The 288,358-nt window shown below is 46.0% G+C and overlaps 12 protein-coding genes, 1 long non-coding RNA gene and 6 pseudogenes across 14 annotated transcripts; 11 read left to right on the plus strand and 8 right to left on the minus strand.

Annotated features, from left to right (window-relative positions):
- Window positions 1-5,938: 5,938 nt before the first annotated feature.
- Window positions 5,939-10,235, plus strand: LOC136455528 (uncharacterized). Its single transcript, XM_066455517.1, has 5 exons — window positions 5,939-5,971; window positions 6,089-6,115; window positions 6,253-7,488; window positions 7,695-9,627; window positions 10,205-10,235. The coding sequence occupies exons 1-4, from the start codon at window positions 5,939-5,941 to the stop codon at window positions 9,594-9,596; spliced, it is 3,198 nt and encodes a 1,065-aa protein (XP_066311614.1). The 3' UTR covers window positions 9,597-9,627; window positions 10,205-10,235.
- Window positions 10,236-13,965: 3,730 nt separating this feature from the next.
- LOC136481203 (anthranilate synthase alpha subunit 1, chloroplastic-like) lies at window positions 13,966-20,187 on the minus strand (annotated as a pseudogene).
- A 21,547-nt stretch (window positions 20,188-41,734) lies between these two features.
- Window positions 41,735-44,887, plus strand: LOC136499853 (non-specific phospholipase C1-like). Its single transcript, XM_066495381.1, has 3 exons — window positions 41,735-42,983; window positions 43,686-43,862; window positions 44,107-44,887. Exons 1-3 carry the CDS (start codon window positions 41,849-41,851, stop codon window positions 44,421-44,423), a joined length of 1,629 nt encoding a protein of 542 aa, XP_066351478.1. The 5' UTR covers window positions 41,735-41,848; the 3' UTR covers window positions 44,424-44,887.
- A 279-nt stretch (window positions 44,888-45,166) lies between these two features.
- LOC136481222 (probable pterin-4-alpha-carbinolamine dehydratase, chloroplastic) lies at window positions 45,167-46,258 on the plus strand. Its single transcript, XM_066478579.1, has 2 exons — window positions 45,167-45,367; window positions 45,405-46,258. The coding sequence occupies exons 1-2, from the start codon at window positions 45,226-45,228 to the stop codon at window positions 45,902-45,904; spliced, it is 642 nt and encodes a 213-aa protein (XP_066334676.1). The 5' UTR covers window positions 45,167-45,225; the 3' UTR covers window positions 45,905-46,258.
- Window positions 46,259-46,556: 298 nt separating this feature from the next.
- On the minus strand, window positions 46,557-48,450 carry LOC136481212 (transcription termination factor MTERF4, chloroplastic-like). Its single transcript, XM_066478569.1, has one exon. It carries the CDS (start codon window positions 48,448-48,450, stop codon window positions 47,260-47,262), a length of 1,191 nt encoding a protein of 396 aa, XP_066334666.1. The 3' UTR covers window positions 46,557-47,259.
- A 24,650-nt stretch (window positions 48,451-73,100) lies between these two features.
- LOC136455538 (uncharacterized) lies at window positions 73,101-98,242 on the minus strand (annotated as a pseudogene).
- Window positions 98,243-107,845: 9,603 nt separating this feature from the next.
- LOC136481232 (transcription termination factor MTEF1, chloroplastic-like) lies at window positions 107,846-109,930 on the minus strand. Of its 2 annotated transcripts, XM_066478597.1 has the most exons (2): window positions 109,314-109,930; window positions 107,846-109,232 (listed from the first exon to the last, which is right to left on the minus strand). In XM_066478597.1, the coding sequence occupies exons 1-2, from the start codon at window positions 109,743-109,745 to the stop codon at window positions 108,570-108,572; spliced, it is 1,095 nt and encodes a 364-aa protein (XP_066334694.1). In that variant the 5' UTR covers window positions 109,746-109,930; the 3' UTR covers window positions 107,846-108,569. The 2 variants fall into 2 exon arrangements, with proteins under 2 accessions (XP_066334694.1, XP_066334687.1); XM_066478590.1 differs by having other exon boundaries at window positions 107,846-109,930.
- Window positions 109,931-111,323: 1,393 nt separating this feature from the next.
- Window positions 111,324-112,549, plus strand: LOC136481246 (uncharacterized). Its single transcript, XM_066478604.1, has 3 exons — window positions 111,324-111,542; window positions 111,624-111,760; window positions 111,916-112,549. The coding sequence occupies exons 1-3, from the start codon at window positions 111,485-111,487 to the stop codon at window positions 112,150-112,152; spliced, it is 432 nt and encodes a 143-aa protein (XP_066334701.1). The 5' UTR covers window positions 111,324-111,484; the 3' UTR covers window positions 112,153-112,549.
- A 717-nt stretch (window positions 112,550-113,266) lies between these two features.
- LOC136481256 (uncharacterized) lies at window positions 113,267-116,165 on the plus strand. Its single transcript, XM_066478617.1, has 7 exons — window positions 113,267-113,416; window positions 113,524-113,603; window positions 114,501-114,634; window positions 115,090-115,232; window positions 115,358-115,429; window positions 115,522-115,626; window positions 115,700-116,165. Exons 1-7 carry the CDS (start codon window positions 113,350-113,352, stop codon window positions 115,852-115,854), a joined length of 756 nt encoding a protein of 251 aa, XP_066334714.1. The 5' UTR covers window positions 113,267-113,349; the 3' UTR covers window positions 115,855-116,165.
- Window positions 116,166-116,330: 165 nt separating this feature from the next.
- On the minus strand, window positions 116,331-117,586 carry LOC136481261 (uncharacterized). The gene is made up of 4 exons (XM_066478628.1): window positions 117,535-117,586; window positions 117,230-117,339; window positions 116,862-117,118; window positions 116,331-116,760 (listed from the first exon to the last, which is right to left on the minus strand). The coding sequence occupies exons 1-4, from the start codon at window positions 117,584-117,586 to the stop codon at window positions 116,637-116,639; spliced, it is 543 nt and encodes a 180-aa protein (XP_066334725.1). The 3' UTR covers window positions 116,331-116,636.
- A 1,945-nt stretch (window positions 117,587-119,531) lies between these two features.
- On the plus strand, window positions 119,532-122,574 carry LOC136500033 (SPX domain-containing protein 4-like). The gene is made up of 3 exons (XM_066495489.1): window positions 119,532-120,010; window positions 121,664-121,823; window positions 121,912-122,574. Exons 1-3 carry the CDS (start codon window positions 119,717-119,719, stop codon window positions 122,436-122,438), a joined length of 981 nt encoding a protein of 326 aa, XP_066351586.1. The 5' UTR covers window positions 119,532-119,716; the 3' UTR covers window positions 122,439-122,574.
- Window positions 122,575-123,196: 622 nt separating this feature from the next.
- LOC136499943 (uncharacterized) lies at window positions 123,197-127,383 on the minus strand. Its single transcript, XM_066495441.1, has 6 exons — window positions 126,999-127,383; window positions 125,674-125,747; window positions 124,701-124,850; window positions 124,256-124,541; window positions 123,872-124,105; window positions 123,197-123,791 (listed from the first exon to the last, which is right to left on the minus strand). Exons 1-6 carry the CDS (start codon window positions 127,149-127,151, stop codon window positions 123,474-123,476), a joined length of 1,215 nt encoding a protein of 404 aa, XP_066351538.1. The 5' UTR covers window positions 127,152-127,383; the 3' UTR covers window positions 123,197-123,473.
- Window positions 127,384-136,853: 9,470 nt separating this feature from the next.
- Window positions 136,854-138,344, plus strand: LOC136481272 (uncharacterized; annotated as a pseudogene).
- A 1,260-nt stretch (window positions 138,345-139,604) lies between these two features.
- On the minus strand, window positions 139,605-141,367 carry LOC136455557 (glutathione S-transferase T3-like; annotated as a pseudogene).
- Window positions 141,368-141,698: 331 nt separating this feature from the next.
- Window positions 141,699-187,496, plus strand: LOC136455566 (DExH-box ATP-dependent RNA helicase DExH12-like; annotated as a pseudogene).
- A 1,383-nt stretch (window positions 187,497-188,879) lies between these two features.
- On the plus strand, window positions 188,880-195,860 carry LOC136500121 (DEAD-box ATP-dependent RNA helicase 3A, chloroplastic-like). The gene is made up of 10 exons (XM_066495536.1): window positions 188,880-189,293; window positions 189,804-189,937; window positions 190,023-190,434; window positions 191,211-191,309; window positions 192,089-192,313; window positions 192,867-193,244; window positions 193,595-193,738; window positions 194,275-194,370; window positions 194,669-194,988; window positions 195,362-195,860. The coding sequence occupies exons 1-10, from the start codon at window positions 188,931-188,933 to the stop codon at window positions 195,435-195,437; spliced, it is 2,247 nt and encodes a 748-aa protein (XP_066351633.1). The 5' UTR covers window positions 188,880-188,930; the 3' UTR covers window positions 195,438-195,860.
- Window positions 195,861-205,984: 10,124 nt separating this feature from the next.
- Window positions 205,985-207,882, plus strand: LOC136500210 (uncharacterized). The gene has a single exon (XM_066495603.1). The coding sequence runs from the start codon at window positions 206,294-206,296 to the stop codon at window positions 206,690-206,692; it is 399 nt and encodes a 132-aa protein (XP_066351700.1). The 5' UTR covers window positions 205,985-206,293; the 3' UTR covers window positions 206,693-207,882.
- Window positions 207,883-253,887: 46,005 nt separating this feature from the next.
- Window positions 253,888-264,718, plus strand: LOC136481281 (uncharacterized). The gene is made up of 3 exons (XR_010764662.1): window positions 253,888-254,076; window positions 263,237-263,386; window positions 264,442-264,718. It is a non-coding gene; the product is annotated as an uncharacterized lncRNA (long non-coding RNA).
- Window positions 264,719-284,446: 19,728 nt separating this feature from the next.
- LOC136481288 (scarecrow-like protein 34) lies at window positions 284,447-287,452 on the minus strand (annotated as a pseudogene).
- Window positions 287,453-288,358: the final 906 nt, after the last annotated feature.

Below are 288,358 nucleotides of genomic sequence, written 5' to 3' on the forward strand. Positions count from 1 at the left end.
CAAATCTTAACTCGAACTGCACCCACAAGCTTCAAGGGCTTGATCAAGCTCTTTTCAGCACCAAGGTCATCTAGGAGCAGCCAAATCTTCAAGAGTAATAAGCTACAAGATCTCACTTGACTAACCTAGTCTAGAGAGAGTGATTGTGGCACACTTTGCTACTCTAGCATTCCAAATACTCCTAGATGCAAGAGGCCCTGTATTCTTGCTCATGAGAAATGGTGAAAATAGATCCTTATATAGCCCAGAGATGGAGCTAGAGCCGTTGGAAAAGTGTGTACAAAAAGTGTGCCTGACCAGACAAATAAAATGCCTTGACTAGACTTATACCTCCTCAGATTGTACACCTTTACAACGGTCAGCAAAAACCTCATGTATTTGTTCAGTCAACCACAAATGATAGGATCGGACAAATGCCTCCTCACAGAGGCATACAAAACCTCTCTGGCAGAGATGTATTAGTCCGATCCATCCAACAACCATGGACCGGGCATACCTCATCCATGTTCTTCTTTCTCAGGATCAAATGATGCATTAGTTCGGTCATCGAGAATCACCTAGACCGGACATTTGCATGACTGTCCAGAGAGCTCCCAAGTTGTTCAAAGCCTCTTGTATATGTCCGATCCATCACCTACCTAGGACCGGACAGATACTTTCTGCCTTCGAACTTAGGTTTACTCTATCCAATCATTTGTCCAGCGCATGAGATTGTTTGTTCAGTCAATGTCTGGTCAAACAAGAAGTATGAAACTCTTCCAATTCAATCCACTGTGAGTTTCAACTTGGAGTTTCCATGTCCTTGACTTGATTTTTAGATAAATAGCCTAGAGTTTTCAAAAGTGTGCACGACAAACCACTCCCTAGAATACAATGGTCAAGTTACTCTCATGTAGCCCCCTTGATAGTATGACCAACACTAGAAACTATAAAAACCTTTCTACCTAAGTGCCCTTCATCTCCTTTTGTGACACTTAATACTAGAAAGGTCCTTAATCTTCTTAGCACTTCTTGGTGCATTAAGAAATCCAATTTTGTGGGCCACATTTTGAATACTATTGTATGACTAACCATAGAAATTCCCTTGCAAAACAAAGTTAGTCACAATGGCTTGTGTTGTCATTGGCCACCAAAATCATTTTCATCTTACCTTGGAGGCCTAGATGCAAACATATCCTCCATGATCTCCGCATATATTTAACAATTTTGTTAATAAGAATAGAGTGTTTACAATCAAACTATCAATGTGAATATGTTATAATGTTCTAATAAAAATGTACAAATTTATCAAACATAACAACATATGTAATCTATTATCATGGATTTTAATATAATTTAAAATAAATTAGCAGTATATTCTAAAAATAATAACTATCAGTATCATTTCATGCCATTTGTTGAAGTGTAGCGCAGGTCACCAGCCAATAACTAACTTACATGAAATATTTTTATGATTACAAAATTATAGAAATATATACTTATTACTTATGGATGCAAGTACATGTAGTCCAACCAATAACTAAAAACTGTAAAAGCTATCTATCTGTGTGTACTTCATTTCCTTTGTGATGCTTAGATCTAGAAAGATACTTAGCCACCTAGAACGAGGGGGGCCATTAATCACCATGTCATTGTGACATAACTTAAGAATTCCACAATAGTTTATCCAATTTGGATATCCAGGATAATTTCCATGTGTCTATTTGGAATATAGGAATATCCCCCCCCCCCCACCCACCCACCCCCCGGAAAAAAAATCCACTGATATTCTTATGATATTTATGCCTCAACCACGTGGTAAATGGTAGAAAGATAGATGTCCAGTCCAATGGGAAGTGTTCTCTGTATATTTATCTCTTCAAACTATTATTTTTTCTTTTCTGAGCTCCAGCAAAATGACCATATGCATATTTCATTAGTTCTTTTTTATATTATTATTATTATCCTATTCCTAACTCCGCCTATGTTGTCTCAACATAGCAGGTCCCAAGCCCTGGTAAAGGAGGAGGGTTGTGTTAGGCGTGGCGAGCCAACGTTAAATCTAGCCATTCTAATGGAGATGAAACCCGAAAGAAAATCGTTGGGGCGTAACCCTCTTAGCGACGCGCCATATCGAAACCCGGGTATGGTGTTAAATGAGCAAGGGCCGGGTCGTCACCCCCATGACGCGCCGTGTCGCGATCTGGGCATGGTGTCAAGTAATCAAGGATTGGGTCGTCGCATCCTTAGTGGCGCGCTACATCAGCGTCCGGGTGTAGTGAAAAATGAGCAAGAGTCTTCACATCTGATTCGACGGGTGCGAAGGGTAAGGAAGCTAGTCGAACCAACTAGGATCCGCTTAGACAGTTGGAATGTAGGGTCGCTTACAGGTAAGTTAAGAGAATTAGTTGATACCGCGACTAGGAGGCGTGTAAATATATTATGCGTTCAAGAGACTAAATGAAAGGGTCAGAAGGCGAAGGAGGTGGACAATACAGGTTTCAAGCTTTGGTACACAGGGACAGTTGCGAATAGAAATGGAGTAGGAGTTTTGATTGATAAGAGCCTCAAGAATAGTGTGGTGGGAGTGAGAAGGCAAGGAGATAGGATTATCTTAGTCAAGCTTGTCATTGGTGATATAGTCTTGAACGTAATTAGTGCGTATGCCCCCCAAGTAGGCCTCGATGAGAGTGCTAAGAGACAGTTCTGAGAAGACTTAGATGGCCTGATTAGAGCTGTACTCAGTAGTGAGAAGCTTTTTATAGGAGGAGATCTTAATGGGCATGTAGGTACTACAAGCGTAGGTTTCGAGGCAGTTCATGGAGGTTTTGGGTATGGTAGTAGGAATCAGGAGGGGGAGGAAGTTCTAGACTTCGCGGTAGCTTTTGACCTGTTGATAGCCAACACTTTCTTTAGAAAGAGAGAATCTCATCTAGTGACCTTCAGTAGCGGACAACACTCTAGCCAGATTGACTTTGTCCTCACAAGAAGAAAGGACAAACGAGCATGCTTGGGTTGCAAGGTGATACTAGGGGAGTGTGTGGTTTCTCAACATAAGCTTTTGGTGGCAGACTTCCATTTTTAGGTGCGTGCCCGTAGGGATAAACAAGCTAAGATTCAAAGAACAAAATGGTGGAAACTGAAAGGGGAAACGTCAGAGGTATTCAGGGAAAGGGTTATCAAAGAGGGCTCTTGGAAGGAAGAAGAAGACATAAACAATATGTGGGAGAAGATGGCAACCAACATTCGGAAGGTGGCCTCAGAGGTGTGTGGAGTAACCAAAGGAAGCGGAGGCGAGGCTAAAGATACTTGGTGGTGGAACGAGGAAGTCCAAAGGGCTATTAAGGAGAAGAAAGAGTGTTATAGACGCTTGTACCATGATAGGAGTGTGGACAACATAGAGAAGTACAAGGTGGCAAAGAAGACTGCAAAGCGAGCTGTAAGTGTGGCAAAGGGTAGAGCGTACGAGGATCTTTACCAACGTTTGAGTACGAAGGAAGGAGAGAAGGACATTTATAGGATGGCTAGAGTTCGTGAGAGAAAGACAAGGGACTTCAACCAAGTTAAGTGCATTAAGGATGAAAGGGAGCATCTCTTGGTGAAGGAGGATGAGATCCGACATCGATGGCAAGAGTATTTTGACAAATTGTTCAATGGTGAGAATACGGACACAACCTTTCAGTTGGATGACTCTTTTGATGACACCAATAGGCGTTTTGTGCGGAGAATCCAAGAATCTGAGGTCAGAGAGGCGTTGAAAAGGATGAAAGGAGGTAAGGCGATGGGACCGGATGGTATCCCAATCGAGGTGTGGAGATGTCTCGGGGACATAGCTATAGTATGGCTAACCAAGCTGTTCAACCATATTTTTCGATCGAACAAGATGCCTGATGAGTGGAGGAGAAGTATATTGGTACTGATCTACAAGAATAAAGGAGATATTCAAAGTTGTACTAATTACCGGGGAATTAAGTTGATGAGTCATACTATGAAGCTATGGGAGAGAGTTATCGAGCATCGCTTGAGAGCAATAACGCGGGTCTCTATGAACCAATTTGGTTTTATGCCCGGAAGATCAACCATGGAAGCCATTTTCTTAATAAGACAAGTTATGGAGCAGTATAGGGAGAAGAAGAAGGACCTACACATGGTTTTTATTGACTTGGAGAAGGCTTATGATAAAATACCAAGGAATGTTATATGGTGGGCTTTGGACAAACATAAAGTCCCAACGAAGTACGTCGGGCTCATTAAAGACATGTACAACAATGTTGTGACTAGAGTTCGAACAAGTGATGGAGACACGGATGACTTCCTGATTAGGATAGGACTACATCAAGGGTCAGCTTTGAGCCCTTATTTGTTTGCCTTAGTAATGGATGAGGTCACAAGGGACATACAAGGGGACATCCCTTAGTGTATGCTTTTCGCGGACGATGTAGTGCTAGTTGATGAAAACCGAACAGGAGTGAATCAGAAACTGGAGTTATGGCGGGAGACTTTGGAATCCAAAGGTTTTAGACTCAGTAGAACTAAAACTGAGTATATGAGATGTGACTTCAGCACTACTATTCGGGAGGAGGAAGATATTAGTTTGGAAGGTCAAGTAGTGCATAGGAAGGATACATTTCGATATTTAGGATCAATGCTACAGAGAGACGGGGATATTGATGAAGATGTTAGCCATAGAATTAAAGCAGGGTGGATGAAGTGGCGGCAAGCATCTAGTGTCCTATGTGACAAAAGGGTACCACCGAAGCTAAAAGGCAAGTTTTATAGGACGGCGATTAGACCTGCTATGTTGTATGGTGCAGAATGTTGGCCTACGAAAAGACGGCATGTTCAACAGATAAGTGTCGCGGAAATGCGTATGTTGCGTTGGATTTGCGGTCATACAAGAAGGGATCGAGTTCGGAACGATGATATACGTGATAGATTAGGGGTAGCACCAATTGAAGAGAAGCTTGTTCAACACCGGTTGAGATGGTTTGGACATGTCCAACGGAGACCTCCAGAGGCACCAGTGCGTAGTGGAATCCTAGGCCAGGATAGTAACGTGAAGAGAGGCAGAGGAAGACCGAAGTTGACTTGGATAGAGGCAATAAAAGGAGACTTGAAAGGATGGAATATACCCAAAGACTTAGCCTTAGATAGGAGTGCTTGGAAGACAACTATTCACGTGCCTGAATCTTGATTGCTTCTGCTGGGTTTCAACTCTAGCCTACCCCAACTTGTTTGGGACTTGAAGGCTTTGTTGTTGTTGTTGTATTATTATCCTATTCCTATTTCCTATATTCGAAGGGCGGACCTGATGCAAGCAGCAGAGTCTTACCGCCTGTGACCGAAAGGTCCTGGGTTCGAGTCACGGTCTCCTCGCATTGCACAGACGAGGATAAGACTTGCCACTAACACTCTTTTCCAGACCCCGCACAGAGCGGGAGCTCTCTGCACTGGGTACGCCCGCCCTATTTCCTATATTCAAACAAGGCTGAGCGCCTGATGTGTTCATGCATCATGCATACTACTCTGGCAGAAGGAAGGCAGTTTCATCTTTATCCTTTAGCTCCAACCCCAAGCAAAGCAAAGAACCATCAGCCTTCACTTTGGTGAAAGCACCGAAAGCAGAATCTAAAGGCAAAGCTACATAGGAAATGGCATCAGAAGCTCATTGCATATTTGCATCAAGCTATGGCATCAACAGTTAGCAAGTTCCTCGCATATACACAACTATAGCTTCCTTTGTCAAATATTATGCGGTGTGGTACTGGCACTGGATAGTGGATACATAGCTGCTCTCAAGGTGCCTAACCAACGTCCTACTTCCATGTATGTTTTTTTATATAAGTCTGGACACATATAAATTCCATTTAACCATCTAAATATGTTTTTCTTAATGGGTTTTAATTTATTTGTCCATTGATCATCTACATGCAGATAAGGGACACCAGGCGGAACGCGGATGGGTTCAGGGTCTTCAAAGCCAGAGTTTAAGGTAAATTTCCATTTTCATCCCAGACCGATAGAGAGCATGGTTTTACTTTGTGATACTTGACATACACATGTGGCATATGTATTGTCTGTGATCTGTTCCATTTTTGGTTATAATAAGGTAGTTTGGTGGCGGCTACCATATCTGGTAAGTAATAAGCAGGTTTTCCAGGATTTCTTTTCACATTACTGTAGAAATAAGCCGGTTTTTTCCATTATTCAACATTAAATTTTGTACCAGACTGTAGAAATAATGCCTTACGTTATTACCTATGATAAATGCAGGACTTTCATGCCAATACTGTTGAAGAGGCTGTGAAAAACCTAGCTCCTTACTTGGAGGACACAAGGGTGCGAAATCAGGTCATTTACTTTGATGGATGGGATGGACTTGGTGCATCTGCTGTCCTTAATTCTGTTGCTGAACACCCTCCGCCATCTCTGAGAAACAAATTTGATGATAATATTATACACATTGACTGTTCAAGGTGGAAAAGCCGGAGAGCACTGCAGAGGACAATTGCACAGAAACTAAGACTTCCTCAACACGTCATGGCTATTTTTGATAGACAAGATGAAGAGGACGATTTAGTTGGAGTAGATGAAGGCTCTAGAACTGAGATAAGAGACATTGGGAGAGAGATATATCGAGTCCTACAAGGACAGAGCTCCTTAGTGGTCTTCCACAACGGGAGTGATACCATGGTTGATTTCAATGACCTTGGTATTCCTCGAGCTGCTGCAGATCCTTGGTCAAACATTCTCCGGAAGGTATTGTGGACCTTCCGTGGAAGGCTTCGTGCCATCAAACAAAGGGAGAAAGTTTCAGATCATCTTAAACCTGATAAACAACAACCTGAGGGAACTGAGAAAGTGGACACTTCATATCTTTGCTTTGGTTCATTATTTTCTGGAAGGTCAACCTCAGATGTATCCTACAGGCTTGAAATACTGCGTCAGGAAGCTGCAGAAATAGCACAATACACGAATAAACCTATAGTCACTCAGGAAATAGCTGAAATATGCTGCAGGTATTTGATATCATTGAGTTCCAAGGGGAATGGCAAGCTAGACTTCAACTGGACTGCTCATGCCTCCAACTATTGGGTTTGTGATGGGATTCTAAAAGAATTTCGACCAGAGCAAGCATGGGAGATTGCCACTTGTCTGCACGAAGAGTTGCGACTGGAGGGCTACTCATCTGCTCCTAAGTTCTATCGTTCCAGTGCTGACACAACATCCTGGGTTGTAACCACCAAATCTAGTGAAGATATTGTACCAACTGTGCAGCCTGAGACAACCTCTTTCTTTTTGGCAGTCAAAAGAGAACATGGCCATTCGGTTTTGCCATTACCCATGAAAATGTTCCAAAGATCCGAGCAACTTCATGTTTTGAAGCTCTACCACTGCAGCTTCAGCTTTGCTTCACCTCCATTCCTTTGTTGCCTAAACCTAAGATTTCTTGGACTTGATAGCTGTATGGATCATCAATCAATGAAACCGAAAGAAAACAAAGAAGAGGTGGAGGAGGAGGAGGAGGAGGAGGAGGAGGTGCTGAAGAAGGTGTTGGAGGAAGAGGAGGAGGAGGAGGAGGAGGAGGAGGAGCAGGAGAGGAGGAGCAGCAGCAGCAGCAGCCGCAGCAACAGCAGAAGCAGCAGCAGCAGCAGCAGGAGGAGGAGGAGGAGGAGGGGGAGCAGGAGGAAGAGAAAGGGGAGGAGGAGCAGCAGCAGCAGCAGCAGCAAAATAATAGACCAACGATAGAATTCTTTCAAAGCCTATGGGTGCTGGACATATGCCGCACTGATTGGGAATTGGCTTTATCCCCAAATACAATTGTGAAAATGGCAACAAACATTAGGGAGATAAATATAAAGAGGGGAAGAATCTGGCACAACAGTATTTCATGGAGATGTCTTGGTAACATTCATAAGCTTCGAGTGATTGAGCCTACAAGTCCTTGGGAGACAAGTAATAAGGATGAATTTATGGATATGGTGAAGCTGGAGCTTCTTGACCTATCAGGGAATAGCACAATACAATTTTTACCAAGCTTGTCAGGTGCAATCAGCCTCAAAACCCTTATTCTAGATGGCTGTACTGGACTGCAACAAGTTGTGCCTGAAACACTCCCTCCATCGCTTGAAACATTTAGCTTAGATGGAGGATCTGGACGAGAAGCTAAAATCTCCCGTATCTCCTTGGCTGGTTGTGCAAGACTGGTCAATTTCAGATTGCATGGGTCAATACAGAACCTTGAGGAGCTGGACCTCTCAAACACATCAATCAAAACACTTGACCTCAGTGATGAAGTGGTGCAGGTCCCATGGCTACAGCGCGTCATCTTGCTGGGATGTGAGCGGCTTCGTGCTATCCTATGGCCAAAGCATGGAATGCCCTGGCTAATGGTGCTAGGCATTGACACTCGGGGAGGCACAGAAGCAGCTAACAATGCAAAAACACTACATGATAATTTTGTCATCAGTAAAGAACGAGAAGAAGGTTGTCGTGCATTTATTGCTGTTACGGAAATGAGGTTCCTTCAATGGTTGGTGCTAGCAAGCGCCAATAAACTTTGCTGGGACACTGAACGCAAATATGATCTTAATATCTGCTTATCTTCTTCTAGTAGCAAAGATGTTGGACAACACAACTACAAGGAGAAGATGGGTCCTCTACAAAAGTCAATAATAGACCCCAAGACTCACCTGACCTACAGCGACGTGAACATTGACAAGGCAAGTAGTGCGAGGAAGTTTCAGCCACTGGACCGCCATGTAGAGATTGGTGAGGGAATAAGCAACTCTAATATGGTAACCATTCGTGAAATCAGCGCTGCAATCCTTTTGATGAATAGGATATACTCATTGCTCGTGCATGACAATTCATCCATCAGGACCGTTATCCCTGAAAGCATGATGTCTATAGAGGTAGAAGACACGAAGAAGAAGAAGAAGATTTATTGGTCTTGTCTCAGGTGGTGCTGTATCGAGAGATGCCCCAGTTTGGACAGTGTCTTCACCACGAACTATGATGTCGTCTGCTTTAATGCTCTAGAGACCTTTTGGGCAGCTGATCTCTTGATGGCCCGATGTATCTGGAGTAAAGGAAGAACAACCAATGTCAAGGACACTGAATCCTTTGCTAAACTGCAGGCTATGCATCTCCACTTCTGTCCTAAGCTGACATTTGTCCTCCCACTGTCGTGGTTCTATACCCTGTCCCGTCTTGACACCCTACACATCGTCTATTGTGATAATCTTAGTGAGGTTTTCCCCGTGGAGGCGGAGTTCTTAAACAAAATATCTACTGATCATCCAAGAGGTGTGTTGGAATTCCCAAAGCTGAAGCACATCTACCTACAAGAGCTACCCAAGCTGCAGCAGATCTGTGAAGCCAAGATGTTTGCTCCAGAGCTCAGGACCATCACCTTAAGAGGATGCTGGAGCCTTAAGCGCCTCCCCGCTACCACCGACCGCCCAAATGACCGCCCTGTCGTGGACTGCGAGAAGAACTCGTGGGAAAAGCTGGAGTGGGACGGGAAGGAGGCTGGCCACCACCCTTGTCTCTTTGAGCCACTCCACTCCAAGTACTATAAGAAGAGACTGCTTAGAACCACGGTTCTCCGATGAGCCGAACTGATCATGACGTCACTGTAACCTGGTAAGCATAAATATATAATTTCCTTTTTTTCCCCCGACATGTTGAATCGTGTATCATATATATGCAGTACCGTAATCCATAATCTACTGCCTTCATCGAACATCTGTTTAGCTATTTCTAAGAATCCTGCATGTTATTAGAGGGAACTAAGAACAAATACATACACACACTGTTAGATATATAACAGGATTAAGGTTACCCAGGAAATTTGGCATATGAAAGTGCCCTGGAGATTAAGATTTTTGTTTGGTTCTTAAAGAAGGGGGTGATACTAACAAAAGACAATCTCGCTAGAAGGAATTGGAATGGTAGTAAGGCTTGTTGTTTTTGTAGCACACCTGAAACTATCCTGTTTTTTGATTGTCATTATGCCAGTTTTCTTTGGCGTGCTGTGTTTGTTTTGTTTGGCATTAATCCTCCAAGGAACACGAACCATCTTTTCAATAGTTGGTCTAAGCTAGGAGGTTCCAACCATAATCATCTTTTATTGACCGGTGCTGCGGTATTTTGCTGGGCAATATGGATCACAAGGAACGATGTGGTTTTTAATAAAGGTCACCCAAAAACTTTTTTGCAGGTTCTTTTCAGGGGAACATACTGGTTACGGTTTTAGGCTCTATTGCAGCGCTCGGATGACGGCAAGGAACGGATTTTGATGCTTGCAAGCTATTAGAATCGAGAGCCATGGAGTTCTTCGCATCGCATGGATGGTCTTTCATTTACCGTCTTGGACTTTAGTTTTGAACATGTAATAAGTTTTAATTATGGGTGTGCTACTGTAATAAGTTTGGACCGGTGATTCTTCTTTTTAGAAGAAGGCCGAAGCCGGAAATTTTCCATTATCTAAAAAAAGATATATTGTGATCGGTTTATGGTCTTCCTGAGCTGTACAAGCTTGTATTTTCCCTTTGTTTATCCCATTAGATAATCATTTCTGCCTTCTGCTTTCTACCGTACCGTACCGATTGCCGAGTACTCTTCCTTTGTTTTGTCAAGTCTTTGGTATTTTTTTCTTAAGGATGAATTGGTGACTAATGTTATTTCAATTCACCAAACCACATTGGGCGTGCTCGATACTATCTTGTTGGCGCAAAAGGTTGGCCAAACACTACAACAACTCAGCGCTCTGTCTAAAAAAACCGGGATACCCGGTTTTGTCGGGTTGCACCGGACACTTTCACAGGAAAGGGCGACTAGGTTTACAAGCAAACCTACAAAGGGATAAATCTGCGCTTATGCAAAGAACGACTAGTTTTCAAGCAAACTAGGAAAGTCTGTTGAAGTTCTTGCTTGGTAGGGACTTATTTAGGACGTGGACGTCATTGCCGTTATATATAGTGGGCCCTGGGTACCCTCGCCGCAAGGAAAACAACCCAATTGAAACGTGGTAGCCTGATCGAGCTGTACGGAAGACCCAAACCGGATAGGGTACCTCGACTACTTGCAGACAAGACATAGACTAGATATATAGTTTTTTAGAAGCCAATCAATTTATAAGGATCCACTCGGATTTGACTCAAATTTCCTTGTAACGTAGATAGTTTTAGAAGCCGATCAATCTATAAAGATCCACTTAGATCTGACTCTAATTTCCTTGTAACAGATTAGGATACGACCTAGATATGATATGGATCGCCTTATGAGTTCATCAGCCCTAGGAACAAACCCCCACGAAAACCGGCAAGCTCATTAATAAACCTTGAGCAATGCTCTTTCAAGCCGTGGTTAAACCAATCCTAAGGCCGATCGGATCACACATCTCTAACTTAGCCAAAGAACCATAGTTGGACCAAGAATCCATAGGTCTAACCGTAACTCAGTTTGATATATCCACCATCTCCCACCAAAACCTATAATCTCCTCTGACTTGAAATGTTGGTCTAACGGTAGACACTCCCGGTCCGACTACAACCCTCAATGCAATCCATAACTTTTTTGAGCCGACCAAACTTGCATAATGGTTTGAGCGCCGCCCTACATGGCCATGTTGCAAAATCCCCATAGAGCTTGTGTTAGTTCTATCTTTCCTTAGATCTGGTGTGACCACCATCCATGAACATTCTAACCGATCCTACTCGATAGGGTTAGTACCTTAACACCCCTAAGCTAGACCTATCTCTTGTGAACCTACTTTCTTCCACATGTTTAGAGATTCCAATTAGAGTTTAATCATCATTTTTTGCCCCATTCTATTTTATCACTTCCTCATCACACCTTCCGTTTGTCTACTTCTGTCATGCCTCACGCTTCTTGTACATGGGATTGGCTTTCTCTAGTTCCTATGCTTGTGTAGAACCTACCTTGACATGATACTCTCTCCTTGATATTACCAATCCTTGTTTTCAAACATGTTTACCTAGGGTCTCGCTTAACATGCGTATACATGATTAGTATCAGTAGAAGTAGAGAGGTAGCAAGGTCATCACCACCTACAAGTTATAGGATGTTATGTTAAATTCTTTACTCTCCATTGATGAGTGGTTAAAACGTGAGCAGTGATGTATGATGGCTTGAGGCCATGTGGGGAGTGGAATACAAATGGCATAGACCCATTTAAACTGATTAAGGATTGTATTTTTGCTGCATCGGTCTTGAGCACCTTATCGTACTTACCACATGTCATATGTGATAATGATATTCCTAGAGTGGCTTGTGTTGACCGGGTCATAAAATGGATATGGTACGATTTGGGATGAGGTGTAACTAATGGTAGTACATCTTTGCACTGGGTGAAAGGCCGATGGTGTGGCGTTTGGTCTTGCAAATCTTGTGGGAAAAATGGTGCACCCGTGCAGGGGTTTAAATCAATTTGCATTGCGACACTCTCAGTCATGAGCACACTCTTGATGGTTGGCCTCAATATAGAATTCTCAAAATGAGTTTATGGAAGATTGAGATCATGCGATATGATCACATTTACTTATGTAAACAGATTTGTACTTGACTAGAGATCTTAGCATTCCATTTCTTTTGCTTTCAACATTTTATTTAATTGTGAATACTTTCACCCAACTTTACCTTCCAATGACCTTTGCTATCAACATTGCACCCGCTTATGGTACTATTGTTAAGTTGCTTAATTATTTGCATGATTGTCAGAGGCTGCTTGTGGCTATTCCCATTATTGCAACCAGAGATGGTGGCTTACATTTGGATATACAGGACGGGCATGACCATCGTCTTGCTACCTTGATTATGCAAAGTGCGAGTGTACAATAGAGTGCAACGATATGCTCTTGACCAATATTTTATTTTTGTGTTGTGCATGTAAATTATTTCTGTGTCAAGTACTTTTGAGTTGTTATCATAATTTTGTACGACTTGCGACCATTCATTCCTTGAAATTGTGATGGTGGGGTGTGCTCAGTACATTATAAGGACTAGCGCTAGGAAAAATAACTTGAACAAGACCGATTGTATAGTGCATAGTCCGGCTTAGGAAAAATAGCTTGGGCAATAACATGCACCAAGCTATGCAATCAACATCATCAATTATGGATTGGCTAACAGATGGTGTTAGTGCAATGGTTTGCGAAAGGACATGGATTGGCCAATGACCACACAGATAATAACCAGACTGCTAGAAGTCTATTATTTTGCTCATACATTAAATGTATGTAGCATTTGTTAGGTCGAGCAATATTTAAGGCTAACACATCTTCTTAAGTTTAGTTCTTAGATTGTCAACACATCTTCATGTCCTAATTCTTCCCACATTCGATAGAAAGTATTTAGAATAACTTTTATTCTTTTTTCAAAAGTATTACTTTAACATAAACTTATATTGCCGCCTCTAAATCTTAACCTCACATTAGTCTTCTATAATGTTATTTGAAATAAGAAAATACAATTTTTGTAATATAATATAGCAATCTTATAAACTTCTTACTTTTACAATAAAATATTTTATGCACAAATGGTATGACATTACTACGTGATAATGATAGGGTATATGTTTTAAATATGGTTATAAGAAACTATGAGAGAATTATTATGATATTTTGGTTAGAACAAGTATGATGCACATGGCTGGTTGTGATATGTATAACAGCCAACTGAGCAGCGAACTACATAGACTTTCGTCAGCAATGAAGTTTGAGTCCTCAGTCCTCACGTGTTTCTCAAACGATTAGTTGCTTTGTGGATAATTAATAAAGTTATATTGTATTTGCAAAAAATATATGATTGCTTGAAAATCACATACTAGAATGTCAAATAATTAAGAACAAAACATGAACATTAGAATACTAGATGTTTTGTCGTGTCATTCTTGATTGTTCGCCTTAGTGTGTCAATTTTTAATGTAAATTAACATGCTATGATGGCTAAAGATTATCATTTGTTTTTCATATTTTTAACTTTATTATAATTGAGCCTTTATTCAACCTAGGAAAGTATGTTTTCTAGTATAATCCATAATCATATATACAGAGAATGAAAACATACATTTGCTTCATTTGACTAGGCTACTCTTCTAGAAATGTAGATTCGGCAAGGTCAATGGCACGAGCAACACCTGCAGCCTTGTTTAGACACTCTTGGTGCTCGTCATCTGGTTTGCTATCAGCAACTATGCCAGCTCCGGCCTGGAGGTGAGCGACCCACTCCTGCCGTGACTTTTTGTCCGTATAGGAGTACATGGTGTCAAACCGAGATGCTGTGGGGAATACGATAGTGCGAAGAGCGAGTGCAATGTCCATGTCACCGCAAAAGGAAATCCCTCCAAAGCCACCACTATACGGGCCACGCATATTCACTTCTAGCTGATCAATCAACTCCATTGCTCTCACCTGGTTGGGTTCACAAAATGACATGAGAAGTCAGACTCAAGACAGCTTCAGAGAAAAAAAGAAAAACAATAAATATTTGCCAATAACATCATTTGAGGGGAAGACACCACTTAGTCAAAGGTCATGCAATGAAAAATATTAATGATATATATATATCCTAAATTATTATAAGTTTCTTAATGGTTACTAAAACTCATAAATTTACAACAAGTTTATCACCAATTTAGTCATATTAGGGAGGCTGACATTAATGATGGCAGTGTGCCAGCTAAGTTGCAAATGGAATAATTACTGCTCACAACGAATTATGTAATAATAGGTAAAATTTTATACCCTGCGAGTAACATTTTGCACACCTATTAAGTATGATACCTATCATTATCTACATGTGTGAGTTGGTTTATCACTAGAATAGATATAATCCCTTGCATTTCAAGCACATGTAAAGCAATATACCTGCACCCGTATCCACGAGTAGAATTTTATATCTAGACTCGCACCCATGGATGAATTTTGTACCATATCCGCGGGAAGGACTTGCCATCTCTAGTTGACATATACTATATTTCATCACGTTAACAACAACTTTTGTATGTTTTATAGTTTGCACATGTTTAGCTAATCTTGGTGTATTTAATGGTTCTTTCTAGAGATTGTGTATGTTGATATTATCTTTTTCCCGCCTTCTATCATATCATATTGCAGTTGTCGTACTAAATCCATGATTTTCTATAAAAGCGAGACCCCTTTCTCTAGAAAGTAAAGTTTTGTTCTAATAGTGTGTAGTTCAGCTAATGTGTAGTGGATTCGATGTCAGAACAACATTTAAGGGATACAATCATGTTTGTTCATTCCTTGGTTATGCATGCCTACTACTACAGGTTCAACAAGTTACCTTTGGAGCGCCACTAACTGTTCCAACCGGCAATGCAAGCTCGTAGTGCATCCCAACACGTAAGATCATCACGTAGCTCCCCGGTGACCTACATAAGTTTAAAAATAGGCATGTTTTTTATAAATAATTATTGATAATACAAAACATAAAAACATGTTAAGTTCATACTATATAATTGGTATTCTACTACTTACCACAGAAACATTCATAATAAGCAGTTAATGGTCAGCATGTATTATATGATAAAGACCATAATTGTTTAACTAATGCATCATGAAAATTGTGATATTGTTGAATTTTGTTATTATCGTAAAAGAAGACTCACAGTAGAGCTGATGTGCATGACATGAGAATATCGTTCAATATTCATCAATTTCTCCACCTTTACTGAACCTGGTTTGGACACCTGTACACGTGACAAGGTTCGTTGTAGATGAAACAAGATAGCTGTGTAATAACTATATAATAACTAATAAACCACCAAACTAACTGTTTCTGAACCATAGTACGACAAACACATATAAAAGTTTGTCTTATCTAAATCGTAACCAAATCAAGTCCTTCTCATTGATATTGCATGCATTTCATTAGTAGCCACTAACAAAAGTGTAGAAATGATGTGTCTAATGGAAAATTTATCTATTTTTTGTTGTTATAGAGAGTTGCTCAAATTTGTTTAAACATAAAACTGAAAATATAATTGTACACAAAAGTTAGATTCATGGCAAGTGGCAACCATCTGAACATTCCACATAAAATATCTGTACTCTAAAATTTTTTGCATCTCTATCCAGTTTCTTAATATGTTTACCATCCTAAAAATATTTAGTTTTAGAATCGACTATATATTAACATAAAGCCATGACCACCCTAGTATCTTGTCATCTAGAAGCTTCTTGAAATCACGGATATTATTCTCAATTGCTTATTAGAAGGTAACGAAGAAATATAAATGGCACAACAACACATATTCTAAATGAATTGGAAATAAAGTATGCCAACAAAAAATAAAAATGAATAAGAAATGAGAAAAATGAACCTTTCCAACATCATTTCGGCCAAGATCTACTAGCATAATATGTTCAGCACGCTGCTTTTCATCACTCAAAAGCAATTGTTCTAAAACTTTGTCTTCAGCTTTTGTTTTGCCTCTTCTTATGGTTCCAGCAAGCTGTCGATTAACTACTGTCCTCTAAAAATATAATTATAAAAAAAGTTCATTATGTTCACTTCACCGTAATATTTCCTTTTTATAATATTTAAGACAGTGCAATAAACACTGAGACTAATTTGCGATAACATAAGCATGTGAAAGGGTAATATAATTTGAAACCGCATTGGCTCTAATAATATTGCTAAATATCCAGTTTTGGGAGTTTTGAATTCATGCCTAATTTTATCATATCACATCTCAACTATATTTTCATTCACTATATAGAAAAATCATAAACTATGTTAATATTTTACACATGCTACAATATCGCTATATATAAAAACAATTCTAAAAAATAGGGGTAAAAATTTAACTTGGAGATATATTTTATATTTCACTATTACCTTTTGCACCCGAGTAAGAATTTCAGGACTTGATGCCACGAGAATACAACCTCGTGCCTAAGAGATGAATCACATGTACATCAATTAGTATATGTTGGCCAACATGTTATAAAAAAACTAAATATTTTACATGTATTATAGTCACCTGTAGATAGGCCATATATGGACTAGGATTTACGATGCGCAATGCACGATAGATTTCAAAGGGGTCGGTGAATGTCCGTCTCTCAAAACGTTGGCTTAAAACTACTTGAAAAATGTCGCCAGCCAAGATGCGTTCTTTAGCTTGGACAACGATATTTTTATATTCTTCTCTTGACATCGTTGAATTTTGCATTACTAAGCCAATGTTTCCAACGTTAAGTTTTATCGAACCAGAAGAAAGTGTTGGGCTACAAGAAGGATTAATAACTGATTAGTAAAATAAGCGCTAGTGAAAGAAATGATACTTATGAAAAACGACGAGTTATCTAAGTCCTATAACTCACACATTGAGGCAATGTAATCTTGATAACAAAGCTTCAAGCCGATTTCTTCCATCTTCATATGCTTCATCAATAGAATGATAGCAGTCCGTCCTCACCCAATGAATAACATGTGTTTTCTATAGCAAATAAAGATTAGACCGGTAAGCAACACTCATAATTTGCCAGATATGTGGTTATTGTTGATATTAAACAAAAGTAGAACTTATAAAATAAATATATTTCGAAAAAATATATTGTTCCTATATGGTGTAGTTTTACCTATTTACAATTGTTAAAATTATCAAAAAAATCATCATAGAGTGGTTGGAAAATTTTAATATTTAAGAGAGTGATAATATAGGAAAAGTCAATCACCATACGTGGTTGTGGATAACTTATAAAAAGTGCAAAAAGTCATGACAAGGAATGAAGCGGTAAACATTTGATGACATAATTCTAATCATGTCCAATGCTATACCATATAAATATAAAATTTACACGAGAACATATAAACAATTTTTAAGTTATTAATTTATTAGAGAGAAATATGTTAACAGATCAACCTTTCATGATAGCATAATACTAGTAAACACTAGGATGAAGAGCGTGCATTATTATGCCGCATGCACTCTTATATTAGTTTGAGTAGTTTCATAAGGAAGAAAACAACATCTATAATTTGAGTATACTAACCCTATATAAAGTTACATACATCTATTCCAAATTATATTTCACTTCGGTTTTGTCTTAAATCAAACTTTTAAACTTTGACCAAGTTCATATAAAAATGCTTCAATATCTACAACATTAAATTAGTTTCATTTGATTGTCTATGAAATATGTTTTTATAGCACTTTATTTAAGTTGCAGATGTCAATATATATTTTTCTCAGAACTTGGTCAAAGTTGAAGAAGACTTAGGACAAAACTAAAGTGAACTATAATTTGGAACGGAGGGAGCACAACGCCATCTGATTTACAAGCATGCACTCTTATAATAGCTTGAGTAGCTTCATAAGGAAGAAAGCCACATCTATAATTTGAGTATGCATGCTGACCATGTATAAATGGACAAATTAGAGTATTATCTAATCAACCGAAACATATAAAGGGATGGTGTATATGGTACATACCTTTTCAACATGATCAAACACAATGACATCACTGTAGAGGCCTAAATGAATGTCAGGAAGGTTCCTATCGTCATGCAGGTGCCTTACTAAAAGGAAGCTTCTTTGTTTCAACATAACGTACTGTATCATATGAGAAGAATCCAACCCATCCCCCTACAAAATATCATAAAAATGTTGTGACCGTAATTGATACAAAACAAAGAGCTATCCCCATGTCTTCCCTACAAAGCATTCTAGCTATTGAAGAGAAGTAATATTAGTATATCACCAAACAACATTCTAGCTATTTAAGTGAAGTCAAAATATACAAACTTGGACCAACAAAATTATTCAAATTACATACAAGATTAAGACATGAAACTTGTATCAATAGACTTATATCCAAAGTGCCTCTAATTTGAGATTGATTTATTAGAAAATGACAACATACAGTAAGAAAATTTAACGGCTAAAATATATTTTGTTAGACTTTTTCCTATTAAAATGCTCTTATCATTTTGAGACAGAGGGAGTACTAGCAACATGCGCATGGAGAATAGGACAAGGCTCATGGCCTCACCCCAAGTATGTAAAGCAAGAGGCAACAGAGGATGTTTTTACCTCAAGGGAAGTTCACAGATGTATCATCTATGGCAAGTGACAGTATGACAACAATTTGAGATACACAAATCACAGCTAGCATTCTCATTCTAAATCCAGAGTAACTGGAAGGGGGAAAAAGTGTACCACAAAATGCATCAGGGAGGCCGTCAGTAATCTGCGGGTTCCACTGCTCCATGATGATCCTGGGGATCTTCATCGGATCAGGCACGAAGTGCTCCCTCCTCGACTTCATCTCATGGTCCATCACTGTCACATGGTTAGCCTTGGCCACGATCTCCATGGCAGGCTGCGCCCCGACCACGCTGTACCTCCCCTGCAAATCACATGCTCGGTGAAATGTCTGGACTACCAGAGGCCGAGAGCCGGCCGGCCGGGTGTCACGGATAGCGAATCTATGACTCACCACATTGGTGCCCTCGGAGCCCTGCTCGACGGACTCGAAGAGGAAGCTGGGCGCCTCGCGGTCGTCCTCCTTGACGAGGCAGCGGTACGCGAGCACCGGCGTGAGGTGATCGGAGAAGATGCACCTCGTGAGCGGTAGGAGGTTGCAGCCCTCCGCCGCCGCCGTCCGGAACTTGGACTCCTCCTCCCTCACCGCTGAGCGCACGCACGAGAGACGAGACCGTACCACGGCATTAATCAACCAAAACTGCAGCATACCCAATCTCAATTCGGCGGAACAGACAGCCTCGGATCGAGGCACAGGCACTCACCGACGGCGTCGAGCTGGTGGAACGTGGCGGTGGTGGCGTGGCAGGTGACGACGGCGTTCCCCCGGCGGCGGAGGCTCAGCGGCCGCGATGACGGCGCGAGGCGCAGCGAGAGCGCGAGGCTGGCAGTGGCCATGGACTGCAGGCGGATGACAGCAACGCAAGTGTGCCGATGGTTGTTGAGGGGACGAGCGGCAATGGATATAGATAGCGGCGGGGCGGAGCGGGGCGCGAGGGAAGAGCACGCGGGCGGCGGGCGGGGACGATTGGAGTGGAGCGGGGGAGGGCGCGCGGACGCGGCGGGACACGTCGTGGCAGCGCCTGGCTTTCCGGCGTGGCCACCCGCGTGCTCCGCTAAAGACGAAAGAACGGATTATGTTGTGTTGTGGCGCCCCGCCCACGAGGTTTCAGGCTGCTCGCATGCTTGGATGGATGGACATGCATGTTTTTCTCTCAACTCTTCTGTTCAGCGCACGGATTAGGATGTTTTTTCTCTCCTTTTTTTAGCCTTTTGGCCGGTGCATTTTTTGGGGGTGAAAATCCGAATCAGCAAAGCATCTTTTTTAGATCAAAGAATGTGCCCTTCCTTTAATGCTTTGGTAGAAGAAGTCAACTTGAAGCTATGTCGAAATTCAAATCAACAAATAGCACCGTTAATTAAATAAATAATGTTCCCTTTGCTAAATCGGTAGAACAACTTAACCTGAGTGTTGGGGGGCGGCATTGCCTTTACGCCGCCACCCGCCTTGCCATCAGTGTTTTCGCAAGACTACCTTTTGGGTCGGATTTTTTACATTTTTGCTCTTTTTTTAAAAGTTTCTCACAAATAGATCCCTGGCGGAAAGAATTCAAAAAATAGATCCTTAGCTCGGCGCCATTGATGCTGACGAAGAGCTAGGCGTCAGCGTCTCTGGCGCCGAGCTGCTGGGCACGGTGAAAATGCCTGCCAGAGGGCTCGGCACCGATCACTCTAGCGTCGAGCTCGGCGCCGAGCCTCCTGCCATTTAAAAGTGCATGCAGTGCAGTGGCGAGTAGTACATGCTCACTTTTAAAAGTGCATGCAGTGGCGCAGACTGACACAGCGTATTCAATTGGACTTGAAGAGTCACATCAGAGTAGTACATTCAATGGGGACCGTGAAGCGCATGGAGAGGAGCAGATGGTGCAGCGCATTCAATTACTTGAAGAGTCACATTAGCTAGCCCCTATTTATTTGCGTATATTTGTTTCTTGTACGGGTAGATTACATCTCAGTATAGGGAAAGGTAGGTGGCTAAGAATGTTGTATCACTGAGAAATTAAATATGCTAATATGATCTACCCTCCCTGTTTTAAATTGGACTTCATCATGGATCAGTCTTAAGCCCGTATCTCAGTGATTTCAGTCTTATTCCTCTGCTCTTACTAAAAATAAGACTGGATGTGATTGAAAGTTAAGGAAACAACAGAATCCATGATTTCTAAAAGCAAAATGGAAAGCAAACATGGCACAAACAGCAGAGGTGCCAAGGAGAAATTACTAATACACACAAAGTTATTCGATAGAAGAAATTCAATATCTAGAGCCCCCAAATGGTTGTCTATCGCCCTGTTCGCTTGGTCGTAAACGATCGTTTCCGCCCCAGCCGAACAGGCTGTATATTGTTGAGTAACTAAAGTGCATTTTAGGACCTATAATATACTTATTTAACAAAATAGAAATGGGATTTTTGAATAAAAGCAACGGCAACTCACTAGAGTTTCAACATAAAATATAGAGAAAATTATTTAGTAGATAATAAGAACTAAAATTGAAAGCTGGAATAGATTTATGAGGTCATGACATATGTCATTATAATCTGTAATACAACCTGGTCCTTGCTGCCCCTTTTTTTTGGTTTCAGAGTCTAATTCATCATTAGTTCCATGCATGTAGCTGAACAAAAAATGGAAAAGAAACTAAAAGAACGCGATGACAAATATGTTGAGCTGGATACCAAGTTTCTGAGGCTTCACAAGCGTGCAAAACAACGTATACAAGACATACAAAAGGTAAGAAGTAACCAATTTTTTATCTGTCCTATCTTCACTTTAGCTTGAAAATAGTAGATCTTTTACTTCACTGCCTCAGTCTCTCCCTAAATATGGAATTTTTCAGCTGTCCTATGTGCACATTAGTTTGAGAATAAACTAGTACAATTTGATTCAACGATTGTTGTGGTGTAATCGACTCTTTGCTGCATGTTTCTCATGTTTCGTGAATATACTGAATTATTGAAACAAGAAGTTGATCTTTAGTGTTTTTTCCTACACATTTACAGGAAAAAGATGACCTGGAAGCTCGGTTTAATGAAGTTAATCAGAAGGCTGAGTAGCCTGCTTCTCTGCAATTAGCAGCACAGCAGGAACTGGAACGTGCTCGTCAGCAGGCTAGTGAGGCCTTAAGGTCAATGGATGCTGAAAGGCAGCAGTTGCGAACAGTGAACAGTGAGTGACTTTATTAATCTCACTGTACAATGTATGTGTCATCTTTTAACATTGTGCAAATATAGCACGAGGCCTGTCGTTTCTGTCCTTGCTTGGGGTGGGTGAAACTGAGTGGTATAGTTAGGCTGTGTTTAGTTCGTGAAATAAAATTTTTTTGGATGTCACATCGGATGTTTCGGGGACGTCGGAAGAGGTTTTTGGATACTAATAAAAAAACTAATTACATAGCTCGCCTGGAAACTACGAGTGAGTGACTTTATTAATCTCAATGTACAATGTATGTGTCATCTTTTAACATTGTGCAAATATAGCACGAGGCCTGTCCTTTCTGCCCTTGCTTGGGGTGGGTGAAATTGAGTGGTATAGTTAGGCTGTGTTTAGTTCGCGAAATGAAAAATTTTGGATGTCACATCGGATGTTTCGGGGACGTCGGAAGGGATTTTTGGATAGTAATAAAAAAACTAATTACATAGCTCGACTAGAAACTGCGAGACAAATTTATTAAGTCTAATTAATCCATCATTAGTGCATGTTATTTACTATAGAACTTATGGCTAATCATGAACTAATTAGTCTTAAAACATTCGTCATGCGATTTCCAACCAAACTGTGCAATTAGTTTTTTTTCGTCTATATTTAATATTCCATGCATGTGCCGCAAGATTCGATGTGATAGTTTGGGTGAAAATTTTTGGGAACTAAACCAGGCCTTATATGAAACCTGAATATGTTGAAGTGCAGCTCCCGCATGCGCTACACGGTCCCCATTGAATGTACTACTCTGATGTGACTCTTCAAGTCCAATTGAATGTGTTATGTCAGTCTGCGCCACTGCATGCACTTTTAAAAGTGAGCATGTACTACTCGCCACTGCACTGCGTGCACTTTTAAATGGCAGGAGGCTCGGCGCCAGAGTGACTGGCGCCGAGCTCAGCGCCAGAGTGACCGGCGCCGAGCCCCCTGGCAGGCATTTTCACCGTGCCCAGCAGCTTGGCGCCAGAGACGCTGGCGCCTAACTCGGCGCCAGCATCAATGGCGTCGAGCTAAGGGTCTATTTTCTGAATTCTTTCCGCCAGGGGTCTATTTGTGAGAAACTTTCAAAAAAGGGCCAAAATGTAAAAAAATTCAGCCTTTCGGGAGACCGGTGGTTATTGGCAGGTAAGGCAAAGGTCATTTTATCTCGGCTAAGACGTAAGGCTTTTCGACCTTCACACCCGTAACCCGCCAAAGCGGCGAGGGCGTCCTTTCGCTCATCATGACGCTTTCGGTATGATGATATATGTGTTGAGCAGGTTGACCCTTTTCGTCTCCGTGTTACGAAGGGGCGAAAGCGAACGGGGGACGGGAGCTGCACGGCTCCCTCGACGTGGTCCCCACTTATGTCAGCTACGGGGCGGGGAAGGGGGACCAAACGAGGAAGGAGCCCACCAGGGGAGGCCAAAGGCGGAATTGACCAAAGAGGGCCCGGGAGTACGGAATATGCTCTAGAATTTGGGCATTTAGAAGGGCACTTATGTCATTGTAAATGGTGTGGATGTGTATAAATAGAGCTCCAGGAGAGCCGTGTAAGGAGAGGAGGAATGAAACCCTAGTTCTTCCAATTATTGATATTCGTCATTCTGGCATTCCCTATTCCTTTCGTTTGTCTTTACATTTTGGGTTACTTGAGCGGCAACCAGTTTCGAAGGCTAAGGCCTAGAACAACACTGAGGCAGGCCAGTACATTCATATTGAAATCCAAATAAGCAAATAACGATGGTAAATCGGAGAACAAATCCAGAAAAACTTTGTTAGATAATTGAGGAATTAATTCAAATAACCGGATTTGTATCATAGGAAACCTAATCAATTCAGATGAGCAGAAAATGATGAGTCAATAATGTATTTCCGAATATAACTGTGAGATATACCATTACTCTTTATAGAAAGAGAGGGAGAGATAAGGTGTACAGTCCAAAAATAAAACAAAGAAAAAACAATCAATATGCTAAAAAACAAAAGCGGTCAGCACACACACATGAGTTTGTCACAAACATACATAAACAATGAGGAACCGTTTATTACAATTACTGAGGGATATTTGTTTTGTTCCTAGGACCACCAAACAGACCTAGGTTGTCTGTCTCTCTATACCGATCACTGTTGCTATTTTTTAGGCTGGGCCTATTCTTAGGATAAGTTACACCGGCACACTACGCCCGATGGTAGATGGGCCAGCCAGCGAGCCAGCGACCCCTATAGAGGAGAATTAGCAAACGGGCCACCACATCTTGATGAAAGAATCTTCGTTTTCCAGAAAATAACTGTTTCGTCTTAAAAAAATTCTACACTCACGCAATTTAGAGCAACCACAACTTTTTAAGCCCTTTCTAGACAGGGTTAACAAATCACATGACGTGATGATAGGTGGATAGATGTATATCTGGACCTGATTTGGATTGGACTTTTCAGCTCTTAGGGATGTTGAAATTTTGTGTTTTTCCTTTCAAAAAACTGATGAACCGTGGTATTGGTTGAAGAAGTATTTCTTTCTACGTAGTAATAGTGAAAATTGGGACAAAAATGACACACAAGCAGCCTTTAACATTTAAAATTTATCAAAAAAAAATCTAAGCCCTACGTTATCTAGTGTTGTTACACAGCCAGCACACAGTACTTCTGTGTCATGCCTGACGCGCCACATCATGGCATCGACAAAAAGCCGAACATGCCCTCTATAAATTGTACTCCCTTCGTCTCTAAATAACTGTCCCTTTCGGTTTATGTGTCATAAGTTTGACTGGATTTGTAGAAAATATGTGCAACATTTGTATCTCCAAATAAATTTATTATGAAAAAAAATTCAACCCGATCTATTTAATGATATTAATTTTATACCATAAATATTAATTTTTAATATATATTTAGTCAAAGTTATTTCTCAAAAAATAAAAACGACAGTTATTTTAGGACGGAGGAAGTATGTAACATTATATTGGTGTTGTTCAGCAGTGCTGTAGCCTATCACCGGAACTTTTGAAGAGAGTCATTTTGCTTTATCTTGATTGTATTACAAACCTCATAATAACGTATAGGAGTATTAATACTCCCTCCGTTCCAAATTATAAGTCATTTTAAGAATCTTAGAGAGTTAAAAGATCTCAGATGAAATTTATATGATAACATAATAATACTTATGATATTAACTAAGTCTCGTTAGATTCTTCATTAATTATATTTTCATAGTATACATATTTGATGCTATAAATCTTTGTAATTTTCTCTATAATTTTGATCAAATTTGAAATGCTTTGACTCTCCAGTTTTTTTTTTGGAATGACATGTAATTTGAAACGGAGGTCAAGTTCGGAGCATAGCGCATCAGTTCAATTAAATTCGATGAGACGGTGACGACGACTTGGGTACCGAAAAGTCGCGGCAAACAGCAGCGACGCGTGAGATCGACGGATCGGGAGGGACCAGCGCCCAGCGGGGAAGCTTGTTCGTGGCGGCGCGTGGCGGCTGGGCCCTTTTCACGACTGTAATAACAAATCACAAAGCAAGAAACGGTGCCGGTGGTAATACAAGAAACGACTGTAATACATACTATGATACTAGAGTGAGAGAGAACAGAGAAGAGGAATTCATCAGAATTCAGAAGTCAGATCTGGCTCGGCATATGCTTTACGATGATCCTTCGTACTAATTCTCTACTACACGGCAATTGACAGATACTGTAAAATGTGAGCAAGGTTGGCCATCGGCATCGAACGGAAAAAAAAGAAGCATACTGCGAACATATGCTAACATACTAATAATATGTATTTTTGAAAGGTACTACTAATATATTTTTCCCAAAGATACTACTACTAATATTATCGGTCACATACAAAAATGTACAGACAAGAAGAGCATGCCAATCAGGCGTACGCATGTGCCGATCAGTTTGCACCGACTGGGCCCGCCTTATGATTGCCAATCAGGCGTACGCATGTGCCGATCTGTCTGGATGATTGTTGGGGAATCTCACGTCTCCGTCAGAGCAAGTATAATAGCAGGCTGTAAACCGACTAAATGTTGATGTGGAGGAGAGAGGGGAGAAGAGAGAGGAGAAGCGGGCTGTAAGCTTACAGCCGGTTTGGGCACAAGAACCAAGAAAATCTGTGAGAGAGACAAGTGGGCCATGTATTAACTGTAAAGAGCTATCTACTGTATGAGTGAGCTGAGAGAAGGCTACAAAAAAACCTTACAGCCAGTAAGCCGGCTGTATTATTAACCTTTCTCTTACGAGGGAAAATATACTCTTTTTTTATTGTCCTTACTCGTGTAAGCAATTTTTTACTACTACCTCCGCTCCAATTTGTAACTGCTTTTGGCTTTCCAAAATTCATAATATATATATATATATATATATATATATATATAGGCATAATGTACATGTAGATACATAGCTAAAGATAAACAAGTAGTAGTAAATATACTTGCTTAAAAGGGAATTGTTGCCATGGTCAAGGAATTGCTTGAAAGGCCAGCGAAGAGAACAGAAAAACTATTCCCCAACTTAGGCCCTGTCTGGGTCTATGCAGTTTTTGCCGGTTTTTAAGAATCTGGTTTTTTAAAATTAGGTGGGATCCAAACAGATCAATTTTATCAGTTTTTTTTCAGATTCTTAAACACCAAGAAGTTGTTGATACCCAGTTTTTGTCAGTTTCTTGTAACATGTGAGCAATAAATGAAGCCAAATTCTAAAAAACTGGAGATCTAAACACCCCACCAGTTTTTGTTTGGAATCTAAATTTTAGAAACTAGAGGCAAAACTAGTTTTTGAGAATCTAAAACTTATCCACAGGCCCTTAAAGCTGCTTCAGCTTCAACTCTACTCCTTGTTTGTCAGGGGTACTTCACATGTTTAGAAATTCTGTCTGGAGAGAGAAAACAAAAGAAAAATCCTTACTCCCACGTAATATAAGTGCATTATAGTGTTTTTAGCAATTAAACGAAAGGGTTACCTCTAACTTGATTTTACAATTTATGGAATTTCTACATATTCATGGCTGTCTTCCACATGTGTCGGTGTTTTCGGACCACCGACGAGTAAATTTGTATTTGCGCGTCTCGCTCGAATGGTATGCTCGGAGGACACAAGGGTTTATACTGGTTCGGGCGGAACGTCCCAACGTCCAGTTCGCTGCTGCTCATGTTACCGGCACTTGGTTTACAGTAGGGGTTACAAACAGGCGAAAGAGGGAGAGGATCCCAAGTCTCTGGTGGAAGGAGTGAACGGGTGCTGAGAGCTCGCTTGCCGCTCAGCCGTGTGCTCATATCGTGCTCTTGTATCTAGATCCCCCGATCTCCCCTTTTTATGGGGCGCCCTGCTTCCCCTTTTATAGGCGAAGGGAAAACGCATATTACAGAGGAGAAAAAGGAGAAGAACCAGAGAGAGAAGAAGGCTTCCAGGGTTGCCGGGTCCTTCTTCTCCTTCATACGGGCCCCGTCGATCCTGTAGATGTCAACAGAGATGGCTCCATGTCATGGCCCTGTTCATCACTGGCGTCATACGCAGGCGTCATCTGCCGATCATGGCGTTTCACTCCGTCCCGGCGGACGTCGTGATGAACTGACGCACCTGTCAGCGTCCGTACGAGGATTAGACAGAATAGCACCGGCACGCCCGACACTGTTCTTGATGTGAATCCCCAGGTATGGCCCATCATGACCACGGGTTACATCGAGGTGTGCCAGCCTCTTCCCTAGCGTCAGAGTTTTGACCCAGACCCATATGCTTGGACCTAGAGTGGTTGGCGACGGTATGGGTCCCCGTCGGATGAGACGGAACTCGCGTCCTCAAGGTCGGGCGAGACAGAGCCCGCGACCTTGGGCGAGACAAAAACCACGTCCTTGGGATCGGGTGAGACGGAGCCCGTACCCAAGGGGTCGGGCGAGACGAAGCCCATGGCCTCGAGGTCAAGCAAGACGGAGCCCGTGGCCTCGAGGTCGGGTGAGACGGAGCCCGTGGCCTTAGGCGAGATGGAACCCGCGTCCTTAGGGTCGGGCGAGATGGAACCCGCACCCAAGGGGTCGGGCGAGACGGAACCCGCGGCCTCGAGGTCGGGCGAGACAGAGCCCACGGCCTTGGGATCGGGCGAGACCTTTTAATACGTCTTGAGCCATCTGGGGAAGTTAGCATGGGCGCTAACTTCCTTGCTTTGGGTATCCCTAATATCGATACCCGACAGTAGCCCCCGAGCCTGCGGAGGAGTAGAATACTCCTTTGGAGGCTTTTCCAGACGACAAGACTCTGAAGGCCTTGGCCTTCTTTTTGTAGCCCGCGACATGCCCTGGTAGGACGGTGATTCCCTTTTGTCATGATCAGTCTTCTTGGGGGCATGTAACCATAGAATTCAGGGAGGTTGGAAAGATTTTTCTTGATTCCGGTCCCCTAGGATTTGATCGGTCCACCATCGTACTACGACCGCGCGTTCGGTCTCCTTGCGAGTCCAACTTCCCTCAAGCCCCCACGCGTAGCAAGGGTCCGATCGAGGGTCAGCTCATCTTTTTTATCGTCATCCCTCAAGCGTTTTTTCGATAAAACGGAGGGGCTGAGCCGGGCCATGTTTTTCCTCGATGGACGAAACATGGTGCTCGGTGAGCTATTAACGGGCCAGTCCGAGTGGGGCCTCGGCTTCCCATTCTCGGGGGTCCAGCATGGGTTAGCTGGTGACCGACTCCAGGCTCTTGGCGGCCAATCCATATAGTTCTTGGGTCCGTTTGGCCGGTCCCAAGGGCTTGTTGCCTTTCTTTGAGGAAAAACCATAGACTGGGAACCAACCAAGACTCAAATGTGGGCTAGAATGCCTATGGCACTCGTGCGGCCAGGTACTGGCCGCTAGTGGGCCCATCTCTTTTCACCCCTTGCTCTAAGGGTGCCCCGGAGCGGTTGTGAACCCGTCGCGGGCTAGCCTTTGAACTCTTGGTCCTGAATGGACCATAGGAGCGTTTTCAGCTCTGTATCCCTCCTACCTATAATGGTTCTTGGCCCATCAACCAAGCAAAACCATCATCCGGCGTGTCCTTCGAGGGACATGGCCAAAGATAGCATGCGCACAATCTTCGGAGGGAGGTGACGTGACGCGGCGCAGCGGGCGCATGAACCTAGGTGGACAGTTCGCTTCTCGCCCCTCTCTGTCCTATAAATAGCGGTCTCACCCTTCATGTTTCTGCCACACCAAAACTACAGCCTTACCTCTCTGTTTCTCCCACGCCGCCGTTCGGATCTGCCGTGCTTGCTAATTGTCGCTGGAGCCCTAGATTTGTAGTTCTACTTCTCCGCCGCCGCCTTTGCTTCTCCCACAACCCGCCTCCATCCTCTATGGATTCGTGGTACCGCCTCCGACGTTTTCCCATGCGCGCATGGAGGGCCTCATCAAGGTGGTCTTTTCTATGGGAGGACCGATGTGGTGGAGTGGCTTGTGCCCGACCGTGAGGATGTGCCGGCGCCGCCCGATGGCTATGTCATCTCCTTCGTGCCCTTCCACGAGCGTAGACTCACGGTTCCTCCCCACCTGTTCTTCCGGGGTCTGTTGCACCACTCTCAGATTGAGCTGCAACACTTGAACCCCAACGGGATCCAGCACATCGTGGCCTTCATCGCAATGTGTGAGGGGTACCTGGGGATCAAGCCCCACTTCGAGCTATGGAGATATTTCTTCTCCATTTCCTTGATCAACAAGGAGAGAGGCTAGGAGACCCCGGTGCCAAAGGGATGCGTGGGCATTCACCTCCGGGGGCAGCGGGCGGCCGAGTACATGTCCTGCTAGCTCTCAAGATCCAACGAGGGGTGGCATTCACATTGGTTCTACCTGAAGAACGACCCCGCCGCTCCCTTGCCGGTCTTCTCTGGGTGCCTGGTCGAAGAGGTACCACTGTCATGGCCGTGGGGGCCACCATCAAGGAGAAGAAGAGGATGTGTGACCTCCTTGAGGCCATTGTGTTCCTAAAGACCCATGGCCTCTTTGAGGCCGGCGTCATCAGGGGGTATCACGCGAGGAGGGTGGCGCCGCTGATGGCGCGCGTCCTCCCACTGTATGGGATGACGCCCAACGCGCTGCTCATCAGGACGATGCTCGCCTAGGGGCTACTCCATGATAGTGAGGTCACGCATCGCATTAATGAGGCCACAGGGGAGGCTAATGTCGTGTTCTTGATCCTGGGGGAATCTCATGACGCAGCCGAACGCGGGCTTCATCGAGCTGCCGGTGGGGTTAGTCTTCTAGGACTCTATCACGCTGCTACCAGAGCATGCGGCCGTGAGGGCGGCAAACCATGTTGTGGATGAACAAAGGAAGAAGAAGGATGATGAAGAGAAGAAATGGCGGTCGAAGCACCGAGCAAAGCTGCAGCGAGGGAAGCTGCGTCAAGGTTCATCGGGAGAAGAGGAGGAAGAAGAAGAAGAGAAAGAGGAGGATGATGGCTCTGGGTTGCCCATCCCATGGGATGATCTAGCCGCCAGGGATGAGGACCTGCCTTCTCCACAGGCAGCACCCTTCCTGCGGCATGCTATGGGGCAAGAAGGAGAGGACGCACCCCCGGAGTTGGTAGAATCAAACCTCCCCGCCCCGTCTAGACCTTCAATGGCGTTCTCGGAACAGGCAGAATTAGGACGCCTCGCCTTGTCTGGGCCTTCGACGGCGGCCTCGGGGCTGGCGGAATCAGACCATCCTGCTCCGTTTGGGCCATCTATGGTGGCCCCAAAGCTGGCGGAAATAGGTCACCCCGCTCCGTCCGAGCCCTGAGCGGCGCATCCAGAGTCAACGAGAGGCGGCTGTTCTGATTTGTCCGAGCCCTCCGAGCTGAGGCAGGGCTCGAAGCGACAATGTGCCGATGAGGAGCAGCTAGGGTCGAGAAAGTTGGCCCCAAAATGTCCTCGCATGATGGCGTTAGGGTGAGTCAAGAGTTTTTTTGTCCTTTTGTCTTAATGATTTTTTGCCATAAACTGACTGCCATGTTCCTTGCAGCGTCGGAGGATGTGGGACTCTCCTACGGCTCGCTCCGAAAAAGATCCTCCTCTAGCAAACGCGCTAGGAGTCGGCTGGCGTCGCGTCGGTGGTGAGTGTGAGTGGCGTTGGGGCAGCCATGGCATCGACCGAGGAGGCGTAGCCGATGGCTGCATCCATGGGAGAGCAGGCAGAGGAGGGTGCATCCGGGGCACCTATGGTGGGCGTGGCGTGGCCGGTCGTGTCCTCGACATCACAGGCAGAGGTGGCACGACCGATGCCATCATCCATGTAGGTGGCCGTGTCCACAGCGGGGCAGACGGAAGGGGGTGCACTCGAGGCATCCTTCATGGATGTGGCAACAGGGTAGGCCTATGTCTCTGTGTCACCCGCCCCCTCTATCACTAAAGGAGCTGCTCTAGAGGAGCTACCACCGCAAGAGAGGTCGGCATGGGGATGTCCTAGTCTCTGGTCCGTGTGGCTACCCTCTATTACACAGTAGAGGAGAGGGAATGGGGGAGCGTCCACACAAAGGTTGGGGATGTGGTTCATGCCCTGACCACCATGCTAAGCTCGATGCATGACATTGTCGCCTCGGTTGGCCAGCTATGATATGACCATGCTTCTGACCCTCATGTTCTCTTTCCATGCCTCTAAGTCTTGTCATCTATGCAGATCCTTATGGTCCATAGCTAGGAGAAGTCCTAGTTCCTTGCTGAGGAGACATGGCGGAGTGAGGGGCTGGCCACACAGCTCGCTGTCGCCCGTCAGGAGGTTGCTGAGCTTGCCCCTGCTGCCCGGAGGTGGCTGACCTCTGAGTTAGGAAGAAGGATGCTCGTGACGACACCCATGAGGCCAAGGAGAAGCTCGTGGCCCTAATCGAGAGGGTGCGCACAGACACCATGGAGGCCGAGCGGCTACAGAAGGAGCGGGACGATTTGCTCTGGGCCGTAGATGAGCTCCACACGACGATTGACTTGGCTCGCTAGGAGCGCGCTGACACTCAGCTGTGGATCGACCACCTCGAGGATGAGCTTTAGGGGGAGAGGGACTTGAAGGTTGCAGCCAAGGACGTGTCCGCTGGGCTCACCACGGATGTCGGTCAGTGCCAAGAAGAGGTTCGGTGCCTGGAGGCCGAGGTGAATGGCAGCGTGATGAGGTGTGCAGGCTTTGGGTGGATATGAACGGTAAGTCTCCGGTTTCCCTTGTTATCTTTCTCCCTCAAATCCATGGTAAGCCTTTTGACAAGGTCGGTATGTGACTTAGGTAGGTCTCAATGACTAGCTCAGGGCGGAGGTGGTGAAGAGCCGTGGCCTAGAGAAGGGGCTCAGTGAGGTGAAGGACACCCTCTAGAAGGAGAGCGATGAACACGACAACCTGTGCATCGCCGTCCAGCTAGCCCCAGAGCAAGAGACAAGCTCGCTCGTTGTTCACACCACCTAGATCACGGACTGGGCACATGATATGGCAAGGGGCGCGCTTCGCTTTGGCGTTCACCTATCATTCGTGATCGCCCGTTCTCATTATGATAACATCGATCTGGTGACGATGAGCCAAGGCTTCGTGTCTGTCTATACCGACACCGAGCTAGATGACATCAAGAAGGAGGTGGCCCCCTAGTGCATGACCTTTTCCTCCCTAGGATCTGAGCCATCGTCCTGCGACCACGCATTTAGTCTCCTTATGAGTCCAACTTCCCTCGAGCCCTTGAGCGTTGCAGGGCTCCGGTCGAGGGGTCAGCTCATCTTTGTGATCATCATCCCTCAAGCGTTTTTTTCGATAAAACAGAGGGGCTAAGTCATGCCATGTTTTTCCTCGATGGACGAAACATGGTGCTCGGTGAGCTATTAACGGGCTAGTTCAAGTGGGGCCCTAGCTTCCTGTTCATGGGGGTCCAGCATGGGTCAGCTGGTGATCGACTCCTGATTCTCAGTGGCCAATCCATATAGTTCTCGGATCCATTCGACCAGTCCCAAGTGCTCGTTGCCTTTCTTTGAGGAAAAACCATGGACTGGAAACCGACCAAGACTCGAATGTGGGCTAGGATGCCCACGACGCTCGTGCACCCAGGTATTGGCCGCTAGTGGGCCCATCCCTTTCCACCCCTCACTCTAAGGGCGCCCCGGAGCGGCTGTGAACCCGTTGGAGGGCCAACCTTCAAACTCTTGGGTCTGAATGGGCTGTAGGAGCATTTTTAGCTCTGTATCCCTCCTTACCTATGACAGTTCTCGCGCCTATGTACACCGACGCTAAGCTAGACGACATCGAGAAGGAGGTGGCCCCTCTAGCATGGGACTTACCTATAGAGATAGAGGATGAGATCATCCCCCAAGAAAATAGTTAGGTAGATAAGCTAGGTGATGAACTTATAATAAGTGGACAAGCTATTAAATTTTGTTATGGCCAAACAGATTTTTAGCTCTTCTCCCCTTTTTGTATAAAAAGGTTGATGCGTTCCGACCCTTTCCATCATTAAGGCTATAAAGCTCGGGGCGCGGGTGAAAAAACTCTGATCACACTGGTGAGCAAAAACACCGTAGCCACTGGGGCATAGGTTTCTTGCAGTCCGACTAGTTTTACTCAGTGTTCATTTCCGTAACCCTTGCTTCTAGATCTTAACATGATAGATATACTCTTTAATGCGTTCCAACTCTTTCCATAGGTAAGGCTAAAAAGCTCAGGGTGCGGGCAAGAAACTCTAATCACGCTGGTGAGCAAAAACATCGTAGTCATTGGGGCGTAGATTTCTTGCGGTCCAACCAGTGTCACTCATAGTTTGTTTCTGCATCCCCTACTTCTATATCTTAATGTGAGAAAGGGTTGGGCATAGAAAATGTCTACTAGATAGATACGCTCTTATCAGCCCCCGAGTGACGCCTGACCCCTTATCGTTGCTGGGGTCAGGTGTCATTAAATATCAAGGAGTCGATAGCAAAACCGATAAGAGAAAGCGTGTATAGATTAAGGGTAAAAATGACGTAGCTATTCGATGTTCTAGGTGTTGACGAATACTTTGCCATCGATGGTCTTGAGCTTATAGGTGCCTGGTCAGAGCACCTCCGCAACGATGTACGGTCCCTCCCATGGTGGAGAGAGCTTGTGGTGGTTCTTGTTGCTTTGGATGAGGTGGAGCACTAGGTCCTCGATGTTGAAGGCCCGACCTCGTACTCAACGGCTGTGGTACTGGTGCAACGCTTGCTGGTACTTGGCCGAGTGGAGGAGGGCAATGTCACGCACTTCATCTAGCTGGTCCATGGCATCCTCGAGGGATGCCTCGACTCCCTATTCATTGTACGCCCTGACCCTCAGTGCTCCATAGTCGAGGTCAATCGGGAGGATAGCCTTGGAACCATAGACCATAAAGAATGTCGTGTAGCCGGTGGCCCGGCTGGGGGTCGACCTCAGGCTCTAGAGCAACATAGGAAGCTCCGCGACCCATCGTCTGCCAAACTTGTTCAACCGGATGAAGATCCTAGGCTTGAGGCCTTGTAGGACCATGCTATTCATGCACTCAACCTACCCGTTCGTGCGGGGGTGCGCCACGGTGGCCCAATCGACGCAGATGTGGTATTCATCGTAGAATCGGAGGAACTTTCCTAGTGAACTATGTGTCGTTGTCTGTGATAATGGAGTTTGGGACTCCAAAACGATGGATGATGTCAAGAAAGGACAATACAACTTGCTTGGACTTGATTGCGGAGATCGGTTGAGCCTCTATCCACTTTGTAAACTTATCTATGACGACAAGCAAGTGTGTATAGCCCCCGGGTGCCCTCTTGAGAGGTCCAACCAGATTGAGCCCCCAGACCATGAATGACCACATGATGGGGATCGTTCGGAGTGCTTGGGCCGGCAGGTGGGTCTGTCGAGCGTAGTATTGACACCCTTCACAGGTGCACACAATCTATTCAGCATCGGCTATTATAGTCAGCCAGTAGAAGCCTTGTCGGAACGCGTCTCTAACTAGGGTCCTAGGTGTGGCATGGTGCCCATAGACCCCATCGTGGATATCACTTAGCAACTGCTTTCCTTGTTCGATGGGGATGCAGCACTGTAGGATCCTAGTGTGGCTTCACCTTAGAGCTCATCCTCAATAACGACAAAGGACTTGGCGTGACGTGCAAGCCACCGAGCCTCTGTTTTGTCCATCGGCAATACCTCATAGAGGAGGTAGTCGAGGTAAGGCGTCCTCCAGTCGGCCAGACGGTCGGGCTCTATCACTAGATCCTCGTCAAGCTCTATGACTTCAGAGTCGGATGGAGCCACCGGCTAGTCAGCCCCCGAGCCTAGGGTAGGTGGCCCATCACCAATCTGTTCCAGCTCCTCATAGAGGACTAAGGGCTTGTACTGATCGCTGGTGAAGATGCCCATCAGCACTGGCTCTTGGTCGAACACCATTTTCACCAGCGTGTCGGACGCCTCGTCGAGGCGCCTTAGGATGTGATTGAGCTCAAAACCGTCGAACTTGTCCTCCAGCTGCCAGACTTCTCAACAATATGTAGCCATCTTGGCATTGTGGCAGCTTGATTCCTTCATGGCTTGGTCAATGACCAGCTGGGAGTCACCCTGAACATCAAGCCATCGGATACCCAACTCGATGCCGATGCGCAGGCCGTTGATGAGTGCCTCATACTTGGCCATATTATTGAAGGGGAAATGAATGCGAACTATGTACCTCATGTGTACCCCGAGGAGCGAAACAAAGACCAGCCCCGTGCCGACACCTTTCTTCATCAGCGATCTATCGAAGTACATCGTCCAGTACTCTTGGTCAACGACTGTTGGCGGCATTTGGACCTTGGTCCACTCTGCAATGAAATTAGCCAGCACTTAGGACTTGATGGCCGTCCAAGGGGCATATGAAATGCCTTGACCCATCAGCTCGAGTGCCCACTTCGCGATTCTTCCTGTGGCATCCCAGTTTTGGATGACCTCGTCGAGAGGGAAGGACATCACGACCATCATCGGATGCGACTCGAAGTAGTGACACAACTTTCTCTCAGTAATAAGGATAGTGTATAGGAGTTTTTGGATTTGGGGGTAGCGAGTCTTGGAATCAGACAAGAACTCGCTAATGAAGTACACGAGACGCTGCACTTTGAGGGCATGTCTCTCTTCTTCTCGCTCTACCACCAAGGCGACGCTGACCACTTGCGTGGTGGCCACAACGTAGAGCAGAAGCGGTTCCCCATCGGTTGGGGGACCAGGATCGAGGCCTTCGTTAGGAGCTGCTTGACCTTGTCAAGTGCCTCCTGGGCCTCGGGCGTCCATTCAAAGTGGTCGGCCTTCTTCAGAAGCTGATAGATGGGGAGACCTCGTACACCGAGGCATGAGATAAAGCGGCTGAGCATGGTGAGGCACCCTATAAGTCACTGTACCCTCTTTATGTTCTAGATTGGGCCCATCCTCATGATGGCCGAGATCTTCTCTAGGTTGGTTTTGATGCCGTGCTTGGAGACGATAAAACCTAGCAGCATACCCCTTAGGACCTCAAAAACACACTTCTTAGGGTTGAGTTTGATACTGTTTGCTTAGAGTTTCGTGAAGGTCTGCTCTATGTCGGCTATGACCTGGTCAGTCAGTTTGGATTTGACCACGATGTCGTTGATGTAGGCCTCGACGGTCCGCCCGATGAGATCCCCAAAACACTTGAGCATGCAATGTTGGTATGTAGCCCTTGTGTTCTTCAGGCCGAACGGCATTATGACATAGCAGAACGATCTGAATGAGGTGATGAAAGATGTCGTGAGCTGGTCGGACTCTTTCATCACGATTTGATGGTACCCGGAGTACGCATCAACGAAGCAAAGGGTTTCTCACCCTAAGGTCAAGTCAACTACTTGGTCTATGCGTGGCAAAGCAAATGGATCCTTTGGACACGCTTTGTTGAGACCCGTGTAGTCAACACACATTCTCCATTTCCCACTCTTTTTCATACAAGAACGGGATTGACTAACCACTCGGGGTGGTATACTTCCTTGATGAACCCGGCCGCCAAAAGCTTCGCAATCTCATCGCCGATGGCCCTGCGTTTCTCCTCGTCGAAGCAACGTAGGCGCTGCTTCACCGGCTTTGCCCTTAGAGCCTGATCTTTAAGGCGTGCTCGGCGACTTCTCTCGGAATGCCTGGCATGTCTGAGGGTCTCCATGCAAAGATGTCTCTGTTGGTGCGGAGGAAGTCGGCGAGCGCGCTTTCCTATTTGGAGGAAAACGTGGTGCCGATGCGCACCACTTTGCCCTTAGAGCCACTGGGGTCTATGAGGACCTCCTTAGCGCCCTCTACAGTCTCGAAAAGACTCGGTCGACCGCTTGGGGTCAGGCGCTTCTTCGACAACCTCCTCCTTGATGGCCGCAAGCTCTTTGGAGGCGACAATTGCCACGACGTGTTCGTAGCACTCAACCTCGTACTCGTAGGCGCGCTAGAAGGAGGTGATGACCCCACACGGACCTAGCATCTTCAATTTCAGATAGGTGTAGTTGGGGACGACCATGAACTTCGTGTAGCATGGACGTCCTAGGATGGCGTGTTAGGTCCCGTGGAACCCAACCACCTCGAAGGTAAGGGTCTCTGTCCTGCTTTGCCTTGCCCTTGGGGCGGTCGAAAATCGCCTCGACCACCTCCTCGCTCAAGGCGTGGCTGGTGGCGATGTCGAGGAGCTCCTTGGTGGTTCATGGGCCCTTACGTCCTAGCTTGTGAACTAGGGACTCGTAGGTGGTCTCAGACAGGAAAGCTCCTATGATGTCGACGTCAGCAACGTCGGGCAGCTCATTGCACAGCCGAAAGAAGCGCCTGATGTACCCACGAAGAGTTTCCCCTGACTTCTATCGGTAGTTTTTTAGATCTCATGGGTTTCGAGGACGCGCGTATGTACCCTAAAAGTTTCCCACGATGATCTCTTTTAGGTCCGCCCAACTTTGGATTCGGTTGGGCGTTAGGTGTTCCAACCACGTTCGCGCTAAATCGGCTAGGAACAATGGAAAGGTTGTGGATAATAAAATTATCACTATCCGCTCCACCGGCTTGGCAAGCAAGCCGATAATCCTCGAGCTACAGTCTAGGGTTTGTTTCGCCAGAGTATTTCGAGATGTTGGTTGGTGGTCGGTACCGCGGTGGGTAGACGGTGTTGAGGATGTGTCGGCCAAAGGCCTGAGGTCCCGACAAGTTAGGGCTTAGGCTTTGGTCCTCGCCGCTGTCGTAGCGTCCGCCACAACGAGGGTGGTATCCGCAGCTAGCATCCTCCCTCTCATCGTCGTGGGCACACCTGTGGGGATCGAGGGTGTTGCACGCATCATGGTGGAGGTCGAGACGCTCATGCATCGAGGCCACGGCGCGCGGCCTGCTGCCTCGCTGCGCCTGGTGGACTGACACGTCCTTGTCGGGTCGCTCTAAGGGCGCGCGCTGGCTGGCGTCGAGCTCGCGTCATCGGGATAGAGAGCTCTTGGCCTACTGCGCCACCGCACGCTCGAGTAGCATGTGAATCTCATGATGGGCCCGACGATCCTTGGGTGTCACGAGCTCCGGAAGCCCCTAGAGCAAGGCCGCCACGACAGCGATGTTCTAGCTTACCCGAGTGAAGTGTGGGAGGGCTTCATCTTCCTCGATGATCATTCGGTTCACGTCGCGGGCCATGGCACGCGCACGCCCACCGTCTCCATGGCGCTCGAGCTCCACGCATTTCTGCTCGAGCTAGAGTCACGCTTCTTTGAGCTCTTGGTGTTGCGCCCTCAATTGCTCTACCCGCAGGTGAGGTGGGGCCCCTGTATCCCCCTCAACCTTGTCGTCGAGGTCATCTGTTGGGGTAGCCCCTCCCTCATGGATGCTTTCGATGTATCCCTCAGGGGTACCTGCCATGAAATATTCTCGTGAGGGGTGATGGCTCCTCCTGCTAGAGTCAGAGTCAGAGGGCGACTCTGATTCTCCCACAAGAAGGTCATGGAAAGATTTCATGATGTATTCGGTCATCCCCACAAACTCATTGTTTGTAGGGGATGGGGGCATACGCTGCGCCACTAGGTGGCCAATAGTCTCTACGGTGTTGCGTACCGAATGGGAGCGCTGTCGGGGCGCTCCGAATGAGGTATTCCGGGGAGAGCGGCTCTCCTCCGGCAAGCTACGTCATGACGTTGGTGAACGAGAAGGTGAGGCGGCGTAGGTCCTCTCAGGACGGTCGGGGTCCTAGGAAGGCGTCGAGCTGGTGCTCTAGCCTCTAGTAATCAAAGCCGAGGAGCTGGTCGCTCCCGAGGGCGTGGGCCTCTGGTGCGTGCAGCTGTAGCTCCTCAAATGTCTCGGCGATCGCATCGAGGTCGATGGGGTGGAGAGGCTGTACGGTGGTGGGAACCTACGCCAACTCTCCCTCTGTCGTAACGATGAAGTCTAGGTTCCTGAAGCACACGTGCACGCTCGGAACCCAGCTGACGCCGTGACTAGCCATACGAGGCCTGATGTGGACGTCGAGACATGCAAAAAGCCCCTACCTGGCACGCCAACTGTCAGTGTTTTCGGACCACCGATGAGTAAATTTGTATTTACGCGTCTGGCTTGGATGGTGTGCTCGGAGGACACAAGGGTTTATACTGGTTCGGGCGGAACATCCCTACATCCAGTTCGCTGCTGCTCGTGTTACCGATATTTGGTTTGCAGTAGGGATTACAAACAGGCGAGAGAGGGAGAGGATCCCAAGTCTCTGGTGGAATGAGTGAACGGGTGCTGAGAGCTCGCTTGCCGCTCAGCCGTGTGCTCGTGTCGTGCTCTTGTGTCTAGATCTCCCCCCATCTCCCCTTTTCATGGGACACCCTGCTTCCCCTTTTATAGACGAAGGGAAAGCGTGGGTTATAGAGGAGAAAAAGGAGAAGAACAAGAGAGAGAAGAAGGTTTCTAGGGTTGTCGGGTTCTTCTTCTTCTTCATATGGGTCCCGCCGATCCTGTAGATATCAACAAGGATGGCTCCATGTTGCGGCCATGTTCGTCACTGGTGCCATGCGCAGGCGTCATCTATCGATCATGGCGTTGCACTCCGTCCTGGCGGATGTCGTGGTGAACTGACGCGCCTGTCAGCGTCCGTATGAGGATTAGGCAGAATAGCACCGGTACGCCCGACACTGTTCTTGATGTGAATCCCCAGGTATGGCCCGTCATGGCTACGGGTTACATCGAGACGTGCCAGCCTCTTCCCTGGCTTCAGAGTTTTACCCAGGCCCATACACTTGGACCTGAAGTGGTTGGCGGTGGTATGGGTCCCCGTCGGACAAGACGGAACCCGCGTCCTTGAGGTCGGGCGAGACGGAGCATGCGATCTTGGGCAAGACGAAAACCACGTCCTTCGGGTCGGGCGAGACGGAGCCCGCGGCCTTGGGCGAGACGGAACCCGCGTCCTTGGGGTCGGGCGAGATGGAGCCCCACCCAAGGGGTCGGCGCGAGACGGAGCCCGCGGCCTTGAGGTCGGGCGAGACATTTTAATCGTCTCGAGCCATCTGAGAAACTCAGCGTGGGCGCTAAGTTTTTTTGCTTTGGGTATCCTAATATCAATAACCGACAACATGGTTAAAAGATGTGTTGTTTAACTTGTACAAAAAAAAAGGAAAGTGAAGATATAGCACATAATTTTGACACAGACATATTGTCCTTCAAATTCCTTAATTTCGATATATAATTTTTAAATGCTTCAACACACAGTATTATATGTTTGGATACCCCTCCGATTATAATAATCAGATTACATAATCAAATTTTGATCCAAACAAGATCGGTTATATGACTTAGGTTGGAGAGGATTTATGGACGCTAAAAGTCCAACTGATTGCTTAACTTGTCATACCATAAAGGATAAAATAGAAATTTCTCACTTTAACCAATCATAATTAATCACCCTAATCATTAAACCAAACACTAATTATTATATTCCATAATCATAATTATTAGAATAATCTTATGCATTATCTGGTCTATAACAATCGATCCGTGATCAAACAGGTCCTATGACAATAGGAGTATCTGTTAGGAGCACTATGCCAGTAAAATTCTAGAGCACTGTGCCAGTAAAATTCTAGACAATCACAGAACCACTTGCTGCAACCCAATCTCCAAAGACCAGTGCAGAAGCAGATAAATATCAACACAATCGATGCCAATTTGCGTTTAAAATACGGGACTGCAGTCGGTCAAAATTCAAAGTGCGCAAGCGTGTGGCCCTTGTCGCATTAGCGTAGCCCACAGCAAAACAAGAAAAATCTGCCTGCTGAGCCTGAGCGGTGAGCACATTTCTTTCTCGAGACGTGGCATATGCTTTTCCCAGCAGGTCCCACTGCTCACAGCCTTGGTGCGCGCCTCGCGGCAAGCACCGTGCTCTCTGCGAACCGAGCTCCCTCCCTATGACGTGTGGGTCCACGGACGGCACCTAACGGGACCCACCTGTCCGCTTTCACTAACCACCTTCCCGACCCCAACCCCCCGGGGTAAAATCGGAAAGGATTAAAAAAAATCGCCGCCGCCGCCCGCTCGCCAAAGCAAAGCAACTGCTTAAATTGAAAAAGGAAAAAAAAACAGAGCTCATCAATTCAACTGAACAGCAAGCGCACCTACCCTACCCGCCGCCCGCCGCCGCCGCCGCCGAAGGCTCCCGGTCCGGCGCGATGGCCGCCGCGGCCCGCCACGTCCCTGGGACGCGCCTCCTCGTGGCGCTCCTGCTGCTGGCGCTGGTCGTATCCGGGCACTGCCTGGACGCGCACCACCGCGGGCTGAAGCGCCGCCGGCGAAAGCACGAGATCTACTCCCCGGTCAAGACGGTGGTGGTGGTGGTGATGGAGAACCGCAGCTTCGACCACATCCTCGGCTGGCTCCGCCGCACCCGCCCCGACATCGACGGCCTCACGGGCCGCGAGTCCAACCGCCTCAACGCCTCCGACCCCTCCTCCCCGGAGATCTTCGTCACCGACGAGGCCGGCTACGTCGACTCCGACCCCGGCCACGGCTTCGAGGACATCCGGGAGCAGGTCTTCGGCTCCGCCGACACCTCCGCGGTGCCGCCCCCCATGTCCGGCTTCGCGCAGAACGCGCGCGGCATGGGCCTCGGCATGCCGCAGAATGTCATGAGCGGGTTCAAGCAGAACGCCGTCCCCGTCTACGCCTCCCTCGCCGACGAGTTCGCCGTGTTCGACCGCTGGTTCGCCTCCGTGCCCACCTCCACGCAACCCAACCGCCTGTTCGTCCACTCGGCGACATCCCACGGCCTCACCTTCAACGCCCGCAAGGACCTCATCCATGGCTTCCCGCAGAAGACCATCTTTGACAGCCTCGAGGAGAACGGCTTGTCTTTTGGTATCTACTACCAGAACATCCCAGCCACGCTCTTCTACCAAAGCCTCCGCCGCCTGAAGCACCTCGTCAAGTTCCACCAGTACAGCCTCAAGTTCAAGCTGCACGCCAAGTTCGGGAAGCTGCCAAATTATGTGGTGATTGAGCAGAGGTACTTCGATTGCGAGATGTTCCCAGCAAACGATGATCATCCATCACATGATGTGGCAAGGGGACAGAGGTTCGTGAAAGAGGTGTATGAGACACTGAGGGCCAGTCCGCAGTGGAACGAGACGGCCCTGATTATCACATATGATGAGCATGGTGGATTCTATGACCATGTACCTACGCCGGTCGTTGGAGTGCCCCAGCCTGATGGAATAGTTGGGCCTGATCCATACTACTTCAAGTTTGAACGGCTTGGGGTGCGTGTTCCCACCTTTCTCATCTCACCTTGGATCGAGAAGGGCACTGGTGAGTACTTCTTGCGTTGAATTCTTAATTTTCCTGACAGTAAAGCATGTCATACTGAGAAACAAAAGTTCAATAGAATTCTGAAAATTTTGGCAATAGGTACTATTGATTTAAATTAGCTTCAGGTAGGAACTAATTTTCAAGGTCAGCTTGCGTTTTATTTGATTGAAGCGATAGTACAAATATTTTAATGTCATTGGATTGGATTCTTATCAACTTTTTATAAGGACAACGTCACTGTAAACTTAGTGCAGAAACATTCAGTGTAGAGGATGCTGTAATTTTCCTGTAGTTGTTGATGAACAAATGAGTTTAGTCTTTCAGCTTCGAGGTTTAATACATGTATGGGAAGTAGCACTGCAAAGAATTTAGCAACTATGTGAATAAAATTCAGACTTCCTACATCGACTTGTGTTATAGTGGAGACATCCTATATGTCTGGCAAGCAGTAGTCCATGTGGAGAGTTTGTTAGATGTAACTTATATAAGTAGCATTTCAATGACCATTCTCATGAAAGAGGACTGAGCTGCCTTTTATGCTATTGTTATGCTATCTCTGTGTTTTGATTATCCTTATATTAATGTTAACAAAATTAGGAACTTTAAACATTTGCTGAACCTATTCATCAGGAAATTATGCTTCCAATATTGAGCTGCATGTTTTCACCAGCAGAATTCACACCTTACTTTTCATTTCTGCAGTGATCCATGAACCAAATGGTCCACAGGAAACCTCACAATATGAGCATTCGTCCATTCCTGCAACAGTAAAGAAGCTATTCAATTTACATTCTAACTTTCTAACAAAGAGAGATGCATGGGCTGGGACCTTTGAGAACTACTTTAAAATCAGGAAAACACCAAGAACTGACTGTCCAGGTATGTATTTATGGTAGTTTGGTATATGTGTTATGGCAATGAAATAACAATTATGACATTTTTGGCACTATACCTGCCACGTCGGTACTTTATCAATGAACTTTGAACAAAAACGAAGGTCAACTAATGCTGTAGCATGTTCTGCTCCTGGAGTTATCAATGGGTAGTGTTCACGTGGACAGCTATACTTGAATGATCAATTTTACTAGGGTCCTAACTAGGCATTCTTTTTTCTCCCAAACAGAGAAGCTCCCAGAGGTGACAAAGTCACTGCGACCATTTGGTCCCAAGGAAGATTCATCACTCTCAGAATTTCAAGTGGAGTTGATTCAACTTGCCTCGCAGCTCAACGGTGATCATGTACTGAACACGTACCCAGATATTGGCAGGACCATGACTGTCGGGAAAGCGAACCGCTACGCAGAGGATGCTGTCGCCAGATTCCTGGAAGCTGGTCGGATTGCTTTGAGAGCCGGTGCAAATGAATCTGCTTTGGTGACGATGAGGCCCGCTCTCACCAGTAGGGCCTCGATGCCCTCTGGTTTATCATCAGAGCTCTAATAGATTGTTCCACAGTCTGCCCATAAATTACGCATCGACATTCACTCTGATTCAGTTGTCGGTGAATCAGAGCTCTTTTGTAACGTGGTAAGAGAGCCTACCTCATGGTGGTGTAGTGCAAATATGATATGATAGCATCATGTAACAGACAGCATGGTTTTGTAAATAGACGTCGTGATATTGGACATCTAGATTCTGATACAGTCGGCGTGTTTGCTGGTTGTTTTCTGGGCTGGTCAGTGCTGGTTCGTTGTGAGAGAAAAACACTGTTGGCTGGTTGAATAAGGCTGGCTGAAACCAACAAGCTAACAGGGTGAGTATATGTCAAAGTCCCCTCCTGGATAATGTGTAGTGGGGATTTCTAAAGCATTGTGGAATTGTACCTATTCAGTATGTACTGTACCTGCTTGTAAAGCAGTTGAACTGCACTTTGGTGTAATGTATAATATGTTACTTAAACAATATGTTTATGTGCCCTCAAAGCTCAGTGCTGTGATATGCAAGTGACTATGTGTATGTATTCAGAATTGAACTATTCGTAAACAAATTAATCTGTTTGATTGATATCAGCACGTGAGGGCTCGACGGCTCCTAGCCAGAAGCCTAGAGCACACCGAGTAGAAGCAGGAAGTACTAGATGTGACAAGAATGAGTGGAATGAGTGGCGTTGGAGTTGCAGAAGGGACTAGAAGCTGGAAGAAGACGACAAGAGGTTTAAGAAGGCAGACCTGGCCACTATCCATTCCCAGCTACTGCTACTGCCAGCCATCCATTGCTCCGTTGTCCGTTTCCACCAAATTCAATGGCGCTCAGGCTCTCCCTCGCCCCGTCAGCAGCTGCACCCGCGGCCGCCACATGCCGCTGCAGCAGCGCAAGCTTCCTTCGGCCTCACCGGAGCAGGAAGCCGCGCGGCTGCGTGGTGGCGATGGCCGACCTGCTGGGCGAGGGATATTTAACTTTTTACCATCATAACGGATGGCCACCTTGGCGCGCGCGACCCCTTCCCGGAGGAGATTGAGAGCCAGTTTGGGGAGAAGGTGCTGGGCAACGTGGACACGCTCCACCAGATCCTCATCCCCACCCTCTCCGCGCTCTCCCTGGCAAGCCTGCCTCTGCAGCCCAACGCGGAGCCGCTCTCCCTCGACGACGCGCGCAGGCTCCTCTTCATGGTCGTCGGCTGGAGGCTGGTCCTCTCCGACGGCGAAGGCGACGAGCAGCGGCCCGTGCGGCTGCAGTGCGTCTGGAAGGTGCGTGACGAGCACTGCGGCCAGGAGCTCATTGCCAGGATCAACGCCGCGCTCGACGGCGCCGACCACGCCCCGGCGGCCCTGGTGTTCGAGGCCCCCAACCAGGTGACAGCCGAGCTCTCCACGCCCTCTGCCGCCGGCGACAGCCTCACCGTCAACGACTCCATCGTCGCCGCCAGGATAGATAAAGTCAAGACGCTCGATCTTATCCCAAAGAAGCGAGCGTGGGCATGAGCGGTTGATGATCGATCGATTCTCATCCCTTCCTGTCTCCTAGTGTTTTCCTTGAATTTTGTGTACCGAACGAATGAACACGCGGGAAAGATTCATTCCTCCCTGAACTTAAATCTCTTTCCAAACAAATGAGAAATTGCCAGATGGTTTCAGCACCTGGAGAGTGAGGACCCTAAACATGGGCATCTTCATGTCAAGCATGGGCCGTTGAGAATGTCTGAAAACTGATGTCTGGCATCTTCATGTCAAGCATGGGCTGTTGAGAATGTGGAAAACTGATGTCTGGAAGGTAGGGTTACTGATCATCAGATAATTTACTTAGGTCGACTGTGTTTAATTTTGATTGGAACAATACTGCAAAGATGTTATTATGTGTTTCTTATTTCAAAATTTCAAGGACAGAAATTTTACTTAGTGCAGAAACATCCATTCACTGTGGGTAACCCAGAATGCATAGTATGACATATATGAAGGAGAACCTTATAAACAAGCATCATTCCTGCTATCTATCATATACATACCATAAAACTAGAAATGTTTAGAGAGAAACTCCTTAACAGCACAAACCTAAAAAACTGGTAATAAACGATTTTGAGACTTAGATTTAGGAACAATATGAAAGAACAAACAAATTAGTATCCTCTCGTATGAAGTCGTCACCCTCAAGTAACAGAGAGCTGAAAACATTTCTTTTGCACATGGGCAGAGGTCCATGGCACCCAAAAGGCCAAAACATTTCTTACAATATTTTGTTGGCCCTTACAACACCGGCTTTACAAAATTGTTTCAAAGAGTTTCTTCTAAGTAGCACTTTAGGTCAATACCAGGAAACCACTACTTCAGCCTCACTCAAGTACAATGTAGGCACCGGTAGAAAAAAAAATCCATTCAGCTAGTGAGAGTGTGAGACCTATGTAAAACATCAGTTGGAATAAAACATGCTAACAAAAAATGATTAGATACAAGGAAAAGCAGATACTGTCAGATTATAAATAGCATAATAAATTCTCAAATACAGACTTATCTACAGAAGAAACAGTAACTTAAGGATAACCTTCAGCCATGTGCTAGGCAGAACAAGAAACTAACAAACCCGCGGATTAAATCTCTAGGAGAATTCAAACCCAGCTCCTCCATAAATAACCATAACTTAAATTTGGACTATGAGCAGTCAGAGATCACCGGTAATTCTAGTACAGAAATCATAATAGCAGGTCTATGAGCTGTCAGAGATCACCGGTGATTCTATTGCAGAAAACAAAATTGAGAAGGCCTGCACAGTGGACATCTTCCAATGAGGCAATGAGCATGAACAGTTCCACCATCCGCCTAAAACACAAAAGGAGATGCAAAAATTATACTCTAGAGGGCACAATACCAGCACGAGTTGTAGCATAAGCATCTGCAAGGTCAGGAACAGAGTCCTTGTGACAGTCGATGAATCTCAATTTGAAAGTTTCCTCTCCAAATTGAGTAAATGTGAAAAGGTTCATATTGGTACTCAGCAATCCCTTTTCCTGCAGGACCTTCATGACATAATGCCGTGGCACTAGCCTCTTCTCCAGGCTGTATGTGAGCAGGACAGGCCTTTCCACAATGTACCGTGGCTCCATTGCAGCCTCATTGACAAGGAATTCAATCTTGCAAAGAAGAATCTCGTCAGATAATCCTAATATAGCTGGCTTCTTGGACACTGCAGTGGAAAGCTCTGACTCAGAACAACCAAGAGTCCTCTTAAAGAACTCAAGCTTGGCAGCGACCTCCTCTTTGGAATTCCTAGCGAGGACCGCCACCACATGCCTGAACATCCGCGAAGTGGGTGGCACCCTAAGTTCTTCCGCCCGTAGCAGAACCTCCTTCACGTGTTCCGGGCTGAACGCAAGCAAGCACGGGCTGATTGAAGTCAGCTTGGTAATATCTCGAACACCCCACTGACGAAGCAAAGCTATGTTAGGCTTGATTAACCTCTCAAGGCTCGCCGTGAGGAGGGCCATGTTCCTCTTTGCGGCCACCAGGACCTGTTCAAACGAGCCATAGAAGGAGATGAAGAACTCGAGCCTGGAACAGACGTCACCCTTGCGGAGAGTGCGAGAGCTGACCATGAGGAAGCGAGTGATCTGGGGAACGGACAGACCGACGCGGTCGCGGAGAGCAAGAAGGTGGGGGGCGATGTTCTTCACGGAAGCACGGAGGAGCAGCGGGTCCGCGGAGACGACGGCGGCGATGTCAGCGCGGGAGAGGCCGGCGCCGGAGAGCAAGGCGAGGATAGAATCAGGGTTGGAGGCGGAGTTGAGACGGGAGTAGGAGAGCTCATCCAATGATCTCCTGGATCCAATGGATAATAACTCGCGGGACAACTTCTTGGACACCTCGCGGGCTTGGGCTGGGGCGAGGTCGCAGGCAGCGACGAGGTAGTCCTCGAGGGAGAAGGCCGCGGGGAGGGTGGTGGAGGTGGAGAGGAGGCGCGATGTGCGGGGGTGGATTGGGGAGTGTCGCGTTGAGGCGACGCGGAGCAGAGAGAGGAGGCGATTTCGGAGTTGCAGCATGTCGGCGGCGGCAAGGAGGCTGCGATGCGACGGCTCACTCGAGGGACGCTGACCCTTTTTTTTTAGAAGCCATTTGGCGCACTTTATTAATCTCCGAACAGAGTTACATCATTCACCAAGGCTTCTAGTATAAAACTAGGGGGTTCATCGACCCAATTACAAGATAGCTTCGATGCCATTGCTAATCTAGCTACTTCGTGGGCTACTTTGTTGGCTTCCCCATTACAATGTTCAATAGAAATAGATACAAAGTCTTGACACAGTTGGGAGCATTCATCATATACCGGAGCACTAGCTGTTGCAGAGATGCCATCCTGCTTCATCGTTTCGACCACCTCCAAGCAATCTGACTGAATCATGAGCCGGCTGCATCCTATCTGTTGTACTAGTAACAGTCCCTCCCTGAGTGCCATTGCCTCTGCCATCGGTGCATCTTGCACATGTTCAATGAATCGTGCAGCAGCAGCTATGAAAGAACCACTGGAGTCCCTGATTACAGCGTCTGTACTACCGATACCCCGGTCCTGATTGTAGCTTGCATCCACATTTAGCAATAAGTTGCCTTCCGGTGGTTTCTTCCGGCCCTCCTTTTTTTAGCCGTCTTCTTTACTGCTCTTTGATAGTTGGTAGTCAGCGTTGCAATTGCCATTGCCGATCTTGTCGGATTTTGAACAGTATCACCATGGACAAGCGTCCTGCGTTCCCACCACAAATACCAACCACCAGTTAGGATTAATTCTGTCAATCCTACATGATTCAATGCATCTAGCTGTTTTGATGCTTTGATCATCTCCGCCACCACTACTGATCCCGACCGATCAACCTGCAACAAATTTTGAATATCGTTTGTCACTCCAAGCAATCGCCAAATTTCCTTTGCTCGGTTACAGGTGAAAAGAACATGTTTTATATCTTCACATCCCTCTTGGCAGGCTGGACAGCTGCCCAAATTTCCAATATGGCGATTTGCCAGGATCCCACGACAAGGTAGGAGGCCATGCAACACCCTTCAGCCGAAAATTTTGATCTTCGCAGGGATATCTAATTTCCATAGTTTTGACCACACTTTCTCATCACCCACGCCACTCGCTTGCTGATTCACCCTATTTGCACCAAACTTATGTAACCACTGGATATGGTACACTGATCCGACTGAGAAATACCCGTTTCGGTTATGGTGCCAGGCTACTACATCCTCTCTTCCTTGCACAAGTGGGATCTGCAGAATCCTGTTTGCATCCACTGTCCAGAACAGGTCCTTGATCAACTCCTCATCCCACGTCCCAGTGATTGGGTTAATAAGTTCATCAACTGTAGTAAGGAAATTGTACCCCCTTGGTGTTAATACTTTTAGATTGTGACTTGCTGGAATCCAGCTATCCTCCCAAATTTTAATTTGGGACCCATCTCCAACTCTCCAAATATATCCCTTTCTGAAGCACTCCAAACCTGCCAAAATACTCTGCCAAGTGTATGAGCTTCCACTTTTCTGCTTTGCATTCAAGAGTTTTCCATTAGGGTAGTATCTTGCTCTCAAAACTTGCGCACATAAAGAATCTGGTTCAAGCAGTAACCTCCACACTTGCTTAGCTAGCAGAGCCCGATTGAAACTTTCCAGATCTCTAAAACCCATACCTCCCCTTTTCTTTGGTATGCATAATTTTCACCAATCCTTCCAATGAATTCTTTTATGGTCATCGTCATCACCCCACCAGAATTGAGATATGGCGTCTGACATCCCTTTGCATATGTTTTTTGGGATTTTGAACACCATCATCGCAAAAACAGGCACAGCTTGAGCAATGGACTTTATCAAAATTTCCTTACCCCCATGCTTAAGAGCTTCTCCTTCCAGCCCTTTGTTTTAGCTCGAACTCTATCAATCAGATGTTGAAAACTGTCACTGCGGTCTATCCCTACCAATGCTGGCAGTCCAAGGTATTTATCGCTCAGTGACTCAGTAACAATATTGAGAGCTTCGCAAACCTCTGCCTTGACTGTTACATCTGTATTTTCACTGAAGAATATGCTGCACTTCTCATCACTAACTTTCTGTCCCGAATTTACACAGTAGCGATCAAGCAAGCTATTCAGGTTATCTGCGTTTTCCTTATTCACCTGCATTAAGATTAGAGAGTCATCTGCAAACAGCAAATGGGATACTACTGGTTCATCCCTGCAAACTCGAACTCCATGCAGCTCACCTCTACTTTCTGCTCCTTTCAATAATCTTGATAGACCTTCTTCCACCAAGAGAAAAAGGTAGGGGGATAAGGGGTCCCCCTGCCCCAGCCCTCTTGTTGGTTTGGAAGTTTCAGTCTCCATCGAATTTACTCCGACCTTATATTTCACAGACTTGACACAGGCCATGATTAGAGTAACCCATCTTCGATGAAAACCCATTTTTATCATAATTTTCTCAAGAAATACCCATTCAACTCTATCATATGCCTTGTGCATATCAAGTTTCACTGCACACAACCCTTTCTTCCCACGTTTCTTTTTTATGGTATGAATACTCTCATAAGCTAATAGAATATTATCAGTAATGAGTCTTCCTGGCACAAACGTGCTCTGGTTATCACTGATAACATCCGGCAAAATGGATCTAAGCCTGTTTGCTAGCATTTTAGATACAACTTTGTACACCACGTTGTTGAATAATCTACTGCTTCCTTGTGTGAACACACGGCAGGGGAAGGCAGCGCCGAAAAGGTACTCTACTGTGTACTATAGCCACAGCAGGGGCAGGCGCTGAATGGCTCACCTGCCGCATTGTAGCCACAGCAGGAGCAGGCGCCAGAGTCAGCTCTGCTGTCTCATCTAGTCACTATAGCAGTATGGTAGTTGTACTAGGACTAGATGGATAGAGTTGTATATATAGTTTGCCACTGCAACTCAGTAAAGAGAGAGCGAGTTCAGTTTGCCATCTCATCTGCAGAGCTCCGGCCAACGCTAGTGCTTGTGCTGTGTGTGTGCTCTGTTCTCCCTCTCGTCTTCTACCTCTAGCCATAGTATGTGGTCGGACAATGCTTGTCGTGGTCGGCAACACTGGTGAGTGGTCGACTCACCCATGCCGGTGATCCTGTGGGCCAACAAGTGGTATCAAAGCCGTACAAGCGCCGTCACCGGACAACCGCTGGCGATGACGGATGATTTGGAGATGGGCGACAGCAGCGGTGCTGCTGTGGCTGCCCAGCCATAACAGGAGGTCATTGTGCGCATGGTGCGGGAGGCCAGCGGCACCAGTTGGCCAACGCTGACTCGCACCAATTATGACGAGTGGTCGGTGACCATGAAGGTCAAGCTCAGAGCCCGACGGCTCTAGAATGCTGTTGACAAGGGCACCGACAATAAAGAAGATGACATATCAGCGTTGGAGGCTATCCTCGCTGCTGTACCGGCGGAGTACAGGGAGCCGTTGGGAACGAAGAGCTCTGCTAAGGAGGCGTGGGAGGCCATTACGACGATGCGTGTCGGTTCCGACCGTGCAAAGAAGGCGATGGCCTAGCTTCTGAAGTAGGAGTACGCCAACCTCAAATTCAAGGATGGTGAATCGGTGGAGGACTTCTCCCTCCGCCTACAGACTCTCATCAGCAAGCTGAAGAGCCACGGCGTCACCATCGATGAAGAAGAGGCGGTCTCCAAGTACCTCCACTCTGTGCCGGTGAATTACATCCAGATCGCTCTCTCCATAGAGACGATGCTGGACTTGTCCACCCTGACCATTAAGGATGTGACAAGCCATCTGCGGGCGGTGGACGAGCGCCTAGAGTAGGCGACAGCAATGAAGGACAATGGCAAACTGCTGCTGACAGAGGAGGATTGGGCTTCTCGGAGGAACTCTGGGGTAGCCTCCTCCAGCCACGGTGGCGATGGCAAATGCCGCGGCAAGGCTTCTTCAGAGAAGAAGAAAAAGGTTGACCCCAACGCCTGACAGCGCTGTGGGACGACGAGCCATTGGGCAAGGGAGTGCCCAAATCACAAGCAGGAGAAGAAGGTTGAGGCTCATCTGGCGTAAGCTGATGATGATGATGAAGCCACTATCCTGATGGCGATATTTTATGCACTGCACGACGTCGAGGCCGAGGAGAAGGGAGAGGTGATGGCGGTGGAAGGGTCTGGGAAGGCCCTGAAGGCTGTCAACCTCGATGAACAGCATGCCCAAGTTCACCTCGGATGTGTGGGCGGCGAGCAGGAGCAGCGGTGGTATCTGGACTCTGGTGCCAGCAACCACATGACGGGTTCCAAGGCAGCCTTCTCCGAGCTCGATGACGATATGACCGGAACGGTGAAGTTCGGTGATGGCTCAAGGGTGGCGATCTGAGGGCGCAGCACCATCATCTTCAAGTGCTAGAATGGTGAGCACCATGCGCTAACGGATGTATATTACATCCTACAGCTACATTCAAGCATCATCAGCATTAGCTAGCTGGATGAGCGTGGTAGCGAGGTACTAATCAAGGACAGAGTCATTAGGATCAGGGACCGGGAGTAGCGACTTCTTGCCAAGGTAAAGAGGTCCCAGAACCGGTTGTACCTACTCGACTTGAAGGTGGAGTAGCCGGTGTGCCTCGCCGCATGGCACACCAAGGAACCATGGCTGTGGCATGCCTAGTTCGGACATCTCAGCTTCGACGTGCTTGGTCGGCTAGAGAAGATGGTCCGAGGACTACCCCACATTGAGCATAGAGGCGAGCTGTGTGGTAGCTGTCTATCCAGGAAGCAGAGGAGGCTGCCATTCCCAAAGACGGCCAAGTTTGTGTGGTGGACGCTCTTGAGCTCATCCACGACGATCTCTGTGGACCAATCATGCCAGCCACAAATGGTGGTCGGCGGTACTTTCTCCTGCTCATGGATTATTACAGCCGCTACATGTGGCTGCAACTCCTAACGAGCAAGGACGAAGCGGTGGTAGCGATCAAGAAGTTTAGGATGCACGCGGAGGCTGAGAGCGGCAAGAAGCTACGCGTGCTGAGGATAGATCACGGCGGTGAATTCACTTTGGTAGAGTTTGCTGCGTACTGCGTGGATCAGGGTATGGTGCGACACCACACCGCGCCATACTCACCATAGTAGAATGGCGTGGTGGAAAGGCGGAACCAGACGGTGATCGGCATGGCTCGATCCATGATGAAGGCAAAGGGCATGCCGATAAGCTTCTGGGGTGAGGCGGTGACCATGGCAGTGTTCATCCTCAACCGTGTGCCCACTAAGGCCCTAAAGGGCAAGATGACGTTCAAAGCTTGGTATGGGCGCAAGCCGAGCGTGTCCTTCCTTTGGACATTTGGCTGCATCGGCCACGTCAGGAAGACGAAGCCGATCCTCACCAAGCTGGAGGACAGGAGCACACCGATGGTGTTCCTGGGCTACGCGGAGGGTACCAAGGCGTATCGGCTCTATGACCCACGCAGAGGCAAGGTGCTTGTCTCACGCGATGTTGTGTTCAATGAGAAGGTAGCCTAGGACTGGAACAGTCTGAGCACGGAGGAAGCTAGCGGCTTCACTAGCACCTTCATCGTCGAGCACTTGGTCATCCACGGTGGTGGAGACGCTGGGGAAGAGGTGCCAAGCACTCCAACAATAGAGTCGAGCACTCCTAGGGAGGTGCCAAGCACTTTGGGAGGGGTGCCGAGCACTCCAAGAGTGGTGTCAGGAGGTCCTGGAGTGGTGACAACCACTCCAGGACGAGTGCCAAACACTCCCGTAGCGGAGTCGAGAGGTCTTGCAGTGGTGCTGACCACTCTAAGACTAGGGTTAAGCACTCCTACAGTGGTGCCGAGCACTGCAGGAGTGGTGACGAGCAGTCTAGGAGTAGTGCTGAGCACTGCATCCAGGGTGCCGAGCACTCTAGGTGCTGTGCTGATCACTCCGGCGGAATAGGGAACTCCATCAACACTAATCGAGTTTGCCTCACCTCCAAGTGACATCACTGAGTTCGTGGATGCCTTCCACGACGGTGAGGAGGTATGGTTCCGTAGGCTAGACTACATCGTCGATGGCATAGGGCCCTTAGGACTGGCGGGTCAGCTGCTCAATGACCCAGAGCTCCTTCTTATCAGTGTAGAGGAACCACCCACGTTCGCGCTAGCCGAGCACGATGGAAATTAGTGACGGGCGATGCTGGAGGAGATGAAGGCGATCGAGGAAAACGAGACTTGGGATCTCATCGATCCACCTCTAGGATGCTGTTCGATCGGCCTGAAGTGGGTATACAAGGTCAAACGGGACAAGCATGACACCATTGTTAAGCATAAGGCGTGCCTCATCGCCCGAGGCTTTGTCCAGCACGAGGGCATCGACTTCGAGAAGTCTTTGCGCCGATAGCGCGCATGGAGTCTGTCCAATTGCTACTAGCTTTGGCAGCAGCAAATGACTGGTGCATCCATCACTTAGACATAAAATTGGCCTTCCTCAATGGCGAGCTGGCAAAAACGGTCTTCATTAGGCAACCTCTAGGTTTCACCATCAAGGGAGCGGAGCATAGGGTGCTCTGACTGTGCAAGGTGCTCTATGGGCTATGGTAGAACCCACGAGCGTGGAACGCCAAGCTTGATGCCACGCTGGGCGAGCTTGGGTTCACGAGGTGCATAACTGAGCATGCGCTCTACACGCAGCGACGAGGGAAGGAGGAGCTCATCGTCGGTGTGTATGTGGATGACTTGATCATCACCAACACGTGTGCGGAAGACATCGATAGCTTCAAGGGCGAGATGGCGGTTCATTTTCAAATGAGCGATCTCGGTACACTCTCCTACTACCTCGGTATTGAGGTGAGACATGAGAAGGAGGCACTCACGCTTGGTCATAGCGCGTACACCTTGAAGCTATTGGAGCGGAGGGGCATGGCTAAGTGCAAGCCATGTGTGACACCAATGGAGGAGCGACTGAAGCTGTCGAAGGCTAGTACCATGGCGAAGGTGGATGCAATACTCTATCAGAGCATCATCGGCGGTCTGCGCTACCTAGTCCACACGAGGCCGGACATTGCGTTCGTCGTGGGCTACGTCAGTTGCTTCATAGAGGTTCCTAGAGAGGATCACTGGGCTGCGATGAAGCGGCTACTGTGCTACGTCAAGGGGACGGTGGATCAGGGGATCATCTTCCCCAAGACCGGTAGAAGTAGGTTGCAACTCACTGTGTTCAGCGATGCAGACATGGCGGGGGACATCGATGGACGGCGGAGCACCTCTAACATGCTCGTCTTCCTAGGGTTGGCTCCAATCTCATGGCTATCGCTGAAACAGAAGGTGGTGCCGCTATCTACGTGCGAGGCAGAGTAAGTAGCGGCGTGCCAAGCTGTGTGGCTATGCTAGCTGCTGGGCGAGCTGACCGGTGTGGGAGCTCACCCACCAGCACTGATGGTGGACAATCAGCCTACCATCACCCTCGTGAAGAATCTGGTTCCCCATAACCAAAGCAAGCACATCGACATGAAGTTCCACTTCCTCAGGGACTGTGTCGATGGAGGGTGAAAGCATCTAGGCCTCTAGTTGGGTTTCGGTGATTAATGATAATATGTGATTACTGTGACTAACATATATTTTGCAAAGGCAATTAAGTTAGGTTATGGTAATGGCAATTGATAGGGTAATCATGGTTGTCATGCCCCTACGATGGAAATCATTTTAGTTTTCAAAGGATAGACTAGTTCTAAGTGTCGTTTGGTGTTGAAGAGACACTTAGAGTAGTTTAGGACTTTGTTTTTCCTTTAGCTATACTATTAAGGGGGGTATGGACGGGTAGCTTGACCTAGGTGAGTCTAGTGGGTTAGGTGTGGTGCACACTTGCTAAATCTAGCACTAGGTAGCTCCAAAACAGCCCTTAGATCAATTGGAGCAAACTTCATTCACATATGATTGCGAGTTGGAAGTGAATGGAGGGTCAAATGCTGATCGAACGCTGGTTCCGGTGTGACCGAACGCTGGCGCAGAGTCCGGTCAGTTCATTTGATCAAGGTGAAGTTGTCTTGTGTGACTGGACGCTAAGAGGTGAGTGACCGGACGCTGGGTGCCAGCATCCGGTCGACTCCAATAAGGTTCCAAAGAGGAGAAATCATGACCAGACGCATCTGATCAGTGCTGACCGGATGTTGTCCTACATCCGGTCACAACTTAAACACTAGGTTTTGGGGAGAACTGACCGGAGCATCCAGTCAACATGACTAGAGCGTTCGGTTTCCCCGTAGAGGCACATAACGGTTCGTTTTGAACACGGGTGTATAAATACTTCCTCCATTCATGTGAGGGGATACTTTTGTTCATTCCAACAGCTGAGAAACACCCTTGAAAGTGACAAGAAGAGCAAGGTCCTAGTGAGGTGATTGAGATTTGAGAATCCAAGAGTGAGACCTCATTAGTGAAAGCAAGAGTAGCAAAGTGTGTATCCACCCTTCTTATTAGGCTTGTCGTGGTCAAGTGAGAGTTCGTGCTTGTTACTCTTGGTAATCGCCATTACCTAGATGACTTGGTGGTGATTGGGAGCCTGGTGATCATCCGGCGGAGCTTGTGGATGACTGAACTCAAGTTGTGAGCGGTTGTGGGTGATTCACTGTGACGAAGTGTCAAAGAATCAACCCATAGAGAGCACTTGATCCTTACGTGGATCAAGAGGGAGCTACACCCTTGTGTGGGTGCTCCAACAAAGACTAGTGGGGAGTGGTGACTCTTCGATACCTTAGCAAAACATCGTCGTATTCCTCCTTCTCTCTTTACTTTAAGCAGTTACTTTGAGCAATTCAATTCCTATCTTTATATTCATAGAATTACCATGCTAGAGTAGGATTGGAACTTAGGTTGCAAGACTTTTTGTGCGGTAGAACTTTAGAAACACTTTATAGGCACAAGGGGTGAAGTGGGCTAACTGTAGGGTTTAATTATTGAAAAGAAATTTAGAATTAGCCCAATTCACCCTCCCCCTCTTGGGCATCTTGATCCTTTCAATTGGTATCAGAGCCTCGTGCTCATGAAATTAGACTTAACCGTCTAGAGAAAGATGTCTCATGAGGATGGTCCTCCTCCTATCTTTGAGGGGGATGATTTTCCTTATTGGAAAATCCGCATGGAGGTATATTTAGAAGCTCTAGATGTTGGAATACTTAGAGCCGCCTCACAAGGATTCCCAAAACCTCGGGATCCCATACACCTTCAAGGCGATGAAGTAAATTACGAAAAATGGAATGCAAAGGCTCTAAACACCATCTTTAGAGGCCTTTGCAAAGATGTGTTCAACCGAGTGAGGAACCACAAAGATGCCCATGCACTATAGTTGGATATTTGTGCATTCCATGAGGGAACTAAGAGCGAGCGTGAGGAACGATATCATCTTGTTATGGAAAAGCTAAATTCATTTGAGATGCTTCCCAAAGAGAGTGCTAATGAAATGTACTCATGTTTGAATGTTCTTGTAGAGGAAGTCAATGGGCTTGGACTCACTTAAATGCAACCATCTGATGTTGTAAGAAAAATCTTAAGTGTCCTCCCCATTGATAAATATGGGCATATTGTGATCGTGCTTCATCAAGGTGATCTTTCCACTGCTACACCAACATAAATCTTGGGAAAGATCAATGCTCATGAGATGTACATGCACATCACACCATAAGATGGCTCATCCTCTACTAAGAAGAAAGACAAGGACGTAGCATTCAAAGCTAGCCAAGAGAAGGGCAAAGCAAGGCTTGAGTATGAGAGCTCAAGTGATGATGAAATTGATGATGCTAGTCTTGCTCTCATGGTGAGAAGAACCGCCAAGATGCTAAAGAAGCTTAACAAGAGTGGCATTAAGTTTGATGACAAGAAAAATAAGTTCTTCACTAGCTCTAGAAGGAAGCCAATCTTAGAGATGGATTGCTACAATTGTGGAGAACTTGGTCATCTAGCACACCAATGCACAAAGCCCAAAAAAGACAAGTACAAGAACAAGTACAAGGGCAAGAAAGATTACTCGAGTAATGAAGAAGAAGATAAGAAGAAGAAAAATAAGTCATAGAAGAAGAAGGATGGCAAGAAGAAGGAATTCCACAAGAAGAAGAAAAGTGGGAAGACATACACCGTCGATGATTGGCTCACGGACATTGATTCATCAAGTTGCTCATCCGATGATGATAGTGATAATGAGAAGGTGGCCGCCATTGTGATTGACTCTTCATCATCTTCACCGACACCACCGCTACCATCCTCTACACATCTATGCCTTATGGCCAAGGGTGATCGAAAGGTATCAAATGATAATGATAGTAGTGGTGATGAACATGCTAGCAATGATGATAGCGATAGTGATGATGATGAATATGAATCACCTTCTTATGATGATCTTGTTAAATTGCTAAATCAATATACTAAGATCATTAGAAAGACTAGAGTTAAGAATGACAAGCTAGAAGCTAAGAATGATTCTCTTTTAGCTAAATGTGATATAGCCAAAAAGGCTAGTGTTGAGCTTAGAGAAGCAAATGATGCTATGTCATCCAAACACAAGGAGCTCAAATCTTCTAAGAAAGAGCTTAAAGATAAACATGATAAACTTGAGAGGATACACAATGAGCTCATCACTAGCCACAATATGCTAAAAGATGAATATACTAATCTTAAGATTAATCATGATAATCTTGTCATTGCTCAAGAATTGTTATCCAATGAGCCACATGATGCTACTAACGATGTTGTTAAGATTGATATAGCTACATCATGTGATGATTTGATCATTGAGAGCATTGAGCAAAGTTCTAGTAGCAAGGGCAAGCAAGTGGTTGAGACCGATAATTATGATGAGTATGTCAAGCTCAAGAATAACAATAAAAAGCTCAAGAAAGATCTTGAAGAGCTCAAAACCACCAACACTATAGTGCTAGAAACTCTTGATCATGATGGTGATTTGATTCTTGAGAATGAGAAGCTCAAAGAAGAGAACAAGAAGCTCAAGGAAGAGAAAAATAATGCTGCACTCAAGGAAGAGAACAAGAAGCTCAAGTTGGAGAAAGAGCATCTCAAGATTGGATTGAGCAAGTTCACAAGAGGCAAGCATCTTCAAAGTGAGCTACTAATGAACACCATCATGAAGATGAATAGAAGTGGCATTGGGTACATGGCAAATAAAGAGAAGAAGGCTCAAGCTAAACAACAACAACAAAAGCCAAAGCCAAAGAAGTGTTTTGAGTGTGGATAAGAAGACCACTTTGCCCATGAGTGTCAAACTCCACCACCACAACCCTTGCCCAAGCATGCTAGACCTTTTGCTTTCAATGCTCATTACATGCTTAGAAAGGATTCTAGTGAAAAGATGAAAGGCATGTTCTTAGGACCTCCCAACAAGAATAGGCCTAAAAAAATTTGGGTAGCAAAGTCACTTGTTGAGAAGATGAAGGGCCCTCAACAAGTTTGGGTTCCTAAAGCTTGATCTCTTATGTGTAGGTGAACTACAAGACCGATGAAAGTTATTGGGTAATTGATAGTGGTTGCATACAACATATGACCGGTGATCCTCGTATGTTCACCTCACTAGATGAAGAAGTAGATGAACAAGAAAGAATCACATTTGGAGATAATTCAAAGGGCAAGGTTAAAGTATTGGGCAAAGTGGCAATATCAAATAATCATTCAATCTCTAATGTGTTATATGTTACTTCATTGAGCTTCAACTTGCTATCCGTTGGACAATTGTGTGATCTTGGCTTTCAATGCCTATTTACCAAGAAGAAAGTGGTTGTATCCAAGAAAGATGATGATCAAGTGATATTCAAGGGATTTAGATACAACAACTTATATCTAGTGGACTTCACCTCCGAAGATGCTAATATGAAGACTTGCATATTCACCAAAACAACACTTGGGTGGCTATGGCATAGAAGACTTACTCATGTTGGGATGAGCTCACTCAAGAAGCTAATGAAGAATGATTTGGTGAGAGGGTTGAAGGATGTGAAGTTTGAGAAGGACAAGCTTTGTAGTGCATGTCAAGCCGGCAAGCAAGTTGCAAATACTCATCCAACAAAATCTTTCATGTCAACCATAAGAGTGCTAGAACTCCTTCACATAGACTTATTTGGACCAACAATATACAAGAGTTTGGAAGGAAATCTTTATTGTCTTGTGATTGTTGATGACTATTCAAGATACACATGGGTATTCTTCCTTCATGACAAATCCAAAGTTGCATCATGCTTCAAGAAGTTTGCCAAGATAGCACAAAATAAGTTTGAAGTGAAACTCAAGAAGATTAGAAGTGACAATGGGAAAGAATTTGATAACACAAACATTGAAGCCTATTGTGATGAAGTTGGGATCAAGCATGAGGTCTCTACAACATATACTACTCAACAAAATGGTGTAGTTGAGAGAAAGAACCAGACATTGATCACTCTTGCAAGAACAATGCTTGATGAGTACAATACTCCCGAAGCTCTATGGGCGGAAGCTATCAACACTATATGCTATGCATCCAACCGCCTATTCCTTTAAAAGTTTCTTGGCAATACACCGTATGAGTTGCTCAATAGAAAGAAGCTGGATGTCTCCTTCTTTAGGGTGTTTGGTTGCAAATGCTACATCTACAAGAAGCGGCAACACCTAGGGAAGTTTCAAAGACGTTGTGATATTGGTTTTCTTGTTGGTTACTCATCAAAGTCCAAAGCATATAGAGTATTTGATCATGCCACCAGCTTGGTTGAAGAAACATATGATATGGAATTTGGTGAATCTAACGGCTCCCAAGGAGCACATGAGAATCTTGATGATATAGGTGATGAACCATTGAGGGAGGCCATGAAGAATATTCTGGTTGGAGACATCAAGCCTAATGATGATGAAGATGATGTACAAGTGATCAATCCACCTTCTTCATCAAATGTGCCACAAGATGGTGATAAAGATGGGAGAGTAGAAAATGAAGACACTCATATCTCCCATGAGCAAATGGTGACACAAACACATGATGTTGATGCTCCACAACCTTCCCCTCAAGTGGTTGATAGAAGAAATTCACCTCTACTATAAGCTCATCCACAAGATCTTATCATAGGGAGTCCATTAAAGGGAGTAATGACTCGCTCTCAAAAGCTTACTTTGTTTATTGAACATCACTCTTTTGTCTCTTGCTTTAAGCCTACTAAGGTAGAAGCTCTTCAAGATCCGAATTGGATAAATGTCATGCATGAAGAATTGAACAACTTCACCCGCAATGAAGTTTGGACTCTTGAAGAGCGACCACAAGGTACAAGAGTCATTGGAACAAAGTGGATGTTCCGCAACAAGCAAGATGATCAAGGCATTGTTGTGAGGAACAAGGCAAGACTAGTTGCAAAGGGGTTCTCTCAAGTTGGCACCGATTGCAACACTAAAAACCATTCGTATCCTCCTTGCATATGCATCACATCATGAAATGAAACTATATCAAATGGATGTGACAAGTGCATTTTTAAATGGTTTTATTAATGAACTAGTCTATGTTGATCAACCTCCTAGGTTTGAAGACCCTAGATATACTAATCATGTTTATAGGTTGTCCAAGGTATTATATGGGCTTAAGCAAGCTCCAAGAGCTTGGTATGAGCGCCTTCGGGACTTCCTCATTGAGAAGGGCTTCACCATTAGGAAGGTTGACACCATACTATTCACCAAGAATCTTGATGGAAATATCTTTATTTGTCAAGTGTATGTTGATGATATCATCTTTGGATCATCAAATGAAGACTCATGTAAAGAGTTTGGTGAATTAATGTCGAAGAAGTTTGAGATGTCAATGATTGGAGAGCTTACATTCTTTCTTGGTTTTCAAGTCAAGCAAATGAGAGAAGGGATGTTCATCTCTCAAGAGAAATATACAAATAATCTTCTCAAGAGATTCAAGATGGATGAATGTAAGCCAATCAAGACACCAATGCCAACTAATGGACATCTCGACCTAGATGAGGGAGGTAACACGGTTGATCAAACTCTCTACCACTCTATGATTGGTAGCTTGTTATATTTAACCGCATCTAGGCCCGACATCATGTTTAGTGTGTGTATATGTGCTAGATTTCAAACTAATCCTAAGGAAACTCATTTGATTGCCGTTAAAAGAATCCTTAGGTATCTTAAGCACACACCAAGCATTGGCCTTTGGTATCCCAAAGAAGCTATATTTGAATTAGTTAGCTATTTCGATTCGGATTATGCCGGTTGCAAAGTTGATAGAAAAAACACATCCAGAGGATGCCATTTGCTTGGTAGATCACTTGTGTCTTGGTCCTACAAGAAACAAAATAGTGTGGCTTTGTTCACCGCCGAAGCAAAATACATTGCCGCGGGTGCTTGTTGTGCATAAATACTTTATATGAAATAAACTTTGCTAGACTATGGTGTAGTTCTAGAAAAAGTACCTCTTTTGTGTGACAATGAGAGTGCGGTAAAACTTGCAAATAATCCGGTTCAACACTCTCGCACCAAGCATATAGATATCCGTCATCACTTTCTTAGAGATCATGTTGCAAAGAATAATATTTCATTAGAAGGTGTAAGGATCGAGGATCAATTGGCGAACATCTTCACTAAACCACTAGATGAGGCAACTTTTTGTCGATTGTGGAATGAGCTCAATGTTCTTGATTTTAGCAACTTCACTAGAAAATGAGCTTGTGTTGTCACTTGCATTTCATTGTAATATACAACATGTTTAAATTTTGGTAATGCATATAGGGCTTGTCTAACATGGTTAAGATAACCACTGAAAAGCGAGTGAAGAAGCTTAACCTTGGATCAAACTTGACAAGCAACTAGATTTACTTTCAAGCATTGCATTGCATATGCATGAATGTTGTTTTGTCGTTTCTCTTCAATTGCCCTCTTATTGTCTATTTTCTTAAAAAGAATTATAGCCTAAGGCAAAATATTTTGAAAAAATTGAGGGTTTGAGAGAGGTCACTCATATCAGTCCCAATTAGTGTTTATTTGGATCTTATTGAAGTTGGAACTTGATTGGGAACAAGCAGCGCGAAGGAATGTTGAAGATTTGTTGGAAAAGAGTGATCAGACGCTGCACCGGACTCTGAAGTCCAGTGTCCGGTCAGTTCATAGGAGGTGAACCTTGCTGCGAAGGAGTGATCGGACTCTGCTGTCCAGCGTTCGGTCAGAAGGCGTTCTAGCGTCCGGTCGATCGAAGATGAAGGAGACAGGTTGGACCGGACTCTGGCTGTGTTCGGGTAGTGGTGATCGGAAGCGTCCGGTCATGATTCCATGGGTTTTGGACCTCTTTGGAATCGACCGAACTCTGGGTGGCAGCGTCCGTTCGTTGCCACCGGAGCGTCTGGTCAGTAGAAAATGTTTGGATCATGGACTCTTTTCTTCTTTCCTTATCCAACTCAGTCGGGGGCCACCATATAACCGCAGCGCCGCGCGCATTTTGACCTATCCCACCGACATCGCCGCCGCCATCCCTGCCCGCACCTCTGCTTCGCCACACAACCACCGCGTGCTCGTGCCCTAGCTGCGCCAGCGCCGCCCGCTACGCGTCGTCCTATGCCGCCGTGCTACATTGCTGCACCCGCGCCTTCTCCGTGCCACTGTCGTGCCCTGCTCTAGCACCGTCGTGCCCAAGCACCATCGAGCCTCACCTCACCAGCGTGTGCCCAGTGCCCACATCGCCTCTCCACGGCCGATTCACCGCATTGCACTACCGATCCACAATGCATTGCAACCCTAGCCTCGCATTGTCGATCCGGTGGTTCCCTAATTCGTTCCTCTTCTCGTCAATTCGCCGGTTCATCAGGTAGCAAGCCCTCGTTTCTAATTTTATATCTATTGCTTGCTTCTTAGGGTTTCATATCTCTAGATATATTATAATTATTCATATATCCGATCTATTCTAACATGCAGCGAGTCGGTGTTTCTGAGGTCATCTTGGCAGTTGTCAGTCAACTCAGGGCCAAGCTCGCGAGTATGGATCGAGGCCAAGCCTCGGAAGTGACAGTTGACAGTTGATTCTTGTTAGTGCAGTTGTTCTTTTCAGTTCCATCAGATGGCCCATGTCAAGAATGTCGAAGGTGGTCCCGGTAATGAGGATCCGAGGCCCCCGCCTCGCCTGCCTTCTGAGGCAAAAGGCAAGGCAATGAAGAAGCTTGCAACGAAGAAGCGCAAGTATCTAGATGCTGACATAGTGAGAACAGCCGCAGTTGCAGCCACCGCAGAGCTTGTAGAGGTAGGAGGTGCTAGGAGTGGAGTATAGATTACAGATCAACTTTCTCTAGCTTAGAGGGCCACTATCCAGGAGGTTGAGCGTCGTCATGGTGGTCCAGCTCGGACAACCATGGTTGGAGGATGGCGTGTCGCTATTGATGAGAGTCAGCCTCAAGGGGAGTCACAGCAGGAGCCATAGCCAGCAGAGCAGACTCAGGAGGGAGAGCAAACAGAGGAGATAGAGCTGGCACCACAGCTTCACCGCTCTAGTCGTACCCATACCTAGGTGACACCGAGGGTAGAGACACAACGGAGGGTTCTCGTCCGCCTCCGAGACCATAGGGTCCACCTCTAGTGACTCATCTAGATTTGAGGGCCACCACGGCCAAGCAGGTGCAGCAGCTTAGGTTCGTTCAGTTCGAGGAGTGGTTTTCGCCGAGGTGGGATGAGCATGCATCAGAGGGCTTCTATACACTGCTGCAGGAAGATTTTTATAATACATATCTTAACAGTGGGGCAGCATTTAGGTCTCAGAGGGTGTGCAACATTGAGTCCATTATAGCAGCAACTAGAGAGCATATTTGTCCTTATCTATCTTACTTGCCAGGGCTGACAGACTTACTCGGACGGATAGGCTTATATGTTCCATCTTGGGTCTATGAGTTCTTTGCTACACTCTGGATTGACCTGTAGCACAGATTTATACACTTTGCATTCAGAGGCAGAGATTACAGGCTGAGTTTCAAATGTAGAGTTATCTTGAAGAACTTACCTGTAACTCTGGCATCAGACGCCACTAGTTATGCACGGATAACATTAGTTTCCCCCTCCGTGGTGGTAAGGGCAGCCTAGGAGGCGCTCAAGGTGAACTCCAGATGACCACTCTCACGAGTCGCCTTCGAATAGCGGTCCATCGCCGTGTTCCACTTGTGGAGATAACGGTGGGCGTCATCTCCATTATGGGAGTCAGAGGAGTCATCAAAAGATCTTGCCTGTGCCGTTGATTCAGTATCTCGGGCTGCACCAAAAGTCCCTACTAAAAGCATCTAGGCCCCTAGTTGAGTTTTGGTGATTAATGACAATACGAGATTACTATGACTAATGTGTGTTTTACAGATGCAATTAAGTTAGGTCATGGTAATAGTAATTGATTAGGCAATCATGGTTGTCATGCCCCTACGATGGAAATCATTTTGGTTTTCAAAGGATGGACAACAAGGTTAAGGATGGACTAGTTCTAAGTGTCGTTTAGAGTTGAAAAGACACTTAGAGTAGTTTAGGACTTTGTTTTTCCTTTGACCATACTATTAAGGAGGGTATGGATAGGTAGCTTAACCTAGGTGAGTCTAGTGGGTTAGGTGTGGTGCACACTTGTTAAAACTAGCACTAGGTAGCTCCAAAATAGCCCTAAGATCAATTGGAGCAAACTTCATTCACGTATGATTGCGAGTTGAAAGTGAATGGAGGGTCAAATGTTGACCGGACGCTGGTTCCGGTGTGGCCGGACGCTGGCGTAGAGTCCGGTCAGTTCATTTGATCAAGGTGAAGTCGTTTGGATGCGACTGGATGCTGAGTGAAATGTGACCGGACGTTGGGTGCCAAAGTCTGATCAACTCTAGTAAGGTTCCAGAGAGGGAGAATCCTAATTGAATGTATCCGGTCAGTGCTGACCGGACGTTGGTCAGGTTTCAGCTACTGACCGGACGCTGAGCAGCAAAGTTACCGGACGCTGGGTGCCAGAGTCCGGTCAACATCAGTAAGGTTCCAGAGGGCAGTTTTCATGACCGGACGCGTCCGGTTAGTGCTGACCAGACACTGTCCTGTGTCCAGTCACAACTTAACTGCTTGGTGGCAGGGAGAACTAACCGGAGCGTCCGGTCAACTTGACCAGAGCATCCGGTCACCCTGTAGTGGCACATAACGGTTCATTTTGAATGAGGGGTTATAAATACTTTCTCTATTCACTCAAGGGATTACTTTTGCTCATTCTAACAGCTGAGAAACACCCTTAAGAGTGCCAAAAAGAGCAAGGTCCTAGTGAGGTGATTGAGATTTGAGAATCCAAGTGAGAGGACTCATTAGTGAAAGCAAGAGTAGCAAAGTGTACATCCACCCTTCTCATTAGGCTTGTCGTGGTCAAGTGAGAGTTCGTGCTTGTTACTCTTGGTGATCGTCATCACCTAGATGGCTTGGTGGTGATTGGGAGCTTGGTGATCATCCAGCAGAGCTTGTGGATGACCCAACTCAAGTTGTGAGCAGTTGTGGATGATTCACCGTGATGGAGTATCGAAGAATCAACCCGTAGAGAGCACTTGATCCTTGCACGGATCAAGGGGGAGCTACACCCTTACGCGGATGCTCCAATGAGGACTAGTGGGGAGTGGCGACTCTCCGATATATCGGCAAAACATTGTCGTGTTCCTCCTTCTCTCTTTACTTTAAGCATTTACTTTGAGCAATTCAATTCTTGTCTTTACATTTATAGAATTGCCATACTAGAGTAGGATTAGAACATAGTTGCTAAACTTTTGTGCGGTAGAACAATCGGAAGACTTTCTAGGCACAAAGGGTGAAGTGGGCTAACCGTAGGGTTTAATTATTGTAAAGAATTTTAGAATTAGCCCAATTCACCCCCCTTCTTGGGCATCTTGATCCTTTCACCTACCACATGACGATAGGAGCCAGCGTGGGATATGGTTCTGCAGATCAAAAGAAGTCAGTTAAGATGATCATTGAAAAGAACAAAGATGTAGACGAGGTTTGACTTAGCCCTAACGACAGAGGCATTGACGCATGGGGAGCTCTTCCTCTGGGATATCACCAGTAGGACGCTTACCGTCGGCCATGATTTTAGAAAAAGGAGGGACGGTTTAGATCTAGAGGAGAAAGGAAGTTGCACGATGGCAAAAGCAAAGGCAAGTTGTGAATATGGCTCCTTGATTTCCCCCTGGGGGACGTATTTATGGCCAAGAGTGGGACACCGATGGATTTTCTCGAGCAACACGGATTCAAAATCAGTAAATAGAAGGTGAAAGGCCGTCTCAAAGATCGAGGAAACCACGCGTGGTCCAATAAGAAGGCAGCAGTTACAACAGCAACGGATGTGAAAATTTTATTCATCAAGATTATTTAGTCTCGTTCAGATCCAAGATGCGGATGTTAAATGTTATCTGCTGCAGTGTTGCGTTTTCACGTGCGTCCGAAGGCAGGCCCCAGAGTTGATCAACTAAAAATCAGTCGGACCAAGCTCGAAGAGGCGATCAATCCAAAGATCGATCATTGGTGCAGCAGTCGACAACGATAAGAAATTTGTGCACAACATAATACAGTATCAGCCAGACCAAGGGAATAACAGGGGATCGACTATGAGCACGAGTTGGAAGGGGAAAGGTGGATCAAAAGGTTGAAGGGGTGATCACCATCGGATTACCGAATGTCATATCCTTGAGTGAGAAGAGCCAATGAGTTGGAAGTGCGGCGCATGAAACGATCATGAGTAATTTTGGAATAAAATCATTTTATCCCAAAATTGGGGAGCATGTGTTGACACCAAAATTTGGTTCAAGAAGAAACAAACTCCGAGGTCTAAATTTGTCGAAGGAAGGCTGAGATATTCAGCAAGGATCGGCTAACTAGGTTGCCATCAAGATGACGTCATCGTTCCAAAGGAGTGGGCCCTATCGACAGGATTAGCAAGATATGAAGCAAGAAGATGTGACGGGCTCCATAGAAAGGAAAGATTGAAGTCCAAGTTATCTTAAATTAGGAAGTTGTGTTTTATTTTCTAAAGTTTTATGATCAGTCCTATTTGACCAGGACTCATAGTCAAGCCTCGGGTATAAATAGTGAACCCTAATTATTGTAATAGACATTTCTCATCGATCAACCAAACAAGTACCTTTACTTTTCGGCTCACGCCACCCCTTAGAAGTAGGAGTAGATTAGATTTCGGCGAGTTCTTTGGGCAAGCAGGGCTGCATCGAACGACCTGACCTCCGACTTGTTTGTGAGTATCTGTCACGACTTATATTGTTACTTGTGAGACTGCAACAGACGACTGATCTCTTGCAAGTCGCTGTATAAGTTAGTTATCGATCTATATTTTTATTTGTAAGGCTGCAACAGACGACTGATCTCTTATAAATCGCGGTATAGATTAGTTATCGATTCGTATCAACCTTTACAAGGCTGCAACAGATGACTGATCTCTTGTAAACATTGGTATTGATCAAAGTTATCGATATTGTGTTAAATAGCTTACTATTTAATATAATATCACCAGTTGTCCGATCTAGATTGAGATTGGTTGGTCTTATTATTCTGATCTATCGTCTGCTGATTACTATCACGGTTGAATTTAATTCTTGATGTTAGATCCTGTTTAATGACTAATCTATCTCGATCTTGATCATGCATGGTGGGTGTTTGAAGTCGTGTTCTGTTAACAGATAGATTCATTGATCGCCAGTATCCGGTATGACTCCGTTATCAATGCTGCATCAGCTGACTTGACCTGTTGATAGCGTGTCAGATGGGACATTGACGGTTAATGGATCTATCTATTAAGAAGAGCATGGCGTCAAGCCACCCGCTATGTCTCCATCAGCTATTTAGCCGATGGCCTAAGCTTCCACGTGTATAACATGCTTTCATGATTTCTTTGCGGTGTAAGTAGATCTATCGACTGCTGGTCTCTGATCTAGGGTGCTACTGTCAATGCTGCATCAGACGACTCGACCTGTTGACGGTACAATAGATTGGGCCTAGTTGTTTGTAGGTTTATTTATATCTAACGGATGAGTGATCGTTTGTTGTACAACAAGATCACCGGAATCGGCTGTTTTAGCCGATAACCCTATTTGTCGAGGATGTACTGGTTATTTACATGCTTTTACTTGTTCTTATCCTGGTTTAAAGCTAGTATGTTTCTCACATGTATGCTTACACGCCAATCTTTGCACCTCTCGCATGTTTTCATGATCATTGGCTAAGTTAGGTCCATGTAACCGAGTAAATAATAATTGCCGATATGCTTGTTTTATTTATATTACATCATGAACATGCTGGATATTGATTCTCTACTCGATAGCCTTATCTTGTTGGCCACTTGGCTGTATATTTGGAACTGTCTGGACAAACACCGGTATGTTCCACCTTAAATTACTGATCAGCTTTTTCTCCTTGTCAATTACAGAGTCAAATTGACTGGCACGCCCTCGGCCACGACCATCCGGTCCGGTGTCCACCCTTTAAGCACGGAGAGAGCTTGGGATCTGCTCCACGCGGTTTCTCTCGGCTTGCTTCATGTGACGACGGAGAACGACCCCTTCACTTTTCGCCGTCCACAGAACTGATTGTCCAGGTATGCAGTTATTGTACTTCAGTTTTTGTTTTTGTTGACATTATTCCTGCTATTTTGTTATTGGAGCACCAGAAAGATGAAAGTAAAACAGAACTTTAATTATCAAGATGGAGATGTGGACGGCTATACCGCATGACTAGTTCTACTGGGAACCTAGTTAGATATACTCCTTGGTTTTTTTTTTTTTGAAGGTGTTAGATATACTGTTGATCCTAAGGTGATATTTTGTCTTCATTTCCAAACAGAGAAATTCACATGTCACGAAGTCACTGCAGCCACTTGCCGTGGAAAATTGTTCCCTCTCCAAATTTCCAGTGGATTTGATTCAACTTGCCTCCCTGGCTCTCAGCCCATTGGTGATCATTTTTTAGGAGATCACCAGGGGATGATATATCACCACCTGGATTTTCATTACCGCATATGCCAGCAATTTTTTATTGGTGGCACCAGTACTGTAGGTGAATCAAAAGGGTCAATTGCTATTCAGAGGATGCTCTTGCAAAAGGGCAAATTGCTATTCAGCTAGAGCGGGTACAAATGATCTGCTTTGATGACAATGGGACCTGCTCTCAGCCTCTCACGCCGTCAGGCAGGAACTCAATGGCCACAGGTTTATCATCTCATCATCTGAAGTTCTGAACTCTAATATGGTAAGTTTCCCCTTAACGTGATTTTTATCGTGCTGTGAAGGATTTGACATGCATCACATCTTAACTGTTTGCATATGTTATTCAGACTGAAGATTCTGCAGTAAGCAGTAGCCTGGCATGATTCACAAATATGGGAATTGTCCCCAAATATGACAGATCAAGTGTTAGAAAAATATTGCCCATCAGAAGATGGAGTCGAGATCATCACACAGAAAGATCAGAAGGATAATTCTCTCCCTCTGTCTTATCAAGATTTATACAAGAAATATGGAGCAGCATGACAAGAATCAGCAAACAAGATGATCTGTTTCAAGACATTTTTACAGACTAAAAAACGATTAGGCAAAATTGTGCCAAATACCAATTCTACATATAGTCCACATGTTCCCTTTCCACCAATTTCCTACTGTAATGTAACTGAAAGCAGGCACAACACTATGCCTCATCACCTGAATTCTCAGTTCTTTTTCATGAGGTACACAAGATAGTTCAAATGCTGCACTTCCAGTTTCAGGCCCTCGTTCCTCATCGGTTGGTTGCTCTGGAAGGAGAGAAATGCTCGGACATTCAACAGAGTCGCAACATCAACAATACAGTTATGTATACTGATCCAGGAGGAGATTGACTGCTGGTGTTTGGCGAGCTACAAGCATCTGACGTCGTTAATGGCGTTGCTCTCACCTGGGGATTAAGCAGGTTGCCTTTCCTTTGTCGCAAAAATTTCTCATGTAATCACATTCACGTGCGAGCTTAGAGTGTTGGGCTTCGGTAACCTTGGATTACCGTGGTTCCTTTGGGTGTAACAAACAATCCTTTCTGCTTAATGAAAAACGTGCGTAGCATGATCGCCAAAAAAAAAGTTTCAGGCCCTCGTTTTCACATCCTAGGAAGAAATCTGATGGATCGATTTTTCCCAAAGAAGCGAGTGTGGGCATAAGCGATTGATGATTCATTGATTCTTTCTGTCTCCTAGCGTTTCCTTGAATTTGTACAAATGCATGAGTGGAAAACATTCATTCCTCCCTGAACTTGAATCAATTTCCAAACAAATGAGAAATTGCCAAATGGTTTCAGCAGTTGGAGAGCGAGGATTCTTTTTCTTATTGTTATTTGTTCGCTTTTGGATGCAGTTTCAATTGATTTTTTGCTAATAAGTCCTAATTTTTTTGTTTGGCCAATTGTCAAATGCTGCATATAATCTGAATGCGCTAAGATTCCTGGGAGGATCATGAGGGCATTAGCATTTTCATGTCTGTAAGCATTAGCATTTTCAAGTCTGCAGGCATGCGCTGTTGCGAAACACAAGTTCAAGAGAATTTCTGGCAAGTGATGTCTGGTAGTAAGGATTACTAATCACCAGAACTGATTTGCTATTGTCAGACCCTGAAAAAAAATTCCTAAGGCAATATTGTGTTTAATTTTGATTGGAAGTTGGAACAATACTGCAAAGATGTTATTACAATATATTTCTTATTTCAACTTTTGAAGGACAAAATTTCTGTTTATTTAGTGCAGAACATCCATTCATTGTAGGAGGGTAATTCCCCTCATACTGACAGTAGTACTTACAAATAGTGTAAACCCATCATGTGAGGTGATGTGAACCCAGAATCCATGGTATATAACATATATGAAGAAACCTTATAAATAGTACCATGCTTGCTATCTATCATCCACATGCTATAAAACTAGAAATGTTTCGAGGGGAACTCCTTAAAATCACAAAACTAATAAAATGGTAACTATGCTAAATTAGTATCCTCTCATACAAAGTCAATCATCTCTCTTACAACATGCCATTTATTTTCAGCTGTTAGCATCTCATTCCCTTACAAGCCAAACAAACAACCATCTTTTGCACATGGGCAGAACGTCCATGGCGCCCAAAACATTTCTTAGGATATTTCATTGGTCCTTACAACACGGGCTTTTCAAAATTGTTCCAGAGAGTTTCTATTCAGTAGAACTTTAGGCCACTACCTGGAATCTACTAGTTCAGCCTCAAATCATGTACAATGTAAGCATCACTAAAAAAAAACAAGAATAATTCATTCAGCTAGTGAGAACTAGGTAAAACATCAGTTGGAATAAAAACATGCTAATAATAAAAAATGGTTAGATACCAGAAAAGTGGATTACTGTCAGATTCGAAATAGCATAATAAGTTGTACAGTACAGACTTATTCACAGAAGAAAAAGTTAGATAACCTTCAGCAGTGACCTAGGCAGAACAAGAAACTAACAAACATGCACATTTAGCCTCTAGAACAAGTCAAACCCAGCTCCTCCATAAATAATAGCATGAGGGTCAGAGATCATTGGTGATTCTACTGCAGAAATCAGAATTGAGGGTCTATAAGCAGTCAGAGATAACTGGTGATTCTATTGCAGAAACCAGAATTGAGAAGGCCTGCACAGTGGACATCTGCTAATGAGCATGAATTGCAGTCCCGCCATCCGCCTAAAACACAAAAGGAGATGCTAAAATTAGACTCTAGAGGGCACAACAATACCAGCACAAGCTGTAGCATAAGCATCTGCAAGGCCAGGAACAGAGTCCTTGTGACAATCGATGAATCTCAGTTTGAAAGTTCCCTCTCCAAATTGAATAAATGTGAAAAGGCTCATATTGGTACCCAACAATCTTTTTTCCAACAGGACCTTCATGACATAATGTCGGGGCACAAGCCGCTTCCCCAGGCTGTATGTGAGCAAAACAGGCCTTTCCACAATGTGCCGTGGCTCCACTGCAGCCTCATTGACAAGAAAGTCAATCTTGCGAAGAAGAACCTCGTCAGATAATCCTAATATAGCTGGCTTCTTGGACACTGCAGTGGAAACCTCAGACTCAGAACAACCAAGAGTCCTTCTTGAAGAACTCAAGCTTGGCAGCAACCTTCTCTTGGGAAGCACTACTGACGACTGCCACTGCTTGCCTGAACATCGGCGACGAGGCAGGCACCCCAAGTTCTTCTGCCCGTAGCAAAACCTCTTTCACGCGTTCTTGGTTGAAGGTAAGCACCCGTGGTGTCAGCAGGCCTCACCCAGGCGACCCGTCAGCATCTCGGCAGCCCAATACTAGGAAGCGAGTGCGGAACGTGAAGATAGCTGGGCCGGAATGGGCCTGCAGCACTTGCTAAGTGAAGCCCAGCTCGGAGTGAGGAGTACAAGTATGAGAGGAGTGTGAGATTGGCCGGCTATCAAAAACCCTAAGCAACTATTTGTATTACGTTTAAATTCCAAGCACTCGGCCGCCGGCCAGAACCTATCTTGTATTCGTATTTTCCTGTTCATCTTCCCTGACTCCGGTAGGCCAGCTGCCGCCGCAGTTAACATGGGTATCAAAGCCGCCGATCTCTGGCCACCGCACGTGCTGGAGGACTCCCTCCCACCCGCCCACTCCCACTTCACTCGTCTCCAACGTTCCCGCGGCGCCATGGATCCAGTCGTTTGCCAAATGTTCGATGATTTGATCCAGCGATTCGACTCCTTCCGATTCGAGTTCGACGGCCTCGGGTCTGTCTAGATCGCCGCTTCTCTGAGTCGGAGGCCGCCCGATTCCAGTGCAATGCCGTCGTCGACGGCTGCCTCGAGTTCCTAGAGCACTTTGCGTCAACCCAGTACACCGCCGCCATCGTCGCCAACAACTGGGGCGGCCACTTCTCCGAGTGCTGTCACCAAGATGGAGGAGTGCGTCCACGACCTCGAGATAGTGCACTATGTCGAGATCTAGGACGAGCGCGATGAACGGGTCACCACCCTCGAATCCACCGCAGAGGCATTCGAAGCATGGCGTCCCCGAGTCGAGAGCTCCCTCTTCACCGTTTGCTTGGAGGTGGATCAGTTGTCCAAGCTCTGGGATCGAACCCGCGCTGCTCAAGCTGATGGATCTCTCGAGCCAAAAGGTACACCGAAGTTGGTCGCTGGGCGAGCCTCTGCCGGAGCAACAACCGACTGGTCCAGTGGGCATGGCGTGGCCTCACCAACACGGGATGCAGGGTATGGATCGGTAACGACCATAGCCCCGTTCCCGGCCAATAGTACGTCCGCTTTCCCAGCTCTGTCTTCTTCAGCAGTTTAGGGCATCAACCCTCCACCACCTCCCATCCTCCACCTCTGATCACGTCCCACCATCCGCCTCCACGTCCACATCCTACTGCTCCTCCCTATTTCCACCCAATCCACCCCCCATCCATACCCAATTTACCCTTAGCCCCACCAAATTCATCCTCATCCACCCCCAATTCATCAGCCCCACCAAATTCATCATCACCCACCAATTCAACAACCAATTTCCCAGGTCCATCCCCAACAGAACCAACTAATTCCCCTCCACAACCCTCCTGAGTACACCCAATTCGTCCCCAACCAGCCGACAACCCTTTACCCCAACTCTCGATAGAATATCATGAACTACCGCCCAAAGATCAAGGTTAGTATTGCGTCATCAATGTTTGTCTTTGACGTTGGAGATTGGAGTTCTTCATAATCTTGGTGGTTTTGCAGGGCATAGCACGAACTACCGAACAACGGCGGCAGCTGATCAAGAGGATGGAGCCCCTCGTCGAGGAGAACACAAAGTTGAAGGAGGCGTTGAAGCTTATGGAGAAAACATCTAGAGGGCCTAGCGCGAGTGGGATCTTGCCGAATCTAACGCGCGGGACCTGGAATACCAAAAGGGGGCCTTATCCGAGCAGCTGGCGACCATTTCCGAGCAGTTGCAGGGTAGCTCTGAGCAGCTGAGAAGCCTCTCCGAGCAGAAAAAAGGTACCGCGGATCGGTGAACTTTTCTATATTACCGAACAACTTTAATATTATTGATGATCGTCACTTTTGTAGAGCAAGATGCGGAGCTCGGCCAGTTGCCTCAGGTCATCGGTCAACTCCAAGAGGAGGAGAAGAAGGCGTCTGGGCGAGTGGAGAAACTAGCCTAGGAGCTAAAAGGTGAGTAGTTCATGGTCGGAGTTGTTGCTTAAGTGACTTATTCGCTTGACGGATCTTCTCGGTGCTTGGAGAATACCGCCAAAGGACTAAGGCCTAGTTCGATGTGCTGGAGCTGGAGGCGCAAACCCAGAGGTGAAAGCTTGACGCCGTGGTGGCCAAAGTTAGGCCGGTGCTGGACTGCATCGACATGGAGGCAGCTCCTCAGCCCGATGACAGGCCGCCTCATCCGGACACCATCATCGATAGGTGCAAGGCGGTGTGGGAGAACTTCAAAAGCTTCAACCATGATGCCACTGTCTCTGCCATGACCCATGCCCTCGCAGTAGTCCAGTCTCATTACCCTACCATCGATCTACGAGTGATAGGGGCTGGATTTGCCAGAGGGACTGGTGCGAAGAAGCAGTAGGAGCTAGAAGATGAGGTGGAGGACGCGGCGAAGAAGCTGGTTGGAGACGTTGACCTGTTCGGCAAGGTGGATGGAGAGGGCCAAACATAATGACCTGCTCGAAGAGTAATCTGCAATAGCTGGAGAGGATAGTTAAAAACACGTGAGGGCATAGACAAACATTCATGTATGTGTACAAATGTTGTAAAGTGACATGTGCATGTTTATGCAGTTTGCCAGTATTTCGGTGAAAAATTGTTGTAGTGTTAACCCTAATGCGATTATACGTGGTATAAATAGCATCCGAGCAGTTAGTTTGTTACTGAGCTCTTGGCCTTGGCTAGCCCATATTCCATAACGTTGAGCACGGAGCCCGTGCACGTGTAGGAGAAACAGACGTGACCAAGGAACCGTAGCCGACAACCCATAACGCAGAGCACGGAGCCCATAGCACATGTAGGAAGAGATCAAAGACTGGGTTTTCTCTAAAGAACACAGAGCGGAACATGTGCTGCTCGGCGGTTGGTGAAATATCTTGGAGATATGGAGAAATGTGGTGGAGCGTTTATGGAGATCACGTATTGGAGTTTGTTAAGGAGTAGCTTAGAGCTGGCGACCACAAATGGAGATTAAACCATAATGGAGAAATAATGGAGACAAATTATGGCGATAAAAACTTCATTCATTATGGAGTGGAGAATACATATCTGGAGCATTTCAAGGATAGAAACGTATAAGGTGCTCGATGTGCCATGGATTGGGGATATCGATTCCGTCCAAGTCACATAGCCGATAAGACCCTGGTGGGGTAACCTCCTTGACCACATAAGACCCTTCCTAGGGGGAGGAGAGCTTGTGCATCCCTTTAGTTTTCTGTTTTCTACGGAGAACGAGGTCACCAATAGCAAATGAACGATCTTTGATGTTGCGGTTGTAGTATCTTCACAGGCCTTCTAGGTATTTGGCTGTGCAGATGCAAGTGATCAAACGTTCTTCTTCGGCCCTGTCGACGTCCTCTGTCCGAATAGCTATGGCTTGCTTTTCATTATAATGTTCCACCCTAGGTGCTTGGAAGGCAATGTCCGCTGGAAGTATGGCTTCTGAGTCATAGACCAAGAAATATGGAGACACACCGGTGCTATAACTAGCTTGAGTGCGTAGTCCCTAGACCATAGCTGGGAGCTCTTTGAGACATCTGCCCGGATGCTTTTCCTCTTTCTGATATAGCCTCTTTTTGAGGGCATTAAGGATGATGTCGTTCGCTCGTTCGACCTGGCCATTGGCTCTAGGATGGGCAATGGAGACGTATTTGACGGAGATGCATCGGTCTTCGCAGAAGTCATAAAAATTATGACCAGTGAATGTAGTTTCGAGGTCAGTGATAATGCTATTCGAGAGACCGAATCTATGGATGACATCTTCGAAGAACTCGACTGCTTTCTTTGCAGTAGCCGAAACAAGCGGTTTGTATTCGATCCACTTGGAAAACTTGTCAATGGCAACGTACACGTATTGGAAACCGCCTGACGCTGGCTTGAAAGGCCCGATCATGTCCAGTCCCTAGCATGCGAAAGGCCAAGAAGCTAGGATGGTTTGCAATTCCTACGCCAGCACGTGTATCTGCTTGGAGAAAAATTGGCATCCTTCACAACATCGGACGAGGTCTTCTGCATCGGTGATGGCCATGGGGCTAGTAAAAACTAGCTCAAAAAGCTTTGTCAACTAGGTTTCTCGAGGTTGCGTGATTGCCGCAAGAACCAGAGTGAATTTCAAGAAGTAGTTTCACTCCCTCTTCTTGGGTGATGTATTTCTATAGTATCCCTTTCTTAGCACTTTTCCTCATCAAGTTCATGTCTACCAGCACATAATGCTTGCTGCGATGGATTAGGCGTTCAGTTTTAGTCTTGTTAGTGGGTACGTCGATGCTGGTGAGGTACTTGATGAACTGTTCCCTCCAGTCGGCAGACGGTGAAGGTACTGTAAGTACCAACTGCTCGACATGGGGGATTTCTTGAACTTCCTTCTCTTCCTTAATAGACGGCTTAAAGAGGTCTTGGACGAAGACCCTAGGTGGAATCATGGCATGAGAAGAGTCTATCTTAGATAGGTGGTCGGTGAGCTTATTTTGATCTCATACCATGTGGTGGTACTCGATACCGTAGAACTTCCCTTCGAGTTTCCTGATTTCGGCACAGTATGCGTCCATCTTCTCACTGGAATAGAACCAATCTTTGTTGAGTTAGTTGATGACTAGCGTGGAGTCTCCATATACCATGAGGCGTTTGATGCCGAGCTCGATGGCTATACGGAGTCCATGGAGACATGCTTCGTATTCGACGGCGTTGTTGGAGGCTAGAAAATGAATTCAGAGAACGTATCAGAGCTTGTCTTTGGTCGGCGTAATGAATAAAATGCCAGCACCAGCATCGTTGATGTTGAGGGCACCATCGAAGTACATCACCCAGTGCTCAGGGCAAGTAGCAAGGATGGGCTCTTGGATCTTGATCCACTCAGCGACGAAGTCAGCGAGCGCATGTGACTTGATGGTAGGCCTACTTCTAAATTCGATGGAGTAAGTGCCAAGCTCGATAGCCACTTAATGATGCAGCCATTAGCCTCTTTGTTGCGAAGGATGTCCCCTAGAGGGAACTCGGTGACCACGATGATCTTGTAATATTTGAAGTAATGGTGGAGCTTGCGCGACGTGACTAGAATGGCGTAAAGCAGTTTCTAAACTTGAGGATAACAAGTTTTGGACTCATTAAGGACCTCGCTGCTGAAGTAGACCGGATGTTGTACCTTATAGGCATGTCTGGCTTACTTGCGCTCGACGACGATAGCTATGCTAATGAAACGCAAAGTGGCGGCGATGTAGATTAGTAGGGTTTCGTCTAGTCGAGGCGCCATCATGGTTGGAGGCTTCGTTAGAAACAACTTGAGCTGCTCAAAAGCTATGTTTGCCTCATCCGACCAGGAGAAGCGCTCGGAGGCCTTGAGGAGTTTGAAGAACGGTAGTCCCTTTTCGCCAAGGCGTGATATAAAGCGACTGAGAGCAGCCATGTAGCATGTAAGCTTCTGTATGTCCTTTACGTAGGTTGGCTGTTTCATGTTGGTGATGGTGGATACCTTGTTGGGGTTGGGCTCGATGCCACGGGTGCTTATCCTTTACCCAGGAGTGAAAGGTCCTTGTGTGGTTTTGGTAATTGAGTGACAACCTAGGTGGACTAATTGTGTTTATGTGAGATACACAGGTGATTAGTCCACAGGTACATATGTTTGAGCAACATATGCCATGAAGGTGAAAATGGCTTGGAGATGTTGCAAAGCTCACACATGTGACGATGAAGGATCTCATTGCACATGAGACATGACATTGAGTCATGTGATCAAGGTGGAGAAGATCAAGACAAGACTTGGCTTGATGGACCGGTTGCAAGCGTCAAGGGCAAGTTGGAGGCTTTGGAGCGATGGACCGCGTGGCGGTGAAGCTTAAGCAAGACTGGGCGCCGATGGACGAAGGTAATGGTGAAAAGCAAGTGAAGTCAAGATCGATGAACCAATATGATCATGTGATGATATGAAGTGGATCATATCATTGTTGATTGTGTTGGTGCATGTGTTGCATCGACATTGGAGGAGATGGAATGGAATGCGCAAGGCAAAGGTATAACCTAGGGCATTTCATTTCATCGGTCATAGGTGTGTAGAGAAGTTTGTGATTGGGTTTAGGGTAGATGGCCGTACTATTAAGAGGGGCAAACTTGTTTGCATATCAGTCATCTAGTGCCACTCGAGTGATCTAACTTTGCATCGACGCTAGGATTGAGTGGCGTGCCAAGTTGAGTAGCTAATTCTTTGAAAAATGATTGTGAAAATGCTAACACATATACACATGGTGGTGTACACTTGGTGGTGTTAGCACATTTACAAAGAAGATGAAGTTAGAGTTGATGTGGATCAACTCGGCGATGGAACGGTGGTGACAAGGGTAAGAAACTCCATCGGTGGAGTGTCCGCCCGTAGAGTGCGGATAGTCCGATGGTGCCACCGCCGCCCTATTCTAAAAAGATAGGGTCTCACAGAGTAGACCGGACACTGGTCACGTAGTGACCGGACACTGGGTTCCAGCATCTGGTCAGTAGTGGCAGTCAGCGGACAGGCGTCGGTCATTGACCGAATGCTGGCGCTGGATGTGACCGGACGCTAACAGGGTGCGTCCGGTTAGGGTGACGTGTGATGACGTAGGCAGAGCAGAGAAGCTGGAAGTGACCGAATGCTGGTGCTGCGTCCGATCGCGACCGACCGGATGCGTCCGGCCATGTCCGGTACCTTACTAGAAACGACCGGACGCTGGGGTTGCTATGTCCGATCAGTTCAAGCTGATGCGTCCGGTCAACATATGACCATTGAGATCGGGTGAACTGTATTTGAAGAAGGGGACACGTGGCGTGCATCGCACGACCGGACGCTGAGGTCCAGCGTCTGGTCGATCGGACCGGAGCGTCTGGTCGTCCCGACTTTTGCCCAGTGAAGAGGTAACGGCTCTATTTGTTTGTGGGGTTATAAATAAAAGCCATGGTCGGCCTTGGGCCGGTAGCTGAGCACACTAAAGCCTTGGTGGCTTATGTAGTAGTACTTGGGAGCCCTCCATCTCATATATACTTGATAGTGATCATTCGATTGTGTGAGAGAGCGATTCTAGTGCGATTGCATCGTGAGGTTGCATCGAGTGGCACTAGGTGATCAGTTGCAAGCCGGTGGTGCTTGTTACTCTTGGAGGTTGCCACCTCCTAGACGGCTTGGTGGTGGTCTCCGTTGTAGCCCACAAGAAGCTTGTGCGGTGCTCCAGATAAGAGCTTTGTGAGGGGCATTGTGCTCACCCCGTGGGAGCCATGAAGAGCAACTCTAGTTGAGCGTGTCATTGAGCTACCCTCACTTTTGGGGTAGGTTCTTGCGGTGCCCGACATGCGGGCTTGGCGGGTGATGCCAATTAGCTGCCGAACCACCAAGTGAGCGGTCGACACAACGGGGACGTAGCGTGTTGGCAAGCACGTGAACCTCGGGAGAAAAATCATCGTGTCAACCTTGTTCTTCCCATTGGTTTGCATCCTCATTACACAAGCTTGTAATTACTTTCATATACATTGTGCTTGTATAGTTATTCTTATAACTAGTTAGCTTGTGTAGCTTACTAGTTACCTTCTTGCTTGTGTAGCATAGAAGTAGCTCCCTTGCGTGGCTAATTAGGTTTGTGTAACCTTGTTAGTCACTTTGCTTAGTTTGTGTAGCTAAGTATTTGTGCTCTCTAATTTGGCATTGGTTGCCTTGTTATTGAGCATTGCTAGTGAGCTTAGTTGGCTTTGTGCTTTTGCTTACTAGCATGTGTAGGAGCTCCCTTGTTACTTAAAGTACTAGTGGCATAGGTTTGTGTGACCTTGCTCTTAGAATTGGTTTGGTGAGCTCTAACTAGCCCGGCACCTTTGTTGCTCAATTAGTATCTTTGGAAGGTGCTAGAAAATATAGATAGAGGGGTGTAGTCTTGGCTAGACCGATAGTTCTAATTCCGTACTTGTTTCGGTTAGCCGACACGATTAATTTTAGAAAGGACTATTCACCCCCCCTCTAGTCCGCCATCTCGACCCTACAAGTGGTATCAGAGCGAGGTCTCTCATTTGTGGTCTTCACCGACCCAAGAGGATGGCGTCTAATAGGCTAGATGTTTGTGTGGCACACATTTTTTTATGGCACAAACTTTGCACTTTGGAAAAATCACATGCTTGATCATTTTCGTGCAAAGGGACCTAAATTTTGGTGGGTTGTCACAAGTGGTCTCACCCATGTCTTGGACCATAGAAATCTTACCAAAGCTCAAAGAGTTCTCTATGAATTTGATGCACATGCTTGTTGTTTTCTAATGGATGCTTTAAGCTTTGATTTGATGAAACAAGTAAACATCAAGGGAACCGCTCGTGAGATATGAGAGTCCATCTAGGAAACCTTCGGTGATTCCTCCACATGGGATGATGGCAAATTCAAGAAGGATGATGAGCCCAAGAAGGAGGTGCATGAGTGTGTTGAGCATAACCACAATTTGGTGATTGTGGAAGATTGCTCCACCTCATGGTCAAGTGATGATGATGATGATCGATCTACTACAAGTTCACTTGACAAGGTTGATGATGATGCCACAAGTGTTGCAAGTGATGATGCTACCCTATGCACACTTGATGGTGATGATGGTTCATGCTCAAGCCATGATGAAGATGCTACTATAAGATCTCCAACTACATCACCACATTGCTTCATGTCACAAGGTGACACCAAGGTAACAAATGATAATGTGGTTGATCATGTTGATTCATATGATGAGCTTGTTAGTAGACTTGCTAGCATGATCATGTCTTTAGAAAATGAGAAAGCTAAAACATTAAACTTAGAAAATGAAAACTCATTTCTAAAGAACTCTTGTGAAGAACATGAGAAATGACTTGATGCTTATAAATATTCATATGATGAGCTAAAATTGAATCATGAGACACAACTTGTATCTCATGGTGAATTATTAGAACAACATGCTTCTCTCATTAAAGTGTTTACAAAGAAACTTAAAAATAGTGAGAGCTCATCACATGGATCAAATGATAAATTGCAAAATGTTGCTAACCCTTGTGATGTAGGCAAGAAGCATGTATCCACCTCTTGTGATGATTTATTAGATATGCCATGCTCTTCATAATTAGATGCTTGTTCTACTTCTATGTCTTGTGAGACTAACCTTTTGAAGGAGAACAATGAGCTCAAAAATGAAATGAAGAAATTAAGCAACAAGCTAGAGAGGTGCTACAACTCAAAAGTCACATTTGAGCACATGTTGAAGACTCAAAGAAACTATGGTGATAAGTGTGGCCTTGGCTTCAAGAAGAAGATGACAAAGGGCGAAAGAAAGAAAGAAAGAAAGATGAAGAAGCTACAACAAAGAAAGCTTTCTCATACCATGTGCTACCGGTGTCATGAAGCGGGACACCTTGCAAATGGTTGCCCTAACATTGAGAAGCTCAAGAAGATAAAAGAAGAAGAGAGGCTCAAGCATGTGAAGTGCTTCAAGTGCCACACTTGAGGTCACCTTACCTTAATGTGCCCAACCAAGCAATTGGTGAAGCAACTAAAAGAGCCTCAACCAAAGCCACAAGTTGAACAAGAGGAGACACCCCAAGAGCAAATCAAGATCAATCATAAAGATGGTGGTGACTTGATGATAAAGATGAAGAAAATAAGAAGGGGTGAAAAGGCAAGGCATCCAATGCAAACTCAAGATACCAAGATGATGAGCAAGAATAAAGATGATAAGAAAGATTATGCTCATATCAAGTGCTTCAAGTGTAGAAATATGGGACACTTTGTCTCTAAGTGTCCTACCAAGCTTGAGAAGAAGGCTCAAGCAAAGAGAAAGTGCTACTCATGCCGAGAAAGGGGACACATGGCACATTCATATCCCCTAGGTGACATTTCTAAGCCTATTTCAACTGTTGATGATAACATGCGTAGAAAGGATGGTAATTGTACCTCTATGGTTGTTATTATAAAATATCCTGCTATTCATACTAAGGCTATGTCTAAGTATGTTGCACCTAACTTGAGAGGACCCAAACTTGTTTGGGTACCATCAAAAAGTGGATGATTGTTTGTAGGTACCATCGGTATTGTAGACTTGATTCAATTGATCTCACATTGTTCATCATATGTTGAATCAAGTTATGAAGCTTAGTGCACATCCGAACCCAATGCCAAGAGAAAATTAAGTGAAGTCCAAGCGCTATCAACATACAAGTGCTATAATTCAAATTATTGGTGATTCATTGGATATATTTGATGACATGCAAATAATTGAGTTGAAGCTTGTTAGTTGGATGATCATAAGCTAACCAAGGTATATCTCTTGTTGATTATTTTATTTGGGTGCATATGAGTTGATTGAATTGGATAAATATACAATGTTGCTTGCTATGAGATGATTGAATGGATAATTGATTAGTAGGCAAGGTTGTATTGATTTGTGTTGGATAAATTTATGAGATGACTTTTAGTAAGTGGTTTGAATGGATATATGTCTTATGGAAGTATTCAAACAAGTTAGTTTCAAGTTTGATTCATATTCGATGAAGTATAGCTCAAGTGATTAAAATCTGTCCTATATTGAAAATCTGAGTGAGCTATGATCTTAGTCATGTTTGAGTGATCAAAACTTATTGGATTGGCATGAAAATTGGTGTATATGCTCTAGACTTATGGTATGAGATGCTGTTGAAATTTCATGAGAATTGAATAAGAAATGCTTCGGTTTTGAAGTGGTTCTTGTCAGCTATAGTGCAGCAGTTTTTAGCATGTAGCAGTTGTGAAAGAATTAAAATCAGGTAGCAATCTAGAAGTCAAATGAAGCTCAAATTTTTACAGCTGTTAGATAACTTAGTGAAGCACATCTCCACCAAATTTTGTGATATTTGGATTTGTACTTTGGGAGATATGCTTATTTCTTTGAAGGGTACAAAATCTGCCAGAAAAATGACAAATATTGGATTGATCTAGAGTCACTTTGATTGAAAGGTCCTCAAATTGAAAACATGTTTATAAGTAATTGAGGTACCTAAGTTTGATTTTGATATGATCTAGAAGCATGACAAGCAAAGAGTACAAGGCTATTTGATTGTGGAAGTGTACTTTGCACAGTTTTAGTACTCAAGATGAAGATCAAAATCAAACTCAAGATAAAGATGAAGCTTAAGTTCTAGATATGATTGAAAATCTTTTGGTAGAAAGAAAATGACTTAAACAAGTAGAAAGAAAAAGACTTAAAGAAGGAATCAAGGTTACTCATCAAGTTAAGTCCATTACTTGGATCAATCGATCAAGTTATTTCAAGTAAGTGTCAAGAATGGTTCTTGGTGAGAGGTCACTTCTCCCTAGTGTAGGGGCTTGCCGCCTATGTGTAGGTGAACCAAGTGTGTTACTTGGAAGGCTAACATGGAAGTGGTGATCCGAGAAACATTTGAGATGCTTAGTTGAAGCAATCAAAAGGATTGATCAAGAAAAGTAAGAAACACCCAAAAGAAAGCTAGTTATAATATTTCAAGTGGTATTCTCAAATTGATGCTCTCATACAAGCAAAGATCAAAAGATAAAGCAAGCCAACCACAACAAGAAAATGCACTTGATCATAAGTGGTATATATTTCATATGGGTGAAGAATGAAATTCAACATGATATCTATTGGTCTTCACCAAGCTTATAATTGGACTTCACATTGCTATTGGAGTACTGAATTAGAATCTATGTGACTATCCTCTACTCCAACATAGCAAAGGTATCATTGTAATATGCATGATCATTTTATTCCTTACTAGTATGCAGTTAGTGCATATAGTACATACTTCATAGGATCATGCATAATAAATGAAATGCTTAAATTCATAGCCTACCACTATTGTTTGAATGATTACTTGATCTAGTGGTTAGTACATGAATTTGTTCATGAGCTAGTGAACCTAAGTACTTGATTTAATTTGGATTGCCAACAAGTGACAAGTACAACATTAGCAAGATAACCCATGTAAGAGGTGTGAAGAAGCATGTCATTAGTTCAAACCGGACTTAGAAACTTAGGCAAATCAATTTAGTTCAAGTCAACCATAGAAGCTCATAATAGTGGTAAGAGTACAAGCACAAGACAACAATGCAAATGGATATCTAGTTTGTTTGTTTCAAATGGTATCTAGACTCAAGTATTTCATCAAATTCACAAGTGATGTCTAGATCAACTCACAAGTGATATCCTATAAGTGGTACTCATGAAGATAGCAAAATATTCAAGAAATAGTTTTTATTGAAAAATCCAACAAGTGGTTCCATACTAGAAGATTCTTTCAAGTGATATCACATCTACACATAATATCAATCAAGCAAGAAAATGGTTCCACAAGTGATCCTCAACTTTAAGTGATCATCAAATGAAGAATGCATCCCTCACCTACAATGTGTATCAAATGGATGACCCATGCTATCACATAGGGGGAGGTGTCACACAAATTGGTATCAAGATCAAAGATTCTATGTGTGGTATCTCAAGAAGCCTTACACAAGATACAAGTGGTATGAGTTATAAGTGGTATCTACAAGTGGTGTCATTCCAACAATCAAGTGATGTCCATAAAAAATGTAAGATTCAAGCCTCAACCATCTACCCCAAATGCATACCGTTGTATCAATGAGAAGCACACCTTTTATGAAAATTAATGACAAAGGGGGAGAGATTGTACAAAGATATGAAAGCTTTGAGATTGAGATTGTACAAGGGGGAGAGATAAGATATAAAAGCTCAAATAAGTAGAGGTTGGACATAGACATGAACATGGACAAAGAGGGAGCAACATTGAAGAAAAGAGATGGATCAAAATTCTTGGACAAGAGAAGCACACAAGTAGGAGGGCACATAAGTAGGGTGAGCAAGCTCATGAACTTTGATTGATTGCATTTGATATGTGCATATTCATGTGCTTGCTTGCATTGCATAAGCTTTCAAATTCAATATGCATGCTTGTGTGGTGTATGCTAGTTGTAGAACTTGAATAATGATTTGATAACTAGCATGCATAGGATGATAGCTAGACACTTGGTATGTTTTTCAAGTAATGCTAGTACCTTGCTTTTAATGTTGATCTCACAAAGGTATCTAGTGCTTTTATTTCCAAGTGATATCTAGCTAACCATGGTGCTAAGGACGAACTTAAAGGTGCAACTGCGATTGGTATACGCTTCAAAGGTTTATTCTATACACCTTAGCATTATTTTGTAGTAATTACTCTCCCACAATTTTAATCTATGCATATATACGAGCTTCAAATCAAACACTCTAGCACATATGTAGGGAGAGCTAATACTACCATCTCGGGTTTATGGTACTTGTCCAAAATCATTTTCACATGGTAAAATTGCTTGGGCAAGCAACATGAATCCAAAAGAGCTTAATTTCCATATCTTTGTAGAGTTGTCATTAATTACTAAAAAGAGGGAGATTGAAAGGTCCTTGTGTGGTTTTGGTAATTGAGTGACAACCTAGGTGGATTAATTATGTTTATGTGAGATACACAGATGATTAGTCCACAGGTACATATATGTGAGCAACATATGCCATGAAGGTGAAAATGGCTTGGAGATGTTGCAAAGCTCACACATATGATGATGAAGGAGCTCATTACACATGAGACATGACATTGAGTCATGTGATCAAGGTGGAGAAGATCAAGACAAGACTTGGCTTGATGGACCGGTTGCAAGCGTGAAGGGCAAGTCGGAGGCTTTGGAGCGATGGACCACATGGCGGTGAAGCTTGAGCAAGACTTGGCGCCGATGGACGAAGGCAACAGTGAAAAGCAAGTGAAGTCAAGATCGATGAACCAATATGATCACGTGATGATATGAAGTGGATCATATCATTGTTGATCGTATTGATGCATGTGTTGCATCGACATTAGAGGAGATGGAATGGAATGCGCAAGGCAAAGGTATAACCTAGGGTATTTTATTTCACCGGTCATAGGTGTGTAGAGAAGTTTGTGACTGGGTTTAGGATAGATGGTCATACTATCAAGAGGGGCAAACTTGTTTGCATATCGGTCATCTAGTGCCACTCGAGTGATCTAACTTTACATGTCGCTAGGATTGAGTGGCGTGGCAAGTTGAGTGGCTAATTCTTTGAAAAATGATTGTGAAAATGCTAACACACATACACATGGTGGTGTACACTTGGTGGTGTTGGCATATTTACAAAGGAGATAAAGTTAGAGTTGATGTGGATCAACTCGGCGATGGAACGGTGGTGACAAGGGTAAGAAACTCCACCAGTGGAGTGTCCGCCCATAGAGTGCGGATAGTCCGACGGTGCTACCACCGCCCTGTTCCAAAAAGATAGGGTCTCACATAGTGGACCGGACACTGGTCACGTAGTGATCGGACGCTGGGTTCCAGCGTCCAATCAGTAGTGGCAGTCAGTGGATAGGTGTTGGTCATCGACCAGACGCTAGCGCTAGAAGTGACCGGACGCTAACAGGGTGCGTCCAATTAGGGTGACGTGTGATGATGTAGGCAGAGCAAAGAAGCTGGAAGTGATTGGATGCTGATGCTGCGTCCGATCGCGACCGACCGGATGCGTCCGGTCATGTCCGATACCTTACTGGAAACGACCAGACGCTAGGGTTGCTATGTCCGATCAGTTCAAGCTGATGCGTCCGGTCAACATATGACCGTTGAGATCGGGCGAACTGTATTTGAAGAAGGGGACACGTGGCGTGCATCGCATGACCGGACGCTGAGGTCCAGCGTCCGGTCGATCGGACCGGAGCGTCCGGTCGTCCCGACTTTTGCCCAGTGAAGAGGTAATGGCTCTATTTGTTTGTGGGGTTATAAATAGAAGCCATGATTGGCCTTGGGCCGGTAGCTGAGCACACTAGAGCCTTGGTGGCTTACGTAGTAGTGCTTGGGAGCCCTCCATCTCATATATACTTGATAGTGATCATTCGATTGTGTGAGAGAGCGATTCTAGTGCGATTGCATCGTGAGGTTGCATCGAGTGGCACTAGGTGATCAGTTGCAAGCCGATGGTGCATGTTACTCTTGGAGGTTGCCACCTCCTAGACGGCTTGGTGGTGGTCTCCGTTGTAGCCCATAAGAAGCTTGTGCGGTGCTCTAGAGAAGAGCTTTGTGAGAGGCATTGTGCTCGCCCCACAGGAGCCACGAAGAGCAACTCTAGTTGAGCGTGTCATTGAGCTACCCTCACTTTTGGGGTAGGTTCTTGCGGTGCCCGACATGCGGGCTTGGCGTGTGATGCCAATTAGCCGCCGAACCACCAAGTGAGCGGTCGACACAACGGGGACATAGCGTGTTGGCAAGCACGTGAACCTCGAGAGAAAAATCATCGTGTCAACCTTGTTCTTCCCATTGGTTTGCATCCTCGTTACACAAGCTTGTAATTACTTTCATATACATTGTGCTTGTGTAGTTGTTCTTGTAACTAGTTAGCTTGTGTAGCTTACTAGTTACCTTCTTGCTTGTATAGCATAGAAGTAGCTCCCTTACGTGGCTAATTAGGTATGTGTAACCTTGTTAGTCACTTTGCTTAGTTTGTGTAGCTAAGTATTTGTACTCTCTAATTTGGCATTGGTTGCCTTGTTATTGAGCATTGCTAGTGAGCTTAGTTGGCTTTGTGCTTTTGCTTACTAGCATGTGTAGGAGCTTCCTTGTTACTTAAAGTACTAGTGGCATAGGTTTGTGTGACCTTGCTTCTAGAATTGGTTTGGTGAGCTCTAGCTAGCCCGGCACCTTTGTTGCTTAATTAGTATCTTTAGAAGGTGCTAGAAAATATAGATAGAGGGGTGTAGTCTTGGCTAGACTGATAGTTCTAATTCCGCACTTGTTTCGGTTAGCCGACGCGATTAATTTTAGAAAGGACTATTCACCCCCCCTCTAGTCCGCCATCTCGACCCTACAAGGAGTATGGCGGATGGAACTCCAAAGATGCACTTTGAAGGATTCAACTTCCATCTGTATCGTTTTAGGTTGGCGAACGTTTCTTCAAGGTCGGCGATGAGGTTGTCGGCGGTCTTGGACTTGACGACCACATCGTTGATGTAAGCTTTGACATTGCGGCCTATCTATTGATCGAGGAACATCTGGATGACCCTTTAGTAGGTCACCCCGACATTCTTGAGTCCGAAGGTCATGGTGGTATAGCAATACGCACCAAAAGGCGTGATGAACGATGTTTTGATCTGGTCGTCCTCTTTCAGGGATATCTGATGATAGCTAGAGTAACGGTCGAGGAAGGAGAGTAGTTCGCAACTAGCGGTGGAGTCTACAACATCGTCTATCCGAGGCAGACCGAAGGGATCTTTAGGGCAGTGTTTGTTGAGATCAGTGTAATCAACGCACATTCTCCATTCTTTATTCTTTTTTTTGAACAAGAACAGGGTTTGCTAACCACTCAGAATGATACACTTCTTTAATAAATCCAATAGCTAGGAGCCATTTTATTTCTACCCTAATAGCCTCCTTGTCTGGCGCGAATCATCGAAGTTTCTGCTTGATTGATTTGGCGGTCGATGAGACATTCAAGGAGTGCTCGATCTTCTCCCATGGTACCCCCGGCATGTCTGCAGGTTTCTAAGCACGCTTTTGTATTTGGGGTCAAGGTGAGCCCCAATCTTGACGATCTTGGAGGGGTCATCGAGGCTGAGGCCGACCTCCTTTGTTTCCTTGGACTTGGCAGAGGCACGTGGAGGCTCCAATGCTAGGATCTCCAGGTCGTCGGTGGGCACCGTCTTGGCATCGGTGACCACGCTAGCCATCTAGATGGAGAGGTCAGTGGCTTCGGCGAGGGCGAGACTCTCTGTCTCGTAGGCATAGGCGATGGAGAAGTTAGCCCGTAGGGCCAGAACTCCTACGGGTGAAGGCATCTTCAGCACTAGATAGGCGTAGTGCGGTATGGCCATGAACTTGGTCAGAGCTGGCCGACCAAGTATGGTGTGGTAGGCGGTGTTGAAGTCAACGACGTAGTAGTTGATGTGCTCAACGCGGTAGTTGCTAGCCATGCTGAACTGGACTGGAAGGGTGATCTCTCCAAGCGGTTTGGATGTCCTGCCAGGTACCACACCCTAGAAGGAGGAGTCAAAGGGTGTAAGGTCTCCTATCCCAAGGCCTAGCTCCTTTAGGGCTCTAGTGAAGAGGAGGTTCATAGCACTTCCGCCGTCGATGAGTACTTTCCTGAAAAGCACTTTTCTGACGGTTGCATCAAGAACGAGGGGGAAATGCCCTGTGTAAGGGATGTTCGTCCACTGGTCGGCCCTGCTGAAGGTGATGGGGACTTCGGACTAGGGGCAATAACTAGGGTTGGAGACGGTGTCTTCCGCGTTGACGATGAGCACTCGGCGGGCGGTGAGCTTCCGATCTCTTCTGCTCTCAGCGACAGCGGGGCCCCCGAAGATGGTGGAGACCACTTTGTTGTGATCCTAGAAGGGGTTGTTGTTTTCCCCAGGTGGTCGGTGGCCTCTAGCTCCATTGTTGTCGTCGTCGTCCGGCTTTTTAGCCTGGAACTCCTAAGCCAAGCCGAGGCAGTCTTTCATCTTGTGCTTGTTGTTCTTATAGAGGGGGCATGGGCCTTCGAGGATCTTCTTGTACTGCTCGTCATAGTTGTGCTTGGCGCGAGGTTCATCAATAGTGGCGACGATGTGGTCTGGTCGGCAGTGGTGATATTGACTAGATTTGGATCCTTCTGGCCGATCACGGCCACTGTCTCGATAGTAACTACGGTCGTCGTAGCGGCGGTTGTTGTGGCATCGGTCGTCGGGTCACTCGTCGCTGCAGTGAGTTAGGCGATGAGTGCTCGTATCCTCGTTGAAGCGTACTTTTGCCTTTTCGACGTCGGCGTACTGATCGGCGGTTGTAATCATCTCACCAATCCCCTTAGGCGGCTTGCGATTGAACTTGGAGCGGAGGTCGCCGTGATAGAGTCCTCGGACGAAGGCAGTTATGACCTCAACTTTCGTGATGTTAGAAATAGAGTTCCTCATCTTGGAAAAGCGTCTGATGTAGCTACGGAGGAGCTCAGACGGCTTCTGGTAGATGCGGTTCAGATCATGCTTGTGCCCGGCCGAGTACACATAGCCATGTAGTTGTCGGTGAAGACCTTCTTCAGCTCTTCCTAGGATCTGGTGGAGTCTGGGGCAAAGCTTGTGAACCGGTTCATCGCAGTTGACGTGAGCATGATGAAAAGATAGTTCGCCATGACGCTGGTATCTCCTTCGGTGGCGCGCACAACAATGGCATAAGCTTGTAGCCACTGTGTGGGGTTCATCCGTCCCTCGTAGGGCTCAACCCCAGTGATTTTGAAACCACGGGGCCACTGGAGTGTTTAGAATACCCTTATGAATGCTCGGGGCCCTTTAGGATCGTCACCGTCATGATCTGCGGCGTTACTGATGTTGAGTGGCTGGAGGACTGAGTCTAGATTACGGAACTCTTGCTCGTATTCTTGACGACGGCGTACTTCTTCTTCATGGTGAGAGAAATAGCGCTCGTCGATATGATGTCGCGTGTCTCAGAGATTGTTGATGTGCACTTAGACGTCCTAGTCGACTTCCTGGTCGTGTTGGCGAGGGTGATCGATGCGGTTGCCCCTAGCTCCCCCTGGAGAGGTTGTCCATCGTCGCGGTGCTGGTCGATGAAACGACTTCGGCTGAGGCGGCAATTAGATCTTGGCGCGGTGGATCGGCGAATCGAGCTCGTTGAGTGGGAAGGTCTCTGATCCTGGCGGATCTCGTTGACCTGGCAGTGCACCGATTTAAGCATGGCGGCAACCTTGGTGACCTCCGGTGTTTGCGGGAGCCAGGCGAGCTCGTTGGCGGCCACGGCCAAGTTGGCGCTTGGGGTCTTGTAGACGTCGTGGCCGTCAACGCGGACAAAATCGTCGTCAAGGTTACACTGGAGTGGGCGTGGCCTTCCTTGTGAGTCGAGCTGATCGTTGCGAGCAGCCTCGGCTAACACAAGGGCAGCCTCATTTGCTCGACGCTGCGCATGGTTGACGTTCTTGTTGAAGCAAGCGGCGCGGTCTTCCTCGGTTTCCCCGTCCCATGGGGGGCTGTCGACGCGGACATTGAAAATTCTGCCTCCATGGAAGGGTGGGAAAGGACGTTGTACGGTGGTGGTTTCGGTGACAGTCTCCGTAGAGCCCTAGGACTCGGAGTCTGGATTTTCCTCAGGATGGTTTGGAGGGATGCTTCGGGGCGCCGGCCAACGTGTAGCATGTTGACAGTCAATGAGAGCTGGTCGGCGAGAGGATGGATAGCTCCAACCTGGTCGACGATTTTGCCCCTTAGGGCATCTTAATAGGTGGCGACGACGCTGGTGAGCCCAAAGGGCAGGGCCATAACCCTTGGCGTTTCCTGATTAGCCTTCGATAGATGTGAATCGGAAGGTGGTCGGCGCTGAACCAGATTGGTCAGAGCCGATTCCGCGATGGAGAGATAATCGACGAGCTTCTAGCCAACCTGATCGATGGATGTGATCAGATCGTCGTTGTTGATTTGCCTCCGTGGGTAGCGGGCGGCGAATTATCGACGAAGACGACCTTAGAGGCGGTTCTGAGATCAGATCTGCAGTCACATGTGTCGGGGTGATCGGCGCAGTATCGATCTGCACCGGCTTGATGAGCTCTCCGACTCTGTCAGCGTTGATGATTCAAGAGATCGATCCGACCGTGAAGATCTGGCGGGGCTATGGGAGGGGCGAAGAGCCTGCAAAAAGTACCATCTTGTTCGACATGTAAACAGCACGCACACCCCTACCTGAAGCGCTAAATGTCGATAGAATATCGTCGGCAGTCCTCCGAGGGGTATCTCACGAAAGTAGATTGATCGACAGAGATGCGTGTAATCGAGAACAAGAAGGCAACAGAGACACAAGAGTTAGACAGGTTTGGACCGTAGCACGACATAATACCATACTCCCGTGGTCTGTTGGATTGTATCGACTATCGTATGATATTACGTGTGTTTAGAGGGAGTCCCTGCCCGCCTTATATAGTCTGGGGGGCAGGGTTAAGTCGGTTAGATCCAGAAGATAATCAGAAAGTAATAACAGATTACATGAATCATGGGATCATAGTCTTCAGGATATATTCCCGGCGTCTTGCGGGAGGCGCCGAGCAGCGTTGTGCTTCGTAAGACTTCGTCTTGTGGGCTGGACCACCCCTAGGGGTGCAGCCCATGTGATCTACCGTAGGTATCCGGGGTCGTATCCCCACACCAACCATACTTCTCATTCCAACCCTAATTTGGGCTAGCTCTCTAAGATGCAGTTTCCTCACTTTGACGGCGATAATCCTATTTCGAAATGTATTCTGTTCATCCTGCAATATGGGTTCAAGTTGCAACTCACCACTTCACCCATGCCGCAGCACGTCGGAATGCAGACGACAAGCGTGCTGCAACTCACCACTTCACCCATGCCGCAGCACGTCGGAATGCAGACGACAAGCGTGCTGTTCCCCGTACTACATCTGTCGACGACAAGCTTTTCACACTCAGAGCTTATCGCAAGGCTCGTGGTCTGTGTGTCCGCTGTGGAGAGAAATGGGTACCCGGACATCGCTGTGCGCCAGTCCCTCAGGCCCATGCTCTTCAGGAAATGCGGGCATTGTGCTTGGACGCGTTGCAAGACCCTGACGTTGATATTGCCCAAGAGTCTGAGCCTGAAGCTTCGGAGCAGGTGCTTCTGATGGTTTCTTCAGCAGCACTCTCGGCCACGTCTGCTCTGCGTACATTGCAGCTTAAGGGTCAGATGCGTGGCCGTGACATGGTAGTGTTGGTGGACTCCGGCAGCAGTCACTCGTTCCTCAATGCTACTTTTGCTGCTGACTTCCTTGATGTTCAGCCTCTGCCTGCGCCGGTGTCAGTTCGCGTTGCTGATGGTAATATCTTGAAGTGTTCTTCGCAAATCCTTGATGCTGAATGGAGCTTACAAGGCCATTTGTTCCATTCAACACTCAGAATCCGGCCTCTGGGTTCTTATGATCTGATTGTCGGGATGGACTGGCTCGAAGCGTTTTCGCCAATGAAGGTGGATTGGAATCAGAAATGGATGAGTATTCCCTACGGGTCTGGCCACATCTTGCTTCAAGGTATCTTGTCCGAATCAGACCCTCCACCAGCATTTCAACTTCTTCACATTGCGGCAGCGGCCCCGGCATCTGGTATATCTGAAGTTCCTCCAGCTATCAGCCAGCTTATTGAGGAGTTTGCTGAGCTCTTCCAAGAACCAACCGAGCTGCCTCCCAGGCGACATTGCGATCATCATATACCCTTGGTGCCGGGTGCCCCTCCTGTTGCTGTGCGCCAGTACAGATATAAGCCCGCGCTCAAGGACGAAATCGAGAAGCAGGTATCTGACATGCTCCAAACTGGAATGGTTCAGCCGAGTTCAAGCTCTTTTTCTTCGCCCATCCTGTTAGTCCGCAAGAAGGACGGCTCTTGGAGCTTTTGCGTCGACTACAGGATGCTCAACGCTCTCACAAGAGCAAGTTTCCTATACCGGTTGTGGATGAGTTACTTGACGAGCTGTCTTAGGCCAAGTGGTTCTCCTGCTTAGATCTCAGGGCTGGCTTCAATCAAATATGGTTGGCTCCTGGCGAGGAACACAAAACGGCGTTTCAAACACATTGGGGGCTATTTGAGTTTACTGTTATGGCCTTTGGCTTGACTGACGCTCCGAACACATTTCAAGGGACTATGAACAGTACTCTGAAACCACTACCGCGCAAGTGCGCTCTGGTATTCTTTGATGACATTCTGGTCTACAGCAGGACACTCGAGGAACATATCGAGCACCTTCGGCAGGTTTTTACTCTGTTGGCCCGTGATCAGTGGAAGGTCAAGTTTAGCAAGTGCCGGTTCGCCCAACAATCTATTTCCTATCTCGGTCATGTGGTCAGTCACCAGGGGGTTTCCACAGATCCTGAGAAGATTGAGTCCATACAAGCTTGGCCACAGCCCCAAGATATCAAAGAACTGCGTAGCTTTCTAGCCTTCGCTGGCTACTATCGGAAATTTGTGCAAAACTTTGTTGTCCTGGCCCAGCCACTTACAAAATTTTGCTCAAGAAGGGTGCTCTCTTTGTCTGACACCGGCACATTCTACTGCTTTCAGCGCTCTAAAATCAGTCCTTATGACAGCTCCTGTTCTTGCCTTGCCGGATTTCCCTAAGCCGTTTCAGCTACAGACTGATGCCAGCGACTCTGGTGTGGGTGCTGTGTTGTTACAGGATGGCCATCCCTTAGCCTTCGTAAGCAAATCTCTGGGGCCAAGGACTCGGGGCTTGTCCACGTATGAAAAGGAGTTCCTCGCTATACTCGTGGCAGTTGAGCAGTGGCGGTCATATCTTCAGCATTCGGAGTTCACGATCTTTTCTGATGAACGAAGCCTCATGCACATTACTGATCAGAGGCTTAACACACAGTGGCAGCTCAAGATGCATCACAAACTGGCTGGTTTACAATACAAGATTGTCTATAAGCGGGGTACTTCAAATGCTGCAGCCAATGCTCTGTCACGACACCCTGCACCTCCTGCTCAACTCCAAGCTCTATCTATATCTACACCAGCATGGTTGGCTGAGGTTGTCGCCGGATATGATCGGGATCCTGAAGCCGTCAAGCTACTGCAAGAGCTGTCAGTTGATCCCTCGGCACGGCCGCCGTTCACCTTGACAAATGGAATTCTTAGGTATTCTGGGCGTATTTGGATCGGTACCAATCCGCAGTTACAGCAGCGCATCATTTCTGCTCTGCACGACAGTGCACTTGGCGGCCACTCTGGGTTTTCGGTCACATACAGTGGCATCAAGAAGCTATTCTACTGGCGTGGCATGAAATCTGCTGTTAAATCCTTTGTTGCTGGCTGCATAGTTTGCCTTCAGGCCAAACCAGATCGCGTCCGCTACCCTGGGCTCCTGTCTCCGTTGCCGGTTCCAACTGAAGCTTGGCAAATGATATCCATGGACTTCATGGACGGCCTGCCCACTTCCGGTAACGCCAACTGCATACTGGTAGTTGTTGATAAGTTGAGTAAATTTGCACATTTCCTTCCACTTCGCCATCCGTATACTGCTCAGAAGGTTGCCCAGGTGTTTCTGGATGGTGTCTTCAGACTTCATGGCCTGTCTCAAGGGGGCAGGGATGTCCGCAGGCCTCACCCAGGCGACCCGGCAGCATCTCGGCAGCCCAAGGCATCTACTAGGAAGTGAGTGCGGAACGTGAAGATAGCTGGGCCGGAATGGGCCTGCAGCAATTGACAAGTGAAGCCCAGCTCGGAGTGAGGAGTATAAGGGCCCGTTTGGCACGGCTCTGGCTCGTGAAAAAACAGCTCTGGTTCTGGCTCCTATGGAAAAGCAGCTTTTTCTGGCTCTGACTTATTTTGTACGAAAACGTTTGGCAAAACGGCTTCTCCTAGCTTTTTAGAATATAAATAAGATGTCAAATGTCCAAAATACCCTTATATTTTTTTCTCTCTTTTCTTTTTCTTTTTTCTCTTCATTTTCCTTTTCTTTTTCTTTCACTTTTTATTTATCTTTCCTTCTCCCCTTCTTTTCTTTTCCCCTCCTCTCTCCTTATACAATCGGCCTCTCCCTCCCGGCCTTATCCTAGCGGGGCGCGGCGCAGCGGAGCAGGAGGCTAGCCCCGGGGGAGGAACCAGGGGCGGAGGCGGGGCGCGCTGGCCGGAGCAGGATGCCGGCGGTGGGGCGGAGCTGGAGGCCGGCGGTGGGGCGGAGCTGGAGGCCGACGGGGCGAAGCAGGAGGCCGGTGGCGGGGCGGAGCAGGAGACCGGCGGCCGTGGTAGAGGAGACGGAGGCGCGCGGGGAGGAGCAGGAGGCCAGCGGCGGGGGAGGAGAGCAGGCCCGGGGACAAGGATGGAAAAGCAACACGCAGGTGAGGAAGAAGCCGGGGGAAGCCACATTTTTTGGCTTGCCCTCCCCTGTGTAAGCCACCGAACGGCTTTTCTCCAGCTTCTAGGCGCAAGCCGTTTTGTAGAGTGCCGTTTGACACGGCTTCATCAAAAGCCGCTCGAGAAGCCGCTAGATGAGTCGTGCCAAAGAGGGCCTAAGTACAAGAGGAGTGTGAGATTGGCCGGCTATCAAAAACCCTAAGCAACTATTTGTATTACATTTAAATTCCAAGCACTTGGCCGCCGGCCAGAACCTATCTTGTATTCGTATTTTCCTGTTCATCTTCCCTAACTCCGGTCGGTCAGCTGCTGTCGTAGTTAACACGTGGGTCGTGTAAACACACCTTAGCAACATCTGGAACACCGCGCTGAAAAAACAGAGCTATGTTGGGCTTGAAGGCTCGCCGAGAGGAGGCCCCAGCTCCTCTTTGCGGCCACTAGGACCCAATCCAACGAGCCGCAGAAGGAGATGAAGAATTCGAGCCTGGAAGTGATGTCACCCTCGCGGAGAGCTCATGAGGTGACCAGGAGGAAGCGAGTGATCTAGGGAGTAGACAGGGCGACGCAGTCGCGGAGAGCCAGAAGGCGGGGAGCGAGGTTCTTCACGGAAGCGCGGAGGAGCAACGGGTCTGCGGAGACAACGGTGGCGATGTCGGCGCGGGAGAGGCCAGCGCTAGAGAGCAGCGCGAGGATGGCATCGGGGTTAGAGGCGGAGTTGAGGCGGGAGTAGGAGAGCTCATCCAATGATCTCCTGGATCCATTGGATAATAACTCGCGGGACAACTTCTTGGACACCTCGCGGGCTTGAGCTGGGGCGAGGTCGCAGGCAACGACGAGGTAGTCCTCGAGGGAGAAGGCCACAGGGAGGGTGGTGGAGGTGGAGAGGAGGCGCCATGCGCGGGGGTAGATTGGGGAGTGTCGCGTGGAGGCGGCGCGGAGCAGAGGGAGGAGCCGATTTCGGAGTTGCAGCATGTCGGCGGCGGAGGGGAGGTGGCGGCGACTTATATGATGATCCTTCGAGATATTTATCAGACATCTAAATCCTTTGATTGTGTGCGCTTTACACAGGAAGGTAGGGAGTTCAATTGGGAGGCTCATTATCTTGCAAGGTATGCATGTTCACTTGGAACTGGCCGGCATGTTTGGCTTGGTTCCCCTCCTATGTTCCTTGATGTAAACATTTTGAAATGAAAACATATGCCTACCTTCCTCTCCAAAAAAAAAAGGGGAAAACTCATTGTCACCATTTTTTTGCGGTCGTCCCATTTGTCTTCCTCATCTGTAAAACTGTTTTTTACCGCTCTCAACTTTTAAATAAATTTGTTTTTTTTTCACCATAGTTGATGACCTAACACGTACGGAGTATACTGAAAAATGACATGACAAAATATACTTTCTGAACCAAAAATTTAGATAATTTTTTCCAAACTTTTAGAGTCTATTTTCAGACTAAACAGTTTACCTTAAGATTCAAATATAGTATTACGGGAAAAATTTAATTTCAAAACTACAAGTGGTATAATGCTAAATAAGAGTAAAATAGGCCATGCTTGTTTTCTAGCATCTATATAGAAAATTTAAAGAATTTTAGAGATACATAAATAAATCCTTTATTTTTGATCGGCAAAAAAAGAAACCAAAACGCTGTTGTATTAAGTAATGGGCACAAGCTAACAATCGTACACAAGCATGGCCATGCCATGGGGTTTGGCGTGACTCACCTACTGCAGTCACGTCGTCCACTTTGGCATGACTCAGCGGGCCAGTCACACCATCCGTGATGGAGTTATTTTGCTCAATGCCACCAGCGTGGTTAATCACGCTAATGCATTTGCTGTAACGGTAGTTACAAGTCGCGCCAAGATCTCTAGTGCGACTAAAATGGTTATTTTTTAAAAAATAGTTTAGAACATGCTCTTTTTAAAATATTAGTTTTATAGTTAGAAAGATAAAAAAAATCATGACCGAGTGTCCCAACTCCCAACCCAATGCAAGACTAGCAGCACTGGCTGCCTTTATCGTTTGCAGCCACACCCACACTACCCAAATCCAAATTAGCAAATGTTTGCAGCCTAAGTACAATGTAGGCACCAGTAGAAAGTTGAAACAAAAAAAAATTCCATTCAGCTAGTGAGACCTATGTAAGCATCAGTTGGAATAAAACATGCTAACAAAAAATGGTTAAATACGATACTATTAGATTATAAACAGCGTAATAAGTTCTCAAATACAGACTTATCCACGAAAGAAACAATAAGTACCCTTGAGCCATGTGCTAGGCAAAACAAGAAACTAACAAACATGTGAATTAAGTCTATAGAAGACTAGAACAAATCAAACTCAAGTCCTCCATAAATAACCATAACTTACACTTGGACTATGAACAGTCAGAGATCACCTGTGATTTTATTGCAGAAACAACGAGGCCTGCACAGTGGACACCTGCAATGAGCATGAATTGCAGTTCCATTCCACCATCCTCCTAAAACACAAAAGGAGATGCCAAAAATTAGACTTTAGACGGCACAATACCAGCACGAGCTGTAGCAACAGAGTTCCTGTGACAGTCGACGAACTTCGATTTGAAAGTCTCTCCAAGTACAGCTATTTTGTAAAAGCTCATATCGTATTCAGCTATCCTTTTCCTGCATGACCTTCATGACACAATGCCTAGTCTTTGGCCACTTCTCCATGGTCAATGAGAACAGGGCAGGCATTTCAATAATGTATTGAGGCTCCAATGCAGCCTCGTTGACCAGGAACTCAATTTTGCGAAGAAGCCTCTCTTCAGAGAATCCTAATATTTTCGGCGCCTTGGACACTGGAGTGGAAACCTCAGACTCAGAAGTCAGAACAAGCAAGAGTCCTCCTAAAGAACTCAAGCTTGGCGACAACCCTGTCCAGTCCATGTAATTACAGCTGACGGCGGCCATCCGAGAAGTGGTACGCACCACAAGTTATCATCTCATCCTCTGAAGTACTGTAGGTGAAGCAAAAGGGCCGATTACTATTCAGCTAGAGCGGGTAGAAATGAATGGCTTTGGTGACAACGGGATCTCCTCTCATCCTCACATGCGTCATGCAGATACTCAATGGCCACAGATTTATCATGTCATCATCTGAAGGTCTGAACTCTAAGGCCTTGTTTGGATGTATGTATATCAACTTCAATCCACATGTGTTAGAGTGGATTGGAATGGAACTTAATTTAGTTCCACTTCAACACATGTGGATTGGAATGAATACATGCTCATCTAAACCAGGAATAATATGGTACGTTTCCCCTAAACGTGATTTTTATCGTGCGTGAAGGATTTGACAAGCATCACATCTTAACTGTTTGCACATGTTTTTTTTTTTTGACAACAAACAGATTTATATTAGCAGCATGAAGCTGAAAGTATGGTTACAGCTTGCATGTTTACACTAGGCAGTGCAGCCGAAAGCGGGCTCTGAAGATGGTGATGCAAATAAGAGCACGCACGCTCAAGAGTAGAACCAGAAGCAGAGAGAGCCTGTCTAGCCAGGCTATCGGCAGTCGAGTTTAGGTTCCTACTGATCTTGAAGATCTGGGCATGGCTCCGAGCAGAGCTGTTGATGAACAGCTGAGTGAAGAACTTAATTCTCCAATCTGGAGGATGGGTGTGGTCATTTTCACCAAGGAAGTCCACCAGCTGCTGACAATCTGATAAGAATGCCGTATCGTGGAAATTGAGGGCTTCATTGACAGTAGCAAGAGCTAAGGCAGCCGCCTCATCCATATGTTATTCAGACTGCAGAATTCTGCAGTAAGCAGTAGCCTGGTACGATTCACAAACATGACAGATTAAGTGTTAGAAAATTGTGGCCCATCAAAAGATGGATTCGAGATCATCACACAGGAAGATGTAACAAATCATCAGAAGGATAATTCTCTCCCTCTCTGTCTGATCAAGATTTAAACAAGAAAAACGGAGAAACATGACAAGAATCAACAAACAAGATGCTCTGTTTCATGACATTTCTACAGACTAAAAAATGATTAGTCCACATGTTCCCTTTCCACCCATTTCCTACTGTAACTGAAAGCAAGCAGAACAATATGCCTCGTCTCCTGAATTCTCAGTTCTTTTTCATGAGGTACACAAGATAGCTCAAATTCTGCACTTCCAGTCCCTCGTTTTCACATCCTAGGAACAAATCTGATAGATCGATCTTTTTCCCCAAAGAAGCGAGTGTGGGCATGAGCGATTGACGATTCATTGATTCACCTTCCTTCTTGTCTCCTATTGTTTCCTTGAATTTTGTATATTGTAGTATGACCAAACGAATGAATGAGTGGGAAAGATTTCATTCCTCCCTGAACTTAAATCTCTTTCCAAACAAATGAGAAATTGCCAAATGGCTTCAACAGCTGGGGAGTGAGGATTTTTTTTTCTTCTTATTGTTATTTGTTCACATTTGGATGCAGTTTCAATTGATTCTGTGCTACATAATCTGAACAGGGCTAAGATTCCAGTGAGGACAATGAGGGTTAACAATGCCAACAAGTACGATAACTCAAATTTTCATGCCCGTAAGCATGGGGCTTTTCAAGTCTAAAGACATGGGCTGTTGAGAAACAGAAGTTCAAGAGAATTTCTGGAAACTGATGTCTAGAAGTAAGATGTCTAAAAGTAAGGATTATTGATCATCAGAACTAATTTCCTAAGGTCTGATTGTGTTTAAATTTGATTGGAAGTTGGAACAATACTACAAAGATGTTATTACAATATGTTCCTTATTTCAACTTTTGAAGGACAAAATTTCTGTTTATTTAGTGCAGAAGCATCCATTCATTGTAGGAGGGTAATTCCACGACTGACAGTAGTGCTTACAAATAGTGTAAACCCATCATGTGAACTGATGTGAACCCAGAATGCAAGGTATATGACATATGTGGAGAACCTTATAAATAGTACCATGCCTGCTATCTATCATCCACATGCTATAAAAGTAGAAATGTTTCGAGATGAATTCCTTAAAATCACATAACTAAAAAAATGGCAATAAACGATTTTGGGACTTAGATTTAAGAACACTTGGCTAATTATAAATTATAAAAGGTATATATTATCTCTATGCTAAATTAGTATCCTCTCATACGAACTCGAGCGTCTCCCTTACAGCTTGCCATTTATTTTCAGCTGTTAGCATCTCATTCCCTTACAAGCCAAACAGAGAACCATCTTTTGCACATGGGCAGAACATCCATGGCACCCAAAACATTTCTTAGAATATTTCTGTCAAGGGCGTAGCGATCTAGGGTAGCTGGCCCTCGACTACGCAGTTCGTAGTCTCGTGCCGTGTCTTCCAGAGCGGAGGTTATGCCCCTCGCGGCGCCTGGGCTTGAGAGCGGGAGAGAGAGAGATTAGATAATTGATCTATTTCTTCCCCCTCCAATTCCGGTTTACAGAGTATATATGGCCATCGGCCCTAACCACACGGGAGCAACAAACTCCTAGAATCAAGGAGCTAAATAAAGGAACTAACAAATCATGATTGATAACTATCTTTAGGAAAATCAGCCATCCATCGCGCCGTGGCCCTGATGCATGTCCGTGGTCACCGCGGCGCCCTCTGCTCCCGCGTTCGCCGCGCGTGCCGCGGCCCTGCGGATGTCTCTGGCCCGGCGCGTGCGCGTGTACGTTCGCCCGTACATGACATCTCTCCCCCCCTCGAGAGACAGCTCGTCCGCGAGCTGGAAGTGAGGGAAGCGCTCGCTGAAGGAGTCCAAGTCCTCCCATGTTGCCGATGCCGCAGGCTCGTTCTTCCAGTGCACGAGGACCTGACGCACGCCACGTGCGAGGCGAGCCTTGACGACGCGCTCGGGCTCCGGCACCGTGGCCCCGTTGTGGACGACCGGTAGAGGCGGAGGCGTAGTCGGAGGAGCTCCCACCCATGGCTTAAGGAGGCCAACATGGAACACGTCATGAAGACGGGCGCGCGGGGGCAGCTCCAGGCGAACAGCGACGTCGTTGATTACTTCCACGATGCGGTAGGGCCCGAAGTAGCGCGGCTTCAGCTTCCCGGTGGCGGCGACGTCCAGCGAGGCGACTGGGCGGTGGCGGAGGCGAAGTAGAACCCAGTCGCCGAGCTTGTAGGAGACGGCGCGGTGTTGCTTGTCATAGTGGCGCTTCTGAGTGGTCTGCGCCTGCTCGAGCCGGTAGCGCACGTCTTGCAGGAACTCAGCACGTTCCGCCATGGTCTTGGCGACAGCCGCGACACGCGTCTCCCCAGGTTCATAGGATCGGATGCTGGGGGGTTCGCGGCCATACACCACGCGAAACGGCGTGTCGCGTAAGGAGGACTGGAAAGCCGTATTGTAGACGAACTCCGCCCACGGGAGCCACCTGAGCCACTGTCTTGGACGATCCCCTGTAAAACAGCGCAAATACATGGTGATGACGCGGTTAGCAGCTTCCGTTTGGCCATCCGACTGCGGGTGGAAAGCTGTCGTCATATGTAGCTTGGCCCCCATGAGCCGCATCATCTCTTGCCAGAACTTGGAGGTGAAAACGGGATCGCGATCCGACACCATGGACTGTGGCATGCCATGAAGACGGACGATCTCGGCGAAGAACGCCTGAGCCACGGACTCCGCGGAGTAGGGGTGGGCAAGTGGGATGAAGTGGGCGTATTTGCTGAAACGGTCCACCACCGTGAGGATGACCGACTTGCCTTGCACCTTGGGAAGAGCTTCCACGAAGTCGAGGCCAATGTCACTCCACACCGCCGAGGGCACCGGTAGGGGTAGCAGCAGCCCGGCGGGGTGGAGGTGCTCCGCCTTGTTGCGCTGGCATGTGGCGCACGTGCGGACGAAGTCCTGGACGATGGTCCTCATGCCGGGGAAGTGAAAATCTCGACGCAGCCGATGTAGAGTGCGTTGGACGCCTTCGTGACCGTCGTTGTGCACGGCAGCGAGGAGCTCCTGCAGCAACGGCGAGTCCGAGCCGATGTAGATGCGGCCGCCGTAGGTGAGGAGGCCATCGCGTATCGCCCACGGCGCCGCCCGCGTGCCCGCCGTGACCTCGTCGCGGAGCGCCACGAGCGCCGGTTCGGTCTGCTGGGCGAGTCGGAGCCTGTCGAAGAAGGCGAACCGCGGCGCGGACAGAGCGAGCACCGCGGCCGTGGCGATGTCGCAGTCGGTGTCCCGGCGGGAGAGGGCGTCGGCGACGGTGTTCTGGGCGCCCGGCTTGTACTCGACCGTGAAGTCAAAGCCGAGGAGCTTCCCCACCCAGTGGTGTTGCGGGATCGTGGCCAACCGCTGGTCGAGCAGGTACTTGAGGCTGTAGTGGTCAGTCTTCACGGTGAATCGCCGGCCCCAAAGGTACGGTCTCCAGTGGCGGACGGCGTGCACCAGGCCAATCAACTCCCGCTCGTACGCGGCGAGGGCGCGATGTCGGGGTGCAATGGGCTTGCTGAAGTACGCCAGGGGATGCTTGTCTTGGAGGAGTACGGCGCCAAACCCATGGGTCGACGCGTCGCACTCAACGATGAAGGGGCGGCTGAAATCCGGCAACGCGAGCACCGGCGCCGAGGTCACGGCGGCTTTAAGGGCCGTGAACGCCGCGGCTGCCTCTTCCGACCAGGAGAAACCATCTTTCTTGAGCAGCGCTGTGAGGGGTGCAGCGATGGTGCCGTAGTGGAGGACGAAACGGCGATAGTAGCCTGCCAGGCCGAGGAAGCCGCGGACCGCGCGCGCCGACCGGGGCACCGGCCAGTCAAGGACGGCCTGCACCTTGGCCGGGTCCATGGCCACGCCGCGCTCGGAGATGATGTGGCCGAGGTAGGAGACCGAGGCGACGCCGAACGCGCACTTGGAGCGCTTGACGAAGAGGTGGTGGCGGCGAAGCTCGGACAGCACGGCGCGGAGGTGTCGAAGATGATCCGCCCAGGAGCTGCTATAGATAAGAATATCATCGAAGAAAACGAGGACAAACTGGCGAAGGAAGGGACGCAACACGTCGTTCATCAACGACTGGAATGTCGCCGGCGCGTTGCACAAGCCGAACGGCATCACCAAGAACTCATATAAGCCGTCGTGCGTGCGGAACGCCGTCTTGTGGACATCCTCCGGTTTCATGCGAACTTGGTGGTAGCCGGAACGGAGATCGAGCTTGGTGAAGAAGCGTGCACCCTTGAGCTCGTCGAGCAGCTCCTCCACCACGGGGATCGGGAAGGCATCTTTAATGGTGAGCGCGTTCAACGCTCGATAGTCGATGCAGAATCTCCATGCGCCGTCTGCTTTCTTGACCAGGAGGGCCGGCGAGGAGAAAGCGGAGTTGCTGCGGCGAACAATGCCCTGCGCGATCATGGCGGTGCACTGGCGCTCGAGTTCGTCCTTGTGGGCCACCGGGTAGCGATAGGGCCGAACCGCCACTGGGGCTGCGCCGGTCTTGAGAACAATGGGGTGGTCGCGGCTGCGCGGTGGGGGCAGACCCGACGGCTCCGCAAACACATCTTCAAAGGAGTCGAGGAGATGCTCCAGGAGCGAGCCTTCCGTGGTCACGGCGTTGGCTGACGGTGGCGCGGTAGAGGCTACGCCGGTCCAGCAGATGGAGCGCCCTGCATACTCGAAAGACAGAGTGTGTGTGGCGACGTCCCAAGCAATCCGTCCCAGGGCCGCCATCCACTGGGTGCCCAGCACCATGTCGTAGCCGGCGAGGGGCATGACGTATAGATCGACGTCGAACGTCATGCCCTCGATGGCGATCGCCGCCTGCCGGAGAACGCCGGGGCAGGCCACCTTCTCGCCATTGGCGACTGTGGCAGTGAGCCGCGGGCGTGGAAGGATCGGTAGGCCGGTGCGGTGTGCGGCCGCCTCGCCGATGAAGTTGTGCGTGGACCCCGTATCCACCAGGGCGACGAGCGTCGTGGTGCCGAGGGTGACGTGAAGCAGGATGGGGGCACCCATGGTCACGCCCGCCACGGCATGAAGGGAGAAAACGGGGGCCTCCAGTGCCCCGTCGTCTGCCGCCGCAGCAGCGTCGCCATCGGTGTCGTCGATCTCCACGCCGTCAAGGAAGAAAATGCGGCGACAGAACCTGTTATGACCCCGTGAGTACTTCTCATTGCAATTGAAGCACAAACCTTGGCGGCGTCGTTCCGCCATCTCATCTGGGGAGAGGCGGCGTTGATTGGCGTCGCCGCGGCCTTGCTGTCCCAAGCCCGGGGGAGCCGGTAACGCCAGCTGCTGTGGTGGTGCTGGCAAGACGGGCAGCGCGGGGCGCGGTGCCGAGACCGGCAGGACGGGCGGTGCAGGGCGCATCGCCGGGGCCGACAGAACGCCGCGCTGGGGTGCGCGCGGGGCGACGGTTTGGGGCAGGCGATCAAGTTCCATCAGTTCTACCTGCCTCGCCAGGCTCATCGCGACCGCGAGGGAGTCGGGGTTGTGGACCTGCACGGCGTGACTGAGAGGGGGCAGGAGGCCGCCGGTGAAGAGTTGGACGCGCTGGGCTTCGTCGAGGCGACCAGCACGGGGAAGAAGGGCCTGGAAACGGTTGGCGTACTCCTCCACCGTCCCGGTGCGCTTGCACTGGGAGAGCTCGAACAATGGCGCGGAGCGTAGGGGTGGTCCGAACCGCAAGTGAAGGAGGTCCTTGAACCGACCCCATGGCGGCGCGCCATCATCCTCCATGAGTTGATTGAACCACAGCTGCGCGACGTCGTCCAAGTGGTACCCCGCCTGCGCGACGCGCTCCTCTGGCATGGTACGGTACTGGCGGAAGTACGCGTCACATTTGTTGGTGAAGAGGAGAGGATCCGTCGTGCCATCGTAGCGGGGGAAATCCCAACGCTTATGCTTGAACGGAAGGTCCCTGTCGCGTGCGTCCTCATGGCGGTTGGTGTCGCTGAAGGCCGACGTAGATGCAGATTTGTCCTTCAGGGCTGCCACGTCCGATTCCATGGTGATGATCTTCATGTTGATGGCCTTCAGGGCGTCCAAGACATCGGCAAGGGATGGCTCGGTCATGGTGGTGGCAGGATGCGGCGGCGGGCTAGGGTGGTGATGGGAGTCGGCAGTGGACGGGCTGGCGGCGCGGGTGGGAGAAGATTGGGTGGATCGTGACCGTGACCGCGATACCAGGTTGTCAAGGGCGTAGCGATCTAGGGTAGCTGGCCCTCGACTACGCAGTTCGTAGTCTCGTGCCGTGTCTTCCAGAGCGGAGGTTATGCCCCTCGCGGCGCCTGGGCTTGAGAGCGGGAGAGAGAGAGATTAGATAATTGATCTATTTCTTCCCCCTCCAATTCCGGTTTACAGAGTATATATGGCCATCGGCCCTAACCACACGGGAGCAACAAACTCCTAGAATCAAGGAGCTAAATAAAGGAACTAACAAATCATGATTGATAACTATCTTTAGGAAAATCAGCCATCCATCGCGCCGTGGCCCTGATGCATGTCCGTGGTCACCGCGGCGCCCTCTGCTCCCGCGTTCGCCGCGCGTGCCGCGGCCCTGCGGATGTCTCTGGCCCGGCGCGTGCGCGTGTACGTTCGCCCGTACATGACAATTTCATTGGTCCTTACAACATGGGCTTTACAAAATTGTTCCAGAGAGTTTCATTTCAGTAGCACTTTAGGGCACTACCTACAATCTACTAGTTCAGCCTCAATCATGTAAATAGTAAGCATCACTAGAACAAAAGAAAAGAATAATTCATTTAGCTAGTGAGAATTAGGTAAACACATCACCTGGAATAAAAACATGCTTACAGATTCAAAATAGCGTAATAAGTTGTCCAATACAAACTTATTCACAAAAGAAAAGGTAAGATAACCTTCAGCAATGAGCTAGGCAGAGCAAGAAAATAACAAACATGCACATTTAGCCTCTAGAACAAGTCAAACCCAGCTCCTCCATAAATAATAACCATAACTTAAATTTGGACTATGAGCGGTCAGAGATCACTCTGCAGAAAGCAGAATTGCAGGTCTATGAGCAGTCAGAGATAACTGGTGATTCTATTGCAGAAACCAGAATTGAGAAGGCCTGCACAGTGGACATCTGCTAATGAGCATGAATTGCAGTCCCACCATCCACCTAAACACAAAAGGAGATGCTAAAGTTAGACTCTAGAGGGCACAACAATACCAGTACAAGCTGTAGCATAAGCATCGGCAAGGCCAGGAACAGAGTCCTTGTGACAATCGATGAATCTCAGTTTGAAAGTCTCCTCTCCTAATTTTGCAAGTGTGTAAAGGCTCATTTTGCTCAGCAATCCCTTTCCCCGCAGGACCTTCATGACATAATGCCTCGGCACTAGCCTCTTCTCCAGGCTGTATGCCAGCAGGACAGGCCTTTCCACAATGTGCCGTGGTTCCATTGCAGCCTCATTGACAAGGAAATCAATCTTGCGAAGAAGAATCTCGTCAGACAATCCTAATATAGCTGGCACCTTGCAGATTGCAGTTGAAACCTCAGATTCAGAACAACCAAGAGTCCTCTTAAAGAACTCAAGCTTGGCAGCAACCTTCTCTTTGGGTTTACCGGTGACGACCGCCACCGCGTGCCTAAACATCCGCGAAGTGGGAGGCACCCCGAGTTGTTCTGCCCGTAGCAAAAATTCTTTCACGCGTTCCGGGTTGAAGGTAAGCACCCACGCGTTGTTTGAACACAACTGAACAATATCTCGAACACCCCACTGACGAAGCAAAGCTATGTTAGGCTTGATTAACCTCTCAAGGCTAGCCGTCATGAGGCGGTCATTCCTCTTTAGGACCACCAGGACCTGCTCAAACGAGCCATAGAAGGAGATGAAGAACTGAAGGTTGGGAACGACGTCGCTGCGGCAGAGAGCATGTGGGCTGACCAGGAGGAAGCGAGCGATCTGGGGAGTAGAAAGACCGGCCCGGTCTCGGAGAGCAAGAAGGCGGGGCGAGATGCGCTTCACCGAAGCGCGGAGGAGCAGCGGGTTCGCCGAGACGACGGCGGCGATGTCGGCGCGGGAGAGGCCGACGCCGGAGAGCAGGGCGATGATGGCATCGGGGTTGGAGGCGGCGGAGATGAAGCGGGAGTGTGTGATCTTGGATAACTGGTGGAGCGCCTTCTTGGACACCTCGCGGGCTTGGGCTGGTGCGATGCCGCAGGCGGCGACAAGGTAGTCCTCGAGCGAGAACGCCGCAGTGGCCGCGGAAGTGGAGGTGGAGAGAAGACGGCACGCGCAGGGGTGGATGTGGATGGGGGAGGGAAGCGGGGAGGCTGCGCGGAGCAGAGGGAGGAGGCTGTTTCGGAGTCGCAGCATGGCGGCGGCGCTTACTTAGGTCGTCGGCCGCCGGTTGAGGAGACACGACACCACCCCTGTGGAATCTCCCAGAGTGGGCTCACGAAGCAGGTTGTCCGACTGGAGTACTGTACTGGACTCGATAGCGGGCCGGGCTACTACTGCTCGCTCTCAGTTTGTCGCTGCCTCTGCTCGTGCTCGGTGGCCGATCGCTTCATCTCAAGCACGTTTGTACATAGACGTACCTGCTATATTATGCCCAAAATAAAATCTGGATTATAAATCGGGGACTTCTAAATCGTTGTTATGGAATTGTGCTTAGTCAGCGCTGTATTGGACCTGCTTATTAAGCAGCTAAGCAGCCTAAGCTGCATTTATGGAGTAGCGTGCCCCTAATGTGTGAGCCAACGAGGTCTAGTGACAGATCTAGAAATTGTATGGGACCAGGACTGGTTAGTGGCTGACTCTGCTAGCTAGTAGTTAACCATACATAATTTTTGTAATTTTATTACTTGGTACACTTTTTAAGTAGCTTTGTTATAATGATTTTTGCTTGTCCTACTAGGAGCCCGGGCAGCACGGGGCGTGTAGACTATGGCCCCGTTCGGATGGTATGGTCCTGGAGGAATTTGGATGGTTCGAAGGAATTCTGAAGAAATTTGTGAGAGAAAAACACTGTTCCAGATAAAAAAAAGAAGTGAATCAAGCCAGATTCAATGGCAAACGGGGCCTATAGACAGTGTAACAGCTGAGTACTGCCGGACGATAGCACTACATACCCTAGCTTTTGGACGTTTCGCGAGTGGCGCCACTACCGTGCCGCGTCGAGCCATCAAATTGGAAAGGATTCAACCCCACCCCCACCCCCACCCCACCCACCCACCCACCCACCCAAAGCCGAGCAAGATATTTTGCAAGGCTCCATTCTACACATTAACATTGTCGATCTTATCTTATTTATAATCGAGCGATGCCGATGCATGCATTATCTGCCAAGCTTGGAGATAAGGATGACACCTCCGTGCTTTTTTTTTTTTTTTGCTAAAAGATAAAAGAAAATGGAAGGTCCTGTTCGTAGCGTCATCAAAGTACGTAGGTGCGCGCGTCCCCGTCGGAGCTGGAACGCCGTGCACTGCAGATGATCCCGTAGGTACCGGCCGGGTTATTGCTTTGTTTACCGCCTGTTAGCTGCTGTCCTGTCCAGTTCGTGGGCCAACAAGTTGCTGCTGCTGCTGAAATGATGATCAGGATCGAGGAACCGGATCTGCTGCTGGCTTTCTGCTTTCGTGTAAAATGTAAATAGGAGTAAACATTCTTGTTCAAGGTCGTCATGGTCACCCAATGGACGATCCGTAGCAGCAGTAGTGTGCTAAGAATTATGAACAAAATAACTGGGGAATAATAACAATTTTCAGTACTAGGATTATCAGAGATAGGGACGGACACTCACCCGCCTGTCGTGACATGATGATGATATCTTCCGTCCACGCGTACAAATGAAGAAAACCCGTGTGCTCGGCTGCTAATCCTGTGTGCTCTGCAGCCGCCGCCGCCTCAAAAGTCAAGCCCCACCGCGTATATAAAAATAGAAACGACCACCTGACGCCGAGGCTAGCTTATCGATCACCACTACACACTACTGCCTCGTACTCATCCAGTTTGTGTGAACTGAAAGATCATAAGGCTCTGTCACTCTCAGTCACGGGCTGAGTTTCTGCAACCGTGACTAGTTTCGTGCTCTCGCGCTGGTGGGACGCAAGATGGGGTCTCTCATGTCTGGCTGGGACTCGCCGGTTCTTGGCGACGACGGCAAGAAAGGTACGCGGAAGAAGGTGGGCACATCCCTCTAGTCTCGATCTAGAGCTCTCTGCTGGAACTCTGATGTAAAATACTGATCAGTTCACGCGCGCCGGAACCGTTCGCTGACTAAGGAGGAAGTGGAGGCGTTCTGGAAGCAGCAGCGTCGGAGTCGGATGTCGTCGCAGGACGGCGGCGAGCTCGCCTCGCCTCTTGCCTCGCCGCCGGCCAACGCCACGGTACGTACACTTAATTACTACTCACTGAATCTATCATCAGGTCTGCGGCGTTCCTTGCTTTTGCTGTCTCGTCTCGTCGCGCATGCATGCTCATCATCACAAATCACAAAAGCCTGACGTACGTACGGAACTTAACGTGTACGATGACGTGGCAGGAGAGTCCGTTCGGGAGCTTGGAGAAGCCGTCGGTGGTCCGCGTGGACGGCTTCCTCCCGGGCGGCGGACCCGGAGACGACGACGCGGCGGACAGCCCCAGCAGGAGCCGCGACTGGTGGACGCGGAGCAGCTGGGCGTTCCTCAACGAGCCGCCGCAGGAGGAGCCCTCCGCCAGGGCGCAGCGCTACACGCCGCAGTTCCACGTCGCCCGCATCGCCACCACCGGCGACGCCTGATGGTCGATCGAGAACGCCAGCAACCATGCACGCGCCCAGTCGACGTACATGTCCCATCCATCGTCGTCGTCGTCCTCTGTGTATATGTACAGTAGTAGTATGCCTATGATAACTTTTTTGCTACCACAGTTGAGTTTTGAGTATATATATGTATGTACTCCTTATTACGCATACGTACTATCACCCTGTTCGGCTAGGCTTATACGATCGCGGATTATAAGCTGGAATAATATTTTTCTCTCACACCAAACCAGCCAGCAGTAAATAATCCACGATCGTTTCAGCCGTAACGAACCGACCCTATGTATAGCAATCTAGCTAGCGGATGTGTGTCGATCGAGCGGGCAAGATCTATTAGGTGCATATGTGAAAATGTCTCTGTTCATCGTTCAGAAAATTACACCTCCAGGCTCCAGTCATATAAACATGACGCACTACAGTTTCTTCTTTGTTGAATCTTTTCGTGTGTGAAACATTGGTTTTCTCGACTCAATTAGCATCTAGCATGGACAGACGAGTAAGTGACTACGACACACCATACATCGTTCCTGTTCTGATCGATCGGCGCGTGGTGGTTTCAGCATTCAGCTGCTGACGAATGCTGCTCAAACTTGGTCAGACCCCGCCCGTTCATCTTATAGGACGACTCCTTGGCTTAAGCTGGCCAGGTGTGCCAGCGGCCGGGCGTGAGTTCGAACCCTGGGTTCAACGCTCGCGTGCCTCACGGTGTTTTTCCCCTTTAATAAATTTGCAGGTTCTGTGTATCTACAGCCTCACGTGTGGATGTGCCACAATGGTCAGGGTGACGTGCCCGTCACGTGCGAAGCCAGGATGACTTCGGATATCTCTTGACCACGTGCAGTCTCTTCGTGTAGGTGTAGGTCTACCGTGCACACAGAGTGTATGTGTGCATTCAGATACTACAGCCTGTACTTGAAGAGTTTGGGGAAAAAAAACTCCTGGTTGAAGGTATCTTGCTGTCCAAAAGTTTTCTCTTGACCCTAACTAGGGCCGAGCTTGCCTACTGGACGGCTCTGTTCATTGTCGGGAGGAGGGCGGTGGCCTGGGTTTGCGACTTGTTTGGCCGGCCCGGGTCCTCGGTCATTCCAGGCTGACTGCGATATAGGCTGGGCCGGGCCGAGAAACCTTTCCCTACGGCGCCTCCCCTTCTTACCCTCAACAACGAAGAGTCCACTCATGGAGACCGCCGTCTTCTCCGCCGCCTCCCTCTTCCACGGCGCCGACGACAGCGACGACGACCGAGGTATGGGCATCGAAGCAACCCAACCCATCCCTCCTCATCGCCTTCCCCTCTACGTCGCTCACCGCGTGCTCCTAACGGCCGGTGCTGCCTTTTATGCGGGGTTGAAGATGAGATGCAGGTCAGCGACGACGGGAAGAAACCGGCGGCGTTGGAGTATGAGGAGAGAGCCCACGACTTCCCTGGCATGGTATGGTTCCACGATTCCGCCGTTTTGGTTCCCGTCTGTAGCTGTAGGAAGGGTGCTTCTCTGTTAATTCGAAGAGGCCTGGAGTTTGAACTAATATTTAGGTTTCTCGCCTTCTCGGGTTTCAGTTTGATTTTCCTAGTGTTAGAGAATGGATGAACAAGTAATGCCTGATGGACAGAAACAAGGAAAGAACATTTTGGGATTTTGACTTGCTATGTGCTTTTTGTGTTTTATTGGGGTTGTATTGCCTTATGCCTTATGGGCAAGGCAGATCCACTGAAGAACTAACATGATGCTATGCAAAACGCAGCAGCTATGGTTCAATTTAGTAATCCTCTAATTGTTAAACTACGCACAGCTTAGGTTCCCCATGAATTATGTTGCGCCAAACTCTGCAAAGTATAACAGTGAATCAAAAATAGAGTGGTGGTTAATGCAGTACAAATCCTGATCCTGTAATGGACAGAGAGGAAGATTTTTATATCGTTACTAGCTCCAGAATAGTTGGGTTAGCCCAATTGATTTTCATATTTGGTTAGTGACTTAGCATACTTTTGAATAGTATAAGTATATGGATGTGCTGCTTGCTCTAAAATCATGTTGCTACATTCTTGGATGTGCTAGCAATTTAGCATACAGTAGAGTTCATGGGGCTGCATCAATAAATCCACATGCTTAAAATAAAATGACTGACTGGCTATTTCGATTCTATATCAAAGGCTGCTCAACTTGTACTATTATTCAACAAGATTACGCGAATTTATCGATTTCAGTTTCATTATAGCCATTCCTTATTGCATTATTACAGTTTTTTTCTTAATCTGTCTTGCGCTCGATTGTCCTCATTTTCCTTTTCGTATTTATCTGTTTGTTCACCATTCAAAAATTGATATACAGAAATTGAGTGTAAGGGAGTTCTCATGCCATGAGCTTAATGCCAACCTGTTGTGGCCTGGGACATTTTCATTTGCTACTTGGCTGGTTAAGAACCAGTCGATTTTGGATGGACGACGTGTCCTGGAATTAGGAAGGTATGGGTGCTATGCTCTAACTCTAACGGCGTCTTTTCTTTCTTTCATTCCTGACCAATTCAATCCAAGCGGTCACTTTATATATACCACTACCCCTGTTATTGCCCTGTTGGGCTCAATAAGTAACTTAGGATATCGATACATCCATCTCTCAGGTTTTTCTTCTTTGCTGTTACCACTGACTTGAGGCATGTGATGTGTTTTTTATCATGCTGTCAAAACTTTGCAAAACCATTCCTATTGTGTCAATCCACCAGAAAATTGTAGTCCTAAGCAGCTGGTTGGATGATGTGATAACGATTCCGTTGTATACTGGTATAATAAACAAAAAGGCTATTTCGTTTGACCTGAATACTCTACTGTAATAATGATTTTGTGGTGCAGCAAACAAAATCTCTATTTTGTTTTCTTTTGTCGAATGCTTTTTTTTCATTTGTTCCTGCTTTCCTGCATAGTGGGACAGGAGCTCTGGCTATCTTTCTTAGGAAGGCATTTGAGGTGGACATTACAACCTCTGATTACGATGACAAGGAAATCAAAGAGAATATAGCTTACAATTGCAGAGCAAATACCTTGAATGTGTTGCCTCATATCAGACGTAAGTTATCTGACCATTCCAAACAAAATCTATACATTTGTAGTATTTCTTTTTCCCAAATGTGTCCTTCATGGATGCACCCCTAAAAGGGGATAATTATTCTCTCATGTTTCTTTTTAACGCAGACACATGGGGACACCCATTTCCTGTTTCCAGACCAGATTGGGACATTGTCATTGCAAGCGATATCCTACTCTGTAAGTTACCAAGTGTATTTCTTGGTACCTGATCTCCCAAATCTCAATGTGTGGTGGAATGACCTAACATGATATACATCCATTGCTTTCAGATGTTAAACAGTATGACAATCTGATCAAAACAGTGTCCTTTCTTTTGAATGAATACAAGCAGAATGGTCACAAAGCTGACAGCATAACCATCACGAACAAATCAGGTACTCCCTAGGCATATATTTAATTTTGTATATCATCAAGGATGTTGTGTGAAATATTTCTTTCATTTGGCAGGAACACAAGTACCTGCAAAATCACCAGTGTTTCTGATGAGCTGGCGCAGAAGAATCGGAAAGGACCAATCACTCTTCTTCGATGGGTGCGAGAAAGCGGGCCTGGAAGTGCAGCACTTGGGTGATCTTGTGTACCTCATCAGCAACAAGAGGTGAAAACTGAGGAAACGATATCCTTGAAAAAAATTGAGGAGACGGCACTCATTGTTAAATTTCTCACGAATGGCACAGGGGAATACCTGGGTGGTCAGTGTTAGGGATGGAACGTGGATTTTGAGTAGGTTTTGTTAGTGATATTTTGATAAACTTTCCAGTAAACACTGGTTTGTGAGAGGAAGGTACTGGAAGGACCCATTTTGTTTTGTTTTGTTTTCTTCTCTTGACCCTCTTTCGTCGATTCTAGCTGGGATGTACTGTCGTGACTTACAATTGCTACATACAAAGCAGGAGCTACTATTAGAGAGGCACCCTGCTCATTGCCTACTGGGCTACTGGTCTGATGCCGCTGCTGTATTCGTACAGCAGCAGCAGCTCTGGTGTTAGCGAAAATGGAACCAAGATCGAGCTGCGAAAGCCGAACTTTACACGCTGCAGCGTTTGATTATATATTTCTACCTGTCAGAACGAAATCGACTTCTCAACAAAGGTCGAAGATGGGCAATCAAATAAGGCATGCAATCCGCTTTAGGCAGTGCACAGGTAGGTAGCTTTTGCCAAAAAGCAACAAGATCTGTTTACACGGAGAAACAACGATCCAAAACCAGGGTCTGTTTACACGGAGAGGACATCTTTCGATGACGCATGGAACCTCCTATAGCTAGTGCTAGTGCGTGCAGGGTGAAGAGGTGAATATTATACACGCGTGCACACTTCAAGCCAAAGCGCTATCTACGAGCACACGAACCAGACGCATGTCATGTACACACGAGTGCGACTAGCTAGGCGTTGCCGGTGATGACGATCCGGTCGGCGTGGAAGCTCCTCAGCGCCCTGCCCAACAGCACCTCCTCCCTTGTCAGCGGCGGCGGCTCGTTCAGGAACGCCCAGCTGCTCCGGGTCCACCTATACGAATCATATATGCAACGCAAGCGTGCACGTACAGTACATGAATCAGTTCTGCATAATTCTGAACACGTACGTACGGTAGCTTGCGTAGTACGTACCAGCCGCGGCTCGTGCCGGAGCTATCAGCGGCGGCGTTCTCGGGGAGGAAGAAGCCCTCCCCGCGGGCCGTCGCCGCGGGCGACGGCGGCTCGCTACGGGAGGAGACTAACTGCTGGTCGCCGGCTGCGTAACCGTAAGCCGAGCAGCACTTCAGGTCGTCGTCGTTGCTCCTCGTGCCGCCGCCGCGGCCTGGTAGCGGAGGCAAGGACCTCGTCGCCTCGAGCCGACGCTTAGCGGAGAGCGGGACTAGTATCTCCTGATGAACAGATAACGCTAATTAAGCTATACATATATATGGTGCGATTATTTCTCCAATCTGATCGAACAGATTGTCGCGTAATGACGTGCAGGTGCAGCAGTACCGTACCGCGCGGGGAGAGCCGGCGTTTGGCTTCGGCGCTGTTGGCCTCCCGTGCTGCTGCCTCCAGAACGCCGCCACGTCCTCCTTGGTCAGCGACCGGTTCCTCATCAAATGAACTAGGCACGCAGACGCAGAAGCACATGTGCACACATATATCAGACGGCAACAAGAGTCGTTGGTACCGACACAGTTTTGTACATAGAATGATACAACAAACAAAATTAGTGCAAGTCCTCAAACAAACAAAGCTCTGAGATTGCATGCATGGATGGATGGAGGACACTGGACACATCATGTTATTATACTTATACCTTCCTTGTCACTCAGTACTGATGAGCTCCAACCGGACATCAGGGACCCCATCTCCACTGCTACTGTCTGACTCTGATGTCTATATGGATCCTATATCCTATATATGTCCGCTCCGGACAGCAACTCTGCTCTACGCACCCTGAAAGAGCTGTATATGTGAGACGATAGACGATAGACGATGGACGATGGACGATGGACGATGGACGAATGATCGATACTGATAGCTCTCTGAACTCTGAACAGCAACCCATTTTATAGACGAACCAGATTGTGTCGATGGATGGCGCCAGAGCAGCTGTCACAGAACAAGGCGTTGTTTCCTTTCAAGGTTTCTTTGGACCAATATACAGCTCAGTGTACTGCTGCGTCATGCGTGCAAACGTATCCTTCTCGTTCAAATACTCCCCTTCTCGTTCAGGTCCTCTTTGGCAGAGCTAACTAAGGGCATCACTGAAGAAGGCTAACCCTCTTAGGAGTTCTAATACAAATAAAGTGATCCACGTAGACTACGAAATATTAAGACTACTATTCACACAATGAAAATTATCACTACTTATGATTTGTACAGAAACTTTTTTCTTTTATAATGCCTCACATTTATTTCCTCTACCTCTTCTTTTTCAGCATGTACCATCTTCTCTTTTTCCAAGCATATATAGCTTCTGCAAGTCATTATAGAGCATCTACTTTTTTATCCGATTCTACGTGGTCCATGGGGCTACAAATAAAAAACAGCGTTGGAGAGATCTAAAACACTGCTAAGTGCTAAGAATTGAATGTCTCTCTCTCATGCATGCAGCTAGGGCTGGATAACGAGCCAGCTCGGCTTGGCTCTTTTTGGCTAGTTAAGATAACAAGCTAGCTCGGCTCGGCTCGTTATTTTAACGAGTCAGAAGGCCAGCTCGGCTCGGCTCATTTACGAGGTCGAGCTGGCTCGTTAAGCTCACGAGTCAGATATAAAAAAGTACATAAAATAAAATATTTATATTTATCTAAAGCTTGAGAATAGAAATAATATAAAAGTAACCCATCCAACAGCCTTAAATCTAACAAAAAAATTAATATATGCTAACATATATGCAAATATAATAATATACTATAATATTACATCATACATCCATGGTCCATACTCAATACCATACATAATGCGTCCATGAGTACCCATATATCCATTTAAAACAAAACGATAAAGTCATAATAACTCAAAGTTTATAGGGTCTAGACCAGTCATCAATCAATTATAAAGTGCAAGACATGAAGTAATATAAAAACTAATATTAGTTTTGCTTTCTTTCCATGGAAGCGTGGCTTGTTTGGCTCGTAAGCTAGCTCATTATAGCTAACAAGCTAAAATCTACTCGGTTGTTACGCCACGAGCTGAGCGAGCGAGCTTCGATTTTTTCATCCAGACTTACACCCGTCGACAACGCACACGCGTCACTACCCAGAGTCGCCAGTAGCACCCATGCCGGCCTCGATCTCATCCTGCCGCCGGGAAAGGCGTCGATGCACTGCACTTGCGGCTCGTCCTTATCAGGATTCAGGAAGCCTCATCTCCTCCTTGTTCGCATCCGGCGACACTGGTCAGTGGGGCCGGGCAGAGAGCTTATCTTTCCGTAGCAGACCGGTTTCACATGGGCCGGGCCCAGGTAGAACGCCTGTCCATCTGGGCCTTGCCTCACCAGCTTATATTAACCAATTAATTATTTTGTTTTTTTGTTCTTCCTCTTTTGTTTTTGAGAGGGAGAGAGGGTTCCTCTTTCGATCCATGACGAGATTTCTTGGCGACCAGAGAGATCATCCGAAGCAGGAGAAGAAGATGCCGTCACGCCGTACAAATACAAGGGAATATATAATAAATAAAAATAAAATAGAGCAGGGCGGCAGGGCTTCGCAGGCGCCGAGGAGAAGACGACGGGGACCCACAAGGCGAATATCCCCGACCTGGCCCCACCCGACAGCGACCCACCCAATCATCCCATCCGGCCGTCCCGTCCCCTCTGCCTCCACTGCCTCTTCCTTCCTCCCTTCCTTCTCCCCTCGCCGTCCTCCCCGCGACCCCTCCTCCGCTCCCACCGAGGAGGGGAACCCTCTATAAAGAGACCGGAACGACGAATCTCTGATATTAAGGAAGGGATCGTGTGGGAGGAGGGAGAGAGAGTCGCGGCCATCCGCCGCGGGATGAAGTTCGGGAAGGATTTCCGGAACCACCTGGAGGAGACGCTGCCGGCGTGGAGGGACAAGTACCTCGCCTACAAGGCCCTCAAGAAGCTCATCAAGAACCTGGCACCACCCGAGCCCGCGGCGGCCCCTCCTCTTCCTCCTCCTCCCCCCGCCGCCGCCGCCGCCGAGGGGCCGGGGCCGGGGGCTGTCGGCGGCCTGGGGAATTGGTTCGCCAGAATCCTCGACGCGGAGCTGCACAAGCTCAACGAGTTCTACATCGAGAGGGAGGAGTGGTACGTCATCCGCCTCCAGGTGCGCGCCAAATCTTGCCACCGCTCGTCTATCTGACGTGGTGTGGGGGCAGGGGCATCCAATTGATGTCGGAGTTACGCCGGACCCCTTGTTGATCCATTGATTGATTACGTCATGTGCAGTAGGTTTATGTACTAATGGTTAAATCGATCATGGGTACAAGTTTTAACATGTGCTGTCTCTGGCGATTAATGGCTTGTTCGGAAGGCCGTAAACGATCGTGGATTATTTACTGCTGGCTGGTTTGGTGGGAGAGAAAAACACTGTTCCCGGCTGGAAATTTACGATCGTTTACGAGCAAGCGAACAGGCTGTAAGTATGTGCACGGGCCTGTTCAGTTCGGAGTGAGTGGCCAGTTCATGATTAATTGTGGGTAGAAAACTGGGCTTATTGGTCCAATCCTTACTCTAATTCTTTATACCTTCTTCGTACATGTCTTTTGTTGATGACCCCGTTCTAAACCAAATGGATACCTCAAATGCTTTATGTATGGAAGAGGCCTTCCCGTTCTATTGTGCATTACTATATATATGCTTATCAAAGTATTAAGTAGCAAATTTGCTAGGCCAAATTAATTTCTACAGTGATAGTATCCTAGTACATCACATCCACGTAGTGGCCCTAATGTCTCAAGTTTGCATAAGGTCAATCAACTTAGGCATGCTAGCTCAAGTCAACATGGAACACTGACTCGTTATCTCAAAACACATAACACTGACTGGAATTGCCCGCACAGCCACACTGTTTTTGCAATGACGCGAGCATGCTGCTGGACAATTTTACTTACTTTTCCATGACATGAGCTATATTTCTAAAGCCTTGATTGTATCTAAGATTGCATTTGATGTCAAGGTGCACAGATGATATGGTATATGAGTAGCACAGTCGATTCAGCAATAGTTATTTTGCATTATAATCAACTGAAAATCGAATTTTTGTTTGCGAGAATATCACTGATGACCAGATTTGTCATGTATATACCAAAATGGCCCATTAACTGACTTTCACCCAGCAAAAGAAACTTAAGGTTACTATGAGGAGATGTTTTAGTCATTTATGCAGTGATCACACCTAGCGTTGCAAAACAGTTGCTGACTTGCATGAGGAGCTATATTGACACACAGAAAAAGTTTTTCATCCAAAGAAAGTGGGTGTAGCTTAGGCTGCTCTTCCATTTCCTCAAAATTTGTTTGCCTCAATAGTCTCTCTAGGAATGAGCGGTATTTGCAACTCTCAATCTCTACCTGAAAGTGTCTATGTCCTTTGGTCTAGGCACTCCATCCTTGGTCACCTATGGTCTGGTGCTGGATACATTATGGACTAAAATATTGACAAATTGCTGTAGCTTTAGATCTTAGAATGTTCTGATGCCATAGAGGAAAGATTATCATAAATGCATCGGTAACCATTCTAGAAATGTTTTCCTTTTTTTAATAAAGAGAACATTTTCATTGAATGTTGGCAGGAAAATGTCTTTCATGTCGCGACGATGTGTCCTTTTCTTCCCCTTATTTATCAGACAATGTGATTAGACAGTAAATTTATCTAGATTTGTCCTTTTGTTCTCCCTTTTTTATCAGTTAATTGCCTTTCTTTGTCACTTCCTTGGATTGGAGCTGTCATTCTAACCCTTTCTGTCCTTGTTTCTCGAAGGTGCTCAAGGAGAGGATTGAGCGCGTCAAAGCTAAGAAGAATGATGCTTTTACATCCAGGAGTGAATTTACTGAAGAAATGTTAGAGATACGCAAGGATTTTGTGATCATACATGGTGAAATGATTCTTCTGCAAACCTACAGCTCCCTAAATTTTGCTGGTTAGCACATCATACCAAGTTGGTCAATCTGCAGTATTCTAGTAGTAATGCCTTGGCTTCTAATGTGTCCTATGTGCTGTACATGCAGGACTAGTGAAGATACTGAAGAAGTATGACAAGAGAACAGGCGGTGTGCTTAGCTTGCCTTTCACTCAGCTTGTCCGTCACCAGCCATTTTTCACCACCGAACCTTTAACAAGGCTTGTTCGAGAATGCGAAGCTAATCTTGAACTTCTTTTCCCGGTAGAAGCAGAAGTTCTTGAGCCTAGTTCATCCTCAAATCTGGAACCACATGATGTGGCTAGGTGTGACCCAACATCATCCTGCGATGTGGAAACCGTCGATGTTTACAGAAGCACACTCGCAGCTATGAAAGCAATACAGGGCCTTCGGAAAGCCAGCTCTACTTACAACCCCCTGTCTCTGTCTAGGTTCTTCCATGGCGAGGATGGCGAAGCCTGCTCTGGTGCCATCACTTCTGAGAGTTCACTGTCAGATTCCTCAACAGACTTCCAGATTCAGGATGCTGGAAAGGATGATAAAGAGGTGCAATCAAATTCGAGGGAGCAGAATGCTGCCCAAGGGGGACAGAATTGCACAAGGCGAGCCGACTGATGAAATAAGTAGTTTTTTTTTTCGCACGCTGTTCAAAAAGACAGTGTAAATGCTAATAATCTTGATGTTTAACCCTCGTTTGAAGTGACACATACGCAAGGATTTCCTAATGGTGCAGTTTCATTTTCTTCTTTTCTGAATGGGTCAAGAGTAATGGAATGTTGGATTTATCATGTTCCTATTGTGTTGACACTTGACAGCATGCCAATTGCCAGAAGTATCTAAGGTGTAGTGCTATTCGAGTTTTAAAGCTGTAGGCAGGAAGCACGTCGAAGACCCATTTTGGTTGACACTTGATAAGAGCTACCTCGTGATCAGCATGTTGGTTGGGTCTGTTATGTTTTTGTTGTGTTGACACTATACAGGTACCACCATGTGAGTACTTCATAAGCGCCATGTGATGTTTAAGCTGTAAGCAGAAGGCATGTAAAAGCCATTAGCACAGACGTTTTGGTTGGTCAGCACAAAGAATCGTCAATTATCTCGATTGGTTGTTTATTCGTGCACAGAATAACCCACATTAGGGCCTTGCTCAGCAAAGCTTCAGGAAATCCGTGACTATTTTAGAGCCTGGTATTTGTAGCTTCAACATGAATCTCAGAGCAAGAATTGTGTCAAACAGTGTGTATTTATATGACTCATTTTGTTTATAGTTTGAATCAAACACAAATATTTAAACCACTTTAATTTAGTCTATAAAATGTAGATCCAACATGGATCTCTAAGCAGGCCCTAGGTAGGAGAGTAAAATCAGAAAATACACCATCAGAAACGCAGAATATTATATTAGTATAGACTCCCCTTGACACTTAAGGTTCACCTTGAGCTCACAACATTTTACACAGTTAGTAAAGAGCAGGGTGAGTGAGGCCGTGTGGCAGCAGCTGCTGACAATGAATAAACCCCCTTCAATGGGGAAAAATCAGAACAAGTAATACACACATTTTTACAATGTTAACTATGGCAACTCTTCAACAAAAATCACGATTTTCCCCAATTGCAACCCCTAATAATAGCCCATCTCATCAAGCTTGATCATTGTTTTCTTACATCGGTGATTGCAGGAACCTTGGCTGGGTAGCTAGACAAATCCACATCAAGCAATTCTGTGAGATCGTAAAGCCCTCCAGGAGGATCGACTTTGTCCTTGATTGGGGTTGTCATTGTCTCTTCCTGCTCTACCTGGTTGGATGATACACTTGATGTCACTGGACTGCTTGAAGCCACCACAGTGATGCCAGCCAACTCTACACCCTGCCCACTTGGGGCGGTCCTCCCTGAGGGATACTTCGTTTGTGCATTGTCTCCCTCATTGTGATTGTAGAGCACATATTCATTGTATGTAGGAGCAAACTGCATGAGAATGAGGTTTGATCAGACAAAATAGATGCTACAATGTATTGGGGTATTAGAGTGTGAAAGATCCTGGTTACCTGGTGAACGGTGTCATGGTAGAAATCATTGAATTTCAAAGCATGAAGAAGGCTTTCTCTGAAACCACCTGACGGGCGGGCATTGGGACCTGCATATTCCTTGTAGGGGAAAGCAAATAAGTGCCCAATGGCTGCTATTAGCATCTCAACACACAATACAAAGTTCTGGAGATCAGCAGCCTTATCAGCATTCTTGATAAATCGAGATTTTGCAGCAAGGAAAACCAGAACACCCTGCAATAAAAAGGTTCAATTTATGGCTTGGATATCACATAAAAATTTATTGCAAACAGAAATACAGTTCTAGATTTAGCTTAGTAAATAGGTGGGCCAATGTTATATACTGGGAAGTGTGAAGTGGGAAAATACTTGAAAAGTATTTACCTGCCAATATGTGAGAAACACCACCGATTTGATCATGATGAATTTTGGGACAGGATTATATGGCCGAAGTAGATCTCTGCATGCCGCATAGAACAATGCAAGGGCATATAAAGCCATCGTGTATGAGATTGTATATATGATAGTTATGTAGAGATAGGATTGGTTGACACTGAAGTTTCCATCTTTGTATTTTCCTTTCGCGTAAAGTATAAAGGTGATAACAACCAAAATAGGCTTGAGAATCACAAACTGCAAGCAACCTTGTTTACATCTTCGTATAAAACGCCTGTCCAAGACCAAAGTTTTTTTTTTTGTCAGACAGCACTTTCGTAATAATGACAAAATATATTTGACAAAAACAAATCACTTACTATTGAGCAATGGCACAGAAAATTTTAAAAAGCCGTGGTAGTTACTTAGTAATGCACCAAGGACACTTACGCACCCATCTAGAGGAATAGCTGGATAACAGCAAGTCATCAGAATCCATGACGGTTTCAGGCTTCGGCCACTCAAACTTACCACCACAGCACCAGGACCTCCCACCCATGCCAAACAGAGTGAGAGAAAATTGTAGATGACCCAAGCATCATAGCTGAAATAACATGGATGTGGCTTTTCAGAAAATGGTGATTTTGCAATTACTAATTGTAATACTTCTGTAACTGCACTGAAAAAACTAACAGCACACAGGCAAACTCACACAAACATAAAGATAAATAACGCCTAAGATCTGCACTATACTATTTAGGTAGACATGTTCAAGAGCTTAAATAGCACAAAAAAGAGAGAGTGAGAGAGAAAGAAAAGATTAATAAGACTCTAGTCCACGTTATGATGACATGTGAATAGCATCATATATTAGATTAGAAAACAATTGTTGAACTTACTACCAAATTATGACCTGTGAAGATCCTTTTTGCAATTTTACACAAAGGAGGTCATCTGTTAAATTTTCTCCACCTTGTTTACATTTTTTTATCATAGGAAGGCACTCAAGAGTAGACAGAACCATGAGCACTCTCCATTGTTTATGAATTGATAATGCACCCATGGGATCAGACCAATATTCATAAAATTGGACACGTGCACTCGTTCACAAAGGATACTGGATACTCCATTCACTAGAGATCATCAAAGATTATCAGCACAGTTGCTGACATATTTATAGTATATAAACAAGTGAGCAGTTCACACATACTGATATGTTGAAAGCACATATGAATTGGATTGCAGAAAGCTTCTACCAGTTCTTACTACTTATTTTTGTTGTTGACTACGAATAGATGGAATCATGCCATTGAGCATTACATGTCTCAACAGTGAGCAAAAGACCAAAAGTAGAAGCCATAATGACACATTGAATAAAAATTTCATATGAAGTGAACATAGAGGTTCGTCTTACAAGTAGAACTTACATCTCTCGAATAGAATTAAAATATATCGCGTTATCAGGGAGGATAAGGGAAAGGAATGACATCACAGCATATACCTGCAGAATAGCACAAGCCTTTGGGGTTAATATAATGGAATATGCAATACACATAGAGTGCTTGTAGACAAAAGCGAAGGGACACAAGGGTGACAAATGTGAATGAATAATGGACCAAGTGTTTGTATTTTCCAAACTAGAAGTGTTGGCATTAGGGTTGCAGACGTTCTACAGAGCAATTACTCTTTCTCTTACAGCTGCAGCAAATTCACTTGTGGACCAAATCACTAGAGTGAATGTGAACACATCAATACATATACTATGATCCAAACATAATGGTTCAATCCAGAAACAATTTGCCATGGGAACACATACATTCCTACCAGAAATAAACGTATATACTTATTCAACCCTGTCAGACCTGGTACACCGTGAGTTGAAGAAGGCGTAAACCAAGGAAGTCGCTAAGGAAGCCAGAAGACGGATTCTAGCAGTTATGTAATAGACAGAGTATGACATGTGGGCCATAGGCCAAGGGGTATGTTTTAAGCGTGCGTTGTGTCGCAGTAAGACTCATCGAAATTCTGAAATCTAAGATCGGTGAAAGAGGAAGGTTCCTCTTCCCGTTTCCTCATCTCTCGGTGCTTCCTGGACTCCTCACGTCGGCGGCGATTGCCGGCGGCAACGGGGCGTGACAGTTGGTATCAGAGACGGTGTATCCTCGGCGTGGGGGGCGACAGGCGACCGCAGCTCTTCTTCGCGCTAGTTATCCGGCGACGGCTGCCTCGCAGCGGCGCCGCCACTTCTACCATCCGGTAACCTACTACCTTCAATCCACCTCACCGGCGACGGCTGCCTCAGGACGAAACCACAAGTTCCAGGAATCTATACTGATCAGATGCACTCTACTCAGAACCTCAATGAATTCAATTGCACGCATAAAAGTAAGCCATAGTTATAGTGCATAAAGCTCCACGCATGGCAAGCATTCGCATTCTGATCAGTATCACATGCTCTAGCAAAATTTACCAGCGAGTACTTCATTCCATCACAGCCTAACTTTCACGGGAAACTCACCAGAAAAAGACACCTAACATACCGACCGAAACCTAAGAGCGTCGACAGAGCACGCAATCGCGCAGGCAAGCAACTAGCTCCCGCAAACTGACCCAATCCGGACCTTATTCCAGCTAACGACCGCGACGCGCCCTCGAGTTCAGCCATAGATATGATGCGGACGATGAACCGCGAAGGCGGCTGCAGATCTGCTGCCGCGAGGGTTAGGTATGAGCGGCGAGCGGAGAGCATTACCGGGACCATGAATATGATGCGGACGATGAACCGCTGGTAGATTGGCTCGGCGTAGTGGAGGAGGTGGCGGTAGATGTGCGCGAGCGCGACCACGCACGCCGCCGCGGCGCACACCAGCGCCGCGGCCGTGTACGCCGCCGACGCCCACTCCATCGGGCCCGCCCGCCACCAGCGCTCCTCCCGGGTCCCACCGCGGCGGCGCGCGCGCAGCAGCTAGGCGAGGCGGGCCCGATCGGAGGAGGAGGCGAAGGGGAGGAGGGGACTCAGGGGAGCCCAGGCAGGCAGGCAGGCGCTCGGCGTGGCCGCGCCGCGTGCTGTCTCTCCCTGGGTTGGCTTGGTGCGGGTGGTTGGGTTGGGGAAGGGGAAGAGGAAAGGCAGCGGGCGGGCGGAGAGGGGTTAACACTTAACAGTAGTCAGCGTTAATAGCATCGGTTCTCGCGTCCGGTTTTTGCTTAACTTTTTTTTGGGTAATTTATGTGTGGGCCTTGTTTAGATTACAAGTTTTTTCATTCTCTCTCCATTGCATCAAATCTTTAGACATATGTATGGAGTATTAAATGTAGATAAAAATAATAATTAATTACACAGTTTGATTGTAAATTACGAGACGAATCTTTTGAGCCTAGTTAGGCTATAATTAGACAATAATTATCAAATACAAACGAAAGTGCTATAGTATCAAATACCGATTCCTAACCCTAATCTAAACAAGACGGTGGTTTGATTTGCCTGGAGATTCGAAAAGTGGACCGGTGTTCGAGAAGGAATTGTTTCTGCTCTCTCCTGTTGAAAGCGTGGAATCGAATCAACCGTGCGCGGCAGTGGACTTGGACGCGACGATTTCGTGCGAGAGGCTATCTGTGTTTATTTCTCTCTCCTAAACTTTCGCTCGCCCCTCTTCGTATTAAATATAGACTAATTACGAAACTAGATCGAGACTAATTTTTTAATTCTAATTAGTTCATGATTTAATAATATGTGCCACAGTAAATATGCGCTAATAATAGATTAATTATGCTTAATAAATTCGTCTCGCAAATTACTAAAGACTTGTGTAACTTGTTTGATATGACATCTCATGTGATATCTCACGTGACACCTCTAAACTTTAGCCACGATTATATTTATTTATACTGCATGGTTGTATGGGCAGGCAGGGATGCCCGTATGGTATGCAACTCGAATTCACTCGGATGTGCACCTGTCACTTGCTGCTGGATGATGGATGCTTCAGCCGACAGGTGGGTCATGTCAACATCTGATCATTGTTATTGCAGCTTGGAATACAATACGGTGGTTAGCATTACTGCATCAACAAACATGTGGTTACCCATTTTGGCAAGGTAGTATTAATGTTTGCGTGTCTTTTTTTTTCTTAGCGACGAAATACCCTCTCCATCCTAGAAAAATACAATTATTGCTTTCCAGGAAGTTAAATAATATCAAATTTAACCAAACCTCTAAAATACTAATATTTATGGTACGAATGAAATATCATTAAATTAATTTTGAATATATTTTAAAGGCGAGCATGGTGCAAGCGGTAGAGTCTTACCGCCTGTGACCGGAAGGTTCCGGATTCGAGTCGCGGTCTCCTCGCATTGTACAGGCAAGGGTAAGGCTTATCACTAACACCCTTCCTTAGACCCCGCACAGAGCGGGAGCTCTCTGCACTGGATACGTCACCTTTTTATATTTTAATGGCAAACCTATTTAGAGACATACTATTTGATATTATCTCTAAAAACTTAATTAAACTTAAATAAAAGTAACTTAAATTTGTCCTAAACTAAAATTGTATCATTTTAGGCCGCGGAGACTGGTATCATGGGTGGCGTCCTCTCATTGTTCCTTGACTCCATTACACAGTTTTTACCGCTTCAAAGAATCCCGTGTTTATGTAAACTGAATTAATGTAATCTAGTAGTTACTGATGGTGGAATTTGTACGTGGGCTCTATTCGTGGCTAGTTATTATTTTTATTAATAGACGATATGCTAACCGGTACTACCTTCATCCGTAAAAGAATATAATTATAGAAATTGTGCCAGTCAAAGTAGCTCAAATTTGACCAAATATATAGTAAATAGTATTAATATTTATATCTCTAAATAAATTTATTATGAAAATATATTTTATAACTAATCTAATGATACTTAATTTATCTCATGATTGTTAGTACTTTTTTAAATAATTTTAGTCAAAATTTAGAGTGTTTGACTTATCAAAATATGAGAATTACATTCTTTTATGAACGGAATGAGCCGTGAGAAACATGCGATATCTTTATCGATACTAAAATCTATATCGAGTTCATCTCCGATAGAAATTCGGCATGATTTGATGTGCGCGAATGTTCAATCTCACAGGACTCTTGCCAACATTTGAAAAAAAATGAATGTCACAGGACGCAAAAGTAGTACAACTTTTCTACTGACCTTTACCCTATTTATTTGGGCTTGTTTGGTTTATAAGTTATATTTTTTAGCCAATAAATAGTATTTTTCTCTCACATCAAATTAGTCAACAGTATTTTCAGCCATGGCTTATCAATCAAACAAGCCCAAACGAACAGGACACTCGTTAGTGCCAAATGATTAAGCTACAGCGACACTCTGTGCAGGTCATCGCTTTTAGGGCCATGTTGGATTCTCGCTCTAAATTTTAGAGCTCTAAACTTTAGAGTTAGAGCAAGGCTAATAATATAGTCGATCAGCTAGTTGTAAGGTTCTTTGTAGCCGTCTCTTAGCCCATATATATAATAGTTAGCTCTTTATTATTAATGTATTATCCACTTATCTCTCTCACGAAGTTTCTTGTTTCTTGTGTCTAAGGCCTAAGCCGACTGTAAGCTTACAGTCCGCTTCTCTTCTCTCTCCTCCACCTTAATATTTAGCCAGCTTACGTCCTGCTATTACACTTGCTCTTAAAGTCTCCAAACAGATGATCTAAAGCTAGCTCTAAATTTTAACCCATCTCACATTATAGCTTTAGACCTTAAATATGAACTAAAGTGCTCTAAAATTCTTAGAGCTCTAGACTATAGAGGTGGGGATCAAACAGGTGTTAGTTCGTACAGAAAACTGCGACAGGGAACGCGATGATGAGCCAGAAAGTGTTCGTTGCATGCCAGCTTGTTGACAACACCAGCTGCTGATTCGCTCTAGTCACGATGCTTGCAACACTACCCTACATTAGGCCGGGAGTGCTGCGTGGTCAGGGAAAGACAAAGCAATTTGCCCATTGTCCATGACATGTAACAGCCGCTGTTATTTTCGTCAGGGAGTATTACAGTCGGTCAGAGCCAAAATCTATGTAATAAATCTGTTACAAGCATATCCTTTTACAGGAAGTCGGTAGGGCCCTAAGAGCATCTCTAACAGATGTGGTAAAATAAATAGCCAAATTACATAGTTTAGCTCTTTTGTAAAATAGAAGTCCTAAAAAAAGAGTTTTCTCATAGACTTGTTATTTCTCATCTTATATATTAAAAAATTGCCACATCACCAACTACCATGGACCTATTCCACCTGCCGATTGAAATTTTCTACAATCTATTCCTTTGGAGTCATCCACAGCAACATCCTGGCAGCGGCTGTGCTCCTTCGCGTCAATAGAAGATCGTCGCGTTCTGGGCTCCTGGCGGCGACATCGCGCGTGCGTCACCAGCACAAGATGCTGATCCTGGTGGCGACGGGCTGCTGCTACCCTGTACGGGCTGCTGCTACCCCGAGCACGTCATGTCTAACTACTTCCCAGTCGCTGTTGGCCATGCAGGTCACCAATGGCTGGTCAGCTTGCCGGCGAACTACTTCGATTCTTGGCAGGAGCTCAAGCAAGCTTTCATCGACAACTTCATTGCAACTTGCGAGCAACCGGGGAACAAATATGATCTGCAACGGATTCGAGATTGGAAAGATGAGCCACTGCGTGAGTACGTCCGGCATTTCTTGGAGATGCGCATCAAGGTCCCGTCAATCTCCGACAACGAGGCAATCGAGGCTTTCATCACTGGCCTTCGCTTCCATGATGCCCTAAGGGATAAGCTCCTCCGCAAGAGACCTGAATCAGTCACAGCGCTCCTGGCCACGGCTAAGAAATATGCGGACGCCGATGACGCCAAAAAGATAATTATCGAAGAAGCAGCAAGGGTTCCACGCTCGAACCACCCCCCACACCGCAACGAGTACCGCGGCAACCGTGGTCGGAACGACAATTTTGACCGCCGCAACCAGCGCAACGACTCCCGCGACCACCATGACCAACGTAATCAGCGGCGTAACCGCCATGACGATTACAGGGGCAAGCGTGCTCAGGAAGATGACGGCGAGGTCAACACCGTTAAAAAAGGTGGCGGACGTCATAACTACGAAGAAGACTATGCCAAAGCACTGAAAGGGCCCTGCCAGCTCCATCCTAAGTCAAACCATACCATAGAGAATTGCCGCATTCTCAAGTCTATCTACACGCGTCAACAGGCTCTGAATACATCCGACAAGCCTAACGATGCAGGGGAATAGCGCAACGAGGACAACGATGATGAAGATACAGATCCCCGTCACAAGTACGTCAAGCCAACCGATCGCGTGCACACCATCATCGGAGGCAAAGTGTCTATCGAGACCAAACAAGAACGCAAGCTACTCACCCGTGCTTGCTTGAACATGGCCAACACCGACAACCTCATCACCGATTCGCGGCTCCCTCCTTGGTCTCACCGCGAGATCTCCTTCAGCAGAAAGGACCAATGGGCCGCAATACCTGAGCCGGGACGTTTTCCCCTGGTCCTCGATCCTTGTATCAACAAGGTTCAGTTCGATAGAGTGCTGATTGATGGCGGCAGCTCCATCGATATACTGTTCAAGAATAGTCTGTCAGCCCTGAAGATAACCTAGGCGGATCTCAAGCCATACGAGGCATAGTTCTAGGGTGTTCTCCCCGGATAGAGCTCTACACCTCTCGGGCAGATCACGCTACCTGTGCAATTTGGGACCCCAGACCACTTCCGCACCGACTACATCAACTTCGTGGTTACTGACTTCGATGGCACCTACCATACTATCCTTGGTCGACCATCGCTCAGCAAGTTCATGGCCATACCTCATTACAGGTATCTGGTGCTCAAGATGCCTACCGAGAAAGGAGTTCTAACCCTCAGGGGCAACATATACGCAGCTTATACCTGCGAGGACGACAGCTTCAAAATAGCAGAGGCTCACGACCTCTCTATTCGCATGGCTAAGACCATGCTCGACGCTAAGAAGACCTCAACCGACCACCTGGAGATCCTAGAGCTCGAGGCTCCACGCAAGAACATCAAGTCCAAGGAGCACAAGGTGATCCAGCTGGTCGACGGTGATCCTAGCAAAATGGCCCTTATCGGGGCCAACCTAGATCCCAAATAGGAAGATGCGCTCGTCAGGTTCTTGAGGAGCAACGTGGATGTGTTTGCATGGAAACCTGCTGACATGCCTGGTGTACCTCGGAACTTGATCGAGCACTCCTTGAATGTCGACGGCAAGGCCAAACCTATCAAGCAGAAGCTACGACGGTTCGCTCGCGACAAGAAGGAGGCGATTAGGGTAGAAGTTACACGGCTTTTGGCAGCCGGATTTATCAAAGAAATGTATCATCCGGAGTGGTTAGCCAACCCGGTTCTTGTACGCAAAAAGAATAATGAATGGAGAATGTGCGTTGATTACACTGATCTCAACAAACACTGTCCTAAGGACCCCTTCGGCTTACCTTGCATAGACGAGGTCGTAGATTCAACCGCCGGTTGCGAGCTGCTTTCCTTTCTCGATTGCTACTCTGGTTATCACCAGATCGCTCTCAAAATGGATGACCAGATCAAGACATCTTTTATCACGCCTTTCGGCGCCTACTGCTACACGACCTTGTCGTTCGAGCTCAAGAACGCCGGGGCTACCTACCAACGCACCATACAGGCCTGCCTCAAAGACGAGATAAAAGACGACCTCGTCGAGGCTTATGTTGACGATGTAGTTGTCAAAACCAAGGAAGCACATACCCTTGTTGATAACCTGGAACGCACCTTTGCAGCCCTTAATACATTCCAATGAAAATTAAACCCAAAGAAGTGCATCTTTGGTGTTCCTTCTGTTATATTGCTTGGCAACGTTGTCAGTTACGACGACATACGCCCTAACCCAGAGAAAGTCAAAGCTGTCTTAGACATGAAGCCGCCCAAAAAGGTGAAGGATGTCCAGAAGCTTACCGGATGCATGGCTGCTCTCAGTCGTTTCATATCAAGATTAGGAGAAAAAGGACTACCGTTTTTCAAACTGCTCAAAGCATCCGAGAAGTTTGAGTGGTCGAAGGAAGCAGACGCTGCTTTCACACAGCTGAAACAATACCTTACATCACCTCCGGTCCTTACTGCTCCCAGAGAAGATAAAACTCTCCTACTTTACATTGCGGCAACTAATCGAGTGGTCTCCACTACCATGGTGGTCGAGCGCGACAAGCCTGGCCATGCGTACAAGGTACAACGACCAATTTATTTCATCAGTGAGGTACTCAATGAATCCAAGACCAGGTACCCATAGATTCAGAAACTGATCTACACCATACTGATAACATCCTAAAAGTTGAAACTTTACATCGACAGATATCGTGTGGTGGTCATGACCGAGTACCCTCTAGGAGACATCATTCGCAACAAGGACGCAAACGGGCGCATCATCAAATGGGCAATGGAGCTATGCCCTTTCTCCTTGGAATTTGCAAGCCGTACTACAATCAAGTCTCAGGCACTTGTCGATTTCATCATCGAGTGGATAGACTTAAGCACGCCTGCCTCTCAGGGGCCCGAAGAGTATTGGAAGATGTACTTCGATGGCTCTCTCAACATCGACGACACAGGAGCAGGAGTTCTTTTTGTGTCACCATCCAAGGAGCAGCTCCAGTACGTCCTCAGGATTTATTTCCTAGCATCTAATAACGCCACCGAGTATGAAGCATGTCTACATGGTTTGCGCATTGCGGTCGAGCTCGGTGTTAAACGTCTCTATGTCTACGGAGACTCGGCTCTGGTCATCAACCAACTCAACAAGGACTGGGATACGACCAGCGAAAAGATGGATCCATACTGCAAATCGATCAGAAAGCTGGAAGGCAAGTTCTATGGCATCGAGTACACACATGTGGTCCGGGACAAAAACCAAGTAGCAGATGCACTGTCAAAGTTAGGATCATCTCGAGCCAAAGTCCCACATGGCGTATTTGTCCAAGACCTGCTCACGCCTTCCATCGAAGAGGAAGATCCCACGGTCGACAAGCCTCCAGACCAGCTATTGGTGGCTACGGTTCCGGCGTCAAGCACCACCGAGCCACCTACGACCACTAATGAGCCCGACTGGAGAGTACCTTTCATCAAGTACCTGATAGATGGCAGTGGTTACACTGATCGGACAGAAAACGAGCGCCTGATGCGTCGGAGTAAGCAGTATCTACTCGTCGATGGCAAATTATGGCGCAAGAACGTAAAGGAGGAAATCTTGATGAAGTGTATAACTCAGGAGGATGGCGAACATCTCCTGGACCAAATCCACTCTGGCTCCTGCAGCAACCACGTGGCCTCGAGAACGCTGGTTGGCAAGGCTTTCCGAGCAGGGTTCTATTGGCCGTCAGCGGTAGCAGATGCAGAGAAGCTCGTCCGCCACTGTGAAGGTTGTCAGTTCTTTGCCAAGAGAATCCACGTACCAGCACACGAGATCCAGACAATACCAGCCTCTTGGCCCTTCGCATGCTGGGGACTGGATATGATCGGACCCTTCAAACCGGCTCCTGGGAAATTTACATGTGTCTTTGTGCTGATCGACAAATTTTCTAAGTGGATAGAGTACATGCCTCTGGTACAGGCATCCTCAGAAAAGGCTGTCACGTTCCTCGACTAGGTCATCCATCGCTTTGGCATACCCAACAGCATCATCACTGATCTAGGTACTCAGTTCACCGGGAATGCTTTTTGGGACTTCTACGATGAAAGGAGCATAGTAGTAAAATACATCTCGGTGGCGCACCCTAGAGCTAATGGACAGGTCGAGCGGGAAACGGTATGATTTTGGACGCACTGACGAAGAGGATGTACAGAGAAAATGACAAAGCTCTCGGAAGATGGCTCAGAGAGTTACCAGTCGTGGTCTGGGGCCTCAGAACCCAGCCCAGTCGTAATACTGGCGTCTCACCATACTTTATGGTTTACGGTGCTGAGGCAGTCCTCCCAGCAGATATAGCTTTCAGATCAACATGGGTAGAGAACTTCGACGAAGGCAAGGTCAATAAAGTACGGGAGCTAGAAGTGAATAGTGCAGAAGAGAAGCGGCTCGATTCTTGCGTACGTATAGCCAAATACCTTACTGTTTTGCGCAGGTACTACAACAAGAACGTTAAAGAGCGGTTCTTCATGGTCGGGGGCCTGGTCCTGAAGTGGAAGATGAATCAGGCTGGTGTCCATAAACTCGCAACTCCATGGGAAGGGCCCTTCATGATAAAGGAAGTCACATGACCAACGTCTTACAGTTTAGCTCACCTAGACGGTACGGACGTACCCAATTCATAGCACATCGACAAGCTTAGACGTTTCTATGCTTAACTACTAAGATATGTACTCCTTTTATACTTTCGATTTAATTCAATAAAGCTATTATGATTTTTCCGACCACTCTAATGTGTCACTTCGAATTTTACGGTTATTCTAACTCAACCAGTCAAAGCCGACCACTATTCCTTCCCGGGTTTTCGGAGCAAGCCCTCTCTCCGGTTCCTCCCAACGCGTGCATGGGATCTTGTTTCTTGTGTCTAAGGCCTAAGCCGGCTATAAGCTTACAGTCTGCTTCTCTTCTCTCTCCTCCACCTTAATATTTAGCCAGCTTACGTCCTGCTATTATACTTGCTCTTAAAGTCTCTAAACAGATGGTCTAAAATTAGCTCTAAACTTTAACCCACCTCACATTATAGCTTTAGACCTTAAATATGAACTAAAGTGCTCTAAAATTCTTAGAGCTCTAGATTATAGAGGTGGGGATCAAACAGGTGTTAGTTCGTACAGAAAACTGCGACAGGTAACGCGCTGATGAGCCAGAAAGTGTTCGTTGCATGCCAGCTTGTTGACAACACCAGCTGCTGATTCGCTCTAATCACGATGCTTGCAACACTACCCTACATTAGGCCGAGAGTGCTGCGTGGTCAGGGAAAGACAAAGCAATTTGCCCATTGTCCATGACATGTAACAACCGCTGTTATTTTCGTCAGGGAGTATTACAGTCGGTCAGAGCCAAAATCTATGTAATAAATCTGTTACAAGCATATCCTTTTACAGGAAGTCGGTAGGGCCCTAAGAGCATCTCCAACAGATGTGGTAAAATAAATAGCCAAATTACATAGTTTAGCTCTTTTGTAAAATAGAAGTCCTAAAAAAAGAGTTTTCTCATAGACTTGTTATTTCTCATCTTATATATTAAAAAATTGCCACATCACCAACTACCATGGACCTATTCCACCTGCCGATTGAAATTTTCTACAATCTATTCCTTTGGAGTCATCCACAGCAACATCCTGGCAGCGGCTGTGCTCCTTCGCGTCAATAGAAGATCGTCGCGTTCTGGGCTCCTGGCGGCGACATCGCGCGTGCGTCACCAGCACAAGATGCTGATCCTGGTGGCGATGGGCTGCTGCTACCCTGTACGTGTTCAGGTAGCTCATCGTGTATCCTTGGTATGATTTTTCTTTAGGTCACGTTATCAAATCAGTAGATCGACACACATCTTCTTTCTTTAATCCCAGTTAGGTGTTCAAGCAGATTCCTAGGACCCTCCTAATCAAAGGTTCATAATGGAATTTGAAGATGTAGTTAATGAGCTGTTGGATTCTTCGTCGTCGTCGGATGATGACGATGAGGTATATACTGCAGCAGAGCATATAGTACTATCAGACATTGTCAATCCAGCATGCCATCGTGGATCCATAGAGGGACATCGTGTTGTGATTCGTGATAGGCAGTCGAGACACTACAGATTGTATGAAGATTATTTCTCAGATAATCCTACGTATGGACCGAGTTATTTCAGGCGTAGGTTAATTCTCTCAAATTTTATTGACTTATGTTTAGTGTATGCATTGAGGTCTAAATATTTTTTTAATCTGACATCATAGGTTTCGAATGTGGCGTCACGTGTTTGTCCGCATAATGAATGCCGTTGAGAAGTTTGATGACTATTTCGTGCAGAAGAGGAATGCAGCCGGAACCCTAGGACTATCTTGTTTGCAGAAGGTGGTGGCGGCATTCCGGATGTTAGCTTATGGAGTAGCAGCTGATGCTATGGATGACTATATCCATATTGGGGAGAGTACTGCTCTAGAAAGTCTTAGAAAGTTTGTCAGAGCTGTTGTTCAGGTATTTGGACATGAATACTTGAGGTTGCCCAATGAGGATGACACTGCCAGATTACTTACGATTGGTGAGAGTAGAGGTTTTCCTGGCATGCTTGGTTCCATTGATTGTATGCACTAGACCTGGAAGAATTGTCCTTATGCATGGCAAGGTATGTATAGGGGACATAAAAAGGAGCCTACAATTATTCTTGAAGCTGTTGCTTCTAAAGATCTTTGGATTTGGCATGCTTTCTTTGGGATGCTAGGTTCGCATAATGATATAAATGTTCTTCACAGATCTCCAATATTTGCAAGGCTTGCTGAAGGTCAAGGGCCATAGGTAAATTATAGCATCAATGGGAATAATTATACTATGGGTTACTATCTAGCAGATGGTATATATCCATCTTGGGCCACATTCGTGAAGACCATACCTGAGCCATGGGGTAATAAGAACAAATATTTTGCAAAAGCACAAGAAGCTTGTAGGAAGGATGTCGAACGAGCATTTGGGGTTCTACAAGCTCGCTTTGCCATTGTTCGAGCTCTGGCACGTGTGTGGGATGAGGATACAATTCAACTTGTCATGACGGCTTGTATCATTATGCACAATATGATTGTTGAAGACGAGGGAGTTGACGAAAAAGATTTCAGATATGATGATGTGGGAGAAAAGGTGATTGTATCACACGATGCTACACCTGAGTTCGATGCATTTATGCAGAATTACAAGAAGATCAAGGACAAGGAGACACACACACAGCTTCAAGCCGACCTTATCGAACACTTGTGGCATAATTTTTCAGATTTATATACAAATATTACTGTTGAATAATTTCATTTACTATCGCAACATCAAGGCATTATGTATTAGTTTCCAGACCTATGTTCTTTGTTTGATTTACTAGATATTGTAGTAGTTCAAGGCATATATTTTTTTGACAAGCTTGCCTTTCATTTATATTGAAAGCCTAAATGCTTTGCTTGAAAGCCTGCAACACTAGTTGCAAACATTGCTTTGATGCAAGGAATGGTTCTTTTCCCTGCTGCATGTACAATGGCTCTCAGATGCAAGTACTTGTACTACAGAGCAGAAGGGCAAACTTAGTCCTCCAAAAATAGCTTGCTGTCAGTTTTAGACCAACATGTCTTTTGTTGACAGTTTAGCAGTGGAAGCACTCACCATAGCCTGACAGGACTCATTTGTTAAAAACATAACTATACATTTGTTAAAAACATAAAACCCCAGATGCAAAGGTACAAAACACTAGGCAGGTTGCAATATGTGGGGGTATTAACCCATATACCCTTACGGCTAGGCTTGGGCCGGCCCGGATCAGGGGGTCCGGTCCACTAGAAGATGACGCGTGGCCCGGCCAACCTGTTCGGAGTCCCGCGCAAGGAGTCAAAGCAGATTTGGAGATCAAGCAAGATCCTGGTCGGTTAGAATAGGAATCCTTATCCGGCCACCTATGGCAATTGTAACTGGCTAGGATTAGTTTCCAGATCTGTAACTCTGCCCCCCGGACTATATAAGGCGGGCAGGGGACCCCTCTAAAAAACATCTCTCATTGACATACAATAATACAATCAGACGTAGGACGTAGGTATTACGCCTTTACGGCGGCCGAACTTGGATAAAACCTTGTGTCTGTCTTGCGTTACCATCTTATTTGTTGCTTGCGCACCTGTCTGCCGATAATCTACTACCTTGGGCATACCCCTAGATAGACTGCCGACCATATTTCATCGACACAATACATAATACAGTAGCTGACTAAATTAATCTGCTATGAAGAGGACCTGAGGGCAGTGTCCAACCTGCACTTCTATGTATTGTCGAACAGGCTACAGTAGGTTCCAGAGAGCAAATGCAGTGTCACGAGCCCAAATATATTTGTGATGGTGCAAACGTCAAAAGCAGCTCCTTTACAGAATAATATAGATAACAAGGTTCATGCAAGAACATTAATCAATCTGATATGCTGTGAACTAAAATGTTTCAGAAAATTAAACATGTCTCGCACTATGCTCAAATCTAAAAAAATTCAAAATCATGGTTCTACTAATTTCCAAGCCGTCTTGCAAGTATTTTCTTTTGTTGATCATCATAGAACTATTGCTGTCTGGTTGACATGGTGCTCATATCAATATTTATAATTCTTTCTTCTTCTCGATCCTGCTCAAAATCAAATTGTTCTTTGTCAAGTTTTATCCTTTCTTCCTACAATGGTCTTTTAGTATCCACTTCGAATGGTCTTTCAATATTTGCCAGCAATGTATGTACTGGAAAGTCCTGTGTAATGGGTCATCATTCTTATACATAGTTAATGCATTTGCTTGCTACAATGGGAAACAAGGATGACACATGAGATTCAGCTAAAACATATAGGAAATTAGTATGTGAAGGTAGGTCATCTAACCTTGTCATAAATAGATGCACCACTCTAATTTCGGGCCTCTACCTTCGAAACACAACCAACAAATATGTTGCAGTCATGTAGTATACTAGACCACCGACTCATTAGAGAACTTTGTGTGCGATCAGATTCAAAATCCTTTTTTGAATGAAAGTAATCATGTATTCTTTTCCAATAGGTATCTTTTGATTGATCGGCTCCTCTCACAGGATCCAAACTCACATTTAGCCACGCTGACACCAACATCTCATCCTCTTTAAGAGTGAAATTTTGGACCTTCTTTTATTTCCTTTGACCACAGCAGGGACCTCATCGCGTGCTTGTATTTCATTATGAGGTGAGATATTGTCAGACACTCCATCTGGAGGGAAACCTTCCATAATCATGTCGGTCAAAGATCTGCCTGAATCCATTTTGCCTGTAAAAACAAATAGCGACAAAACTTAGCTGCAGAATGTTAGTAATTTAGCCTGTTGCCGGATATGTACAGTAGGCTATCTATTTTCAGTTTCCATTCATTTAACGTTTCAAACATTCAATGAGTACTTTTAATTAGCAGATAGAGTTTTAGACATTCTGAAACTCTAGCAACTTAGTTTCAAACAATCTGTTAGATTACCATAATGGATTGTCCTAATTTGCAGTTTGCAAGAAATGCTTGAATAAAATTGATATTTGACCAAAAAAGACAATATATCTTCAACATGAACCTAGCAATCAGATGAACATAGATTTCTTGGGATGCAAACCAAAGCTACAGAATAATTTAGCCTGTTGCCGGATATGTACAGTAGGCTAGGTATTTTCAGTTTCCATTCAATTAGCGTTTCAGGCATTCAGATAGTGTCTTCCAGGTAGTGTCTTTTCTACATCCATTTGTCATGATCTATTACAATGAAGTGAAGAAAATCGAGTGCCCATGACTGAACATTGTGAAGTCAGCTCACTGTAATTTTCAAAGGTAGGCCACAAAGGAATATTTAGGCGACAAAGCACTATTATGCAGTACATCAGGAGTCCAGGACAACTACATATCACCAATCATATGAAGCTGCTGATGAACTCCCTGCCAACTATAAGACACTAACAGAGGCACGTAATTATCATCCTCCATCATCAGCCACCAGTCACTACTACCACTTTGATATCACCTCACATTCTCACCCAACAAAAACTTCAAGCGTCATGTGTGCCCACTGAATTTACCAAATACAACTGAACAGGACAATGTGCAGATGAAAAATTGGCACTACCGTTTCCACAATAGCAATAGAAAATTGGGGAAATAATAATGGATGTACTGAACAACGGTGAGAGAGGCCCACTAAAAATTAGACTCACCGGAGCACACGTCAAGGAATGGATTCGATGCAGTAGCAGCAGCACTGTTGGGTGGAAGGACTCATCGTCGCTGGCCTCCTTGCGCCGTATTCTCCAACCACGGTAGCACCAGGGAGTCCTGCTGCAGTTGGGATCTCCCATCCGCCTGCTGCTCCCATCCAAACTGCTGCTCCCTTTCGCCTGATGCTGCTCCAATCCACCTGGTACTCCCATTCGCCTGTTGTTGGAATAAAAGGGCAGCACAGTTGGGATCTCCCATCTTAGACGGCAGAGCCTATCCATGAGGACGCTGTGACATCATGGCGAATAAGGAAAGGGCGATTCAGAGGCCCAGCGAGTAGCAGCTTCCGTGGTGCGGCGATGACAGGGCCGACGAAGGGGAGGAGGCAATGGACGAGCTTGGGAGTTGGGAATCATCAAATGGAGCGGGTTGGGCCTGGATCCCCATGATGGGAGAGTTCAGTGCGCGGGCGGGAAGCTAGTTTCTGGCGCGCGGGAAGGATCACGCGTGCGGGGCATCCACCGTGGCTAGCTATTTCGGAAGATGGCGAGCCAGGTTCGCTTGCTATCTATGCCTAATGAGATTTCAAGGATAGCATACTTGCTATTATACAAAACCAAATAGGATATCTGTTGAAGTTCAATTTTTCCTGTAAAAATCTAAATATACCATACAGAACAAAGATAGCATATCTCTTGGAGATGCTCTAAGTCGGTTTTACACAGCGCATCTCTCTTGGCCTCTTCCCTCTCCCTCCCCTTCTCCGGCGGTCTGCCGCATCCGCAATTCTGCATCCATCTCCATCAGATCAAAATCATAAATCAAGGCAAAACCAAACTGGGCCTAAATTAAAAAAACAAGGAAACCCCTAAAGCCTCCACATACCCTCCTGACTCATCGATGGGAGGCCGACGAGATGATCCTCCTCCAACGAGCGAGCGCGAGGAGGACGATTCCTCCCCTCATCGCGCCCCAAAGGTACACCTCTCTGCTCTCTACCCCCTACTGCTCCTCCTCTTCGATCCCTAGGTTTCCCATTGCCTCTAATTAGTTTTTTTCCCAGTTCGGTAACTTGTCACCGAGGTGCACGCACGCTTCAAGCAGTATGAGTACCGCACCAACGCCAGCCTCATCCTCACCATCGACTCCCGTCCCCGCGACACCCATGAGCCCAGCGGTGAGCTCGAGACACTGTGGAACAGGATCGACCCCACGTCCTTCGGCAACCACGCCGTCCAGAACAAGCCACCGCCCGAGCTCGAGGAGAAGCTCTCCAGGTCACGCACTAGGAAAGCCAAGCATGACGCAGCCGACACTGGCCTCCCCCACCATGACACCAAGCGTAGGCGATGGGCCACCTCCGGTTGGGGGATCAGTGTCCTCTCCCTCACCGACGATGCCATCTACAAGCCTCAGACCAAGGAGACGAGCGCCATCTACAAGGCCCTGCTCAACCTCATCCAGCAGTAGCTCAGCGGCCAGCCGCTCGACGTGCTCACGGGGGCCACGGACGAGGTGCTCGCCACCCTCAAGAATGACAATGTTAAGAACCCTGACAAGAAGAAGGGCATTGAGCATCTCCTCGGCCCCATCTCCAACCAGCTCTTTGACCAGCTTGCCTCCATAGGTAAGCTCATCACAGACTTTCATGATGTGGCGGCCAGCAATGCTGCTGTCGGTGCGCCTTCTGTCGATGCAATGGACACCACCCTGGATGATGATATCAGTCTTGCTGTCGAGTGGGAAGAAAATGAAGACGATGAGAGTGATTTTGATCAGGTACATACTACACTCATATATGAATACCTTTAACTAATCTATTTATCTGTCTTGCCATCCTGCCTCACTTGGACCAAATTTTTATTTGCTTACCACCGTGTGTTTGTGGCCATCAGGTGCAAGATGAGTTGGATTATGACGACAAAGACAACACCACTGAGTTGAACAGTCCTGAAGTTATGTGTCGTGCAGAAAGTGACCAACAAGTAAATATTTATAGTTTTGCTGCACGTTGTGATCGGAGGTGACCTAGCACTCAATGACACAGGGTTTATACTAGTTCAGGCAACGTGCCCTACGTCCAGTTTGAGTCAGTCGATGACTTTATTCCTGAGCCTAGGTGCTCAAAGTTTGCAGTGGGGTTATAAATGAGAAGGAGAAAGATGGGGTATAAGAGGTCCGGTCGGACTCCAGTCAGAAGGGCTGAGAGTGACGGGAGCCCCACTATGAGCTAAGTGTTCAAGCGTGTGCTTGTGGTTTGAACCTGGCGGTTCGGTGGTTGTGTACTAGTGAACTTGATCGATCTGAATGAATCTGACCGAGCTTAATGAACCTATCTGTTGGAAGAGAGCACATCCCCTTTTATAGATGAAGGGGATAGCCTTACAAGTGAGAGGGAGAGAGTATGTATGCTTCTAAGCCTTGTTACCCATGTCGATGGGTACAGGATGATGGTAGGCGCCCACAACACTATTGGATGTTAGATACACGTGAGAGGTTGGGTTGTCTTCTTCGGGTATGGTAGACGTCGGTGCCTGCCACACTGTTGATACCTGGAGGCAGGCAAGGGGTTTTACCATGTTCGCCTGGTATGGTAAATGTCGGTGCCCACAACACTGTCGATGCCCAGAGGCATGTGGGGGGAGCCTTATCGTATGGGAGTTAATGACGCCCACAACACTATAGAGGAAAATATCAGCGCCTACAACACTGCTTGGGCTCTATTGTGCCATGGAGGTGCAGAGTACTGTTTATGCCGATGTACAAAGTATGACTTTCAGGATTACAGTTTTACTTGTGCACCCTGCCTTACTTTCTTCATCTGTTTCCTAGTCCTTACCGAGTGGGCGTCCCTGGTCGGTTGGTACCAGTCGGCTCTGATCGTGCCAGTCGGAGATGAGTAGAGAGCAGGGGCTTGGTGTACCCCGGTCAGGAGATGCGGGGTTGGAGTTAGAAATAGTGTTTTGGCCAGGCCTTCCGGTTGGAGACGTCGTCCGAAGGCGGGCTAGGGACTGAAATGAGCGCTCTGGTCGGAGAGGTGTGCCGGAGGCGGAAAATGGATGCCATTCCTCCTCGGCCAGACCTTCCGGTCGGTGACTGGATCACCCTTCTAGCCTGTCGTTTAGATACCTGTGCCGGCCCATGAGCTGCGCGTCATCTGCTTGGGCCGAGCCTTTTTTTAGAAGCCGGTCGGCAAGGAACCCCGGGTTTATAAACCCAATAGGAGCTCCTGAGCCCCCGGGCGATTCGAGTAGAATCATCTAGGAAATTTTTGCCTTGGCGGCGTGTGCGCGTGAGCGCACCCGTGGGTGTAGCCCTCGAGCCCCCAAGCAATTCGGGCAGAATCGTTCGGGCGGGTTTTCATGTTGCCAGCGGGGGTGGTTTTTGTTTTGTCGGCGGGTGTGCGCGAGCGCACCCACGGGTGTAGCCCCCGGGCGATTCGGGCGGAATTGTCTAGGGTGTGTTTGTTAGGGGGCATGTGTGCATGTTTTTTAGTCAAGACAGAGTCGTCAACCAAGGCGTCATTGCACAGCCGAGGCATTTTTAGTTTTGGGATCAGGTGAGACGGAGCTCACGGATCCTGACGTCGGTGCGGGCCGTGGGATCAGGTGAGACATAGCACGTAGATCCTGGCGTCGGTGCGCGCCACAGGATCGGGTGAGGCAGTTAGTTTATGGATCGGACAAGACAGAGCTTGTGGACCCTAACGTCGGTGTGCGCCATAGGATCGGGCGAGGCAGTTAGTTTAGGGATCGGACGAGACGAAGCTCGCGGGTCCTGCCATCGGTGCACACCATGGGATCGGGCAAGGCGGAGGCATGGATCCTGGCCTCGGTGCAGCCCGCGTAGCCAAGGCATTTAGTTAGTTAGTTTAGGGATCAGGCGAGCCGGAGCTCATGGATCCTGATGGGGTGAGTTTGGGGTCGTAGACCCAGACGTTTGGTGTGCAGTCGAAGCATAGCCGAGGATGGGGTGAGTTTAGGGTCATAGACCTAGGCGTTTGGTGTGCAATCGAATCATAGCTAAGGATGGGGCGAGTTTAGGGTCATAGACCTAGGCGTTTGGTGTCTTGAGCCCTCGAGCCCTGTTGGGCCTTGGTAGGGGTCGGTTTGAGTTGTGTGCGTTACCCCGTCCTTGGTTTCTCACAACCAAAGGGGCTGAGTTTTGTCGCTTGCCTCGATCGCTTGGGCTTGAGTGACGCGCTCGATGAGCTCGCTAACGGGTATGATCGAGTGGAATCTGGGTCCGTCGTTCATGACGGGGTCAGCATAGCCCTCTTGTGACATTCCACTGCACCTTTACTTACAACTCGGTAGATGCCTGGGTCATTTCGGAGACCGACCCGGGTGGCCTACTGGCCTTCCCTCGATGGAGATTCTGTGGGCTTGGCGAGAGGTTTAGGATCAAACAAGAAAGTTGAGATGACCTTGTCTGCTTTGGGGCAGACTGAGCGAGGGCCGCACAGGGCTCATCTGCATTTGCTCCCCTAGCTCTGTTTGACATAGGGTGGCCTTCGCACCCCGGTTAGTCGTTGCTCATGTTGAATGAGGCAACTGCCGCTTCGTGACACAACACGGAGCATTGTGATGCATTTCATTGCATGTGTGATGCTTAGTTCCTGAGCCCCCAGGCGGTTCAGGGCCTAAATCGTATGGGGGGCACAGGCGTATGGAATGAATGCATGTATGGATGTATGAAATGATTATAAAGAAATAGCGGGGGTCGATTGTGTTACCTTGATGACTCGAGTGATGGGGTTTGAAGAGCTCCAATCGGAAATGTTTGACCAGGACCCATGCTCGTCGTTCATGACGGAGTCGGCATGGCCTACATGGGGCGTCCCTTTGCTCCCTACCTGTCTCTCGGTATTTTTCTTGAGTTGTTCGATTGGCTTAGGAAGCCCGATGGTCTCTCCTAGCGAAGATCTCGTTTCGAGTTCTTCCAAGTCCCGCCTAGGGATGCGGAGAGCTGCTGGCGTGCGGTGGCGCTTTGGTTCTTACACCCAGCGTGTGGTAGTGGTGGGCCATACCCAGGGCATGTCACATCTGATCAGGCATTGTTCCATCTAGCAGGGTGCGTCTTATCGGTCAGGGCATGTCCCATCGTATCCCATCTGCATTAAATGGGAAATGGGAGAGGGTTTTTTGCTCTATCGTTTCAACTTCCCCGATCGGCACGCCTTCCCCAATTGTTGTGCCCTTTTCCTTAAGTAGGAGAAGGGAGAAGGTTTTTCGCCCCATTCCTTCACATGTTCCCCATCTGCCGCCTCCTCTTATTTTCCTTCTTGCCAAGAGCGTCTTTGAGAGTCGCGACGGTTCCTAGGAAAGAAAAAGGGAGAGAGCGAGGGAGAGGAAAAAACTCACAAATCCTTTCATGAACCTAGAGCGAGATGTTGGACTGGAGGTCATTCACTATGAGGGAGTCGGTGCTGAAGGCCTTCACCATGAAGGGGTTTCTGCCACCGAAGGAGGTGGCGCACTGGAGGGCTCCCGGGAGGGAGGAGTTTCCGCAACCTTGGGCCGGCGAGGTGGTTTCTTTTCTTGCCTTCCATGAGCATGGGTTAGGATACCCCGTGCATTGGTTCCTATGTGGGCTCCTCAATGAGTGGGGTCTGGAGCTGTAGCACCTCAATCCAATAGGGATGCTGCATATCACCAGTTTCATCACCGTCTGCAAGGCCTTCCTCGGGATGGAGCCGCATGCTAACTTCTTCCGACGTCTGTTCTCTAGGTGAGCTTTGCCGGTGGGGAATCCATCTAAGGTCACGCCGGTGGGGGCTTCGCCCTATAGAGAAAACCAAGCGTGGGAGGCTCGTATCCCATGTACATCCCCTATGACTCCAACCGTGGGTGGCATAGGGAGTGGTTTTATATGAGGAACCCACTGGAGGTGCCGTTCCTGGCGTTCACCGGTGGGAGGCCAGAGAAGCAGGATAGTTGGTCATGGGGCCCTTCCCATCGAGAGAAGAAGAAGGTGGAGATCATCGAGGAGGAGCTCCAGAAGCTTATGCGGTGCAGCCTTGACAAGGTACGGGTGTTCCATACCCTCTATCGCCGCCGGGTCTCTCCGTTGGCGAAGAGGACGTGACCGATGTGGAGGTACGGTGGCCCATCGGACCCTAATCATGCGTCGCCAGACGAGCTGCCGAATGATGAGGTCTAGAGTCGCCTCGACTGGGTGCTGCAGCTGAAGCCCAAAGAGAGGGTCGATGGAAAGCTCGGACCTCTCAACGCCTCGGTGGTGTCCAAACTCGTATGCTCTTCTCTCTTTACTCCATGTTCTTTTCCCCTCTGCTTTTGTGCTTTTTTGATTTTGAGTCGCCTGTTTTTGTAGGGACTTGATGCTTACAGGTCCCGACCGCACCTCCCAAAGGGGCTAGAGGGCGTGGCATGGTAGGCCGCCTAGAAGGAGGCGGCAGATGCCAGGAAGAAGAAGAAAGTCGAGGTGGCTCAGCGGAGGTATAAGAAGGAGAAGGAGATCGCCTAGCGCGTGAAGGCCGAGGAAAATAAGAGCGATGTTGAGTCAGAGCGTGAGTCAGAGGATCCCATAGAGGTGGATGACATGGTTTTCTCTGAGGAGGAGGAAAGCCAGGAGGTCATTGTGACTTCGGCAAAGCATCACGGCCTTGCGGCGATGTCTGCTGGTGATGAGCAGGAGACAGAGAGGCGCGCCAAGGTTCTTGTGCTGAGGAAGCATGCCACGAGTGTGGACACCATCGGTGAAAGGGAGGCGAAGCAGGCACGGTCACCATGCCCCTTGGTGGCATCGCCGGTCTTGTACCCACCTGCTGCGGGCGCAGCCGAGCTGACCAGGCGGCCAGAGGAGCGGGCTTGCACCTGTGCGTTGCCGGGACCAATGCCAGCGCATGACTTGCAGCAGGAGGATGCCCCGCCTACTGCTCCGGTCGACGTGTCTCGAGCTGAAGGTCACGATGACCCGCAGGCCAGGAAGGAGCCGGTTGGGATGACTCCACTCTCGGCTGAATTGAGGGAGCACGGGTCGTAGTCCAGGAGCGGTGAAAGCTCTAGTTTGGTTTTGGTGAATTGATGGAACCCTAAAGTGCTAACCTAGTTTATCAAGTGATCATGAGATAGGTAGCACATTCCAAGTGGTGAAGCAAATGAAGATCATGATGATGGTGATGCCATGGTGATGATCAAGTGCTTGGACTTGAAAAGAAGAAAGAGAAAAAACAGAAGGCTCAAGGCAAAGGTATAAATTGTAGGAGCCATTTTGTTTTGGTGATCGAGACACTTAGTGAGTGTGATCACATTTAGGATCGATAGCCGTACTATTAAGAGGGGTGAAACTCATATCAAATTGCGGTTATCAAAGTGCCACTAGATGATCTAACTCATTGCATATGCATTTAGGATCTAGTGGAGTGCTAATACCCTTGAAAATATTTGTGAAAATATGCTAACACATGTGCACAAGGTGATACACTTGGTGGTTGGCACATGAGCAAGGGTTAGGAACTTCACCGGCGCCCTAGATAGAAAAAATGGAGGTCACTGTAAGTGACCGGACGCTTGTCTCTGAAAGACCGGCGCATCTGGTCAGTAGTAGCAGAAAAAGCGCAGCGTCGATCATCGACCGGACGCTAGTGCTGAAATGACCAGACGTTGGCTGGCTGCATCCGGTCACACTGACATGGTTGTGCACAGAGGAGTCGCCGAGTGACCGGATGCTGGGTGTGTCCGATCAAGCATGATCGGACGCGTTCGGTCATGAAAAGTCGTCTCTGGATGCTTACTGGAAACGATCGGACACTGGGGGTTCAACGTCCGTTCACTTTGAGCTGCAGCGTCCGGTCGTCATATGACTATTGAGATCGGGCGTTTAGTATTTGAAGAGAGAGGACACGTGGCATGCATCGCGTGACCAGACGCTGAGGTCCAGCGTCCAGTCAATATGACCGAAGCGTCCGGTCACCCCGTGTTGTGCCCAGTGAAGAGATACAACAGCTCTATTTCGTGGGGGCCTCTATTTAAGCTCCATGGCCGGCTCAAGCTCTTTTTCTTGCCTATTTTGCATTGATATAGCAACCTTGTGAGCTTAGCCAAAGCCCTCCCACTCATCTCCATCATTGATTCATCATCTGTAACATCCAAAAAAATTACATTCTTTTAAAATTAGTAAATATGATTTATTTATGCAAATATGTGTGCATTAAAATATAGGAAAATAATAAATTTTGTGGAATTAAAATTAAAAATAAGGTTAGAAACTTTTTGATGCATACATGCTGCTGCATATCTAATTTTGTGATGATTGACATTGATTTAAAGTTCAAATGAATTCAAAACCTATTTGAAAATGTTTTTGGGCATCTATTTGGAAAAAAAGAAAAGAAAATCCTTCTCACTCTCTCCTCTCTCTCATTTCGGCCGTTGACCCAGCTCCCTCCTGCGGCCCAGCTCGCGCGTTACGCCCTGCCAGCCCAGCTCGCCTTCCCCTTGTGCGCTGCGTGGCCTAGCACAGCCGCCAGCCTAGTCGCGCGCCTCGCTCGGCCCAGCAAGCCGCGCCAGCCTAGCTCGCGAGCAACCGCTGGCCCTGCACTACGCGCTTAACCGCACCGCGCGCCTGCTCCTCGCGCCCTGCAGCTGACGCCCGGGCCCCACCTGTCGGCGCCGTCTATTTCCTCCTGCGTGGCTCGGAACCGCCCGCCCGCGCCTGACGCAGCTGCAACCGCCGCCACGACGTGCGTCGTGGGAGCGTCCCCTGCTCCTCGGCCTCGATAAAAAGGAATGTTTGCCGCCACTGTTGGTGTACTGTTCTAATGATAGGAATGTTTGCTTTGCATGAATGCTTTTGGAATGTTGCATGTTGCCGTGTTGGTCGCGTTCAGACGGTGAGGAGAACGTTGGAGACCAAGAATTCTTCGACGACCAGCAGGACCAGCAAGAGTTTGTGAACCAAGGCAAGTATAGCATGGGTCTACCTTGATGTCCTATTTCACTTTAATCAATTACTCATTTGTATGTGTCTAATTTTGATACCCGTAAGGACATCCTAGTGATTGATTATCCTATTCCTTGTCTCCTATGGGTTAAATGCATATGGGTAGATTGCTAGTGCTCTAACTGAACTTGATCTACATGATGATGAATGATTCTATGGAACTAAGAGTTTAACATGATTTATAATAACTGTTCCATAGGGCGAAGGTGCAAATGACTCTTGATCATGTTGCTCCCACCCTCCATAAGGACTTATCTGTCGGCAAAAGCTGGGACTGACAGTGCAACCAGGAGAGTCATATGGCTCTGACTTTAGCTCAGTAATAGGACCTTTTCTAGCTAGTTAGAGGTTACCTTTTTGGCGCAAATGGGGCTTGCCACGTTGGGTATAGGGCTGCCTCGGTTCCTATGAGTATAGCCGCGATGGATATGTGCCATAGGAAAGGGGGGTTCCTACATCTGCCTGCCAAGGAAACCTAGCGGCCCTAACTTGTTAGAGAAACCTATGAAATGGCTTCATAGTGTACCCTGCCCGCTCACCTTGGTAGTGACATGGGAGTAATTAACCCGGGCATATGGGGATCACGACTCGCGGTAAATGTGCACCACCTCTGCAGAGGGTAACAAACTGTTATAACAGCCGTGCTCACGGTCACGAGCGGCCCGGAAAACTCACAGAATAACTGGCTACTTGTTGATCATTTAAGTTGTTATATGATGATATATGATACATTTGACTCTGATATCTGTTCATATGGGATTAAATGGGAGCTTAAGCATAATTTAATAATACCTGAGAATAAAGCTTGACTTACTAAAAATGCTAACTGCAGTAAACCAGTGTCAACCTTTTGAGCTTCATAACCCCATGTTAACTTGTTAAGTACGGGATGTACTTACGCTTGTTTAATCTCTTTATTTGGATAAAAATCCCGGATGGGTAACAGATGACAACGGGTATGAAGATTTTCCTGAGGATTTTTAGGCTTGTGGTCAACCAGTTGACCTTCCCTGTGATGAAGCCTCACGAGAGAGTTACCTTTTATTTTCTGTTGTGATGTATAAGACTAAGTTATAGTATAACTCTGATGTATGAGACACCGTGATGATACTTTTTGTAATTTGTCAGCTTGTGTGTGTGATTGATTCCTGGGCACACACGAGTTTTGTGCATTCAATTTTATCCTTAAAATTGGGTGTGACAAATTGGCATCAGAGCCGTGTTAACTGTAGGACGCAAGCCTAGCTAGAAAATAGTCGTTTTAGCATCTTTGCTCCTTTGGTTTCTTGCTTACTGTCTTATTCTTGTTATTTTATTAAAACATTTATGCTTTTCATACCTTAATCTATTCTTTAAAATTGTTGATTCTAATTTTATCTCACTTTAAATCTATAGATGTCTCATAACCCGAAGACTGCTCGCCTCAGCACTGCTGGCTACCGTGCCCTGTTCACCCCACGTGCTCCACAGGTGGAGAAAGAGATCATGATCATCTCTGACGACGAGGAGATGGCTACCCTAACGCCTGCACCTGCTCCTTCTCTAGTCGCCGTGCCGGTCTATCCTGTTGTAGCTACACCTGAGGAGTCGACGGCTACTTCCCCCACACCTGCACCATCCCCAGCTATCCCCGTGGTGGATGAGGAGATTGGCTGGAAGTGCAAGTACTACTTCAAGCCAGCTCCAGAGACAGCCTACTACCACACACTCCTCACTCACGTGCTGGACGACTACTATCCCGACTTGCACGCCTCCATCAGCTACCACTGTGCCGAGTACCAGCATCCATTAGAGGCTACCTTCTGGAAGGTAGAGCTGGTGGTCACCGCTTGGAACGACATCAAGAATGGACATGAGGTGGAGACTGTCCACTGTGCCCCTGCCAGGAGAGCCCATGCCTTGGATGGCATGGAGGATGCAGCACAGAACGCCTACATCCACTACCATGATCGTCGCTTTGAGGCCATGAGGGAGGATCGCTTCAGGTTCCTTCCTCGAAATGATCATGAGGGTGTTTGGCAGGTTTTGGCTCCACCAAAGAGTGACCCAACTCTGGAAGCAACGGTGCAGCATGTCCACGCTATGCAGGGGGTGGATGAGGAAGTCAAAGGAGAACTGCGTGCATCCCAGAGGGCTCAGATACGCCTTCAGAAGCAAGTGGATGAACTTCGAGCACAACTTGGGCAGCCTTCGATCTACAAGAAGAAGCGCCGGTCCTTCACCATGATTGACACCGCTCCATAGGTGTTAGGTGCCTTGATCTAGATTACCACGTCGTTAGTTCGTGTTTCTTATTTAGTCTTGTTTGGTCTTATGAACTTGGATGATTAGATGTTTAATTTGTGAACTTGGTTGATTTGGTATTTGCTTGATTGCTGGAAGTTTGTGGGCATGTCCACAACTTCCTTAGATTGGAACTTTAAGTTTAGAAAGAAATCTTAATGCTGATGTCTCGCTTTATCTTATCTCTGTTGTGCTGATTTATGGAGCAGCCTGTGTTCTTTATCTGGTATCTCGAAATCCAGGCTGTCAAAAATTCTGAAAATTTTGTGGAGATAACTAGACTTCTGTATCTTTCAAATGTCTCTGGAATCACGTCAATATCTGTTCAGGTTTGTGAGATCTAGCTGACACAAGTTGATGTTCCTGCGCTGTCTGGAACCCAGAACAGTTTTGATTTAGCTCTACTTTTGACCATGTGTGTGTCAGAATTTGTAAAAGTGATCTAAATAAAAGTTGTAGCTGATCTCCTAAGATTTCTAACAAATCTTGGTGCACCTCTGTTGGATCTCTAAAACTCGAGTTATAACAGTTTTACTGAACTGCTGAATTTGAATCTTGTCCAGAAAATTCTCAGCATTGTTTCTTATCTTTTGTAAGCTCTCTATAATTTGGAAAATCTCTAAATTTTGCACATTTGTTGGAAAACAGATGACTGTAAGAGGAGGAAGAGGCAGAGGCCGTGGTCGTGGGCATGATGCTCTCATAAATCCACCACCACCGCCACCTGTGACCATGGAACAAATATTGGGAATGCAAGCGCAGCTGATGCAAGCTATGATGCAGCGCTTAGACAATGAACCAGCAAGAGGACCACCGCCTGTCCAGGTCAGAGATAAGCATGGAGAGTTTATGAAAGGTCGTCCCCCAGTGTTCACCCATGCCTTAGACCCTATGGAGATAGATGATTGGTTGCAGGCTATGGAGAAACAACTGAACATAGCACAATGCAATAACCTTGAGAAGGTGTTGTACGCTTCTGGGAAACTCCAAGGAGCTGCTCAGGATTGGTGGGAATCATTCCAGTTTGGACATCCCAACAATGCTCCTGCTATCACTTGGCAGGAATTCAAGGACAATTTTCGGTCATACCATATTCTCGATGGACTAGTGGAACTGAAGCAAGAAGAATTCCGATCCCTCAAGCAAGGATCAATGACTGTGGCGGAGTATCGGGACAAGTTCGCACAACTATCACGCTATGCTCCAAATGATGTAGCGGATGACAAGGATAAGCAACGCTGTTTCCTCAAGGGACTCTATGATGGACTGCAGCTCCAGCTAATGTCTAATACCTACCCTAACTTCTAGTCTTTGGTGAATCGCGCTATCGTGATTGACGATAAGCGCAAGGAGATGGAAGCTAAGAAGAGAAGGCTCCAAGGGCAAGCTTCTAGAAGCAACACTCGCCCACGTGCTTATCCCTAGCAAGGTTTCCAGTAGAGGAATCAAGGACCAACTCACCAGGGAAACCATGGTCAGTATCCTCAGCGGAACCAGTTCCAGCAACGCCCTCAGTACCAGCAACAGTTTGGAAATCAGCATCCCCCGCAACAGACCAGCAATCCTACAACACGCCAGGGAGTGCCCAACAATGCTCTTGTGAAGAGTGGTGCACCCAACAATCCCAATGCCTGCTATCGCTGTGGAGAAGTAGGTCACTATGCTCATCAGTGTCCTAAGAAGCAGAACCAACAAGCACCTCAGAACCAGACCAGCAATCAGAAGTTCAACGCCCTACCACCTCACACTGCGAAGGTGAACTATGTGTCATCTGATGCAGCTCAGGAGATGCCTGAGGTCATGTTGGGTACGTTCAATGTCAACTCTATCTCTGCTACCATACTTTTTGATTCTGGTGCTTCGCATTCTTTTATCTCCCAAGCTTTTGTTAGAATGCATAGCATACCTTTGTGTGCCATGAAAAACCCCATACTAGTAAATTCCCCGGGAGGCAGTATGCCCGCTTCTTATTGGAGCCCCTCAACTAGCATTTCCTTAAGGGGGGTAGACTTCAAAGTGAAGCCTATTGTGTTGGGAACAGCGGGAATTGATCTTATTCTAGGAATGGATTGGATGAAACAACACCGGGCAGTGATTCAGTGTCAGGAGAAATCTGTGGTTGTGACATCACTCAATGGAGATAGAATATGTGTAGAAGTGGTAGTGCAAGCTCAGCCTACAGCCGCAGTGAACCAGCTAGATGGAGAAGTCTATGAACAAGATCGTGTCGTGGAGGAGTTCCCGGATGTCTTCCCCGATGACTTGCCAGGTATGCCACCTGACCGAGACATTGAATTCATTATTGAATTATTACCTAGAACTATACCAATAGCTAAACATCCATATAGAATGAGAGTTAATGAATTAGAAGAGCTTAAGAAACAACTAAAAGAGTTGCAAGAAAAAGGTTTCATACGCCCCAGTTCTTCCCCATGGAGGGCACCTGTGATCTTTGTGGATAAGAAGGATGGTAGTCAACGGATGTGTGTGGATTACCGCTCACTTAATGAGGTTACAATCAAGAATAAATACCCTTTGCCTAGGATTGATGATTTGTTTGATTAGTTGAGAGGAGCCCATGTGTTCTCCAAGATTGATCTCCACTCTGGTTATCATCAGCTTAAGATCCGAAACTCGGACATACCCAAGACAGCATTCACTACACGGTATGGATTATATGAGTACACCGTTATGTCTTTTGGATTGACCAATGCACCTGCATACTTCATGTATCTGATGAATAAGGTGTTCATGGAATTTCTAGATAAATTTGTGGTGGTATTCATAGATGACATACTAATATTCTCCAAGACTGAAGAAGAACATGCTGAACATATAAGGTTGGTCTTGCAAAATCTTAGAGAGCATAAGTTGTATGCTAAGCGGAGCAAGTGTGAGTTTTGGTTGAAGGAAGTCTTTTTTCTAGGTCATGTAGTCTCCAATGGTGGAATAGTAGTGGATCCAGGCAAAGTGCGGGATGTACTGAATTGGAAACCACCAACAACTATAAGTGAGATTCGAAGCTTTTTGGGATTGGCTGGATACTATAGAAGGTTCATTGAAGGTTTTTCCAAGCTAGCCAAGCCTATGACAGCTCTGTTGGAAAAGAATGCTAAGTATGTATGGTCGGCTAAATGCCAGACAAACTTTGAAGAGCTAAAGAAGAGATTGACTACAGCTCCAGTATTAATCTTACCCAATTTAAGCAAGAACTTCTCTATATATTGTGATGCATCCCATTTGGGCCTTGGATGTGTGCTTATGCAAGAAGGAAGAGTGGTGGCATATGCATCTAGACAACTAAGGAAGCATGAGTTGAATTATCCTACTCATGACTTGGAATTGGCAGCTGTGGTTCATGCTTTGAAGATTTGGAGACATTATCTAATTGGACATAAGAGTGATATCTATACTGATCATAAGAGTTTTGAAGTATATCTTTACCCAATTAGATCTGAATCTGAGACAACGTCGTTGGTTGGAATTGATCAAAGACTATGATTTAGAAGTGCATTATCACCCGGGAAAGGCAAACGTCATAGCTGATGCACTTAGCAGAAAGAGCTATGCCAATGGACTTCAGATGACACTATGTCAGCAGAGTTGTGTGCTGAAATGGAGTATCTCAACTTGAGCCTTGTCACTAATGCAATGGAATTGGTGATAGAGCCTACATTGGAGCAAGAGATACGCAAAGGTTAATTGGAGGATGAAAAACTTAAGGAGATAGCAGAGAATGTAGTGTTCGGAAAGGCACCCAGATTCAGAATGGATGAGAATGGTACTCTTTGGTTTGGAAAAAGGATATGTGTACCTAAAGTGAAAGCTATTCGTGATGCAATTCTGCAAGAGGCCCATGAGTCTGCTTACTCTATACATCCCGGAAGTACCAAGATGTATTTGGATCTCAAGGAGAAGTATTGGTGGTATGGTTTGAAGAGAGATGTGGCAGAATATGTGGCTTTGTGTGACACTTGTCAAAGAGTGAAAGCTGAGCATCAAAGACCTGTAGGGTTACTACAACCAATGAAGATTCCTGAATGGAAATGGGAAGAAGTTGATATGGATTTTATTGTAGGATTGCCCCGCACTCAAAGAGGCTATGATTCAATATGGGTAATAGTGGATCGACTCACCAAGGTTGCTCACTTTTTACCAGTCAAGACTACCTATACTGGTGCAAGACTAGCAGAGTTGTACATGGAAAGAATAGTGTGCTTACATGGTGTTCCCAAGAAAATTGTGTCGGATAGAGGCACTCAGTTTACATCGCAATTCTGGCATAAAGTACATAGATCTTTGGGAACAAAGTTGAATTTTAGTTCTGCTTATCACCCGCAAACTGATGGACAGACTGAAAGGATCAACCAGATTTTGGAAGATATGTTGAGAGCTTGTGCATTACAGTATGGTGATAGTTGGGATAAGAGTCTGCCATACGCAGAGTTCTCATACAACAACAGTTATCAGAAGAGTCTCAAGATGGCACCTTTCGAGGCATTGTATGGACATAAATGTAGAACGCCTTTGTTCTGGAATCAGACTGGAGAAACTCAAGTGTTTGGACCCGATGTCCTTAGAGACGCGGAGGAACAAGTGAGAATGATTAGAGACAATTTGAGAGTAGCTCAGTCCCGACAGAAGAGTTACGCTGATACCCGCAGAAGAGAGCTGACTTTCGAAATTGGTGATTATGTGTATTTGAAGGTGTCGCCAATGAGAAGTGTGAGAAGATTCAATATGAAAGGAAAGTTAGCACCAAGGTATATTGGACCTTTTAAGATCCTAGAGAGACGTAGAGAAGTAGTTTATCAGTTGGAACTGCCTGAGAGTTTGTCAGGTGTGCACGACGTGTTTCATGTTTCCCAATTGAAGAAGTGTTTGAGGGTACCAGAAGAGCAAATTCCTTTGGAAGAACTTGCTGTCAAGGAAGATCTTACTTATGAAGAGTATCCGATTAAGATCTTGGAAACTGCCGAAAGAGTTACAAGAAGCCGAACTATAAAAATATGCAAGGTGCAGTGGAATCGATATACCGAGGATGAAGCTACTTGTGAAAGAGAAGAGGATCTGAGAAAGTCTTACCCACAACTGTTTGAGTAAGCAATCACCTGAATCTCGAGGACGAGATTCATCTTAAGAGGGGTAGAATTGTAACACCCTAAAAAATTACATTCTTTTAAAATTAGTAAATATGATTTATTTATGCAAATATGTGTGCATTAAAATATAGGAAAATAATAAATTTTGTGGAATTAAAATTAAAAATAAGGTTAGAAACTTTTTGATGCATACATGCTGCTGCATATCTAATTTTGTGATGATTGATCTTGATTTAAAGTTCAAATGAATTCAAAACCTATTTGAAAATGTTTTTGGGCATCTATTTGGAAAAAAAGAAAAGAAAATCCTTCTCACTCTCTCCTCTCTCTCATTTCGGCTGTTGGCCTAGCTCCCTCCCATGGCCCAGCTCGCGCGTTACGTCCTGCCAGCCCAGCTTGCCTCCCCTTTGCGCGCTGCGCGGCCTAGCATAGCCGCCAGCCTAGCCGCGTGCCTCGCTTGGCCCAGCAAGCCGCGCCAGCCCAGCTCGCGAGCAACCGCTGGCCTAGCACTGCGCGCTTAACCGCACCGCGCGCCTGCTCCTCGCGCCCTGCAGCTGACGCCCGGGCCCTGCCTGTCGGCGCCGTCTCTTTCCTCCCGCGTGGCTCGGAACCGCCCGCCCGTGCCTGACACAGCTGCAACCGCCGCCACGATGTGCGTCGTGGGAGCGTCCCCCGCTCCTCGGGCTCGATAAAAAGGAGCCGAGCCCCCCCCCATGCGCCCCCTGCTGTTCCCCGTGCCGTTTTCGCTCACTCTCACCTCGGAAGCCCCAACAACCGTGCACGGAGGAGCACCACCGACCGAAGATCGCCGTCCGCGTCGCCGCCTTCCCCGAGCCATCTCTGACCAGTTTCTTCCCCGCGGTGAGAACCCCCTGGCCTCCCTCTACCTCCTTGTACCGTTAATTTCGATTTTCATGGCTTCTAGTGCCCTGGCCGCATGCGCCTGTGTGCTCCACGCCGCCATCCATGGCGACCGCCGCCACGGCAGCACCCTCCGGCCATCTTTTTGGGCCAGCCATGATCCCCCGCTCCTCCGCTTCTTCCCAGTGCCCTCGGATATGCATTCCGTGGCCCGTGGGGCCATAGCCAAGCTCGCCGGCGAGCTTTCGCCGCCGTCCATGGAGTTTGCCACCGGCGTCACTGTGCCGACCGGGTCTCCTCTCTCTTCTCCCCCCCAGTTTTGATTCTAGCCGTCCGTTTTCCGATCTGCGGTCAAGATTAGAAGATACCTCTTCGGAGGTCAAATAGCTTAAGAGCCCCTCGGTTTTCATCTAATTGAACCCACAGTCCAATGCGTAGTTCCCCGAATAAGCATTCTCATTTTGAAAACGTAAAGTTCACTGCTTAAGTCTAAAATACGTTTTCAGTATTTACAGAAATACCATTTGAACTGTTTTGCTTATAAAATTGTCGTTTTAGCTCCGAATTGATCCATTCAAATCGCGTTAGCTTCGTAATTCCATAATCTACATGTTAGAATCACTATTAGTCAAGTTTGGAACTTTTTAATTTCATGGTTAGATTTAATTAAATATATTGCTATAGGAAAACCCGTTTAAATCATAACTTTCGCATTTTAGCTCCGTTTTCGTGAACTTCGCGTTGACGTGATCGTAGCGAGACGTAGATTTTTTTCACAAACATTTTACCTTGTTTCTGTACTGTTGGTGTACTGTTCTAATGATAGGAATGTTTGCTTTGCATGAATGCTTTTGGAATGTTGCATGTTGTCGTGTTGGTCGCGTTCAGACGATGAGGAGAACGTTGGAGACCAAGAATTCTTCGACGACCAGCAGGACCAGCAAGAGTTTGTGAACCAATGCAAGTATAGCATGGGTCTACCTTGATGTCCTATTTCACTTTAATCAATTACTCATTTGCATGTGTCTAATTTTGATACCCGTAAGGACATCCTAGTGATTGATTATCATGTTCCTTGTCTCCTATGGGTTAAATGCATATGGGTAGATTGCTAGTGCTCTAACTGAACTTGATCTACATGATGATGAATGATTCTATGGAACTAAGAGTTTAACATGATTTATAACAACTGTTCCATAGGGCGAAGGTGCAAATGACTCTTGATCATGTTGCTCCCACCCTCCATAAGGACTTATCTGTCGGCAAAAGCTGGGACTGACAGTGCAACCGGGAGAGTCATATGGCTCTGACTTTAGCTCAGTAATAGGACCTTTTCTAGCTAGTTAGAGGTTACCTTTTTGGCGCAAATGGGGCTTGCCACGTTGGGTATAGGGCTGCCTCGGTTCCTATGAGTATAGCCGCGATGGATATGTGCCATAGGAAAGGGGAGTTCCTACATCTGCCTGCCAAGGAAACCTAGCGGCCCTAACTTGTTAGAGAAACCTATGAAATAGCTTCATAGTGTACCCTGCCCGCTCACCTTGGCAGTGACATGGGAGTAATTAACCCAGGCATATGGGGATCACGACTCACGGTGAATGTGCACCACCTCTGCAGAGGGTAACAAATGTTATAACAGCCGTGCTCACGGTCACAAGCGGCCCGGAAAACTCACAGAATAACTGGCTACTTGTTGATCATTTAAGCTATTCTATGATGATATATGATACATTTGACTCTGATATCTGTTCATATGGGATTAAATGGGAGCTTAAGCATAATTTGATAATACCTGAGAATAAAAGCTTGACTTACTAAAAATGCTAACTGCAGTAAACCAGTGTCAACTTTTTGAGCTTCATAACCCCATGTTAACTTGTTAAGTATGGGATGTACTTACGCTTGTTTAATCTCTTTATTTGGATAAAAATCCCGGATGGGTAACAGATGACAACGGGTATGAAGATTTTCCTGTGGATTTTTAGGCTTGTGGTCAACCAGTTGACCTTCCCTGTGATGAAGCCTCACGAGAGAGTTACCTTTTATTTTCCGCTGTGATGTATAAGACTAAGTTATAGTATAACTCTGATGTATGAGACACCGTGATGATACTTTATGTAATTTGTCAGCTTGTGTGTGTGATTGATTCCTGGGCACACACGAGTTTTGTGCATTCAATTTTATCCTTAAAATTGGGTGTGACATCATCTTTGTGAGATTGGGAGAGAATCCAAGTGCATTGCTTGAGTGTTTGCATCTAGAGGCACTTGGTGTTCGTGTTTCGCTGTGGGATTTGCTTGTTACTCTTGGTGGTTGCCATCACCTAGTTGGCTTGGAGCAGTGAGGATCGTTGAGCGGAGGTTGGTGATTGTCTTTGGCTCGGATCATGGTGATTGTAAGGGGTTCTTGACCTTTCCCTGGCGGAGAGCCAAAAGGTACTCTAGTGGATTGCTCGTGGCTTGTGTGATCCTCATCTTGTGTTGGTTGTGCGGCACCCTATTGAGGGTTTGGCGTGTGAAGCCAATTAGCGCGTGAACCCCCAAGTGAGTGAATCACCACAACGAGGAGTAGCTTGCCGGCTAGCAAGTGAACCTCGGTAAAAAATCATTGTGTTCATCATTTGATTCCGAGGTGATTGGCCTTCGTTGGTATTCATTCTTATGATTGATTGGCTCCTTCCTCGACATGGCGGTATAAACAAATTGCTCACTCTCTTTACTTTACCGCAAACTAGTTATCAAACTCTTTAGTGTAGCTAGTTGTGAGAGCTTGTTAGTTTAGTTAGTGTGGCTCTTTAGTTAGCCTTTGAGGGCACATTAACTTAGTGTAGTGTCATAGTTTTTGTGTGGTTAGAAACTATACAACTAGAATTGTGGTAGGTGGCTCGCATTTTTATTAGGCTAGCGCAACACTCGCTTCACCTCATAATTGTCTAACCGGCTTATTAAGTGTTGTTGTAGAATTTTTTAATAGGCTATTCACCCCCCTCTAGCCATTAGGACCTTTCAAGCAGCCCTCGCCCTATGGGCCCATCGACGTTGGGTCTTGGTTTTAGAGTCATGCTGCTTACCTCCTGATATGTTTTTCTTTGTTTCTTTTTGATCTTTTGCTGTTGAGTTTTTTGGAGTATGACTGACCTACACTTTTTGTTAGCGGTCGGACAATGACAGGGTTGAGCATCACCCCAACTCCTATGCAGGAGGTTTGGAGGCCCACCCTACAGCGTGCCACGGCGAGCGGCGGGGGAACAGGGTGGTGGCGACGAGCCCTTCCCTTTCGGGGGTGGTGCCCCCCGGGTCGGTTGCTAGTGCGGTGGTAGTGGCTATGATGGTGCGGGCGGTGATCCCGGTGGTGATGACGGGGGCTTTGGCGGAGGTGTCCCTTGTGGCCCCTCCTTCACCGGCTGCGGTGGTAGGGGAGAGGGAGACCGAGCTCCCTGCCTCGCCGGTCAGAGGGCTGCATGGCTCACCCTCGCGGTTGGACCTGAAGGCGCCGGGGGAAGACACTACCGAGACGGAGTCGGAACGCCCGTCGGTGGCCTGCACAACTGAGGTGGTGGAGATCCCATCTGATTATGAAGTGGATGACATGGTGGAGCTGCCGGTGCCATCGTGGGAGCTAGCGATGATTTGGTCTGAGGTCGGACCCTCCAGTGAGCTACTAGAGGATGACCTAGAGTGGCCCTGCCCCGAGGATCCATCAAAGGTGTGTTCATCCTTTGAGATTCCTAGGAGTGTTAGCTCTAGGACATCCTTGGGGGAAAAGGACTCGCCATGGAGTCCGATCTTGCCCAGCTGTCAGTGAAGCTCAAGGATGCCTAGGAGCGGGTTAAGTCTGCCCAGCAGTTGGTCAAGGTCGACCTGCAGCTCACTGCGGAGGTGAGTTTCTCATGTTTGTCCTTGATCTCTTTAGTCTCTTGTTGGTTGCCTCAGCATGCTTATTTTTTGTTTTCGTAGGGTCTGAAGGAGATGTCGTCCCGCAAGTCCTGTTTCCTCTCGATGGAGCATGCCTAGATGGCCGAGCTTGAGCATCAGCTAGAGTCCGCCCACCATGAGTCCCAGGAATAGGCGGCTAAGGCCACCGTGCGTGTGGGTGGAGGAGCAGCGTGTGGTGGAGTGGGCGACTGCTGCCGAGCGTGGGCTTGAGGCGGCGAAGGCCCGCCAGGCGGATACCGAGGTGGGGCTATAGAAATCCTTGGTGAACACCGAGGCAGCGCTCCAAAAATCCTTGGAGACCCTTGAGTTGGAGCAGAATGCCCTGAAGTCAGAGTGGGACTCCTTGGAATTGGCGTGAAAGGCCCTAGAGTCAGAGCGAAAGGCCCGGTCGGAGGCAGACTAGGAAATGCTTGTGCTTCGGGGCCGGGTGATGGGACGGAGGAGGTGAGCGCCGGCTACACGAGCAGGTGGCCCGGCAGGCGAAGGAATTCTCCACCCTTAAGAACTTCTGCCTCGGTACGTACCTTTTCTGTTTTTCATCGTGCTGGTTTCTTCCTTCAGCTTGTCTCTGAGCTTGTCGCCCTTCTTGCAGAGCTGGGTAGAAAGGTGAAGGTGTTGGAGCAGGACCTAGAGACGGTCAAGGCGACGTTTGGCCATTATGTAGAGGTGCTAGCCAAGTCCCTTGAGGAGCGACATGCTCTCAAGGGGAACTTGACCAAATCTGCAATGTTGCCTAGCTCATCGTCTCAGAGGTCTTTGGGTCAGCGCCAAGTACCAGCGTGCCCCCCATCCAGCTGGCAAAGGTTTAGGATGAGGTCAGAGCCCTTATCACACACAGGCTGTTCTACGAAGCGTTGGGAGTGTTGATTTCGGTGGCGATGTACCACTCAAACCTGGATTTCACCACTATTTGTAGCGAGTACGCCGATGGCTTGAGCACGGAGGACATCCAATCGCTCGGGGAGAGCCTGCTGCCGCACGCAAGGATGGTGGTAGAGCAAGTCTCTGCGCAGTGGGTGATGGATGCCCGCCATGAGGACATGGCCGAAAGTGTGTGTTGGGTGGACATCGCCCAGCCTATAGGTGGCACGGAGCCTAGGTCGGAGGTGGACATCGCCACGACTTCAACCGAGCTGAACGTTGTCCTATCGGGGAGTGAGCAGCCCACGCCTTCACCGATCGCACCGACAGCAGATGCCACCGAGGAGCCCCGATAGCTTGTAAAGTATAAGTAGTTCAGTAGATGTAAAAAGTTTAAATTCATGGGGGAGCCCTCGTGTAAAACGTTCTTGTGTACTCAATGACTACAATCGATTTCGTTTTTTGTGATGGAGTCACTCCGTTCGGGGAAACTTGTCCCTTCCGTTCCTTAGTTTTCCCTTAGCATAATTTTATTTTTTTATTCTTTCTTTTTTGTACTTGCCCGTTCATCCCGTAGGCTGCAACCTTAGGAGCCTAGGGCGTGGCCTGCGGGGCTCAGCTGCTCGTAACCGTAGGTAGAGGCGGGGTGCGATTGGTCAGAATATTTTAAATCAAAGCTACGTAAGGTAATTTAAAGGAACGAACTACCCTTTTGTTCAGGTAGAAAGAAGTTTCACCATATGATAGTAAACGAAAAAGAGAGGTAGTAGTGTACCCTCATGGAGCCCCCGAGCGCCCTAGGTCGAAAAGTGTTCTGGTCGAGGTGCTCTTATAGGAGCAAACGCTAAGTAAACAATGGTAAGACTGAATTTTAGGGGGAGAAAAATGACATAGCTGTTCCAAGCGTTGGTGAGAATGTCGTCGTTGTCGTCCTTCAGTTGGTAGGCGTCTGGTTGGAGCACCTTAGCCTTCGGTCGTTCGGATCCTTGCCTGCTACGCCCCCTTTCTTGGTCATTGCCTCTTTGCCTTTTTCTTCCTTTGGCCCACCGGCCTGTCGTAGAAGGCGCTTGAGGAGCTCGTAGTCCTTATAGAGGTGCTTGACGGGGTAGGCGTGGCTGGTGCATGGGCTCTCCATGAGCTCGTGGAAGTGTTTCGGAAGGTCCTGCTAGGGCTACTTGTGGCCGAACCTCCTAAGTTATAGGGCCCACATGCACCTGTCACTGTCCGATGACCTTTGACATTTATGCATATGTTTCCAATAACTTAAAAAGACTGTCGGGTGTCCTCGGGGAACCCCGAATCATCCACGATTTCTGAGCAGGATCACATTACAGAGTCATTGCAGTATTACAACATTTATTCAAATATCTACACCAGAGTAAAAACAGCGGAAGTCTTACAATAACATAATTTATAAAACGGTGGTTTCAAACCTCGCAACTAGGTTCGATGTTTATTACAAAACGAAATAGTGGAGTGGCATTATAATATAATACAAAACACACAAGGAGATTGCCCTGCCCAAGGGCCACACATTTACTTCTCATCATCATCACAAGGTACAACTGTCATGCAGCACGATCCAAAACAGATCTGCTCATGAGGCTCACCTGTAATAAGGGTCAACGAACCCTGAGTACAAAGGTACTCAACAAGACTTAACCGAAATAAAACTGATAGAACTCAGGAATGCAGGCTCAGGGATTCAAGGTAGGGTTTTAGCAATAATCAAAGTTCTTTTGCGTAAAAGCTCTTTAACAAAAGTCTTTATATAGAAAGCTTCATAAAATCATATACAAAGCTGACACGATCCATACTGAGATCATGAAACTTCATATCCAACACCTTCACAAGCCTTATTCAAGTTCCAGTTATTAATGCTACGATGATGAACAGTGAGTTAAGTCTCCATAACCGAGGAGCAACGACGATTCGAACCGATTATAAACCCAACTGGGACTTCTAGACCACACGACATATGCAGGTCCCTGACCTACATATACCAACCTACCCTCGGATCCTCTAAAACAAGAACGGGTCCGCGCCACCCGAGAATACAGTACTCCACCAATCTAGCCCATAGCCACGTGGGTACACACTATTCCCGCCATCTCTCCACTCCCAGTGCGCGAGTAGCCATTCTCGTAATAGAATCACCAAGTGAAGGCTTACCGGAGTATGTGGTTAGTACTACAAATTCTCACCTCATGCAATTCAACAACGGACGTGCCTTAATCGACACAGGCGGAAAGAACCTGCTCACAAGACCTCCATGTCTTGTGGCTCACACACACCGAGTCCGCCCGGTCTAGATTTATTACTCCACATTCCCATATCACATGATAACATAAGTAACCAAGGTTCCATTTAAAACTTGCAGGTGGCAGGTAATCACCCGACTTTCATCGTTCTACGCATAGCTAAGCAAAACTAGGCATATACGAGTTTAAAACTGGTAATATGGTAAATATGGAATAACAAGGGTGGTAATGCACCAATTAGGCTTTTACTTAACTCCTAATCACTTAATGCAGTAACGGAAAGCAAAAGCGAAATTAATTTGTAAAACACAAGGTAGGGTTGTATGCATCCGGGGCTTGCCTTCGTTGATGGAAAAGTCCGATTCCTGCGACGTCACACAAGTATTCGATCCGACCTCAACAGACAGATTAACCTCCTCAACAGCTTGATTAACTACCACGTGTTCACCTTCATTCACTACACGTAATAACAATGCCACGTTTAACATGATGCGAAATACGAAATATGATGCTCGATGATGGATACAAAAATTAACAATTTGAATACAACTTTCCTTCGCGGTACAGTTGCAAGTCAAACAAACTAAATCTTTTTCATAACACATACACCAACTGCCAAGGATCATTATCAACAAATGACCCAAGGTCATCACTCAATCCAAAATTACAAACAAAACCTAAATCACTAAAGGTTACTATTTGCTTTTATGAATTAATTATTTAATTAAAATTATGAAATAAATCAACTTATTTTAATTGAGCTCAAAATTTTAGTAAATGTTCATTACATGATAACTAAGTGGCAAAACAAATTTCATAATTTTTGGACAAGTAAATAAGCCTAGAAAAATCATGGAAAGTCATTTATTAATTAATTGAGCAATTTTTATCATACCCCAAAAATACTGAAAATCAATATTTCAAATTTTTGTTATATAATATACCTCATAGAGAATTCACACAAAAATTTTCATAATTTTTGGAGCTCTAAATAATTCTACACAAAAACAACAAATTACAGCACTATTCATTTAATTCTGAAAAATAGAAAATCTACTTAGAACGCTGAGTCACTGACACCCGGGTCCCACATGTCATCTTCAACCTCCGATGTTGACCACGGCAGCCACGGCTCTGACCGGCGAATTCTCATCGACGGTGAGTTCACCGGCGACGACCAACGTACCAAAATGATCGCCAAGTCTAGGCGCATCGATTGACGTCCCTATCAGCACTGATTACGGTCCTATACTAGCTCGTCGTCGACCATGGCGGACGCGGTGGCACGGCAGCGCTACGCCGGCGGTGTGCGACCGGTAGAGCTCAAACAAGGGATCCAGGAAGCACCAGTGGCTCACCCCGAACGCGTTGAAGCAAGGAGCGAGGTCGGAGAAGCAACGGAGAGGCGTGACGACGATCACGATGATCACGGCGGAGCAAAACGTCATCGGCGATGGTGTACCGGCGACTGCAGTGATCAAAATGAGCAACCAGCTATGGATTAAGTACTACAGCATCGAGACGAAGCAGAATCAGCCAAAACCAGGGACGAAGATGCACCGTGGAGCTCTGGCCACGGCGAATCGTGCTCGGCGGAGGAGTTGCCGGCCGCGAGGAAGAAGACGATGCAACTCGAGTTCCTGACTTAGACTAGCTGAATTGGTGGGTTGGCTGGATGCGCAAGGACACGGCAGAGCTGGAGCACGCTTTGCCGAGACGGCAACGGCGCTAGGTCGACGGTGAGAGCTCGACGGAGTGGAGCAGCGGCGACGGGAAAACAGAGCAAGAAGAAAGGGCAAAGACGACGGCGTCGGAGCTTTATAGGGCGGCCAAGGAAGCAAGGAGAAGACATGGCGACACCTTTCTCGTGCCAGCGTGAAGCCAAGGCCACCACGCGCGCGCCTGGAACGCCGAAGACGATCGCCGGCTATGTAGCTTCGGCGGTGAACACTGTTCACAATATTTACAAGTTTGCCATTCGCCCAAAATTCACAAATTACTCTCAAATTTTCATAACAACTCAAAAATCTCCAAAGACAAAAGTTGTTCAAAATCAAAAGTTCTACAACTTTGCTTCTATAACCATCTCCTAATTCGCTCTAGATTTTGAAATGAACTTTTGAATTTGAATAGGGAATATTTAACGAATTACGCCTTTTTGAATTACTCCAAATTTTTCTAAACAACTTGAAAAACTCCAAAAATAAAATTTGTATAACTTGTTAAGCTCTACACTTTTGCTTTTGGGATCAACCCCAAAATATGCTTATATTTTGAAATGGATTTTTAGGGTAGGATTTAAATGCTGAAAAGCGGGGTTTTCTCGAAAAATTCAAAAATCCAAACAAACTTTGAATTTAAGTCAAACAATACAATTCAACACATACCACATGAATATAAACTCGTTTTAGTGTATGCATCTCAAAGTTTTCACCAAATGCCAAATGCTTTGCAATGCATATGATGACATGTCAGGTTTTAGTATTTTAAACACCCGAGGTGTTACAATCCTTCCCCCTAAAAGAAATATCGCCCCGAGATTCAAAGCCATAGAGTAAGTAATGGAAAAGGAAATGTGTCAATCCAAAAACATCCAGAACTTTTCCATAAAACAACTGAGGTTCTTTTACAAAACACAATTTGTAGCAACCGAGCTCAACTAACATTATTCTATTCTATATTGACGCTAGAAACTCTGGAAACTTTTCTAACAAGTAATCTTCTAATTCCTAGGTAGCTTCCTCTTCTGAATGTTGATTCCATTGTATTTTATAGAACTTGATTGTCCGTCTTCGAGTAACACGATCTTTCTGATCCAGCACTCGGATAGGATATTCGGAGTAAGTTAAATCCGGCTCTAGTTCTACTCCTTCAACTTCAACATTCTGTTCAGGCACTCGGAGACACTTCTTTAATTGAGAAACATGGAACACATTATGCACAGCTGTGAGATGTTCAGGTAATTTCAAGCGATATGCCACTTTTCCATACCTCTCCAAAATTTGATACGGCCCAATGTATCGGGGTGCCAACTTTCCTTTAACACCAAAACGGTTAACTCCCTTCATTGGTGATACTTTCAGATATACAAAATCTCCTTTGTTAAATACCAATGGTCTCCGTTGTCTATCCGCATAACTCTTTTGGCGGGACTGAGCTATCTTCAGATTACTCTGTATTTGCCTAACCTTGTCTTCTGTTTCTTTCACAAGGTCAACTCCAAAGAATCTTCTCTCTCCAGGCTCAGACCAACTCAACGATGTTCTGCATCTACGACCATAGAGTGCTTCAAATGGAGCCATTCTAATGCTTTCCTGATAACTATTGTTGTACGAGAACTCGGCCAAAGGTAAGCACTCATCCCACTTATTGGAATAGTTAAGGACACAACATCTTAACATGTCTTCAAGTACCTGATTGACTCTTTCAGTCTGCCCATCAGTCTGCGGATGATAAGCTGTACTATACAGAAGTTTGGTACCTAACGAAGCATGTAAGTGTTTCCAAAAGCTGGAGACAAACTGTGTACCCCTATCTGACACTATGGTTTTTGGTACACCATGCAAACTCATGATTCTTGCTAAGTACATTTTGGCATATTAGATCATAGGATATATGGTCTTGACTGGAAGAAAATGTGCTGACTTAGTGAGTCGATCTACAATAACCCATACTGAGTCAAATCCCTTTGATGTCTTGGGTAGACCAACAATAAAGTCCATACTTATGTCCTCCCACTTCCAAGATGGAATAGGTAATGGTTGTAATTCACCAGCAGACCTCAAATGTATAGCTTTCACCTTTTGACAAGTATCACACTTTGCTATATATCTAGCAATCTCTATTTTCATTTTAGTCCACCAGAATCTTTGCTTCAAATCATGGTACATCTTGTTGCTTCCCGGATGGATAGATAACCTAGTAGCATGTGCCTCATCTAGAATTGACTGTCGTAACTCAAGAACTTTTGGTACCACCAGGCGATCCTTGAACCACAACACATCTTCATCATCTATGCTGAAGCATTCTGCTTTCCCATTCTTGACTCTTTTCTTGATATGGGCTATACCCTTGTTTTCCTTCTGAGCAGCAATAACTTGATCTCGAATAGTGGCTTCTACAATTATGTTGGTCAAACTTCCTTGTTGAATTACTTCTACATTCAACTTTTCCATTTCTTGACATAAAGTCAAACCCATTGTTTTCACTGCCAGACAATTGCAATAACTTTTGTGACTAAGGGCATCTGCAACCACATTTGCTTTACCCGGGTGATAATGTACTTCCAAATCATAATCCTTAATCAGTTCTAACCATCTTCTTTGTCGCATGTTTAATTCTAACTGAGTGAAGATATACTTTAAGCTTTTGTGATCGGTGTAAATATGGCACGTATTACCAAGCAGGTAATGTCACCAAATCTTTAGAGCATGAACCACAGCTGCTAACTCCAGATCATGAGTCGGATAGTGTTCTTCATGCTGCTTAAGTTGCCTGGACACATAGGCAATGACTCGGCCTTCTTGCATCAACACACATCCAATATCAATACCTGAAGCATCACAATGAACATCAAACGGCTTCTCGATATCAGGTTGAGCTAACACTGGTGCAGTAGTCAACAGCCTTTTTAAAGTCTGGAAAGCCTCTTCACAATCTGATGACCAGACAAACTTGACTTGGTTCTTCAACAATTTAGTTATAGGTTTTGATACTTTAGAGAATTCTGGAATAAACCGACGGTAATATCCCGCTAATCCAAGAAAACTCCGAACTTGATGAACTGTGGTTGGCGGTTTCCAATCAAGCACATCCCTCACTTTGCTAGGATCAACTGCAACTCCTTCGGCTGACAAGACATGTCCAAGAAATTGCACTTCCTTAAGCCAAAAATCACACTTGCTGAACTTGGCATACAATTGATGTTCTCTCAAACGAGTCAGAACAATTCTGAGGTGTCCTGCATGTTCTGTCTTATTCTTGGAATATACTAGTATATCATCTATAAATACCACTACAAACTTGTCTAGCTCAGGCATGAATACTGAATTCATCAGGTACATGAAATGAGTTGGAGCATTTGTCAAACCAAAAGACATCACCAAGTATTCATATAATCCATATCTTGTGGTAAATGCCATTTTAGGAATATCTTCAGGCTTTATCTTAATTTGGTGATACCCTGATCTCAAATCTATCTTGGAGAAAACTTTGGCTCCGGCCAATTGATCAAAAAGCAAATCTATCCGAGGTAATGGATACTTATTCTTGATGGTCACTTCATTCAATGGACGATAGTCAACACATAACCTTAGGGTCTCATCTTTGCCCTTCTGAGCATTCTAATTGTGGTTCTTGTTTGGTGCTTGACCCTATTGTTGATTGGCAGGGGTCTTTTGATAATTTTGATTAGCCTGCCTAGGATATGGACATTCCCTAGAGAAATGACCAGTCCTTCCACAATTGTAACATGGATAGTTGTGACCCTGTGACGTTGGAGCATTACCACCAGGAGCATTGGTTGACTGTGAGTTCGGATAGGTTATAGCAGGACGGACATTTGACTGTTGCCCGGCTTGGAACTGTGGCGGACGATAAGGAGGACGATAATGGTTTACTGGATGATAAAGCACTCTCTGCCTCTTTTGGTTTCCACCAAAAGGTCCAGACGGCACATTCTTTTTCTTCTTGAGCTCCTTATGCTGCCGATACTTTGCCTCTAAAGCAATTGCAATATTTACTGCCTCATGATAAGTGATATTGGTACAAGCTGTCATCATTGTCTGTAGTTTGGTATTCAAACCTCTCATGAACCATTTCTTTTTCTTGGCATCCGTATTGACATGTTCAGATGCATACTGCGATAGATGATTGAATCTTCCCACATACTGCATAACTGTTTGATCCCCTTGCCTCAAAGCAAGGAATTCATCCAGCTTCATAGCCATCACTCCTTCCGGGATATAATGGGCTCTGAAAGCAGTGCGAAATTCTGTCCAAGTTAACGGAACGCCTACGGGTTGCATGGCCATTAGATTTGCATACCAAGCACCAGCTGCACCTCTAAGTTGCTGGGCAGCAAACACCGGTTTCTGAAACTCTGTGCAGTGAATAAGATCAAATTTCTGCTCCATGGTCCTAAGCCAGTCATCAGCCTCCAGTGGTTCATCTGCCTTGGTGAACACCGGGGGTTTTGTATCCGTGAAATCCACATAGGTAGCCTCATGCCTGTTATGATTGCAGCCATGGTTTCTATGCATCTGATTCTGATTACTTTGAGCCATCTCATGAAGCAAACGAGAATTTTCCACAGTCACATTGACTAATGCAGCGATAGCATCAGCCAGATTGGTCGGCATTGGTGGCGGGTTGGGGATATCATCATCATCTTGTGAAGTACCAGGAATATGCGATCCCCGCGTACGACGCATCTGCTCATACCAAATCAAGCTTTATTCACAAGTCTTTATTCAAAGATCAAAGAGCTTACTACCCGCATTATATCGATGCCACTTATTTAAACACAAGAACACATCTAAACAAGACTACTAGCTTAACCATAATTAACTATTATACAACTCTACTCTTTTCCGTGATTACTTCAAACTTCAGGCTCGGTATCCATTCCGGAATTATTACCGCCTTCATCATCACTTTCATTGATCATTACTAATTCTTCAGGATCTTCTTCTTCTTCCTCTTCCGATTCACTTTCATCGGCAAGGATGACACCTGGGTCCATGGCATCAGCTTGAGGCTCATGATTCGGGTTTAGTAGATTGCTAAGCCTATGAACTTCCTCATGTAGATAGGTATTATGTTCTTCTAAATCTTCTACATAGAATTCTAGCTCATGAGTTCTAGCTCTAGCTACATTTTCCCTATGCCAAGCCTCATTTCGTCCCTCCACCGTACGAACTAACATGCTTTCACAGTTCCTGTGTGCGGTGGTGAGACGCCTCAATTGATCCTGTAATTCTCCTACCTGTATAGCATCCAAAGCCCTATCTCTAGTAGCTTGTGCTAATTCTGTAGAAATCCTATGTATCTCTGCTTGGAGATTAGGCCTAGAACTGCTACTGCTAGCACCATCGTTTCTAGGGGCAAGTTGGTGACGAGGAACTCCTTTGGGTTCAGTGGACTTACGGGGCGTCATCTTGGCACGAGCCATACTGTAGGAAACCAATTTAATCCAAGTAAGACCATTTGATCAAAGTCTAAAGAGCAGCTATGATGGATTACATTACTCAAACCAGTCTCACTACTCAACTCCAGACTAAGAGGTGAAGGAAGTAACGAGTGAATTAATAATGATGCATGAATCATTCTTACGAACAAAAACATCAAAGTTTATAATGCACATAAACAACATTTATTTTTATATAGGGCATAGTAAGATTACTACTCCACCACACAAGACCCTTTTAATCAAGTAAGGAATGGTGAGAAAGAAATAAGATAAGTCAGAAGCAATTTGGACCAAATTATCAAGTTAAATTTAGTCATCCCAAATCATTTTGAATTTTTTTGTAAAACAATACAACAAAAACCTTGTAACAATCGCTCTGATACCATTCTGTGGCAGAACCTCCTAAGTTATAGGGCCCACATGCACCTGTCACTGTCCGATGACCTTTGACATTTATGCATATGTTTCCAATAACTTAAAAAGACTGTCGGGTGTCCTCGGGGAACCCCAAATCATCCACGATTTCCGAGCAGGATCACGTTACAGAGTCATTGTAGTATTACAACATTTATTCAAATATCTACACCAGAGTAAAAACAGCGGAAGTCTTACAATAACATAATTTACAAAATGGTGGTTTCAAACCTCGCAACTAGGTTCGATGTTTATTACAAAACAAAATAGTGGAGTGGCATTATAATATAATACAAAACCTACAAGGAGATTGCCCTACCCAAGGGCCACACATTTACTTCTCATCATCATCACAAGGTACAACTGTCATGCAGCACGATCCAAAACAGATCTGCTCATGAGGCTCACCTGCAACAAGGGTCAATGAACCCTGAGTACAAAAGTACTCAACAAGACTTAACCGAAATAAAACTGATAGAACTCAGGAATGCAGGCTCAGGGATTCAAGGTAGGGTTTTAGCAATAATTAAAGTTCTTTTACGTAAAAGCTCTTTAACAAAAGTCTTTATATAGAAAGCTTCATAAAATCATATACAAAGCTGACACGATCCATACTGAGATCATGAAACTTCATATCCAACACCTTCACAAGCCTTATTCAAGTTCCAGTTATTAATGCTACGATGATGAACAGTGAGTTGAGTCTCCATAACCGAGGAGCAACGACGATTCGAACCGATTATAAACCCAGCTGGGACTTCCAGACCACACGACATATGCAGGTCCCTGACCTACATATACCAACCTACCCTCGGATCCTCTGAAACAAGAACGGGTCCGCGCCACCCGAGAATACAGTACTCCACCAATCCAGCCCATAGCCACGTGGGTACACGCTATTCCCGCCATCTCTCCACTCCCAGTGCGCGAGTAGCCATTCTCGTAATAGAATCGCCAAGTGAAGGCTTACTGGAGTATGTGGTTAGTACTACAAATTCTCACCTCATGCAATTCAACAACGGACGTGCCTTAATCGACACAGGCGGAAAGAACCCGCTCACAAGACCTCCATGTCTTGTGGCTCACACACACCGAGTCCGCCCGGTCTAGATTTATTACTCCACAATCCCATATCACATGATAACATAAGTAACCAAGGTTCCATTTAAAACTTGCAGGTGGCAGGTAATCACCCGACTTTCATCGTTCTACGCATAGCTAAGCAAAACTAGGCATATACGAGTTTAAAACTGGTAATATGGTAAATATGGAATAACAAGGGTGGTAATGCACCAATTAGGCTTTTACTTAACTCCTAATCACTTAATGCAGTAACGGAAAGCAAAAGCGAAATTAATTTGTAAAACACAAGGTAGGGTTGTATGCATCCGGGGCTTGCCTTCGTTGACGGAAAAGTCCGATTCCTGCGACGTCACACAAGTATTCGATCCGACCTCAACAGACGGATTAACCTCCTCAACAGCTTGATTAACTACCACGTGTTCACCTTCATTCACTACACGTAATAACAATGCCACGTTTAACATGATGCGAAATACGAAATATGATGCTCGATGATGGATACAAAAATTAACAATTTGAATACAACTTTCCTTCGCGGTACAGTTGCAAGTCAAACAAACTAAATCTTTTTCATAACACATACATCAACTGCCAAGGATCATTATCAACAAATGACCCAAGGTCATCACTCAATCCAAAATTACAAACAAAACCTAAATCACTAAAGGTTACTATTTGCTTTTATGAATTAATTATTTAATTAAAATTATGAAATAAATCAACTTATTCTAATTGAGCTCAAAATTTTAGTAAATGTTCATTACATGATAACTAAGTGGCAAAACAAATTTCATAATTTTTGGACAAGTAAATAAGCCTAGAAAAATCATGGAAAGTCATTTATTTATTAATTGAGCAATTTTTATCATACCCCAAAAATACTGAAAATCAATATTTCAAATTTTTGTTATATAATATACCTCATAGAGAATTCACACAAAAATTTTCATAATTTTTGGAGCTCTAAATAATTCTACACAAAAACAACAAATTATAGCACTATTCATTTAATTCTGAAAAATAGAAAATCTACTTAGAACGCTGAGTCACTGACACCCGGGTCCCACATGTCATCTTCAACCTCCGACGTTGACCACGGCAGCGACGGCTCTGATCGACGAATTCTCGTCGACGGTGAGTTCACCGGCGACGACCAACGTACCAAAATGATCGCCAAGTCTAGGCGCATCGATTGACGTCCCTATCAGCACTGATTACGGTCCTATACTAGCTCGTCGTCGACCATGGCGGACGCGGTGGCACGGCAGCGCTACGCCGGCGGTGTGCGACCGGTAGAGCTCAAACAAGGGATCCAGGAAGCACCAGTGGCTCACCCCGAACGCGTTGAAGCAAGGAGCGAGGTCGGAGAAGCAACGGAGAGGCGTGACGACGATCACGGTGATCACGGCGGAGCAAAACATCGTCGGCGATGGTGTACCGATGACTGCAGTGATCAAAATGAGCAACCAGCTATGGATTAAGTACTACAGCATCGAGACGAAGCAGAATCAGCCAAAACCAGGGACGAAGATGCACCGTGGAGCTCTGGCCACGGTGAATCGTGCTCGGCGGAGGAGTTGCCGGCCGCGAGGAAGAAGACGATGCAACTCGAGTTCCTGACTTAGACTAGCTGAATTGGTGGGTTGGCTGGATGCGCAAGGACATGGCGGAGCTGGAGCACGCTTTGCCGAGATGGCAACGGTGCTAGGTCGACGGTGAGAGCTCGACGGAGTGGAGCAGCGGCGACGGGAAAACAGAGCAAGAAGAAAGGGCAAAGACGACGGCGTCGGAGCTTTATAGGGCGGCCAAGGAAGCAAGGAGAAGCCACGGCGACACCTTTCCCGCGCCAGCGCGAAGCCAAGGCCGCCACGCGCGCACCTGGAACGCCGAAGACGGTCGCCGGCTATGTAGCTCTTGCGGTGAACACTGTTCACAATATTTACAAGTTTGCCATTCGCCCAAAATTCACAAATTACTCTCAAATTTTCATAACAACTCAAAAATCTCCAAAAACAAAAGTTGTTCAAAATCAAAAGTTCTACAACTTTGCTTCTATAACCATCTCCTAATTCGGTCTAGATTTTGAAATGAACTTTTGAATTTGAATAGGGAATATTTAACGAATTACGCCTTTTTGAATTACTCCAAATTTTTCTAAACAACTTGAAAAACTCCAAAAATAAACTTTGTATAACTTGTTAAGCTCTACACTTTTGCTTTTGGGATCAACCCCAAAATATGCTTATATTTTGAAATAGATTTTTAGGGTAGGATTTAAATGCTGAAAAGCGGGGTTTTCTCGAAAAATTCAAAAATCCAAACAAACTTTGAATTTAAGTCAAACAATACAATTCAACACATACCACATGAATATAAACTCGTTTTAGTGTATGCATCTCAAAGTTTTCACCAAATGCCAAATGCTTTGCAATGCATATGATGACATGTCAGGTTTTAGTATTTTAAACACCCGAGGTGTTACACTACTTGCCCGTGAGATCAGCCGTGGCGACCAACATAGAGTTGGTTGGTCAGCGGCCATCTTTTCTATTCTTTTTCCCCTTCTGTGTGGAGGGGCCCTTGTCCTGATCCTGGCACTTGGCCTTGCCTTTGCCTCAGCCTCTGTTGGGGCACTGCGGGAGCGGCGCTCGCTGGATGCATTGGACAAAGGCCCGTGGTCCCAAGCCATCGGGGCTAGGGCTCCGGTCGCTGCTGCGAGCGTCTCGGTTCGGCTTGAGCCACTCATGTACAGGCGGTCGGTGCGGAGCGGTCGTCAAGTCTAGATGAGGCGTAGATACGGCCTCTTGTGCCGCGCTCGACGACTGTAGTGATGAGCGAGTGGAGCGATTCGTCTGGTGCGTCCCCACTCCCCTTGTGGGGAGAGAGGCCACGAGTCAATGTCGCGATATGGAGCTCTCTGCCTATTGAACAGCCGTGGTCTCCACTAGTGCCCGAAGGTTCCGGTGGATCGCCTATTCCTAGGGGGTCATTCGGCTCGGGAAGGCCGCGCAGAAGCATTGCCACATCGATGATGTTCTGATTGGCTCGAGCGAACTGTGGGGGATCATTCCCCCTATCCACGGTGTTGCGCTAGACCCAACGGGCGTGACCCTGGGTGTCGCTCGCCGGTTTATGCGCTCGGACCGCTGTGTGGGGCGCCGAGCGCGCTGGCGCAGTCGGCGGCTAGTTCAGCCGCTGTTGTCATAGATCCTCGGCATGCTCCCGTGTGAGCGCGGGGGTCTCTGCACAAGGGTCTAGAGGGGGGGTGAGTATGCGAGGACTCTGCTTCCGCCGGTGGCTGTCCCAGAGCATCTGCCATAGCGCACTTCCGGGACGGACGGTGGCTAGGCGCCACATCGCCGATGCTAGAGCCGTCACTCTCAACATCATCATTCATGAGGTTTAGGAAACAGGTGGGAGCATTGCTCGCCATCCCCATGAATTCGGATGTGAGAGGGGGCGGCGTCGACATCCTTCGGAGCCCCTGGGCGTACGTGTCCGCGGGAGACGCGAGGCCATAGGGGAACCGATCGCATGGCGGTCGCGGCGAGGACAACTGGGTCCCTCTGGATAATTGGCGGAAAATAGAGAAAAGTAAGTAAATAACAGTATGTACATTACTCACAACGGGGTTTGAGCAGAGAGTTTACTCGTAATGAAGCGCAGATGCCTCGTTGTTGAAGTCATGGTGCGTCCCGGAGTTGATGGAGGGCGCCCCTTCGATGGGCGTCGGAATGAGAGCCTCCTCACGGAGGTGTAGTACGCCGAGCCGGTCGGCGATGAAGTCCAGGCTTCCGAAGAGGAAGGCCTGGGATGGCTCGGAGACGGTGGAACCCACCTCCCAACAGGTGGGAGTGCGGGAAACTCCAGTGAGCCAAAGCGAATCGTATCGTCTGAACCCGCCATGGCTATGGTGGCGGAAAAGTGGGCCATCCGATGACCAAAAAGTGTTGAACATACAACGTCTTCCCCACGGACGGCGCCAACTGTCGATGTAGAAAGTGACCAACAAGTAAATATTTATAGTTTTGCCGTACGTTGTGATCGGAGGTGGCCTAGCACTCAATGACACATGGTTTATACTGGTTCAGGCAACGTGCCCTACGTCCAGTTTGAGTCGGTCGATGACTTTATTCCTGAGCCTAGGTGCTCAAAGTTTGCAGTGGGATTGCAAACGAGAAAAAAAAGATGGGGGGTACAAGATGTCCGGTCGGACTCCGATCGAAAGGGCCGAGAGTGACGGGAGCCCCACTATGAGCTAAGTGTTCAAGCATGTGCTTGTGGTTAGAACCTAATGGTTCAGTGGTTGTGTATGAGTGAACTTGATCGATCTGAATGAATCTGACCGAGCTTAATGAACCTATCTGTTGGAAGAAAGCGCATCCCCTTTTATAGATAAAGGGGATGACCTTACAAGTGAGAGGGAGAGAGTACGTATGCTTCTAAGCCTTGTTAACCATGCCGGCGGGTACAGGATGATGGTAGGCTCTCACAATACAGTTGGATGTCAGATGCACATGAGAGGTTGGGTTGTCTTCTTCGGGTATGGCAGACGTCGGCGACTGCCACACTATTGATACCTGGAGGCAGGCAAGGGGTTTTACCATGTTCGCCCGGTATGGTAAATGTCGGCGCCCACAACACTGTCGATGTCCAGAGGCATGTGGGGGGGGAGCCTTATCGTATGAGAGTTAATAGCACCTACAATACTGTGGAGGAAAATGTCGGCGCCTACAACACTACTTAGGCTCTGTTGTGCCAAGGAGGTGCAGAGTACTGTTTCTGCCGGTGTACGGAGTACGGCCCTCGGGATTACGGTTTGACTTGTGCACCCTGCCTTACTTTCTTTGTCTGTTTCCTGGTCCTTATCGAGCGGGCGTCCCTAGTCGGTTGGTCCCAGTCGGTTCTGATCGCGCCAGTCGGAGAAGAGTAGAGAGTAGGGGCTTGGCGTACCCCGGTCGGGAGATGCGGGGTCGGAGTCGGAAGTAGTGTTTTGGCCAGGCCTTTCGGTAGGAGAGGCCGTCCGGAGGTAGGCTGGGGACCGAAATGAGCGCTCCGGTCGGAGAGGTGGGCCGGAGACGGAAAATGGGCGCCATTCCTCCTCGGCCAGACCTTCCGGTCGGTGACTGAATCACCCTTCTAGCCTGTCGTTTAGATACCTGGGCTGGCCTACAAGCTACGCGTCGTCTGCTTGGGCCGAACCTTTGTTGGGAAGCCGGTCCGCAAGGAACCCCGGATTTATGAACCCGGCAATATGCAAATGGACATTGCGCTAGATGATAATGACATGCAGAACGCCAACCAGGGGCTGGCTGTTAATGTTCAGGACATCGATGCTTACTAGCTTCAGAGGAAGATATCCCAAGCATATGGGGATGGGGACATTGATCGCAGTAGAGCTAGCTGAGGGCGATGACAGAGATGTCGAGAATCGCCTTGTCATGCTCTTGGACTATGAGAAGTTTGATCTCATTAAGTTGCTGCTGCGCAACCGGCTCAAGGTTGTTTGGTGCACACGCTTAGCCAGGGCCGAAGACAGTGGCGAAGCTAGGATAAAATGCTGTTGGGGTCGACCAAAATACACTGTGCTAACTTTTAATTTGTGATAATATAATACTATAGACATATTAATGATATTCAACAATATAATATTATGGATAATAATTTATAAGCTTGCATATTATCAATATAAATATTATTTTCATGACCAAGATCCTTCACTTGTGTTAAATTGAAATCAACGGTACGATACGACTTAGCCAACTCTATTAAACTCTAAATTTTGTTATCACAAAAGAATTTTTCTTGGGATTGAAACCAACGATACTAAGAGCAAGTAAAATAAAAGGATTGTAGGTGAACTATATGTTGAGATAGAGGAGAGAGAAGGGAAGTAAGATGTATTATCAGTCTTGCTCTAGGTGATTTCCTTAAGCACAAGAGATGAAGTCAATTTTGTTTTCATTATTAAAAACCTTTAGGTTGCGTTTGGAAGTAGGTATTGAGACTCAGAATTCGGAATTGGAATTGCTAACTCCGAATGGCGCTGTTTGGATGTCATGGAATTTGGACTTGGAAATGAAACTCAATACCAACCGGTATTGGTCCCGCTCTCACCCGTTCACCCTTGATACGGAGGGGCTCGGCTCGGTATCAAGGGTGAACGGGTGAGAGCGGGACCAATACCGGTTGGTATTGAGTTTCATTTCCAAGTCCAAATTCCATGACATCCAAACAGCGCCATTCGGAGTTAGCAATTCCAATTCCGAATTCTGAGTCTCAATACCTACTTCCAAACGCAACCTAAAGGTTTTTAATAATGAAAACAAAACTGACTTCATCTCTTGTGCTTAAGGAAATCACCTAGAGCAAGACTGATAATACATCTTACTTCCCTTCTCTCTCCTCTATCTCAACATATAGTTCACCTACAATCCTTTTATTTTACTTGCTCTTAGTATCGTTGGTTTCAATCCCAAGAAAAATTCTTTTGTGATAACAAAATTTAGAGTTTAATAGAGTTGGCTAAGTCATATCGTACCGTTGATTTCAATTTAACACAAGTGAAGGATCTTGGTCATGAAAATAATATTTATATTGATAATATGCAAGCTTATAAATTATTATCCATAATATTATATTGTTGAATATCATTAATATGTCTATAGTATTATATTATCACAAATTAAAAGTTAGCACAGTGTATTTTGGTCGACCCCAACAGCATTTTATCTTCGCCACCGAAGTGACCCAAGCTTGGCTCCGATATTGGAGCAGTTACGTGCAACCAGAGCATCTGCGAAGGAGAGGCAGAAGAACCTGGAGAAAAGCATCAGGAATGAGGTCAAGAGGCTCCTCAACAATGATGGTATGGGCATTTGATGTTGCAAGGGCTCGCAGGGCAGCCGAGGGGGATATGGAGAGTGGATGGTTGAAAGGACAGAGATGGCTGCTTGATCTTGACAGCCTCTCTTTTCACCAGGGTGGTTTCTTCATGGCTATCAAGAAATGTGAACTTCCCACAGGATCATTTAGAACCCCCATAATGGATATGAGGAGGTTCATGTGCCAGCACCGAAGGCTAAACCCTATGAAACAGGAGAGAAGATTGTGAAGATATCTGATATGCCAGGGTGGGCACAACCAGCTTTCAATGGAATGACGCAGTTGAATAGAGTTCAGAGCAGGGTCTATGCTGCTGCTCTTTTCAAACCAGATAATATACTAATCTGCGCTCCGACTGGTGCTGGCAAAACAAATATTGCTGTACTTACAATCCTTCAGCAGATCGGTTTGCATATGAAGCACGGAAAGTTTGATAATACCAAGTACAAAATTGTCTATGTGGCCCCAATGAAAGCATTGGTTGCTGAAGTTGTTGGAAACTTGTCGAAGCGTTTGACATGTTACAACCTTAGTGTTAAGGAGCTCAGTGGAGACCAAAACTTGACCAAGCAACAGATTGATGAAACACAGATTATTGTCACGACACCTGAGAAATGGGATATTGTGATCAGGAAATCAGGGGATAGAACCTGTACCCAAATGGTGAAGCTGTTAATCATTGATGAGATCCATCTGCTGCATGATAACAGAGGACCTGTTCTCGAGAGCATTGTTGCTAGGATAGTCAGGCAGATTGAAACAACCAAGGAGCATATTCGTCTCGTTGGGCTATCTGCGACTCTACCAAACCATGACGATGTTGCACAATTCTTGCGTGTTCGCAAAGGAAACCTTTTCTATTTCGACAACTGTTACCGACCCTGCCCTCTTGCTCAGCAGTACATTGGGATAACTATGAGGAAGCCACTACAGAGGATGCGGTTGATGAATGAGATTTGTTATGAGAAGGTTATGGCTTCCGCTGGTAAGCATCAAGTGCTTATATTTGTACACTCGAGGAAGGACACGGCAAAAACTGCCAAAGCCATCAGAGATCTAGCGTTAGCAAACGATACAGTCAGCTGCTTTCTGAAGAATGAGAGTGTAAGCCAAGAGATACTTGGCACTCATGCAGATCTTGTCGAGAACAATGATCTTAAAGATCTCCTGCCGTATGGGTTTGCTATTCATCATGCAGGGATGGCAAGGGTTGACCGTGAACTCGTTGAGGAACTTTTTGCTGACAAGCACATTCAAGTACTCGTGTCCACTGCTACCCTTGCATGGGGTGTCAATTTGCCTGCAGATACTGTTATCATAAAGGGCACACAGATTTACAGCCCGGAAAAAGGTGCTTGGACAGAACTATGCCCTCTGGATGTTATACAGATGCTTGGTCGTGCAGGAAGGCTTCAGTATGATACACATGGAGAGGGAATAATCTTGACTAGCCACAGTGAATTGTGGTTCTACCTGTCTCTTATGAATCAGCAGCTACCTATTGAGAGTCAGTTCACATCCAAATTGGCTGATCAGTTGAATGCTGAGATTGTTCTGGGGACAATTCAGAATGCTCGGGAAGCATGCTCATGGCTTGGCTATACTTACCTCTATATTCGGATGCTTCGCGATCCGACATTATATGGTTTGCCAGCAGATATCTTGGAGAGGGATAAAACACTTGAGGAAAGGAGAGCCGATTTGGTAAGTAAATTGTATACGTCTCATCCTTACTGTTTTATTTCTCAGTTATTGCTTTAGTCCTTGCTTATGTGAACATGCACCAATTGCTAATGTATCTTCTTCGGTTAATCTATTTCTAAAGGTCATCTAGCCCATAGGCTCTCACAACTGCATGTGCAAGATATTTGTTAAGCGTTTGTGTTTCGTTACAGTCTACTACGACTAGTTAATAATTGCATTTGCCTGCATTGGTCAATAGTCTCTGCAGTAGGGCATATAGTACTAAGATAGGTTCACTGTGTTGGTAACAAAGTTTTGAATCTAACTGGTGCTCTACTTGGGCAATTAGATCCTTTGGCAATGTAGCGTAGGATAACGCTGTAGTGGTGTTCCTCTGTGCAGCATAAATTTGTCGCTGCATGTGTAGTGGTTGCACTATGATGGTTAGAGTGTTCATTTCATCTTAATACTATGACATACTTTAATCTAACACCTTTCACATGTATTTGTCACGATAATGTGATGTGGGTAATGGCAAGGCATATAAAGAATTGGTACTGCTTTCCCCCTATAGGTACGTAGGTTGCACATTATTTGCAGTGTTTCACATGTGATGTGGATAATGATAAGCATATAAAGAAATGACAATTTTCTTTTCGTAGGTGCACATGTTGATTGCATGTAATTTTGTTTTGATACAGACACAACCATGCAATTTGTTGTACAATAATTTTGCTTCAGAAAGTACAATATCTATAGTTAAGCAAACATGAATTAAACGTAATAATACTGTGATCATCTCAAAACATAGTTTTTTTTGTTTGAAAAGAAGATGTAGGTTATTGATATAAATCCTGTGTTGTTGAAGCATCATATGTGCTTCTTGATACTGCAATGAGATACAAAGAAGTTTTAGGCTTGCTTTTAATTCCATACTCATTGTTAATTTTACCGCTCCTTGATATTGCATAAATATAGTTGATGTTACATCGTATTATCTCTGCCTGCTCTGTTCTTGATCTTCTGTATTTTTTTTGTTCTGCAAATCTACTGGATAAGAACAATTTGATAAAGTATGACAGGAAAACGGGATACTTTCAAGTTACTGAGCTGGGAAGGATTGCCAGTTATTACTATATTAGTCATAGAACTATTTCAAAATACAACGAGTGCTTGAAGCCTACAATGGGGGATATTGAGCTGTGCCAACTGTTTTCTCTGAGTGAAGAGTTTGAGCATGTTGGTGCCAGGCTAGATGAGAAAATGGAACTGGCAAAGCTTTTGGATCGTGTGCCGATTCCTGTGAAAGAGAGCTTGGAGGATCCTAGTGCAAAGATCAATGTTCTGCTGCAAGCATATATTTCTAGGTTGAAACTGGAAGGCCTTTCTCTTAGCTCTGATATGGTATACATCAGACAGGTAGCACCTTTTTTTTTTCTTCTGTCGATTACACATGCTTTCACCTTACTTAATACACTTTTCGAACCTAAATTTCTTGCTTATATTGTACCACATAGTTATGTTTTCGCCCCTTCTGTAATGCAGAGTGCTGGCCGTCTCTTACGAGCATTGTTTGAGATTGTTCTGAAGAGGGGATGGGCTCAACTAGCGGACAAGGCACTGAATCTTTGCAAGCTGGTTGATAAACAAATGTGGAGTGTCCAAACTCCCCTGTGGCAGTTTCCTGGAATTCCAAAGGAGACCCTGATGAAACTGGAGAAAAAGGAGTTGGCTTGGGAGAGGTACTATGATCTGTCATCACAGGAACTTGGTGAACTGATCAGCTATCCCAAGACGGGGAGACTGCTGCACAAGTGCATCCACCAGTTACCAAAATTGAACCTGTCAGCCCACGTCCAACAGATTACTCCTACAGTTTTGGGTTTTGAGCTCACCATTACACCTGACTTCCTGTGGGATGATAAAGTGCATGGATATGTGGAGCCCTTTTGGGTTATTGTTGAGGACAACAATGGCCAGTCCATTCTTCACCATGAATGTTTCATGCTTAAGAAACAATTTGTCAACGAAGATCATACATTGAACTTCACAGTGCCGATATATGAGCCACTGCCCCCTCAATATTTTGTACGTGTTGTGTCTGACAAGTGGCTTGGTTCTAAGACAATTCTCCCTGTCTGCTTTAGGCACTTAATTCTACCAGAAAAATATGCTCCACCAACTCAATTGCTTGATCTGCAGCCTCTACCTGTTACTGCATTGAAAAATGCGCAATATGAAGGCCTCTATAGTAGTGCTTTCAAGCATTTCAATCCCATCCAGACTCAAGTATTCACTGTGTTGTATAACAGCGATGACAACGTGTTGGTCGCTGCAGCAACGGGCACTGGGAAGACAACATGTGCAGAGTTTGCTATACTAAGAAACCACCAGAGGGCAATGTCTGGTGAGAGCAACATGCGGGTTGTCTATATAGCTCCTGTTGAAGCTCTTGCAAAAGAAAGGTACAGGGACTGGGGCACAAATTTGCAGAATTTGCCAAGGTAGTTGAGCTCACTGGTGAAACTACAGCTGATTTGAAGCTTCTGGATAAAGGGGAGATCATAATCAGTACTCCTGAAAAGTGGGATGCACTGTCTCGTCGGTGGAAACAGCGAAAGCACATCCAACAGGTCAGCTTATTCATAGTTGATGAACTTCATCTACTTGGGTCTGATAAGGGACATGTTTTGGAAGTCATTGTATCTAGGATGAGGTGTATTTCAAGTCATATTGTTAGTAACATACGGATCGTAGCACTTTCAGCATCAGTTGGTAATGCTAAAGATCTCGGTGAATGGGTTGGTGCCACCTCTCATGGCCTCTTCAACTTCCCTCCAGCAGTAAGACCTGTGCCATTCGAAATTCACATTTAGAGTGTGGATATATCAAACTTTGAGGCAAGGATGCAAGCAATGACCAAGCCTGCCTACATTGCCATCACACAGCATACAAAGAACAGTAAACCTGCCCTGGTGTATGCAAGGAAGCATGCAAGGTTGACTGCATTGGACTTATGTGCATACTCTAGTGTCGAGGGTGGTGTTGCACCATTTCTCCTTGGGTCAGAAGATGAGATGGATGCTTTCACCAGAGGTGTTGAAGACGAGACGCTTAAGAATACACTTAAATGTGGTGTAGGCTACTTGCATCAGGGTCTAAGCGAACTTGATCAGGAACTTGTAACAAATCTGTTCCTTAGTGGGAGGATCCAAGTTTGTGTTGCGAGCAGCACAATGTGTTGGGGAAGACTATTGCCTGTTCATTTGGTGGTGGTCATGGGGACTCAGTATTATGATGGCCATGAGAACGCTCGCAAAGATTATCGAATTGCAGATCTGCTTCAGATGATGGGTCATGCCAACAGGCCACTTCAAGATAACTCAGGGAAATGTGTCATATTGTGTCATGCGCCTCGCAAAGAGTACTACAAAAGGTTCCTTTATGATGCCTTCCCTGTTGAGAGCAATCTTCACCATTTCTTGCATGATCGTATGAATGCCGAGGTCGTGGCTGGTGTTGTAGAGAATAAGCAAGATGCTGTGGATTACCTTACTTGGACTTTCATGTATCGGCGGCTGACAAAGAACCCTAGCTACTATAATCTTCAGGGTGTAAGTCACAGGCATCTTTCAGATCATCTTTCAGAGTTAGTTGAGACTGTCCTGAATGATCTGGAATCCCGTTTGGCTGGTCAGGTTTGGGCTGATTTTGGATGATTTTGGATGATTCAATAGTATTCTGTGAGAGATAATAAGCTGAAACAAAGCTGGGACCTGACCAGCCGAACGGGCAAGTGTCGCTATAGAGGAGGACATGTACCTGAAGCCCCTCAACCTTGGTCTTATTGCTTCATACTACTATATTAGATATGCAACTATTGAACGTTTCAGTTCTATGCTGACCCAGAAGACTAAGATGAAGGGGCTCCTAGAGATTCTAGCATCTGCATCAGAATATGCAGAGCTTGCAGGTCGTGCTGGTGAGGAAGAATTCATTGAGAGGCTTGTTCGCCACCAGAGGTTCTCTATCGAGAAGCCCAAGTATGGCGATCCACATGTGAAGGTCAACGCGCTGCTGCAAGCCATTTTTCAAGGCACACAGTGGTCGGGAACCTGGCAGCTGATCAGCGGGAGATTCTCGTTTCTACCCATAAGTTGCTCCAGGCAATGGTTGATGTTATCTCCAGCAATGGTTGGCTTAGTCTTGCTCTTATTGCAATGGAGTTGAGTCAAATGGTGACACAAGGCATGTGGGATCGTGATTCTGTGCTGCTTCAAGTTCCTCACTTCACAAAGGACTTGGCTCAGAGGTGCCAGGAAAATGAAGCGAAGCCCATCGAGAGTATCTTTGATCTTGCTGAGATGGGTATTGATGAGATGCGGGATCTCTTGCAGCTATCAAACTCTCAGCTGCAGGACATCATTGAGTTCTTCAAGCGGTTCCCCAATGTTGATATGGTCTATGAGGTCCGTGAGGGTGACGACACAAGTGCTGGCGACAATGTAGGCGTTCAGGTAACGCTGGAGCGCGACATGGCAAACCTGCCATGTGAGGTTGGGCCAGTTCATGCGCCGAGGTTCCCCAAGCCCAAGGAAGAAGGCTGGTGGCTGGTGATTGGTGACAGCTCCACTAACCAGTTGCTGGCAATCAAAAGAGTGGCACTTCAGAAGAGGGCAAGAGTGAAACTTGAGTTCTGTGCTCCTGCAGAAGCAGGGATAATGGACTACACGATTTACTTGATGTCAGACTCTTACTTGGGCTGTGACCAGGAGTACAAGTTCACTGTTGATGTTAAGGATGCTGGAGGGGATTTATGATGAAGACCATTTGACCAGGATGTGCTCCATGACTCTGGGTCGAATAGAAGTAGTTTAACTTTGAGAGTGTATGTATATATTCTAACTCATAATTAGTGTTTTTGACATTCTGTGTTTGTAGCCTCTAAAGTTGTGGGGCTTATCTTATTTTGGATGTTAACACGCCTTATCCTGTAAAGTTGTAAGGATTACGCTCTACAATACTTCATGATATTTTTGGATCAACCTGTGTCTTCCCATAAGCTTGCTGCTGTGTTCAAACATTTCCTATTGGCAGGACAGGACTGCCTATAAGTTTCTGTCTTTTCCATCAGCTATCCTCCTAGTGAGATGGTGGATATGAGATGTGGATTCCTTCCAGCATTGGCTTGTTCAGATCTACTACCAAGTATTTTGTTCATACTATGATAGTATGATGTGATACCCCTTGAATAATTTTGCTGTGATAATCAATGCATTGTCCAACTAAGAAAAAAAACTCGACCTACGGGGGGATGATGCCCCGGGTTTTGCCCTTAAGAAGATCTTACACAGATCGAGAAAACCTCCGAACCTCCGCCCCTATCCTAACGCAGTGGTACCGTAACCCTGTGAGAACTAGGCCGGGGCCAAACTGCGCTTTGGCACCTGGGGGCGGGCGAGGGGATTTTTTTAATCTCAACCTGAAATTCGCTCCCACGGGGAGTCAAACTCAGGACCTGAGAAGTGCCGCCGGGCCACCTAACCGCTTGGACTGGGCGCCCCTTGGCTCATTGTCCAACTAAGAACAATCAAAATAATGTCTTGCTACTTGTCAGGGTTGGTTACTGTTCTTGGAACAGGCTTTGCTTTGCGGGAGAATGTATTGATTGGCAAGGGACCATCTCTCCCAAATGTATTCAAGTTTTTTTTACCGCAGCAACAACATTTAAGGTTAGTTGCATATGGTTAGGTTTTTCTCAAGTCAATACTAATATGTTGGTAAGTGAAGAAGAGCCACCCTCCGCGTGCTGGACCGCCGGAGGTTAATCGCACGGTCGGCCCAGCCGCGTGTTGGCTGCATCCTGTTTCATCCTGGCTTTTGTGGTGAATTTCTGCGCCACCACTTTTTTGCACTCGTGTTCTTGTTCTTAATTATACTGCTACTTTTTATTTATATAAAAAAGACTAAAAAAAAGAAAAAGCAAAAATACACCACACTCCCAAGCTCCCAAGGCCGGCGAGGCGGCGACACGCGCGTTGCAGTTCCAGCGCCGTTGAAATCTCAGAGAGAGGCAGGCAGCCAGCGTCTGCGCGACACAGTCATCCTGTGAACGAGGCTGCTCCTCGTCGCCCCCAATCGCCCATCGGCCAAAACCCCTCTCAAACCCTCATCCACCCCGGCTGTATAAAGCCCTGCGCTCCTCCGCGCTCTCAACGCCATCCGTTCCATTTCTTATCCCCTCTCCTCCCCCGATGGCGTCCCTCCTCACGCTCCCCGCCCTCGCCCTCTTTAACCCCGCCACGGCCTCCGGCGCCGTCCGCCTACGCGCCGCGGCCTTCCGCTGCTGGGCGCTCCAGCGGCGCGGGTGGGCGGCGGTGGCCGCCGTGGCCTCGCCCAACTCCGTGCTCAGCGAGCACGCCTTCAAGCGGCTCCAGCTCGGGAGCGACGACGGGGACGAGGAAGGGCCGTACGGGAGCGACGCCGACGAGGGGTTCGAGGAGGGGGAGGGGTTCCAGGGGGGCGAGGAGGAGCTCGCCATTGCCAGGCTCGGCCTGCCCGACGAGCTCGTCGCCACGCTCGAGAAGCGCGGGATTACACACATGTTCCCCATCCAGGTGAATGAACTATTGCTCTCTCTCTCTTACTTGCCTCGCTTGCTTCTAAGCGCGCGGCTAAGCCGTGCTGCAGGATTGGCTGACGGGAGGAGACGGGGAGGGGTCCAGTGGGCGTTCAATTTGGGGAATTGGGTTACTGCTTTTGAAATTCGTGGCACAGACCTTGCGTATTGCCCACCAACTTTGAGGCGCTTATTTTCAGGGAATTATAAGAGTGGTTACTTTAGTGCTGACATTAGGAGCATAGTGTATTCCGAGTGGATTAGTCCTTACTGACACTTAGCCTACTACTAGCAGTCTAGCACGTATCCGTACACTCCTCAGCACCAATTAGTATGCTAATGCATAGATATTCCTATTGAAGTTCAATAGTGCATATGAATATAGCCAGACAAATTAGCTGCACTTTCAGTTGCATGCTATGTGCCACATGTTTTTACTGAGCTCAGTAGCTCATGTTTGGGTCTTAATTGTTGTTGTATTTTGCTCATTTTCCGTCTCCTCCTCCAGAGGGCTGTGTTGATTCCCGCTCTTGAGGGCCGCGACCTGATTGCTAGAGCAAAAACTGGAACCGGAAAGACACTGGCCTTTGGTATACCCATGATCAAGAAATTAATTGAGCAAGACGATGGTCGAAGTACAAGGTACCCATTCATCTTTCTATGCAGGTTCACCGGAGTCAGTTGATAATTAACAGGCACATTGACTGTTTCCTTTCCCTTTTCACAGGCGAGGTCGCACTCCTCGGGCTCTGGTTCTGGCACCTACCAGAGAGTTAGCCAAACAAGTCGAGAAAGAAATAAAGGAATCAGCACCCAAGCTCGGCACAGTGTGTGTCTATGGCGGTGTCTCGTATAATGTCCAGCAGAACGCACTATCGCGTGGTGTCGATGTTGTTGTTGGAACACCTGGCCGCATAATTGATTTGATAAATGGCGGAAGCCTCCAGTTGGGAGAAGTTCAGTATTTAGTCCTGGATGAGGCTGACCAAATGCTTGCAGTGGGGTTTGAGGAAGATGTGGAAACAATATTACAACAGCTACCCGCGGACAGGCAAAGCATGCTGTTCTCTGCGACGATGCCTAGTTGGGTGAAGAAACTGTCCAGGCGGTACTTGAACAACCCTTTGACAATTGACTTGGTATTTGCTTCCATTCCTCCACTTTCATTTGCTGTTATTTACCCTGTTCTTTTGTCACACAGTTGAGAGCATTCAAGTATATAATGTTGTATGGGATTATTCTTACATGTGATTGCAGATGTCATTTTAACTTGATCTTAGTTTATGGTCATGGTGCATGCTATTTGATAAATATTCTGGCCTAAAAACTTGGACAAGAAACCCATGTGGTTGTTTCTGTTGCACCATGTGACAGCTGAAAATATTGGGTTTAATTCTTGTTCATGGTGCATAGCGACAAACCACAATAAATCAGCTATTTCCTTTTTCATGAAACTCTCCGAAGGAGTAAAGGATGACTTTTACTGTCAATACATATTATTTGTTTCATTATTTATGCAATTTTGACTAGCACTTTGTTAGGACACGTATGTCACAACAACGATTTATTCATGCCATGCTGGTTTTGGACTCTAGATATTTATCAATACAGTGCCATAGGGGATGCTAAGAGTGTTCTTGAGCTGTTAATTGCACTTTCACTTGAAGGCCCATGTTGATTCCTTGTGAGATAATTGTGGCACCTGTGTCTGGCTATGGTTTAGTTTTCCATATTTTTATGTCCTAATACAGTGCCATAGGGGATGCTAAGAGTGTTCTTCAGCTGTTAATTGTACTTTCACTTGAAGGCCCATGTTGATTCCTTGTGAGATAATTGTGGCACCTGTGTCTGGCTATGGTTTAATTTTCCATACTTTTATGTCCTAATACGTTATTGTGTCTCTTCATGTGTTAAGGTTGGTGATAAAGATGAAAAGCTTGCTGAAGGAATCAAACTCTATGCTATCCCACTCACAGCAACATCAAAGCGCACCATTCTTAGTGATCTAATTACGGTATGCTAATGCTGCTCTGGAATTTTTAGCTCTTTTTTCCCTCCCCTCTTCTCACCTTTCGGTTTAACTTTTGCTAGCCCCTTGGATAATAGTAAATGGTGCAGGCAGCTAGCACATGCATGCTTTATTTGAATCAACATAACCATAACCATAAACACATAGGTCTATCTTTTACTCTTAGTCTGACTACTTTTCCATGAATATCATTTTTAATTTCCTTGAATACTTTGGCAACTGCATTCATTTCAGCTTGGTTTAAGCTGAAAAGTCTTGATACTGTGGTCCCTGTTTAGCAGTTACAAGTTACATTTAGTCACTCCTTCCTCAGTGGGGGTTCAAACTGTAAATGATTGATGCTTCTGAAACTGGGTGCTGCGGCTCTTAGTGTTTTCAAAAAGGATTTGTGCCATTTGTTTCCTTATAGTTTCTGATGCTGGCAAGTTAGGGACTTCGATAATCATGGTGCTGTTGTTCTCATCAACATTAACATTGTGTTGGTGTTTAGTTTCATCATTTTGATTTCGTGATGGTTTGCCTGTCTATTGGGATATAAAAATATATAAGATCATGAAATATGTCACAGTTGATACACTGATGTTGCTGTATAATTTTACTATGTTCTGATTGAGAACAGAATTCTTTATATGTATCTGCCATGCATATTAAACATTTTAAGGGCTCGGTTTTGCTTAGACTTGGTCACTTTCACATATCTATCGCATGAGATAAGTTGTTTTGATTAATCAGTGTCAATTCTAATCCATATATTTTGTTGTCAGGCTTATGCAAAGGGTGGGAAAACCATTGTTTTCACTCGTACGAAGAAAGATGCAGATGAGGTATCATTGGCACTGACAAACACTATTGCTTCTGAGGCACTTCATGGTGATATTTCACAGCATCAGCGTGAGCGGACACTAAATGGATTTCGTCAAGGCAAATTTACTGTTCTAGTAGCTACAGATGTTGCTGCCCGTGGTCTTGATATACCAAACGTTGATTTGGTGGGTTCACAATCCTCTTCACTTCATCTGATTCTAGATACTGTAATTCTGTAAAACACCTTTCCAAACACGCGTGTTAACTCAGTATCATGGAGCTGTGATGGTTAGCTTAACTATGTCTAACAACTTCTGCTTACCAAATTATCATCACACATTCTTCTAGAAAAGTCAATCTGCGAGAATTCCTAGTTTAAGACTATATTATAGCGCCAAACGAGGTATCATATCTTCAAGCAATGTACTTAGGTTTCTTTTTACCTGGCCATTTAGGAATTTAGCAATTAAGGTTTTCATCTTGCCACTAAACAAATTCAAGTGTTCTTCTGTATTTTAGTTTGGCATGCATTGGGTTTCATACTGGAACATCATCACTTTGGTATGTCTGATAGCATCCCTGTCTGATGTCTTGGGCTGGTTAATCTTGTGATTTACTTGATACTGTTTTTTATCACTTCAACTTAACTTGTAAAGTGCATTTTTTGCATTATGCTATTTAAAATGAACTGTAGGCATACAATGCCTAATTATTGAGAGGCTTCATTTTTGTATGCAGGTTATCCATTATGAATTGCCAAATGATCCAGAAACTTTTGTCCATCGTTCTGGACGCACTGGACGTGCTGGGAAAGCAGGAACTGCAATCTTGATGTTTACCAGCAGCCAGAAGAGGACAGTTAACTCTCTTGAGCGTGATGTTGGTTGCAAGTTTGAGTTTATAAGCCCTCCGTCCATGGGAGAAGTGCTGGAGTCATCTGCTGAGCATGTCATTGCTACATTGCGAGGGGTGCACCCAGAGTCGACTCAGTACTTTCTTGGAGCAGCTGAGAAATTAACAGAAGAATTAGGACCTCATGCTCTTGCTTCTGCACTGGCACATCTGAGTGGGTTTTCTCAGCCACCTTCTTCACGTTCTCTGATCAGTCATGAGCAGGTATGAAGTGACACAAGGAAATTACATATGCATTGTTTTCTATTATACCTACCATTGAGGTCAACTACTTTCCACAGTTAAGCATACCTTACATCTGTTCTGCCATCGATTTGAATATTTGATCCTGTTATTCTGGCTTCCGTTTTCTAGATTTGAAAATTATCTGGTTGATGTTATATGACTATTAATACCAACAACTAGCACTTTTTTTCTATTATGAATTTATAACAGGTCATCAAGCGATCATCTAGAAAAGCTCCATTACTTTTGTTGTGCATTTGTCTTTTCTTGTGGTTTCATTCTTAAGGAGGACGCTCTCAGATGCTTTCTTTCTCTCTATTAAAATGCAGGGATGGGTCACATTGCAACTAACTAGAGAACAAGGATATGGCAGAGGCTTCTTTTCTCCTAGATCTGTTACTGGTTTTCTATCTGATGTTTATTCAGCTGCTGCAGATGAAGTTGGCAAAATATACCTAACAGCAGATGAGAACGTGAGTTTTTTCCTGACTATATTAAATTGTTCCCCATTACAATTGTAAAGATCGTGTCTCTTACTACTTCCGTAATGTGCATGGGATCTAGTCAGAGCGCAGGGCACTAGCAAGATGGTTTTCTTGTATTAAAACTGTAACTGCCTTGTTCTGCGTGTCTACACCACTCTCTTTTTCACTTTTGTTTGCTCTTTGCCCTTTATTTGTGTAAAGCTGGGCATGATTTCCAACCTGATTTCAACTACAACCATGAAATGAAAGTCTTTTATGCTGTGGTGTCAATTAGTGACAAAGCATATTGTGCCACAGTTAGTAGGATACAGCTTGCTGGTTGGGGGTTATTTTTTAAATCCTACAGATTTGTTTGGATGTAGGCATCTGAAACAATTAATTGTACTGATACTTTGTCTACAATCTGCGAGAAGGAAAATTGTATGCATAATAATGAACCAAGACTTGTGTAGAATATATTGTATGCTATTTCCCTTGTTCTGATGAATTTGTACTGCTAATCAATGCATTGCTCATCATATCAGGTCCAAGGAGCAGTCTTCGATTTGCCTGAGGAAATCGCAAAGGACCTGCTTACTATGGAGCTCCCCCCAGGAAACACCTTAACCAAAATATCGAAGGTATTTTTTGCGGCTCATCTGCTCAAGTTAGTTATGGATAATTTATGTCATGAAATATACGCAGATGTTTATCTTGGTTTATCATGCCATACATTACAGCATGTGCTAAAACTGCTGGCTGAGATAAACAGGAATTAGAAGTCTAGTCTCTCACTATTTTGATCAACATTTTTTCTACTTTATTTATCTCCAACCAAGCCTGCTTAAATTGCATTAATTTTATAGTTCCTAATATTTTCCGAATGTGATTTTGGTTTTCTGGAAGTCAGTGATGACTGTTATTCTTTCCTGCTTTCAGCTGCCTGCGTTGCAAGATGATGGTCCTGCCACTGATAGCTATGGTCGCTTTTCCAACGACCGAGGTTCCAGGAACAGGCGTTCCAGGGGTGGAAGCGCTGCAAGAGGCCGGGGTGGTTGGGACACTGACGGTGAGGACCGATTCCGCCGTGGTGGCAGGAGCTTCAGGTCTGACAACGATAGTTGGTCAGATGATGACAGGTCAGGCGGTGGGAGAAAATCAACCCGTTCCTCGTCCTTTGGTAGCCGCCCATCATCTTATGGCAGCCGTGGCTCACCATCCTTCGGTGGGCGCTCATCATCCTTCGGTGGTAGGGAGAGGTAAGCTTCGCAAGATTCCCGATACAATGTAGCAAAGTTAGCAATTCTAGGTGTGTGCTACCCAGGTATTGGTTCTTAGGTAGTTCACTTAGAGCGACCTGGTATTTCATTCATCAAGCTTGGGTATCCATTAGGATAGGAGTATATGGTAACATAATGTTCTATAACTAATACTGACAGGTGAAGTAGTCTGTTTAGCCTACTAGATCTTGCTACAGCCCATTCTTGCCTCCCTGAATCATGATAAAAAATTACCTTGAAAGTTATTTTCAGAACAAAAGATAAATCAACTACCACACTGCAAATTAGTACTGCGCATTATGATCTTTCTGTTTCCCAGGCTACATGGCTAATAGCCTCCCCTTATTTGCAGCAACAGAAGCTTCAGCGGTGCTTGTTTCAACTGCGGCGAATCCGGTCACCGTGCATCAGACTGCCCAAACAAGTAGATGGTAGAGATGGCGCATTCTTCCCTGCCGCACGGGGCCGGTCCTTTTGGTGATCCTGATCGGCTTCCAACAAGACGGCTGGAGCATCAGGACCGCACGCAGAGCAAAAACCCAAGCCCACTCCACCTGCTGATCAGTATACTACGCCCGACAGCCAGCCGACGTTATTACTGGCTGGTGCGGTAGCTACAGTTTTGTGTGGCTGTCTCGTCGGGACAGAGGATTTTGGCACGCTGACTACAGTTACTACATCCAGAGGAGTTCCTTCAGCTTATTCATGTCAGGAATACGTTGCATTTCTTCTTTTTTGTGTGTTCTTGATTGAGGATCTCAATAGAACTGTAACCACACGAACTGTGTACAGTTGTTGCTGCTACACCGTGGCGATAGAGACGCAATCACAATCTGTGTTGTCTTGCTTCAGTGTGAACATCCATAGCTTAGCTCCCGTTGCATCTTTTGACACAGAAAATACTATCGGGACTTTGTTGCATTTTAAAAGGTTACGCTACCCCGGGTTGGTCCGGCAGCTCGCCCTCCTGATCTGACCTCGCAAACACACGGTCTGGTCAACGCAGTCCCAGCGTGCGACACGACTAACCATCCGGAGCGGAGGCCGCCGCGGTTCAACATGGTAGCTGGTGGTTGGCCCGCCGTCGAGGCGAAACTAGAACTAGAAGCAGACCACCCCGGGCGGTGGATGATTCGTTGAATCCGAACGAAACGAAAAACGATCTTGGCGTCGCCGGGTACGGTACGGTCGATGCGTTGCTTACCGCACCGTGATGTGTTGTAAATGCCGGGGTACGCGTGCTTCCTGTGTCCGTTTTGAGTTGACAGGGTCGCGGCTCGCGGCTGGTCAGGTAAGTACAGCGAGGTTCTGGTATGAGAAAAGGTTTGGTCGATGGGGTGGGTGGCGAATGCTATACCGAACTGGCGAACAACGTCCCCGGCAGACGAAGGAAATGATAGCCGCGAGCCGTGCGTGGCTCGCGAGTCGTGACCGCCGGTAACCACTCACTCCCCGTGCGCGTCGTGCCGCAGGGGTGCGGGCGTCGGGCGGCCTCCGTGCACGGCCAAGACACAGATGCTCCGAGCGGACTAGCCCAAACAAGCAAACCCGTCCAATGCGACCGTCCGGCAACGTCGTGCTCGCTGGTGTCAAAGCCCGGCCGGTGCAAGAGTTTCCCATCCGGAAACGTGACAGGTCTGACAAGTGTCAACTGTTACTGCGACGAGATAGTAGCCGATGTGCTTGTTTTCCAAACTCCAACAAGACGCATGTGCTACACTACAATTAGCATCGGCTGTTGCCCGCTGCCACACTCCAGCGATTTTGCCTGTTTGGCCGGGCGGCTGGGTCGTGGATTATAAGTCAAAAGTATCGATGACTGGTTGGTTTGGTGTGAAAAAAAAATATTATTTCAATTTATAATCTACTATCATATACAGTCGTATAAGTCGGTTGACTTGCTGGATTGTGCCGTTGCTTACAAGACACATGTGGGAATCGTATTTCTGGGGATCGGATCGGACCACGCGTCCACGCACGCACTTGACATCACACGCGCGCGCACAGCTAGCCGTTTAGACTAGTACTACACCGCCGATCGGCGCTGCCAGAGCATAGACCACAGCAGTAGTTTAATAATAAGTACTACTTTATTATCTTATATAGTACTCCGTATACTACTACTAACTGGGATCATAAGAGTACCCTTCCGAATCAGTTATTTACTCCGATACCAAATCAATAATAATACTGGGAGTATCAGTAGTGGCACACGTACTAATCTGATTCCGATATTATCGTCACAATGACAAGTTCTTTTCTTTTAATAATGGAAGTGTGGGGTTCCCTGGAATGTGTTCATATTCCAACGGGCCGGGCCAGGCCTTGAGATATTCAGCATGTTCGCTGGTTGGTTTCAGCTAGCCCAAATCAGCCAGCCAACAGTATTTTCCTCTCACAATAAACCAGCACCAGCCAGTCTAAACCAGCCCAGAAACCAACCAGCGAACGGCCGATGGATTTGATTACTGGTACTACTAGTATAATATAATAATCTGTCATCAGTCATGTCATAGTCATGGGCGAAAGCAATTGCTGTAAGATTAGTGCAGCATCAGCAACGTAGTGTATGCAGTGCCCCTACCAGAGACACGTCCATTTTGTATGTGTACTACAGTAGCGTGAAGCGAGCAATGCAAGATCGAGCAGCCGCCGTCGTCGTTTAATAACTCCCTCCCCATCAGTGGCTAATCATTCATCTAGCGTATATCTATCCACAACGAGCAAATCTAATCTATCCCCATCATCATTCATCTGAAGCCTATCTATGGGGTGCAAAACTGCCACAAGAGGATGGAACCATTGCGACGATTTGGTGCTATGTAATGTTAAACGGAATGTAATCACAGAGCTCCATAAAACGTAATGAGCCTGTTCGCTGGTTGATTTCTGGACTGATAAGCCCGGCTGGTGCTGGTTTGTTGTGAGAGGAAAATACTGTTGGCTGGTTGATAAGCCCTGGCTGAAACCAACAAATGAACAGGCTGAATGTTTGTAAACTTATCTGGCTTTGAGAGACACAACAATCAATATATATAGTGCTCACGTGGGGGATCCCCCCCCCCCCCTTCTAGACTTATAAAAAAAACAAGCAAAGTGAGTGTACCTGGTTACAATTTCTTATGGCTAATCATTAAGTTCTTGACTTCATACAAGGTGTTCGTATTTTCTTGAATTTTATTCTAAAATTTAAATATCGCAATTCGTGCGAGATCGCTTAGGAATTGTATAGAAATCGATTCATTTTTAAAGAGAAACACAGGAAACGGAGAAAACAAATCCCGCATTCCAAAGGGAGCTTCACTTGGTCTTTCAAAGGTGGTCATGGGTGTAGAGTTTATGTGCGTACATCTATATGAGTGTCTTTTTTTTGGCAAAGAGAAGTGGAATTATATTAAGACATGGTACACTACAATTCTGAATGACACCTAAAAATCTGAAGTAAAAAATATAATATTATTGTATATAATTTTTCCAACAAATTCTTCACTGATGACTTTTTTTCCGATGCAGCCGATGCTCTAGATACATACGAGTGTGTGTATATGTATGTATTGAGGTTCGGAAGAAAAAAAAGTCCACAACAACTCCATAGGGCTGCTGCTCCGTTTAAATAAATGGGGTGAAAAAGAAAAGAAAAGGCGCTAATAACAATTCTATAATGGCTGCTGCTGAGACAAGACGCCATGCATGGAACAGATGAAGTGCATGTGTTGCGCAGACACATGGCACGGTCGCCATCCACGCACGCGACCTGGTCAACTTCATCAAAAGAAACACGTACTCTCGTCGTGGCCCGTGCGTGTGTGCCGTTCGTGCTCTGAATCGGACGCAACGGACGCAGACCCAAACGAGCCCCGCCGCGCCGCCGCGCCTTGGGAATCTGCCGAGCAAGAGCGAACGGCTATGGCAGCGACAGCAAGCGAGGCCTCGGTCGTCCCGTCGTCATCGGCGGTCGCCGAGCCAAACCGAGGCGTCCGCTCGTGTATCTTTCGCTGGCCGTACGTCCGGGCCAGCGGCCAGAACCTTCGTAACCAAGCGCCACATTTTGGCCGGGGAGCTCGGGCCTCCTTGATTAGAGCACCTTCGACAGACTCTATAAATTTCAATAAAAAATATTCCCTAACAGTCTTTTTATATTAATTGGAACTCTAGATATAGATATCCTTTATTCCAAAATTATCGCAAGCAAAAATCTTCAGTAAAGATGACTCTATAGAGTACGCAGAAGATATATAAAAGCTATTGAAAAGTAAAGATATAGAAACGATTTTTACTCAATGATTGTTTAGATAGTGATTTTAGAAAGACTTATGAAGATACTCTTACACGGGGCAACTAAAAATTAGCTTTGGTTCAATTAAACAGAAGGGCTAATGGGTGAACTAGTTTCCAGTCAAACTTAGCTAGTTGTTAACCTGTTAGCCAACGGTGACTAGCTAATAATGGTTGCACTGGCTAATAGTTACTCCGGTACCTGACTATTCCTAAAAAATAGTTACTTGACTAATTTTAGCTCCAGCTAATAATTAGGCTATGTTTAGATCCACTTGTAGCTATTATTTTAGTATTGTTTGGATCCACTAGCTAAAACTCCATTCATTTTCTATTTGTTATTATCTGTAGGGCATATTAATAGAGATAGGTGGGAGGATAAGTGTGTACTTTTCTAATCTAGAAGTCAGTTGCTTATTGATAGGAATAGAGATTTGGTGAAAAAAATATCCTCTAATAACTTCTTTCTCCAAATATTATTATTCTCTATTCTGAATCTCTCACTAGCAAAAGATGGAGAACAGATTGGCTCTCTAGAGTGAACACAGGACATAGAAAAACTGTTGAAGGGTAGAAAGATATAGCGAGCGATTTTTATTTAAATGGTTCTCCAAATGATAAATTAAAGTGAGTTTACAAAGATCTCTTAGAGATGCTCTTAAGTTTGTTTGAGAAAAAAGCTAGTGAGATACTCCCTCCATTCTCTTTTATAAGGCACGATTTGAGATGACACGATCTTCTAAATTACAATCTGATTATTATTGATACAAACTTATTATAATTGGATAGTATATTTAACTACAAATCCAACATCATCAACTTTATAGTGTAGTAATTAAAATTTATTAGCCAAATTATCGATCAAAGATTTAAAAGTTTAAAAAACGATATACATGAATGGAGGGCGTATTTCTTAGCTGGGTGTCCAACTGAAAAATTATCTGGGTTTAATTGGATCCAACTGAACTAGTAACTTTTAGCAACTAATACCTACTCCCTCGACCCCCTATAAATCAACTTTTAGCTATGTATCTAAAGCATATGTTTAACTTTTAGCCATGTGTATCTAAAACAAGTGTTTTTCTTGGTACACATGGGGATGTTTGGGACTGCCCCGCTCTACGTTTTGTAGCTCTACTTCACGTTTTTAGGGGATGTTTGGCACTGCTCTGCTCCTATTTTTACAGCTTCACTCCATCAACTCTACCATAGAGCAGCTCCATCGTGGAGTTTGTGGAGCACGTGGTACCACTTTGGCACACAGTCTACCTCCAGCTCCAGCAATGGATTGTGTTCATACAAATAGTCCATTATACCCTTGATTGAAATTGCACTTGATATTTTCTAAGAAAAATAAAAGAACAAATGATTGAAAATTAAACAAAAGTCAATTTGGAATAGGCAAGATAATGTCCCGTCAAGATAATCGCAATGTCATACGTGCACAATATACTCCTAATGATCTTAGATGAGTTGGTTAGGTTCCTTGTGGTGGAACCTACCCACCCAGGTTCAAGTTCTCGACTTGGCATGTGTGCTCGCATTTTCCTGGATTTATTCAAGGATTCAATGGATTATGCTTTTAGTGGTAGGCGACGTTCCCGTTGACAGCGAGGCGCCAGCGGTGACTTCGTGAGTCTCGAGATCTGTCGGCTCAGTCCTTCGGAGATGCTCATAGGGATAGGTATAACACCTCTGGTGTTACGAGCTCACTTAGCACCTAGGTTAGACCTAAGAGGAATCAGCCAATAAATTTTCGGGTTTTAAAACACACATGGAATGATGAGCGAGTCTTATGTGGTTCACTTTGATGGACTAAACTAAATATCTGAGTTAATTCACCTAGTGCGTAAAAGTATTTTAAAATGTCCACTAACGATTCTAGCAAGTAAACGGCGAATAGCTTGTTCTGTTGGATTGAGCATGAAAATATTTTTTATAAACAAAATAAAATATAACTTGTATTTAGAACTTAAATAAAAATTTAAAGTGCAAGCTAGTAGTTGAGAATGCCATTGTTGTTGAATTATATTGAGCAAAATAATCAAATAATGCTTAAATGTTTTGCCTCTATGAGTTAGTATAAAGCATGGATTATTGCATGGGATATTTGTTAAGTTGAGATTAACAAGGTTTAGACCTTCTATAGACTAAGACAAAAGTTATAACCTAAACCTTGAAATTTCCGAGATGACGATAGGCAATGACGTGTTAGCATTTAAATTCTAGCTAAATTTCTTTAACACTAGCTTTATATTCTTGTACCGTTAGTTGCATCATGGTGAGTACTTTGACGTGAAGTGGTTCGTTGGATGGTCTGACGTAACGGGGTTACCCCATGAATTGCTCGAAACTCCTTAAACACGCAAAGAACCACGTTTGGTGCTCTGTTCGTGAATCGGCGCGCTGCGCGACGAACTCATCTTGGCCCTCTCGTATCTTTTACCCTAGTCGCTCTTTGGTCGCACCGAGTGCTTCCCTAACTAGCTGGTGGCGTGGGCTTTGGGTTAGTGAGGTTGGTTGAGCCTTAACCGCATTGTTTGGCAGCCTGGGTGTCGCTTTAAAAAGCGTGCATGACACTGGTTTCAGCCGTTCAGCCCTATGGCCACGGTCACCACACCCACCATGTTATGCCATCGCAATCTGGCGCCCCTCACGCATGTGTCGCGCCCGCCTTTTTGCTGCCCTACGATCGCCTCTCGAGCGCGCTATTGCTGTTGGTTGCCCTGGCCGAGGTCACTGCCGTTGGCCGACCAGTATGAGCGCGGCCGCTGCTATGGGGTGGTGTGTGCGCGCTACTGGCGGGGCTGTGCGCGGCCAAGCCGATGCCGCGATAGCAGCCGCCAGGTCGACGTGGCTCCCGCGTCGCCACCCAATCCAACTACCATCGGGCCACTTACCCTGTAGTAACTGCCACCCACCGCTGTCCCATCGAGCTACTGCCTTGTCGGGGTGTCAGTGCTCTTCCCGCGCGCTCGTCGCTCCGTTTCCGCCGCCCGCTCTCGGACATGGCCAGGTGGTCCTATCTCGGCAATACGTGGCACGTTTCCTTGGGGCCTCACCGTGTGGGTGTTGCTGCTCATTTAACACAACTGGGTCGTGGCTGTCCGAACCATGAGCCGCTGCCTCGTCCACCTTGCCGCCGACAGAGCGCCCCGTGGTGTAAGCCTGTGCGCGCGATTCGTAATCTCCCACTTCGATTCAGTGTTTCCGTAGCTAGGACTAGAGGTAGGCTAGCCTGTTGACCCGCTCGAGCCCCTCAATTCGCTCTGGTCGGCCGGGTTCGGAGGTTCTTCGAACCGCCGGTCATCTTGCTCAGAGTAGAGCATGTTTTGGGGGTAAGCCCTTACCCATCGATAAAGGTTCAATTGACGGCGTTTTGGAGCTAGTATTGACCCCCTTGGGCTGGTGCTCGTCTTCTTTTTGTCAGCGACCTCTCCATCGATGACGTGACGCGGTGGTGCCAAGTCGGAGCGCGCGGAGCCTGTTGGCTCGCACATGACCGGCTCTGCTCGGTCTTCCTCCGCCTCAACGGGCACCCTGCGTGTATCCGTGGTAACTCCCCGATGCTATCCCGCCACCTCTACCGTTCCTAGAGCGTGTAGGTCCGCCGGAGCGCGCGCGCCATTGCCGCCATCCATGTCTGCACGCGGTAACTATACGTGGCAAAGTAATTAATTATCTCTTAACTATACGTGGGAGTATAAAACTCTAAAAACTAGAGTACTTCTTGAGGTGCTTCAGAAAAAATATGGAGTTAGCCCCTAGTTCTACCTTTTTCTTGGAGTGAAGTTCTCGGAGCTGAGGGTGTTTGGCAACGTGGAACTGGAGCGGAGCTGTAAGAGCGGGAGCGGAGCAGTCCCAAACACCCCCTAGTCAAACTGTTTCGGCTCCGCACACTCTGTTCGAGGAAAAATTATGGAGTTGTGAGAGCACCTAAAGAGGTGCTCCATAAACTCTATTTATTTTTAGAACTGCTTCACGATGGAGTTGGTTGAGTAGTCCCACACACACCCATAGTTAATTTTGAGATGGAGGCGGTATTAGTTTGGTGGGACCAAGCGGGGCTTAACGTGGACCAAGCAAAGAGGCCCTAGGTGTTAGGGGGCGTGCGACGCGCGTGCTGACATGTGATTGGCAAAGGCTCAAAAGCCATATTCCATTTGGTCCCTCGTGTACATCTATCTACTCTGCCCCTGCATGCGACAAGACAAGGGACTAGACGCCAATAATGGAACCATCACGTACAACTCACGAAATATACAACTCACATTTAGTATTCGACAACCGCACGAATTGCGGAGAAAATGGTTCAAACGTGTAAAGATAGACACGATGACCGTACCAATAAAAACAATACTACAGTCCAGACGCACTCACTGTTCACCATAGCAAAACTCTTTCAATCTGATTTTATGTTGATCACTCCGAACCTATTTGGATATATAAAGGTCAATTGTTAACTAGCTGAAAATTAACAAAATGAGCTCTAACGTGTGTAAACACGAGGGCTGATAGTTGTCCTATTTGTTTAACTAAACATTTAACTAATAGTTAGCTTAACTAGTTACTAATTTAACTTAATTTTGAGCCGCAACTGTAATCTATAGGATCCCAACAGGGCAGATATTGTGCCCAAATATCTATAGGATCTCCATCAACTTAATTTTTAGCTCATTTGAGCCCAAATATTCTCACATTTTTACCTAAAAAAAGGAAAGTCGATCATGATCCCAATAGGCCAGATTTCCCAAATATCTACAGGATCTCCATCAACTTAATTTTTAGCTCATTTTTGTGCCTAAACATTCTCACATTTTTACCTAAAAGGAAAAAAGAAAAGAAAAGTCGACCAGAATCCCAACAGGCCAGATATTGTGACCAAATATTTATAGGATCTCCATCAACTTAATTTTTAGCTCATTTGTGCCCAAACATTCTCACTTTTTATTTACCTAAAAGAAAAGAAAAAGAAAAGTTGACTAGGATTGTCAAGACCAGAGGCTGGCAGAAAATGGTTCAAACGTGTAAAGATAGTCACGATAACCGTACCAATAAAAAAAATACTACAGTCCAGACGGGTGCCTCACTGACTCACCATAGCAAAACTCTTCCCATCTGATTTTATGTTGATCACTCCGAGTCAATTTAGATATAAAGGTTTATAATGGTTAATTGTTAGCTAGCTGAAAATTAACTGAAATTAGTTGTAACGCGTATAAATATATGTCCGTTTTCATCCCTACTAATTGTTTAACTAAAACATTTAGCTAATCGTTAGCTAATTAACTAGTTAACTCTAACTAATTTAGCTTAATTTTTAGCCCCCAACCGTAATATATAGGATCCCAACAGGTCAGATATTGTGCCCAAATATCTATGGATCTCCATCAACTTTTAATTTTTAGCTCATTTGTGCCCAAATATTCTCACGTTTATTTATCTACTCCTTTCGTAAAAAAAAACACACAATCCTCACTTTAAACCTGGGACGGAGGGAGTAGAGGAAAAAGAAAAGTCGACCAGGATTGTCAAGAAGATCAGAGGCTGGCAGACACGCATGCGGATTCTGGAGAATCCGGAGTGACAGCACAGGAGCGCAGGGGTGGCATTGTTGATGGTGATGGAGATCATCATGTGAAGGGTCAAACCCTGTCCCATCCAACGGTTCTTTCTCCGTCCGTACACCACCACGAGTAGAGAAGGGATACCGGATACTTAAACAAACCATTTATTATTATTACTGTAAACACTGGTGGAAAAAGTCATACCCATACCGTCTGATTCATGGTTGGTGGACCACCCACGAACGTGCTGCTGTTACTCCCCTCCGGATTGCTTCGGGTGACGGAGAGCCGGAGAGCCGGTCTAGATCGTGAGATGCACGTTTAAATTGTGCATCGGTAATGTTTGGTTGTCTTTGATGCTGATTCAGTATGAGTTGTGATCTTGTTTGGTTGCATGTATGAATAAGAGTTTTGAGTGTGTAACACATGGGCCCTTATATCAAAGATGTATCGTGTCGTCCGAAAAAAGCAAAATGTGCGAGGCGGAAAACTAAACACGACAGACAACAGACAAATAAGTTGAAGCGATGCCTGGTTCGGTAACCGATCAGCCCCTCCGTGCCTTGTCTTGGAAACGAGTTTCACACGCGCCGGCTCACGCTTCTTGTGTGCCATGCGCCCATGCCGCCCGGCTTACCATCTCCCCGCTTAATAATAATAATCCACGAAAATTATTACCCTACTTCTTGACTTATCACTTGACTGCACTACTAAATTCGCTGCCTCTCAGAAACCTATATAATATTTCTGTTTCGAAATGGAATGTATGTTCATGTTCACACAACTAAAACTCATGTTTGGTGAAAGAACTTGCAACGTGACCGTTTCGCGCACTATTGGAAACTACCATTTTCTACATCGACTATCGTAACAATAATTCATAAAAAGCTCATATCCATATTGGTACCGCCACAGTTATTTGCACGGACGTCGGATCGAAATTTACACGACTTTGAAAACACGGATCGCAAGACAAAAGAGTGTCCATGGAGAACCTCATTTTTAAAATTCATCTCAAAACCCCCTAATCTCTACTTTTAAAACTCGCAAAAAAAGCCCCCATTTGGAAGCAAAACGTCCAAGAAAGCATAATAAAGCCGCCCACCCTCCCCCCTCTCCCCTCTCCCACTCCAACCATCTCCCCTTCCCCCTTCTCTTCTCGCGCAGCCAAACGTCTCCGCCTCCTCTCCTTCCCCTCGCCGCCGCGCTCGCCAGGCAGCCACCCCCTATTAATTCTCCTCCTCTTCCACTTCCACGTCCACCACTCCGCACGCCTCGACGCACAAGCTTCACCTCCTCCTCTTCCTTCGACGTCGTGCGGCTCGCTTCGCCTACTTCCTGCCGTTCCTGTCTGTGCGGAGACACGCAAGGCAGAGCCGACTCGGGGGAGAGCACTAGAGCAGAGCACCCAGCGGCCAAGGAAGGAAAGAACAGCCAGCGTCATGTCCGTGCGAGTGGCGTCCGTGCCGGCGGCGACGAGGGCCGCGGGCGGCGTGGCGCCGTGGCCGTACCTGGAGCACATGGCGCGGTGGGAGCGGCAGGTGGAGCGGCGTCAGCTGTTCCTCCGGAGCTACCACTTCTCCCGCGACGCCGAGTCGCCGCGGTCCCCGCGCGCGCGCCCCAGGCGCGTCGTCTGGGCGGGGCTCCGCAGCGTGCGCCGCGCCGCGGCCACGGGCCTCCGCCGCCTCCGCGCGCGCCTCCGCCTCTGCTTCGGCTGGGCCACCCGCCGCCGCTGCTCCTCCTCCTTGCCACGCCGCTCCACCGGCGGCGGCCTCCGCTACGGCCGCCTCTCCGGCGCCGGCAAGGCCCGCGCCGCCGCCGAGTCCGTCTTCTTCTGGTAGCTGCGCCGGCGCCGCCGGCGCAGAGCACTGCACTGCACTGCACTGCACAGGCGTGTGCGTGTGCGTGTGCGACCTCGAAGCATGCGTGTGCGACCTCGAAGCATTCTTTGCTTCGTCTCTTGGTTGGCGTGTGTGAAACGGAGATGAGCTTACTTAGACAAGAATTAGCTGGTTCCCCTGTTCTTCTTGCCTCGCAAATTGCAATTGCGCATGGAGATTTCAGTGTCAGTGAGGTGTTTTATGTTGTCTGTGTGGCCCATGTATGTGTTCTACGAGGCATGTGTATTGGATGGCACCAAACAAAAGCAAATCCACCACACTACAAATACAAAATGTGAAATCTTTGGGGGCCGCTACCGCTAGATGGATAGGATTCTTCAATCATGCAGGCAGGATGAGAGTACGAGAAGAACGATGTCCTCTTTGCAGTTGCAGGGAGACCGCCAAGAACGAAAAGCCCAAAGCCCTGAAGCCCTCCATTTCGTCAGGTCTAAAAAGCAGGTGGTTTTGATCTCCGAAGCAGGTGTGGTGGTGACTCATGACTGGTGAGGCGAGCCACGTTTCGTGTCCAGCTTTGGTCCCGTTTGGCCGTGCTCCGCCTCCCGCTGCCGAATCACTTTTCATGACTGTAGGTACACTGTTCACCGAATCCGTATTTCTCTCCTCCTTTCCTCTGTCGAGCCGGAGGAGGTCGTTTTTTTCTGGCTCCCGTGAACCCGGCCAAACGGCGTATCGCGGTCAAAAGACAGCGGCCAGCAGCAGGGTTTTGCAATTCAGTTTTGCTGCCTTCCGTGCCATTGCCCATGCGAGGGCGATGTGGCCGATGGCCAATGCAGCAGCTGCTTTCTCACCTCTCCAAACTTTCCACGACGCCCCCTTTGGCTTTGCTTTCTTTCCCACGTCAGCTTCTCCCTTCCAAGAATTAACAAAGCGGATTCCGTGTCAGATTGGGAACTCAACCCCATATCTGCACCTCTTGAATTTGCCTGCCCTGCCGCTCCCAGCACCAGCATTTAGCATTGATCCGATGATCTTAAAGAAACAGGCAAATTATGTAGAGAAAACAGCAGGCGAAAACTGAACCTTTGCCAGCCATTTGTTGACTGACTGACCGGCAAAAACTTCATTCGTCGGCATGATGAGTATCTTCAGTACAGGTCTGAAGGAAGATCAGATCGTCCGGTGCCATCTTAAAACCGCCTTTATGGTTTTGTATAATACATACATGCAGTGGTACCGTAGTGTACCAGCACCGGAAATGGAGTAATAATGCAAAGAACTAATGGGGTCTTGTACTCCTGTCCATCTGGTAGCGTTTGCCCCCACAATGCCCACAACCACCCACATCATGGTACAAATTCTTCTTATCAAGTGCTTTCATTTTATTATATTTGTCTAACCCTGCACTGCATCTAGTGTGCTAGTAGTCCTTAGTGCTAAGTGGGATTCAGTTACTCTCACTGATGATCACAACTGACCGCCATGATTGCGCTGGTCCATAACAATAAAAAAGAGCAGACGCTGGATTAATCGAGGTGGATTTGTGCAGTGCTAATTGAAGCCGTAGCCGTGGGCCCGTCACTGCAGTGTCCCCACCATGGGAGCTACTAGTTCTGTTCCTGCATGGGTTCCCAATCAACATGACCCGCTTAATCAGACTGGGATGAGTGACTCGATGGTTTGTTTGCTCCTGGAGGGAATGCGATGCCACCGTGGTCCAGAAGATATGGTCGAGAGGCTTCGACGTTGATATCTCTTCTCCTGCCGTGCTCAGTTTCTCACTTTCTTCTCTGGACGGGATGTGTTTTATTAGAAACGGTGACAAGACCGAGTGAGCTATTGCGTGATGATAAAAGTAGCAGTAGTCTAGAAGCGCTCAGCTCAGAAGATATTTTGGACTTTGGAGAGACAACATTCGAATCCGAAAGGTAAGCTACTGGGTAGAAAAGGGGACAGTTTTGAAACTGTGAGTGCGGTAGCTACGGATAGAATATATACCTCCTCCTCGCTTTTGTGATATGCAAATGAGTAATCTGCTTGCGGCACTTTTGGGTGAGCTACTGCTGTAAGAGACGAGCCAGGTTTGAGTGTGGTGCTGTCGCTGGAGCTGCCACTGTGTAGAAGCAGTAGCTGTGCAAAAATTAGTTTGCTTTGGAAGAGCAACTAATTTAACGAACGTGTTGAAAATAGCAATACATGCTTGGGAACTTCTATAAAGATCTTGAGATTACAAGAGGGAAGATTTGTCATGCAAAATTCTAGAGCTAATTAACTTCATGTATCAATCATGCTATTTCTATCAAACAAATCACTAGAATGTTTTAAGGTGCTCAATCCAGTCCAAGCTTGTCTCTTTTACAGATCTAACCCTATCCTTCCATAATTCGTGATCTTTTGTTCTATGTGTGTTGATATATTTTTTTCTTTACTATAAGCTCTAGCTGGCATCTAAGTTTAATTGCGAAAACAACGATGAAGGGGGGTTATGACTTACTAAACGACAATGATGTTGATTCTGTAGTACCGTCGAGTGTCGACCTCTTGTACCTTTCAAACAACATACATTTCAATATTTTTCTCATTTTGTCAAACATTTCTCTAAAGCACTTTGGCATCACCAAAGAAGCCACTTTTACACAGGAGCTAGAGCCGGAGCCGTTTTAGGAGCAGGAGCCCTACCAAATAGACAATTACATAATATTTGGTCTAAGGATCTTACTTTGTGTTAGCCCAAGACGACAGATGTGACTTTCCCTTTGAACTTTACGGTCCATAGTCTGATACCAATTCTCTCATTTGCGAAGATCATACTATTTTCTCGTAGCATCTCTAATAGTTCCTGAAACCAACTCCTAATCTTAGTGTTTTAGCAGGGTTAAAAAAGCTCTATCCAACAACTCCTTATTCAAACTCCTAATGCTTCCATACTTCAAAAAGCCAATCAATACGCATGGAAAGACCTGTGTGGAAGGGTGACTTCTCCCGACGTTTGTTCCTGCTCCCACCATTTCTTTACCCTAGTTCTTGGCATGCCCTAGCTACTATTGGAGGTCTCTGGACGGCCACAGCTACCACTAGCATGGCCCTGCCTAGCTATCACTGGTGGTGGCCGACTGCTACCTGGCTGTTGCTTGCTATGGCTGGTTGGGAGCGGTTGTGTCCGGCTGGGGCTTGGGGATGGCCGCCGACTAGTTGTGGTTGGTTGTGGCTGGCTAGGGAAGGCTATTGATCGGGTGTGGCCAGCTGAGGCAGCTAGGGAGATTTTTTTTTTAACGGCTGATGTGGCGTGGGGCGGCCGGGGGGGCGCTGACGTGGCCGGTCCTGCCGCGCCACCCATCATGGCGCGGCAGTGCCGCGCCCTGATCTATGGCGCGGCAGGGCCAAATAAATATAGCGCGCGAGCCCCCCGCCCGCACGCACCCCTGCCCGCCCGCGCACGCCGCCAGCCAGCCGCCGCGCCCCGCCGCCACCCAGCGCACGCCTCCAGCGCCCGCACGCGGCCGCGCCCGCCCACGCCGCGCCCTCGCCGGCCACTCCCGCCAGCCGCGGCCGCCCGCGCCTCGCAGTACCCTCGCCGGCCGCGCCACGAACGCCGGCGCATCAAGGCCGCCCGCTCCTAAGGTACCTCTCTCTTGATTTAAAGTTATTTTGATTATTATTGTATTAGGATAATTAGTTTGTGATTTACGTGGGTAGTTTTTAGATTTTAGGTATTTATTATTTAGTTTGTGATTATTATTGTTTTAGGATATTTAGTTTGTGATTGATTAGGTATTTATTATTTAGTTTGTAGTTAGTTATTTAGTTAGGGATTGTGGCAAGCCGGTCGATGGATCGTAATTCATTCGAACGTTTCGAGCGTGGGTTAATCCTACCGTGGCCATAACGCTGAGCGTAACTCGCTCCCTCGCTTCTTGGTTGGTGTTTATTTTACAATCTCTAGCCCCTATCCACGTCCATAGCACATGACCATCGGGCTTTACCTCTTTTGCTCGCTTGTTTATCCTAGCCTTGTGCCGATATATACATGTGCTTTCATATTGCATTACAAGTAGTTTAAATTTTGCAATGCTACATAATGTTAATTTAAATTTTGTTAATTTGAATACTCTAACACTTTGTTTATCAATTTGTAACAGGATGGCCCCTCCCACGTAGCACCCGTTGTACCCTATTCTGGAGGTGGAATACGACGACCAGCACCGAGCACACATCTTGAGTGACAACGACGCAGAGGTGTCCTTGCCTCCTTTGAGGCCCCGCACTCACACCAGGGCGCATCAGTGGGACGAGCGTTATACGCCGTACATACGGCGTGCCGGCTTCCTCGAACTTGTCCGTGTTGTCAACGACGGTTTTCCGCCCCTTGACCCAGCACTACTTACTACAGCTGTAGATAGGTGCGAGTGCATTCTTTGTACGTAAACTTTTTTGTAACAAATTGGAGGCAACTAACAGTCGTTCTATTCTTATAACAGGTGGAGGCCTGAGACCCACACGTTCCACCTACCTTGTGGCGAGATGACCTTGACGTTGCAGGACGTGAAGGCTATTTTAGGCCTTCGGTTGGGGGGACTTCTAGTGACAGGGATAGTTGACAACGATCACTGGAGGGAGCTGGTGGCTCAGTTTACTAGTTTTCTTCCACCGGACGATGAGGCTTCCAAGAAAAATAAGTGAGAAATTCAAGCCTATTTAATACTTGCATTGCTTTCCTGCAGCAATCGGGTCTTATTTTTTTTGATCAATTACAGAAAAAGTTCCGGTGTTTCGTTGTCCTGGATCACAGAGCGCTTTGAGTACTTGGACCCACAAGCTGAGGAGGCACATATCGATAGGTTCACTCGAGTGTGGCTCTGGCACTTTCTTAGTGCTTTCCTCTTCCCAGACGCCTCGGGCAACACCATCAGTTGGATCTTCCTTGACATACTTCGCCAGTCGTGGGAGAACATAGCGGGGTACAGCTGGGGCAGCGCAGTCCTGGCATGGACGTATCGACAGCTATGCGTTGCCTGTCGTCGCACCTCAGGACATGCGAACCTTGGGGGTTGCTCCTACCTACTCCAGGTTTGGTGTTGGGAACGATTGCCCGTTGGAAGACCCCTTAATAATGGTTTACCGGTAAGTACTTCGGTTCATTATATTCTTCTAGGCAGTTAGATATGATGAGATTATTTGTTGCTAATTCATTATCGTATTCAATGCAGCAATGGAACGGGCATGATACACTCCCTACAACTCTGTATATCTGGACGGAAGCACAGTTAGTTAGAGGGAATACGTGGCGCAAGTACAGGGAGTATATGGACGGTCTTGACGTCCTGCCACAGTACCAGGTTACGCTCTCTATACTATCGTAGCAGTGTCTTCTTCGATGTACACTATATCACAACCTAACATAATTACGAAATTTCAGGTGTTTTGGTGTCCTTGGGATTCTCTGGAGCTCCAGGACTATCTGAGTCCTATCACTAGGAACGAGTCACACGAATATCGCTGCGACGTCCCTCTTATTTTCTTCCATGTGGTCGAGATTCACTTGCCCATCCGGGTCTGCAGACAGTTTGAAAGAATGACATGGTGCCCACCACCGCTTTACTCCACCAATCAAGAATTGCACGGGTGCGTTATCGATGAATAACAATGCTACAATTCAGATGTGTGTTTGGTACAAATAACATCGTTTTGTTGCAGGTTTGACCGCAGGAAAAGGTACAAGACCAAGGATTGGCGCGTGACACACAGCTCATACATCCATTTGTGGCAGACTAGGGTACCACATGCGGTCCTTGAGGGTTCTCCACACGACCAGCACACCTTCGACGAGTACCTGCGGTGGCTTCACAGGTCTACGAGAACACATATCAAGCCCCTACACATTGACGTGGCGATTGACGAGGACTCGGAGGAAGATGTCATCGAAGATGTGTACAACATCACCACTAGGGAGGACACACAGCTACAGAGAGCCCCGCTTCAAAGATACGTGGTAAGATACTTGAATGGTACAATTTGTTATCCTTTTGGTATTAAGTATGTGTACTAAAACTGTCCAACCGTGTTTCTGTACCCAGACGACACAATTGTCAAGGTTGTCCAACGAAGCAGCGTTCCGGCTTCACGAGTCTAGAGGGCAGGGGCCAGGCGTTCTCGCGGCTTTTGTGGAGGTAAACATAAACTTGTTCGTTTCGAAAATATTTCTTTATTGTATATGCGTTTGGCTAATGAACTAACTTTAACGTCTATTTATGTAGAAGGTGAAGAAGAGCTGTAGGAAGCTAGCTCAGAAGTTGAGCTGCATGGACACCCCTTATGAGGAACCGCCACTCCCCGCGCGGTCGGGTGACACGTCTTCAGCCTCTTTGAGGACACCAGCCGACTCTTCTCAGGCGATGACGCAGGGTGCCACTTCCGCGGTGCGTACATCACCACATCTTAGCGTTGGGAAGGACCCTGCAACCGAGGACGAGGAGGACGACGATGACGACGACGACGAACCCCCAGGCTTCCGCGGACAGCACGGCCAGTGGGACGAATGGCCACAGGACGAGATCGGCATGTCTCAGCTAGGTGGTGCCCTGTTTGGCACCCAAGGAGCCTCACATGTACTAACAAAGATAGTTTGTTTCAGTACGTAGGCTCCATGAACTAACAATCATAAAGAATTATAAGTAATCGTGCGTATCATATACCTGCAGGGTACGAGCCGTACGCACCGTCGACGCGACCATACCGACGTTGGCTACACTCCCAATGTGTTGCCAACAAATCTGAAGAGACAGAGGTGTCCGAGGGATCCTTACACTCCTGGGTCTTAGTTTGTTTTGGTCAAACGAATATTGACATCCGAAACTTGCGGGGTTATTTGGTTATTTTATGTCAAACTTATGTCAAAACAATAAATATGTTATGTGGCAGCTTGTCAACTTGCTTCTTATTCGTTTCGTTGAGTCGCGGCAGCACTGCCGGCGAGATTAAGTACCCTGCATTCGGGAACCGGCAGTCCCGGCGTATCTGGACACCGGTGGCAATTTTTCGTAATTGATTAGTTAAAATGGTGCATAACCGTATTATGAAAGATGAAAAACTAATCATTGGCTTATCAAATTCTCTATTCGGCCGTGAAAAAACTCAACAATATACTGGCGCGACGCGTTTCGATTCTACCATTCAGGTAGTCCGGGTCGACGGCGGGCGCAGCGGCAGGTGTGGGTGCTCGTGTGGTATGTTTGGTCCAGCCGCGCCACGCAACACGGCGCGGCACTGCCGCGCCAGGGTCGGTGGCGCGGCACTGCCGCGCCATGATGGGTGGTGCGGCAGGACCGACCACGTCATGGCGCGGCACAGGCATTTGGCCGCACCAGGGCAATAGGCGCGGCCAAAAGTGTTAGTTTAAAAAAAAATTCGTCAGTGTTAGATTTAAAATTATATTAAAAAAGGGTTAAAATTAAAAAAATTTCGCTAGGAATGGTGGTCAACCGATTTGTGGCCGGCTGGGCCATGCTTGAGTGTGGTTGGGGGCGGCCGTGTGGTAAGGCTATGGGCAATTTGAGACCCAACGAATGTGCTCCCAAATTTTTTTAGCAACTTGAAAAATCCATTGATTTACCGATCGTTTTTTAGGAACTAAGAGCATCTCCAATAGTTCCATAAAAAGGATTGGTAAATTAATGGGTTTTCTAAGTCACTAAAAAGTAGGGAGCATATTTGTTGCCTTTCTGCAATTATTTCCAATATCTCACTCATAAAAGATAGAAACCAATTTTGCATCCCAAACCATTTTTGAATCTCCCTGTCACTTTTATACTTTTTTTCTCTTGTATATTTGCACGGTTCTTTCACCTCTTTCCCACATCCTTCCACCTCCGAATTAGAGGATGGATACGTGCGCGTATTTTTGTTTTTGTCCGATTATAGATCAGTTTCCCCAAGTGTGGAAAGATTGAGTTGAGAAGATGGATGCTTGCACGTATGTTATTTCGTCGGATTGGATCATGTGGAAAGTTTTTCAGGGTTGAGAAAAGGGGTTGGAGAGAGTTTTTTTTTTATAAAAAAGATCTTGCCAAAAAATTATCAAGATTGAAGGTGCTCTTTTTTTTAAGGTCACCGTTTGTGTGTGTGTGGGTGGGGTGGGGGGAGATCCCCACCTGAATTTGTATTAAATTGCTCAGATGGAGGTGCTCTTATAGTTTCCACATTTCAAAAGCCACCATTACGAAAACCTCCATAAAGAAGACATGAGCAATCTTGAAATAAAATCAACTCTTTAGTTCATATTTAACTTTATCTGACTTTCAGCCTTGTGTTACCATTCACCTTGTCGCTGAATCCTAATGTGTCACAATAAGGTTTGAAAGATCATATGCTGATTGGGATATAGACCCCAAAGACGTACAAAGAAAACTAATAAATCCTGCGGTTTGTTTGTTTATCTCTGAAGAGCACTGACTTGAAATCCTTACACATCAGACTATCAATACTGGCTTGGAAGTATGGGATTTGTGCTGGTGCAAACAACCGTCATTCGATCATCAGAATGCCGTTGGGGCTTCAGATGAAAAGAAGTGAAGATAATCACGAGTACGAACTGATTAATTTACTGGCATTCCACTATCACGTGAGAACCTGACAATCAAATTAGACGATTACAATCGTTGTTTGTTTAAGCTGGCGGATGTAAAATCTACAACAGTACGAGGGAAGAACTAGCACAAGATGACGCATGAACCTTAAAAAAATATGATGCACGCAATGCATGTAAAAGCAAGTCCTGTAAATTAATTAAGCCGGAGCGAAAAGCTGTAATGTATGTGACATCGATCGATCAACCATGTCTTTAGACCGTGATACTAATTTTGACAATCTATCTCTGATAGAAGCTACTAACATTTGATGATGACTACTACTGCAAGTGTAATGATTCTCTTTTAATCAATCATGTACGTACATCCTCCGTTCGGTCGTCGGGCTTGGGAATAACACCAAAATTGACCACGCCGTCAACATACTCCAGCATCACCTCAGCGTACCCCTTGTCTCTGACCTGCATCAGAATGTCTTCCTCCACGTCGACGAAGGCATTGGCAGCTTCTTTGGAAGCCAGGACCATCTCTCGGAACTTAGGGTCGTCCTCGAGGAAGCCTTCGGGGAGAGGACTGGGCCTCCGCACCCCACGTTTCTGGATCCTCTTGATGTACCAATCCGGCAGCCTGATGATCCTGTTGCCCTCCGCCGGCTCGCGCTTGTCCTCCTCCTTCGTGACGTACGCCCGCCGCAGGCTTGGGCTTGTCTTCCTCCTTCGCCGCAGGCTCCATGCTGCTCCTCGCCGCCGCCGGCTGCATCGCAGCCACTGCCACCGTCCTATCCTGCGTCGCCATGGCCGCTCTCGAACCCTAGCCTCTGTATTGCGAGTCGTGGAGGACTGCCCCGGTTGGGGTTGGTGCAGGGGTTTCTCGCGTATATATCCCCGGCGGCCCCCCGACCCGGACTCCTCTCACACGTTGCGACGCGGAGGATCCATGCACCTCTGTTGGAAGCGGAGACCTGCTGGGCCAATCGGGCCAAACCAACCCTTTAGGTCGCTGGGCCACGGTAGCCCACGGTCCCGTTCACATACCCATGTAGCCCAACGCGTGCTTACCCGCCAACTCCCGCCGAGCCAGAGCCCTGCCAGAGGTGAAGGTGATTCTCTTTTTCTACCTGACTGATGAACTCTACTCTATCTACCTAGAATAAAACTGATGAAATATTAGCATGTGCACAGGAAATCCTTCGTTCATCGAGTGCTGAATTTTCTTATGACCATCTATATACATGTTCGCTTGTTGGTTTCAGCCAGTCCAAACCAGCCAGCCAACAGTATTTTTCTCTCACAACAAACCAGTATCAGTCAGTCCAAACCAGCTCAGAAACCAACCAGCGAATAGGCCGATAACATGATGAATCATCGTGATTCAGGAAGTCAGGAAACCAGCGTTATCGCATCATGTTAGTTTCAGAGAGAGAGAGAGAGAGAATGCAGATGTTCACTTTTACACCACGGGAGGTCACACCATAAAACCTGCACATATTAAAAAGGCTCATCACACACGCTTATAAACACATAAAACACAACAGACTGACCACCATGATTGCGCTGGTCCATACTTCGGACGGATTATATCTCTTCTATATCTGTCACCTGTTCGCTCGATGTGTGGCTTATAAGTTGACTCATGCTATATTAGAGCATCTTCAATACCTCGGACGGATTATATCTCTTCTATATCTGTCACCTGTTCGCTTGATATGTGGCTTATAAGTTGACTCATGCTATATTAGAGCATCTTCAAGAGACTATCCATATTCTTCCTAAATGCTAGAAATAGATATTTTGATGAAAAACTATTCTCTAACAGCTTATCTAAATGGTCATCTAAAAATAGCCATATTCTATTCTGGATTTTTCGCTAGCCAAATATAGAAGACGAGAATGACTGTCTAGAGTGGACATGAGATATAGAAAAACTATTTAGAATAAAAAGATATAGAAAACGATTTTTATGTAAATAACTCTTCAAATAATGATTTAGATAATTAGATTTAGAGAATCACTCGGAGATGCTCTTATATACAACTAAAAAGATTCAAATGTCATCGTTTTAGCCCCGCTAATTACCCCCGCCCCGCTCCCTGTATCCCGCGTCCGTGGAACCGCCATCGCGCACGACGTCAAGCTATATCCATCTAGTACGCAACCACCGCCCGCGCTAACGACGCCGGCCACCAGCTCGTGCACAACCTCCGCGTCCGCATCCTCCCTACTCAGCCACGCCGCCGTCCCAACCGCACCTCCGCGCCGTTGAGTCCGACGAGTCCAGCGCCGCCTTCCCGCAGCGCCGCGGACCCGGAGGACCTGCTCGGCGAGAGCCAGCCTTGGAGCGGGGCTCGCGCGCAGCAACGTCGCCATCGCTGCGGGGCTCCGCGCCACGAGCCCACGATCGATACGGTCCTCATACAGGGCGCCGCCATCGGTGGTACTGGAACGGCGCGGCCCGCGCCTTTTCTTCTCCAGTTCACCGCGCGTGCTCAGGTGCCCAGGTCTTCGTTAGGCCCTTCGCCATGTCTTAACGTGGCAGTTTGCCGGCGACGTGAATCACCAGGTGTGCCAATCCCATCTCTTCCCTTCCTGCTGTGCGAAACGGAGCACCCAAACCCTCTTAAGCTAATTGGCTATTTGTATTCGGATCTGATCTGATCTAGTTACATGTGTGTACATGTATTATGCCTGCTAACTTCTATCCCTTTCGAGATTATCATGCGTACATGTGCACACCCATGCCTCTGCAATTCTCAGTTCTGTCTGCTTTGCACTAAGTGTTATGTGCACTGGAAGTTTCCCAATCAAGAAAATTTGCTTACGTGCTAATTTCAGATCTTGGCAGTAGGGGCATGCTGATGTTTAAATTAACATAAGTTTTTTTTTTTTTTGAAGACATCACCGGAGGGGTGAGAGCCCCACCTGAATGGATTTTCGATTGATTCCGGCGAGCCGGTGGATGGAGGGTGCCAAGGCACCTACAGGGTCGAAGACCCGTAGTCATATTTAGATTACAAATGAGGAGGTAGGAGAGCTTAGTTCATTACAAACATTGCGCACCACTTGTCAACTATCCATCGATCTTCGACTTTTAGGCGGCAGCTCCAGAGGCGACATGCTTCTTTGGCAGTAGCAAGCAGCCGCCGAAGGCAAGGCTGTTGCTGACGGAAGACGACATCGTGCCTATGGTTCCAAACTTGCCAGCAACAGAGGAGAATCATTGTAGAAAAGAGCTTTGATGGCACCTCAGCCGGCCTGGGCAATTCCCAGAGCCTGTTGACAGGAGGGATAGGCAGGTCTCTCCATCCAAGGTGGTTCCAGAAAGATCTAGCGACCGTGCACTGGAAGATGAGATGGTCACATGTCTCAGCGGACTGACCGCAGAGTTCGCAAATGTCGTCATCCAGGACATGCTTGTTGTGGAGGTTTGCTCGGCACTGAATTCTTTCATGGAGCAGCAACCAACCGAAGAACCGAACCCGGGGGGGAGCACGGCTTTTCCAGACGAAGTTGTCGATCATACCGACTTGTCCGGAGTGTGTCGAGACACGGTATATGCTGCCGGTGTCCAGCCTGTTCGCCGTGCAAGTAAACTTGCTGGAGCGTTCGTCTGGCTGCTGTTGTAGGTTGATGGAAGCGATGATAGCCTCGACCTCAGCCTTCTCGCTGCATGCCTGGGGAGAGAGTCGCGGCACCAGGATGGTCGCAAGGCCGCGAATGCATACTTCCCTGACTGAAACATTTGGCTGAGTGCAGTGACTGAGTAGGCAGGGAAATTTGAGTGCCAGCGTGGTGCCCTCTGTCCATGAATCCCACCAGAACGTCGTAGATGCACCATCTCCAATGACGACCTTGGTTATACATCTGTATGCTGGCAGTAGAGATTTCAGGCCATCCCAGTGGTTACCGTCATTGGCCCCCTCCAATGTTGATAGGTCTGTGTGTTGCCGTGCCATAGCGCTGCTAAATTCTTTGTCCTGTGCACTCCAGTTCTAGATGTTCTGAATTAGTGAAGCCTGGAACTAATGCAGTTAATTTCAGCGTTACTACTGTCTGCTTCAGTTCTAGAAGTACATCACAGCAATTCTGCTTAGTAATGAGGAACTTCAAACTTGGATCAACCAAACAAACAGGGGAAAGGGGGCAATTAGCCTCCACCCCCAAAGATGCATCATTGCTGAGTCACGCAGCCTATTCGTGACAGAATTCCCTAATGTTTCAGTTATATCAAAGTGAACACTCCTCTTATATGAACCTGAGCTCTATCATTAGTATGAATCAAGCCAATAATATGGTCTGCTGTCCACTATAAGCACCTTATGTTCACCATTTTAGTTTAAGGTTGCCCATGCTGCTCCGCTGCTATGCTCAGTAATTTGAAGGACAAAAATTGCTCAAGCAGGCAAAAAAAGGCAATGATATTGACTGGTCACAGTAGGCAGTCAAGGTTCGAAATGCTGACACCTGAATCCAAACCATCCTACAAGAGAGATGCACTTAAATAGGCATCATGCACAGGAAAAAAAAGATTAAAAATAAATACATTGCACATTTGTGTCCTAAGATCTCACCACTCATTTGAACTTTCTTAGAGATTGTTTCGCTTGTTGCATTCTGGTCGATTACTATGGATATGGATGTTGGCATTTTTTAGTTGCTCAGATAGTAGTATTTGAAAAATCTAACGAAGGTACCTTCTAACTTGTAAGCTTAACTACAGTGAGGCATGTGAAGTTGTCCCCAGATTGATTGATTGTTCAGATACTACACATATTAATTTTCTTTCCCTGATGTGGAGTTGTCTCATTGTATTCAATATGCTGAAAGGAGTAGTCTCAGTGTGAAGTTTGAACTTGGAATGACAGCTCTGGTCTTTGGAACTTAAGGAGTTTAGATATTTCCAGTGGATCAATCAGGGGAGTAGTTTATGCAACATTTCAAATAAAATTTTCAGTTGGGAAACATTTGTTATGCTTGGTTACACATGATATCAGTTTACCTTTGCCATCAGCACTCATATAGAGTTATTGGAAAATAAATAGCTCATAACAGGAGTTTTTCAGAATCTGTAGTTTACAGCAGAAATTCAGTGCAAAATATGATACAATATTTATATTTCAGCTTCTGTACAATATACCTGTAGCAAGCTACCTTTTCGGGGAAAAAAACACAACACTGGCCTCTCTTGCAAATATCACCTCAATGATGGAGTAGATAATACAACTAAGATGACAACAGGTTTATTTAGCCAACCTTTGTATAACAATCCTATAGTTGTTTTGCTTTATACTGTAGATTCAAACTTTTGTGCTTGACGAGTGGTTAAATTGTGTTTACCATTTTTTGAATATTTTTCAACTAATGGTTATCGTAAAACTCCTAGGTAGTTAAATACTACAAAAGATAGACCGCAGGAAATCGTGATGATTATTATTTCTAACATGCCTCTTTTCTTCTATGGTTAATATTTAGCTTTATGTCAAATAAATTGTTAATGAATGGATGAGATTTTACATATGTTCTACAAGTGCGGCTATCTGTCACGAGATTCTATGTATACCCGTAGTAATGCACGGGCACTTAGCTACTGTAATAATAAAGAGCAGACGATTGAAGCCGTAGGTGGGCCCGTCGTTGCAGCGTCCCCACCATGGGGGCTAGTTCTTGCATGGGTTCCCAATCAACATGATCTGCTAATCAGACTGTACGTGTGAGTGACTCGATGGTTTGTTTGATCCTGGATGGAATGCGATATGCCAGTGCCACCATGGTGCAGATGATTTGGCCCTTGTTTAGTTGCTACCCAATTTCCAAAAAGTTGCTACAGTACCTGTCACATCGAATGTTTGCAGCCCATGCATGGAACATTAAATGTAGACGAAAAGAAAAACTAATTGCACAGTTTGGTGGGAAATTGTGAGACGAACGTTTTAAGCCTAATTAATCAATGTTTAGACACTATTTACCAAATAAAAACGAAGGTGCTACAGTAGACCTAAAATCCAAATTTCACGAACTAAACAAGGGCTTGGTTGGAGAGGCTTCGACGTTGACACCTTCTCCTGCCGTACTCAGTTTCTCACTTTCTTCTCAGGACGGGATGTGTCGTGCTGTCTGTGTTTGATTTGAAACTGTGACAAGACCGAGTGAGCTGATTGCGTGATGATGATAAAAGTAGCAGTAGTAGTCTAGAAGCGCTCAGCTTAGAAGATACTGTGCCAAAGGCTAAAGCAGCGAGGTTAGGGGTGTTTGGTTGTCGAGATTAAAGTTTAGTTTCTGTCGCATCGGATATTTAAATGCTAATTAGAAGGACTAAACATGAGTTAATTATAAAACTAATTACACAGACAGAGACTAATTTATGAGATGAATCTATTAAGCCTAATTAATCCATCGTCAACATATATTTACTGTAGCACCACAATGTCAAATCATAGACTAATTAGGCTTAATAGATTCGTCTCGTAAATTAGTCTCAATCTGTACAGTTAGTTTTATAATTAGACTATATTTAATACTCTAAATTAGTGTCAAACATCCGATGTGACATGGACTAAAATTTAGTCCGTGCAAACACCCCCTAGTTCTGACTTTGGAGAGCCAAGCCGAGACAACATTCGAATCCGAAAGGTAAGCTACTGGCTACAAAAGGGGGTCGGTTTTGAAACGGTGAGTACGTGCGCTAGCTACAGATAGAATATATATATATACCTCCCGTCTTTTGTGATATGCAAATGAGTAGAGAGAGTCTTACTTTTGGGTGAGCTACTGCGGTAAGAGAACGAGGATGTAAGTGTACTGTTGCTGTTGGAGCTGCCACTAGGTAGAAGTAGAAGCAGTACCTGTGTGCAAAAATTAGTTGGCTTTGGAAGAGCAACTGATTTAACGAGCGTGTTGAAGATGGCAATATATATTTGGAAACTTCTACAAAGATCTTATGTCATGCAAAATTCTAGAGCTAACTTCATGTAAATCAGCCCATGTCAAATCTCATAAACTCTCTTATTTCTTGTATCAATCATGCTATTCTAGCAAATAAACCACTAGAATGTTTTAAGGTGCTCGATCCGATCCGATCCGATCCGATCCAAGCTTGTCTCTTTTACAGATCTAACCCTATCCTTTCACAATCCGCCAACTCTGTTCTGTACTATAAGCCATGACATCTATGTTTAGTTGCGAAAACCGGTGGTGAAGGGGTACGAACTGGCGGTGATGTTGATTATGCAATAGTGTTGACATAGCCCGGATCTTTCAAACAACAAACATTTTAATATTTTCTCATGTGTATAACCAAGCCATTTTGCCAAACATTTGCATAAAGGGCTCCAACTTCATTAGACAAGCCGCTTTTTCAACATGAGCTAGAGCCGAAGCTGTTTTAGAGCCGGAGCCCTACCAAATCATACCAAATAGATCGACCCTTACATGATATTAGGTCTAAAGTTCTTCACTTTGTGTTGGCGCAAGATGACACATATGTGACTTTCCCTTTGAACTTTACGGTCCATAGTCTATACTAATTCTCTCATTTGCTAAGATCATACAGTTTCCTTAGAGCATATCCAATAGTTCCCCGAACCAACTCCCAGTCCTAGTTTTCTTTAGTAAGGTTAAAAAAAGGCCTCTCCAACAACTCCTTATCCCAACTCTCAATGTTTCCGCACTTGGAAATTCAATGCGCACGAAAAAAATCCACGTGGGTGGCTTGTCCCGATGTTTCTTTCTTCACAACATTTCTTTGCCCTAGCATCTTACTGGTATGCCCTAGAGCCACCACTAAACGTCCCTGGCCACCCCCAGCCACCTCTGATATAGCCCTGCCAGGTTGCCGCTGGCTGCTGGGAGCTGCTATGGCCGGCTGGGGAAGGCTGCCGGCCGGTTGTGGTGGGCCTAAGTGCGTGGCTGGGAAGGCAGCGACAAGGCTACGGGTGGCAGACATGATCTACGCGTGAAGAATATCGAGATTTTATTGATTTGTTAGGAGCGAGATTTTTAGAGACGATTGGAGGAGCCCAACAAATATGCTCCCATCTTTTTGTAGTGACTTGGAAAACTTATTGATTTACCATTTTTTTCCACATTTCCGAAGCCACAAATACAAAAATCTCCATAAAGAAGACATGGGCAATCTTGAAATAAAGTGCACTCTTTCGTTCATATTTAACTTTATCTGACTTTTAGCCTCGTGATACCATTCATCTTGTCGCTGAATCCTAATAACTCACAATAATATGATTTGAAAGATTATATGGACTAGATTGGGATAATAAACCACACAGACGTAAAAAAAAAACTAAATCCTGCGCTTTGTTTATCTCTGAAGAACACTGACTTGAAATCCTTACACATCAGATTATCAATACTGGCTTGGAAGTATGGGATTTGTGCTGGCAAACAGCCGTCATTCATGAGAATTCCATTGGGGCCCCAGATGAAAAAAAGAAGGAAACTACGAACTTCTCAGTAATTACGTAATCAGAGTACAATCTACACTTGTCAGTAATTCACTGGCACTCCACTATCACGTAATCAGAGAGTACAGTCTACAATCAGAGTACAATCTATAATAACCGTTCCGTTCGAGGTTAGAATTATATAATAGATGATGCAGCATGCAACGGTTAAGGGTTAATGCATGTAAAAGCAAGTCCTGTAAAGCTGGAGAAATAAAAGCTGCAATATATGTGTGTGACATACTGACATTGATCACCTTCACGTGTGTCATAGTAATTTTGACAATCTATATATATATGCTCTGACAAGGCATTTGATGATTACTACGACTGCAAATGCTCTTCTAATAACAAGTTCTAAGAATCATGTGTGTAGTACGTGCCTCCTCCGTTCGGTGCGAGTCGGGCTTTCCACCCCAACCTCGGCGTACCCCTTCTCGTCGACCTGCCTCAGGATGTCCTCCTCCAGGTCGACATGGGCCTTGTTGGCTGCTCTGAGAGCCAGGACCATCTCTCGGAGCTTAGGGTTGCGTGGTCGAGGAAGTCTAAAGGGAGACGACTGGGCCTCCTCCGCAGCCTACTATTCTGAATCCTCTTGATATACCAATCCGGCAGCCTGATGATCCTGATGTGCCCTCCACCGGCTCGCGCTTGTCCTCCTCCTTCGCCGCCGGTTCCATACTGCTCCCCGCTGCCGCCGCCTTGTTCCCCGCAACCGCCAGCTTCATCGCAGCCAGGGCTGTCGACCTATCTCCGCCGAAACCGCCCCTCTCTTCTACGCCTCCGGCGTCGCCATGGCCGCTCACGAACCCTAAAATAACCTCTCGATATTGCCAACAAGTTCAGGACAGGGGTTGGTTGGGATCGGGTATCTTGCAGTACCCCGCAACCCTAGACGAAGGCATCGCCGCATATCGGCCGGCTTCTTTCGTTTCCTTCTCGGCCTGGACTCCTCTCACACGTTGCGACGCGGAGGCGGATCGCGGATCCATCCATCCACCTGTTGCAAGCTGGGCCAAATGGGCCGAACCAACCCATTAGATCGTGGGGTCCCACCTGTCGGGCTCCATTCCCTTCCACCGCTGGCCCACGGTCACGTGCACATGCCCAAGTAGCCCAACGCGTGCTACCTTTTATACTGCTCCTCGTATTTTTTCTAAAAAGTTTTCGAGGGAGTTATCTTTATATTGTATCTCCAATATTTTTCCCGCATAGCTTTTTTATGGGATGCCAATGACATAGTGATTTATTTAAATCACACACATATATGCTATTTTCTCCTTATTTTTCAAATAAGGTTTAAAAGAGTTTTTATGACATATCTATACATACATATTTCTCAGATTTTCCCCATGGGGGTTTACAAGAAATCTCATCTTACAGCTGCGTTGATCTCAAGGAAGATTTGATCAATGGGGGTGTTGTGAAACGGCACCTGTACGCGGTTGACAGTGCTTAAACTCATGATCCTACTACCAACATTTAAACAAAATAAACAAATGAGAATACCAAAACTAGGGCTTTTAACTCACACTTTCCACGACATTTAAACAAAATAAACAAATGAGAATACCAAAACTTAGAATTAGAGCTCCCCTCTACAACACACAAGAGAGCAAGAAGAGAAGAAGAGCTTCATTTACTGCCTTAGCTTTAGCTAGAATAAGAGAGGGAGTGAGAGAGGAAAGAGTTGGAGAAGTGTCGGCTTTGTCGGCAACGTCCCTTAGTGTACTCGCTACACTTAGCGAAAGAGTGTCGGAGCTAGCAACTCCTCCACCTGTACCTCTATGATCATCTTACTACTTGGAGCAAGAAGTTCGTGTTTAAATTTGACATTGATTTCTTAAGAAAGCTACCTTTGTTCATTATAAACTTGTGGGTTCGTCGTCCGTCCCCGTGACGGGTACTCCAGTAGAAGGGCCCTAATAAAGACGAATAACCCTTGCATGCACGCTCGAGTAATAGTCGATAGCGTAGACGTGGTGTCTAGGCTAGAAGCTATCTTCGTTTGCCCTGTTCCTCATGGTTGAGGGGTAAGCGACAGGTGGTGAAGTCCTGTACATCCCTTGAAATCCCCCATGTCCAGGTTCGACATAGAGCTACAGGCCAGCAATCCTTGGCAGACCAAGTATTCACCGATGCCCGAAGCAAGCTTGTAGTGACGAAGTTATCTTCGCTTAGGATATCTATCCCTAGAAAAAACTCACAAAACTGTGGCAACAATTTCAAGCAATGGCAACACTGTCATCGTGGCAATATTTTGAACCTATAACAATACTATTCAAAAAAGGGTTGCTATACGTCTCACCTCTTGCAACGCCGAACAAAAAAATTGCAATGCACTATTTTTGTGGCAACACACCTATTGCCACCTTTTTGGACAAATATTGCAAAACACACCCCTATTACAAACATAATTTGTGGTGATGCAAATGGCGTCAGGTGGCAATAAGGTCAAAATCTTGTAGTGGGTGGTCGTGGTGGTCGCCGCTGTAACACCCCGGTGTTATGCCTGCATTTAGGCACTGCAAATCACGCATATCATGCATCATCAAGCATCCAAATCATACATGCCTAATCATGTGAATAACAATTGAAACATTGCTTTGAAACATCTGAAACATGCGTGAAACCTGAATGTTGCATACACATGTTTAAGAATTGTTTTGCCCTAAATTTTTCTTGCTAGGTTAGTAAAACATGTTTGGCTACTATTGTAAATCATCTAGCAATGTTTAGTTCAATTTTTGGAGCAATGTTTGTATTCAAATTAATTCAAAATTTGGCTTCAAAAATAAATTCCAAAAATTAGGGTTTTGAGCTAAACGTGGACTTTGATGTTACAATTCAAAATCTAGAAAGAATTTGGCTTTGGTCATAAAAGCAAAGTTGTAGAGAATTAAATTCTAAACAACTTTCATTTTTGGTATATTTTCAAAAGAGGTCATTTTCTTGCTCAAAGTAATATTTGAAAGATGGCAATTAAAAATTCCTTGAAAATTTTATTTGGAAAAGGATTTTTTCCTCCTTCGCGGGCCGCCGCCTCGCTTCTGGCCCGCCTGCCGAAGCCGGCCCAGCGAGCCTTCCGCAGCACCGCGCGCCTCGCCTTAGCCCGGCCCAGCCCCGTGCCGTGCCAGCCTGGCCTGCCTCCGCGCGCTGGCCCCTTCTCCCGCGCGCCGCGCCGTTCGCCGCGCCACGCTCCCGACCGCGTCAGGCGACGCCCGCCGTGTGGCCGCCTTGTGCTGGAGACGCACGCCGCGCAGCAGCCATGGCCTGCGGCCGCTCCCACGCGCCTGCCTACATCTGCTGCCCTCGCTGCGCACCTCATTTCGCATTCCCGCTCTCTCAGGCGCAGCAACAGCAGCAACGTGCGCCCGTGCTGCCGAGCTCGCCGACGCGCTCCGCCGGCGTCGAGTTCCCGTACCACCGCGCCATTCCCCGATTCCTCCCACCTGCAACTCCGCCTCGCCCTCCTTCAAGTCGCGCTCGTGCTTGCGCCGCCTTCCAAGCATAGGTTGAGCCTCCCCGAGCCTCGCCACCGACGGCCATGGCGCCGCCGTGCTCGGCCGCCGTGGACCTCCCTCTTCCTCACCTTCTCCACCCTGCTTAGCTGCCTGCTCGCATTCGCCTATGCCTCGCGAACCTCCTGCGCTCGCTTGCTTGCCCTGACCCGGCTGATAATGGCCGCCGACCGCTGGCCGAGCCGCGCCGCCGCGAAGCCTCGGCGCCGGCGTGGCCCTTCGCTTCGGCCGAGCTGGGCCAAAGCGGCCGTGGGCCGAAGTCCCTGCCAGGCCGCTGCGCTCCCCTTTCGCTTAGACCGCACGGGCCAAAAGCGGCCATGGGCCAGCTGGTTTCCAGCGGGCTGGCCCAGTATCGTTTAAATGAATTGCTTTTCATTTATTCTTTATTATTTGAAATTTGAACTGGTTTGAAAAATGTTTGGGTACTCAAATTTGCTCCAAATTTGTTGAAACAAATTTTGCTAGGTTCTTTATCATCAGATCTACTAGGGAAAAATTATGCATGTCGTTTTTGAGATACTTTGCTGTAGAATTTTATTTAATCATGAATATTGCTGATAACTTGAAAAATATGTAGAAAAATCTATATTCTACAGAAAAATATGATTCCCAGTTTGTTAATCTTCTTATGTCATGTATTTCTTAGGAAAAATATGTTTCATGCATGTGCTATGGGAAAATTTTGAGGTGTAGTTCAAGTCCCTTTTATAGCGGATTTTTGTTATTTTTGCTAGAGAGCAAACTTTGTATAAAACATGCATGTGATAATTTTTGTACAGTCATTATATGCTATGAAGAACCTAGGAAAAATATTAATTCTGTTGTTTGACACTTTTCACAGTTCAAAGTATTTTTATGTACAAAATCATGCCATAGTTTGTGATTTTTGTGTAGGCCAATCCACTCATTCAATTATCATGAAAATCTGATGGTAGTCTACTTAGAGTAGTACTATGCTACTGTAATTTTTTCAGATTTTTATAAGCACTAGAAATATAGATTGTTGTTGTAGCCCTAATTTAAAAAAAGGAAATAAAATAATCCTCTTTAATACAAGGTTAGTTAATAATAATAGCTTTGGTGTATCTTTGAAGCATTTGATAAGGTGTGTTGACTTAAACATATTAGTAGTAGAAGAGAATGAAGTAGATGACATGTGCTTGTAGTATAATTTCTTGGATGATGTTGACTACCTTGCATTTAAACATATCCATTGCATTCATCTCCTTCGATGCACCGTTTGCATAATCACTTACGCGCATTGCATCATACAGGATCGCAAACCGAGAACCCAGTTGTCATACCCGAGGAGCCCGAGGAGCAGTTTGAGGTGCAGCCACAGGAAGTGCCAGAAGCCGACGAGGAGGACGTTGAGGAACTTTCGGAGTGCCTCGATCACCGTCCGAGCTCCTTCGAGAGAGGCAAGCCCCAGAGCATTTTTCTCTCGGTTTGCAATTATTTAATTAAATGCTTTACTTTAATTGATGCATTACGTTCAGGAGTTGTTTGCAACCGTTGCTGCATTATACCTTGTTTACCTTTGTTATACTATATCCTTGTTACCCTGGTATCCGCAGTCGAGTCAATGCTTAGCTGGCTTAGACCGGTAGAAGTCGGGTGATTTCCTGTCACCTGCGAGCTATAGGTAGTTACCTAGATCTGCTTGGATGACTATGAAGTCATGGTATAACTAAGTGTTAAATAAAGTTGAGACCGGACGGAGATTTGCAGAGTTTTGGACTGTAGTGTTTCCGTCTGTGTCGATTAAGGACCGACCGTTGTTGGGCCTTGAGTCATGTTGAACACATGCCTTACATTTAGCTGGCCGGATAAAGTACCTTCCGACCGTGAAGCTGGGAGATTTTTTGGGCCGAGTAGATTACCCGCAACGCACTGTGTCGGAGCAGGTGTGGTAGGACACGGGGGCAGGATGATAAGACCAAAGTGCAGTCGGTCGGCCCCTGGGTACATGTGGTTCCTGGCAAACTCGAGATTCCTGGAAAGTTGACTCGGTGATCAATATCTCACTTTAGCAGGTGAGTGAGGTTTGTGTAAGGAATAAATCACCAGCTAGTTAGGAATCGATTCGAATCGCCATCGCTCCTGGATAGTGAGCACTTGACTTGAGTTACTTCATCGTAGTAAATGTTATGGAACACTTGGACAGTTATAATGAATATGACAGTATGGAAGTTGTTTAATGATCATTGGTTATCATTATCTGCTTAATCACATGTTTACTCTAGTATAGGTGCAAATCTAGTCGACAGGTTAATAATAATTAACTTGGCAATAATGCTTTTCGAAAAGTTCTTGAAATGCTAAAAATGATTCTTTTTGCAAATGAGTCAGCTACCCTACTATAAAGCCCTTCATAATCCTTGGTGTCACTTATTTTCGGTTATGTCGGGTAAGTCTAGCTGAGTACCTTCTCGTACTCAGGGTTTTATTCCCACTTGTTACAGATGCAGATGGGCAGATGTATTACGGCTACTGTATCAACTGCCTCTATCCTGCGATGGGTGATGCTTAGGACTATGGGCATGGTCATTCCTTACATCTCATCTGATGCTTTTGTTGGAGATGATCATTCGCTGGCACTATATTGAAACTCCGCATGAGTGTGTGTGTGGTTTGAACAAATGACTTCCGCTACTTTTATTCGAACTGGTTTGTAATAACTATGTTGAAACTCTGATGTATCTGAGATTGTGATCTTTTATGTAATATGTGATGGTGACCGCTAAACTTATTATGATCTTGGCTAGAATGGAAGTTGGTTTGAAATCCTTCGTGATTTCACGGACTACCGGGTTATACGGGCTTAAGTTTGCTAAATCGTCTGCTCTGGCGGATAATTTTCTTACTTAATTTCGTATAATTGGTCGGTTCTGTTACAGCTGACATCAGAGCATGGTTTAGCGTGTTACTGTTCACAAGTGTATTTAAAACAAAAAGGCATTTGGAAAACGTGATTTTAAAACTATAAAGTGTGCCAGTGATCATATCCTTTATGCCCAGTTAAGGACTTTAGGTGGCTTAATTAAGTACTGACTGGGATTCTTGCATCATATTTCTCTTTCGTCGCTCATACGGCGTGCTATTGTATGAGTGCCACTTGGTTGAGTGGTAATGTATGGATCAATTGCCTCTACGCATCGGTAAGTGTGAGCTGTGAGAGCATGATCGGATACACCGCCGATCTAGGGTGAATGCTTATATGATGCTGGAATAATTACATGTTCTACGCATGTTTTACAAAGGTATCTCATGTATGGGTCTTCCGTCTGTTGAGGCGATGCCATCAATAGGATGATGGTTCGGGTAGTTACTACCGTTGTACACGTATCTGGGGATTCGTGTAGAGCGTGTAGATAAAACTTTACTGCTTTTATGCATTCATTAGGAGTTGGGCTGAAATGAATCTTCTGTAGGTACATAACAATGCTATCATGTAGAACGTATTAGCTACGTATTGAGAGATCATTGTATGCCACCGAATTCGTCGTTAGAAATTATTTATTTCCTAAGTTTATGAGAACGTACAGCACGTACATACATCATGTTACTTGTGCATTCATTCATCTCATGCATTCCTCCCCTTATAAATTGATTATCTCATTTTGATAAAAGTTGTATCACCAAAAATATGTTTCCCCGAGGTAATAAAAGAACTTTTGCTACAGATGGCCCGCACGAAGCAGACCGCCCGTAAGTCCACCGGAGGAAGAGCACCTCAACGTCCGTTGGCCCTGAGGGAGCACCGCACCACGGACACCTTCTTGAGCGAGTTTGGCATGCCAACTTTGCTTTGGAGAGTGCTCCATGATGTGGGGTACCCAGAGGGTCAAGAGCCGGTGTACTCTTGGAATGAGAGCCAGTTAGCAGAGGATGGACTCGCGGTGGTGGAGATCACGGTTCCTGCTCTCGGTGATGCTCCAGATTGGGATGGTTGGCATTTGGAGTTTGAGGGTCGCACTCCAGCTGAGGGTGCAGAGGGAGCAGCCTTCCGTGTCATCAGGGACATTATGAGCAGATTTCCCAGTGAGCTTGCAGCAGCTCTAGCTGGTACTTTTCCTAGGGATGATCCTCGTGATGCCATTTGGGTTCAGCCTTAAGGAAGTGCATTGGTCAGAGGTCCAGCTAAAGGACAGGCTAGCGACAACCAGGCAATGAGTTCTATGTTCGCCGCCATCAGAGCGTATGAGGGTCTCGAGAGTACCTACTGGACTTTGACTGGCTTGCGTAGTGAGGATAAGCTAAAAGGGAAGAAGCAGAAGAAGAGACAGGCACGTGTTATAGCTAGCTTGCAGGAGCAGTTGGCTGATATGAACTTACAGCGAGATCAGGTGGTTGAGAGAGGTGATAGAGCTATGCAGCGAGTGCATACGTTGACTCAAGCCAACAACAATGCAGACCACATGATTGGACAGTTGGTTCAGGAAAGGAATGAAGCCTAGAACGCAAGAAACCTTCTACTGCAGAGGGTCGATGAGCTAGAGGAATACAATGGCAACCTGCACGAGGAGTTTCACGCGCTCTACAATGGGGTTGGCCCATATGCTCCACCGAACGCCGCTGGCATGGACATCGATGACGACAACCAGGACGAGCCTACAGTTTCACCTGGAGGCGACGGTGACGTCTCCGATCCCGACGATGGCCCCGAGGAGTAGGCTAGTTGCCTTGCGCTAGCATCTAGGTCTTGTCGCGATGACCTTTCTTTTGTTGGCATGTAACCTATTGTATGTTGCTTCGAACGTATGAGACTTGGCATGTGGTTGGAACTAATTTTCGAATGCGATATCTGAACGCATAAAAAGTCCAGTGTATGTATGTTGGCAATTTAATTGTATGGACGCGATGTTTGCCGTTTAAGTAATTCGATTAAGTGCTGTTGTTTTAATTGGGATGCGATTGTTGTGCCTCTGTTTTATTGTATGAATTTATTCTCTCCAGTAAATTTAGTATGGCATAATTTTTCCTTCACTCACAATTATTACAGCTTCACTCAATCGTTACTTGTTGCTGAAATATGCAGATGACAAACACTCGCCGAACCACGTATGAGGCCGCTGAGCCCGGTGCTAATGGTGCGGGGACTGGTGGTGGTGGTGGAAACCACGGCAACAATAATGAACCTCCCCATGAACCACATTTGCCACCTCCTCCCCCGTTTACCCCTGAGATGTTCCTCGCACAGCTGCTCGGGAGTCAGCGCAACGCGGAACAATCCCAGAAGAACATGGAGGATTTTATGCGAACCATCACCAACAACGTTCAACGTGATAACAATCAAGGTGGTGGCATGGGAGTGAACCAATATAGCAGCTTCAAAGATTTCATGGACACCAGGCCGCCAGTATTCAAGGAAGCAACAGAGCCACTCGATGCTGAGAAATGGATCAACACGATGGAAGATAAATTCCGTGTGTTGAGGATGACTGAGGTTTTGAAAACAGAATATGCTGCACTTCAATTGCAAGGACCGGCGGGAATGTGGTGGAAGCACCATCGCACCACCTTCCCTCCAAATGCTCAGATTTCTTGGAGAGAGTTTGCTGAGACCTTCCGTGGAGTCTATATTCCACCTGGGCTGACCGAAATGAAGTTGGGAGAGTTTCTGACATTGAACCAGGGCACCAAGACCGTGACGCAATACCTGCATGCCTTCAACAACTTGTGTCGCTATGCTCTCGACATGGTTGACATAGATGCTAAAAGAATAGCCAGTTTTAAGAGGGGTCTCAATCCAAAAATGATGAAGCATGTTGGTACCAACAACCGTGTCAGATTCAATGACTTCATCAGCGACTGTCTGAAGCAGAAGAAGAATAACAATGCTAGCACCGCAGCCAAGACACGCAAGAGAGCCTTTGAAGGTGGGCCGTCTCAAGCTAGAGCACCTATGGGATGTCGTCCTCCATATCGCCCATCGGCACCTGGCGCTAGGTTCTGGCCACCTCAGCAAAGAAGTCAGAACTTCCGTGGACCTCAAAAGCCATACAAGATGGCAGTACAGCCCAACAAAGCAGCCGCAACTGTGGTACAAGGTAGTTCCAAGGGAGCTGTGGGATCTGTCGGGACAGTAAGAGGACCCTGCTATAACTGTGATCAACCCGGTCATTTCTCGAGGTTTTGTCCGTACCCACCCAAGAAGAAGCAGCAGACTTATAATGCTAGAGTGCATAGTACAACAGTGGATGAAATTTCAGAGGGAGAGGCCGTCACTGCTGGTAAGTTTCCTGTCAACGAAAACCCTGCAGTTGTTCTATTTGATTCTGGATCATCGCATTCTTTTATGAGTCAAGCATTTGCATAGAAACATGGACAACTATGCACAAAATTGGGTTATGAGTACCGTATAAGTTCAGCAGGGGCTGATGTTTTGACCAACTGGATGGTTCGAGGGGCAACCCTTGAATTAGGTAGCAGGAAGTTCCGAGTGAACTTAATAGTTATGCCTGGATTAGTTTTGGATGTCATTATAGGGATGAATTGGATGAAGGATTGGGGAGCAGTCATAGATACTAGAAGTCGAGTACTTACCCTTAAGGATCCCCTGGGTGAGGGTACTTTCCAAGTACCATTGCCTCGAAGAACAGACCTTATAAGTGTTACATGTGCTACGGCAGTCATTCCTATTCATCAGATTTCGGTAGTATGTGAATTTACGGATGTATTCCCGGATGAGCTACCTGGTCTTCCGCCAGATAGGGAGATTGAGTTTAGAATTGAGCTAGTCCCCGGAATAGCTCCGATTTCGAGGAGACCCTATCGGATGCCTCCAGATGAGTTAGCTGAGCTGAAGAAGCAATTAGAAGATTTGTCAAAAAAGGGGTTTATTTGGCCAAGCAAGTCTGAATGGGGATGTCCCACCTTGTTTGTGAAGAAAAAGAAAGAGGGCACGTTGAGAATGTGCGTAGATTATAGGCCACTCAATGCTGTGACCATCAAGAATAAATATCCCTTGCCACATATTGATATTCTGTTTGACCAATTATCCAAGGCCAAGGTGTTCTCAAAAATAGATTTGAGATCCGGTTATCATCAGATTAAGATTAGGCCACAGGATATACCAAAAACTGCATTTTCCACCAGATACGGGTTGTATGAGTATCTTGTCATATTTTTTGGCTTGACAAATGCTCCTGCATACTTTATGTTTTTGATGAATATAGTTTTCATGCCAGAATTGGATAAATTTGTGGTAGTGTTCATCGATGACATTCTGGTGTACTCCGAGAATGAGAAAGATCATGAAGAGCATCTGAGAACTGTCTTGACCAGACTTAGGGATCATCAATTGTATGCTAAGTTTAGCAAATGCGAATTCTGGTTGAAGGAAGTTCCTTTCCTTGGTCACATTCTGTCAGAGAATGGGGTTTCAGTCGATCCAAGTAAGGTGCAAGAAGTTATGAATTGGAAAGCACCGACCACAGTTCCTGAGATTAGAAGTTTCTTAGGACTAGCGGGTTATTACCGTCGCTTTATACCAGACTTTTCAAAGATCACCAAACCAATGACAAGCCTCCTACAGAAGGATCACAAGTTTGTGTGGACAGAGGAGTGTGAAGCAGCTTTCCATACTTTGTGGAAACTGTTGACCACTGCTCCTGTTCTAGCACAACCAGATATCGAGAAACCTTTTGATGTGTTTTACGATGCATCGAAGACTGGATTGGGATGTGTTCTTATGTAAGAAAGGAGAGTCATTGCTTATGCATCACGACAATTGAGAAAGCACGAGGTCAACTATCCAACACATGATCTTGAACTTACTGCAGTTGTGCACGCCCTAAAAATTTGGAGGCATTACCTACTTGGTAATGTGTGCAATATTTTCACGGATCACAAGAGTCTTAAGTATATCTTTACCCAACCAGAGCTAAACATGAGACAGCGTAGATGGTTGGAATTGATCAAGGATTACAACTTGCATGTGCAATATCATCCTGGAAAAGCCAATGTAGTGGCAGATGCTTTGAGCAGGAAGTCACATTACTTGAATGTGCAGCCATTACTTAAAGATAGGTTCAATCTAATACATCCTGCTGTGTTACATAGTATTCAGATTAGTTGCTCTTTGGAGAGTAAGATAATAGAAGGCCAGAAAACTGACAAGGGGATATTCCACATCAAAGAGAAAATAAAAGAAAAGCCGTCTCAACACTTTAAAGTGGATGAACAGGGCGTGTTGTGGTTTGACAACCGTCTTGTGGTTCCCAAGGATCGAGAGCTTAGGAATAAACTCATGGATGAAGCTCACCTTTCTAAGCTATCTATCCATCCCGGAAGTAGTAAGATGTATCAAGAACTAAAATCTCGCTATTGGTGGACCAAAATGAAGAAAGAAATTACAGCATATGTTGCCAGATGTGACACATGTTGTCGAGTGAAAGCCATTCACATGAAACCTGCCGGTATGTTGCAACCCTTATCGGTCCCTAGTTGGAAGTGGGATGATATTAGTATGGATTTTATCACGGGTTTGCCCACTACTCAAAAAGGACATGATTCGATTTGGGTAATTGTGGACTGTCTTACCAAGACCGCTCATTTTTTTTGTTGGTCAAAACAGATTATCGACCACCTTAATATGTCGAGAAGTATATCGTAGAAATTATGAGGTTGCATGGTATACCAAAGACCATAGTATCTGATAGAGGCTCACAGTTCACGGCTCATTTTTGGGAACATTTACACAAAGGCTTAGGAACTAGTTTGATTCGCAGTACCGCTTATCATCCTCAGACAGATGGTCAGACTGAACGAGTGAATGCTGTTTTGGAAGATATGTTAAGAGCCTGTGTATTGTCTTCTAAGGGATCATGGGAGTCATGGTTACCGTTAGCTGAGTTTTCTTATAATAATAGTTATCAAGAAAGCATCAAGATGGCCCCATTCGAAGCTTTATATGGCAGAAAATGTAGAACACCATTGAATTGGGTCGAGCCTGGTGATAGAAGATATTATAGCATTGACTTTGTAGAAGAAGCTGAGAAGAAAGTCCATATTATTCAGCAGAATATGAAAGCTGCCCAATCACATCAGAAAAGCTATGCAGACAAAAGAAGGAGACCCCTTGCGTTTGAAGTTGGTGACTATGTTTATCTGAAAGTCACGCCAATGAAGAAGAAAAGGTTTGGAATCCGAAGAAAGCTTGCCGCGAGATTCATAGGACCATACAAGATCTTGGAACAAAGAGGTCCGGTAGCCTACAAGTTAGAGTTACCTGAAACAATGAGTACCGTTTTCCTAGTTTTCCATGTATCACATCTCAAGAAGTGTTTGCGTGTTCCGGAGGAAAGAATAGAACCTAGAGGTATTCAACTCAAATCAGATTTGGTGTATCGTGAGCAACCAGTCCAAGTGTTAGACACTAAAGAACGTGCTACTCGGAATAGTGTGGTGAAAACATACAAGATACAGTGGGATCATCATAATGAGGGAGATGCAACTTGAGAAACAGGAGAGTATCTACAAAAAACTTATGAAGAATTTTATAACAAATGGTTCGTAACCCAAATCTTGGGACGAGATTTTTATAAGGGGGGAGGGCTGCAAATGGCGTCAGGTGGCAATAAGGTCAAAATCTTGTAGTGGGTGGTCGTGGTGGTCGCCGCTGTAACACCCTGGTGTTATGCCTGCATTTAGGCACTGCAAATCACGCATATCATGCATCATCAAGCATCCAAATCATACATGCCTAATCATGTGAATAACAATTGAAACATTGCTTTGAAACATCTGAAACATGCGTGAAACCTGAATGTTGCATACACATGTTTAAGAATTGTTTTGCCCTAAATTTTTCTTGCTAGGTTAGTAAAACATGTTTGGCTACTATTGTAAATCATCTAGCAATGTTTAGTTCAATTTTTGGAGCAATGTTTGTATTCAAATTAATTCAAAATTTGGCTTCAAAAATAAATTCCAAAAATTAGGGTTTTGAGCTAAACGTGGACTTTGATGTTACAATTCAAAATCTAGAAAGAATTTGGCTTTGGTCATAAAAGCAAAGTTGTAGAGAATTAAATTCTAAACAACTTTCATTTTTGGTACATTTTCAAAAGAGGTTATTTTCTTGCTCAAAGTAATATTTGAAAGATGGCATTTAAAAATTCCTTGAAAATTTTATTTGGAAAAGGATTTTTTCCTCCTTCGCGGGCCGCCGCCTCGCTTCTGGCCCGCCTGCCAAAGCTGGCCCAGTGAGCCTTCCACAGCGCCGCGCACCTCGCCTTGGCCCAGCCCAGCCCCGTGCTGTGCCAGCCCGGCCTGCCTCCGCGCGCTGGCCCCTTCTCCCACGCGCCGCGCCGTTCGCCGCGCCACGCTCCCGACCGCGTCAGGCGACGCCCGCCGTGTGGCCGCCTTGTGCTGGCGACGCACGCCGCGCGGCAGCCACGGCCTACGGCCGCTCCCACGTGCCCGCCTACATCTGCTGCCCTCGCTGCGCACCTCATTTCGCACTCCCGCTCTCTCAGGCGCAGCAACAGCAGCAGCGTGCGCCCGTGCTGCCGAGCTCACCGACGCGCTCCGCCGGCATCGAGTTCCCGCACCACCGCGCCATTCCCCGATTCCTCCCGCCCGCAACTCCGCCTCGCCCTCCTTCAAGTCGCGCTCACGCTTGCGCCACCTTCCGAGCATAGGTTGAGCCTCGCCGAGCCTCGCCACCGACGGCCATGGCGCCGCCGTGCTCGGCCGCCGTGGACCTCCCTCTTCCTCACCTTCTCCACCCTACTTAGCTGCCTGCTCGCATTTGCCTACGCCTCGCGAATCTCCTGCGCTCGCTTGCTTGCCCTGACCCGGCCGACAATGGCCGCCGGCCGCTGGCCGAGCCGCGCCGCCGCGAAGCCTCGGCGCCGGCGTGGCCCTTCGCTTCGGCCGAGCTGGGCCAAAGCGGCCGTGGGCCGAAGTCCCTGCCAGGCCGCTGCGCTCCCCTTTCGCTCGGACCGCATGGGCCAAAAGCGGCCATGGGCCAGCTGGTTTCCAGCGGGCTGGCCCAGTATCGTTTAAATGAATTGCTTTTCATTTATTCTTTATTATTTGAAATTTGAACTGGTTTGAAAAATGTTTGGGTACTCAAATTTGCTCCAAATTTGTTGAAACAAATTTTGCTAGGTTCCTTATCATCAGATCTACTAGGGAAAAATTATGCATGTTATTTTTTAGATACTTTGCTGTAGAATTTTATTTAATCATGAATATTGTTGATAACTTGAAAAATATGTAGAAAAATCTATATTCTGCAGAAAAATATGATTCCCAGTTTGTTAATCTTCTTATGTCATGTATTTCCTAGGAAAAATATGTTTCATGCATGTGCTATGGGAAAATTTTGAGGTGTAGTTCAAGTCCCTTTTATAGCGGATTTTTGTTATTTTTGCTAGAGAGCAAACTTTGTATAAAACATGCATGTGATAATTTTTGTACAGTCATTATATGCTATGAAGAACCTAGGAAAAATATTAATTCTGTTGTTTGACACTTTTCACAGTTCAAAGTATTTTTATGTACAAAATCATGCCATAGTTTATGATTTTTGTGTAGGCTAATCCACTCATTCAATTATCGTGAAAATCTGATGGTAGTCTACTTAGAGTAGTACTATGCTACTGTAATTTTCTCAGATTTTTATAAGCACCATAAATATAGATTGTTGTTGTAGCCCTAATTTAAAAAAGGAAATAAAATAATCCTCTTTAATACAAGGTTAGTTAATAATATTAGCTTTGGTGTATCTTTGAAGCATTTGATAAGGTGTGTTGACTTAAACATATTAGTAGTAGAAGAGAATGCAGTAGATGACATGTGCTTGTAGTATAATTTCTTGGATGATGTTGACTACCTTGCATTTAAACATATCCATTGCATTCATCTCCTTCGATGCACCGTTTGCATAATCACTTACGCGCATTGCATCATACAGGATCACAAACTGAGAACCCAGTCGTCATACCCGAGGAGCCCAAGGAGCAGTTCGAGGTGCAGCCGCAGGAAGTGCCAGAAGCCGACGAGGAGGACGTTGAGGAACTTCCGGAGTGCCCCGATCACCGTCCGAGCTCCTTCGAGAGAGGCAAGCCCCGGAGCATTTTTCTCTTGGTTTGCAATTATTTAATTAAATGCTTTACTTTAATTGATGCATTATGTTTAGGAGTTGTTTGCAACCGTTGCTGTATTATACCTTGTTTACCTTTGTTATACTATATCCTTGTTACCCTGGTATCCGCAGTCGAGTCAATGCTTAGCTGGCTTAGACCGGTAGAAGTCGGGTGATTTCCTGTCACCTGTGAGCTATAGGTGGTTACCTAGATCTGCTTGGATGACTATGAAGTCATGGTATAACTAGTGTTAAATAAAGTTGAGACTGGACGGAGATTTGCAGAGTTTTGGACTGTAGTGTTTCCGTCTGTGTCGATTAAGGACCGACCATTGTTGGGCCTCGAGTCATGTTGAACGCATGCCTTACATTTAGCTGGCCGGATAAAGTACCTTCCGACCGTGAAGCTGGGAGATTTTTCAGGCCGAGTAGATTGCCCGCAACGCACTGTGCCGGAGCAGGTGTGGTAGGACACGGGGGCGGGATGATAAGACCAAAGTGCAGTCGGTCGGCCCCTGGGTACATGTGGTTCCTGGCAAACTCGAGATTCCTGGAAAGTTGACTCGGTGATCAATATCTCACTTTAGCGGGTGAGTGAGGTTTGTGTAAGGAATAAATCACCAGCTGGTTAGGAATCGATTCGAATCGCCATCGCTCCTGGATAGTGAGCACTTGACTTGAGTTACTTCATCGTAGTAAATGTTATGGAACACTTGGACAGCTATAATGAATATGACAGTATGGAAGTTGTTTAATGATCATTGGTTATCATTATATGCTTAATCACATGTTTACTCTAGTATAGGTGCAAATCTAGTCGACAGGTTAATAATAATTAACTTGGCAATAATGCTTTTCGAAAAGTTCTTGAAATGCTAAAATTGCTTCTTTTTGCAAATGAGTCAGCTACCCTACTATAAAGCCCTTCATAATCCTTGGTGTCACTTATTTTCGGTTATGTCGGGTAAGTCTAGCTGAGTACCTTCTCGTACTCAGGGTTTTATTCCCACTTGTTGCAGATGTAGATGGGCAGATGTATTACGGCTACTGTATCAACTGCCTTTATCCTGCGATGGGTGATGCTTAGGACCATGGGCATGGTCATTCCTTACGTCTCATCTGATGCTTTTGTTGGAGATGATCATTCGCTGGCACTATATTTAAACTCCACGTGAGTGTGTGTGTGGTTTGAACAAATGACTTCCGCTACTTTTATTCAAACTGGTTTGTAATAACTATGTTGAAACTCTGATGTATCTGAGATTATGAACTTTTATGTAATATGTGATGGTGACCGCTAAACTTATTACGATCTTGGCTGGAATGGAAGTTGGTTTGAAATCCTTCGTGATTTCATGGACTACCAGGTTATACGGGCTTAAGTTTGCTAAATCGTCTGCTCTGGCGGATGATTTTCTTACTTAATTTCGTATAATTAGTCGGTTCTGTTACAGCCGCCGCTAGCGGCGGTAGTACTTTTGGCTGCTTGTGACCTTCATTGGAACCTGACATCTCTGATACTAGATTGGTAGGACTTAGGGAATAACGGAGGCTCTAGAGGGAGTAGCGTTGGGTGATTGGTAGTCAGGGCTCGTCAGCATGAGGGTGCCATGACGACCATTAGGGGATTACACCGACCATTAGGGACCCTAGGCCCATAGATTTATCTTCATTAATGTTTATTTCCAATTTCCCCATAAAAAATAGGATCTTGATTGATTTGTTAGGGAGGATAAATATCCAAAGTAAGTCATTGGCATATCGCGCGTAACAAATCCTTATTAATAAGGAATGGCTTTTAAAGGGGGCCACCTTACGGGCCAAGCCTCTCTCTGACCTGATAACTAGTGTCGCCTCCCCACCCAGCTCTATCAGCAGGCCCTTCTTTGGCAATGCTTAAGAAGGTCTCTCATGGCCAAAGTCTTATTAAACCCTTCTCTATCATTGAATTCGGCCTTTGGGGTCAATCCAGCGGCTTCTGTGAGGAAGGCGGCGCATGATTAGAATAATCAAGCAAGACCTAGGGGCCATGTTGGCAACAGTCGCCCAAGCCTTGTTTTACGGTCTTGAAGGGGTCTAAGCCTAAGTGCAAATCTAAAATGGGATATTGTTTAATAAAATTTCATTTATAGATAGATATCCAATCTCATATACCTGGTTTGTGGTGTTGTTCTTTTAAATGCTTGAAGACATGCAATGGATTCCCACACAATCTTCAAATCTGCATTTTATTATGGTGTTGCCATATCCTAGCTGTCCAAAAAAATCTTTGTTTCTATATAAGATCAATCCATGGTCAAGCATTTCACATTGTGTGCAACACCTCTAGTCGTGATCATTTTCTAGCCACACCACTCCATGGCAACTAGTAAAGCTGCCGCTGCCCATAGCACCGCCCCTATCGCTACCATTGAATATCGTGGCATAGCAAGGCTACCAAGTGACAAGTGGCGCAGTTACATCATCAATCGAGATGGCTGGTCTTTTGATGTTGGTGATTTTGGGACAGCAGAGGAAGCAGCACTCGCACATGATCGGGCCATACTTGCCATCCTAGGACCAAACACATCTGCAATGGCGCTTAACTTCCGAGCCTCATTTAGCGACACAGAGCTACGGTTCCTACATGGTCGCCATGCACCGGCGAGGCCCGCAGGTGTCATTGCCATGGTGCGTATGAGTGGAGATGGCAGCTATGATGCCGAGCTTGCTCGGTTCTCAGCGCATGCATTTGATGCATACATGGACCCTGAGCTAGCACTCGATGTGGCCAACTTCCGTCTTGCACATGGTGACATGCTACACCATCTGAAGGAGGAGGCTACTGCCACAATTGGCACCAATGCCAACCAAGTGGCATGTGCTAAGGCGGAGCTGGATGTTGAGAGGAAGGCGTTTGTGGTGGCCGCTAGAAACAAGGCCACTAACAAGACTTGGGTTGAGACATACCACAAACGACAACAACAAACTGGTCGGACATTTGAGGACGAGAACAGGTGGCCTCAGGTATTACCCATTGTCGATGTCCATGTAGATTGGTTCCCTGGAGAAGAGCTAATCTACATGCCTCATGGCAGTAGCCATGTCGATGAGATGATCCTAGGAAACACCCCAATCAAGAACACCAAACCAGATGCATGCATGCCGGATGATTTTTTGATTTGATGCCAGCTCAAGTGTGGTCAATAGATGTTGCTGTGTATCACTTGGGTTATAGCTGTTGTTTTGCACCATTCTTTTTATTGCAATGCAGAATTCAGACTTTAAATTGTTTTGCTACCTATTTTCTCTCCTAACACTACATTTTAGGTGATTGAAATCAAGTTTGTAGTTGATAGTGTGAACACGATAATGGAGAATCTCATCCTACAAAAAATATGTCAATAAAAACATCAAACGTGTTTATATACATGCCAACATAGGAAAAAGTGCAAATCAATTTCCATAGAAGTGTCTAACCATCTTAAAATGCTTTTTTGTAGTGGGGATGAAATAGGAATCCATTTCTAGTATTAAAAAAGGAGCTAAAGAGTTTCTACCCTTGTTTTCAAGCGAAATAGTGATTTTACCCTCATTTTTTAAACTTTGTGAATTTACCCTTGTGTTTTTGAATTGAAGGAAGAGTCTACCCCTACTCCATGAAGTCCAATTAACGGCGTTAACTTTTGGACGAATAGACAAGTTTGCACATGTAATTTTACCCCTGTTTTGTTAATGAACTTTATGATTTTACCCTAATTTCAATATTAAAGTTTTGACAAATTTAGTAGGGACGTTGGCGATAAAATTAAACATAAATATATGCAATCTTTTTAGTATTATAAATCTGTGCAAATTTGTCAAAAGTTATAATATCCCTTTCTTTACATGTACAACAAAGTTTCAACAGATAACTAGTTAACCCAGATTCAGCAAATGAAACATCATTAGGTATGAATAGGCCCAAAAGCTAATAACGGTTCAGACTTGTATCTTCTTCTTCCTACGAATGTATTTAGACTTCAACATCAGGACCTTCGAGTCTTCAACCTTGCAACCATGGCTACGCAGCAACTCAGGGTGGGTATCCACGGCGCCCTGCCCGTTGCCTAGATCTGCCACCGCGCCCTGCCTGCTGCCTGGATCTGACGGCAAGCCGCACCTGGCATGCATACTCGGCCTGCCCGCTGTCCGCGCAAGCCCGTGCGCGAGGCTGTGTGAGCTGCGACGAACCGCTCTGCTTGCCTAGGAGCATGAGCCGCTGCCGGGGCCGCTGCTAGGCCGGGACACGCCGCACCCGCTGCGAGCGGCCGACGCCGCGCCACACGCTGCCGTCTTTGCCTTGCTAGGGTTACGGGATTGAATCAATGTGCCGCTTTGGGACTTGGGGGTGAACGGAGGCGGCCTCATTGTAAAGAGATAAGGGGTGCTTTGGTCTTTTTAAGTGGCCACGTTTTGTTTTTTTATTTGTTTCATGGTTTAATGCAGAAAAAGTAACACCGTCAGAAGATGAGGGTAAACAACAACTTCAAATGAAAATCATAGGGTAAAATCACAAAGTTAAAAAAACAGGGGTAAAATCACCATTGCACTCTACTGCAGAGGTAGAAACACCAAATTCCCTAAAAAATATTGTGCACATAATATTTTTCTATAAGAATCTATTTATGTCATATTGTAATCATAACATCAAGAACTTCTCTCTCCCCCCCCCCCCCCAAACTCTAGCTGGGGTATAAGTCAAACATCCATTTCCATTGCCACCCACCTACAGTAGCTACAAATACAATAGCCAATAGTGATGTCATGTGATGGCCATCCACATCATCCATCTTTCCCTTATTATTCATTAGTTACTACATAGACAAGTTCCATGGTCAAAGCTGGTTAGATATTGTATGGTGCTTGCCTCTTATTGTGCCAAGGTCTACATTATGCAGCTTAAGATTAAGGAGACATGATGAATGATGAGGAAGGTGAGATGGTGAAAATAGCTAGAATTTCAAGACTTAAATTTTGACTCTTTTGTCCCTCTGTGATAGTCTCAGGATATCTTGGCTATCACAGGCATCAATTATTCAACCGACTATAAATCCATACAACATTAGGGTACTCAAATATGATTATTAAAATAGTTTTGGATTCAAGTCCTCAGGGCCAAAATTGGATGAACTCAAAAAAAAACTGACGAAATATTAGCATGCGCACAGGAAATCTTTCGTTCATCGGGTGCTGATTTTGCTTATGACCATCTAATCTGATGAGCCATCATAATTCAGGAAGTCAGGAAACCAGCATTGCATCATGCATTCATGCTTAGATGAGATGCATGGCGTTAGTTTCACACACACACACACACACACACGCACACAGAGAGAGAGAGAGAGAGAGAGAGAGAGAGAGAGAGAGAGAGAGAGAGAGAGAGAGAGAGAGAGAGAGAGAGAGAGAGAGAATAAAATGCAGGTGTTCACTTTACTTTCAAGGCTACCAACTTACAAATGGATAGATTTAAACATATCTGATTCTTTTCTCTTTGGTGACCACAGACAAAAGAGCTAGATCTGATGGAAGCTCAATGCCACAGGATAGTTAGTGGCCTAGAACACAATTGACCGAAAATAAGAAGAGAAAACAAATAAACTAAGACCAGGGCAAGCCTGCGGCTCTGCCTAATGTGGCATGAAGTTCGCCCTCAGGTTAGCATATTATGAGGTGACACCAGAAAACCTTCATATATAGTATAAAAGAGGGTCAACTGTGGCTCTTAACACACGCTTATAAACACAGAAAAAACACAACAGACTGAAAACTTGCAGGATATCAGGTTCGAAAGCAACGTTACAGTGTTACAACACAATGTTACAATGTCAAGGAATAAACTTGCAGGGTCGGCGGGCTGACCTGGACGTGCCCGTGGCCGGAAGACGGTGCCTTGGGCCCGAGGATCTCGCGGAGGCGGGTCCATCCCTGCACCTCTGTTGGAAGCGGAGACCTGCCGGACTCCAACCGCTGGCCCAAGGCCCATTCGCTGATTCGCATGCCCATGTAATAAAACCCTGTATCAAACTTGCATTCTCTTCTTAAATGGTATGCAGTGCTCATGCAAACTTTCAGGGAAAAAAATGATGGATCATTATAATTCAGGCAGTCAGGAAACAGCATTGCATCATGATTGAATGAGATGTAGGTGTCAGTTTCAGAAAAAAGAAAGAAAGAAATGCAGGTGTTCCCTTTTATTTTCATGGTGATCAACTTACAAATGGATAGATTTAAACATATCCGATTTTATTTATTTATTTTTGGTGAGCACAGACAAAGAGCTACGATCTGATGGAAGCTCAATGCCAGGACAGTTATGTAGCCTTGAACACAATTGGTGGAAAATAAGAGAATAATAAAACAAATAAACTAAGACCAGGACAGGCCTAGGCACACTATTCTGCGGCTCTGCCTAATGTGGCGGGAAGTTCGCCCTCAGATAGCCGTACCATATTATCAGAATCTTTGGATGCCTCCTCATGTCACGAAATCCACCTGTTAGATTGATCTCACAACCAATAAGCCCAATGGTCTATTGGGCCTTGGTCTCGCGCCCTAATCGGGGGCGCCCAACCCTACATGGTTGGTGGGCCCCCGTCGCACTGCGCTATATAAAGAGGTGGGGCCGGCGGCTCAAAGCACGAGGTTTGCCGTGAGCCGCAAACCCACCGACAAACCCTAATTCCGATCTCGAAGAGGGCGCGCAGCCAGCGACGGGAAGCCGCCACCGTCATCACCGTCATCCCATCGTCACTGCACTGCATCACCGTATCCACTGCGTCGCCTCTCTTCACCGACCGTCGCTGCCTGTGCGCAGCCTACATCGACGAACCTGATGGAGGCTACTGGATCCTCCACACCTGCGGTCTCAGGTTCGGTACCCTTCCCTTTCTCTCCCTGTCTCTCTGTAGATCGTTCTACATGTCCTAGGATCTACCGTTTTACATGTTATACCGAATAGAACATTCAAAGGCTAGATCTATGATCCTACAGTCATAACAATGCTACCAGAGCCACGGTTTAGGTATAGATATGGCTAGGGTTATGATCTAGAACGGATAAATCGATTAGAAAAGGAAAAGATGAAGAGATCCGGTGCGGATCTAGAAAGTAGAACGGGCTTCGGCCGACAAAGGGAACCCTAAACTCGGTCCTTTCGGATCTGAGAAAAGCAGTGGGTTCGGATGAACCCTAACCCTAACTGGGTTAAAGGAAAATTGAGGGCTCGTTTTCATGACAAAACCGAACCCTAAAACCCGAAATCGATTCGGGAAAAGAAAAACAGTGGCCATCCCTAACCCTAACCCTAATCGGGAAATCGTGCAAAATCCGAATCAAAGAAACCGAAAGGGGAAGAGGGTGGCTCGGCTCACCTCGCCGTCAAACACGCCGGCGCGCGGGGGAAAAGGAAGGAGAAAACAACGGCCGGCCGGGGGCTCCGCTCGCCGGGATCCGGCCACAGGGGCACCGCGGCCAGGCCGCTCGACGGTGGCGCGCTCACCCGCTGGGGAGCGCGCACGCCGGCGAGGGGGCCGGCGACGGCGCCGGGACCTCGCGGCTCCACCGATTCGCCGCTCGGTGCTGCGTTGGCTGCGCTGAGGAAAGAGAGCGGCGAAGACAGAGAGTGGAGAAGGCCGAATGGCGCTAGGGTTCAAGGGCGCTGCGGCGGTCGCCGTTTTTGATCCTCCGATGCGCGTGCGCAGCCGTCGGATGGAGAGGAACGGCCGAGATGGAGTGGGCCAAGTCGCGGCCCAGGCGGGCGCGCGGACGCGCGGGACATTGCCGGCCCAGGCCCAGGTTGCGGCCTGGGTACGGCCTGTGCGCGCGAAAAGAAGCGGGCCAAGCTGCTTTGGTTGCTGGATCGGGCCGAAATGGCCAAATAAATAGTAAAGTCAAAGTTTTGATTTTTCTTATTTTTCAGAAAACAATTGGAATTGAATTTTTGTGATAATTTTCTGTACAAAATTTATCCAACGATAATTTTGTTCAGTAAATAGTAAAGTTGCTTCTGGAAAATAGGAAAATGATTATTAAATGTTAAAGTTTCCGCTGCGTATTTAAAGATGTAATTTTCATTATTAAATTCGAACCAACGGGAGAATTTAATTTTGAAAATAGATATGTTTTAAATTGATTATAATATTATTGTTATTCTGACCAACGTTGATTAATGGCAATATTATAATGTTTTTGTCATACATTAATTCTATTTCTGCCCAACGGTGATGTAGAATTAGTGTAGAAAATAATTGTATGTTTTAATTTTGACCAACGTTAAACTAAGGCATGCAATTATTGTTGTTATTTCTGTTCTCACACTATTTGAATTGTGTTTTCAGGAGGATACAACTTGATGAGTTGTATCAAAGAGATCCCCACTCTAAAAGGTGATAACTATAATGAGTGGAAGAAAAAGATAGACCTGGCTTTCATCCTCGCTGAGGTGGACTGGGTTGTTACCACACCGTGCCCTAGAGAACCTGTGGCACCGGTGAGGGAGACTGATGAGACTGATGCTGCATGGCAGAATAGAGAGCGGGATTTTGCTCCCGTAAAGATGTCCTATGACCTTGAGCATAGGAAATGGGTCACTGCCAACAAGAAGTGTTTGGCAGTGATAAAGAACACCATTGAGCCTGCTATTGTGGGCTCAATTCTAGACTGTGACATGGTCACAGAGTACCTAGATAGAATAAAGAGTCAGTTCACTGGCTCTTCAAAGACATATGCAACCCAGCTGATCAAGCAGCTGGTGACAGAAAGGTACTCTAGTGGTGGCAGTGACATTAGAGAGCACATACTGAGAATGAGCAATCTGACATCTAAGCTCAAACCAATGGATTTGGCACTCAAGGATGAGTTTCTTATTCATTTGATTTTTGCTTCCTTGCCCAAAGAATTTGACACCTTTGTTGTTAATTACAACATACAGCCTGAAAAATGGGATTTGGAAAAGCTCATAGCCATGTGTGTGCAGGAGGAGGAAAGAATAAAAGTTTCACAAGGTGGTTCTGTCAACTACCTAAAAGATAAGAAAAAGAACTATAATAACAGCTCTTTCTCCAAATCATCTGGAAAAGGTCCCATGCAACAGTCTCAGAACCAGCAATTCCCAGTGGTTAAAGACCAGTGTCTCCACTGCAAGAAGACGGGACATTATAAAAAGAATTGTCCTGATTTCTTAAAGATGATTATGAAGAATAAAGGTGAGAACATTATTACGTTCGTAAATGAATCCTTGTATGTAAAGTTTTCAAAATCTACTTGGTGGATTGATTCAGGTGTAACTATTCATGTTGCTAATTCATTACAGGGATTCCGTTCGATGAGAACTTTGCAAAGAAGCGAAAGTTTCATTAAAGTCGCAAATGGAGTACAAGCAGATGTTGAGGCCGTTGGAGATCTTCCTCTAGAGCTTCTAGATGGCTTCATACTTTTTCGTAGAGATGTTCTTTATGTACCTTCTTTGCAAAGAAACCTGATTAGTGTATCAAAGTTGGACCATGATGGTTATGATTGCCATTTTGGAAATGGCAAATGTCGGATATTGTTTAATAATAAATGTGTTGGTCTTGCCTTCCGACAAGACGAGCTTTATTTGTTATCACTTCATGAAAATGTGAATTCCGTATGTGATGTGAATGAAAATGTATCCTCATCGAACAATGGAAACAGAAAACGAAAAAGAGCTCACGATGCATTATCGAAATTATAGCACTGTCGTTTAGGCCATATTTTGAGGGGGAGAATAGAAAGACTAGTTAAGAATGATATTCTTCCTCCATTAGAGCTCTCAGAGTTAGAACAATGTAGAGATTGCATAAAAGGAAAGTATGTAAAGAAAATTAAGAAAGATGCCAAACAAAGCTCAGGAATTCTACAGATTATTCACACAGACATATGTGGTCCTTTTCCTGTGAAAAGTGTGGATGGTTATGATTCATTCATAACATTCACAGACGATTACTCTCGGTTTGGCAACATTTATCCAATTAAAGAAAGAACAGAAGCATTGGATAAATTCAAAACATTTAAAGCAGAAGTTGAAAATCAGCATGATTTAAAAATTAAGATAGTCAGGTCTGACCGTGGGGGAGAGTACTACGGTCGGCATACCCCATATGGACAAGTTCCTGGACCTTTTGCAAGGTTCTTACAGGAGAATGGTATAGTCGCCCAGTATTCAACACCGGGCGAACCTCAGTAGAATGGAGTAGCTGAAAGGCGTAACCGTACCCTGATGGATATGGTGCGTAGTATGATAAGTTACTCCACTTTACCTATGAATCTGTGGATGGAGGCGTTAAAAACCGCCATTCATATTCTCAATAGAGTACCAAGTAAGTCGGTGCCCAAAACACCATATGAGTTGTGGACAGGAAGAGTACCCTCACTTAACCACTTGCGTGTGTGGGGGAGCCCTGCTGAGGCTAAAGTTTTTAACCCAAACATTGGGAAGCTAGATCCCAAAACAGTGAGTTACCATTTCATTGGCTACCCAGAAAAGTTAAAAGGTTTTCGTTTCTACTGTCCTAACAGACATACAAAGTTTGTGGAAACGAGACACGCTGTCTTCCTAGAGGATGAAATGATTAGGAGGAGCATGGTAGCTCGAGAAATTGACCTTGAAGAGAAGCGGGTGTATGCACCCACTCCGATCATTCATGAGCCATTTTTCTCACTACCTGCTGTTGCTGCACCAACAGTACAAGACACTGTGGTGCCAGCACCTGTTGTTATCCCGCCTGTGGCAACAATGAATGATGATGAGGAACCTGTGCCTCAGGATCCTATAGAACCTATTGCCACACATGAGGGGGAGCAACAACAGCCTCAAACAGAAAATGTGCCAATTGAGGAGGCCCCTAGAAGGTCTCAAAGAGTTAGAAAATCAGCTATTCCTGCTGATTATGAAGTGTACAACACTGAAGAATTTCAAATGGAGGATGATCCCACCTCATTTGAAGAAGCCATGAAAAGTGATCATTCATCAAAGTGGCTTGAGGCCATGGAAGATGAGATGAGATCAATGAATGCAAATAAAGTTTGGGATTTGGAGATAATTCCTAAAGGAGCCAAAACAGTAGGCTATAAATGGGTCTACAAAACAAAACTTGACTCTCAAGGGAATATAGAGAGATATAAAGCCCGACTTGTGGCAAAAGGCTTTACACAAAGAGAAGGAATTGATTACAATGAGACCTTTTCTCCAGTCTCATGTAAGGATTTCTTCAGAATCATAATGGCATTAGTGGCACATTACGATTTGGAATTACATCAGATGGATGTAAAGATGGCATTTCTCAACGGAGACTTAGAGGAAAATGTTTATATGGCACAACCGAAAGGTTTTGTCATGGAAGGAAAAGAACGTTTGGGATGCCACCTAAAGAAATCTATTTATGGATTAAAACAAGCTTCAAGACAGTGGTACTTAAAGTTTGATCAGACAATAAAGAATTTTGGGTTTAAAGATAATGTTGAGGACAATTGTGTCTACGCAAAGTTTAAGAATGGGAAGTTTATCTTCCTTGTCATGTATGTGGATGATATCTTACTTGCTAGTAGTGATGTCAGTCTACTACTGGAGACAAAGAAGTTTTTGTCCTTAAAGTTTGATATGAAAGATCTTGGTGAAGCTTCGTTCGTTCTAGGGATCGAGATTCACCGAGATAGAAGTAAAGGGGTATTAGCACTGTCACAAAAGGCATACATAGAAAAAGTCTTAAAGAAATTCAGTATGCACAAATGTAGTCCCTCACCTGCTCCTATAGTCAAGGGCGACAGATATGGGGATTTTTAATGCCCCAGGAACCAATATGAGATCGATCAAATGAAAGTGGTTCCATATGCTTCAGCTGTCGGAAGCTTGCTATATGATCAAGTGTGTACGCGCCCTGACTTGGCATTTGTTACCGGGTTACTTGGCAGATTCCAGAGCAATCCTGGAATAGAACACTGGAAATTGGTAAAGAAAGTTTTGCGTTATTTGCAAGGAACGAAAGGCCTCATGATGACGTATAGAAGATCTGATTCACTCCATATAGTGGGATATTCGGATTCTGATTATGCGGGAGATAATAGAAAATCCACGTCTGGATATGTGTTTACTCTCGCAGGGGGAGCTATTTCATGGAAAAGCTCAAAGCAAACCGTCACTACATCGTCCACAATGTATGCCGAGTTTGTAGCGTGTTATGAGGCAACGGGGCAGGTGAACTGGCTAAAGAAGTTCATACCCGGTTTGAAGGTGGTTGACGACATCAATAGACCACTGAAGTTATACTGCGATAATAATCCAGCAGTACAGTATGCTCACAACAATAGGTCAAGTGGTGCTGCCAAACACATTGACATAAAGTATTATGTTGTGAAGGATAAAGTCCGGGATCAAATGATAAGTCTTGAGCATATAATTACCGGAAAGATGCTCGCGGATCCGCTTACAAAAGGCTTACCACCCAACGTGTTCAGAGAACATGTAGCCGGCATGGGTTTAAGGGAAAGCCTGTGATTCCTGGACTATAAAGGGCCCAAAAGTTAAAGTAACTATTTCAGATCAGAGACGTGCATTGTAGCTGTTAAATCTATCGGCGATTGACCGTGACGATGAGACATGCTCTATGCATCATCTGTGAAGAAATGAGTAAGGATAAAAGGATTGAAGTTTAAAGTTTAAAGATAAAAGTAATAGTGAGATCAAGGGGAAGAATGTTAGATTGATCTCCCAACCAATAAGCCCAACGGTCTATTGGGCCTTGGTCTCGCGCCCTGATCGGGGGCGCCCAACCCTACATGGTTGGTGGGCCCCCGTCGCACTGTGCTATATAAAGAGGTGGGGCCGGCGGCTCAAAGCACGAGGTTCGCCGTGAGCCGCAAACCCACCGACAAACCCTAATTCCGATCTCGAAGAGGGCGCGCAGCCAGCGACGGGAAGCCGCCACCGTCATCACCGTCATCCCATCGTCACTGCACTGCATCACCGTATCCACTGCGTCGCCTCTCTTCACCGACCGTCACTGCCTGTGCGCAGCCTACATTGACGAACCTGATGGAGGCTACTGGATCCTCCACACCTGCGGTCTCAGGTTCGGTACCCTTCCCTTTCTCTCCCTGTCTCTCTGTAGACCGTTCTACATGTCCTAGGATCTACCGTTTTACATGTTATACCGAATAGAACATTCAAAGGCTAGATCTATGATCCTACAGTCATAACACCACCAACACACAATTGTCCGAACGCACACCACGGGAGACCACACCATAAAACCTGCAACATATAAAAAAGGGTCAACTGTGGCTCTTCACACACGCTTAATTAAACACAACAGACTGAAATCTTGCAGATATTCTGATATCAGGTTAGAAAGCTAATGGGTGCCAAGTTTTACGGTTACCACCAGCAATGGAATATTTCTGATTTTCTGGGAAATGACGTTGAAGATTTTTGTTCAAGTTCAAATTTAGATTTAAACCACTAAAGTTCATGCATAAATAGTCTACAACACCAATCTATGCTTAACCTCCACTGCTATGCAAATGGCAAGAAATTAAATGTGTAAAAGCAACTAAAAAGATTAATGGCTTCTGGGTAGGAAGTGGTCACAACTCAGTTACCAAGCATTGTGGCTTATATGTCTGCGTTAATATCCTGGCTGATAGACTGGATTCGGATTCATAAGAGAAGGGAGGCCAATGTGAGATCATATGATGAAAAATTGGTTTAATATGAATTGGCATTGCAAAGTGATTTGGATTATGGCATAGTTTGATATGCATGTGATGCTTATATATGCTTGTGATAGCTTGGTGATTTGGTATTGTTGCATGACATGCTCGTGTGAGGTGTTGTGCGGATTGACTTGAGTCAAGTCGTGGACTTGGGCTCGGACGCGTTTGCGTGTTTGTTCATATGCATGTGTTGCTTGAGGCGGAACGTGGTCGATGACGGACTGGAACTAGGTTCAGAGAGGAACAGAGATTTCGGGACTAAGTTCAGGGAGGAACTGAGGTCCTATCGGTCAAGTATGTCATGCGAGACAGTCAGGCTAAGAGAATAATGTACGTTAAGGAGATCACTTCATGAGACAGTACATGAGAGATGTATGGGCTATGGTGTGGTGTTGGTTGTGGCCGGTGTGGCTAGGACAATGTTATGCTTGGTGCATGCATGGGTTTAAGTGTGCACGTTTGGTTTGGTCAAGTATGGCTCATGTATGGAGGCATAGATCCGAATTGGCCTGTTGGTGCTAGACGTGCATGCGTGTGGTGCTGCATGCACAGTTTGACCAGGTGCTGTACGTTGGTGCTGTGACTTGGTCAGGTAGGAGGCATGCAGGCCAGTGCATGTACGTTAGGACTAGTGTCCATGTTGGACACGTTTTGGTGCTTGGCTCACACGGTAGGTGTTGGCCGAGTAAAAGGAGATCAAGGCTGCGCCGGCTATGTAGCATTGCGTGACCGAATTGCAAGGGCCAGGAGACCGTGCATGACCGAGCAGGACAGGCCGGGCTCATCAGGTAGATAAAAGGAGACCGAGGCTCGTCGGTCTGGTGGTGGAGAATAGAACAGGCAGCGCAGGACAGGACGTCACGGCGGCTGTGTTTTAGGGTTTTGGAATTCGTCGAGAATTTTTTGTACGGATGCTTGTGTGATGCATCTTGTAAATACATCTATGCAATAAAGATCAAGGTTTGATAATTAATGTGTTGGTAATCTCTGTTCCTTTGCTCAGCTCTTTCTCATCTATTTAATTTGTATGCCTAGCTTTTAGTTTTAGATTGATTTCTTGTTCTCAAGAATAGTTTTGTTTCGATCCATCTAAAGCTGTGCTAGGGCATTGTGTTACTGATATGAGAAGTTTGATTGATTAATCTTTATTAGATTAGATTTTGTTTAATCACAGTTTTTAGAGCTTGATCAATTCTCATCACTTCCTGAATCAGCGAGCTTGTTTATTTTATATCTAGAGTTCTAGATATCCGATTTTCGTGATTTCAGTTGGGTTAGTTCAAGAATTTTATCTACTTTAATCTGTAAAAGTTTGACATCAATCAGATCTACAGGTTTTGGTCGAGATTATTTGTATTAGAGGCGTAGTGTTATGTCCAGAACTGAAAATGAGGCTTAGTTCGGTTTTGTGTTTAGGGGGAAGTTTTAAAATTAGTTTTTGGCTTCAACAATCATTCACCCCCTCTCTGATTGCCTATCTAGATATGAATCGATCCTACAGCCAAGAAATGGAACCGAATGGCGAAAACAGCCTCTGGCCGATTCATGTTTCTAAGCAAGCACTACTACAGAAATGAGATCTAGTCCCGGTTGGGAACTAGCTCTACTCCCGGTTTCCCGCGTAGCTTACCACCCCACCTACACAACACATCTAACAATGGATGTGATGCTTTCCTTTTGAACTAACCCATTCGGGGACAACCGGGACTAGAGGGTCTACCTTTAGTCTGGGTTGGTAACACCAACCGGGACTAAAGGTTAGAGAACTTTTAGTCCCGGTTTAGCCGTTGGGCAGGGACCTTTAGTCTCGGTTGGAGACACCAACCGGGACTAAAGGCCTTCTAGTCCCGGGGGCAAAAAATGTCGAGGCTAATGTCAAATTGAGACATCGTTCTAAAGTCTGTTCTCTAGTAGTGAAGAAACTAGAAATGTTTCTTCGTTGAAACGTTTCTTGTTTCACCGTTTGGAAGTTATTCTTTGGTTCCCGCTGAGAATTCGGAACGTTTCAGCTTGCCAAACACACCCTTAATAATTATGCCCCGGATTCTGAACAACATCTAACCTGTCATGGCAGTTCTTAATAAAAGTCTAGTGTCAAACACCTTGTACGAAACATGGTAATAGTCTGTCTTACGCAACAGAAAAGCTTTTTTTTCCCCTTTCTTTTGGAGGAGAATACACAGCACACATGTTAACACACTAGACCTGATTCATGATTATTTATTATGGTCAACACTCAACTGTGCATAATAATACTCGTAAGTCCTGATTACGAGCATGTTCGCTGGTTGGTTTCTGGGCTGATAAGTTCGGCTGGTCCTGGTTTGTTGTGAGAGAAAAACACTGTTGGCTAGCTAATAAGCCATGGCTAAAACCAACAAACGAACATGCTGTACATAGTCTGTACTTGTGACTCTGTTGCATATGCATAACCTATCACAATCAATTTGTCACCTTCCGTCAGGTGTTTCTCCCGTGTTCCACACATGGATAGATGAACCAAATTGTTGATAAACCAAACCTGAAAAAAGAATAAAAATGACATATAAATATATTTTGTTAGTCTGTGAGATGGAATAAGGATTAAAGAGACAAAAGCATTGCCAAGGAGAAACGTGGCGCCAGAAACTAATGCAAACAAGAAGCTCAATATATTGGATTTCGAACATATTATGCGATCAGCATTCAATAGACTAACAAACAGCTAGTATACATATATGCAGTAGTAACAGCAGGAATTACGTCTTAGTGTCTTACAAAGACAAAAGGTAAAGCTGAACTAATAACATATCATCTAGGTTCATGAACAATAATCTACAACGATAATAGATATCCACGGTTCATGCAAATGACAAGATATTAAATGTGTAAAGAAGTTAATGGATCCTGCAGACGGACGGCAAATCATTAAAAAGCATTCCCTGATGAGCAAGTATTTACAAAAGTTGTTTCCTAATTAATCCCGGAGAAATGAATGAAGGCAAAAACATTGTCAGATTATTGGCAATATATATAGCCTCTTCTATTTGAAGAGGAATTGATTTTATTTTAGTCTCAAGCTCTTCATCAATTTATAGTCAGCCAGAACAAAGTGGGCAATAGAATAGGTCAACAAACTTGCAGTGGGAAAATCTGCTTACAAGTTAAACCTATCCTCTTCGTGGTACACTCCTCCTCTACCCTCTAACCATTCATCTTAAAAAGAGCCTCCTCCTCTCCTCTCTTTTCCATCTTCAACCAAGAGAAGAGCTAGAAGAAGAGACTCATTCCTCGTTCTTCTTTTCTTCATCCTAGAAAATTCTTCTTCAAGACTTCCCTATCCTAGATAGACAAATTCTCTTTAAGGCTTCTCTATCCTAGACAAAGAGTTAGAAGAGATTATCGAAGAAGGGAACCACTCTCTCTCCTTCGAATTGAAAAAGGGATGACAAACTCTCTCCTTCAAATCGAAGAAGGGATGACGACTCTCTCCTTCGATTCAAATCGAAGAATGGACTCATTTCAAGGGATGACGGACTCTCTCCTTCGAATCGAAGAAGGGATGACGGACTCTCTCCTTCAAATCGAAGAAGGGACTCATTTCATTTCATCGTCCATGACGAGCGGGAAGAAGAGACCCTTATAACAAATGGCCCTTTTTACTTTCATCGTTCACAAAGTAGGCAGAGCACTCTATCCACATCGGTGCAGTTTGATTCTTGTTCTCAAATCTACCTTGTTCGAGTTTGAGGTATGAAAATATATGTGAGATCTGACTTCTTTTATCAATCGAGGTATGAAAATATTTTTCAGATCTGGTTTCTTTTATCATTTACTAGGGCCGATGTTTTTGGATCTTAGAGGTCGATGTTCTCAGAGATCTGAATTATGAAGGTCATATTTTCTTATATGATATAATTTAGATTATATTATGACAGTTGTTTCTCTGGCCGAGACCGAACCCGAACCATCAAAATGGCGAATGGGCCACTCCTAGCTTTCCACTCACTCGTTTGGGCGGCCTGACGGACGCACCTGATGGAAGGAAGGTCATGACTAAGGGATAAAAGGAAGGTCATGACCAAGGGATGAGGGACCTGCCCAGCCATATGGATGTGGTGTGATGCCGAGACGGGTGTTTGCCATTAAGTGGACCGGGTTTAGGAGTGGGTGGCTGGCTAGACCCGCTTTGGCTAGACGCTATTGCCGGATAAGCGATGGGTGAGTGGCTGGCTGGACCCACTTTGGTAGGATGCTTGTCGGACGGCGACGACATTTATTATTAGCAGCCAATGTTTTAAATAGCGGGCTATGCTACCTAAGCTATAAAAAGCTATAGTGGGCTACAGCGGAAGCTATTCATTTTGCGGTTTTATAAAAAAACATGAAAATTCTTAATGAATTATGCACATAAACATTTAACTAGACAAAAAAATTTGAACACAAATACTTAAATACATGAATATCTAGGAGGATATGTTTCCAAGTCAATTATGTTGGAACTAACAGTTCTAAATAAGAGGGAGAGAGAGGGAAGAGAGAGCTCGGTGGTGGAGAGGGGACACACTACGGTTTTGAACAACTGGAAATGAGTGGGAGGAGAGGTCCCTTGCCCTGATGCCCTTGGGCAGTTATATAGGCAATTGATATTTACAAGTGACCTCTTGGTGGGGTTGGATTTCACATGACACTACTCTAGCTACTAGTTGGGCCTTTTCTAGGGAAGACTTGGCCCATATACCTCATGGGCTCCCCAAACATCGCTCTCGGCAAGCACTTTAATAGAAGGGGCTTCACCAACACTTCAATGACTCACCATGCCAACACTTCCACGTGTGGGGCCTCACCATCATCTTTAGCGACCACAATGACTAACCTTCAATGCCAACAACTAGAGGGGCTTCTCCGAGAACTCTGACGTCAATACCGACAATGTATCTTCATCAATATCTTCGATTCTTCGGTGACTACAACAACTTGTCTTCGTCAAAACTTTGGCAACTTTAGCATTCACAACGACTCGCCTCTAAAGTGGACCGTGACGCCTAAGAGGGGGGGGGGTGAATTAGGCAACTTAAAATTCTAACTCTAAACTATGGCCTCCTTTTCTACCCTTAGCAAAACCTATGCAAAAGATAAATTATCTAAATGTGCAACTACGGTTTTGCTAATGTGTTGCTATCTCTACCGCAAAAGGAGTAAGTAATCAATATAAATGCGGAGGCTAAAGAGTAAGGTAGAGATATGCAAACTCCCGTCGACGACTCTGGTATTTTTACTGAGGTATCGAGAAGCGCACAAGCTTCCCCCTAGTCCTTGTTGGAGCTCCTCGCAAGGAATCCCTCGCAAGGGCCAAGCTCCCAGTCGGGTAACTCCGTGGATAGCCTCGGGCCTTCCCCACACGCAAGTGGATCTCCGACATGCCTTCCGGCAAGCCTCTCCCAGATGCTCCCCGCCGTCTTCACTATCAAGCTTCTGGCCAAAATGCCGCGGGCCTTGTTTCCTCCGGTACAAGGTGGCGGCCACACCACAAACGCGGTTGGTATGATCTCGCAAGACTACAAGCCCCTCCGATGTACAACAATTGTGCGTGCAAGCACCGAGTGGTAAGAGGTATGCAAACCTCACTAAACACTAGGCCTAAACCTAGAGCAAGCGCATAAGCGGTGGTCTAATCAACCTAAGCACTTCGCGAAGCACCTACGCTAATCACCTAATGAAAAACTAAGCACTATGCAATTGGATATCACTAAAATGGTATATCAACACCCTAGATATGTTTCCTCAGCTCCACATCCCTCAAATGGATGGTTGGGGGGTCTATTTATAAGCCCCACTGAGAAAGTAGCCGTTGGGGACGAAATCCTGCTTTTCTGCTACTGACCGGACTCTGACCAGCGTCCGGCCAGCACTAACTAGACGCGTCCGGTCACGAAAACGGCTCTCTAAAACCTTACTGATGTTGACCGGACTCTGGCACTCAGTGTCCTGTGCAGCGTCCTGTGCATCGAAGCGTCCGGTGTAGCGTCCTATGCAGTGTCCGGTCGCTACTATTGACTCTGTTGTTGCCGAGCCTCTTGATCGGAGCGTCCGGTGCAGCGTCTGGTGCAGCGTCCTATGCATCGGAGCGTCCGGTGCAGCGTCCTGTGCATCGGAGCATCCGGTGCAGCGTCCTGTGCAGCGTCTAGTCACCTCTTTGAGCTTGTTTCTTCACGATCTTGCGTCCGGCTTAGTTTCTATCTTTGTGCTTGGACTTTGCTTGATATCTTGGGTCTTCTCTTGTGCTTCTGAGGTCTTGCTTATGGTGTTGATCATCGGATCATCACGTCGCCTTCGTTCAAGTCACGTCTTGCATCCTATTGAACTACAAATAATCACTTATAAATTCATTAGTCTAATTTGGTTGTGTTGGTCATCAAATACCAAAATCCAAAGTAAATGGGCCTAGGGTCCATTTTCCTTACAATCTCCCCTTTTTTGGTGATTAATGACAACACGACCAAAGTAAACAAATAATAGAATTTTGAAATTTAAAAACTACCTACTTGCTAGGATGCAATGCAAGGGGCAAGATTATATGATGCTAAAAGATACTTCTTGTAAAACTAAGGAATATCACATAAAAACTTATCTTGCTCTTGCAAATATCCCCATGTGGCATTATGGATTTAAGCCTTGCTTTCTATAAATTCTCCCCATTCCATAGGCAATCCATAAACCACTCCTCTCCCTTTCTCAGACCATTACCACTTGTAGACCATTATAGTCTAGCTTTTGGTCTTACAAATTAATGCTTGTTTTTGGTCCTCTAAATTCTCCCCCTTTGGAATCAAACACCAAAAAGAAAGACATTAGTAGCACAAGGGAGGGTTAAACTTTGTGATCCTTTGTGTGTGGAGTGGAATAGGTCACCAAATTTGACTCTCATATTATATAGATTAAGCTCTCCCTAAATATATGCATACATATGGTAGAAGGCAAAGCATAGGCATAATTGGTAAATTATTGCTCAAGGGAATTTAATCTATATAATGCATGGAGAAAGCATATAAATATCAAAATGAAATCAACATGATGATATTGGTTTAGAAATACCACATGTGGAACCCAATTTGATTTCTACCACTTGCAATAGGTGGTGGATATTCGAAGTATGATGCTTAACTCCGGGGACTCCATTTTCCTTGCAATGAGACTACTACACATATGATAAGCTTGAAAAGGTGTTAGTCTCAAGGCATCCAACTTGTAGAGTAACCTCCCTCTAAATTTGTGCACACAAGTGTGGAATACTTGTAAGAATCATGCACATTGATTTTAGGATCAAAATACCACTTGAAAGATGACATCACATGAATGTGAGAGTCATTTTCGAATATGTTATTCGGAAGAGATTATTTACAATTTAGACTTTGGCACATATTAGATGAACAATTGTAAGACAAGCTATGTGTCGTGCTCCTAAACAATTTAAATCATGTAGGTTTGCTCCAAGGGTTAAGAATGAAACCGAGCAAGCCTACCATAAGATATACCTAGTATATGTGTAACACCCCTGGTGTTAGGCTTGCATGATTGCACTTGCATTCCATGAACATGAGCATTATTCATCCATTCATGAGCTTATTTTACATGAAACATGTTATCGAAACATTGCAACATATTGTATATTTCATGAGTGTTGTTTTTATTTATGAAATGATTAGTGTGCAACACTCAAGTGCAACATGTGCAACTTACTTTAGTGGAACCTAGCTAGTTAGTACGATACAACAAGATCATGAAACATGTGAAACATGACCAGGAAACAAATGTAACATTTTAATTGTTTTTCATCGTTTCAGCGCATTCTATGCTTGATTCTTGTGTGACCAATGTCTGGTATGGCTAAATATATTTCCAAACATCTTAGCTATGCTTAGAAAGTCGTTACGAACAATGTTCATGTTGGTCATTTTGCCTAATTAAGGTTCCAAATCATGATTTGACTTATTTTGACTCCTAAACTATTTAGTTTGACTGTTTAAAAAGTATAACTTAGAGTCTATGCATGTCTGAGCAACCTAAAACAAAGTTGTAGCAAATTTTATAAGGAACAAACTTTGTTTTGAAACCAAGTTATGAAAATGTGCACAACATGCTCAAATAGGGCCCACAAGTTAGAAATTGGGTTGGGATCAACACTTAGAATTTTTCTAAGTACAAAACTCCACTTTTCAGTTTCTTGAACACGACTTTGGCATGATTTTACTCTCTGTCCTTTGCGAATTAGACCTTGATCTCTAAAGGAGTTTTGTAGATGGATGGTAGGTCTACATTTTTCATGAACACAGTTTATGCAAAGGAGCCATGGATTAGCCGTGTTGACACGTCGAAATGTCGCTGACAGCCACGGTCATCGAGTTCTGAATCGTAACGTTTCTGAAAACGTTTAGGGTCACCGTGGCTGACCAGCTCAGAAGCTTGACGCCGCGTGTCCGCCACCCGTCGCTGGCCTTCTACTCGCGCTGGCCACGCGCCATGGGCATCCTGACGCTACTGGCCGTGTCTTGAGCACCCCGCATGCCTGCCCGACCGAGTCGCCTGCTTCATTTGCATTTCTTCGCCTCCCACCGCGCACCGCAACAGAGCCGCTGCAGCTCCGCCGTTGCTGACCAACCTTCGCTCGTGCCTAGCTCCCGCGTCTCTGCAAAAACACGTTGCCTAGTTCACCCAGAGCCTCGTTGTGATCCCCTCTACCACCTCCACCATTCAATCGAGTCAGTTGAGTCGTGGTAAGCGTGTATTCGTTGTTTCTTCCACCGCCGCCATGGCATGTCCTCGCCGGAGTTGAGGCCGCCGTGGTCGGGGTAGCTGGAAACTCCCTCGTCCTCCTCTCTTTGCCTGGGTAGCACCGTAGCAACCCCCGGTAGCTCATGCCGAGCTCGGTTGAGTCAGTCATGGCTTGCTATCGCCGGCGTCTCACGCCGGAGCGCTGCCGTGCCGCCATCACCGTCGACGAGCCCCCTCCGCTAGGTCTTTGGTCTCATCGGTAGCACCATTCGACGCGGCTCGTCACGTAGATCGTGTAGGTGCTGTTGATTTCGCTGGAGGAGCCACCGTCGGCGAGCTCGACCATCGCCGCGCCATCGCGTGCCGTCTCCCCTGTTCTGTGTCAATGACAGGCGGGTCCGGCTGACAAGCGGGTCCCACGCGTCAGTGACAGTTTAGTGATAGGCTAGTTCAAATTAACAGATTTCTATGCTGTTTTGTAATAATTGTATCTCTAGTTTTGTAGCTTCAAAAATTGTGAAATAAATTTGGTAGTGTTCCTTAGGAAGTCTAGTATTTAGGAAAAATATAGTCTTGATACTTACAGTGGAAATTTTGGAAGATTTAAATAGAAATTTGAAATGTGTTTTTGAATGCATGTAAACTTGTTTATTTTATAGCTAGAGTTTCTGTGGTCTAAAAATTATGAAATTTTGTGGGTAAGCTATCCTTGCTTAGTAGAAGCTCTGGTAAAAATTTGAGAGTCATTGCGTGTATGGTTTTTGAGTTATAGATTTTCCTTTTATCATTAAGTAATACTTGTATGAATTTTCATAATTTTTCTATAGATCCAGTAAAGGTAAAATTTGGTGAGTGCTATTCTTATGCTAGAATGATACTAGGAAAAATGTGAAATATGTTGCTTGACACTTTTAACTAAGGTTTTCTATTTATGCCTTTTTAAGCATTTATGCCTTGTCATTTTTGTGTAGGCTATTTTACTTATCCAAATGCCATGAAAATTTTATGATAGTCTACTTAGAGTAGTACTATGCTACTGTAATTTTCTCAGATTTTTATGAACACTAGAAATATATGTTGTTGTGTAGCCCTAGTTTAAAATGAAATCAAATGATCTTCTTTAATGCGAGTTTAGTTAATAATGTTTTCCTTGGTGTATCTTTGTAGCATCTTAGTTTGCTGTGGTGATTTGGCATGTTAGTACAGTGGTTGTCATAGTAGATAGTAGTACATGTTCTTGGATGATGTTGACTACCTTGTAGAAGAGCTTTGCTACTACTATGTCCAATGAAGTTAAACATGGTCATCTACATTTCATGCATCATGATCATTACATGTCATCTCTCCGATGCACCTATGCATTAGCACTTATACATTTGCATCATACAGGATCGCAGGAGGAGTTGCTAGTAGCAGTTCAGGAAGAGCAGACCGGGACCGATCCACAAGAAGTCCAGGCATAGGAGGTGCCCGAGGAAGAAGAGCAAGGAGAGGACTTGCCGGAGTGCGTGGATCACCAACCTAGTTCGTTCGAACGAGGCAAGCCCCGGAGCATTCTAAGTCTCCTACTTTACAAAAGCAATTCTTTCTATATATATATGAGTTTACATATTGTGCATTAAGTTGTAGGAGTTGATTGAAACCGTTGATGCATTCCTTACTATCCTTGCCTACCTTACTACCTTTTCCCTGTTAGGTCAGGATCGAATAACTGCTTAGCCTTGCTTAGACCGGTAGCGATCGGTGATACCCGATCACCTACATTATAGGTGGTTACTGGAAGAAATTAGCTATGGAAAGAATGATGTTCTGGAATTAAACGTATGTGATGGAAAATTGGAGACCGGACAGAAAAGTTGGAGGCAACCAGACAGGGTTCTGGGGTGCTGTTAGTTTCCGTCTGTGTCGATTAAGGACCGATCGTTGCTCGTCCCTCTTGTCATGTTGAACGCATGCCTCACATTTAGCTGGCCGAATAAAGTACTTTTCGACCGCGAAGCTAGTGGCACTATTCGGGCTGGGATCTACACGGGTGCGCGTATTGGTGCTGATGGGGGTATGACAGGGGCGTGAAGAGTGAGCCCAAGGGCAGGTGTGACCTGATTCCTGGCAGTCGGGCGGTCCCTAGGTACTGCGGCTCCAGATTGTCCCACGGCTACCTAAAAAGTGTCATTGGTGATCTGTAGCTCACTTGATCGGTGGGTGTGGTTTGTGTGAGGAATAAATCACCAGCTGGTTAGGAATCGATTCGAATCGCCATCGCTCCTGGATAGTGAGCACTTAACTCGAGCTACGGCATCGTAGTAATTATTATGGAACAATGATGGTTATCTAGATGGTATGGGCATGCTAAAGCTAAATTGGTAACTGGATATTAATGGTTAATCATGTGATTGCTATAGTACAGGTGCTTACCTAGATGAATAGGTTATAATAAAGAGGATGCAAAGTATTTAAAATGATGTTTTCAGGATAGCTTATGCTTTTCGCAAACAGGTCAGCTAGCCCACTAAAGAAAGCCTTGCATAATCCTTGGTGTTGCTTTATTTTGGTTTAAGGCGGGTAAGTCTGGCTGAGTACCTTCTCGTACTCAGGGCGTTGTTCCCATTGTTGTTGCTGATGGTCAAATGTACTACGGCTATTGCATTAACTGCCTGTATCCGGCGATGGGTGACAACTAGGACCAAGGGCAAATGGTCACTCCGTATCTCTCATCTGATGCTTTTGTTGGAGATGACTACCTACTGGCACTGTATCTGAACTAAAAGTGTGTGTGTGGCTTTAAAACTATTTACTTCCGCTATTTCAGTTGAACTCGGTTTGTAATAACTTTATGTTCTAAACTCTGATGTATCCACTGTCGTTGTGAACCTTATGTAACGTGTGAAGGTATTTGCTAAACTTGTACGATCTTGGTTTGTATGTCGATTGGTTTGAAATCCTTCGTGGTTTCACGGACTACCGGGTTATACGGGTTTAAGTTTGCTAAATTATCTGCTTCGGTGGAGGATTTTCTTACTTAATCTCGTATAATTGGTCGGTTCTGTTACAATATGCATGACAAAAGATATAAGCATGCAAATGCAAACCTAGGCATGAAAAACAACCAGATGCTTAAGGATACCATTTTGTAAGAAATACCACTTGTAGGAAATACTAATTGAAAGTAATAACAGCTAGTTACCTAACATGGGAAGGGGAATTTGGGTCCATAGTATTCACTTACCCACATGGCAATGACTTTGTCCATCATGATGCACCCCATGAAATGCACCCATACTTTGCCAAGCCTCTAAATTCCCTAAAATCCATTGGACTTCTCACTTCCCTTTTGGGATCCAAACCTTCTTGGTGCTCTTCATGTTGGAAATGATTTCCTTTGGCACCCAAAAGCATTTGACCCCATTGTTGACTTGCTTGTTCACCTTGATGGCCACCACCTTGTCATTTTTCTTCTTCTTTAACAAGTATGGTGTGGAGGTCTTCTTGTCCACCTTGTTGGTGCAGATGTTGGAGAGCTTGCTTGTTTGCTTCTTCTCTTTCTTCTTTGCTCCTCCCCCATTCTTCACCTTGCACTCATAGGACTTGTGACCTTCCTTGTGGCACACGTAGCAAACCACGGTTTATCCTTCATCAAGCTTCTTCACTCCCTTGACGGTGTTATCTTGATGAAGTTGGGCTTGCTTCGCCTTGCCTTTCACTTGAGTCAAGTCCTTGGTGAGGCGAGTTACTTCTTGCTTGAGTTGCTCATTCTCCTTTGCAACCTCTTGTGTGCATGTATCTACAATAACTTTCTCAACACAAACTTGGTTGCACAAAGATGAGTCTAAACATAAATCATTACAAGAAGTAGAGTCATCCTTTTTAGACATGTTAAAGATAGAACTTTTCTTTTTAGATGCCTTGGTGGAAGTTGTACTAACGGCTTCAAGCTTAGCAACTTTGTTAGTTAGCTCATCACAATGTTTGCACATGGTTTCCATTTTAGCAAGCAAACTTTTATAAGCATCTTGTGAGCTATCAAACTTTTCTTTTAATTTTTCATTTTTCTTCACAACTTGCTCATCATTAATTGTGCATGCATTTGTTGTTGCACTAGCCTTAAGTTGCTCAATTTTAGTAGATAGTTCAATATTGAGATTAGCAAAGTTCTCATATTGTTCAAGTAAAGTTTTATATGCTTCTTGTGAACTATCTAGCTTCCCTTTTAATTTTTTGAGCTTCTTTTGTTGACTAGTGCAAACTTTAGCATAATTAAGATTTTGTTGCACAATTTCATCATAAGAAGGTATTTCATCATCACTATCACTCTCACTAGAGGATGAGCTTTCGTTACCTCGTGACATAAGGCACATACGAGAAGAGCTTGATGATGAGTGCTTGCGTCCTCGCCTCTTGTGATGGTGTCATTCTTCACTTGAAGAATCATCCCATAACCTTATTGATGTGAGGGCTTGGTTCTTGCATGCCTTCTTCTTTGTCTTGGGTGTGGGCTTGTTTGGATAAACTTCCACAAAGTGCCCCAACTCGCCGCATCCATAGCATCCTCTCTTTCTTTGCTCATTTCTTTGATTAGTGAAAATGAGATCTTGGATTTGGATGGGCACACCCTTGACATTGAGCCTTTGGATCATCTTCTCCACCTTGTTGATAAGTTTGATTGATTCTTCATCAAGGTCAGAGGTGGAGGAGGAAGATTGATCATCATCAAACCTTCATCATCATCATCATCGTCCTCATCTTCTTCTTCTTCTTCTTCACTTGAGGAGCTTGAGCTTGAGCTTGTCTCAACTTGCTTGCCCTTCATCTTCTTTTTCTCGCTATATGCGAGAGCTTTGCCTTTGCTCGATGAAGAGGCTTCTTCTTGACCCATCTTACATGATATTTCAAATGCCACTATCTTGCCAATGACTATGCCTGGGGTCATGGTGCTCAAGTTCTCTATATTGTGAAGGATGGTGATGATGCTTGCATATTTCTTTTGTGATAGCACGGAGATGATCTTCCTTATGATGTCCGCATCATCTAGCTTTGTTAATCCTATAGAATGGAGCTCATTGATAATTAGATTCAAACGAGAATACATATCACGAATAAGCTCATCATCATTCATTGTAAAGGAATCATAATTTTGCTTAGCTAGACAATATTTTTGCTCACGGACATTACTTGTGCCGTCATGGAGCTTTTGGAGTTTTAACCAAATTTCATGTGTCGTATTTAAAGTGAATACTTGGTTAAACACATCCATACTAAATGATTTAAACAAGCAATTCTTAGCTCTAGCATTAAAATGCATTTCTTTTTCATCACTCTTTGTGGGTTTTTCAGGATTCTTAATGGGTTTCATCCCATCACGAGTGACTCTCCAAACACCCAAATCAACCGCCTCAAGGTAGCAAGCCATTCTAGCTTTATAATAAGAGAAGTTAGTGCCGTCAAAGTGCGGAGACCTAGAGGTATCCATCCCAACCACTAAATAGCATCGGCTCAACAGCGGTTAAGCCAAAGGTCCAAAATGAGCTAACCGGCTTTGATACCAATTGAAGTGGACCATGACGCCTAAGAGGGGGGAGGGTGAATTAGGCAACTTAAAATTCTAACTCTAAACTATGGCCTTCTTTTCTACCCTTAGCAAAACCTATGTAAAAGATAAATTATCTAAATATGCAACTACAGTTTTGCTAATGAGTTGCTATCTCTACCGCAAAAGGAGTAATGTAATCAATGCAAATGCGGAGGCTAAAGAGTAAGGTAGAGATATGCAAACTCCTGTCGACAACTCTGGTATTTTTACCGAGGTATCAAGAAGCGCGCAAGCTTCCCCCTAGTCCTCGTTGGAGCCCCTCACAAGGAATCCCTCGCAAGGGCCAAGCTCCCGATCGGTTAACTCTGTGGTAGCCTCAGGCCTTCCCTACATGCAAGTAGGTCTCTGACATGCCTTCCGGCAAGCCTCTCCCGGATGCTCCCCACTGTCTTCACTATCAAGCTTCCGGCCAAAACGCCGCGGGCCTTGTTCCCTCCGGTACATGGTGGCGGCCACACCACAAACACGGTTGGTATGATCTCGCAAGACTACAAGCCCCTCCGATGTACAACAATTGTGTGTGCAAGCACCGAGTGGTAAGAGGTATGCAAACCTCACTAAACACTAGGCCTAAACCTAGAGCAAGCACATAAGCAGTGGTCTAATCAACTTAAGCACTTCGCGAAGCACCTACGCTAATCACCTAATGAAAAACTAAGCACTATGCAAGTGGAGATCACTAAAATGGTGTATCAACACCTTAGATATGTTTCCTTAGCTCCACACCCCTCAAATGGCCGGTTGGGGGGGTCTATTTATAAGTCGCACTGAGAAAGTAGCCGTTGGGGACGAAATCCCGCTTTTCTGCTACTGACCAGACTCTGACCAGCGTCTGGTCATGAAAACGGCTCTCTAGAACCTTACTGATGTTAACCGGACTCTAGCACTCAGCGTCCTGTGCAGCGTCCTGTGCATCGGAGCGTCCAGTGCAGCGTCCGGTCGCTACTGTTGACTCTGCTGTTGCCGAGCCTCTTGATCGGAGCATCCGGTGCAGCATCTTGTGCAGCGTCCGGTGCAACGTCCTATGCATTGGAGCATACAGTGCAGCGTCCAGTCACCTCTGTGAGCTCGTTTCTTCGTGATCTTGCGTCCGGCTTGGTTTCTTCTTCGTGCTTGGACTTTGCTTGATATCTTGGGTCTTCTCTTGTGCTTCTGAGGTCTTGCTTATGGTGTTGATCATCGGATCATCACGTTGCCTTCGTTCAAGTCACGTCTTGCATCCTATTGAACTCAAAATAATCACTTGCAAATTCATTAGTCTAATTTGATTGTGTTGGTCATCAAACACCAAAATCCAAACTAAATAGGCCTAGGGTCCATTTTCCTTACAGCCTCTACCAACACTTTGGCATGGGGGCCTTCACCAACATCATCTTCAGCGACTATGATGACTCTGTAAGGGACCGTGACGCCTAAGAGGAGGGTGAATTAGGCAACTTAAAACTCTAACTCTAAACTATGGCCTCTTTTTCTATCCTTAGCAAACACCTACACAAAAGATAAACTATCTAGATGTGCAATTATGGTTTTGCTAGGTGAGTTGCTATCTCTACCGCAAAAGAATGATGCAACATAGGTTCTAATCCTATCAACTAGCCTATCAACTAAGATAGGGAAGTAAAGCACACACCAAGGTAGCAATGTAAATGCGGAAGCTAAAGAGTAAGGTAGAGATATGCAAACTCCAGTCGATGACTCTAGTATTTTTACCAAGGTATCGAGGAGCGTGCAAGCTTCCCCCTAGTCCTCGTTGGAGCTCCTCACAAGGAATCCCTCACAAGGGCCAAGCTCCCAGTCTGGTAACTCCATGGATAGCTTCGGACCTTCCCCACGCGCAAGCGAGTCTTCGGTTAAGCCACTCGTGGCAAAGCCTCTCCCAGACCGCTCCCCACCGTTCACTATTAAGCTTCTGGCCAAAACTCCATGTGCCTTGTTCCCTCCGATACACGGTGGCGGCCACACCACAAACACGGTTGGTGTGATCTCGCAAGACTACACGCCCCTCCGATGTACAACAATGGTACGCGCAAGTACCGAGTGGTAAGAGGTATGCAAACCTCACTAAACACTAGGCCTAAACCTAGAGCAAGTGCATAAGCGGTGGTCTAATCAACCTAAGCACTTCACAAAGCACCTACGCTAATCACTTAATGAATCACTAAGCACTATGTAAGTGGAGATCACTAAAATGGTGTATCAACACCTTTGGTATGTTTCCTCAACTCTCCACTCCTCAAATGACCAGTTGGGGGGCTATTTATAAGCCACGTATTGAAAGTAGCCGTTGGGGGTGAAACCCAACTTTCTGCTACTGACCAGACACTGCTGTCATCCTGACCGAACACGTCCGGTCATGCCGACCGTTGTAGCGCGCGTGTTGATCGGACTCTAGGCCGAGCTCGGTCTCACTTGATCTGACGTGTCCGATCATGCTGGTGCCGCTCTAGAACCTTTCTAGACATGATCAGATGCTACTTCTTGGTGCATCCGGTCATCCTGCCGTCATGTTCGGTCATGCTAAAAACATTGCTGTGACGACGAACAGTGTCATCTGTGCGTCCGGTCACTACTTCGCTCAGCATCCTATCACAGTTGCTGATGCCTGCTGTTGCCGAGCAATGTCTGATCACCTCTACTATGGCAGAACCGCCTAAAATAATGCACCTTCAGAGGCGCTCGTCTTCCACCAGACACTAAGCACCCCGAAAGCAAGTTACATCGGGCGGATTTCATCGAGCACACCCAAAGGGAGAACTCGAATAATCCACATTTTTTCTCCAAGATCCAATAATGAGAACAAGTTTACAATACTTGGTCCATTTATACAACCAGAGTTCTTAGAAATAAATTATTACAGTACCAAGTTCAGAGTGCGGAATTTAAACAGCGGAATTACAATAAACATCTAACGGTAGAATACAAGGATCCGTCTGTGTCCACCAGAAGAATTCTCCACACAACAGCTACTCTTTAAGCTGCACCTGCAACAGGGGTAATAAACCCTAAGTACACAATGTACTCGCAAGATTTACTCGACTAGTGGGAATAACTTCCCGACTCCAAAGGATATGATAAGCTTTTTGGGTTGTTGGGTTTTCTTTTTGCGGAAAGCAATACTATTAGTGAATCCTTATGTATGTTTCTTACTAGCAGTCATGATTATTTTATTATCTAGCCATTCTATGTAAACACCTATTCTACTTTTAAACAAGAGTTGAGCAAATAGATCTATTTCACAATTTTTCATCTTCCAGTTCTTACTACGGTGCTAGATTGTAGACAAGCAGTACCAGATTACTCGACAATTCACGATTCAATGTGCCCAGCTGGGTACCCCAAAACATACGCCTCGCTTGTACTCCAGGCATAAGTAGGACCAACCCACCACTCTCCTGTCAAGGGGTCTAGGTCCCCATCCAAACTTGGACTCCAAGCCCCCACACCTGAGTCCCAGACTTAGTGTGGTGCTTAGACCTCCACCATCCCCGCCTTCAATTAGTCAGTCCAAAAAGAGTCGAAACCCACGACAAGAGAGCAACGAGTCTTCCCTGCTCCCATAAACAAGTATGTGCTCAGGATAATAAGTCTATGACTTGCCTAGAACCCAATGCAACGGTCGGTCCTTAACCGACATGGACATGGAGAATAGTGTAACCAAGCTATGCCTCGTTGGCCGCGGGACACAACCTCTTACACCCACCAATACCCGTACCATATCCCTGCCCAGTCTCTATTCCTTTCATCATTGTATCATTAGTGATAATAATAATCACCTATTATGAGTAACGGCAGGTTACTCACGCTACCAAAAATCCTAAGCATAGAAACTACTCGCACATGTACTAGTAGGACTCATAGGACAGATATATTTATGCAGGTGGTTTCCATAAAATGCCTATAATGTAAATGCACATCATATATATATATATATATATATATATATATATATATATCCAGTGCTTATTCAAAATAAGGGTTATGCACCAGGGCTTGCCTTGGGCAGGCGGGTGGTCATCTATGTCAGTCGTTGGTGGCTCCGGGACCTCCTCTTGCACGAGGATCTCCTCCTCGTACTCTTCAATCACCTCCTCGTACTCCTGCTCTCTAGCGGTCACGAACTCCGCCAACGTGTTCTCTACATGCATGCAATGATGATGCAATACTTAGCATTTTAGCAACAACAACTCTTAAAATAACAATACATCTACCAAGCTACTAAGCTAACTCTAATGACTAAGATACCAAGCAAATCGTCATTCCCATCAAACTAGCCTGGTTTCACCTACAAGTGCTACTTAGCAACTAAAATATATTCTTACTCTTATTAATGATTTCCTATATACTACAACAAGGAGTACTTAGCTACCATATTTCTCAACATATTCTAAGGCTACAAAAATTACAGTGAGCACATAATAATACAATGAACCTATTGTAAAAGTTTCAGAGCCAAAGCTATTATCAATTAGCCACAAAAATTCCTACAATATTATACAAATAATACTAAGCATTCTCAAATGATTTAATAGACCTTAGCATCAGCACAGATACGTGTGAAATAAATATACCAACAGATAGAGCACAATTTTAGTAACCTAACAAAATTGGTTTCATAATTTTTGGATATCTACCGAATTTACTATAATTTTCCAAAGATCAGCTCAAAACTAAATTAGAAAAACATTTGCTAATTCGCTGGAAAAAGGAAAAAACAATTCTCACGCGGCCCACACGTGCGGCCCGTAGGCGCGTAATCGGCCCACGACAGGGAAGCCCATGTGCATCGGCATCTTCGCAAAAACACCCTTGAGCTACCGGCAATTCAACCCGAGGTTCGCAACACTATTCCTACAGACTGCTCCTATGCAAATAAGACATTCCCCTTTGTCTCCTTTACAATGGCCCAGTCCTTCGGCCACCCCCGCGTGCACTAGCGTGGTGGCGATGGCAATAGGCGGCCATGCCGGCCAGCTGGGATCCGCGCTGGCTCCACTAATGGGCCGACCCGCGTCTACAACCCTAGCGCCTACACTAGCCTAGGTTACAAGAGCAGCAGAGCTCACGGAAGTGGTAACCATGATGCGCGGCCATGCCGGCCACCCTAAGCCACCGCGGGGTGAACTAGCTAGTGAGTGAAAATTAACAGGCTACTGTGAGCCTAGCTATGGTGACCGTTGGCGAAGAGAGTGGCAGAGAGGAGCTGGCCACGTGCAGCCGAGCCGTGCGACGGTGCACCGCGGCGGTACGATCACGTTAGCAGCGGGGTGGAGCTAGTAGCGACTAAGCCAAGGCACGCATGATGAAGAGGAAGGCAAGACACACCTACAAACGTGGGCAATTGGGTCCGGGTGGAGGAAAAGGAGGTCTGCCCTCGGTCATGGTCGTGGCGCGGCCTTAACGGTGTACCGGCGGGAAGATGCCAAATTGGCGCCTAGCCGGGCCATCATCAAGATGGTGAGGGGTCGGGTGATGAGGAGACATGAGAGCGGAGGTGCGGACGAGCTGAATTGAATAGAGGTGACCTAACTCTAGCGCACTCGTAGGCGCAAGGCGACGGCGACAGAGAGAAACAGAGGGGGAAAGAGGAAAAGAGAGATGACGCGACAATGGACTCGGCTCGTCCATGCCTTGGCGGGACGCGAGCGGCGAGACCGGGAGGCTCACACGTCGACGCTAGCCGACGAGCGTGCGTGCCCGACCGGCATGGCCCACGCAGCCGTAGTGCCATAAATGGCATAGCGATGGTGGCTCGCCCACGTGCTCGCGGCAGGGCGACTCACACATGGCCGGCAACCGCACAGAGGTGTAGCGGATCAGCGCGGATGCGAGCTCGACGGATGGGACAGCAGCAGCAGTGACTACGGCATGGCACGAGGCAGTGGCAGCGCGTTAACGCGAGGAGCAGGGCAGTGCCACCCCACCGTGCGAGCGGCAGCAGCGACGACTCCACGTAGTTGAGCCAAAGCGGGCAAGACAGGGCAGCCATGGCCAGCCAAGTGCGGCAAGGCACGCACCCGCGGGGGCCCGGTGCGGCGATGTCGTGGCTCAGGGACGCGGTGACCGTGCCTACGCGAGGAAACCGACCGAGGACGTGCCATGCACGCTTTTTAAAGCATCCAAATCAACAAATCGGTTGGCCAAACACCCAAACCACCTTCACCATACTTTAGAGGGTACATCAGGTCACCAAAACAACCCGTAACACTACCCTATTTCTTAACCAGATTGCCGTACAAAAATTACCAAACATCGCAGTGTCTAGCTCACCAAAAGTTCATGAAAACTTCTAAGTGTTGAATGACTTTCTATTTTTAGTTGCATTTCCAAACCCTTAGAAATATAAGCTAGCAACATTATTTATCAACACCAAGTATTTCATTGTCATCTACAAAGTTCGTACTTTCAAATTTATTTAAGTGTTGCATATATGTTCTATATTATTTTTGTTGGTTAAAATTGGTTTTAAACCCTAAGTGATATAACATAACTATCAAATCAACTTTCGTTTCGCATTTCCGTTGATAGTTTTGAGTTACGGGAATTGATCTACACTCTTTATTACATGCATTAACACATAAACATGATGCTCATGACATGTTTTAGTAAATGATTTACAGTGTAACACAGAGGGTGTTACATCTGTCGAGCTTGTTTCTTCGCGATCTTGCGTCCGGCTTGGTTCCCATCTTTGTGCTTAGACTATGCTTGATATCTTGTGTCTTCTCTTATGGTGTTGATCGTGGGATCATCATGTCGTCTTTGTCCAAGTCACGTCTTGCACCCTATTGAACTACAAAACAATTACTTGCAAATTCATTAGTCCAATTTGGTTGTGTTGGTCATCAAACACCAAAATCCAAAGTAAATAGGCCTAGGGTCCATTTTTCTTACAATCTCCTCCTTTTTGGTGATTGATGACAACACGACCAAACAAGCAAATAATAAAAATTTTGAATTTAAAAACTATTTATTTGCTAGGATGCAATGCAAAGGGCAATGCTATATGATGCTAAAAGATACCACATATAAACATCTTTGGAAACTTATCTTGCCCTTACAAATATCCCAAGTGGCATTATAGATTTAAGCCTCCCCCTAACTCTATAATCCACTATCCTTCCTTTCTCGGACCATTACCACTTGTAAATAATTATGATCGAGCTTGGTTTTGGTCCTACAAATTCTTCCCCTTTGGAATCAAACACCGAAAAGAAAGACATCAATAGCACAAGGGAGGGTCAAACTTTGTGATCCTTTGTATGTGGAGTAGAATAGGTCACAAAATTTGACTCTCACATTACATAGACTAAGTTCCCCCTAAATATATGCATACATATGATGGAGAATGTAGTATATGCATAATTGACAGATTAATGCTCAAGGAAGTTTAATCTATATAATGCATGGAGAAAGCATATAAATACCAAAGTGAAATCAATATGATGATATCGGTTTAGAAATACCACATGTGAAAACCAATTTGATTTATACCACTTGCAATTGGTGGTGGATATTTGAAGTATGATGCTTAACTCCGGGAACTCCATTTTCCTTGCAATGAGACTACTACACACATGATAAGCTTGAAAAGGTGTTAGTCTCAAAGCATCCAACTTGTAGAGTAACTTCCCCCCTAAATTTGTGTACACAAGTATGGAATACTTGTAGGAGACATGCACATTTGATTTTAGAATAAAAAATACCACTTGAAAGATGACATCACATGAATGTGAGAATCATTTTCGAAAGTGATATTCAGGAGAGATTATCTACAATTTAGACTTTGGCACATATTAGATGAACAATTATAAAACAAGCTATGTGCCATGCTCCTAAACAATCTAAACCATGTAGGTTTTCTCCAAGGGTTAAGAGTGAAACTGAGCAAGCCTACCATAAGATATACCTAGTGTATGCAAGACAAAAGATTAAACATGCAAATGCAAACCTAGGCATGAAAAGGAACTAGATGCTAATTGAAATTGCAAGAAATTAAATCTAGTTACATAACATGGGAAGGGGAATTTGAGTCCATAGTATTCACTAACCCACTTGGCAATTATCTTGTCCATAATGATGCACCCCATGAAATGCACCCATAATTTGCCAAGTCTCTAAATTCCCCGAAGTCCATCGGACTTCTCACTTTTCTTTTGGGATCCAAACCTTCTTGGTGCTCTTCATGTTGAAAATGATCTCCTTTGGCACCCAAATGCATTTGGCCCCATTGTTGGCTTGCTTGTTCACCTTGATGGCCACCACCTTATTATTTTCTTCTTCTTCAAGAGATAAGGTGTGGAGGCCTTTTTGTCCACCTTGTTGGTGTAGGTGTTGGAGAGCTTGCTTGTTTCCTTTTTGTTTTTCTCTTTCTTCTTAGCTCCTTCCCCATTCTTCACCTTGCACTCATAGGACCTGTGGCCTTCCTTGTGGCACACGTGGCAAACCACAATTTGTCCTTCATCAAGCTTCTTCACTCCCTTAACGGTGTTATCTTGATTATGTTGGTCTTGCTCCATTTTGCTTTTTACTTGAGTCAAGTCCTTGGTAAGGCGAGCCACTTCTTGCTTGAGTTGCTCATTCTCCATTGCGACCTCTTGTGTGCATATATCTACAACACCTTTCTCAACACAAACTTGGTTGCACAAGGGTGAGTCTAAACATAAATCATTGCAAGAAGTAGAGGCATCCTTTTTAGGCATGTCAAAGATAGAACTTTTCTTTTTAGGTGCCTTGGTGAGGGTTGTACCGACGGCTTCAAGATTAGTAACTTTATTAGTTAGCTCATCACAATGTTTGCACATGGTTTCTATTTTAGCAAGCAAATTTTTATAAGCATCTTGTGAGCTAGCTAACTTTTCTTTTAATTTTTTATTTTTCTTTATAAGTTGCTCATCATTGATTGTGCATGCATTTATTGTTGCACTAGCCTCACGTTGCTCAATTTTAGTAGATAGTTCAATATTGAGATTAGCAAATGTCTCATATTGTTCAAGCAAGGTTTTATATGCTTCTTGTGAACTATCTAGTTTTTTCTTACAATATTTTTAGCTTCTTTTGTTGGCTAGTGTAAGCCTTAGCATATTTAAGATTTTCTTGCACAAGTTCATTAAGAGAAGACATTTCATCATCACTATCACTCTCACTAGAGAATGAGCATTCGTTACCTCGTGCCATAAGGCACACACAAGAAGAGCTTGATGATGAGTGCTTGTGGCCTCGCCTCTTGCGATAGCCTTCTTCTTCACTTGAAGAATCATCCCATGACCTTATTGATGTGAGGGCCTTGTCCTTGCACACATTCTTCTTTGTCTTGGGTGTGGGCTTGTTTTGACAAACTTCCACAAAGTGCCCCAACTCGCCGCATCCATAGCATCCTTTCTTTCTTTGCTCATTTCTTTGATTGGTGAAGAAATCTTGAATTTGGATGCGCACACCCTTGATATTGAGCCTTTGGATCATCTTCTCCACCTTGTTGATAAGTTTGATTGATTTTTCATCAAGGTCAGAGGTGGAGGAGGAAGATTGATCATCATCACTTGAATATTCATCATCATCATCTTCTTCTTCTTCATCTTCACTTGAGGAGCTTGAGCTTGAGCTTGTCTCAACTTGCTTGTCCTTCATCTTCTTTTTCTCACTACATGCGAGAGCTTTGCCTTTGCTTGATGACGAGGCTTCTTCTTGACCCATCTTCTGTGACATTTCAAATGGCACTATCTTGCCAATGACTATGGCCGGGGTCATGGTGCTCAAGTCCTTCATGTTGTGAAGGATGGTGATGATGCTTGCATATTTCTTTTGTGCTAGCACAGAGATGATCTTCCTCACGATGTCCGCATCATCTAGCTTCGTTAATCCTATTGAATGGAGCTCATTGATAATTAGATTCAAACGAGAATACATATCACAAATAAGCTCATCATCATTCATTTTAAAGGAATCATAATTTTGTTTAGCTAGACAATATTTTTGCTCACGGACATTAGTTGTGCCGTCATGGAGCTCTTGGAGTTTTAACCAAATTTCATACGCCGTATTTAAAGTGAACACTTGGTTAAACACATCCATGCTAAAAGATTCAAACAAGCAAATTTTAGCTCTAGCATTGAAATGAATTTCTTTTTTTCACTCTTTGTGGGTTTATCGGGATTCTTAATGGGTTTTATCCCATCACGAGTGACTCCAAATACCTAAATCTACCGCCTTAAAGTGACAAGCCATTCTAGCTTTATAGTAGGGGAAGTTAGTGCCGTCAAAGTGCAGAGGCCTAGAGGTATCCATCCCAACCACTCTAAATAGCGTCGGCTCAACGGCGGTGAAGCCAAAGGTCCAAATTGAGTCAACCGGCTCTGATACCGCTTGTAAGGGACCATGACGCCAAAGATGAGGGGGGTGAATTAGGCAACTTAAAACTCTAACTCTAAACTATGGCATCTTTTTCTATCCTTAGCAAAAACATATGCAAAAGATAAACTATCTAGGTGTGCAACTACGGTTTTGCTAGGTGAGTTGCTATATCTACCGCAAAAGAATGATTCAACCTAGGTTCCAATCCTATCAACTAGCCTATCAACTAAGCTAGGGAAGTAAAGCACACAACCAATGTAGCAATATAAATACGGAAGCTAAAGAGTAAGGTAGAGATATGCAAACTTCCATCGATGACTCTGGTATTTTTACCGTGGTATCGAGAAGTGTGCAAGCTTCCCCCTAGTCCTCGTTGGAGCCCCTCGCAAGGAATTCCTCGCAAGGGCCAAGCTCCCGATCTGGTAACTCCGTGGATAGCTCCGGGCCTTCTCCACATGCAAGCGGGTCTCCAGTTAAGCCACTTGTGGTAAAGCCTCTCCCGGACCGCTCCCCGCCATCTTTACTATCAAGCTTCCGGCCAAAACACCGCGGGCCTTGTTCCCTCCGGTACAAGGCGGCGGCCACACCACAAACGTGGTTGGTATGATCTCTCAAGACTACAAGCCCCTCTGATGTATAACAATGGTGCGCGCAAGCACCGAGTGGTGAGAGGTATGCAAACCTCACAAAACACTAGGCCTAAACCTAGAGCAAGCGTATAAGTGGTGGTCTAATCAACCTAAGCACTTTGCAAAGCACCTACGCTAATCACCTAATGAATCACTAAGCACTATGCAAGTGGAGATCACTAAAATGGTGTATCAACACCCTTGGTATGTTTCCTCAACTCTCCACTCCTCAAATGGCCGGTTGGGGGGGCTATTTATAAGCCACGTAGAGAAAGTAGCCGTTGGGGGTGAAACCCAGCTTTCTACTACTGACCGGACGCTGCTGTCATCCTAACCGAACGCGTCCGGTCTTGCTGGTCGTTGTAGCGTGTGCGTTGATCGGACTCTGGGCCGAGTTCGGTCTCACTTGATCAGACGCGTCCGGTCACGCTGGCGCCGCTCTGGAACCTTTCTGGACATGATCGGACGCTACTTCTTGGTGCGTCCGGTCATCCTACTATCGCGTCCGGTCAAGCTGAAAACATTGTCGTGACGAAGAACAGTGTCATCTGTGCGTCCGGTCACTACTTCGCTCAGCGTCCGATCACAGTTGATGACGCCTGCTATTATTGAGCAACTGATCGAACACGTCCGGTCCTCCTAGGGACGCGTCTGGTCACCTCTGCCGAGCTTGTTTCTTCACGATCTTGCGTCCGGCTTGGTTCCCATCTTCGTGCTTAGGACTATGCTTGATATCTTGGGTCTTCTCTTATGGTGTTGATCATGGGATCATCATGTCGCCTTCGTCCAAGTCACAGTCTTGCACCCTATTGAACCACAAAACAATTACTTGTAAATTTATTAGTTCAATTTAGTTGTGTTGGTCATCAAACACCAAAATACAAAGTAAATGGACCTAGGGTCCACTTTCCTTATAGACTCGTCTTCACCAACACATCAGCAGAAGGGGTTTCACTATCATCTTTGGCCACTACAATGGCTGAAAAGCCTTAATTTGTCGACACCTTTCGCATCAATGTTTATGATGACTTGCCTTCATAGCCTAGTTCGAGTGGCTAATCAACTCGTTCGGCATCGAGGTCTACTTCACCTTCCTCGACCACTTCAGCTTGAGGGGCTCACTGAACAACTTTGGTTTGGACATCTACTTATGCTACTATGGCTATTATGACTAAGTCAACTACAACATGCACAACTAAATATTCGGTCACAAGCGCTAGCCAAGAGGAGCTAGGGGAGTATACTGGAGGACCTAACACTCCAGAGGGTGAAGTCTTTTTCTCAACGCTCATGAGAGAAGATTTGGAGGCTTCACGGCAACCTTCGGCTATGACTACTTTGAGTACATCGACTACGATGACTACACCCATTCGTGAAGTGAAGGTTTGTCTCCATGTGAAGCCTCAGACGAGAAGGTCCCGAAGGCGAAGATATGCAAGTAGAGAAGGTCCTAGACCAGAGATGAAGATCTACACAACGAGAAGGTCCCAGAGGAAAGATCTGCATGCTAAGAAGCTCCCAGAGGCAAAGACCTGCATGTCAACCGAAGCTAACAATCCATGTCACAGAAGCAGCCAAGGAAGCCGAAGCCCAAATAGGAAGCCGTGGAGATTGACATCGAGACACTTGGAGTTAGTGGCTTCCTGAGTTAGCACTTGTATAGACTAGAGTCATGTATGTGGTATTTTCTCCATGCCCTTTTTTCCCACTGGGTTTTTGGGATGGAGTTTTTAGTGAGGCGCCATGCGTAGGTTGTGAAGGGCGATCCTCGCAACCATAGTTCAAGTTCTATTTGTGCCTCGTCCAGTATGAGCATCTATTAGGACATGTACCATTCATAACCCAATAGTTGAGGGACAAATGTATATGGGCCAAATATCCCCCTCGAAGAGGCCCAACTAGCAGCTAGCTGTCGCGGGTTCATAACAGCGACAAGCATCGTTGTTCGTTAGATGTCAGAAGTGTGGGTCTCCGGTGGCTCAGGTACTCAAGAACATGAGAGAGACACGGTGATGTATCATGGTTCAGGCTATCGAGGCCCTACGTCTAGCAGTGAGGAGTTCTTTGTATTCAAGAGCACCCAAATCGGAGGGTTACAAATGAAGAATCAGAGTTTGGTGGGATGGCTCGGTGCCATCCCACGGCTCGTCGGTGGTGAGGTTTCTTCCCCAGCGAGTAAGGGAATCGACCCTCTCTCTTGCTGGGTTGCCTTGGGAGGAACACTCTGATGTGTCCTCTCGAAGTGTCTAATCCGTCGACTGAACTCTGCTTGTCCAGCCCCCTATCTATGGGAGCTGACCTTCCACTTATATCCTGAGGAAGGTCGGGTATGAGGCGGTTTGTGGGCTTCGGTCTATGGTCTTCGTGCGCAGAGGTCCAGTAGGGTGCTGCTACGGCGTGGATGGACCTTGGCGTTGTCATGGAGTCGGGGGAGCAACGGGCGCCGCCTGACATCGTGGGGGCCCTGACACTTGACCGTCAGGAGCTGTCTGCTGCGGTTCGGCCTCCACCGGGTGAACCTTCTCGAGACGTGGGTTGCTGGTCCGAGCACTGGGTTGGGTTGGAGCCGGGCTGGGGTCAAGCTCGGGGTGTCGTCGATCGGGAGCCCTGAAGCCTTCATGAGCCCCCGAGGTCCGAGCAGTGGCCTTGGGCGCGCTCGGGCTCTGCCCAACTCTGACCGAAGGGTACGCGCGAGTGTACCCAATGGGTATAGCCCCTAGCCCTCGAGCGATCCTGGGGGATCGGTCAGGGGATCTATCGGCCGAGAGCCTTTCTCCCGGGGACTTGGCATACCCCTATGTTTGACTCTGGCCACTCTTCCTCCTCTGAAGGTTGGTGTCTACTACTCTCCTTTGAAGAAAGTGAAGATGTTATCTTTTTTTTTAAGTGAAGATGAAGATGTTATCTAATGTCTATCTATTATCCAATTTGTGACACATCTGTGTGGTTGTGCAGAGGACGCTCAGCATGTTTTCCTCCTTGCTTTCTTTGCCTCTTCCATTTGCCTATTTATGATCCTGTTTACATATATTTAAACTATACATAAATGACTTATCACTATTCACTATATATACATGGCTGACCAGCCATCTAGGCACATGAACGACTAAATGTTCGACTAGCCGGCTAGGATCGACGAATCGACCCCGATTGACTACTAATCATGATTATTCATCTAATCGGTGGTCTTGCGACTAGCCTGAACTATACGATCTGATAACACTTCCTTCATATTTGTCTAATCGGTGGTCTTGCGACTAGCCTCGACTATACGATCTGATAACACTTTATACATCAGTTTCCAGTTAGGTGTGCGATCAAGCCTTTTGGCAAGACTTGGAATGGAGATGCAGGTGGAAACATAAAAGGGGGCGCACCCAGTGCAGAGAGCTCCCGCTCTGTGCGGGGTCTGGGGAAGGGTGTCAGTGACAAGCCTTATCCTCGCCTGTGCTATGCGAGGAGACTGCGACTCGAACCCGGGACCTTCTAGTCATAGACGGTAAGACTCTACCGCTTGCACCATGCCCGCCCTTCAATGCAGGTTGAAACATGATCCAGCAATATGCTGAAAAGGAGATGATCGGGAATACCCAAACCGAAATTTCAGGTAGTGATATTTCGGGACTAAATTCGGGTAGCGTTTTCCATTACCCGAATTTCTTACTACCCATATTACCCGACCCAAAAAATTCGGGTAACCCGAACGCCCAGGGACAGATGACATTGTAGATTAATTTTCAGCCATGTAGACATCAGTTGATCTCAAGTCTGATTATATAATTTTGCTCTTTCAGTAGTTCCTCTGATTCAGACAGAACAATCTGATGAACCAAAACAACAAAGTAGCAAAAGCTTTAGAAAACCATGTACATAACCAGGGCTGCAGCATAGGTGTGCCATGAGTTGACGACCATGATGATATAGAATTGAAAGGTGGAGAAGCAGAATGGTAGTGAACTGCTCCTCACAGCAATAGGCTACTTTTTATAGAGTTTATGGAATAAACAGCTATACCCACCTTATGCATATTTATGGATATTTCGCAACTAGAGCAGTCCACTATCCGTGGCGTATGCATCTCCAGTGTAGGAAATCCCGTTCAACTCTTATATGTGTGTATCATCTGCAATTGGAAAGTGAGGTTTTGATGAATAGACTAAAACAAGTCCAAATATGGGTTAAGTTCACTGCATGAATATCTTGATTAATAATTATGGCCCAGATTCTGAGCAGCATCTAACCTGTCATGGCAGTGCTTAATAAAAGTCTACGTCCTAACTACAGTAGTGTACATAACATGGTAATAGTCTCTGTCTTACACAAAAGAAAAGCTCTTTTTTTTTCTTTTTCTTTTGGAGGAGAATGCACAGCAGACATGTTAGCACACTATACCTGATTCATTCATCATGATTACTAATTATGGTCAGTTGGGCACAATAATACTTCTAAGTCCTAACTACATTGTACTGTGACTCTGTTGCATACGAAAGAACGAGAGACTGACAAAGCCGTACCTGCTTCAAATCTCCGAATGTCAGTCTGTCATAATCAATTTGTCACCTGTAGTCAGGAGTTTCTCCCCTGTTCCACAAATGGATAAATGACCAAATTGTTCATACACCAAACCTGAGAAAAATAATAAAAATGACATAGAAATACATTTTGTTAGTCTGTCAGATGGAATAAAGATTAACAAGACCAAAGCATTGCCAAAGGAGAAACATAGGGACAGAACTAATGCAAACAAGAAGATCAATATATTGGATTTCGAACATATTCTACAATCAAAGTACAATAGACTAACAAACAGCTACTATACATATTTGCAGCAGTAAGGGGGTGTTTGGTTCCACGCCTCGCTTTACCACGCCATGCATGTGGCTGCCACAAATGCTAGGCTGCTATTTGGTTTGAGAGTAAGCTGCGGCACGCCACAAGATCCCAACCTCCATGCACTCAGTAATTCTCGCCACAACTGTGGCGGCCATTTTGTTCGCCTCGGCTGCGGCGGCGCCACAAATAACATGGCATGCATTGGCGTAGAACCAAACAGGCCCTAAACCTTTTGTTCTCTTTTTTTTTTTAACGATCAGCTGAGAAAAAGAATTCCCCACTTGAATTAATTGCACTGGAGGGACGTTAAACACTGCCGTCCAAAGGGATTACAATTTACAAGAGAAGTTTTTAAGAAGTAGTAAACCTTTCCTACTCGTCACCAATAGCTCAATGTCAATGAAATGGAAGTTAGGTGGTAAAGGATCATTGCAAACATAAAGAGGCCATAAAGTGTCCATCTTCTTGCAAAAACAATCACAACTGTAAGATTATACTTTAAACGAGAACTGTAAGCTTCATATCATGCATCATCGTGCAGATGTTATCTATCACCTTGATCCCCAAATTACAGAGACACAACAATTAATCCTGAATTTGGTTACCTCTTTTACCTGTACTAGTTCAGATGAGAAATGGTGCAAAATATTCCGTAGAAACTGTACTCCAGTTACATACTTTGTATTTGCGACTATGTTGTATATGCATAATTAATATAGTATATGTGCCTGAACAGAGCGAAAGACAGACTAAACTGCTCTCCCACTGTCAGCCGGTCATGACCAAATTGTCCACGTTTGGTCGAGTGTTTCTCCCCTGTTCCACAAATGAACAGATAAACCAAATTGTTGGTGCTCCAAACCTGAAAAGGGAATAAACATGACACAAAACACCCAAATGCTGAGTCAGTGAGATGGAAAAAAACAGGCAAAAATATTGTCCAAGGAAGAACATATAGCAAGAAATGACTAGTCAAACAAGAAGCATCTGAATATGAACACAAAGTTTATCCAAGGCAGCCGTAGTGCTATGGAGGATCAATACAAGAATCCTAACATATTTGCAGTAGTGGATCTTTATATTCCTAATATATGATAAAGGACCATTGCAAATACAGAGGCCATACATCTTTGTGCAAAAACTGTCACAACTGTAAGATTCATACATTTGAATGCATCCTTGAGCAGATACCAACCTGAACCTTTGCAAATTGCAGAAACATCACATGAGCCAGAAACCAGTGACCGACTTTTAGCTGTTCTTGTCTGAATGAGAAAATGATGGAAAATATCCAGCCAAATAGATTACTCTTATTAATCAGTGCAACTTTGATAATTACACACAGATGTAAGGGAAGTGCCAACAGTCTGATCATACAGAAGAAACAGAACTGCACAAGACAGATAGAAGGTCGAATATGTAATCCATAAAATTGCTTATCAGTCACAGGGTTTTTTTGTTTTGGTGTACATATCACAACTCTGCAACACATCCAGAACCATATCTACAGCCTGAACCTATGTAGCACTAAGCATCCATTTATTTCTACCTTACAAAGTTTCAGCACTCAAAACCTCTAGAAGCGGAAGTCCACTGAACCACAGATGCTGGATCATAGTTTAAACATAGACCACTATCCAATATCATCTATAGTCGGATTCTAGAATATGGCAATGGGAAGAACTAAAAGACGTGCTTATTATCCTCAGCAACCCATGTTGACATGGCATGGAGCACCCGCCCCTTCCATCCCAGCAGCAACCAATGGTTATCCACATCGATGAGAAAGTCTCTGTGATAAAAGTTCTTGACCTTGTCACTGGCAGCCTTGATAACCTCTGGATTCAATGGTAGCTGCCTCAGCCCAGCCCGGTGGTTTCGCACCTGCCATTGCCTATAAGTTTCAGGACGCTCCACCCGGTCTGCACCCTCACAAGCAATCACATTCAGGGCAGACCTCCCCAACATATCCCGCTCAATCAGCAGCCGCTCATCATTGTCCCTGGGGATGGTCGCATCAATCATGTCAAATAGCGCTGAGTAAAAGAAGAGTGCTTCCCGGAACCGTGTAAAAAAGAACGGGACACCATATGTTCCATTTACCACAGAATGGATGAAAACATCGGGCTGCATCTCCCGGATGTTGTTGAGGACCATATCCCTAGGGCTTGGGTTGTCCACCAAAACACTCTCGTCCATCAAGTGGCCGATAAAGCATTCGCTGTTGACAACAAGCACCTCATCAGGATTAATATTGAGGTCCTTTGCACGGACAGTCTCCCACTTTGCTGCAATACCGTGGAACTTGAATGGCACGCCAACCTCACGGGCACAGTTGCTGAGGCGGCGACCTGTTTCCTTAATCTGGTGGGCTGGGCGGAACCTAGGCTGTGGGACGGCAATTGCGGTGAACCTCACCTCTGGCGGTCCACCTTCCCTCTTTGCCAGTAAATGGAGCAAACCAGGATACTGGAATCCATGCTGCACACCATACTCCACAATGTGTAACTTGCTCCTCCCTGCCACAGCATGACAAATTGTCATGTTGGAGAACATGAATTTCACTTTCTTCAAACAAGAGGCTGCCATGAACAGCTTGTATGCCTTGAGATAATCCACGACAGAGGTGCGTTGTGCCATGAGCGACTGGTACACCTGGCTCCCTGTGCCTGCGAGTCGTGCCTCCAGTCCCTCGGCAAAACAATGGGCCAACCTCTGCGTGGCGTCCCCTCTGAGCGAGGAGTGCTGCTTGATCTGCCTCAGCACCTCGTTTGCACTTCGGCGATCACCAGTGGCAACCGACTGTGCACAATGGATAAGCATGCTGTGCAGGTCAACAACCTCATTCCCCCGCTGCCTCCCCCGTGCCCCCTTCCCGCTCACCCTCCTGGCACTCTTCTCAGACTCACTATCCATGGCGATGCGCAGATCCTCCATGCGCTTCAAGAATCCCTCATGGCCAGAGGTCATTATTTCGTTGTACAGCTCACTAGCGCCGGCTTCTTCCTGTTCCGGCATCATCAGCTTGGTGTTTCTACCTGTCTCTGTCTCCAAGTCCTCTTCGGTGTGGCGGTTCTTGCGGCCCCTTCCATTACTGCTTCTGATTCCCCCAAACAGTAACATCCCATCCACCACCGCCTCCTCCTTCACTTGGCCAGCAGCAAAGCCAGTAGCTGGCTTGCTGTCAGTAGGCAAAGCCTCGGAATGCCCCAGGGTGTCCTCGAGGTCGATGAGAAGGCTGTTGTTGGTGGGCAGGAACTTCTTGGCCTCTTCCATGCCTTTGAGGAATGCCATGTTCAGCAACTCCATGTTTCCCTCATTCTGGGCACCGAAGAAGGCCGAGGCCAGCGCGGCGTGGTCACCGTCGCCAGCGGGCAAGGTGGTGGCCTCTGTCTTCGTCTCCTCCTCCTCTGCGCCATTCAAGAACTCCGATCTTTGGATGCCCACGCCGCCCCCGGCGTCCTGGGCGGCGAGGGAAGCGCGCTGCTGTTGGGCTCCGCCACAGTCGGCGTTCTGAGGGGCGAGGGAAGCTATCAGGCCGTTGGCCTCCAACGCCGCCGCCGCCGCCGGTATCCAAAAACGCCAGACTCTGCTGGAACTTGGCGGTGCCTCCGTCTTGTCCCGGCGAGAAGAAGGCGTTGAGCTCGTCGGCGGTGAAGTCGTCGAGCCCCGCCGCCATGTCGGGGTACGGAGGGGAGGCCAGCAGCTGGGAGAGCTCGAATGAGTCGTAGGGCGAGGTGGGATCGGCGGATGCGGGGGCGGAGGAGGAGGAAGGGGGAGACAGTAGAGCTGCCGCCGGTCCCTGAGGTGGTGGCGACGGCGGCGGCGGAGTCGGATGTGGTGGTGTCGGAGAGGATCTGGGCGTACGGCTTGCTGGGTGTTGAGGAGAGCGGGGTGGTCGGGGAACTGGTAGAAGAACTGGCCGTCGATGTCCTGCTCCATGAGCATCTGCGAGATGAAGGGGAGGACGAGGTCGTCGGAGGAGGCCGGGTCGTCGGCATCGGGGCGCGGCGTTGGGGGCAGGTCGAGGAAGATGGAGGGGGAAAAGGGCTCGGGGGCGGCGAGGTAGGCTCCCTGCGCCAGGAAGTCCTCCGGCGAGGTGGACATGGCTCGCCGTCGGTAGAAATCGGAGCTTTCGCGTGGCGGAATCAGTCAATCAGCGCTTGTGGCGGGCGTGACTCGTGAGGTGGTCGTGGCGAATGGCCCGGGTCGGCTGGGGAATGGCCCGGCCTGGGAGGCTTTTACGTTTGTACCCTTAAAAAAGATGTCACACTCCTGTGTATCCTTCAAAAATTGATCGTCATCTATATGCCCTCACTCGAACTTTTCTTTTCTCTCACGCCATTCCGTCGGCATTTGCTCCTAACGGTGGGTAACGACTCTGGAGAATGACTCAATTGCCCTTGGGCTTGTATAAACTTTTTCGTTTCCCCGTGCCATTGCCATCCTGGAAAAGGCTGGACCGTTGGTCCGGCGAGCCGTCGAGGGCCACTTCCAGCAGCAGTGTCGAGCAGTTGGAGTTCATGGGTGGCCTGGTTGGATAGACGCCGTTGCAGCAAGTTGTGCAGGCCTCCGTCGACGACGTCGCGCACGGAGGCGACTTGGCCGTTGAAGTGGCTTAAGAGCGCCGGCAACTTCACTGCTAACGGCTCGTCCATGAGCCAGATGTCGTGCCAGAAGGATGTTGCAGCCCCGTTCCCGACCGAGACAGTCGTGATGCGCTGGCAGTAGGTTGCGTATGGCCGCCCAGTGTGTGCCATCCAAGTCTCCGGAGAGGTCCAGTCCTTCACGCGCCCACATAGCCCAAGACGAGCCGTGCGGGTGGTGTAGCCGATGGATTAGTTTGAGTAGGAGGCAGGCGTTTTGGGTGTCGAGGCGCTTGACCCCCAGCCCACCGTCTTCCTTCGCTCGACAGACGTTCTCCCAAGCCACCAAACATTTCGCTCCCGAGGTGTGGTCTGACCCCGTCCACAGGAACGCGCGACGTCGTGCATCGATGGCCGCAAGCACTCCAGGGGGCAGTAGCATAGCGCCCATGGCATAAGTTCGAACTCCAGTGAGGACGGTGTTGACGAGCACCACCCTGCCCGCCGTGGCGAGCAGCAATGCTTGCCA

The sequence above is a fragment of the Miscanthus floridulus genome, chromosome 1 (genome assembly GCF_019320115.1).
Source record: "Miscanthus floridulus cultivar M001 chromosome 1, ASM1932011v1, whole genome shotgun sequence".
NCBI lineage: Eukaryota > Viridiplantae > Streptophyta > Magnoliopsida > Poales > Poaceae > Miscanthus > Miscanthus floridulus.

What these genes read in the sequence shown, in the direction of transcription:
- LOC136455528 (XM_066455517.1), top strand. Translation starts at nt 5,939, where the DNA reads ATGGGTTCAGGGTCTTCAAAGCCAGAGTTTAAG. An exon ending in CTTCAAAGCCAGAGTTTAAG is followed by an intron (nt 5,972 to 6,088) that starts GTAAATTTCCAT and finishes GGTTATAATAAG; the next exon opens with GTAGTTTGGTGGCGGCTACC. An exon ending in CGAAAGAAAACAAAGAAGAG is followed by an intron (nt 7,489 to 7,694) that starts GTGGAGGAGGAG and finishes GAGGAGCAGCAG; the next exon opens with CAGCAGCAGCAGCAAAATAA.
- LOC136499853 (XM_066495381.1), top strand. Translation starts at nt 41,849, where the DNA reads ATGGCCGCCGCGGCCCGCCACGTCCCTGGGACGCGCCTCCTCGTGGCG. An exon ending in TTGGATCGAGAAGGGCACTG is followed by an intron (nt 42,984 to 43,685) that starts GTGAGTACTTCT and finishes TCATTTCTGCAG; the next exon opens with TGATCCATGAACCAAATGGT. An exon ending in ACCAAGAACTGACTGTCCAG is followed by an intron (nt 43,863 to 44,106) that starts GTATGTATTTAT and finishes TCTCCCAAACAG; the next exon opens with AGAAGCTCCCAGAGGTGACA.
- LOC136481222 (XM_066478579.1), top strand. Translation starts at nt 45,226, where the DNA reads ATGGCGCTCAGGCTCTCCCTCGCCCCGTCAGCAGCTGCACCCGCGGCC. An exon ending in GATGGCCGACCTGCTGGGCG is followed by an intron (nt 45,368 to 45,404) that starts AGGGATATTTAA and finishes TAACGGATGGCC; the next exon opens with ACCTTGGCGCGCGCGACCCC.
- LOC136481212 (XM_066478569.1), bottom strand. Translation starts at nt 48,450, where the DNA reads ATGCTGCAACTCCGAAATCGCCTCCTCTCTCTGCTCCGCGTCGCCTCA.
- LOC136481232 (XM_066478590.1), bottom strand. Translation starts at nt 109,745, where the DNA reads ATGCTGCGACTCCGAAACAGCCTCCTCCCTCTGCTCCGCGCAGCCTCC.
- LOC136481246 (XM_066478604.1), top strand. Translation starts at nt 111,485, where the DNA reads ATGGGGTCTCTCATGTCTGGCTGGGACTCGCCGGTTCTTGGCGACGAC. An exon ending in TGGCGACGACGGCAAGAAAG is followed by an intron (nt 111,543 to 111,623) that starts GTACGCGGAAGA and finishes AATACTGATCAG; the next exon opens with TTCACGCGCGCCGGAACCGT. An exon ending in CGCCGCCGGCCAACGCCACG is followed by an intron (nt 111,761 to 111,915) that starts GTACGTACACTT and finishes ATGACGTGGCAG; the next exon opens with GAGAGTCCGTTCGGGAGCTT.
- LOC136481256 (XM_066478617.1), top strand. Translation starts at nt 113,350, where the DNA reads ATGGAGACCGCCGTCTTCTCCGCCGCCTCCCTCTTCCACGGCGCCGAC. An exon ending in CCCACGACTTCCCTGGCATG is followed by an intron (nt 113,604 to 114,500) that starts GTATGGTTCCAC and finishes ATTGATATACAG; the next exon opens with AAATTGAGTGTAAGGGAGTT. An exon ending in TGCAAGCGATATCCTACTCT is followed by an intron (nt 115,430 to 115,521) that starts GTAAGTTACCAA and finishes CATTGCTTTCAG; the next exon opens with ATGTTAAACAGTATGACAAT.
- LOC136481261 (XM_066478628.1), bottom strand. Translation starts at nt 117,586, where the DNA reads ATGGGGTCCCTGATGTCCGGTTGGAGCTCATCAGTACTGAGTGACAAG. An exon ending in ACGCCGGCTCTCCCCGCGCG is followed by an intron (nt 117,119 to 117,229) that starts GTACGGTACTGC and finishes TCTGTTCATCAG; the next exon opens with GAGATACTAGTCCCGCTCTC. An exon ending in TCCGGCACGAGCCGCGGCTG is followed by an intron (nt 116,761 to 116,861) that starts GTACGTACTACG and finishes TGATTCGTATAG; the next exon opens with GTGGACCCGGAGCAGCTGGG.
- LOC136500033 (XM_066495489.1), top strand. Translation starts at nt 119,717, where the DNA reads ATGAAGTTCGGGAAGGATTTCCGGAACCACCTGGAGGAGACGCTGCCG. An exon ending in GGTACGTCATCCGCCTCCAG is followed by an intron (nt 120,011 to 121,663) that starts GTGCGCGCCAAA and finishes TGTTTCTCGAAG; the next exon opens with GTGCTCAAGGAGAGGATTGA. An exon ending in CAGCTCCCTAAATTTTGCTG is followed by an intron (nt 121,824 to 121,911) that starts GTTAGCACATCA and finishes CTGTACATGCAG; the next exon opens with GACTAGTGAAGATACTGAAG.
- LOC136499943 (XM_066495441.1), bottom strand. Translation starts at nt 127,151, where the DNA reads ATGGAGTGGGCGTCGGCGGCGTACACGGCCGCGGCGCTGGTGTGCGCC. An exon ending in GCATCATATTCATGGTCCCG is followed by an intron (nt 125,748 to 126,998) that starts GTAATGCTCTCC and finishes GCTATTCTGCAG; the next exon opens with GTATATGCTGTGATGTCATT. An exon ending in TTTAATTCTATTCGAGAGAT is followed by an intron (nt 124,851 to 125,673) that starts GTAAGTTCTACT and finishes ATGTTATTTCAG; the next exon opens with CTATGATGCTTGGGTCATCT.
- LOC136500121 (XM_066495536.1), top strand. Translation starts at nt 188,931, where the DNA reads ATGGCGTCCCTCCTCACGCTCCCCGCCCTCGCCCTCTTTAACCCCGCC. An exon ending in ATATACCAAACGTTGATTTG is followed by an intron (nt 192,314 to 192,866) that starts GTGGGTTCACAA and finishes TTTTGTATGCAG; the next exon opens with GTTATCCATTATGAATTGCC. An exon ending in CCTTAACCAAAATATCGAAG is followed by an intron (nt 194,371 to 194,668) that starts GTATTTTTTGCG and finishes TCCTGCTTTCAG; the next exon opens with CTGCCTGCGTTGCAAGATGA.
- LOC136500210 (XM_066495603.1), top strand. Translation starts at nt 206,294, where the DNA reads ATGTCCGTGCGAGTGGCGTCCGTGCCGGCGGCGACGAGGGCCGCGGGC.